At 38.5% G+C, this 249,663-nt stretch overlaps 4 protein-coding genes across 7 annotated transcripts; 1 reads left to right on the top strand and 3 right to left on the bottom strand.

Annotated features, from left to right (window-relative positions):
- Positions 1-19,313: 19,313 nt before the first annotated feature.
- On the bottom strand, positions 19,314-170,990 carry LOC124159013. 2 transcript variants are annotated; one of them, XM_046534495.1, is made up of 6 exons: positions 170,584-170,990; positions 133,386-133,508; positions 24,300-24,402; positions 23,416-23,543; positions 22,444-22,897; positions 19,314-21,005 (listed from the first exon to the last, which is right to left on the bottom strand). In XM_046534495.1, exons 1-6 carry the CDS (start codon positions 170,758-170,760, stop codon positions 20,041-20,043), a joined length of 1,950 nt encoding a protein of 649 aa, XP_046390451.1. In that variant the 5' UTR covers positions 170,761-170,990; the 3' UTR covers positions 19,314-20,040. The 2 variants fall into 2 exon arrangements, with proteins under 2 accessions (XP_046390451.1, XP_046390449.1); XM_046534493.1 differs by having other exon boundaries at positions 22,249-22,897.
- A 1,064-nt stretch (positions 170,991-172,054) lies between these two features.
- Positions 172,055-172,795, top strand: LOC124159710 (inorganic pyrophosphatase-like). Its single transcript, XM_046535621.1, has one exon. The coding sequence runs from the start codon at positions 172,055-172,057 to the stop codon at positions 172,793-172,795; it is 741 nt and encodes a 246-aa protein (XP_046391577.1).
- A 152-nt stretch (positions 172,796-172,947) lies between these two features.
- Positions 172,948-195,565, bottom strand: LOC124159014 (nose resistant to fluoxetine protein 6-like). Its single transcript, XM_046534496.1, has 14 exons — positions 195,183-195,565; positions 193,654-193,905; positions 192,516-192,811; positions 191,177-191,427; positions 189,002-189,081; positions 188,518-188,756; positions 186,140-186,297; positions 185,239-185,407; positions 184,921-185,138; positions 176,852-176,984; positions 175,647-175,836; positions 174,367-174,509; positions 173,930-174,038; positions 172,948-173,159 (listed from the first exon to the last, which is right to left on the bottom strand). The coding sequence occupies exons 2-14, from the start codon at positions 193,898-193,900 to the stop codon at positions 173,098-173,100; spliced, it is 2,295 nt and encodes a 764-aa protein (XP_046390452.1). The 5' UTR covers positions 193,901-193,905; positions 195,183-195,565; the 3' UTR covers positions 172,948-173,097.
- A 2,988-nt stretch (positions 195,566-198,553) lies between these two features.
- On the bottom strand, positions 198,554-209,736 carry LOC124159015 (N-acetylgalactosamine kinase-like). 3 transcript variants are annotated; one of them, XM_046534498.1, is made up of 10 exons: positions 209,206-209,736; positions 208,909-209,128; positions 208,618-208,803; positions 205,615-205,822; positions 204,793-204,901; positions 203,271-203,428; positions 202,186-202,344; positions 201,946-202,060; positions 199,880-200,102; positions 198,554-199,475 (listed from the first exon to the last, which is right to left on the bottom strand). In XM_046534498.1, exons 2-10 carry the CDS (start codon positions 209,097-209,099, stop codon positions 199,295-199,297), a joined length of 1,530 nt encoding a protein of 509 aa, XP_046390454.1. In that variant the 5' UTR covers positions 209,100-209,128; positions 209,206-209,736; the 3' UTR covers positions 198,554-199,294. The 3 variants fall into 3 exon arrangements, with proteins under 3 accessions (XP_046390454.1, XP_046390455.1, XP_046390453.1); XM_046534499.1 differs by having other exon boundaries at positions 208,909-209,133; XM_046534497.1 differs by having other exon boundaries at positions 208,909-209,105; positions 209,206-209,735.
- Between the last annotated feature and the right edge of the window lie 39,927 nt (positions 209,737-249,663).

The raw sequence follows: 249,663 nt of genomic DNA on the forward strand, positions 1-249,663 counted from the left end.
CTGACTGTGGCAAGTGGTCCCGACATTTTATTTATCTCTCCCCCTCACGTTATCGTTTGAGAGTCCAACCGAACACTGATTTTTTTGGGATATGTATGGAATGCACTGTTTCTTACAGTGTGCCATGGGTAATGTTGAAATTAACTGCTAATTAATCGAAACTTCGTAAAATAATCCGTCAAACGTCGTGATATTTTATACGTTTGTAGTTCAAAGCCTACGTAATTATTTTATTTTGAAATCATATCAGGTTTGGGAATTTTCCCAGAGAAAACGGACTAAACTTCTCCGCAATTTACGCGTCAACTATAGTAAGATGCAGCCCATTATTGTTCAGTAGTTCTCGGCTTTCTCGCTATAGGTACAACTGAAATTAAAAACTAGCCAACTTAATGCAGAATGTTTAAATTTTTACCAAGTAGCCAGTTAGAAGACTAGATTTTAAACATTTACAAATTATTGTCAGTTACTCATTGATCCACCCGATTGTTATCTTGCTGTTCTCTTTTTTTTCACGAGACTGGACAAAATAAGGATGCTCATTATTTCAGCGAAAGAGTATGCATATACTATGTATATTTCTTCAACTGTAGAAAATCAACAGCCGTACCAATTTCGATAAGCGATACATCACTAGGCTTGTAAAATTCCGGAAAATCCCATCGATAGGCTATAGTGATCAGAGGATTACTTCTGTTTCCAACCAGAAATGGCACGTTTGTGGCATCATCCTAAATAGCATGCACATTTCAACACACAAGTGAAATGCATGGCGGTATAGATTATACGGAGGGTACCAGAAAAAAAACCTCACCCAAATGCCCAAAAAGAGAAGCCTAACGTTGCCAAGAGTATCACGGACTATACATTAATATTATTTAATTTCCGATGATAGATTGTAACCAGTACTGTAGTTGTAAAAAAATTTAGGCGGTACTCACCAAAAATTCCAACAGCTGAACATGTATTACACATCCGGCCGCGAAGGTACTTAAACCGGTACGCTTATAACGAGTTTGGATTTTAGGGGGTACGCCGTACCGGCCCAACTACAGCACTGATTGTAACACTGAATTTTAACTCTTATTTCAATATCTGACTCGCAATTTTTTGTCGAAAAATGGCATTTCGACTAATTTTAAGCGGTGTCTTGGCTTATCAGTGGAATGACTAGGTTCTTAGTGAAGAACCCTTCAAATGTAGCTCTCCTTACCTTGATGTGAAATTCATCTATATATACACCTATTTAAGTTCACTAGAAGAATCCCCAAAATATATCCATTTCAAGTAACAAAAAATATACGTAGATATGATTTTTGCGACATCATAAACCAGTAGAAAATCTATTAGGATTTCAAATAAGTCAAAACCGTAAAATGCAATACTTTTGTAGCTTCTGCTGTTGCGATATTAGTAAGTCCTTACTTGTAACAATCATGGCACAGATACGTAAAAGTAGAATGGTACTTGTATATTCTAATATATTGGGGCATATATTTTAATATGAAAGACAGGTATAGTATTTTATGTACTTTGCGGTAAAAATCCTTAATATCAGCTCTCTGAGACCAACGATAACGGCTTCAATACCCTAAAAGGTGCTTTGGTGGAAGACAGATCGACTCCGAGGTCGCTGTTCTTTCAACATGCCAACTATTGGTAATTTCCACAATTAAAGTGTCTAAGAGATGGGTTCCATGATTAATCTCCATCACAAGGTCCTTCGGATTATTGATTCTGTCCCGACCTGAGAAAACGAAGACACATACTTCAATTTTCACAGCAATAACCTCATTGCAGAGGAAATTAAAGAGCAATTACAATTCCACTTCCCTTTACGATTTTTCGTTAGTTTTTTAACCTTATTTATGATGATGGCTTTCAAAAAACATTAAAAAAAAACAAAGAAAACTTTTCTACCTTGGATTGAAAGTGTCACAGTTTTTTTACTATGAAATTAACCATAGAGGGAATACGCGAGTGAAGAGCATAATACATTTCTGAAACGGAGAACAAAATGTAGAATATGGGTTCGTTTTTACGATTCCCTTTGTACGTCGATCACACGAAAGAAATATATTATATTATATATTGTTATATATTATTATCTATATGAAATATATTATATTTTCATTCCTGGATGAGCTTCCAAGTGAAGACAATTTTTAAGAAAATACTCAGCAGGGATTATTTTTCTTCCAAATTAAATCAATAAAATGTAAATGTAATTTTTGATGCTTTTTAAAAAAAGTTATGGGCTACCTCAATTACCTTACAAATATGCAATATGCCAAATACATCATTCTATCTTACGCGTAAGTTACGCTAGGAAGTAATCATCCTATTCATTTCTCGTAATTTAGTTTATATTCTCTCAACTAAAAATTTTTCTTTAGACCGATTGATTGTGGAACAAAAATGAAAAGATTGAACACCCAACAGCAAACGCAAGGTACCTTGGTGGAAGCTTGTCTCTGACAAGTGAACAAAAAACGTCTTTCTTTCGCACTGAACATCGGTAGGGGACGGGAGAGGGTCTAATTTCAAAGACTTTTCACGATATTCGAGTGAATACCCACGCGAAAACCGGCTTCTCCTCAATCAAGCGTCAATAAGCGTAAAGTAACAAAAAGTAGAAAGACTGGCGGATAATGAGAAAATTGAAGAGAAATGCTAATTAATAAGGTGCGCTCGTACTTGCGCAAATATTGGAGTCTTGGCTCATTTATTTGCTTCAGAGCTGAAAGAGCATCCGATAAATTCACGAGGTCGAGAATTCAGTATGGGCATTGATTTTTTTGCGAGTGGGGATGCCCTCCACATTGGATCTAGGTCGACATAACGTGGAAGTGCTGGCGCCTGGAGAAAATTTGCACAGTAGAAATCAAAATTGATTCTAAAAGTTCGGTAAAGTCAAGAACTCATCCGGGGATGTGATGAAAATACTCAAAGCAATAATAGCAACTGTTTTCCTTATTCAATATATTGCGTGAATTAAAAATCGATGGAATAATTTAAGAAAATGAGGTAGGTATACTGGACAGTTAATGCTGGAAGCACTGTATAAACAGGCACAATAGTTGAAAGATATGTCAGTATAAGAACCGAAAAGGTAGAATTTCGTAGAGAAAAAATCATTTCATTAATTAACCGTTCTCCCCTTTCTCATCCTGGTATACCAGAATAATGAATTAGTTGTGCATCTGGTAGCGCACGTGAAAGGCAATTTATATGTTACTCAAAGAAGTAACTGTGGATTTGTCAATGACGTACCTTGAAGTAGTCACCCGTAGTTGGCAGCAATTTTCGAAAATTCCTCCATTAAATAATGCTTTTCAAACATAAAATTTGAAATCAACACCAATAGCTAGAAAAATTCTACAAAGGAGATGAATATCCTCCTATGTAATTTTCGCACAATTGAGATGACTTGGTTAGATCACAGCCAAGTCAAATGATTTATTAAAGGGAATTTATACGCTTGTATATAGCTAACACAACGGCTAGAACCTACGAAATTTACATTTATTATCATTTCTATGCACAAGAAAATCAAGTGTAACAGAAATACATGGTGTAAAAATAAAAGCAATACATCACAATAGATTTTACACAGTTGAATATGATCCTCAGGCTATATTCAAGAGGATAATACCTTCTCGACATTTAGCCTTCAACATAACTGAATGACATTATTCAATGGCTGGGATGACTTCGCGAAGGATTGGAAAATTTTATTACTCCCACCGCGTATGTGAAAGTACACCATGACAGTTGGGGGTACTAGGGGTAAGGGACGGACTTGGGGTAAGCACATGGAATATTTAACCGGCTAATGTCGCTTAGTCGATAAAGAATACTTTCGTTTGGAACGAATTAAAAGAACAACCGTTACCTACTAATCATGATCGCGAACCACGGTCACAATTAAAAAAAAAAAATTGTGAGCCCCGGATTAACACAATTTATGACCTTAAGATCTACGCAGGATAGCCACCATAAAAATCAACTATATCAGAATCCTCATTATTTGTGCACATGCACACACTGTGTTAGGAGGTATTTCCATGTTTTCTCGGAAAAAGCAGGTCTTGTACTTAACCGTAAAACTAGTTTGAACCGAGCATTGCCTGTGACCTGTTTCCCATACATTGCATCATTCTCTGGTTAATTTTCCATCCAATTTATTGTCTTGTTAATCAGGTATTAAGTAACCGGAGGGAAAGGATATGAGGGAAAATTACTGGAAGCAACACCGCGTCGCTCAGACGCAGTTCAGTATGTGCAACACCACCACGAACACGCTACTATTCTAGTTTAAATATGATGAATATACCAATTTAAAATTCAGGTAGGATGAATTTATAAACAATATACGCGTGTATTACTTTTACATCCATGTACAATTTACATGTATGTTTGTGAATGTGCTATTAATATAAAAATTAAAAGGGCTTTCGTAGTGGCATTCAAAACTGAGGGATCAACGCTGTTGACGATCACAGACTTGTCTGATCAATGTGTCTTTTACCGGTCATTGGATACGTGCTTCGTGTACCGGTCGAGAAAACCAATAGTATCTAACATTGAAACCGCTGGCTACCATAATTCTCTTCTAAATTTACCTCTCTCCGAATCCAAAAGAGATGCGGTCAATTAAAACTGACTTTTGAACTGTTGTTTCACCCAAGGGATTAAATCCCTACAAGAGATGGTTAAATGAAATATTCAGCTCCAATGGACTCGAAACTTAACTTAGTTAGCTTCAATCTAGAATGTTCACGTACCCTTTATATTTTTATTCCCATTCCACTTAACTTACCTGCCGACTAGGATACATACGGAAGAGGTTAATTAACGCATGTTTTTGGATTGATAGGGTAGGATTGTACATGGAATCAAAACGGGAAATTTAAGTCCACGTCTAATAAGAATTTTAATTCTAGATCCTTCGATAAAAATGCAGATATCGCCAAGGTAAGATGAAGTAATTTTGGAAGGGATACAACTGTAATAATTGGCACAAATATAATTTACCGGGCCAGAATAAGACCTTCGAAACAATTTAATACGGCCTACTGAACAATAATAGCAGCTATTTTTTTAAACCAAGAAAATCCTTATTTAAAGAGTATATTGATAAAATGCAATGGATTTAAAATTAATTCATATTTTTTGTCGGGAAAAACTAATATGCCCATCCTATGAAAAAATGTTAGCTTTAACACGCGGTATGTAGGTAATAAAACGCTGTCCTCCACTGATCTACACCATTCCATGATCAAATGCTTCATACATCTGTAGGTACTAAAGGCGAATCAAGCCAGCGTAAAATGTAGGTATAATCTTCCCATGACAACAAGAGAGGCTATCCGAAAAGCAAGCGAAGACACCTCTTCCCGTCCTAGAAGTTGCGGGTAACCCTCGTGTCCGGCCGTTCTGGCTCGGCTCCATTTCTTTATCTTGCCCATTCACCGCAAATGCGTTCCCGAGCGTACGCGGAGAAAAAGGCACTTTTCGTAGTCCTGTTTTCCTAAGCTAGCTCCAAAGGTTTTTTTTTGCGTTTAAATTAGAAAATTTTACCCATTGTTCCCACTCCCTGGCTTAAGATGATTCCATTTGACTGTAATAAATCACTTAGTGGAGGATCAGTGGAGAATCTAGGTTTGAACGAAGGGGGAATGAGCCAACTATCCCCTACTCAGATGTAGAGGTGTTTGAGCCTTTCTCCGAAAATTCGATATTTTCGAAAGTCTCAATCGTTGGTTTTAAGCTAATTCTTTGATAAAAAAGACAATTTTAAAAGATTAACATGCACATGCAGTATGTCATTTAATCAGTAAAATATTTATTGATGTCATTAGGCGCCTAGTTTGAAATACCGGTAATGTTGACGAAAAATTTTTTTAATGATACCTTATCTCGTTTTGAAGTGTGGCTTAATGATAAGTCTTTACCAGGGGTAACATAACGAGAGTGTGTAAAATTGGGCCTAAGTTTAAAACTAATCTTTGTTTTTATAATTTTACCTTTGGGAAAATTTGCCGCAAATTATAACTATTTATATGTATGTACTGGTAAAAATCAGTAAGGTAAGGTGGGGTAAGTGCGACCCCTAAATAGCATACATCAACTTTAATTAGCTTAGGAAAATTTTCTAGGCTTGCTAAAAACAGGAGATTCAATGTCTAATATGTATGTGAATCACTGAAAATGATAATTAGATTAAAAATCCTCTCTTTGTAAAGTGGTAATTTTTATAAATTTTTACTTACAATCTTGTAGAGGGATCGCACTTACCACGTACATGGGGCAAGTGCGTCCCATGGCTGTTGTGCAATGTATTTATACATTACGCGGCACATGGGGTAAGTGCGATTTGCCCAGAAATTCAGCTGTACATTGCTTTTTAAAGTACCAAATTATGTTTAACCATTCTTGAGAAATCAACTTTTATCTTAGGTAATGTAAGTAGATTTTTTTTCGCGTTTTTTGGTTAATTATGGCACAGTACGGAATTGTTGTTTAATGTGTTTTTTTAATGATAGTAACAGTATTCAACTGTTACACATTAATTCAAAAGTGTATTTAAAATATCTAGTGTGCATAAAAGCTGAACAAATAAAAAAAAATAAAAATTTATAAATCTTGCATATGACAACAAATCTGAATACAAACTAGATTGTAATGAACAAAGAATTTCTTCTCTAATGTAATTAACGTTATTAATACAAAAAAGCAAAATTAAGAAAAACTTATGGTCTTCAACCAATTGAACATTGAATATTTATTTATTTTAAGTTTTACCCCGAGAAAGATAGGCAAAACGTTAACTTTCCTCGACGGCCGACAGAGGGCTTCGGTAATATTTTTACAACATCTTCTCTGTGTCTGTACCCATCTGGAAGGGTAAAGACGACGTCGCAGAATACTCCAACTACCGCCCGATCCGGCTTTTCTGCCACGCCATGAAAATATTCGAAAGAGTGATTGATGCTAGGCTCAGACACATTGTTCACATCACACCCAGCCAGTGTGGATTTGTAAAGGGGAGTGGCTCAACCGACGCAATGCACGCAGCTAGGCTGCTCTTGGAGAGGCACCGAGAGAAGAACAAGCCAGTGCATATGTCTTTCCTTGATCTGGAGAAGGCCTTCGATCGCGTGCCACACGACCTTATCTGGCATGCCCTCAGATCTCACGACGTCCCTGAAGTCAACGTGCCATTGGTGAAGCTTCTCTACACCAATGTCACCAGCGCGGTCCGTTGCCCATCAGGAATATCACCGCCGTTCCCAATCACTGTTGGCGTCCACCAAGGATCGGCCTTCTCTCCGCTCCTTTTCATCCTGTGCATGGACACACTCACGGCCTGTCTCCAAGAATCACATCCTTGGTCACTACTGTTCGCCGATGATGTCTTCCTTGCCTGCACCACCAGACCCGAATTACAGCAGCGAACTCAACTATGGAAGGTACGACTCGACAACTATGGGTTGCGATTAAACACCAAGAAGACTGAGTACATGGAGTGTGGACCTCAAACCGATGGCACGATAAGCATCGACGGCGAGGACCTTGAAAAGGTCGAGAAGTTTAAATATTTGGGATCTGTCATCTGCAACGATGGAAGCACAACCGCCAACACACGAGCTCGAATTAATGCAACATGGCTGAAATGGCGCCAAGTGACTGGCGTATTGTGCGACCGTCGAATGCCCGAACGATTCAGACCGTATACAAGACCGTAGTTCGCCCAGTGGCCCTATATGGAGCAGAATGTTGGCCAGCCACAGCAAATCAAGAACAAGCCATGCAAGTCATGGAAATGAGGATGCTGCGATGGATCCTAGGCATCTCCCGACTGGATCACATCAGGAATGAAGACATTCAGAAAAGAATGGGAGTTGCACCGATCACAGACAAGATGCGGGAGGCTCGACTGCGGTGGTATGGGCGTGTGGTGCGTAGTGATGAGAACTCCGTGGCCAAAACAGTAATGTAGCTGAGTATTGAAGGACGCCGACCACGAGGCCGACCAAAGATGCGCTGGCTCTACAAAATTAAGGCGGACATGAAGACCATCAACGCCAGTAGACGCCCTGGATCGAGCCAAGTGGAGAAGACTTTGCAGAACAGTGGACCCTGCAATAGCGCGGGACAAATGCTAGGATGAAGAAGAAGAGATCTTCCCTAGGTATTTCGCTGGAATCCTCATTCCGTGGACAGATGAAACTTAATTCAGTTCCAAAAAATATCCACAAAAAGAAAACCACGGCATCACCTTATTCATTAATCTCCAGAATTTTCCCTACATAGTGAGCAACTGACTTTTTGCTGCTGAATCTATCCAGAATCCAATCTCCACTTTGAATGTTAGTCACCGAATTTGTTAAGCTTTTTCGACTCATGCTATCTTGTTTCAGGCATTAATACCATGTCGTCTACATCCTCCTCGTCAGAAGACATGATATCCAATGCCCTATCATAATCAATCAACAAACTGAAGTAAGCTATCTTTATCAGATAAACCTTCAAAATAAAAGTTGATGAGAGGACTCTGATTAAAAGACCTAGTTTTATAAACTTCGGTGTTTTGCAACATTTATTTAAGAAAGTTTAACGCAAGAACTGCCAGACAGAAACTAAAAGTTTAACGCAAGAACTGTTAGTCAGAAACTAAAAATTCAATCCATACTTCAACCTCGTAGCCTGGGGTAAGTGCGACAGGGGGTCGCACTTACCCCAGGTAACGGGGTCGCACTTGCCCCGGAAGGTAGGAATGGATGATTACGACGGGGAAAGTGCGACCCCCCATCTAAACTAAATATAATGACCCGAGTTCCTAAATTTAAAGTAAAGCAAGGAAAACAAATCCATGAAGAAGAGAAAACAAGATATAGTTCTTACCTAACACCTCCGATACGTTGATTCAGAGGGAACTGCGGTATAGCCTCTCCATACAACCAACTAAGACTACGAGATGAACGGACGGTTATATTTCCTAAGCATGTGGAACGAGAAATTAAGGGATAAGTATTACAAAGTTGTTGGCTCTGGTTTCATTACTATGTGTAGAATATGTTGAACGACCGCCACCTGCTTTGAGAACGGAAATACGATTTTCCTGAAGGGAGGTCGCACTTACCCCGCAGTCGCACTTACCCCACCTCACCTTACCCTACATGTATCTCAATGTTATTTGCATTAAAAAATAAACACCATTTTGGTATCATTATTTGGTGTCGCTAAGTTAATCGTGCACAAAACACATCTTACAAATTCAGATATAGTAAATTTTATGGAAACTCATTGTTTGAAATTTAAAAAAACAAAAATTTTTTTCTCATTAATTTCCAATTTTTAATCTTACTTTGAAATAACGACACCAGAACACCACCCACAAATTTACACCATTGTGGAAATTTTGATGCAAAGGAGAGAGGGGTATAGCTTTCCTCTAGCCACTGGTTCACAACTGAGGAGGATAATGCATGAAATATAAACAAAAGTGGATAACTCATGCTCAAGTGATTAAATAGTGCTTTTCAATTACCATTTAAGGAGTGTCACTGATTGCACATTCAAGTTAATCTGGAAAAACAGAGTAAAAATAAATTAACAGCAGCAAGGAACATAACCACAGACAGCAAGGCAGGGCAGAGATGGGGGCCAAGAGTTCAAACCCCTTCTGAAATTTTTAGGGGGTACCATCTCAACTCTCCTAAATTAAGTCTCTAAAATCTGCTTCTCTAACTAATGAACCTCTTCCCCATTAAATAATATAGTCAGGTCTGGCCATATCGGCTATTGCTGAGGACCCCTGGCTTAGGGGGGGCCCACAATGCTCGCGTCTATCGTGAAGTGTACATGAAAGTTGTAATAAAAAAAGACTGGGATTACATAGACCAAAGTTTTTTGAAATCATGAAATTCTAAGTTTTCATTAATTTGCTTTATTTACAACATACTCAGTGTAAAAAGTCATATAAAAATAAATGAAGAAAGAAGTCAGAAGAATAAAAAGAACCCGATTCTATGTTGAAAGGATCATTTGAAAAGCTTATTTATAGTTTTTTTTTTAGATTTGTATCATTTAATTTTGTAAGCAGTGAAATTCTCACTTTTTGCACTATTTTGTCTGGCAAAATTTCTACTTTTATTAACTTTTATCTAGTATTTATGAGCCAGCATACCGTCAAAATCTGGGCATGCAATTTCATATCACTTTCTGGGGGAGGGCCCCATCATGAGATCCAGTCGAGGGCCCCCATTCGCCCCAGACCGCCCCTGATCCTATAGTAGACATAATCCAGGACTCGGCAGAGAAAATTCAAACAGCTGACTATTGAGTTGAAACAATTTTCGGTTTAAGTCTCATCTTTAGATAGTGGGAGATCCCTTTTCATCCTTAGTATCACCACTTTCATCACAATAGCACTATCAGGACAATTTTAGAGATTCCCTTTTTGCCAAGATAATTTATTGATCTTCAATTTTTGAGTTTCATTCTGATAGTAGACAAAGATAGTAGTTAAGTTTATTGTGTACAAGACACATTTTTTAAATTAAGATAAAGTAAATTTTATGGAACTCATTGAAGGATATCATGAAGTCTATCAATCAACTACTTAGATTTTTATTTATTTTTTTCAGGAATTGGAAAAATGAAGAAGGTGATAGTCAGGGGTGGATCCAGGATTTCTTTCTAGGGGGGGGGGGGGGGGGGGGGGAAGGCACAAGCAAGGCCGTGTCCAGGATTTTGTTCTGAGGGGGGGTGCAAGGATACCTCGTAATACAAAACAAATGCAATGATAATGGGACCGTATTAAAAATCTTGCATATTTTTTAAGGGTCTGGGGGGGCACGTGTCCCTCCCTCCCCTAGATCCGCTATGGTGATAGTATTACCACTTGACCAAATAAAATAAGCTACTTCTAAATAGATGGGTCCTACCTCAAGAAATAATAGATTTCCCTATTTAAAAAATCTATTTCTAGTGTACATCAAGGGATTTTAACTTCACATTGGTGGCACAACAAAGCATTTCAGCTATGTACTGATCTTGTAAATGGAGAGAAAAGTGGTCTTTAATAAAATTGCCCTCAAAAAAGAAAAAAAAATACCTGCAGCCTATCATGCACTTCTATCTTCAAAGATAGGGTAGGCAGCAACTATTCTAAAAGGATTTGAATAAAGTAGTCTCCAAAACACTATATCAATTCAAATAGCACAAAAATTTGACACATTACCTCAAATATCATGCAATGAAGAGAGGGTACTAGTGGTACCTATAGAATATTAACATTAACATAGGAAAGCATAAGCTTGAACAGGTGAAAGAGCTTTCGTACCTCGGAATCCAAAATACCAACGATGGACGAAGCAAGAAAGAAATAGTCAGAAGAATAGCACAAGCAAAGAGGTCTTTCTACAAAAAGAAGAATCTTCTTACAGCTCAGAATACAAGCATAGAAGTAAGGAAACAATTTATCAGATGCCACACATGGAGTATGTTTCTCTACGGAAGCGAGGCTTGGACGTTGACAGCAGTGGAAAAGTCAAGAGTGGAAGCATCCGAAATGTGGTGCTACCGACGAATGATGAAGATAAAATGGATTGACCGTGTAAGTATGTAACACGGTGGTGCTAAGAAGGGTGGAAGAAAAGAGAAGCCTCCTAAAAACCTTAAGCAGAAGACAGGACAACTTAGTTGGCCACATTTTGTGGCACGACGGCCTAGGACAGGTTATAAAGAATGTGAAAAAGATGAAATACGTCGCTATGAAAAAGTTAGTGGATAGGAGAGAGGAATTGACAGCTGCATCAAACCAATCTTAAGATTGTTATGAAGTTGATGGTTGGTGAATTAACTTTGTGGAAGTTATACATGATAAAATAAAATAAAATCACTTTGTACTTTCCACACAATTTTTTATGCTTAGCGACCGGTTTCGTCTTGTTCTACGTCATTTTCAAGCCAGACTGCCATCTCCAAACAAGCCAAAGTTCATTTTATACTGCAAGGTGGGGGAGATGGAAGTAGGTAATGTGGAAAAGAGGTCGGGTGAAGGTTGGTGGTTTAAGTGGTGAAGGTCACATACTATTCGGATCTGGGTGTGGAATTGGGAGGTATTGATGGTTGGGAGGTTAACACTGAGGAGGGGTGACAAGTGGGTAGGCACAATGTCATTGAGCAAATTAATTCCACATAGTTTTGGATGTGACACAATTCAGAAATTTTCTAAAAAGTTCAGTTTTCTTCCCTTGTCACAGGTGTGTAAAATATAAGGATCAAAATTAGCTTCGTGTAACAAGTCACATACACGTTTAGCAAAAACAGATTTGTTGTCACGGTTTAAAAATGGATTAAAATGCGAAAACTTAAATGGTGTCTACCTTCTTAGATGTAACACTCCCGGATGTGACTGTTTTTATGTTGGCCAGACTGGCCGCCAAATAAAGACTAGAGCCCGTGAACATTTTAATTCGTTTTGTAAACTGTGACAACAAATCCGATTTTGCTGGAGATGGCAGTCTAGCTTGAAATTGACATAGAACTCTTCGAAACTGGTTGCAAAACATTAAACATTGTGTGGAAGGTACAAAAGGATTTTATTTTATTGTACCACTTAGGATTGTTGACTAATGAAGATGACTGAAATTTTCTTATTTAAAAAAAAAATAAATCTATTAATTTAAAACTTTCATTGGATATTTTTGTTCTGCAAAATTAATTTGTAATATGTACTTGACCCGCTTGAGTATTTATTGTATCTCTCATCTTTTCATATAATAGTTTTGAAAATGTAAAGTAAATTTCTGAAATGTTGGCACATTGTTTTTTTATATCAAAGAATCAAAACCCCAAGATTTTATATCCATAAAAATTAAAAGAAGAGGTCAAGAACATAAGAAGTATACCATTAAAAAAAGATACGAGGGTTGAACCAAAAGTAAGGTTCCCAATGAGCTACAATGTTGAGCGAAGGTGTTAGGCTAAATCCCACAACATTGCCGTGCACAGTGGTTCCCCTACTCTTGAGTCCACCAGTCCGCGATTCACTGTGTCGCTCATTATTGGCTTAGCAACCGTCAACAATAAAAGTGATGATCCCCTTTCCCGCCAAGTGTTGGGATCGAGCAGTAATCCGATTTTTCCTAGCAAGGAAGTTACTGCCATTGGAGATTCATCAGCAACTGACTGAACTTTATGGTGAAGAGTGCATGTCCTTTCAGCTCGTCCGCAAATGTTGCAGGGCTTTTGCTGAGGGTCGCATGGAAGTTCACGATGAAGAACGGAGTGGAAGACCGCCGGTTTTGGATTGTCCAGAAGATCAACAGTGAGCTGCTCAAAGATTGGAGGGTCACTGTCCGTGAACTTGTTGAACGCATTCCTTAAGCTTCCCACAGCACAATAGAAAGAAAGTTTAACAGAAACGTTAGGTTATTGAAAGATGTGTGCTTGCTGGGTCCCCCGTATGCTGACTGACGGACACATGCAGCAACGCCTTGACTGTGCTCGCAAATTTCTTCAACAATTTTAGGGAGGGGAGGATTTGTTGGTCTCTAAAGTCACCGGAGATGAAGCGTGGGTATTTCATTATATCCCTGAAACAAAACTCTTATGTGGCAAACCCTTCAAGAGCGATGATGAAGTCCGAGCAGAGGTCGCACACTTCCTCAACGGGTTGGCGGGAGACATCTTCAACTTAGGGCTGGAAAAGCTGGACCACTGTCTTTAAAAGTGCGTCGAAAAAAATGGAGACTACGTTGAAAAATAATCAAAAGTGTAAGCTTTTCAACGATGTGAAAATCAATATAAATAAACAAAGTTTAGTATTTGTAAAAAATATGGGAACCTTACTTTTGGTACAACCCTCGTAATACTGACAAAAAATAATATGTATTGTGAGTGTGCATGCCATTTTCATAAGACACAGGTGATTGTCACTCTGTCACAAAAAAAGTGAAGCAAACAAAAAATTCATAGCTGAGAGACTGCTTGAGCAATTTGCTTGTCTAGCTAAATTTTCATTCAGCATTTTGAAATTTATGTGGCCGCACATTTGAACCCTAGAGAGTACATGCATATGTTTAAAAAAAAATATATTCTCAGGGAGACAATCAAGCACTTGGGCAGGTTGATTGTGAAAATGTTGCAGGCATCTTAAGTGGCCATTGCCAATTGGGAGTCATACAATACCTATGGTCCATAGTCTATTATTTGATGGCCATATGAATAAAACAATAGATTTGATGATTTTAAAATTTACACAATTGATCCACTGATAGGGGTTAAAATATTATCTATCTTCCATTAAATGCAAATTCAATGGAGTATATGTATTAAGTGGCTCGAGTTAGCTGAGGCTTTACTATGATAAGGTATTTTGCTATATGCAGGAAATACTATAAAATGCTTTCCTTCTGCAAACAATAAAACCTTTATAATTCCAGATGAAATGTTTTTGAAGACAGATACTATGTTTCAAGCAAAGTGGATAAGTATCAGTAAACCACTAAATTAGGACCAGTGCATAACTTCTATAAATACATGTTTAATAAGCCAAAATGGAGTTTTTAATATACATGTATATCTGAAATCAGTTTTTTCTGGTCACTGATGACCCTCCTTGGGACTGGTCTTTATATAGGATTGAAGGAAGGGCATGAAGACAACATCACAAATAAACGCTCCACTGCATAAAATTAAAAGACTTGTAATTATTTTATATCTCCTGCACATTAAACTCATAAAGGAGCTTTAAATGATATCTTATAAAAATCTTTTATTAGCTTGTTGGGCAATCGAGGCTACTTGTTCATGGGGATAAAATTAAAATTAATGCTAAAATTGGAGATTAGTTTCTGTTCAAAACAGAAATATCAGGAAAGGTACATACCCTGCTTGAGCCTTCTTTGCTTTGCTTTCGTGTGCACACCTTTCTGTAACAAATAACAACAGAAAACACAGGTAAAATGGACCTTTGCTATATTGAGAGACAAATGAAATAGCAAATTGAATGGGTTATTTACTTTTACAATTGGGCAGAGTGAGTTTCAGTCTCCCCAGTAAAGGGGCTAATTATAAGCTAGTATTAAGACAATTCCTAATGCTATTACATCTAGCCTTGCTGAACACCAATTTATGAAAAAAATGACCTCAAGCACTATGGAACAAATTTAATTGCTACTCTTGAATCATTGAAAATGTATTATGCACATAAGGGTATACAATTCCTATCCTGACTGCACCAATAAAGAAGGCAGTTTGAAGAACAGATTTAACCATAGTGCCTAAAACAATTGTTGACACAGTCCCTACTTCAGTGGCATGGCCACTGGGGAGAGGAAGGGGGTTTCCGGGTTACAGGTCTCCTGGTCTCCTCTATGCCCTGGGGTGTTTTCCATATGCATCGGGCTCCGAAATCCGAGTTTTTGGTTTTCAGAAGGACGGACGAAACTCTCGGTCACAGCGTTTACCGAAAACTCACCCACACGGACCTTTACTTACATGGACTTAGCCACCACCACCCTTCGCAGAGAATGGCAGTAATGAAAAGCCTGATTCATCGAGCCCTATCCATCTCGGGCAAAGATAGCCTGAGCCCGAACTAAAGCACCTTCAAATAACCTTCCAGCAGAATGGATATGACAAGAGACAAATTTCCAAGGCCCTAAAAAGGTCCATATCCAAGACCAACTCAAGGAGAGAAGATGGAGAAAGAGACGATCCAGCTGCGAAGGTATGTCTGCCATATATCTCTTCAGTGTCGGGGAAAGTGGCGTGAATTCTGAAGAGACTCAACATACAGGCCATTCACAAACCACCAAAAACGATCCGGGACATGCTCGTCAAAGCAAAAGATCCAGTAGGATTGAAGACACCTGGCGTTTACCAAGTGCCATGTGGGTGCGGGAAAATATACATTGGTGAGACGGGCCGCACTATAGACACGCGGCTCAAAGAACATAAGCGCCACCTCCGCCTAGGACAGCCCGAAAAGTCAGCCATCGCAGAGCATTGGATGGAATGCAGAAATACTGTTAAGTTTGACGACACCAAGATGCTCTGCCGATCCAATGGCTTTTGAGATCGACTCATCAAAGAGTCTATTGAAATTAGACTGGCCAAGAATACCATCAACAGAGATTCCGGATATGCTTTGAGCAGCACTTGGAAACCTGTGCTCAAGACTATACAAAAGGCTAGGCAAAACCATTCCGCCAGCCAATCAGAGCATGCCACTGACGACAGCTAATCAGCAGTCACCTGACCACCTGAGTGACTATATAAGCAAGTCAAAATTCTCACTCAACATTCACAGCCCTGAGGACGATGACCGAATCTGACATCGAAACGTCAGCAGATATGGAGTTCCTGGTGATGATGAAGAAGATGATGATAATTCATTGAAATCCAGGTCGCGCTCTAATAAAAAATAAGTGGTATAAGTAATTGTGTATATCCAGGAAAACTTATAATGGAATATTGCGAAAGTAAAGCAAGAGTTAGTGAATTTTAGGCTAACAATATTTTGCTCAGAAATTCAAGAAATTTCATTATTTTGAACTTTACTTAAGTACATAATGCCAAAACATTTTTGGATATGGCGGCAGGAATTTCATCACATTTTCCTATGGTACCTACTAATTTATTTTATAATAAGAAGAGTAATTACTCACGCATAATAATTTGAATCCTAATTCACTTTTCCCAGAATCAGAAATTATTGGTAAATTGTAGTCAGGAAAGAGCCATTGACAAAGAAATGAAAAAAAATATTGCATCCATTCAGACTTATGTTCTGAAAGGATAGATATACATACATAGTCGCAGATGTATCTTTTTTGGTTACTTCCAGTTTCCTTACAACTACACAGCTATAGTGGCTATCGAAGGTTCTTTAAAGGGGATAAGACACTGGCAAAAAGGCTAAGCAGTAACACAAATTGTTACGATTCTTTAGTTGTAAGCCTCATACGGAAGAATCGTCATGATAAAGCCATTTGCAAAACTAACAGCTCTTGGAGAATTGATTTTTGACTGCACTGATGTCACTTTTCAATTTTCCATACCATGGTCTTGATTGAATCAAGACCATGGTATGGAAATAATGACTCTGATTTAACCTATTGCATTTTCCCTCTATGCACTACACTTCCTTGTGAGTATCATTTCATGTTTAGACGAAACTGTATGTGCACCTCATAATTTTGTTTCACTTCCAGTTAAAGCGAAACATTTCTGCTTTGCTTACATTGGCATCCCTGCTTATTTGACTGCACAGTAAAAGGGACTTTTCACAACATTGGGCCACACTGCACATTTTACAAGGCCACATTGAGGCAGAATCTGAGAAACCCTCCTTTTCACCTGGATATTCTGATCTCTACCTCTAATCAACTGTAACAGGGCCCCCAGCACTGATTAGAATATCAGTGGCCACTTTGTAGGCTATTAGCCAAGTATAATCCCATATATTCATCAGCTAATCATTATTTATACCTCCCACAGTTAAAAATGAAATCGTTAAGATTTTTTAAATCAAAACTAAATCAAATTCAAAGACAATGAGAGATCTGAATTTTACACACCGTTCATTTTTCGATTAAAAGTCTCTGATCCAATAACAAGGGGACTTATGAGACACATCCCTTATCTGTGAGAAAAACAGAATTGTTGACAGTTTCTATTATTCACACCTTATCATATAATTTTAAGACTCCAACACTTTCTAAGATGCTAAATTAGCATGGGAGGTTTAAAATGTTGAAGACAATGATTTTGATGAGAATAATTACCTGAGTAGAATATCCCAAATACAATTGTGTGCTGATTAAAAAGTCAACTGCTTTCTCGCTTGTATCATGCTGGCAAATGATTTGGCTAAGATTCACTGATGGCTATTCTGCCTTTGATGCCACAGAATTCCCTATCCACTCTTAACTGCAAATTAATAAACTCATTGCTATAAATCTACAAAAGAATCATTCATGAATAAATCATTGCTAGAAATCTACCCAGCAGAACATGTACATTAAATGCCAAAATTTCACAATGATAATATGTGCTTGTTTATCTGAAATGAAATTCTAAACTAAAGAGCTCTGAATTGTACCAAAATCTGTAACCAGGGGATATATTCAGCAAAAATTTCTTAGAAGGTACAAATAACCTTATACTGAGAGTAATACCAAAGATATTAAGTTTCTCAAGACAACCAATAAAATAATAACCAATGCTTTAAGACCATCCAGTTTTAAAATTTGTGGCACCTATTCTCAAGAACTATCTTGACTAAAAATAATACTGCGCCCACATAGAAACCTGATGCTACTCTCAAAGAAAAAAAAAGTAATCAAATTTGAAAAAGAAAAGGACTGATTGGTGGATTCTGCTGAATAATGACAATATTTTGTCAACTTATTTTCAATAATCTGCCTATATTGTAAATCTTTGGGAAATATAAAAATTAAAATAGCTCAATTCATTACTCATTGTTAAATTTTCATTTTGGTAAGTGAAGCCTCTTTACTTCTTGTGATTTCCCATCATAAACATTTTCCTCCTTGTAATAAGGAGAATTCAATGGGCCAATTGTGAGAATCGACTCAATGTTACAGGGAACCCACACACTGGCAATCTCACAATTTGTTTAGATGAGACAGAAGTAAAACACCCATTCCTTCCAGGTGCGCAGCTGGGAATTAAGGCTGGGGGGTTTTAGGCACAACTAATACTGGGGGTATGGAATACTGGAGATGCGGGTGCCCTCCACCAGAAAATTTTGAAGGGAAATTGTTCAAAATGGTGAGTTTTCTGTCTTTCTGAGGGATATTTTATCAATACTTACACTATTCTATAAGTACCTACTATTTATCCAATTAAGTAAAATGGATTAAAATATAAAATTTCTCTGAGTTCTGGGGGGCTTTTATCCTCCAACACCCATCCTCGCTGCACCACTGATTCCTTCAACTGTCAACGATCAAGTGATATTAATATTTCCACAAATGATTTCTAATATGTAGCAGACTATTTACACAGTATGTGTGATCTATCCACAATCCACATAGTATACATCTAGAATAAAAACTTCTTGATTTATCGTGAAGTGGTAGTTCAGGGCACTATGTATAGTATTTGTTGCAAATGAGTGGGACTCACAGATGTTTGGGAAGGAGAATAATACTCTAATGCCATGGAAGAAAGCAAATTAATTGCAGCTATACGTAAAATATTGTTTTCATAGTACATAACTACTATCAATTAATCACTCATAATATTCAATGAAACAGAGTTATTGAATAATTAGTAAAGAAAATGTGTATTTCATTCATGGTTGTGCTGATTCTCAACAAAGATTATCAGAAAAATAGATTCACATAGTTCTGATGTTAAGTCGTTGTTCACACTGGACTAGAAAGAGTAAGCAAAAATAGGCAAAATTATTTTTGCAGTTACAAACAGTGAAGTGTAAAAATAATGGAGTAAATGCTTGGGGTACAACACATAACAAAAACAAATCTGAGTATTTTTTCATGCAAATATCATAAGCACCATTGAAATATGGATCCATTTGAGCTTGCTATGGGTGAATGTAAGTCAGATCTCAGAAAATTCATATCAAATTGTGTTCAAGAAGCTGCAATTCCATACAGGAAATTGCAATTTAATCCTTATATAGGATTAGTACTGGTAGAACTAAAAAAAATTGTGACTGCACCATGAAAAAAAATATTATTGTCGCATCCATAGGAAACTTTTTATCACTTCAGAATTGTTCAGATGGCATCATTATATTTGGCTCCAGTTTATATGAAATAATTCACACATGTATATTCAATTTGATAAATTATGGAATGCACTTGAGTCTGGAATATATTTTGCTATGGCCATTTGCATTTTAGGGAAACATTTTCATAAACGCACCAAATCACTCACACAATTGGTTGCTGAAGCTACTTTAAATACTCTGAGCACATTATAAAATAATACAAATGGAAGAAATTTTTTTGTTAGTAACTTCAAGGTTCAAAGTCTTGTGATCTCCGAATGTGTAATTGCATGAAGTTGTCTATTTATATCAGTTTGGCATGCCTTACTTGATAATCCTTGAGATTGAGATGAACTTGGTCCTCCACAACTACACAAACTAGAATTCGAAGCTTGCGCATGGTACAGCAGGGCTTCCCGAGACACATTCTTTGACGAGCTCAGAAATAGCTGACGTTCATCACCCACCAATCCACTGCCATCCAAACACTCACAACTTAAGCTAGAATCAGAAACCATTCCCGACTCCCCTGACTCATAATAATGAGAAAGAAGTAAACTTTCGGCTGACTTAGGGGCACTACAAGAAATTGATCCACCCCTCCCTCCGTTCCCATTGCCCCTCCCGACTAACTTCCACTGCCCAGTCTCCCCTGGTCTGGGCACGAATCCTGGCTGACGTTGCTGCATCGGGGGCATTTGCTGAGGTGTTCCAGCCCTTGGAGGGGGCCTCACTTGACCTGGCATGGCCACACTTCTACCGATCGGCCCAAGAGTGCCACCAGAATCGAGATAGCCATAGCCGAAACCATAGCCACCAAATGCTTTGGTTGTGAGATTGTCCCATGACTTTGGTTTAACGGCTGGAATCGTAGGAGGCGGAGGGGGAGGGGCCATGGAAGGCATGGGACCACCTGCTCTGCGTGTCGATGGACCCCAACCGGTTTCCGCATCCCAAAACAGAGAGTCTGTGCTGACTGATGTAGAATACGATGCGCCACTACTCAGCTCACTGGATGTACACGAGTGAAGGCTGCAATGACTAATGGGGGCAGCTGAGGCAGATGTGCGAGGCCTTGTGGTTGTGGTAACTGAGGTGTGAGCAGCAGTTGTGGTTGTTGGGGCAGTGGATGATGGTGGGGATGTTGGTTGATTACTGGTAGACACTGGTGCCATGGGCTGACAAGGACTAGGAGGCGGGCGACTACTTTTTTCTTTATTTCCTGGAAAAGACAGGCAAAACAAATTGTTAGAACCATTTCAGCCATCAAAATTTCACTGAAACCGTAATTTAAAGATAAGTATTAAGAGTTGAAAAGGAATTTAAAATTTTCTAGTTAGAAATTTGAAGATGAAAAAAAACAGAAGATTGTGAACGATGGTACACCTAAATTTTTCAATGATTTGAATATACGTGAGAGTCATCAAGACTTGGATGAGAAACAAGTAATAATACCCTCTTGCAATAAATGAAAACAGAATAAGTAGATTCATTGCAAAAGAATTTTGAATTAAAGCACTTCAGATATGTAAACAAGAACACAGTATTTTTACTACACAATATCATGATACATTTGTCACTAAAATAATCAAATAAAGGTATTAATTCAAAAAGTAAAATTTCCTGCAACTGATGCCATTTCCCACAACAATATTAAAATAAAATTACTTAAGTATTAGAATGTACATTTAGCCAAACCAAAAAAATTTGATGCTATTTACTTATGAAAGCAAAGACCTCCATATTTTATAAAATTTCAATGGAATTTAAACCCTTTTAATACTCAATATAATGAAATATTCAATTTCTGCACAGGACAGAGAGTAATGATCTCAAATAAAAACTGAGAGGCCATATTTACCAAACTGTAAAAATATGGTGATACACATACAAGCACTACACATTCATGCTAAAACACAGATCAAATAAATTAAAATAGGGAAAAAATGCTGAGATACCTTTGATACTGAAAACCAAATAAACCAAACAATGCTGCGTAAATACGGACTTGATATGCATCATAGCTAGGAGATTATCATTACGAAATCAATGAAATCCCATGATCAAACTGTTACGAGCTAAATTTGGTTAAAGTACTCAAATTGCTGTGGAAGTACGTTTTAACCCGGCAAAAAAAATTTCATTTTGACCAATCATTAGCAAGGGCTTTAATTTTAAATGGGTACACTACACTAATACATAGGCAAAAAAACAATATGACAGCTAAATTCTTACTGTAGGTATATGTATATGATAATGAGAAAAAATCTAAATATTTACCATCCAAAATGAATGAATACTTGCCTAAAAATGAAAAAAAAGAGAGCCCAGAAAATAAAAGAAAAAAATTAAAATGATTCAAAATGAATAGTAACATTCATTTTAAACCCTACTACACCAATACAAGCAATTTTACTGAACTGAAATTTTGATTCTGAACTCGTGCAACAACTGAGTGACAGTACCTTTGGACTCACTGCGAGCCTCTTTGGATTTTGAGCGAGGCCGCCGCTTTGCAGATGGGACACATCTGGGGTCGCAGCAAGGACTTGCGAGGTCGTAAGCCTCTAAACCCAACCCATCTTTATTACCACCATGACGCACACACGGGTTGCACGAGCCTCGGTCCCTTTCCGAGCCTCTTGTCTTGCCCTCATTACCTCCTCTGCGACTGCCTCCTCCCTCTTGCCTCGACCCCTCTCCCCTAGACGAGCCCTTTGAGTCCCGCGATGAATGATGACCCCTGGAAGAATTGTGGTGGCCCTCGTAGCCAGGTTGGAGTCCTCGGTAGAACTGCTGTTGCTGCTGATGGACCCACTCTGGTCCAGGCTGGGGGCCCGCCATGGCGTAGGCGCGGGTGAGACGGTCAGTGGCAGTTGCTGCAGCAGCGGCAGCCACCGCTTCCGCATCTTCCAGGTCTCCAGACCTCATGATGGGTCCCCAAGCACCAGTGATGCTGCCATTGCCTCCATTTCGTTTCCTGGCAGATGGCAAGCTGCGGCTCTTCCAGTGACCTTGCAGTATGTCCCGCTCTCGCCTGCAAAGGCGGTCCAATTCTGACGTTTTTGCTTGAAGTAGCCGCTGCAATTCGATGTAGCGTAGGTGCAGCTCAACCTGAAAAAGAAAAGAATTACAAATGACAGTATAGATGGTTGCAGCAATAAAAAAAAGAGGCAGCAACAATGAACAGAAATGCAGAGGCAGCAACAATGGACAGAAATGCATTCAGTGCATTCCTATGATTATTAAATTAAGATTTACCTTCTCCATTACTCCAAAAAAATATGGAGTAAATATAATTTTTACTAATCCCTTCTTTTATAAGAAGCATACTGCGGGATGTACTGAATTAGTACGGTGATATGATTAAGACAGGAATATTAAAATTGTACCATAGAAAAATACCTATTACTAATTTTTATACATAGACAAAATATATATTTTCAGAATCAAAGAGACTATTTGCACACAACAAAAAAACATAAAAATGAGTCTTGTGCTCAAAGTCAAAATGAAAAGAAATATCAAGATAATATAATGATGGCAAATCCATTTACTTCTTCTCTCCTGAATAGGAACCAATGAAAAAAGAGAGTCATATGTTGACTGGAGAAAGTGATGTCATACTTTACCTTTCTTACACAGTCCTCAAATAATACCACCATCCTCATTCTGCTATCACAGTTCTTTATAAAGCTCACAAGTGTCTTATGATCTGCTTTCTCCATGTCATGCCCATTAATGGATAGGATGACATCACCTTGAAAAGAAAATAATGAGTGGTAGAGCTTTAAAATGCCCATGGAACAAGAGCTTAATACATGAAACAATCAGATATGAAATATAGACTTCAAATAATTCCCAAGAGAATATTTTAATCAGGATTTTGACAAATGAATTATTGCCATACATAAGGTGCACTCCACTGCAACTATACACACCCACAGCATTTTTAAGTCTCTTGCACGTGCATTGGCACTTTGAAATAAAGGGAAAATGAAACAGATGTAAGAAGAAAAATATGGAGGATATTATATCTTGGATGGCATAGGTATAATCTCTTAATTGCACGTGTATTAAGTGTTAAGGTTAGTATATCCATGCTGAAAAATTATTACAGAGGTCTTTGACAATCCTATTGAGCATCCCAAAGCACTAGGCAGTTGCAATTGTTGTTGGCCATTTGTTTGGACAAATCACCAAATTTTATGAGTGTTATCATCACTCAATCACAATCTCTAGCTGCATATATGCTTAAGAAGAACTCAATCATCTCTTGTAAATGAAAATAAATTACAGTTTGAGCCCAAGAATCTTGAATGGAGAGTTTTATTTAGGCATAACCTTAGTCCATTAACACCAACAATAGCTGAGTGTTCATGTACTCATCATTTTCCATTTAGAGAAGAGGACTAAAAGAGTTTATACCAAAATTAATTAATAGTAACAGAATAAAAATATATGAAGTACTACTATCAAGAAATAAATGTAGGTTAGCTATAAATATGTCTTCTACCTTCACGCATGCCCGCACGGAAGGCTGGGCCATCATAGTCCACAAAGTCCACATACGTGATGACTTCTATTTCTTGCTCCCTTTTGTAATGGATTCCATAGCTCTGCAATGACAATAAAGATGACAGGTAAGTAAACTACAGAGCACATTGAATAAAAAAATCAACAAATATCCAGCATCATCTCCTTAAGAACCACACACATATCTGAGAAATATGTATTAGCATTATTGTGAAAGGTAATAGAGGCTGTGCAGTGTTACTATGCCACTTTTTATTGAAGGAATGAAATGATAGAGGAAGAAACTCAGGTGTAGAATGGAGTTTTGGAATACAATTAACACTAGAGTACATAATGATTAAAAACTTTTGGGCTATGTCGCTGTGTCAATGCTTTGGGTGGCCCCAACGTTTCCCGACCGATGCTGGTCGCTTTTTCAAGGGATTATATGATTATATTTTTAACGAAGAATTACTAGAGTACATATATCTAAATTCTCGGCTCACCAGGTAAAACAATTTTAAACTAGAAATTTGATATTTGTAAATTGATTGTTCACCAATCTATTACCATCTTGTTGATCTATTATCAAAAATTTTTGAATTATTTTTTATTTGTGCCATTATAAATAACAGTGAATGTAATCTATATGTGGTCCCTTAATCAAATTAAAACCGATAATGATGAATGAACTGCATTGAGACAAATTAACAGCAGGTAAGTACATACTGGGCAGGTAGAACACACAAAAATGCAGTTACTATGGAAAGTATCTGGAGTAACTTGGTAAGGAATGCGGTGTGAGTTGGACGATGAAGAGGGAAAGAAAATCTTGATAAAAGAATCACAATCAATACGGAATAGAATACTTTTCAAGGAAGCATATACATTTATTTGCATATCTCTCATCTCCTGACACCAGCTTACAAGTATTTCAGGGAGGGCCTAATACTATGCAACCCTCGCACCACACACGTAAGCATGGTGGCCGCAATGGAGCGACAAAAGAGCAGGCCTTTCTCCTGGTACATCTTCCTTTCCTGAATCCTAGTACTTTATCCATGCACTGCATTGAGTACAAGCCCTCAAGCGCCATAAAGAATGGTGAAAGGAAAGCTGGGGAAATCTCACAGATGCATCGCTCAGGATGAACTAGAATCAATAATTCATGCAGAAGTAAATAAGACAGTAAAGACATGCCTTTATCCGACAGCTAAAACATCTGTCGGATAAAGGCATGCCAAATTCAATTACTTTGATTAGGTCATTACCTAAAAATGGGAATTTCTACGTTTCATAACGTAACCATGCCATTAGGAGGAAGCTACCGACGATGCTGATACATCAAATATTAGTAAGACTAACGAAGAAAGACGCACTTGGTGTGAATTTTGGTGCATCCGGGGCGTTCGAGAGGGTAGCGGGGAGGGTACGCCGGCGGCCTTCACCCTTATTAATCCATTTAGTCACAGCTGTCGGACAATACCGGAATATAAGTGCATAACCTAAGTTCCCAAACCTTCATAGCCACTCGAGAGGCGTCTTCATAGACCGTAGTCTCCTTTCCTGCGTGCGCAGATCTAAAAATATTTCATCAATTCTCTAAAAGTTGGTAACATCGATTTGTTTAACGCCGACGATGCTCCAAATAAGGGACAAGTCGTCTCACAACGCATCGTTTTTTACCTTCTACCATCTTCTGATTTATATTATCAAAGATAAACTACCTCCTAGCAGCATGCGCGGGATGAATTTTGCTGCATTAGAGGCGTGGGAGGGGGAGAAGCGAGCGTGGAGGGGAAGGGATCGGCCTGCGGCTCTGGTATCCGCGACGCTGCGTGGGCGTTGGAATATTTTCTTCGCGGACGCGGACTCAAATTAGGCATTTCCGTTTTCTACCGACCATCTACGTTCAGCAATCTCACGCGGTTAAATTGCAAGGGGGAATCATCGCTGCTATTTGCCAGGAAAAAGTCAAGCCCTGAAAAATGGGTTCAATCTGTTATATTAATATTGAGAAGTATATATTGAATTGGATGCGCCGTGTATAGACTGGTGGTATTCTGAGGTTTGAAGCGCGATTTTTTTTGGTTCGGTAACTATCGTAGTGAGATAAAAAATAAAAACATTTTACCGAAATTCTTCGTTAAGATAAATGTAGTAACTAAAGTGGATAATAAATAAGTAAAAAAGTAAATAAGGTGGAGATGATAAATGAAGCTCCTACTAAAGGTCCATCCATCTGGAAGGTATCTAAAGTACAAAGGAAATACAAATAATACAAATGAAACCGTCTAAAACTGCAACGGGCATATAGAAAGCGTTATACGGATTTGGAACGGTTGGGAGCCGCTGCAGACTGTACGCTGGGCTTAGATTGATTGAGCAATTAAGAATGGATATCTTTAAAAGCTACACTGATAACATCATAATATAACACCACTACATTTCCAGGTCCGACAGAAACGGTAAATTAAGAGAGATATCTTGTCGAACGGATTGGTATGAGAATTAGTTTTTCCCCCACATGATAAAGGACTTTAATAAATGTTAGGCGTAACTTCGTTAGAGCATTTCCTCATTATATTAAAACAGCTGGTGTCCTAACACCCCCGCCAGACGCCTATTGAGGCAGATTGCGGGGTAGTATGTAGATTTAGAAAAAATTCTTGCGGTCTTTCGATTATGCATTGCATCACGCGCTGCATATACGGGTGGAGAGTGACATTATGCTTTCCATTGTAAATTAGTTGTGGCACGTGAATCGGATGAGGAGGAGAAATTACTGAGGAACGTAATCACTGAACGGAGATAGATTATGTAATTAAGGGAACCAACAAGGAAAGTCGATTTTGTGGCTAAACGGTGGCAGATACGTCAAAATGCACGAAATTTTTGCCCTAGAAGGGCAGTAACTCGGCAAAATCTACAGGGAATGACCATAAAATATTATATTTTTCGAATTTTGACCCTCCCCCCCTAAACTGCATTTGAGCGAGGGTCAGGGGTTCACGTACAGGTCTCAAATTTTTCAGGCCTTATTTTTGATCGGTCCCACAACTTTTTTTCATTGGGCCAGATGGATTTGAAAAAAATCGATTTTTGCGATCCGCCCTACCGCACAGCCCTTCACTGTACCAATCGGACACTTCCCTGGGGACTTTCTTTTGCCTTCAAGGAATTGATTTTAACATACCGCTTTAGTTTGGTGTCGGAGACGGTGTTAAAAGCTCATGCTGCGCTAGCGAAATTCTTGAATCCACCGCATGTCTGCTGATTTGGCTTGTGAAACACTGCATGGATTATGATATAAATTTCCAGGGTTGGAAATCAGTTTTTAAGTTCCTTTAAAAGCTCACATTTTTTGGGGGGGTTTCTTTCTCTCGACTTCATTTTATCCATCCATGAGTATTTTTCGCATTCGACCCACAACCTCTTAATATTTATTTCTCTTCCCCATTATTTTATTTTTTTCGACGAGCTAATTTTTGGTAACTTATTTTCTTTACACCAAATGTGTCCGCCTACAATTATCACATTCGGGGTAAAACCCGAGAAAAGCACAACAACACCAATTTTGAGATTTCTCAGTCTATGGAAAGATAAAAATGGACAAAAAATAAAAGATACAGTTTTCGGCGTAATTCGGTGGAAATCTTTGATATTTAGCATAATAAAAGCAGTTGTCTATTTCCAAACTTCTTTATATCTATCGACCCAGGTTTCGGTAGACATAAAGAAGTGTGGAAATAGACAAGTGCTTTAATTACGTTGAATTTACAAAAAAAAAAGTTCTCGTTAGGACACACTATTGGCAATGCGAAATCCAATAGGTACCCGAGTGCTTCAAGATATCGATGAAGACCGACAGATGAAAAATCAAGACTTCAACTTATGTCCCTGAGCATAGAATGATACTCTGGCAGGTAGTCATTCACATTGAAGATATGGCCACGGAGAGCCCTGCGGGTTAAAACTCTGACTGTGAGTTTACCCGCGAGAGGGTTTTCTCCTCAAGATGGTTTCTCCAATACTAAAGCCTCACTCAACCCGATAACTGCCTCCTTCCTCCTCGCCGTCAAAAACGACAACCCTTCCATGCCCCATTTCCAAGGATTACACACCTTCCTCTCCCTTCTTCACGTGTTAAGCTCTCACTATACGCTTAATATACTTCACTCCACGCTCTAGATCTCTCCATCACCCTTATTCCCTTTTTCATCATAATCAACACTCAATCCTTGAGAATTTATTATGCACATCAAAATGCAACATAATAACAATAATATATTCATTGTTTCTAAAAAATTTGAAAATTTAAATAATATAGGTGATAAATCAAATTTGGTGCTTTAGGTGATACCAGAGGCTATTGCCTGACGTAGGGATCAACTACAGAAATACAATCGTAATACTGTGCATATTGTTGCATAACAAAATTGTCTTACAGATAAACTTTTGATACATAAATAATATACAACAAAGATACACTAAAGCAAAAACAATGGAATTGAAATCAAATTTAGGAAATAAAAAAAAACAATATGATTTGAATTGACAAAATGAAGCACTTTAGAAATAGACTTATGAGTGACTTCTTTGCATTTAAGGTTCCTTCGGTAACGACTCGGTGGCGGATCGTGGATGCAAACCTACAGGCCACAAAAAGGAAAGATAAGAGGTTTACACGTGGAAAGGTATTTGTGTAAGATATACTAAAAACCATAATGTTCGTTTCCGGAACAAATTAATGCACTGAATCAAGTCTGGCGAAAGGATTGCGACATTAAGGGTATTTCTATCTCATGTAAAATAAAAATATACATTTATTACAAATACCGTAGCAAGAAAATGTTTTCGTGGAGGGGGGAAGTTCTTTCTTTACAATGACCGCAGGTTCTTCACATTTCAGGGAGTTCAGTCACACGAACTACGCTTACCGTATCTCTCGGAAGGGGGTGGGGGCAATTTCAGTTGTGGAATTCCCCGGCCTGCCAGGGCCTAGTTATAATTATTAGTTATAAAGTATAATTATAGGTATTCTCGAGGTTGAGGCAGGTTCACATATGGATCATTGTGCGAATCACCCCGGCATGAATCCTCTCCACAAATAGCAATTTCCCCTTCAATTCACATATTTAATTAGATCAATTTGAAAATGGGACTTCCATTTCCGTTTTTGATACTTATAGGGCTTTTGCAATCGAGTCTATCTCAAAATTCTGAAGAAAGGCCGAAACAAAAAAAAATGAAAGTGGAATAAATTTTTTTGCACGTATTATCCTTCTTCAAATGCATGACATTAACTATAACATAGCCTGTTAACTATTTAAATCAATTGTGTGTAAATAAGACGGATTATTAAAAGCTATTCGAAATAATTCACAACTTCGACGGCAGCCAATTTTTGACTTCATTCCTGTTTTTGATATGGATAGGGTTTCTGCTGTCGAGCTCATCTCAAAATTCTGACTGAAGACCGAAATAAAAAACTGAAAGTGGAGTACATTTATTACACAAAATTCTTTTTTCAAATGTATGACAGTAACAATAACATAGCCAATTGATTATTAAAATTAATTATGCTCAAAGACGACGGATTATTTAAAGCTTGTCGAAAACACCTCAAAATTACAATGACGGGCAATTTTTCGAGGAAAGCAAGGATGAATTAAGCGATTGGCCGTGGAAGAGTTGGTCTGAGCTAGAGATGGGTCAAAAAGAACCGAACTGCCAAAACGAACTGTTCACTGAAATGAACCGGTTCGAAAATGAACCGTTCTCTAAAACACCCTGTTCACTGTTCATGTCGGCACTGCACAATTGCGGCATACTCGGTACAGTAGGTATGATCATCAAGAGGCATTTTGAACTGCAGCTTACTCGAGCAAGTGCGTTGTGGGTACAACAGATGGCGGTTACGACGGAGGCCATCCAAGGCCGCCGAAGTGCGTCGTAGACGACCGAGCCCCTCCCCTTCTTTCTCTACTATTCCCCTCCGTCGACGAAAACGAACAGTTCGCCACTGAACAGTTCGTTCTAACTAATATTTGAACTGATATTTAAAATATCAGTTCATTCGAACCGTTCGTTCTAACTAATATTTGAACTGATATTTAAAATATCAGTTCATTCGAACCGTTCGACATAACTAATATTTCAACTGATATTTAAAATATCAGTTCTTTCAAACCGTTCGAAATATTAGATTAAATATTAGTTTCCTCGGGGCGTTCAGTTGGGATATCGCGTTCATTTTGATTTCGTTTTTTGAACATTTGTGGATTTGTGGATGCATCTCCAAAAATATTGTTTAAAACGCGATTCATGAACTTAGAAAACGATTGAACTCATGATTGTGGAACATTTTTTTCGGCCCCTTTACCAAGATGATCTTTGGACTTAGTTTTTGGCGCCTACGATGAAATTTTTTAATGTGGATGCATCTCCAAAAATATTGTTTAAAACGCGATTCATGAACTTAGAAAACGATTGAACTCATGATTGTGGAACATTTTTTTCGGCCCCTTTACCAAGATGATCTTTGGACTTAGTTTTTGGCGCCTACGATGAAATTTTTTAATGTGGATGCATCTCCAAAAATATTGTTTAAAACGCGATTCTTGCTCGAAATTACCATAACACTCTCCACAAGCCTTACGATACCACACTAAGCTTTCATGTACTCTAAACGCATGATAAACAATATTTTCTACCGAATGACCCTACCTGTTCACTATGAACCGATATTTTGAACTGTTCTTTTTACTGAACAGGATCAAAGTGAACGGTTCATAAAAATGAACAGTTTAACCCACCTCTAGTCTGAGCTACTTGTTCCATTAGAAACGGGTAATTTGAGCCTGGGGTTCCCTCCAGGGCTCGTGCGGAAGGCGTTGAGAAACCTTATGTCGCCTTCAGCCTGCGCTTATCGATAAGTGCCACGCCACACAAGCTTTGTGTAAAAAACGAATCCACGTACTTAGTTGAGTTTACACAACTCCCAATGATAGCAAGAATGCACTCAAGCGCTCTCAACACGAAGAGGCGAATGGCGATGAGGAAACACACACGAGGAAATAAAAAAAATTACCGTAATTTCTTATTAGCATAGGAAAGTTTTCCAAAACTAGACGCTAACGACCAAACCCAACCGGCATGTTAAAAGATTAAGGAAAAACTATACCAACCGATACAGATACATTCAGACTGATAGTTGAGGTGACTCCGAGTAGCAGCTACAAGATTCACAGAAATTACACAGAGAAAAGAATTTTAGGGAATATTATTTTCTCTGTGAAAGAATAGTAAAGAATATTGATATATTAAATGAAGTCCTTTAAGATTGAAAAGCTGTATTAGGGAAAAAAGCAAGAAAATTAGCAAATTAATCAATAAATATGGATTTAATCAAAACTATTTTCCATATAATTTAGGCAAAAAGTGTGACTTTCATAGATGATAAACATATTTTAGATCAATTTGCATTCATTTTAATGTGTAACAAAAAGTAGAATTCTTGTTTGCCATCGTTTTACTTCATGTAACATTGATTCCTGCCACGGCGTAATATACTTAATAATAACGGCATTTCATTCGTCTTTGACGTGTTAATGCTATTTTCTTTGCGCACATGAATAAATAGCATTTATAATGAAGGGTTTACAAATATGATTTCGTAGAGCTGTAAGGGGTTAATCACATTTTACCACGTCAGTCGGTAGAAAAGGGCAATATTGCATATTTACTGATAATGAAATGCATTTCCTCTCTAATACCACACTAACTACATTCAATGAATCATGCATTAAAGTATTTTAAGATAAAAGATACGCAAGGAGAAATATTATCGAGCAAAGAAATCAATTTATACACTGCTTGACTTCTGTATAGTTTCTACTAAATATTCAAGTAGGTATGACCGATATAATTTAGCAAAAAAATATGAAAGAAAATAGTAAGCAAATCGGACGCCTTATTTTATCGCAGCAAATCTTAGGTCACTTCGTTCATGCGGACATTAAGAACGCATCACGCATACTTGATCCACTAAGTCCTTCCAAGCATGTTTCATCACCACCATCAGGGTATTTCAAGCACGCGGCGCACGATTCGACACTCCAATTCGGGTGGAAAGATAATAAGTCAGGAGCGAAAGCCAATGGACTGAAGGAGACAGACGAGGAGCGCATGTTGCCGTGATCATGATAAGGATTCATCTTTAATGAAGACGAAAACCTCAAGTTATTCACTCTATGGCTAGTTACAAAAAACACTATACCTTTACAGGATATACCAGAGATTATGAAAAAAAAACAGAAAAAACACTGGAATTTAACGCCAAAATTGAATTTTTCTTAAATAATTCACTACAATTTCCTGGGAAAAATATATGAATGAGCTGCCATACACCCAAGGAAACAGATGTTCAATTAACTTAAATATTATATCTATAAACCATACAATGCAGAATATAATAATCCTGCAATGTAAGTGATTTAATGGAAATGGAGAAATCGACGTTTTCTACGGATAGTTCAAGCATACCGACATTAAAATACATGTAATTAAACTTCAATATATGGAAAATATTTTCATCAATTAAATACTTAAAATATTTAAACATATATACTACTACATCCGTACAACTATATTTCTAGAAGTACAAGAGCGAAGTACTCTTCAGGGTGGACTATATTTGTAAGGCTTTGGGTTGCATTGAATTTTTCTATTTAGGGAACAATTTGCTTCAATACCTTAAGAAACGGACCATTAAAATCAGTATTTGATTTAATTTTTGATACAACGAAATTCAGCAACTTCTAAAAACAAAATCCCACTGAGACCTCTAAAATTAAAATACAATAGAATCCAATTACGAGTCTAATGCTAGGAAACTTAAAAAAAAAAAGCTTCAGCCAACATCAGGAAAACAACCAATATCTTCCGCGTAGAATTATAGGGCAAAAGACCCCCTAATGTCTCGCGTTAACCCCCCACGCATTAATTCCCATGACACATCGGAATAACACGGTGAGTCACTACTTGATTGGCAGGGAATAGAGGATTATGTTCGGCAGTGGAGCGGTAACACGTCACAGCTCATTTTTTTCCACGAACAGTCACGTCACCCGATTCCACCCAGCATTACAACGTCACAGTATACGTCACGGAATGCTTCACGCTTCTCGCAGGTTAAAAGACATCACGATATATCACGGATTACTGGGATGGTCGTTATGGTTTCCCTGCATTAGAAAACCAGGAGAGGCACGGGAAGGACTAAAAATTTTCAACGCTCTCTCCGAGATGGCGTGAGAGATCGATAGGAGAAAAGAGGAAGAGATCATCGCGAGGAAAACTCGAGGGCAACGCCAATCTCAATTGGCAACAAATACAAGAATATCATGACTAACCTTGAACTTTCGTCGGGTCATGTAATTATTTCGTTTCCGTTTCCTCACATTTCGCAACGCATATAAGCCGTCATAATTGTGTCATCCCCTCATTGTGTCACATTTTGTTGCTCTAATATTTTTCTTTTTCTTCTAATTATGTAATAGCCAATGAATTGGCGTAGATCATGGAACTTCGTAGGAAAATAGATTTTCGAAGAAGGTCACATTGATTGACTTAAGGAAGAAATTTTGAGAATACAGACATTTTCTTTTTAATCAAACGCTAAATAAATATATTAGTTACAACTAAGCAATGTGTATTCATTACTAGAAGCAAATAAAGTTTATTTTTGGTTCACAGTAATGAGCTGTGCTGGATCAGGCGGGCTTTCTTGATGACTTGACGCGGTGTAAGGGAGGAAACTCAATAATCAACTAGTCGCTCATTACGAATAATGGTTCAAAATGAGTAAAATGGCTCTTTTACTAAAATTAAAATTAAAAATTAGTAATATTACTCAAATTCCATATCAAACGTATGCACGTAAAATTTCGACAATTTCAGCTTCACAATGCCAGGAAGAACACTTGACAACAATATTCAAACCAATTTAAGAAATTAGATGATCCATGAATCAGTTGTTTAGAGTGTAGACATCATTTAAAGGCTTCCAAGAAGGAGATGATCAGATATATATGGAAATATACCTCTGTAATCATAGTGACGGCCGGTGCTTTGCTTTAAGTACTGAGCACGAGGAATACCGGAAAGTTACTACTATAGTAATCTTCGCTCTCTTTCGTTTTCATCATAGGAGTTCGCTAAATACAGGGAAAAGAATGGCACTGCTATTAAAAAAATAAAGCACAAAAAGCATTCTTACACAGCTTAATGTATACGCACTCAACCACGAATCGGGCAGTCTTTGAAAAATATCTTCCACCGCTGGGATTTGATGAGGGACCCCTAAGTGTTAAGCCAGCACTTCAGCCACCACACTGACCCAATACCTCCAGTCGAATCATTCGTATTAAGTTAATTATTCTGAATATTCAAAATTTATTACGGAACTGGAAAGGATTAAATTTGATGCGTACGAAAAATAGATATACTGGGATCAAGACGTAAAGAGTCTTAAAACAATATTTTAAAGTTACATTCTCTGAAGTTACGTACATTTTTTCACTCTAAAATAAGTTTCGAATCGTTTTCCGGCCGCTAATTAAACCTATCCGTCAGTATAAAAGCTGATATCGTGCGGAAACCCCATTATCACGCGACAGTGTTTGCAGTCTTCCGGCGCAGGAAATGCGTAGGCAGCATGCTCGTTAGGGATACAAATTGAATGATATTTTTTAAAAAGGGGTGGTCAATGTAATTCCAAAATCACCCGAGGAATTGCATGTTTTCGATCTATCGAAAAAACTGCAGATGGGGACATACTTGAGCAATTAGACATAAACATTAACTACTTGAGCAAAAGAAAATACACACATCAGTACAGAGATCAGTATGAGATAAATACTAGCAACGGAGGCCTTTATCAATTTTTCAGGAGAGCATGGGGCAGGAGTGAAAACGAAACGGTAGCAAGGAGAGGGATCGCAGAATTGTGTGGGCCGGAAACGTGGACGATAAGGCTCGGGACGTGCGTATGGATAGGAATGGTGAAGGTTAAATCAATGGAGAGGAATAGGGACGAGATATATAATCTCCTCATTAACCAAGTGCTAGACTTGGTAAATGAGGAGAGTATATTGTTAGAGGAAATAAAGACGAGACAAGAGACGTAGATAGTGAAACGCAGCCTGAGGGGTGACGGGATTCTGGCAATCGTGATAAAGAAAGGACGTAGAATAAGCGGGGAACATGGAGGAAGTGAAGAAAATGCTTAATGGATATAAAACATGAGCAGAGTTCATGGATACAATGACGGGTAATTAGACTAAAGATGGAAATGCAACACTTAAGTACAACCCTATCTCAACATGCAGATTGCCCATGTGAAGATACTTGTTCAACTTGTAACCCTAATTCCCTTACCCGATGCGAAATTAGAATCCCCCCAGAACTAATAGGTGAACGCAGTATGAAAATGCATATCGCGAGGACGAATTCTCAGCAAAGCCTTCTCAGCAACTTCACAAAACTCAAAGATAATATTTGACAATTCCTCGCAAGGAATTAAAAACCGTTCAAAAAGTGCATGTTTTAAAAATCTAAGAATACATATAGAGGAAGAAAAAGTAAAATACTGGCCGTATAAATATAACCCATTTCAAAATTATCACATCCAAATTCTAAGGATTTGAAGACTGTTATGAGTAGGCGTCGAACACCGTCGGCGGGCAAACTACATGGGAACAAGAAGGAGACGAAACAGGATTGAAAGATGAAAAATAATGTCTCCAGGTTTCCCAGCGAGTCTTTAAAATAATACTTTACAGTGTAAAGCCCGTCGGACTGTCGTGCGTCGTCAAGAGAATGAGATTTTTCCCAGTAACCACTCTTGTCTTATTTACCAGAATAAAGAACTCGCGACTGTTGTTGGGCCTATTCAAAATTCCAACTAACCCTGCTTGTTATTTTGGGATGTCGCGGGTGCCAAGAACCTTATTCAAATTGGGCCAATTGGGATTGCAGGCACACTCATTACTAAAAGTTTAAAGTATTTCGTCTATCATAAAGGGTCCAGTTTAAACGAATATTATACTCACAAGGATACATCGCTTACCTATTTTTTCAGATCAAACTTTAGTGTCGACAAATTTTCCCAAAATGTACTGATATAACCACAATATGTCAATAAGTTTCCCAGTAATCATCGATTAGTTGGCAGTCTTAGGTTCCCTCGAGTCAAGTAAGCACCCCGAACCAAATTTTCGGAAATTTCTTTACAAATGTCTGAAGTAAATTACTCAGTTATATCGTTTTTTACGGTATTTGTCATAACATTCACAACGATGAGCATTTCAGTCAAAGAGATGAAAAGGTTACTGATTACGTCATAGTTTCTCCTAAGCTATTAAAATATGCAAAACCAGTGACAAAGTGCAGGGCAGCTATGCCGTCACTGGGATACCCCCAACCTCTGTGCCGGTCCTTGACAATAAATGAAATTAATTGTTCGGCATTGCAAGGAAAATAGCACCTTCATTGAGTCATATAGAGCAAAAGTTCGGGAAAAGACAAATATTTCGTAAGTGTTGATCACTAAATACAGAGATGACCTCGTAAATGACCCATTCTAATCGAAAAAAACATGAAAATTTTGTTGTTTTATTTCAAAATTCAAGAAAAAAATTCTGAAAAGATTACCATCGACTTCAGCAGTTAACTCAATCTTCCATAGCAGCCTGGATTGGATTAATATTTCAACCACATCAATTCGACCAGAAAAAAGTGGCAAAACGAAACACTAGCACTCAATGCCGACAAGTAATATCTTGAGTAACACATGTGAAAGTTTGAACACGACCCTCTTCCCAATCATGTTATGGAAGATTAGTCAAGTCCGAATATCTTATTGTCAAATAGCATTGCTATCAACTCTCCAAGTCTTTGAATTACGTTGCTCTCTTTGTTGTCAGTTGAAGATCGCGTTTCCGCATTGAATCAAAATATTAATTAAAATATTTTCTTTAGAAAAACACTAAAATGATAGCGATGACAAATGTTACTTCGAATGATTTTTATCAACCAACTGAATTCCAAGAAAAAATTACCAACATTTTCAGCCGCTAAAATTCACCGAGTGATTCGAAATAAAAAAATATGCTACAGTTCCGAGGAAGGCGTGATGCGCAACGGCAGATATGGATGGTGTATGACAAAAATGAAAATTCAAGCAGAGCACAGCGACTGGGTTTTTGAAAAAATACCGTTGAGTATGGAAAAGAACATATGGAATACGGAATTTAATTCCTCTCATTTTGAATTGTAACGTGAAATTCGCGATGCTTGCGTCATCAACATCACGCTGTGAGAATAAGTTCCCGATTGAGCAATAATGCCAGCATTCGATCGTTTGCATCAATTAGTCAAAGTAGAAGTTTAAAAGCAGACCTATGTAGATTCTGAAAAGACAATATTAACTATCACGATGGTAATGTTACACCATTTTAAATACCATTACGATAAAATAAATTCCGGTCAACTACAAAGTTCACTTATCAAAGGTATTTCATTTTACAATGTCACTGAATGAGAAAAATTTCTGTACTGTGAAAATAACAATCGTGTGGGATATAATTCACACTCGATGGCAGCTGATGTGGTGGAAATGAAATAGCATGACTTGTATACAAAGTTTGGTTTAAAACTAACCCCAAGCCTAAACCCTACACGAAGCTGGCAGGATACGATGATACGATGGCAGATCAAGATAATTTCAAAACAATAGGCTTTTAACTTTTGGAATAAATAATGCAATTAAGTTCATCCACTGGATGTTTTCCGGGTTAAGGCCGCGTTTATTCATTTTAGAAGATGACCGTTTCGGGCGTATTCCAGCTACCTTCTACGGGTCTTAAAAAATCTAAGGTCCTTAGAAAAAAGAAAGAAAAGGTTAGGACCCGAAGAATCCATTTAATCACCACGGAAGCCTACGTACCAAATTCACTCACATTGTAATTCTTAGACCACTTTAGTATAACATGGCCAACACACACGTTTTTAACTGTGTAACTGGATGAGTTTGCAAAAACATTATGGCGCTGTCTCCAAGGAGAACGACACAGTAGCATTTAGAAATTCAGTCATTCCAAGGAGGGAGAAAGAGACTGCATGACGTCAGAGCAGGAATTTGAAATGAGCTGGATAAGACAGACGTTCCACTTAACGCTTTCCTCCTTTCCCACCAGAAGGGGAGAGAGAGAGGAGAACGAGCTAAAACCGAGTAAAATCTAGATAGAGTCCAAGCCGGAAATAAAAAACTCAGACAAAAAAACCCTGAATTTTGATTAGGCCGGTAGTATTAGGTTTTTATCCGACCGCCTCGGGTACCTGAAAGAGGGACCGCGGAGACGGACCGAGGTGAAAAATACGCGAGGGGCCCCGGAGAGGTAGGATCACGAATATTACAAAGAGGATCCTCGAGTCGGCCTCTTAAACGTATTGTCACCCACCGCGCACTTAAATGCGTTTACACAACTCGCCACTCGCGTCGCTGATGGACAAATTGATCTGAGATTCACGGGGAAATAAGGTATAATTAGGGGTGCTAACCGACATTTATAAACATGATGATGTGATCAATCAATTTCATAACTTTCAAATGCTAATCCTTGCAATTGCAAACATTTTACGGCAAAATATTGGAAAAAGGGTATCGCAATGCACTCATCCCCTCGCCGCGGACACTTTTGAAAACCGATAAAAATGCGATCGAAATGATAACAGATATCAGCCTTGTGTGGGATGGAATTGGGCCTCCTCTATCAGGGCTGGGCAGTATTTTAAAATACGTATTTGAAATAAATTTGTAATTTGTATTTGGTATATAAAAATACACGACCTAAATGTATCTTGTAATTTGTGTTTCAAATACAGATTTTTTTATTTTCCCATTCTAAAATAAAATATACACCTGAAAAATACTTTTAAAGTAGCTCTGATAACACTTCTGTAACATTATGCTCCAGAGATTACTTCGTTTGCGTAAGAATCGTTTTCTTCATGTTTGCAACAACCCATGACGTGCCAAGGCAGGTAATACATTTTTTAAAAATCTCTTAGTGTCCACACAAATGAATTTTGTATTTTAAAAGGTATTCAAAATACTATTTTGCATTTTGTTTTTCAAATAACCTAGTGAAAGGTATTTTGTATTTTGCATTTCAAATACAATTTGGAGCGGTATTTCTAATCCTCCTCGGCCTGGATTTTGCCTAGCCCTGTCCTCTATGCAGTCCCCTTGGGTTGGATGAAGGTGGCGAGGATGCGAACTGCGTTGGTGCGTGCGAGGAAGGAAGGAAATGAGATCAGGGAAGGAAGCGAAGGAGGAAGGAAGACGTCGGACGAAAGAGTACGTACGCGCGGAGAGGAGGTGACGCGAAATGGAAAAACGAGGCAACGGGTGCCTTAGGGATGTAGAGGAAAGAAGAAAAAGGAAAAGGAAGAAAGAGGAAAAAAAAGACGGCGATGCTCATTTATTCATTCGACCCGGAGAGAGGAGGCGGACCCGCGGCAGAAACGGTCGGTTTCCTGGCAGGAACAAAAGCTCCGCGCCGTTTTTGATGAAGTTGACAAAAAGGAATCCTTAAAGTTCAACCGGGCGGGATTTTTAAAGGGAAATGGCGAGGTGAAGGTCCACTCACTCTACGTGGCCGGGCAGCTTGCGACGCGCCCGAGGCCTGTGTGCATTCAGAGGAGACCCAAAGCTCCCTCGCTCGAGTAAAATAAGTCTGAAGCGCACCGGAGGAGGGTTGATTCCACGAATGCACTTATATCCGGCGCGTTCACTGAACTCTTATCCATGACTTGTCAAGGAAAAAATACTTGAGACGAACTTTGCTCATTTTGGCCTCGATCCATTAATATATTGACTTCACACTGTAAATATTTCAAAAAATTAAGTGTAAACGCAGAATAAATAGCAAGTTTCAATTTAATTTTTCCTGGTTTAAAAATACTTGGTTCTTATGGGCTCGCTTTATACTATTTATATAAAATTAGTACATAACTAGAAATGACATGCGTGATTCCTGAACACTTGACTTTGTAGATGGGTAATTGGACTTTTATACCCCGTCTCAAGCAGAGGATGAGAAAAAGAGTCTTTATAGCTTAATACAATGTATGAAATATGAAAGCAAAAAAATTGATCCATTAAATAGATGAAAACACATTATTACAGCAAGTTCCAAAGCGTAGAGCGAGCAAAATTAGCATTGATACTTAACTGCATTACAATGATTCACACGAAGCTGACTTAACAAGTTCATTGACCATTTCAAATTTCCAAAATCAGCCAGTAATTCATTATCCGAAAAAATTCCCGGAAAATAATTACGACTGTGAAATTACGAGTTGAATGCATATAATTACATGGATGGCGATGGGAATACGTAAAATTACCTTATTTGAAAAGCCATCACGAAGAAAAGAGTAAAATACCAACAAGGAAGAGGAATTTTTTACAAGGCAATTAGCGTACTTGGTGATACGGTTAACGATATACCAACAGACACAGTTAATGTCGTACTTAATAGTTACAAAATGCGAAACTGATTACAATATTAAAAATTCGACCGTATTTAATGTTGGTAGAACGAAAAAGTATAGTATGGTTACTGGATTGACAGTAATTAACAAGTTTCAAACACAAAAGTTACGATTTCAACTTTTTGAAAGAGCCGGGATGTAAAATTGAAAAGGATTTAATGTAAAAGATAGAAGACAATTCCTTAACAGAAATAAATAAGCAACAAAACAAATTTGACTGAATGACAACTTATAACTACAATCAACAATTCAATCAATGAGTTCTTAGGTTAGTTGGAGTCTCAGGATAAGTAATGAAGAATATTTTCTCGGACGTAAATGCAAAATTTTATTACAACGAGATAAGCACTCGTGACAGATGTACTTAGCACAAAATTCACTTGACTGATACTAACTTCCAACTTCCTTTAATTATTTCTGTCAATCGAAAATAATTGTAGCTAGAATATAACTTCACATGAATTTATCCCTCGGCACCAAGTCTTGAATCCGTTAATCGGCACAGATTTTAAGGCAAATCAGGCACTGTAAAAATGAGTCGACGAAAAACTCGTTTCTCGGAAAAAGTAATGACTCCTTATATTACTTTAAAAACTCGGGCACAGTAAACTAACAATTTGTGTGGATAATTAGCGGAACTTTCACTACACTTCACCCAGGAAATTTCGAGGCTCTCGTTCATCGGGCCAGCGCTCACGCCTAGGATCATTAATTCCTCGGGAAAGTGCCAGCAGTTCGGACGAGAGAGAGAGAGAGAGAAATTCAGACGCCCATAATTCATCGGGCCATATCAACCCAACCGGCCGTCGTTTCAGCGATAACGAAATCTGCGGGTGAGCAGGATATGGTTTTATAAAATAACTTGCTCGATCATTTCCTTTCGAGATGATCCGACTTGTTAAGCCTCGAAGGGGAGAGCGAAAGTATATGGAGGAAAAAATAGGATCGAGGGTAACCGAATATTAAACAAATTTTTTTTGCAAAACGGAGTTAAAGCATTAAAAGGCATAAAAACTCCAATCTAGTCCTGAAGTCAACGAATTAAGTAATCAATTACACACTTGGGATTGAGTAACGCCACCTAAAAGCACATGATGGTCAACTACGATTCAATTTTACCGTGCGGTAATTCTTATTAGGGGGTAAAACCAGTGTTTTTATCTGGTGTAGAGCATTATTGCCGTGTTCATCTCGTTATACCAATGCACTAACACAATATTGTTTATTCTCTACACTAAAATCGAAGCTATGATTTCCCTAATGGCACAAGTCCACCCGGTAGGAATTTGGGATGAACAACATTTTTTGTTTAAGTTTGGGCTACTTTACCTATTGCTCCGATTTTTTCATATATGAATGAATATTACGTATTGTGACACATCTATTCATGGGAAACGGTTGAATTAATGGGTTCGGTAGCCTTGAAGATGTGCAGGGAATTTGGTTTATTTCAACATTTTGCTGGTTGGACTTACGCTATTTTGCAATTCACGACTTTTCTGACAATTTACGTCACAGTTTCAGGAATGAAGTTAGAACAGGAGCCTTACCGGGCAGGGAAATTCCCCGAGTCATGAAGTATGGCCCGGGGAATAATGTATTACTCAGGTACAAATTTAGAAAAGTCCAGTCATTCTACATGCCTTTCTTGATAAGAGTATAACTAAACACATAAGAGGCCAACAATAGAGAAACATGCTTATTGAAAGTGGAAAATTCTCAACAGGGAAAATTCCTCACTGAAAGAAGCAAATTCTTGTTAGATTCTTGATTGACTGAAATGTGCAATGATTTTTAAATTTCTCTAAGAAACATGGATAAATGATAGTGATGAGAACCCCTTAAAGTAACAGAAAGCTTTTATCTGGACGGGATTTTATACTTATGGCTGGTGCGAATAAAATTCGACACCTTTGACTTTCTACGACACCTCGGTGGTATGGAATACTTGTAGGCAAAAATGCATCTGCATATACTAGGACGATTGGATTAGATCATCTCGGATTTTATAACTCTGACCAATGGGAAGCGCTGGTTTATAAAACCTTTCGGTTGAGGCAGAGAGGGGTACGGTAGCCCCAAAGAGATTGTTTCTTTTGAGATAGTACGATTTTTAAACACCTCTTTGAAAACCTATGTTCAAATGAAACAATGAGACGTTCAAATGTTTGTAAACACATTTGTTCAACCGAAAAATATCGTTCCTGCATCGTATTGAAAACAAATGACGCACGATACACGATAATAGACGATGGTTATGGGAATATTTGTCAACCCGCAAGTGAATAATGCGTAAACTTGGTTATCTAATAACGTATATGAATTTCACTATAATAATTATAGCATCAGAGAAATAGTGCACATCTCGCGAGAGATTTCTTAAATTCAACTACCACCCGGTTTTATCGTTCTTTGCTGTCGTCACCTGGATTGGAAACTGTGGTCAGGTATCGACTCTCTTCAGAATTTTTCTAAAATTATTTTTACAATGATTGTCATAATTCTTAAATGTATAATATAATGTTAAATTTTTAATATAATGATATTGCTTACTGTCGTCAATAAAAACTACATTTATGTGATATGCGGCCCTAGTCCTCCGGCCCTGATGTTGTACAGGAACAAAATTACTACATAATTAAGTACAACCGACACTATAAATTATGCACATTGTGACACAATAAAATGTATGTGCTTCAGACGGGAAGTAAGTAATTATTTTCAAATAATGACAACCAACACGCTGTTATTGAAACTTTTGGATTCCATGGATTCCTGATGGAAATAAAAGCCTTTATATTTTTTCGTGAGGGTTCCCTCCAGTACCTTACCCCATTACATCCATCCAGCATCTATGTCTTCCCGGATTGGCTGAATTTTTTAACGGTCAATTGATCTAATATCTTGGCAAGAATAAGACAAGTGGCTATATTCTCCAATTATCTGCGTACATTGATAGCTGATCTGGTGAAATAAAAAAGTTGCATGGGAGAGCCACATCATAAATAACCATCTTTAATTTTTTCTGGGAATTAAGTGGTGGAAATCCGCCGTAATCCCTTAACCTACCCGTGCCTTCCGGTGACATGCACGTGAGACAAAAGTCTCGTTTCAGGTGAAGTGAATTGCGGGAGCTCGTGAGCGCACTATCGACGATTACAAACTTGTAATCAGTAACGTAGTTATTTATGCATCCACTAAGAGTACAAACACGGCGTCGACGGAAACCCAAAGCTGAGTCACATGTTTATGTACGGTAAGCATAATCAAGAGCATTCTATTATGCATTTATTATTCCAGTGTACATTTATCATTGTATTACACAGTTGAAAAATAAATCATTCTAATGACACAGATAATTTTATAAAAGTTCTGCAAAGCGATGACTGATCACAATTTTAGCTTTCCAATACGGGTGACGATGACAGCGAAAATTGATAAAACAGAGTGGTGGATGAATTCAAGACATTCCTCTCGAGATGTGCCCTCATTACCTGAGAAAGTAGAAATTCACAAGGTACGAACCGCGAAATCATATTCGGAGGAAAAGAGATCGGTCATAGAATAGGATGGTAAGATAGGATCCTCGAAATGATAGGGGTTCTCTCCCATTCAAAAGAGGGTATATTTCTGTTCGAAATCGCCCTTAAAATCAGACAAGCCTTGAGCAAAGTGACTGAATATGCGTCCAGTAATTTTGATTGATACAGCTATAACTTATTTAACCACATTAACAAAGCAAACCATTTCAAGAACATTCATAGCAACTTACAGTACTTGAAACAAAGCACACATTGCTCATTTTCTTTTCCTTTACTCTTCCAGCTATTACTTGCTGGCCAATTCCCTCCGTAAATGAGTAAGGGCACCGCCATAGTTCACTGAATCTTAATAATGGATGTGTTCCTAAAGTTATGCAAAATAATTAGAAACGCATAGATATCTACATAGGGAGCTACAAAACAATCTTAGGATACAGGCTTAAATGAAGGATCTCTTTTGTCTTTAGAAATGGAAATAATGAGAGGTTCCTACTTTACCCTAGCCAAAAGTCATACCTAGGTTGTACGAGCCTTATATACAACTAGGATGTAGCTAGTATATAAGACTTAGATTCATTCCTTCTCAGACGAAATTTTCAACATTTAAATAGCCAACTACCAACCTACCTCTTCTGTTGCCCTCATAAACAATGTAACAAGCGAAACTGTTTACAGCTGCACAGAAGAAAAGTGACAGAATCACTCTCATTCATTGTAGCCCGCATAGAATGAAAGCAAAAGTTTCTGCATAAAATAGATTACTCTTACACTCAAAAAAGATAGATATGATCTCACATTTCGGATCCATGATTAAAACACAAAAGTAATTTCCACACTATTTTATTTACAACTTAACGACCGACATTCGACACTTCGTGTCATTTTCAAGGTCTTCACATCACATTTCGGGGTTAAAAACCGTAATTATCGCGAAAATAAATACTAGAAACGAATACAAGTGGTATTTTGATAAAAACAAATCGAGATTGGATTCTGAAAAAAATCAGATTGCCAATATATATACAAAGTGTAGTATTAACACAGCATATCCAGTGGGGCAGCCATGAATTACGTTCGGGAGGGGGGTGTCCAAAACCTGGGGGAAGAATTTTTGAAAAACAGGGTAGCATATAGAGGGTTTCAAAGTACTTTTATCACTTTCATAATCGAAAAAAACTTCATTTGTCAAAGAAATATTTTGTAAATTCATGATTTTTAAACATTTTGTTTTCTTTTATGGGGGAAAGTAATTGTGTTTTATATTTCGGTGGTGGGGGTTGGTCCGGAAACCCCCGGACTTCCCCTCGCTACGCCACTGGACAGATATGCGTTACTACATAAGTGTTATAAAATTGCATCGTTATAATTTAATTTGTAATTTTAATAAAAAACTGCTACAAAATGATTTTTTCACCTTATACGTTATTATGGTAAAAATATTTTTTTTTTTGCTGGGGGTGACTTTTTTCAAAAAATGAATAAAAATAATGCCTTTTTACTTACTTTTGAACAATTAATGGCACAGGAACATGGGGTTTCAAAAAAGTCATAACCCTAATATACACAGGGAGCAAGAGCTATGAGTATTTCTGCTTATCCTTAATGAGGTTACTGAGAGAGTTTATATATATATGATAAGCATCACCATTACTTCAAGAGAATTTACCTCTGCGGCTTTACTTAGTTCGGCCACCACCTGCGTCCCCCAAAGACAAGAGCGACGCCGCAGGGAGACCCATTAGTGGGTTTCCATTAACCCCTTCTCGCGCTCCTCCTTATACTCAGGTTCTCATCACTAAGTGTCTATCGATGACTATAGATGGACGGCAGAAACGATGAGCGGCCTTTCATCGCCAGATAACGCCCGAATAGCCCCAGATTGACACCAGCGAGTTGGTGGACGCAATCGTGTCACGACATTTTTTTTTCAATCTAAGGGTTCTCTTCACAAGTCTTCCGACAGTTCTATGACCAGGAAGGTTCTCATCTCTCTAGGTGTTCTGCGTACAAGCTGTAAGCAGGGAAAATGACCATGTCAACACCACAGGCGTTACAACGACACGGAACACAATCAAAATTCACTAATTCTTGATTTACTTTGTGGTATTCCATTATAAGTTTTCCTGGATACCAGACAATCACTTATACGTTATACCACATATTTTATCAGAGCGCGACCTGGGTTTCAATGAATTATCATCATCTTCAGGCGCTAATTATGATTTGTTAATTATGACAATAAGATAAACAAATCATAATTAGCGACTGAAGATGATGATAATTCATTGAAACCCGGGTCACGCCCTGATAATAATAAGTAATTGCCTGATATCCAGGAAAACTTACGGTACACAATGACGAACAAATAGTGAATAAGAAATAAATAGAAGACGTCGCCACTTCTAGTGTGGCTAAAATTCCGTTTAGTTTCGTATAATAACCTTGAGTAAAGTACTACACACTGCCCATAAAGCCAGTTGGGAACATAAAGCAAAAATATAAATTACACATTCAACAACAGTGGATTGAGGAAATTGAAGGGAAACCTGTCATACCACAAGGTAAAGTGGAGAAATATCGCATAATAATCAAATGTGGTATACTTACAAATAAATCGTTCAAAACATGTTTTACACCTTTCCGTAATAGTGAAAATAATGTCACCTTGCTATTCGGTAGGTGGTAAAATTTTTTGGAACAGCAATATTTTTAACAAAAAAAACCCACAGTACTCGTGAAAGCCTCATAACGCCGCAGTACACCCAGTTGAAACACCTGATACCGAGTGAAACAAGAAATCAAAGATACCGACTCCATTTTTATCAATAAATTTCACTCTACTTATTCTTGAAGACATTTTGCGACTGCTCAACCAACAGCCGTCACTGCGCAGTTTTTATTTTTTCATCGGCCGGTCGAGCAAATACGTCAGGACTAAGCCACCACACTTCACCAAACGTTCACGTGATCGACGCTGAGCAATGACCCACGCGACACTGAAAGAGCAAAAGACTTCCGCGAAGGCATTCCTCGAGACAAAAGCATTCCGCATGCGAAGCTCATATTAGCGCCACCCGCAATCCCGTAACCCGAGTAAGGGAAAACTGAAAAAAAAGGACATCGGACTGCTGCCTTTTGGCGGGGAAAGGAGGGATGGAAAAAGACAAGAGGACTGAACACACATAATAATACGAGCGCACCACCGCCCCAATAAATAAACTCGTCAAGATCGGAGGGAGTGGGTGGGGGCCGAGGAGTGAATGAAAGTGAGGGAGGCGTCGAAGGAGTGAGGGACGAGGGTAGGGTTGGAGAAGGCAGGTAGGGGAGTGGAGGGGTGTCAGTGCGGGGGGTGGGGGGAAAATAGGGGAGAAAATCATAAGAGGGAGAAGCGAGCGAGTAAAGCGGTTGGATCGTAAGGAGTCGGAGTGGCAAGGGTGCCATCCAAAGTCATCAACGGAAGGGGCGTAGAATGATATTGCAACGCGAGGAATGATTACTTTGAAGAATTACATTTTATCTTTTTTCACTCTCCTACTCTTCTACTACTAGTTTCATTCGTATAAATTGAAAACCTGACGGTGCATAAGTGTATATTACATTGGTGTATGGTTTAAATACCTACAGGATGTTCCGATATGTTTATCATCTGTTGAATGAGGGCTTTTATTCATTCATTCATACACGGTGAATATCAAACACGTAGTAGACGTAAGTAAATATCGTGTTTTTTCAGATTTTCAAAACATTTTTTACTGAGGAAGTCCTTAGATGAGTAGGAGAAAAGGGAAGCCTCAGGAAAACCTTGACAAATGGACAGAACCACTATTGAGACATGATGGCCTGAAGAAGACAATTGTCGAGAGATAAGCAGATGGCAAGAATAGAAAAGGAAGACCTCCAATGAAATATATGGAACAGGGAAAGAAAGATGTGGAAGCTAAGAAATACGTCGGTTAAAAAGATTAGCTGATAGGATAATTGAGAGGAGAGTTGCGTTAAGCCAATCTTAGGATTGTTGACCAGTGACTGATTAATCACCTTTGAAACACTAAACAAATTTAAAATGTTTCCACTTATCAACTCCATGCAACGCGTGCTATACTTTCCAATAATGTGTACATTGGCTTGAGTGAATTTTAGGCAATGAATCAAAAAGGATTTATGAGAATGGTTTACATACCCTCTCGGCACATGAAAAGGTTAATATCCCTCCCGGCACATGAAAAAGTCTGGGAAATCAAACCATGGGTTATGGAATGGAATAATTATAAATCTATGACTAATTCAGTGATATATGCAATTTGCATGCCATTAAATCTTTTTATATGTGCAGCAATTTGTGCAGTAAAAATAAAAAAAATGCTCCAGTCATCAAATTGACACTGTCGCTTAAACCGATCAATCGAAAACTGAAAGTCTCACTCCGAAATGAGTAGGTAGGACCAAGTGGCGAAGGCCACTTATGGCCATATCTGTGACTTTCATAATCTAATTAATGAACGAAGTACTTATTTCTATTAAAACTCTCCCAGCGTACACGGCGGTTACTGGCGCAAAGGAACACGACAAAAACTTCCAAGGCAGTCGATTTCCAGGGAAGGTGCTCCAAACCTGGGGAGATTATTTATAGCAACACTTTCAATTAAGTAAGATTTTGAACGGGCGACTAAATACAAATATGGACTTTTGATACAAAATTGTTACTGTTCAGAAACTGTATTCATTATCTCGAAATGCAACCTAAATTTCAACATGTCATCAGTGAACCTTATCCTATCGCATTATTTTCCTCCATACTAAGCATCCTACCCAGTGGCTGATCCAGGATAGGGAAAAGTGGGGGGCTAAGTGGGGGTTAAATTTCCAGCAGTAGTGGTGTCGGAAAAAATTGATATTCTATCTAGTGGAAAATGGATACCCGAAGGGTGGGGGGGGGGGCTATAATCCCCTTAGCACCCCATACATCTGCCACTGATCCTACCCTCTACCACGGATTAAATTATCACCTGACCCCAAAGCAGAGCATGGTCGAATGGTCATAGCCTTTCGACGAACACGTATGATAGTGAGAAAGAGTGAACTTTTTTTGGCAGAGATATTTTTTTGGCTCGATCCTTAAAGAATGAAGACCATTTATAGCCACACCCTTTTTCTAGCGGGAATTTAATAAAATCGCCCGACCAATTGGTTTGTACTCCAGAGCCGCAGGAATTTACAACACAGCTAAAGACACATCCACATAGTCTTTATCTTTTCCAGTCTTCTCTCCTCCCCCAACATGTCATGCAGCACCCCGTTTGTCTTTCAAAGAAATGAAAGGCTTTGCAATGCCGAGGGCTTTTCGCATTCTTCCGTGAGGGGAGGGATGTCTCCACATCTTTTATCCCGGGATTTTTTTGCAGGGGCGAAGCTCACAGCCTCCCCACTCGTGTTTCTGGAGCGAGTGTACAAACTTACATTGCTACGCCAATGTTTAAATACTATAAGTGACTGTTACGGAGATGAGAGAAAAAGAATACGTCGCAGATGAAGATGACTCTCAAAATTAGAAGCTAGGGTAACATGGGATACCCAAAATAACCCACAAAACAGGAGGCCTTAAACAAGAAGATAATTTCTACTAGGCTCCAAGGCTATCCAACATAATGAAGATTTGCGGGTGAGGGGTATACACTCTACACAGGGTAATTGAGGCTAGTTTCCTTCCCAAGGCCACCTCGCACTTCGACGATTTTTGAGGGTGATGTCGACGGCTTCCTACGGTATTTGAACCAATGAGCCTTTCGAAAGAAGCCAAGCGCTGTAATTACCTCAGTACCACGCTCCTAATTCACGTCCAGAAAGGATTAATGAACTCGGAGCAACTTTTGAGCATTTAGGAGCATACTTTATGGGAATAAAATACATTAGTACCCTCTTGTGGAAACGTAGAGGTCATGGACAAAGCGAATCGAGTGCGCATGAGCGGGTGGAGGGCAAAGGGAACTTCTACCGAGTCAACACCTACCAGACCCTCCATACTTTTTCCCATCGCCCGCATCTGCATCCCAACACAAGTCAAATTCTATGCAGGCGACCCACTAGATCCGCGACATAAATGAACAAAGAAAACAAAGAGATGAGGGGAGGCAGCCACGTGAGGCACTGAAAGGGTATATGAGAACATAGAAAAAGGGTTTCCTGGAACAAATGATCAAAATCAAAGGCCTTAGACTTTCAGGTTCGATATCGCTGCATCACCAAATATTCTGCGATTCCGAAGACAATTTCTGAGTGAAATACGTTCTGATTCACAAAATTAGGAGTGAAAAATACCACTGATTCTTTGTCATACGTTTTAATGAGAGACGCACAAAAAATAATTCGCCCAAAATTGTTGAAAAATTCCCCAAAATTACACGAATTAACCTAAAATAAAATTTAAAACCCCAATGTTAGCCCGCCACGCAAATTCAATCCCGCCATAATCCAAACTTTGACGCAAACCTAAAAAAAACCCCTCCGAGGATTAACCACTCCCCAAAGGTTGGGCCGGCATCGGTGATTTACATCATCTCCCTCCGCAATCGCGCGCCATTGTCGGCACAAGGTTCAGCAACGACGACAGTGCGTGTGCGAGCAGTTAGTGCTGGAAGGGTAGTGGTGGCAGGGACGAAGTGAGTCGGGGAGGCAGTCAGGGTTTGGAAATGGAGATTGGAGAGGGTGTGTGCGAAGACGGGAGGTGGGGGGATTCACGTGCAGTCGGTGGGGAAGTGGGGTGGGGAGGTGTAGGGGAAGGGAGGGAGGAATGGGGTAGGGGGGTGTGCTCCTCCTCCTACCATCATCTCTCCTCGAGCCGCCTCCGTTGGAATCAATACACGTGGCGGTGGGAGGGCCAGACGCAATCCGGCCGTCGTACAGTGTTCTCCCTCTCTCGTTCTGCGGACTCTCTCTCCATATATCCACGCACAAACACAAAGGGAAAGAGAAGAACCCCTCCGTCATCGCGAACTCGCCACTTCCTCCTCCTCCACTCGCGCCAACCACCGCAATAAAGCCCGTATCGTGCGATACTGGATCAAGATCATCGGGGGTACTCGCTATGGCAAGACAGCACGGCAATATCACTGGATACACACACCTATGGAAGCTGTACTCTTTCGTGTGTGATGAAACCAGCACCCTATCAATAAAATACATTAATTGGGGCGCTATAGTAAGATAGCCCTGCGATTCAACAGGATCGAGTGTAAACGCACCTATGGAGGCTGTACACTATCGTATGTGACTAAACTAGCATCTTGCCAAGAAAAGATATATACTCGAGACCTCTTTCGATGGCCGCGGTAGTGCCTCCATTGTCTCCCGTCTTCCGCATGTTCATCAGTTGTTCCCATCTTGGCCATTTCTCTCTTCACCTGGTCTTTCCATCGCAGCATAGGGCTTACCCCGTGGTCGTCTACCTTTCGGGTTTCTTTTTCAATGGTGGGATAGGGAGCTCTATTATTCCTTTCTGATGATGTGGTCAGTACATTTTTGCCTTCTGCTTTCAGTTTCTGCCGCAATATCTGGCTCCTCAAAAGGATTTCCTATATCCCGATTGCGTTTTATTCTCCATTGGTCGCCATCTATAATTGGTTCACAACTAAGCTCAATTCGGAGTAGAAATGATAGTAGCGTTAATAAACACTGTGCTACTAGAATATCCATGATTGACTCGATAGTTCTTTGCTGATTCCAAGTTGGAGCAAATAGCCATCGACCAATCATTCCAGCTTTCAACAATCATTTTGTGACATTCGCTATTTTATTTCAGCACGCAAAATAGAATATCATATGAAAAATGTACAAGAAGGCGGATGATAGCTGAGCGATAGACAGAAGTCGTAGCCAACACGGAAACCTCAAAATCCGATTTATCAAAGTAAATGGAAATAGTCAGCAAAATAACTAAAGCTTGTAAATAGATTTGATAAAATTTCTGATTCTCCACCTTCTTCGTGAATATTAAATGTAATGGAAATGAAATTTCCAATATAAATAAAATATATAAAAACAAAGGCTATCGCCGTAGTCAGCCAACCAGACCATCAGATGCACCACTTGATCTCAGATTTGACATTTCGTTCTCGGTCCCAAGGGGTTGATGGGCGCTAAATATTTCCTCTGGGCATTCATACCTCCTCTCTCTCTCTCTCTCTCTCTCTCTCTCGGGAGAGTGGAGGTCGTAGGTAATGGTTAGCTACTGACACGTTCCGATACATTTGGTCATGATTCCAATCCAGTTAAAGCCATCGAAGGCCGTAAAGTCTGGTTTATACTCGGCGAGCAATGGCAGTGAGGATTTCTCGGATTTTACAACGGGTTAGATTTTTCATCCAACATTCTTCCCTTCTAACGTTTCAGGAATTCCTGACGACGATGGGCGAGTGGCTCATCGAAACGCTAAAGAGAGATATATAAAATTCATGCGGTGTGAAACCCGAGAAATCTTCACAAAGTTTAGAGGGTCCTAAACAAAAATCCTCTAGCACTCAAAACAAACCGTTAACACAAGAGGCAGCAATCAGAGATGTTGATGTCAACTCTGCTGAAAGATGAGCAGGCTGAAAGTATGATAAATTAAATAACAATAAGACAGAGATAACAGAATTTTCAAGACCCAGCCGTTGCAAGAAGACAGAGAAATTCAAGAACAAAAATTCCAATTGAGATTTCTTTTTCTTGGTGTAGACTGAAAAATATAGCGAGACTGCATATAGAGCAGCCAGTGCCAAGGATGGGCACACAAGAACTGCAAATCATATGCGGGAGTAGGCAGCTACTTCTGAAATAATTGTCATGGCTAACTTCTTCATTTTTCAAGTTATCCTTTTTTTCCTTATGTCGTATCCGTTTTGCCTGGGCACTATGGTCAAAACGGATAATTGGTACGTTTTTATTTAATTGATTTCAAGAGAAGTTACCGTTTAAGTTCTCATTTTTTTAATAGCTCATTGAAAAGTTTGTGAAACAAAGTACTGATTAATAATGAAGAAAGTTCTGTTAATCATAGATTTGTACCTTTTTGTCTACACTTTCCCTTAACATATGCATCTTGCCCGGGCCTCCCCTACATATCTACTTATTCTAGGACTAGCGAGATCAGGCAACGTGTGGTACGCGCAATGCACGCCGAGTCACCGGAAAGATAAAAAAATTACAAGGGAAATCCACGCGGTCCACGGAAGAGACACGCCCCTGAGGATGCAACCGAGCCTGGTTACCGAGCGACCCTGTAGCCAGCAAACCCCACCAATCAAGGGTTAGATTTAAGTCCCACACAAAGCTCTTTTCCGTCTATTCATCGAGTCTTTCATAGCGTGCAAAAATGAGGACACTTGAATACGATTAATCAATGGTAATCTGCTCCTCAAAATAGCTGCTCCCTCAATTTATGAAGAACAAGGGGAACAATAAGGAGACGAATGACCGATAGAAAAAAAACATTCATACTCAAAAGGAATGAGCACAAAGTCGAATAAATGGATATCAGAATCATAAAAAAGCGAGGAGAGAACCACATTCGCACCTCAGAGTTCGATGTGAATGGTTTTTCGAAGTCACAAAACAAAGTAGGCATTGGATCATAGTGATTACTTAAAAATGATCTGGATGACTAAAAACGGAAAATACGTAACTCATGGTGGTTGCGATTTGACATGTATCATGTACTGATTATTATCGCATGATTCTATTAATACTAGACATTGAATTCGTAACAGGTTGAAATGAAGAACATCGAACGTCACTTCGAAAAGCATAAAATCCGGCGTCAACTTGTTTCCACGCCCGGAACAACGCTGTTTTCATATTTTTTCGATTAATGAAAGAACTGAAATAGAAATTTTAATAACTTACATTTTATTAAACCTTGCTTTGTTCAAAACGTTAATAGATGACTTTCTAAAGAGAAAACTACACTCAAAACGTCAGCATGATAGATGAAAGAGCGATTTCCATTGCACGGCGCATGATTACCGTACACTAAAATACGGAATGCCATCGAATCACATCGCACATAGGAATGCATCCCATTATACAGGCGTTATACACTTAAAATAGTAGTTAAATGATATCCAATGGGCGTTATGAACACATAAATTGGGATCTTATAACGCTATAGCATCTACGGCCCTCGTAACAAGCGGCAAAAAAATAACTTACACTCAACCGGGATATGGAGCACTGTTCAGACACGCTTCAATAATACGTTATGTCTGTGATATAATCATAGAAAAAGTTCATATGGTTCACAGATTTTTATTTACCAACCCACGTTTCGACAAACTTTGTCATTTTCAATGTCATTCGCTCTTGAATATGACGTAGTTTAGGAGCCTGGGTAAGTTAATAAAAATCTGTGAACCATACAAATATTTGTCTGTATAATAAGGTTTGTTGGTGCACGTGTCACCTAATTCCGCAATTACTGACATTTACTTTTAAGCTACTTGTATCGTAGCATTGCGTATCGCAGCCGATGTACAACATCTACGCACCAACCGACCGCACAGAATGAAAGCCTCCCTTTCTCTCACTAGACGGTGGTAGTCACACTCATCGGTTTCCCGACCTTCCTTCGAAGCGAAAAAAAAATAAAAAATTAACGAATTTTCGCCACATTCATATTTTTTCCCTCACGCTCTACCGAGGACCACTTGCGCTCAAGTTCCCCTTCCGGTTCCTCCCTTCCTAAAGGGGAAGGACGAAGCCATTCACGACGGTCTCTTTCGGTTTCGGAACTCACGGATTCAAGCCGGCCCGAGTTTCGTAAAGGCCGGGTGTTAGAAAACAAATTAGCAACAAATCATCCGCGCGGAGCTCTTGAGCGCGAGATTCCAGCACTTGGCGATGTTCACAGAAAAAAAACCGCGAAATTAGTGTGGGATTTGTTCGATTTTGAATTTACCGGAAAATTAGCCTGAAACTTTGGAACGCAGAGTCGAATTCAATTTTTTTTCACGATTTAATGTTGCGATTAAATTCTAACCCACTTTCTGATTAGCTATCAAGCTGAATAACACTCAACTTCTATTTAACTTCAATTAAAATATAATTATGCGCCACGAGTATTTCGTAGTATACGAAGCAATTTAAATATATACTCTGTCAGACTCTAAGAAAATTTATTTTATTCTTTTAAGTTCGCGAGAAAAACGCTTTTTTAAACAAAAAAATATTTCTCTACAATAGTACCATTAAATTTACCGGAGAATGGCTGAATAAGGAAAATTTTATTTTTCGCCGAAGCTTATCTTTCTCTCTCGCTTACCCTTCCAAGCAAAGAATACTTTAGATTAATCGCAATTCCAGGAATTAGAGAGCGACCATGTTTTATCAAATTAAATTTCGTAGAGAACTGAATCAATAGACGCGACCGTGGATAAGGCCGCCCTTCACAACTGTCTCTTTCAGGGTTGGAACTCATGAAATCAGACGCTCTCGACGTTCATGATAACACATTCAAGAAGGTAAAATCTCTCGAGGGAAACTTTTATAATATTAAAATTTAAAGAGAATTAAATTGGCTACAGGGATGTTAGTCGGGAGGACCTTCCTATGGATATAAGTACAACTTGCTTCCACGCTCAGAAAACTCAATTCATACAATTTTTTCACGATTTATAAGATGACTTTTAAATTGTAACTTACATAATTTACAGTTATAATTATTGACCATAAACCTTCTTACCAACTGTTACACGCTTAATTTTAGAGCTGCTTCTTAATGTTCTCGAGGTATGTCACATTCGCAATCTCCCTCATTAATGCGCCCCTGAATACGAACAAGGAACTCTAATGCAGACGAAGTGCTTTACGCAATTCAGCAACCAAGACATCCATCTCTCGAGGATTTTTCGTCACCAATTCAAACAGAAGCAAAAATGAAAGGGCTACATTAAGGGTAAAATAAAAATCGGAGTTCGTTCACTCCACACACTGACAGTTTATTATTATTATTAAAATATTCTAACGTTCAAGGTAAGTGGAAGAGAAGAAGGGCAATAGACGGTCCCAAATGAGTTAAATAAGGTAGGTACGTAAAAGAGATCAAAATACGTCGCTATGAAAAGGCTAGCGGATAGGAGAGAGGAATGGATAGCTGCGTCAACCCAATCTTAAGGCCGTTTTACACGGGGCACGGAATTGCGCAGGTTAGAGCTGCATTAATTTCTAAAATAGCGTGGAATTGCGCGAATGCATGAACGAAATTAGAACAGGGGATATTTTGCCGTCTCGCATCCACGCATTCTCGCATGTGTTCTAGCAATTCACCGCTTTACACGACGCAATTTTGATTGCTCCTTCGCACGTACGTCAGACTGCGCAATTCCGTGTACCGTGTAAAACGGCCTTTAGGATTGTTGAATAATGGCGATAATGATGAAGGTAGGTTTGCATGGAGTACTTGTAAAATATTCTGGCAGTATCCCCTATCTTCAAATCTCTTGGATTCCCACTCTCTTAAATACACTTTCCTTTTCAATTCACAATAAGGCCTACTCCCTTTCATTCACTCTAAAAATCCTAATCCCTTCCTTTCTCTTCCTCGTCCATCCAACATTTCATCCTCTAAAACTGTTTTCAATGACACCTCCCCACTGAGTACTCGCTCCATTCATACCTTCTGTCTCCCCCGTATTTGATCTAGCAGCTCACTCACTCACCATGTCCAGAACTTGGTCACTCCTCTTCCTTTCCGTCCACCTCACCTTTTTTCCATTCTTCTCCTGATCATATCTCCAACTCCTCCAGTATTTTCTCGTTCTCCTAATTTTTTTACATAATTTTTTTTTCATATAACTCACCTCAGAATTGGCAGAGACTTTCTCCCTAAATCTATAACTAACTGGAAGAAAAAAAATTATAAAAACGTTAAAAAAATTGCATTTTCCCTTCGATAATGGCGTGGTCTCTCCAGTATGGTTTAATGGAAGCGGGAGTAACATGCATTCAATAATGTAATATATTGCCTGCAGCTCAATGTCATTCACGAGAAACAAATCGTGCCCGAGCCTTCCAAGAAGTAAATGATTTCGGCCAGAAGCAGGTATGTACCAGATGATGACTGGAACCTGTCGTAGTTTCGCAGGAAATGTGCTGACTTCACTTTCACCGTCATTAAAATTATAAAAAATATACAATGACTATTTATAAGCCTATTCTGACATAGCTACACTTATATTGATAACTAATGCATATCATTCCGAATCAAAAAAATTCTATTAAATCTCAGCATTCAAATTAATTTAGCATCTTGCACCAATTGTCATTTATACTATGGTTAAAAATATATTTGTTTCTCTCGTGCGTTGGGCCGGCTTCCCTATTAGAAATGCATATATAATGCTACATTTATCAATTTCAGTTAAGTATACACTTGATACAGAAAATCATATCAAATAAATTCAGGTTTAAATCAAATATGGTAAAAGCTCCACAATTCAGACTCTACCTACACAATTAGTCATATAATTGTAGGAATACTCTGCTAACTATGTAACATTATCTGAAGGTATTTTGTAATGCTGAAACAGTCGAAGTACTATAATTACACACTACTAAAATCACAATATTTCCTCGTTTCGTCTTCACTATATTTTCGCAAAAAGCGAAAAGAGGGAGAGAACTTAGGCCAATTTTTTTTATTGCCAACTTCGAGAGAGCTCTCCTGAGAAATTTATTCCGCCCGCGTAATCCTATGTGGGGTGAAGGATCCTACGTCTGGTCCTTCCAGGTACGTGTCCTTCACGAAAGCCCTGAAGTGCAACGCCCCGACACCTCGCGGACGTCCCAGAGGTAGGCCGACCACCCTTGCCTCCTCATACCAAACCATCCTCCACATAGTAGTGCGGAAATCGGCAGGATTTCCAGGGTTCCCCGAGACCCCCTCGATGCCGCATGCCTTGGAGGAAAGAGTTTTCCGCAGGGTAAGAGGGGGGAAATAGGGTTGCGGAGAGGGAAGAGGGTCATTGTTCTCGTGAGTCAGGGAGGCGTGCGCAACCCTTTATTCGTTGGGGCCACGCCGTGAGCCCGTCTCGGCTGCTACCATCGATTCACCGGTTATACGAACCACTCTTGAGATAAAGATAAGGGGATCCTCGCACGTGGAGATGAATAACAGCGAGTCGTAAATGTAAAAGCTCCTAAATACATACAGGAAGTTGGCTTGCGGACCGTCTGAATTATCATCCCCAAGGATGTAACAGGATTCTTTTGACTAGGCCCGACGAAAGAGCAAGAAAGATGGAGTTGAAGGAGTAAAAACTTAGCTTTTTCCACATGTTGATTTATTTTATCCGACCATGGTTTCGTTACAGCGTAATATTTTCAAGTGGAGATGAAAGCTTTTTTTTTAATTTTATATTTCACCTTGAAAATGCTACGCTGAAACGAAACCATTGTAGGACAAAATAAATCACCAAGTGGAAAAATCAAAATTTTTATTCCTTCAACTCCTACGATAAAGGATCACCATCAAGTGACGCTCGCTACTATTATTTGTAAAAGAAAGATGGATGTCTCCGAGCGGAGATATTACTTCATAAGTATCGCCTAGTAATTGATAGGAGGAATCTAACGTCACCATCACTGTCATTGGCATTTTGAAAATATATTTTCAGACTATTTTTATGTTTATTTCGACAAAGCTCTGGTTGTACGGTAAATTTCGAGGACTATTTCATCATACTAAAACATATAACTCGGAATCGAATTTATTAGATAAAATCTCTACATCAAAATCAAATTAGCAAGTTGCATTTGGTGTCAATCATTATCGGTCAAAAACTATACTTTTTTCTCTTGGGCGGCTTCTATATCAGGTATATAGGGATTAAGCCACATTTGGTAAATATTAACTATGGTAGCACTAAATACAGAGAATCATATCAGACAAATTCTCGTTAAAATCAGGTCTGATTGAAGCACCTCAATAGGGTAGTTTCCTTCATCGAAGAAAACGAAAGGCATTGATTGCGATTCGTTACCCACCATTAGTGTATTCATAATACACAAATTATTTGGTTTTAGAAATACCGGTTTAGACGAATGGCAAGGGCCAAATTTTATCCTCATTTGAAAAAGGCCAGATTGGCGCCCATGCGATGCCACTCCACGTGACGTCACAGGGACCTAGTTTCTACACGAGAGGATAGGAGTTATACATCGTCTGAGGTTACCAATGCACGCAAGAGGCACAGAGCTCAGGGGAACATGACTTAATAATAACCTATTAAAACTGGCTAAGGTCGGAAAGTTTTCTTCGTTTGATAAGGTATTAATAAACCTTTTTTAAGCCAAGCGCTACCAGATAGCATGGTACTCAGCTACCCGCTAGCATCCTGCGTCGTATCAGCGCTCAGAGCCTCTCCAAGGTCACCTCACAAGGCGGGAGGGGGAACCAGAAATGCGTCACACGGACTTTTTTCCCATCATTCCTACTTACGCGTCGCGTTTTCGCGCGCTTGAAAATTTTCACTTTTCATTTAATCGCGAAAAATAGATATCGTCATTTAAAAATCTAAAAGCGTGAAATACGTACTCCAGGAGTAATAATCTTTCGATTTAGGCAATAAAAAAATAATAGGAAACCACCCTATTCAGATGCGAACTCCGTATAGGGTCACCATTCATCTGATTCGGCTCTGACCTACTCATAACAGAAATTGCTGATATAAATCTGAATCAGAAAATTCAACAATAGTTCACCCATATGACACACAGCTGCCTCCCCTCGGAGTTTCAACCCTGTATCTAACCGACTTAACTTCTCACCCAATATCGCAGCGGTGAAATGGTCAACTATCGCAGAAACTGTATTTTCCATAATGACCAGGGAATATTCAGGCCAACATCAGCGCAGTCATTCGTTGAGGGCATCGCCATGCGGTAGTAAACTATCTCGGATAATATAGATTCGTTACCACCTCTACTTTCATACCACATCAATATAAGAGAAAAATTACACCTACAGATGTATAAAAACGAGTTACATGTAAAATTCCGGCCCAAATAAATCAATTCCGGTTGGTTTGGTAACCATGTAAAAATTAATTTTCATTGCAACATTGACATAATAAGATTTTTCTGATAATTTTACGATTATTTTGTCCAATATTAAATGTATCCTCTAAGTTCTCCTTTCTCTCAATGCAGTCTATTCTTCCCCTTCATGGAAGTATGATAAGGTCTACAGCAGCGAGAGTGGTGGTACACGGCGAGGGTATTAGCGCGACGGGTTACAGATGAGGAAGAGGGAGGGAAGAATAATGACCATGAAGGGATTGAAGAAGAAAACGAAGGAGGTTTTAGGAGGGGATGAAGGTTGGCTAATGAGATGAAGAGCTCTGGTGGGACTTAATTTGAGGGAGACGGTTTTTTTTGGAATTGTAAGCTTTAATGACCCCTAATTCCTGAAAGGGAGCATTACTAGCCACGCCACTTCAAGAACTAAAAATATATAGAACACAAGATAAGAAATCATAATTGAGAAACAATTTAATTATTAAAAAAGATTTTTCCCCTGGCATTATTTTTTCAATTTAGGGTTAACGATTTTTGGGAAAAAATATGCAATTGAAAAACAAGCAAAATTGGGAAAATAACTTTAAGGAAAATAAATAAAAGGAAATTAACAGCATTCTTAACTGAAAGAGTTTTAACTGCGGGAGCAAACACGCACAAAATTCGCAATTTTAAAACGCTAAAAATGCAAAACTCTTCCACGGGAAATTTTATTTCAGCCTCTTCTGAAATGTGGCACTCTATATAGTTCAAAATGATGAAAATATTCCGAATCATTGGAAAGGACTGGACGGAAAAGGGAATTCCCCAGCCTCAAACGAGCCTGGTTAGTACTCCGCCACCGATTTCCCAGCGCTTCCGTTAAAATTTACATTCGGAGATAACCTAGAATTTGAAAATAACCGGAGGATTTACATATCCCCGGGCGTGGTCCCCTCTCTTTGGTAACATCACGACGAAGGGCGTCATACTAACTAGGGGGGGGGAGGGGGGGGGAGGCTGGCTAGGCGGAAAGGGGGCAGCAGGAGAATCGCTCGATGCGTTAGGTCAGTTGAGCGTAAAAAGTCCAAATTACGAGGGAGGAGTTTCGCTTCCGTGGAGTACCCTTGCCCGTCCCCTTCGCGGAGCAGCGACCTTTCAACAACTAAATTGCATGCGTAGCCCAGCGGGCTGGGGGAGACGGTTTCGGATTAAAAACCGCACTGGGGCTGATCTCAACTTCAGTCAATGATTGCAGAGGGGGGACAAAAAAATAATTTACATAGATTTCAGAAATTTACCCACATATAAATAATGTTGTTTGCAAAAGCGGGTGGTTTCCGGCGATGCTTTGTGGAATTTATTGAACATTTTGAAAGAATAAATTAAAACTTTGTTTATCCAGAGATTTTTTTTATTAAAACACCACCATGGTTTCGACGTTTAATGTCATCATCTGATAGATGACTTGACCAGAAGATGGCGTTCAGCGTCGGAACAATGTTCGTGTTTTAATAAAAAAATTCAGAGGAAAAACAATTTGTTAAGTTATTCTTTCAAATTGTGTACGAAAAATGATTTTCTAAACTGAGATTAAAATTTTATCATGCAATGTCTGTTTTTTTTTCCTGTCGGACTATGGCAGTGATGATTTCTTGAGTCTCACACGGGAAAGGTCCTCCATATCTCCATCCGACGTTTCTATGAGCAACTCGCCCATCGTCCTCAGGGATTCAGGAATCCAATGATTGATCAAATCATCAGATTCCTGAATTCCTGAAACCGTTTCGATGTGCAACTGGCCCATCGTCCTCAGGGATTCAGGAATCTGATGATTTGATCAATCATTGGAGTCCTGAATCCCTGAGGACGATGGGCCAGTTGCACATCGAAACGTCGGAAGGAGATACCGACCGCCCGGATGTCCGGCAGGCTCAGTCGGTAGAACATGAGACTCTTAATCTCAGGGTAGTGGGTTCGAGCCCCAAGCTAGGCGATTTTTTTTGACGGCCTAAGTGCCTGTGTGGTTAAGTCATGCCAATCCGTATGTCATGAGTTCAAATCCCGCCGGGGTAGGTGATTCCTAACCAGGGCATGGATGTTTGTGTTGTGCTTTGATAATGTTGAAAACCTGTTGTAAAGGCTGCAATGTGCTGTTTATGGGGAAGTGGGAAATAAATAAGTAAATAAATATGGAGGATTTTACCCGGTGTGAGACTCAAAAAATCTTAAATTATAATTATATATTGGTGAAACTATCTTAATTTATTTACTTTTGTTTTCAACTGTGTCTCATTTAAAAGCAGAACGCACGAGGAGGACGGATTTACCAGAATAAACTCCAGAACAATAAAGGCTCTAGTGAAGAAGACGCTGACCAAAAGGGAAGGTTAGATGATAGGAGCAAGGCGAAAAAAATAATAAATGAACTTGTACAGGTATACTAGCGTTTTACGGGGTGGGAATAAGGTTCCGTAGAAAGAAGGGTGAGAATACTCAAATTATTTGAAAGTTAGAGACGGAGGAGGAGAGGAGGAAGAGGAATAAAAGGAATGGAGAAGGTTGCACACAGAGTTTTACAATAAATTGCTCAAAAGAAAGATTAATATTTGACAGGTAGATATTGGATGAACGGGAATCAGGCAGGCTACAGTACCGGCTTTTATCGCTGTGAGGTTTGGTTCGACTCCACGAAAAGGTGTGTTTTTAGAAGCGTAGTCGCTCACGCTATCTTATCCTCCTATCTATCCTAGCCTCCGGGTCTTTGATCATGTGCTAACATAACTCTAATCTACTACACATATCACATAACCGTGTCCCGGAAGCGTTAATGCAGTAGAGGTCAAGTTCTTTCACTTAATTAATTAGCAATCTTATACGTGTTCGGATGAAGGCTTAATAATTGGCTGGTAACTGGATTTGCATTTTTTAACAATACTTATCTAATTATTAGGCAATGAACATTCGTTCATAGGTCTTCCTTTCCCTCCCGAACTTAGAGAGAGGATTATCGTAAGATGTAGTACGCACCGGAAGCCTATTAACCTCTCTCGCAAAGTTTCTTTCCACAGGAGAACTTATCTTCTCAAGTAACACTGGTATTCTCAACAAAAGACGGAGAAGCGCCACCTCGTCCTTTCTCGTCGCCATGTGATGGAGGTTCATTCGGAAACTGGACAACTAAAAACTCATGCTCAAAAAGTTTTCTTTACACAGATGATTTTCAATGATACTAAAAGCAAGGGTACATAGATTGCAGAGAAGTCGACGTTTGTATGGTTTTTCAAGCTTTAAGAGCCACCACATTCATGAAAATTTTTAAAATTACTTCAATTTCAGCATTCATTTGGTGAGATCTTAAACGTTAGCAAGTCGATGTGTACGCATTATTTTTATGATTACTCTTATGCCATTTAGTCTTTCATATGATTTTTTTAACACAATCGCATAATTTTTCCATTTGTAATCAACGTTTTTCCTATTTTCAAACCGTGATTACCAAAGGAGATGAAGAAAAATTATGTTTTTAGAATGCAGTTTACAGGAATACTGCATGAAATTGCATTTCCTTATCGTTAGTCGATTAAGTACGTTTTGAAGAGTACATTTAGGTATTTCCATTAATAAAGCATTTCCTTCGTTTCTCGGTGGAGTTAAATTAACCGTACCCGTGGGATAAAGTAGCCCGAAAAATTTCGTTACGGATATACAGCTTTCTCCAACTACCTCTCTCATGGCGTACCTTCCTTTACTGGTTGAACCAATTGATAGCCTGAAATTTATACTCTAGCCGGGGAAAAATACTGCTAACTCAAACTTTAAGTTATCGACAAGAAGAATAGTATTATACACAATTAATAAAAAACTTTCCCGAAGTCAGATATTGACAGTCTACTGGAGAACAGCTTATTACACCTTTCCTCATCTCCCAATATCGGCTCGAAATTTCAAGCCACAGCCTTTGGAAAGTAATTGTTCGTGAACCACCAGCGCAGCGAAGAAGAACATCGATTAAAAAGTTTCGAACCTTCAATGAATTCGTACCAGGGAGCGAAATGCAGGAACGAACTTTTGCTACACAGGGAGATCTCTGAAAATACGGATACGACTGAGCACAACCACTAGAAAAAAACTAAAATAACAGAGGTATGACGTGAAACCGCTATGACGACGTTAATAAACTATACCAGGACAGGAATTCTGTGCTCGGATTCTGGTAAGAAAAAGTGTTACTCCAGTTAAAATTCTAAGCCTCAAACAGGGAATCAACCACGAGGTTGGTTTAGATAGTCGAGGGTAGAGCTCACCCGCAATGAGACACGGGAGTGAGAAATTCATTCACACATTAAGGATACGTGAGCAGGTTCATTTCCCTGAGCCACCTAACAGTTAGAGGACTTAGGTTGAAGGATGTTCGAAGGTTTCACCCGGGACTGGAAACTTGAAACCTACGATTATAAATGAAACCGTAAAATTAAAATTGCCATACGTCTCTCACCTCATGGTGCTGAAATGCATGCATAACAACCATGTTCGGAATCAATTTAATCACGCTCCCCAAGAGTTCAACTCTTGTCAATATAAAATTTTCAAGTTTCATCTATTTATCTATCGTACGGCATTGTCAGCCCCATGCCTACTTTATATACGGCTAATTGCACGTGGGTACACATTTTAATGCGGTACTTCATCGCATTTATACTCGCAATGGTGCACGATACTCATTCCAATCGCAGTGCAATTAAAATATTACACGGCATAGGTTGAAGCCTTTATTTATCTTGGAATTAGATTCCCAACGTAAAACTTCGAGTTAATTATAAACATTTCATGCCAAAAGGATAAATTCTTCCTCAAATTGACCCCAGTTGTATTACGAAGAAGATCGAATTCCACCAACTCATCGCATTTAAAATACGCTTCATTTTAAACTCCATAGTTACCTAAATTAATTAATGCCAAAATAAAGAATAAACTCACAAGTTATCTCAAAAAAAGACGTTAAGTGTATTAATGTGCCTCTCATTCATTGATCACGGAGAAAGACCTAGAGAGAAAAGTTGTTAGTTCAATGAAGGCAGTAAATAATTTGGTACATCTATGCTGCTACTTAACCTTAGAAAGTCATGAGTGACTTTAAGGGGCATACCTAATGGCATTCTTAGGTACTATGCATACTACACGTGTATGAAGCCTATATGAAGAAGAAGATTTTACTAAGATACATGGGACTACTGTCTGTACAAAAAGGAGACACACGAGTTTGAGGAGCACTATCGTCAAAACAAAGCAATAAATTTCAACGAAAAAAATAATACCAAAGAGAATTTATTTCTATGCTGGATAATTTACTCTATAAAACCTTCGGCTCTAAAGTATTTCCTGTACTTTATTTTTTCCCAAAAAAAGTAACCGTATTTTTGGCCTAAAATCAAGTTGCCCAACTTTGAGCGCTCGGTATTCCCTTAGTTTTCGTATCATTACCTTGATATTTTGAAATAAAAATTTCAGATCTAGCAATAAAATTTTCCCTAAAACAAATTATTTATACCACTACAATTGATGGATTTGTTATAAACAACGCAAATTTGACGTAGCCATGGCTGGACTTTTTCCCAGCACATCAAAAACTCGAGGAAAGAATTAAAACAGGGTATGGAGTACTTTTTGCAGGCTGAATCAAGTCTAATAAATGCAGAAGCAGTCACGTGTCACATCAAACTTGAGAACGAAGTTCCACACTCAGTAAATTCGAGCGACATTGAGAGGACATGGTTCGTCGGCACCAGTAAAAATAACAACTGCCAGTTATTTTACTCAGAGATTACTACTTCCATTAACCTTGGCCTCGGAAATCAAGCACGTGCATACTCAAAGCGAAGCGTACGGATGTGGAGTAGGTAGTCAAGAAAGACAGAGAGGGAACATCAAATAAATACGAGGCCCGGGATTCGAGTTCATACGGGCAAGAATTTTCACTGAAATAACTCTAAACAGTGAAAAAGCCAGCACAGTTTATTTATTCTACACGTGCCAAGAAACGACGAAACAACAAACTCACACTCCTGCTTTAAGTCTACTGAATTGAAGCAAACGTTGGCAAACAAATTTTTTTTGTTTGCCAACTTTTGTTGATATTTGCAAAAAGAATCGTTTCACTAAAATTTTAAGCAATTTAAAGAAATTTACGCTTTAAAAAATCCAATTGCATTGATTAAAAATTAGGGGTCATGAAGAACTTATGAAACCCAATGAAATCTTTAAAAAAATAACGCCCAATAAAATTTTAGCAGAAGCACCGACTGCTGAAATACTATATATGTATCATTCCTGGACTAAGATGTATCATAAGAAGCAAATCAAAGTAATAATAAAATGAAGCTATATTCGAATACAACATCATGAAGACATTTGGACACCATGCTGTTCACTCTGAAGGAACTACATTCAACACCCTGCAAAGCATACAATTACTGCAAAAAAAGACAGAGCAACAAACAGGGAACAAAACAACTTCCTAACAAGTCTTTCTCTATAAATTTTCTAAGTCGCCGTATTAAGCGGAGTCAAGCAATGTAGCAAAAGGCATCACGCGCATCAGGGTATGCATAATATTCGAACTATCAGTAGCGGTGAGTACTTCCAGCATTTCCATAGAAAAATGAAGGGGGCAAGATAAATTCTTTCGGTGCAAGTAATGTTCCAGACCATGGAGACAATGATTTAAATGTTGATATCCATGATGCATCACAGTATTTAAGGCGTATATCTGGCGGATGCTGTTTTTACTCACGTCTTTGACCACATTTCTAGTCTCAACCACTAGCGAAACGTCATGGTTAACACCTACCTGAAAGTAGAAAGAGAGAATATTAATTACCAAATAGAATTAATATTAACAAATTTAAAATAAGATATTTAGATAATTGTCCCAAGATAAAGAGGATGGAAAGGCGAACATTATTAATCAATTGATTAAAAAAACCTGATAATTATGTAAACATAATGAATGAAATATATTTTTCCATAAAAAACTACTAGGTAATAATGTAAAGGCATCTAAAAGGTCTGGTATAGATTTGAAACGGAGAATGATGAAAAGGAAAATAAGATATAAGCATTTTTAATGCCTCCACATGATATTGCTATAAAGAAATAGAATTTCCAACGCTTACTATTAAAAGATGGAAATCATAAAGTTTTCAAAACAAACCAATCACCAAATCAACAGCATAAAGGGATTATTTCGTTTAAATAGCAATAAGTATCATGATACGATATAAGCATTTTTAATTGCCTCCACATGGCATTGCTATAAATAAATAGAATTTCCAACGCTTACTCTTAAAAGATTGAAATCCCAAAGCTTTCGAAAACAAATCAAACATCAAATCAACAGCATAAAGGGATTATTTCGTTTCAATAGCAAAGTATCACCATGAGAGTAAAGCTATTTTATTTGTTTGTTCCTAGGGGAATTCAAAAAAATGATCCAATTTCATTCCATGCAAGATTGATTCCTGTAGCCACTTCGGTCACTTTTTAATCATTTTTCAAAAATTTCCAAAGTGCGGCGTAAAGTACAGAGCAATCCACCCATTTCAAATATTTTTCAGAATAGTATTTGCAACAGGGAGGAATAACATTAAAAAGTTATGAATTTGATGGATCACATCATCAGTATGTAATTTTTGGCTAAAAGCCTAAATTATGACTAATTTAACCGTGAAATTCGGCTCGCTTTGCCAGTCAGCGACGCGAATGGGGACATTTGTAAAACCGTTAAAATGCGCGTTAAGTGAAAAAACATGTAGAGGCCGAATTGAGTTTCCTCTTTTGTAATATTCGTGGTTTATTGTTTATGTTCCGCAACTTAATTAACAAATATCCGATCTTAGCCTAGGGACATAAAAGGCCACAAACATTCGCACTGTCATTGACAAGCTGAAAATAAAAAAATACCGCAGAAATTCCTATCAATGAAAATCCATGCGCAAAGGAAAAATTCGGATCATTCAAGGAATTAAGTTTATAATGCAAACTACACTTAAACATAAATGTTGGAAAAGCAGATTACGGTAGAGGTTATGATTTAATTATCAACATTAAAAGCTTTAATCTAGAGCTTTTTCTTTAAAAAATTTTGAACGATCATTAGGTCACGGCAAATATTCTCATTCAGATCAATCTCATCAAACATCTAGCTTTCTTAGAATCCGGGTACCGGGCGGAAAATCAAATCTGAGCCTCTCAAGGCTTTCCACGTAAATCCTTATGGAAAACATTGTGTTCAAAATATCCTAATAGAGGGCAACTGACACGCAAACACGTAAACAATCGCCCGTCACCCTTGGAGGCAGTCTGCGATTTCTTTTTTTTTTTTTAAAGCTTTCACGCTTGTTATGGACAGGTGGCTTGTGCCCTTTGACGCACCTCGCGGCTACCTTTTTGTCAGCGTCCCCAACGTAAACAATGTTTGCATCGCCTCACGACGCACACACGCCTGGGAAGCGTTAAAAGAAGGGGGTATAAAGAAAACAGAACAGCGGAATCGGAGCAAGGGCAAGCTGCTCGCTTTGTGTGACGAGAGGACATAATAACACCACGCGAGCAGAGTATGGCATAGAGGGAGGTATTTTGGAAGATTTTTCTTTCCACCAATCGATGTTTCCGATATGTATAGTACGCACAACAAAATGAATTCTTGAATGATGATGACGATAATCATCATTAGCCGATAGTCCTCGATGTTCGTTGGTCAATGGATTAGTTCACTCAGACCCGAAATGTTCCAGACCATGGAGACAGTGATTTTTATTTTTCTATCCATGATACTCAACAAACTTAAAAGTGTACAAATCAGAAAATGTTAATGGTACTACATTGCTGACGGAAAGATAATTAGGATGGCCGCCAATTAACAAGATAACGCCAATAGAATTTCCTTTGCTGATATCAATAGAGCACTGTCACTATCGCAATGTAGCACTCTCTATATAAATCTAGGGCAAAAGGCTCCCAATCGCAATCATCATACAAGATGCCTGCCGCCAAATTCGAAAGTTATCATCTCATGGTCGACTGCATGAATGATGAAGATAAAATGGATCGACCGAGTAAGTAATGGAAGAAGTGCTAAGAACAATGAGAGGAATCAGAAATCTTCTAAAAACCTAAAGGAGAAGGCGGGACAACTTAGTTGGCTCCATCATGAGGCATAATAGCCTAATAAAAACAATCGTAGAAGGAAAGGTGGAAGGGAAGAGGGGTAAGGGGCGGCCCCGAATGCGGTCTGATATATTTTTATTTTGGATTTATTTTCATATTTTTCCTTCCAACATTATCGGCAATGGAATACCAGATAATATAGCATTAATCCCGGATAATACAACAATGAATATTAACTCGAAATTTACCTTGCAGTGAAACACCAGTATTTGATGTGAGAACCGCGCGAGATAGATTTACAGATATGCTATTCACACACAGAGCATGTTTCTCTAAGTAAGCGAGGCCAGGACGTTAAAAGAAGCAGTGAAGTCAAGAGTGGAAGCATTTGAAACGTGGTGCCACCAAGGAATGATGAAGATAAAATGGATCGACCGAGTAAGTAATGAGGAAGTGCTGAGAAAAGTGGGAGATAAGAGAAGTCTTCTAAAAAACCTTAAGAAGAAGACGGCACAGCTTAGTTTGCCATATTACGAGACATAATGGCCTGATGAGAACAATCATAGTAGGACAATGGAGGGGAAGAATGGCAAGGGAAGGCCCCGAATGAGCTACATAGGGCAGGTCATAAAAAATGTAAAATAGAAGAAATAAGTCCCTATGAAAAGACTAGCGGATAGGAGAGAGGAATGGAGAGCTGAGTCAAACCAATCTTAGGTTTGTTGACTTTTGACCACTGTCGACTGCATTATTCCAACCTAGAGAATATAGATTAATGGACCCATCGATGAAGATCATTCCGCGAAATATGCTCTGACCGAACACAACCGATATTTGGAACGACCAACGGGGAAAATAAGGAAGAAACGAAATAGAGGGAGGGAAATCCATGCGGCACTCAAGAATGAGTAAGCTGAAGGAACGGGTGCACGAGTTCAAGAAGAAAATAACAACCAAGGGTTGACAGGAGGAGGTACTCAATTTTAGTTCATCGCCTAATATCAGTAGTCCTATATAGTTAACGTAAATATACTTGGGATGGTCATAAATTAACAAGAAAACGCCAATGTCATTCCCTTTACTGACAATTTTAATGGAGGACTCTCAGTATCGTACTATGGTACAATGGCTAATCTAGGACAAAAGACGCCCGATCGGAATTATCACACACGATGCCTGCCGCCAAATTCGAAATTATCAATCTTATGGTCGACTGTATTATGCCATCCTGGTAATATAGATTAATGGACCCATCGATGAAGAACGTGCCGCGAAATATGATCTACCCACGGGTCTTCATCCCATGCGGCGCATGCGGCCCGCCGGCTATTTTCTTGCGGCATCTAGAGGCTAAAGAAAATATTGAACTACAAAAATAAAACCAAATATCGATACAATCGTCAAAAATAAACAATATCAAAAATCGCATTAATCGATTGAAATTTTTAACTAACAAAGATTTTTGCACTTTGAAATTATACATTTTTATTTAATTGATGTGGCTAAAGTGAAGTGGATCATTGTGACCCTCCGGAAATTGTGAAATCGATTTTTGGCCCTTGCATAAAAAAAGGTTGAAGACCCCTACTCTAGCCGAACCAAATATTCGGACCGAGCATAGAGGAAAACAAGGAAGAAACGAAATAGACGGAGGGAAATTCACGCGGCACACGAGTACGAGTTTGCGAAGGGATGAAAATAACAACCGTGAATTGACAGGAGGAGGGGAGAAAGAGAAGAAGGGGAGAGAGAAATGGGGGTTGGGCGAGTGAAGCAAGACGGATTTCGAGCGGGCGTGTGTGTGCACGCTAGGTGCTCTACACGCGCGCACACAATGGCAGGCACACACAAACGCAGAGTCATTGACTCCCGATCAATAACCATGGTGACGTCACACGGAAGTACACGTGATTCCCTCCACGAAAGAGAAGAGGGATGGCCCCGTCAAGTCGTCGGATTGTTTCCCCGAGAGACGTGGAGAGAGACCGATTAATTCCTCTTCCCTCTCTTCAGCCACGCCATCACCGGCTCCGCTTACAAACACCAACAGTCCCCTCCGACTCCTCCCTCAATCTTCGTCAACACCCGACCGCCGCGCCACCTCCACCAGGAAGTCGCATGTCGAACAAAAATCGACAAAAAAAAAATGCTGGCAAAAATCTGTATGCTGAAATTCTCGCTACCGTTTTCAAAATACCTATAATAAAAAATGTCTATATTTAAAAAATAGAAAAATATCTATAGTTTTTCGGCAAGAGGTCGTTCCCTCATGCCTCGTTCAGATTACGATAGTTCCAGCAATCGTTGGAACTACGTGACGTTTTTTGGACCGTGTGGTGTGCATGTGGGAGTCCAATTGCATGCTGGTGATTGATCACCCCCTGCCAAACACCCTATAGGTGGCTCGCAGGGTATTATGTAGATGTATCGTGCATTCACACAGCGATGGTTAAAATCTTTGCTGCCCTCTAGTGCTGACATCTGAAGTGAACGAGAAATTGACGGTCAGCAAAGCTGTTGAGGCATGCAGGGTCAAGATATTACTGTGTTCAACGTACATTTAACGAATAATTTTTCTTCCGCCCATATTCTTCCTTGCTTGGACAAATCCATGAAAAAAATAGAGCGAAGGGAGCTTTACGAACTTTTCGTCTTTCTGTTGTCGCTTCCTCTTCCAGTCTCACAGCGCCTAACCATCGTAAAGTGGCAACGTTAGGAACCACAGTAACTATTTACAGGACATACATTCACACTGTGAATGCATGTCATGACAATGTCCTGTGAATTTCACACAGCTAGTAAGGCCAACTATCGTTAGGACCATCGCTCGGACAATCGAAATCTGAACGGGGCATCAGACCCACAGTCGCAAAACATCCAAAGAAATTGGTAGATGTAAGGAAAGGACAAATTACGACGCAAATAATCTTCCCCATTCACTCTCTTATAAGTTCAGCATAGGAATACGCCAAAGTTACCGCTAACTTTGCATGAGATCAGTGAAGTCATTAGCAATGGAAAGAGGTCGTTCTTTCAGATCAAAAACAGCAACCCATTCAAAGAAATTTGTAGCTACGGAAAACAAAGAAAATAATAAGTTACGACGAAAATAATCTTCCCCATTCATTCTCTAATAAAGTCAGCAGAGAAGATAGACGCCTTGTTAGCAGAACTGGCTATATCACTCGGCTAGAAATCAAGGGATCCGGGTTCGAATACCAGTCAAGGTGAACGATTTAATCCTCTGCGGAATTTCGCACATTCTCTAGTAAATTAAAAGAAGAACAGGCAATTTTAACCGCCCACTTTTCATGCGTAAGTGACGTCTTCAAACTTGTGGTTCATGTTCGTATTCATGAAGGACCTTTTATCGAGAGAGGGAATCGCCTTCCGCCGTACCCACCGCGGGATTTAAGGAGACTCCCGCTACTCCTAGTATGGTAAAATTTTATCATTAAGCATCAGTTTATCCTCGTTCATCACTTATTAGAAGACTGGCCATAAAGAAGTGTCATATTAAAAAAAAATGAGTTATTTTATAATTCATATGTACATTATTATACGTTTATTCCCTCCATTGATCCAGCTCAAAGAATACATCAATTAAAATGCTACCACTCAAATATTTTCGTACCTATGTGTGTATGCTGGGCACCCAAATTTTACCTCCGGTTCAGATTGGAAATATTACTATGGCTATCCTACAATTATTATCCTAAATGGTATACTTCAACAAATTCTAGTAGATATCAACTGATACGTACATAATGAGATTTGTCCCAATGGATTGGACTTGCCTAGTTAAGAGGCAGGGCAACGCTAATTTAGCGAAACATCTAAATGAAAGAATCATACCAGACATGAGCCATGGGTGTTTTCTTCTAACTAAAAGCGGCAATACTAGTTAAGGCAAGGTTTTCATATGAACGAGTAAAACCAAGAGTGGTCTAAAATAGCATAATATACGCTGAAATTAAAAAAAAATATTTATTTCAAATCATTTCTCCAGAGTTCCCATTCGTTTTAAATATGTGCTCCTATAAATGAAGAACATGAAAAGCAACTCTCCACCCATTTAGCCATAACCTAGAAGGCTTCTTTGAAAATGCTGAGAAGGGGAGGTAATCTTGCAGAAAGATTGAAGTCAGGCATGAGAGTATCGAAAATTTCCGATGAATCATGTTTGACATCGATAAAATATTTTTCATGCCCTTACGTAGAACTGCCGATAACCAACGGGTTCCGATATCGGTTTTAATCTCCAAAACTACGGACAGTATGCTCAGGAGCGAAGTTATGAAATCCTGAGGGTTGAATTGAATGCTCCAAATGAAAAGGTTAAAGGAAGCGCCCAACGTACCATTATGCGCATAGGAACATAAAATAATAGTTAATAGTGCGGACAAATAAATAATTTAAAACAACCTGCATGAGAATATTTTGTTTATGACAAAGATACATCCTCGAAAACTATTTTTCACAAATCAATGAAAGGGTGCACATGAATACATGGCAGAAAATGACAAATATTTGTTTTAGCTGATAAAAAATATTATTTTACAATCGAGCGGTATTACGACAAGAAAGAATAAAGCTAAGAAACAGGCAAAAATCAGTGATACCTCATCAGTCATCATTGAGTATCTACTCTATCTATAAGTGGTCTTGCCTTGGTAAAAAACCTGATTGCTGATTTCAAATTGTACTAAGTAGAAAGTTATCCACTTTAGACTATTTCGGAGATTATTTATTTTTCAATTTTTGGCTTCCAAAGGAAATGAATTCGTCACTTGAGCCTGGAATCGTATTTCAGGATACTAAATATTTATCTAGAGATGACAATGATCATGAAAAAAGTAAGAGGAAGTACTGGATGTAAAAGAAGACTTCACTACACGACTTGATGATTTTTTAAATGTAAAGTAAAATGAAGAGATAGTAAATTTGTCATCGAAAAAGGGTAAAAAGCTATCCAATTCAGGCTACTATTGACCACTTGCACCAGCGAGGCGATCATCAGTCACTAATGAGACCCTGAATTTAAAATTGACACACATCAAATTAGAGAAATATGGAATTGAGTTTAAACTGATAACTCTCACCTATGCAAGAATAATTACCATGCAACAAGCCATCGCGAACCCTGAAAAACTAGCTGCCGCTCAGTACTCGAACGAACCGATACAGAATCCTTACAGTGAACAACTAAGATGAAATTATAATCTCAAAATTATTAAAAAACCAACCGCAGACCTCACAAAGGTAAGCACCTCAAGCATCCAAAGGCAGAAAGGATTGATGATCGACAAATTCCGAGATGAAAAGTCTTGGAAGACTGTGAGAAGGAAAACAAAAGTGGAGACGAAGAGTATAATATAAAGTAAGACGACATTCGTGCCGAACTTCCATTCATTTTGTAGCTGAGAGAAAGGTGACATATTTGGTATAACAATTGAAGTGAGAATGTGTAAAAATACTAAGAGAAGAAAATTTTTACCCCATTTTAAATTCGTAGAAATGCATATAACCCAGACTTTTGCTATATTTTAATCTGGAACTAGTTTTTAGAGCTTTAGCAATAGGGAAAGAAGTCACAACTGAAAAAATGCACCCCGACTCGACAAGAATAAAAAAAAAAGAGAATACAATGAAGTAAATAATTTACTGGACAAAATGTAAAAAGAAATAATTATGAAAAACAATAATTACAGTTTCAGTTAATGGAGATTGATTTTATTGCAAAAGTGAGCGTTATTTCGAAGTAGTGAGAAAATTAAGCATAAAAAATCACTCAAGTCGCCTGGTTTCTAAAAAAAAGAGAGAAGATTGAGCGGTGCGCGTGTGTAGTAAGGAGAGAAATGAAATGTAAAGAAGAGAAATGAGGTGGAGAGAAGGAGGAAGAAGAGGGAGGAAAGGCGGTGTAAACCCTTCCGAAGATGTGCCACAATTTGTCAGGCTGACTTCCAGAGGAAAATACAAGACCTTCTAGAGAGGCCCTCCAGAGGGAGAAACATGACCTTCATACCACCCATTCACCGAATACCTCACTAGCCGATAGGTCTGTCGACACTTCTTTCATCATTTTCAGACAATTCCCCACTTTTTTCATTAGCCTCCACCATTTCAATCGAAAAAAGATGGAAATTTTTTAAATGAACAAACGTTTAAAATAACTTCAATGATCCCATGGCTGTCTCTCCAAATTTTCTTTTACATGCGTAAGTACTTTTACGAGCACTTACCTAATTCAAAATTTTCCCGAACCCTCTCGCTATGCTCTAAGCTACACTATTTTTCTTCACTCTCGCCTAATTTGAGTTTAAGATATCTCTCGATTTCATATATTCCGGAAAGATCTGACTAGGGCTTCTAGATGTATTCAACGGTGTTCGGCGAGATGTTGTGGAACATTATGATACAATGATAAATGAAGAGCAAACTTAGTGCATGTTCACAGTAATTACTGTGGACATGCACTAAGTTTGCTCTTCATATATCATTGTAGGGCTTCTAGTTTTCTCTCCACTAACTTTTGCCTCCATATTACCACCAACTGAAATCTACCTCCACCCATAATGGCCGCTTCATCCATGAATTCCATTGATGGACGGTAAAAAATATTCAAACAAAATAAAAATTATAGCACATTCGGACATTCACCCAAAAATTGAAATCGTTTACTCGCGAAATTTGCCGTTTATTCAAGGATTTCGAGACATTGTACAAGATTTGTTCAATGAAGAGCGGGAATTGCTACCGACACTCTCAACGGATGTTATTTTGCAGTGCACTTTATTCATCACTTGAACACATACACCGAGGATGAAATTACCATGAAACAATATATGGCTTAGCCGGAATTCGAGCCCGGATCTCCCAATTACCGGTAAGTCACGCTAACCAGTTACACCACCGAGCCATCTTCTCTGAGCGATCTTCAGGATGGGTTTTACCGAACTAGTTGTTACCCAAGGAGGGTTTTACCGATCGAGTAGTTACCGAAGGAGGGATCAAATCTCGGATGGGGCGAATACTTTTTCATGACGACTTTAATCCGTAGTGTGTATATAACTTTGTGCCTGTGCGCGTGACTGCGTACTATGTCCCTTGTTTCGTGCAGTGCTTTTTCAATATTTTCACAGGTGACAGCTACTTTTCGCAAAGCTTACTGCTCGGAATAGAACTCATCTCATGTCTTTTCACAATTTCGCCAATCCATCTGATACTATAAATGCATCCAATTACATCGCACACAATGACTTTCACTGTTTCAAATCTAATGCACATTTCAAAAACAAATTACGCACTGCCCAACTAAAAGTACTCCAATTTGCGTCATCATACTTTCAAAACTGTACTCAGATCTCTTGTAACTCCCTCAAACTCTCCTCTACAACATTAGAAGTAGTGCATATCTATTTAGGCACATTTCAATTTTTGCAGATATCCACAAAATCCCGTTGTTTTATTTCTACCGATCACCTTAACAAACATTCATCCTTTTATCATGGATATGCTCGTGAATCTACGAGGATCAGCACCTTATAAACCATCATCCTCCTTTCATCTACATCCAAAGCATCCCCTTGATCCCTTGCAATAGCGCCATATCTTCATTCCCACGCTAAGCATTGAAGTCCTCATCTTAGCGTATCTCACACCACCATTCTTTACCATAAACAAATTTCTAAGAGAAAAAAAGAATCCTCATACACATTACTCAGGGAACACATTCCATGACTATGATACACTCCACAACAAAATTTTTTGCCAATGATTTCTTCATTTTCTCAAACTAACTTTTCATCGTCAACTCTCGCTATTGCCACTTAACTCTCATACTCATACACTCAGTACAAAAACTCCTTCCAGAATATATATATACGCAGGCTAATATGGGAATTATGAAGCTGTAAGCCTAAAAGTTTGTCTGATGTTTCGAAATTTGACGTTAAATTTTATCTATAGAACAAATTATACATTAGTCCATATTATTTAAACACAACTTATGCCAAAAATCTGTGTGTTAACTCTGTAAATTTTAGCAATACACGGTATTTTTGTAAAACTGGTAACATTTCGGAGGGAGCTAAGGCACTTATAGCCCCTTCCTCGGTAACGTACCTCTTACCAATTGACCTACCCTCCCTAGTTTTAAAAACATAAAATTGACATGAAGTAGGTTTGGTGATACCCAAGGAGATGCTATAGGCAAAAGGTAATACATATAGTCATTGATGTCATCAGTCATATAGTGCATCGATGAGTTTTGATCCCGATGCATCATGCCATTGACACACGGTTGCTTCCATCCCCGAAGCCTCCCAACTAGCCACCACCCTCCCGCACATCCGGCTCAACCTTCCCCCGGGCACGCCATCATCATCCCCCTGCAGATCGCCGCCAGCGGAAATCGATGGCATACCCTTTTGAGCGGCGACGAAAAAAATACATAGTTTTAAAAAGAAATAAAAATATCCTACCATATTTTTTCACGCTAGCGATTGAGTGACGATATCCTCTCCTGTCTTTCGGAGCAGGAACAATTTGATTTTTTTTTCATTCTTCACCGTTGCCGTTCGTCCTTTTGTTCCTAAGAATAAACTTCGACGGATCTCTACCTCAAGACCAAATATTTCATTAGCATCTTAATACTGCAGAGCTGAAAATAGTCCAGACGCACGTAGCAACATCGAAAATTGGCAAGATTGGATTTTTTTCGTTCTTCACCGTCGCCAGTCCTTTTGTTTATAGCAGAATAAACTTCGAGTGTTTGTCAGAATAAAATTCGAGGGATCTCCACTTCATGAGACCTTAAGACCTTCTATTTTAATATCAGGTGCACAACGCAGAGCTGAAAATATTCCAAGCGCAGGTTGTAAAATTAAAATTTCTCCCAGTAAAGAGCCAAAATTTCATCAAATGGTAATATTTGATGAGTACAGAAAGAAAAGTAGTATTTGATGGAGAGGGAAAATCTACTAAAGCATTAGCCTCAGTATAAACGGCGATAAGTATGTATTTCTAAAACTAATTTAAAAAATACAATTTTTTACCAATTTATTCGCCTCGTGCGACTGCGTGATAACCTAGAAATTTCACATTTGGCGAGGTGTTATTTTTTTAATTCTTTGCCACTAACCACCTGTTGTTTTCTTTGTAATGAACCTAACGATTCGACAGATCGTCAACAGGGATTTCTAAGAGACTTTATTACCTGCTATTTGAATAATAGCTGAATAATATATCGCTATAAATAGTGGACACGCTGTTAAAATTAAACACAATCCCAGTACTGGAATACTGCGCGGCGCGGGGTATGTGCGGCGATTTGATGAATGTATATTTATTAAATGGCATAAAAAACACATTCTTACGCCAAATTTTTTCCTTCATCAGCGATTGAATGACGATATCTTCTGTCCTTCGGAGCAGGCTGGGTTTTATATTTCCTTCCTTTCCACAACCTAACTGCAATTTTCTTTTTTTTAAGAATTTACAAGTTCGTCATACATCCACAAGGGGTCTCCAAGAGTGTTCAACACTTGCAATGACAATATTAGCCGACTATCCTATAATCCTATTCCTTATCCTACTAAAGAGGCTACATTCCATCAAATAGCATATAATACTTGATTAAAATATCTTCTAAAAAATCATGTTTAAGCGGCAAAAAAAATTAAAATGAAATAAAAAATACATTATCGGGCCGTATATTTCCATCCCTAGCGATTGAGTGACGATACCTTTGACCCTACGGTGCGGGCGAGATTTCATTTTTTCATTTTCTGCTACTACCCGTCGTTTTTCTCGTCGTTATGTGGGTAAGTACCTAAAATTTGGGCTGACTTCCACCAGAGACCCCTAGGAGACCTTAAAAAGACGAGGGAGAGATGGAACCGCACGTGCTCCTGAAGGTTCGGCGAGCTCAACTTACTGAGAGCGAAAACGAATAGGGAGACAGACGTATCAGAGAAGAGGGAGGGGGGGATTAAAAAATACGCTGCGAATATCGATTCACTTACGGGAAGTGAGATGTCGAGTCCGCCACTCGGTCATTCAACGGGTATAAAAGGAGAGTGGGATACGGGATTCAGAGCGTTGCCGGGTGACACCCTACGAAGGGAGTAGTGGACTTCCGCTGTCAGAGGAGACATTCCTCAGGGACGGATCAGTGAATTTGGCCATTGGAATCGGCATGTACATTCTGGATCTTGATAGCATCACGCCGATCAGATAACATATATAAATAACTCGGTAAAAGAGCATCACTCGCACCAGGCATGTAGCCACAAATTTGCTTCAGCGGTATCTAGGATGCCTACACTGTCATCAATGGAGGATACAGAGAGGGACTAGGGAGGCTATTATCCCCTGTGGTCAGTGGCGTAGCGAGGGGAGGGTTCCCCACGAAATATAAAAACGCAATTACTTATCTTCATTAAAGAAAACAAAATAATTCTTTGAAAAATGAAGTTTTTTCGATTGTGAAAGTGTTAAATTAAGTTTAAAACCCTCTTCTTGGTACCTTGTTTTCCAAAAATTTCCCCCCCCTGGTTTTGGACCCCCGCGGAACGAAATTCCTGGCTACCCCAATGCCAATTTACACTAGAAAAAATGGTATTTTTTTCAGTTTTGGAATATATACAGGAGAGGAGAGCCCCGAAAACCCAAAAGTTCACGGATAACGTCTTATGCTGCGGAACCGATCCGATTATGCCGCTACTGAACATTCATAATTTTCGTAATCTTCTCCACTGTTGGGAGGTTACCTCCCAGGCCCCCCTATACCCTGTTCTCCCGATCCTGAATGCGTTACTGACTGCCATTAAGTTGTCAATTCGCACGCTTCAGAAAACTACGCACTTAATTTCATCTATGTTTTCCGTGCACATAGTTCAGAAAGTTAAATTCATCTTTGTATATTGGAAGACATAATAAAGGGTAACTAAGAACATTTATGGTGTATCAGAGGGTAGGTTCCCTAGGGCTAACGGTCTCCTCGGCAGATGTACTGAGAGTAGTCGCCACAACAGAAAACATTGCGGGGGAGCAGAAACCTCTAAAGACCCCCATGGGTATGTGCCTGACACAAAAATTAGTAATTCATACCCGAAGGTTGGTCTGGGTAGGTGATGGATTGGATGAGACCACCCCCGACTAAGCAACAGGTAAATGAATTTCGGCAATACATAGTCAGTACTCTTCATAATAGCAACGGAGCATAAGGGGCAATTGTTGCGCTCCGGGTTGGATAAAAAGCGTTTTCCTGTTACTTTCCGTCGTTAATATTTCGAAAATTATTGAGCGTTGGCAGCTGAAACAAAAACTACAACTCATATGTATTTCCTATCATCAAAAAAAAATTTGAACGACATCTGGTGGAGACCTTTTCTATTTAAGTATGATGGAGAGAATGAACGAAGAAATGGTAAGGGGATGGATGAAAAATGAAAACCAATGCTACAAAAAAAACCAACGGCAGGCCGCAAAGAGGGACAAGCGAAGGAGCAGACTTTAGTCGATAATAAACGTATCGATCAATGCGTACTGTGCGGGTGACGGGATTTCCAAGAGGCCAGGCTTACAATAAGGGCATTTCAACGTCAACATGTTCCGTGCTCTTCAGGATATGACGATGGCAAGAGTTCGCCATTGAGATGTTTCACAAGATTCGGTAAAACTTCCTCTCATTTATATGTTTTGCAGGTTTCACTCAAAAGAGCTGGCCTCAGTATAACAATTTTACGACACCCTTGAACAGTGGCGGATCCAGGATAGGAGCAAGTGGGAGAAATCTCCCATCAGTAGTGGGGGTCCGAACAAAATTAACATTCTATCTAGAGTAAATGAAATACCCAAGGGGGCCTATAACCCCCTTGGCCCCCTCTTCCCTTAGATCCGCCACTGCCTGCGAATGATTTTGAATCGCACGGTCCAAAACATGCAGCACATATAATTTAGGGGAGGGCGATTGATGAGTTTTAATTCAATATTTCCTCAGTCTAGCTGAGTGATCTGTTTTCTCCACCATCAAGGGATATCTTTTATTGCCTTCTCAGCACACAAAATTAATCTCTGGCAATACATCCTAGCAATGTTATCCAAATATATTCCACTAAACTCTTAGTTTGAATCTCCAACTTTAGAAGCTCTATCTTGAATTTCTTTGCCCCCATACGCTTAGCTCCTTCACTGAAGTAATTAACTGAGTTCACCGATAGCTACTTTGACGAGAGATTTAAAAACCTAGTTTAAGAAATACCGTAAACAATTATTCAACATAAAACTGAAATGTGAAAACAATTTCTAGTAATACATATTAGTAAATAACTTCACTTTTTATTGTTTCACAAAATTTTTAAATTTATTAGTCCACGTTTATAATCGTGACAAGCCTTCGTGACCAAATATCGCAATATGGTTCAAATAAGTGAAGCCTAAGAATGTGTTTTATATTAGCTTACATTTCAAAAACACGATAATAAATCCCCCCATACGAGAATTGAGTCACCAATGAGATAAAGAAAGTCACCATATTCCATAGAACAATTTGCTGAATATTATAAAATAGCGTCCACCAAGTCTTCGAGATTAGTAAATACTAACAGAAGCTACGATAAATTAATGACCTCGACGGCACCCTTGAGTTACCTACTGCACAAATCAATTTCCAAGAGTCAAGACGCAATAGAAAATACTCGACTCGAAAATTGAAAAAGTGACAAGCACGAGTAAAAAATGGAATGAAAAGTGAAAAACATTAAAGGGAATACTGAGGGAAGTGCGGAAGTCGGGGTAGCCGATTGGAAAGCCAGTCTTTTTCCCTCATGGAGGGGGAAAAAGAAATTGACACGTGGCCCGAAGAGAATGAATTCCAAACCTGCAAGGGAGAAATTGAAAAAAAAAAGATGACAAAAATAAATTCGAAGATCAAAAGGGTAAAAAGTCGCGTTGGCGACGAACCAGATACCCAAATTAGCATTTTAGCTCGCTCATCGATTCTCTCGCTCGCTTGAGCACGGCGGGGAAAAAAAGTGACGAAAAACAATGGTGGCGCTGACTGGCGAATGACTGGTGAGAGAATGGGCGTGGAGACGCTGCATTTTCCACGCGAGCACGATCGGGCCAAATCGAAAAAGAAAAATAACCCGACAGATTCTGCAGTGATTCAAATTCGTGAGGCGGTGACGATTAACTTCCGTAAATATGAACGAGAACGAATAGAGGAAACGTTTAGCAGATACACCAAAAATGGATACAAAAAAAACTGTAACGTATCTTAATACTCAATAAAACAAGGGCACCCCACGTGAAGTATATACATCACGGAATATCACGAAATATCATAACCTAAGAGTAAAAGTTTTTCAATTGGATTTTGGAAATCTCAGAAAAAATAACCTTCTTTTGTAGGTGTCTCTGAAAAAACAAAAATACATCGCGACTTATATTCCTAACCAATTTTATCAATAGTTCTAATCGAGCAAAATGAACTCTTTCAATAATTGAAATGCATGTGCATTTTTCTTCAAATTCTTTCATAACTAACAACGTGCTTTAAATAACTTTGTCATCCTCGGCTGCAATAGGATGACTCTGAGTTAGAAAGAGTTTTGTGCTGGACACATTTATGGAAAAGAGCACCATTAATTTATTTATAGGTACCAACTGCCGCATCAAGCTTGAATCTTTCGATAATTATTCACTATATAGCGAACGACATCTGAGAATGACATATCATACCACAAAAAATTCAGGTAATAAAAATCTCAAATAATTCCGAAAAACCGAATTTTAATCGAATATTGAACGAATGGAAGATAATAAGAAATTTAGAAAGTAATCAAAACGGTGAATAAAAACAATGTTCGAGGAAAACCGTGCATCATTGAACGAAAAATTTACATAAAAGTATACCTTTTCCCCGGAGTGATTAAAAAAAACCTTTTACGATGGAGACGAGTAACAGATTGATGCTTGCCAAAGCTATTGCGGCGTTCATTGAAGCATGAATTGTCAAGAATGTATGGGAAATTACCAAAGAGAAAAACAAGATAAAAACAGCCGCAGTAGTTTTCCACATTTAGGTATCTAAACCGGTTTCAAAGTCTATACACACGTCATTTTCGTGAGCTGTCTCATTACTACGGATGTTTCTATCTTGTTACATGAATTTCACAAATTAAACTCGTCAAAAATCGGTCGGCAAAGAGAAAAATATCCGTGATACCTTGTAAAGTAAGGATTAAGAGTTACGTAGGAGACATGAAATTTTTTAACGTGAATTCTTACGTTTAGACAACTCTAGCAGGAATAAAGTCGAAAGATTAACATGTATCTTGAGGAAGGAGATTATTCTGACCATTAACCAAAAATACAACTTAGCATCACCGATGCTGGAGCTTTCTGCTTTGGTTAAAATACTTGAAGAGTCAACTGATAAATACTTAAGAATTTAAGCTTTACTTATGGAATTCTGCAATTGATTACGGTTATTCATATCAAATTTTAAATGCATACAAAATTTTACAAACAATAGTACTTACAAGAGATATTTTCAGATTATGCGTTCAATTTTTTGCAATGATCAACAACATTTTGAGCAGTTTTCAAGAAAGTTATTAACATAGATAAAATATGATTGAAAAAAATAAGCATTTGAGGAGGAAAAACAGAATCGAAGTTAAAAAGATGGTGATAGGAGATGCGGGAAGGTGAGATGACATGATGTAAACTTTCCACAATGAAGGACCTCATTCGATTTCAATCTTTAAAATTTAGTCAATTTTGAACTCATTACGGGATGAAATAAATTATAACAGTGAAAATTCCTGACTTTCGCAAAGCCCAACTAAAAAAAATCGAGTGACCAACTGAGAGGAAACTTAGAAAGGATGAGTATATCCCGAGAGACCAAAGTTTAGCGTGGTAGCTTGCGAACAAAGAGACGCTTTAATTGTACTCCGAGGACCAAGGAAGGAGTCTCCGGGCGTGTTTCCATCAAAGAACGCGAAAGTTGAACCGCCAAAGGGTGCATTCAAATGAGAGGGAAAAAAATGAGAGCGTATATCTCGCGCGCATGCATATTTCTTTTTTTTATTCTCACGGTACGGTATCAAAGTCTCTCTCTCCCTATTCCAAAAAGAGGAAATCGAACTTCTGCAAAACTCCCGCGAGGAAAGTTTCCGCCAATTAGCACGCGCTGATAAAAATTTTCACCATCCTTTTCGAGTCCAACATCATCATCAGCTTCGACGCAAAAATAAAAACACCTGAGCGTGGACTCTGCGACGCGGTACCGAAAGCGAGACACGCAGAGCAGAATGAAGTGAAGATAACATGCACACTGATTTTTTCACTCTGGTTGGTTTCACACTGGTTTTATTCAAAAATAGTCAAACACACATCGAATGACACCTTGCGCTCACTTATTTATCCTAGAACAGCATCACGGCATTTGAATCATTACTAATACCCCTGAAAATGGCATGAAAACCTCAAAATCAAGCAAACGTTAAGAAAGAAAAATAATTAAATTTTTTCAAGAAAGATAAAAAGAATCCAAAAGAAAATTTCTAAGACACGGGATATAAAAGTTACAATTCATTAAATCGTTTATAAAGAGTAGCTACCACTAATTCCTCGTGCTTGAAGACAAGATTCATGCTATCACACAGTTTGCATTTACAATATGATACGATGATTTATGATGAGCAGCACACTGACTGAAGTAATTTGGGAAGAAAATAATTTGATAAATTTAAAAATAAAATTATAAAATTAATAGTTAGAACTCCGATACCACCATACTAGTCACTTTTGGAGTAGAAGAGATTTTATTTTCTTATTAAATGCACTATCCCTACTTCGGAAATATGGCTAGACGACAGTTTCTTTCCTCTAGTAAATGCACTTATAAAAAGGGGGAAATGCCAAAATTACATAAAATACGTTACGCACACATATCGCCCTTCCGCTGGGGGATCAAATTTATGTTCCCATTCCGAAATGAGAGAATTGAACTGAGCGAAATATTTCGTAGGAGAGTCGCAGCCAATTAACACTCGGTGATAAAATTCCAAAGCCATCACCCAGCCGCCCCCATTCCCAACGGCAAAGAACAGATCCGGAAAAGGCACCTCGGCTGCGTCGAGTCATTTCTTTCCCTTCCCTACCTCTCCGCGTATAAGGAAATAAAAGGACCTTTTCCAGAACTTCGCGAGCAGGATGTCGTGGGGAAAGAGAGTGAATGGAGATGGCGCGAGGGGTCGGTGTGAAGCAGTGGCAAGGGGATTTCTCTCTTCAAAGACCTGTCGCCCCCCACCACCACAATTCAAAAGTCTCGGGGATACTCATTCTGTCCCCTTTTTACTTCATCATTTTGCCTCCACATCAATGTGACGACTCACAGGTGGTCGGGGCCCCGGTTGCATGCAGGGGAAACGGGACTTTTAAAAAAGTGGTCCCCGAATTCTGAGGAATATGAGAAGAGAAGGAGCGAAGGGGAAGAACAGTGAAAACTTAAGTTTATGGAGAGGTCTTGATTGCGAACTCCTCATTCACTTAACAAAGGCGGTATAGCGGCTAAGAGGGTTCAAATGAGTCTAGGGGACTCCATTAATTAAATTCGTGTTGTAGTGACGGAAAATCGATTCCGATTTTAAATCGAAAATCGAGTTTTAGTAGTTCAAGATTTAGGAAATCGATATTGAGCCATTTTCTTCGAGTTTCGATCCAAAGTCGATTTTTAAACTTCGATCTTGACAATTTCGTTTGATCTCAGCAGCGTCACTACCGACCTATGTTCACGTCATCTACTCTTCTCAACGGCCGGTAAAATTGGGAAGGTTCTCCCTTGATCATCAAAAAAAGCACCTCAATTAGTTGATCTTTCTTAAAAATTTTAGTCAAGCCGATATATCGCTTCATGGATAAGGATATTTACCTTGAATCTTACTTCAGTGCGATAAAGTAGATATCTCTATATAATGTAACTTCACAAACGCACTAGACACACTTTTTAAATGATCGAATTTATAACGACCCTCACAAAGCCTTTCTCTAAAATCAGTTCGTCAACCGAGTAGGTAAACTGAGCCGTTTAAATTTCAACATTACCTCAGCACACACTAAAGAGAAATAAGAGGAATGGACAGGAACTAAAAAAAAGGTTTCATAAAATTTTTTCCCAGATTGCGGCCGATTTTTAAACGAATGTACCAAGTCCGAATATTATATTGTCCGTATATGCTCCATAATATATATTATCTTCTATTACATAATATATATTATGGAGCATATAAGTGGGAAATACGAGCCTGAAATATAATAATTTTTCAATGAAAATGATACTAAAAATTTTCCTGGCATAATCGCCGATTGCCAGCAGCTGGGAATAACTGTCGTCTACTCATCAAACGATGGGCTTCGGATAAACAATAATGATTATAAACTGAGAATGATAAGTACCTTTGTCTTTTTACGCTATTGCATACTTATCTGTTGCATCAGTAGACTAAAAAAAGTCGCGGAAAACTTCTCAGTTTTTGTCTCCGACTACAAGGCTATTTTCCAACGGAATCATTACAAGTGCCTCGCTCAGTGATTGATAAAAAAACACCCTAGAATGATTATGATTGCATGCTTCGGAGTAAAGGAAATACGCTTGAAACTAAGTTTACCCAGACTTAATGTCATGCAATCACCTCATCCAGTCCAAAGAGAAAAATATACAAGACAGGATAAGGCAATACAACGCGTCTGGCTAAGTTCTCGAAAGAATGGCAGTCACGAATTTCACCATGCATTGATTAGAACACCATGGTTAAAAAAAGGTTACAAACACTAGAAAATATTCTATGCTAATTCTATGGAGAGGTTGGCGAGTACCGAGCCCTCGATTACGGCCATGTTTAAAATAAATTTGAATGAATATTCTGAAAATTCGAAGTATTGCAAATTAATAAAGAACAAACAAGCATCCTTCCACTAGAAGCACAGAATTAAAGAAATAATGAATCTATAAGGATTGCAGGATAGAATTACAGACGCAGCAACGCCATACGGAATAATGTATTAAATAAAGGTAGGCACGGGACTGTTAATGATGTAAGACGGCTGAGGATATGAAGCTTATAATGTCCACGAAATAACTCTAAGGGAACTTAGTAACCTAATGGGTAGAGCGCTTAGCTGCTAATCGAAGGGGCTTGGCTCAAGTCCTCGGTGAAGCCTTCGTACACCATCAAATAAAAAATCGTCAATGTGAGAGGGTGAATAGGAAAAATAAACTGCCCTCTCTACCCTGAAGGTGTGAATTTTACACGCCGGTGGCTTATTCCGTGGTGAGCCCAACCCTAATACAATCAAACCCACCTTATAATTCGGATTCATAAAATTGCAAGCAAAATCTAAAATTAAATTAAAATAATCATCAACATTGGATTTAAAAATAATTTTATCATATATTGATTGCACCAGTTCTGTTGGAACAATGCATGATGGCATCGCAAAAAAAGTTCATTTCGGTACTTGTATATTACACTGCTTTTGTAAAGGGTATATTGTAATTGAGCAGGAGTAGAATAAAGTTATATTGTTATTTATTATCATTGTTGTATTATTATTGTTACTAATAAGAATAAAATAATATCTACATCCTTCAAATTGCATGATGATAGCATAATTTTGAAAGCAGTAATACGTCACGAAACGATTTCACTTACTGAACGAAAATGAGTTTGTCACTCCCCTATTTTCGACGCAATCCCCTAATGATATAACCTCACTTCCTTACCTTTTACCTTGCTACATGACGCATGCCCGGAGATTTTTTCGTTGTTTGTTAGATGTAATATTTCAACTTTGTTTCTGTGCCTCCTCCTAAACAACCCACTCTCCACCACAACCCCCTATTTCAACCGCCCCTTTCCTCTTTCCTCCCCCACCACATTCTTCCTTATGATCCTTTACCCCGCCCGCAATTTTTGTAGGTATATATCCGTATCTGTTGGAAATGGAATTTTTTGTTAGTTTCCGTTTGTACTCGAGGATGATTCTATAGCAATTGAAACACGTATAGTAATCTGTTTATCAATTGTAGGCAATACGATATCTTCGTTTATCATTAGTTATATAGTTCCAAGACATCTCTCTGAAGAAAGTTGACTCTATCTAATAAGTTACCACGAGAAGCAAATAATTCTAGTCGAGCAACACGAACTCAATACCACACCAGAGAATACGCCATCACAGTGATGACGCGCTACTACTGAACTGATACAAATCGAGCTAAATAGTAGTCGCGGCACAAACTTAATGCCGCTCTTATCGGCTGCAATGCGCCACATAGGGATAATATAGGGAGTGTGAATCTAAAACTGGGACACTTCTCCGCAGTTAACCTCCATGTTTACTAGGAGCTGTGGCGAAATTGCCTTTCACCCATGCATCGTCGGTGCATTCAAAAAGGCGAATTGCGCAAGGGAAGCCACGCTTAACGCAATGTTGCTAATGGCAGCGAGACTGCCTGCTATATTCGCAACGAAAATAAATACGAGGTCGCGAGCAGGAGATACAATACCGCAGGCCACAGGCGGCGCGCATCAAGCTAATGGAAAGACTGGGAACCACACGAAAAGCCTTTTAAACCTCACCCATCACTTAAGACCACTCTCGAATACAAATCCAGAAAAACGAAATTGAAGTTTTGCATTTCCGAGCTTCGTTAGACTTCTTCACGCTCTCGAAAGTATTCAGGTTCAAGTGCTTGAATTCAGTGGCCAAGAAAAATACCACTGGAAATGGAATTGACAGGAGAAATGAAGATATACGGTATCATGAACAGGAATAGTACGAAATTCATGAAATCAACGGTGAGAGGCGAAATTTTGTGGAACACAATGATATATAATTTAGTGGATATCTCATAGAAGTATTTTCAAACCATATTCCTCTTTTAATTTATTAATTTGATTTCAATACCATTATTTTTCCTTTAGTGCATCTTAATTGTATATTACTTGCGTATTAAAAGTTCATCTGGGAAACATTTTGGCTATGCAACAATATTTACAGTGTTACGATTGTATTTCTGACGGTGATCCCTCCAACAGGCAATAGCTTCTTGGGTCACCTTAAGCTCCAACATTGGTTTTGTATCTATGATATTTTAGTGTTTAAATTTTTTAAGGAGCAATACATATATTATTATTAAATATGCAAAGGGTATAGTATATGTTCACTTCAATTTTCACTCGTACAACTAGTTCCGAGGCATTCGTGCGTCATCTTCGGGTACTCCTCACGGCTCCGAGTTGTGGGAGTTTTTACACTTGGCACAAGTGTAAACAGAGGGAAGTGTCGGGGGGAGAGGGATTTAAGGCCTCCCATTCCTCGCCCTCCTGTTTATGCTTATACCCAGAATAAAAACTCACACAAACAGGAACCATGAGGAGTACCCGACGATGACGCATGAATGCGTCGAAACTAGCTGTACGTGTTAGCTTTAAAGTGTACATCTTATAAGTACATCGTATATTCTACATCCTTTGCTTATTTCATTTTACGAAATCAACGCTATATTAACATTTAATTTCACAAAAGAACAGTATAGGACCACCATCAATGAAATAGTTAGTTCACGGATCACTAACAATGGCGAGAAAAAAGAATGGTTTGGGCAGGTTAATGGGATAAACCAAAAGTTTAAGCGGGGAAATCTAGGTCGTACCAGCGAAAGGTTTGAGGGAGAATAGTAGATTACCTGAGTTGGATTGAAACTGAAAGAAAGGATTCTTTTGTAAGACTCACGTCACCGCAATGCCTTCATTCACAACGAGAGGTAGTCCGAAAAAACCTAAGCCGACCGAAAAATCTATTTTATGCATAAAAACTATTTAATTATTATTACAGGAAATCTACCGATTGTGGTACATATATGTTTGCACAGAAAAAAGACACAAATTCCACATGTCAGTAACGAGGAACAAACTGAAATAGAGGAGAAATCGCACATAAAATGATTCTACTGAAAAAATTTTCAAGGATGAGAAGAAAATTTGAGAGGTATCCTAAATACATATCATACCCCTAAGTTAGTTTAGGCTGTTGAAAAAAATTAAGCACATCATACACCCTATAGTAATACTCCATTGGTAATCATTTCAGTAAATTAACCATTGAAATTATGTATATAAGGAGAGCTGCGTCAAACCAATCTCAGGATTGTTGACTAATGATGATGATGATGAAGTTATTAGCTACTTACCACTAGATAATATTAGTAAAAACTCGACTCGTGGGCCTCGGTGACGGCGGGGTACAGTTATCGCCCACCAAACCGAAGTTCGGGGGTTCGCATTCCGCCCGGGTTGGTAGCTCCTATTTAGGACATCGTTGTTTGCGATCGTTCATTGTTAATTGCTCAATACGTATTCCCCGTCGAAAAAGACCACATTTTTGCTGTTTCAGGGGCAAATTGACGATGATAACAATAATAATAGAAAAATTAGACTAAATGTAGCTAACTTCAGGACTAAAAGAATTTTTTTGATTCTCCGTTGAGATTCACTGTAGGCGTGTTTGCTTCTAGTCTGGACAAAGGAAGGGAGGAGAAATGCCTTGTCTCCGTGTGATGGCTGTGACGTAACGGCCACTTCCGGGCCATGATTCAATGAGCGAGCCTCTCTGACCGTAATTGGTTCGTCAGAAAAAAAATCGAGCGCTGAATACTAATTAGGACCCACGAAAAAATGGGAGAGGAGGAAATCACATACGGTGAGGCGGAAAAGAAGGATGAGGTTAGGTTGTCTGAAATTAAACATACAGACCGATTACAGATAAACTCACACCGCAGAAAATAAATTACCTAAGAATTGATGGGCAGTGTCTCATCACGATTCACTGCTGTACTTTTCTCATTATAAGACACCATTAGAAGATTAATTTTCAATAAGATAATACATAAAAATACTATAATATTCATATTATAATAATAAATATCAATTTACATCCAAAATGATTTGCTTTTAAGAAGCAATACTAACGAAAGAAATAAATCTATTCATAGGAAATTCACAAATTAGTTTGAGATATATGGAAATGGCAGTCATTACAACAATAAATAGAGCTAATACTATTCATTAAGATACAATTGACAGGGAGCAGACTGTAATGGTTAATTAAGGGATACAAATGAGCTTTCTAACTTACGAGCAGCACAAATTCAATTTTGAAAAATAAAATGACGAGTGATAGTCTTTAACGACAATATTTTTAATTCATAATTTCAATTCGCCGGCCTCGATGGCGACGGGATACAGTCCTTGCCTGCTACACTGAAAGTCACGGGTTCGAGTCCCGTTTGGAGAGGTTACCTCTAACCAGGGCATGGATGTTCGTGGTCGTCCATTATTACGCATTATGTTCCCCTTGACGTAGGAGGCCGAACAGAGCTGTTTTCGGGGTAATGCATGTAAAGAAATTAATTTCAAATAAATTTCGCTAACATTTTAAAAATTTCCAAAAAAAGATGCAAGCCTCAGAAACCATTACATCATAAAATTATAAGATGCGCCAAGAAAAGCTGTTGACTCAAGCGAATCTAATCGATTCTCACGAGGGAAAAATGTATCACACCTAAATATAAATCGAACATCATAGACGCACGAGGCTCGACGGATGGTTGGCGCCCTCAAATTAGATCTCGAATGAACGGCCACGCGTTTTATAGGAAATATTCCATTGATGCTGACACTTCATCGAGGATATCAACAGCGCCACACGGCTTTATTATTCCCCAAGAGACTTACCATTGCCTCCAAGCGTGGGTGTCGCGGTCTTGACTTCTAAAAGATGTTGATAAAAATAGCCACTCAATTGAGGACAACTGGCCGTGAAATAGGTCAAATGCGAATGATCTCAACCTCATCTTAATAGTGGATTCAACATTTTGCTCGATATAAACCACACCAAATCAACTTTGTTAACGATTATTTATTGCGTCGATAGCTACCTCAGCGGTGGAGATCAGGCGACGAGCTACACATAAAAAGGAAATTCACCCAGCGCAAATAATTACAAAGCAACTACAACAACAACACACATTGATAAATACTTGCGGCAACTGCATTAGTTGAGAAAAGAAAAGTCAACGTAAACATATTCAGACAATAGATTGAGCAGGGCGACTGATGTGAAAGAGAGGCACAATAAAAGAATGCTAAGAATAAATTATCAAGTCATCCATTCATTATGATTCAAACTAATACATGAAATTTGACAAACAATGCGTTTAATATAATTTCAAAGAGCTATCAAAGGTGATACCGGGATGAAAAATATACCGTACATAATTCTTTTATCTAACATTTATTCTTAATTATTATCCAACCTATACTTAGCACTAACGAGTCGCAACCAGCTTTCGCTATCAGAAATGAAGCCTATATTGCAGCCTTTATCGATTTCTTTACGAAAAATGTATTCAAATTATGTTAGATCTCCGTACGAACAACATCACAAATTATGAAATTAACTCGGTTAATAGTCGAAAAGAGTATATTTTCTACAATGACTAGAGAGCATTGCAAAAACCTAGGAGAACTTAGGAATAGTCGATTTGCCTATGGCTAAATACGTTATAATAGACGGAGATAAACTAAACGATGAATTTACTTCTACTTCTAACGAAAGACGTAACGAGTATCCAGAAACCTGAAATACCCCACATCGGCGATAGGTTTTAAGTTTAAAAGTTTTGCTCACAAGGGGATACGTAGCTATTCATTTAGTGAAGTAAAACTTAAATCCAGCCACCCACTACCACCACGAAACACCAACGTAGCCAATAACAATACAACAGAGAGCAAGACGAAAGCCACGACGATGGCAGAGGAGTAACCATGGCGTTTGAGGGCATTGTTGTGACTCCACCCATAACAGAGGGGAAATAAAGGGCGACTCCCTCGCATTGCAAGAGAAAAAGTCACGACGCGAAGTGACGTGTTCAGAGAGGCAACCTTCAAAGAGTAACGTCGAGACACGCCGTGATTCTTGGTAATGCGAGGGCAGTTACAATTCCTCGCATTCCTATCTCATGAATGACGGGACGCAAACTTCCACAGCTGAATACATCACTCAAGCGAGAGGCTTCATTTGCAGATTGCTCGGAATATTTGAATTTGTCTCACGCAAAAATATGGGCAAAAACTTTTAACGAGGCATCGGATTCAAGATGTCGTCCAGCAATTTTTGAATGTGCTCGGAGAATATCGTAAAAAGATAGAGGAAAAGGCAGAACTAATTGAACTGGTAGCTACAGGGGGGAATTTAAGAAGGAATAGGTATCTTAGGGGAAAATAATATGATTTTACGACACCAAGGACTTCATACTTAAGATAAGAAAAATAATACTCCTGGTGCTAAGTATTTAGGGAGACAATGTGATCTACAACTTATTGTAATACACCATACAGGTAACAAAATATAATACAAGCGAGAAAAAAGATTATTCCTATCATTCTTAAGCCATCTTCTGATTTTTAACCCAATCACAGGCAATCCTTCCATTGAGTCCTAACAACGGCTTACACCGCCATGCGCGATCAGGAAAATGAAAACTGTGCAACGATAACAGCCGCAGCATGAAAAATTAGCAAAATGGAAGTATCTTAATAACAAAAAAATTGGCATAATTATGATATATCCGTATAAGTTGGAACCCAATCAAATTAAAATTGAATGTAGACTTTATAAAATAAAAGAAAATAACAAATATACTATTGGAATGCATAGCATAATAGCATTATGCATAATAGGGGAGTAGGTCAGGGAGGAAATTTGAAGGGACCAGTGAAAGTTGATAGAGGATAATGTCTGCGTGATGTAACTATTTTTAATCTCCCCAGGAAGAATAGTTATTACGCGTGGGAACTTTCGGAGAATAGTATTTAGAAGATGGAATTAAGGAGGGATAAGATAGAGGAGATAACAAGCATTCTATCAAATATTAAAGGAGGAAATCTTGAAAAGAAAACGTGGGAGCTGTCTCCATGAAAACTGGAAAATTATAGACAAGAATTCTATTTTATTGTTCTCAAGGTGAAATACCCATTAAAATATTTGATTATGTCGTATATAACACGCTCGGGAATAATACAGAAGATACGAGGTCGAATGGACAAAAATAATTTTTTCTCGCTTATTAAAATTTCTCAGATTTGATGAAATAATTCTTGAAGCAAATATTTTAAATATGCAAATAACGGGTATTTCTCGTTTCAACACATGATTGCAGCGAAACAGTTTCGATTTCCGTTTCCGTTGGACGGCTCCAAGGAGAAAATGTTATCTTCGATTGCGCATGCCGCTTCGTTATTGAAATGCTGCACTCGTGCTGTAAACGACCGCCATCACGGACGCAAACAGGAAACAGTGGTTGTGCCAATCAGAAAATAACTACGGTAGTATTATTTCCAGGAGGATGAGTTAACATATACAATATTATTCATCTTATACAGAACAGCATCTACAACTGCTGTAACTACGAAAAACCATTCAGAGCCGAATGCTGTCAAGAACATTTTCCGCATAAATACTAACCTGAGAAAATTGTATTCTCGGTATTTTATTAAATGTAAAGTTCTCATTCGAGATACAGATAAGTGTTAAAAGAGATTTACTCTGTACACGAGAGAAAATTACGATTATAATGTAATTTTTAAACGAGCAAAACATCAGAAGAAAGACAAAAAACGGGTGGTCGTGCGGGAGCGATGAGTCCTTGAGACATCTATCAAAATCAACAATTACGGATGCACGCTTAGTCGAACAAAAGCGCAGCGAGGGCTACGCATTCCACGCAATAAATGGATTAATTCCATCAAACTGGAAATCCTCGAGGATAAAAGGAATCTACTTGTATGGCGTAAAGTTTCAATACACATTTTTTGCTGTCTTCGCTTTGGTTGACGTCCAGAGCGAGGCGTGGCAGAGGTAGACGACAGAAGATTCATTACCCAACCATAATTCATGACTGACGCCCGCGGTGGCCAAGCCAGTTACAACACGCGCCACGGCGGCAAGGCAGGAAAAACACTAAGAGAAGAAAAGGTAAACCACCACGTGCCAATTTTTCGAAAGAATCTTTCTGATCTAATGAAAACTACACCACACTATTCAAAAATGTCGATTTCGCAAATCCCCATAGAATTAAAAATTGCGAGACTAAAATTATAAATACAAGTAAAATAATTTTGGGGACCAACTTCCACAAATCCCAAACGATTCAATCAGGAGTGTCATCTATGATGTCATCGATAAATACGAGATCATTAATATTTCATACAATTTAAATTTTCAATTAATTTATTCACCCCGTCGAAGAAAAGTTCCTCGAATTCGACCGCAATACTTATTTTCCGTAGGCATTATGCAGTTTTTTTTAACCACATTACGTTCAAAAATAAAATACATAGATTGCCACACTACACGAAAACGAAATTTAGCATAGCTAACTTTACAGCTGTACTCCGCCATCATATAAAAATCTAAATTTATTTCCCCGATGGTTTTGTGAGAGCGTATCCGAGCAGGCCTAGATAATATAAATGATTGAAGAAATCCCTACTACGCACTAGACTAAGTACGACAGATGGCGAACGAGTTCAATTTCCTGGGGTCACTTATGAGCATCGAGTAGACTTTAATTAATTTCCCATGTGGAAATCCTGATAGAATGTCTGGTCAATTAAATCAATCCCTCGAGTTCACCATCCTCTTACTGCTCGTCAAATTACTTCATTTAATCACAGGAATACATGCGGGGATTAAATAACCTCTTCAGTTTGAGAGATAAACTCGACTGACTTTCTTAAGCGTCTTACTATGGCTAGCTTACTTTTGAACAGGGAGGGCTTCCATTGTAGACTTCCAATCCATTTTCTCATACCAACAGAAACTCTAAAAATGCACGGTTACACGAAGGGACAAAATGTTTCTAGGCAGATTCAAGAAAAATATTTCCATCCATATTTCACCGGATATTTAAAGGAACCAGAAAAATAGTTTTTACTAGAAAAGGTACGCGTATAATGAGGATTACTATTTTTATAGTTCTCATTTCCATGTTATAAACGATATGTGACCCATATGAAAACAAATACCAAGCCCGAAATCCATCCAGAACCCCTTTTAAGGCCTTTTACACGGGGCACGGAATTGCGCAGGTTAGAGCTGCATTAATTTCTAAAATAGCGTGGAATTGCGCGAATGCATGAACGAAATTAGAACAGGGGCTATTTTGCCGTCTCGCATCCATGCATTCTCGCATGTGTTCTATCAATTCACCGCTTTACACGACGCAATTTTGATTGCGCCTTCGCACGTACGTCAGATTGCGCAATTCCGTGTACCATATAGAACGGCCTTTACTGATGGAGGACATGCATCTAGTAATTCGAAATATATCTCCTTTGAGGACCTTGAAAAAAACGCATAATAGTACCATATTCCAACCAATTTCCAGTAAAAAAAATATTACGGTGTAAGCTACCTAAAACCATACCGGGGACGATCGCGGAAGCCTTCCAACAACACATTTGGAAAGACAGATATCGAGCTGACAAGTTTCCGACAACATTCTTTTGCCCTCATGACTTCACCAAGGGCAAGGCCGCCTTCGAATGCGGAACCAGTTCCCGCTGATATCCACAAAAATGAAGACGTTAATTGGAGTGAGAGTGCTTTCGCTCCAGAGGTAAAAAAAAACTAAAGAAGTTGGCAACAGGGGTTACTCGGAAAAAAAACGAGAGAAATCGTTCCACGGCACTAGCCTTCGAATTGACGTGAATCAAGAACGATTACCCAACCGACCACCGGACGATCCGAATACAATTAAGCCCGTCCTTGAGCAACGGGGAGGATTCTTCTTTGTCCCCGTTCTTCATTAGGAGCGTTAGAGCCGCCGACAATCACGGTCCGAATGCGCCGACAAAGTGCAATTGGAGGTCATGAACGAAGCAGAGAAATCCTCTCTCTTGCCCAACTGCGCCCGACACCGCTCACTCGAGTTCCAATTGTTGACGGCGACCCATTGAAATAAAGTTGAGACTAACGGCTAGCGAACGCTGCACATGCATCAAAGAGGAGGTAGTTGAGAAGAAAAGAGACAAATGATGAAATGATTTGTGAGGAAAGTCGCATCAAAAGAATTAAGAAGGCTCTAAAATTTGGATGATTTCAACACCAGACAATTGGGAAATCTAGTGCTAAATCGTCTTCGAGGAAATGTAAATCATAATTATCTCTAAATACATACATCTGGCACAAATGAACGATACCCCAGTTATGCTGATTTTGTAGGGTAAGAATATTACAGAGATAATTATCTCGTACATACCAATAGCACAAAAATCTCCGGCTGTGGCTCTAAGGCGCACGACTTGGACTACTAGTCGCATAATATGGTCAGCAGTCCCTTTTTCACTAAAGTCCACATATTTCCAAAGAGGAGATTGACGCCTCGGACGTGTCGGCTTAACTGGCAAAAGCATTTACCCGGAAATTTAGAGATCCGGGTTCCTATCCCAGTCAAGGCAAATTATTTTCCCTCTGCGCACATCTATCACAAATGATACCTCAGTTATGCTGATTTTTGTAGCGTAAGAACCTGATATTTTAATCAAAAAGGAAATAAAGATGCAGGTATCAGTGCATGGCCGAGTATCTCAAATTTTGAATTATTAGGCATTATTTCTGAAAAGGGAATCGAAATACCCATTGAATCTTTTTAAACTTATAAAGGCTTCTTTAATTGAAGGATACGCAGAAGGGTATTCTAGATTAAGGTACGATGTAATATGTATTTCTCGAGGGTGTTTTCGCGGTCTATGAATATACTTTTACCAAGGGTAAGAACGCTTGCTGAAAAGCCTCCCGCGAGCATTAGATATCACACGAAGCCATGAAAAAAAATATATGTATATATATAATCTGTAAAATTGAACCGAAAAATTCTGCACATATTAAAGCAGGTTCTAAGTAATACAGAATTCTATTAATATCAAAGATTTTATTGATTTTATTACAGGAAACGAATTCAAATTTCTCAATCCTTGAGAAAGGGAAAGATATATGACGCGGCATTTATTCATTGAAAGAATCTTCTTTAAATAAAAAAATAACTTCATGGGAATAAATGGTATTCCCTCAAGTTATCCTTAATTGATAATGTAACTAGATATTCAATTTACTCTATCGTAACCTCGGGTGTCATAAAATACCTATTCCATTAGTCAGATGACTCCATATTTATCTCGAATTTACAGACGCAGAATAATCTATTTCTGTTTAGTTGGACATGCATTGATTGATACATTAAAAAAGAGCGCTTTACGTCATCATAATAATAATTCCATCAGCACAGCCGGAAACTATGAATCACTCACCATTATTACGAGAAAATAGGATTCTAAAACCTGGGCCCTTGACATGATTGCCAATTACTTATGAGTCGCTCTCCTCACAATACAAAACGCCTCGCGGTGCCTGTAGCGCCAGCAAGTTGGAACGAGAAAGGTTTGTGAGGCGAATCGTTTCTCGCTGAAGAGACAAAAGCACTTTAAACAAAAGGGAATCGCATTGATTTCCGGCACGTCACAGCAAGGAGGAGGAAAGGAAGCGGAAGAGACGGAAAATAACATTTTTTTTAAATATCGTTCAACTACGAGGAAGCGTAGCATATGAAAAGGGTCGATTAATTGCAGAAATGTAGAGAGAGAGAGAGAGCGAGCTCGTGCTCAAAAGAGGCAAAGAAAAAGCAACGACTTGCAATTCGAGCGAGAAAAACGACCGCGCCATGCCAAGCCCATTAATCAAGAGACACTTTTTACACCACTTCTCTCCACGATCACCCTCCCCTTCCACTAATTACCCACAACCGTACTTATCATTTCTTATCATTCCCCCAACCGGGCACTCATCCATTTTAGTATGTTCATACAATAAAAAACTAAAAAATAAAAGAAGTCAGAAAATCGTGCCGAAGGTTGAGTACTGACCTTCCTAGTTCACATAAATTTATTTCGTAAATTTCAATCTTTCACTTTCATAGTTTTAAAAATTTCTTGAATACAAAAAATACGAAAAAAAATACCAAGTTTATTTTTCGTACCATGAATGCTACATGCTCATCTGAATAGATCTTCATGAAAATTCATAAATATTCATAATTTGAATCGAATGCATACAACATGTAAATGTATTTAGTATTAAACTGCACACGAATGCATTCAAAGAAGAATTGAAATTTAACGCAAGTTTTTAATCGCAACGAATGAGTGAATGCAACTAATGAGGGACAACCTGATTACTAATCGGTAGTGGCGATGAAGTATCCAGCGTCAAACTCTTGCGTAATTTCAGGAGAGCATAATCCACCCAAATTATAGAAAAACTAAGAATGGACTACGCGAAGTCGTAAAAAAAGTATGAATCTTTCCTCCATGATTGGAAAAGGAACTAGATTACCACGATGCAATAATGAATTTTATTCATTTTGCCGCAGCAAGATGCTTCCGACAAAACTTCTGTGGAGGCCAGTTCCACAATATTTCGAATACATAACGAAGATTTGCAAAATCGATTAAATAACGCAACTCTCCGCTGATCACCGACGGTCGGGCAAAATGACGCAGTGGCGCAGCTAAAGTAGCCATTTATGGCACGTACTATTTCTTCTCGTACCGCAGGTCATGTGACTCGTCCACCAGCGGAATAACATGATCTTACAGGGCCTCTTACCCCAAGCACACATTTTATGATTTAAGAAGGTAGGTAGCGAACTGCGTGATCCAGCAAAAATAATTCTCGCGCAGGAATAGAAGGATCAACAACTTTGCTATTTCCACATAGTAATTTATTGACACCCACCCAACCTTCTGCTATACATACTGTCCATTTACCTGAATTTTCACCTTGATAATGTTACTCTGTAACGAAACCATGGTCGGTGTTAATAACTTACTATGTGGAAATAGCAAAGTTGTTGATGCTTCTATTCCTACGATTATGGATTTCCACCAAGTTACGCCCGCTACGATTAATTATAATTCTCGCGTTTAATACTTATATATTTTTCCCATCACTGACGACATCCATCAAGATCAAAAAGGAAATTTAGGATACGCAGAGTATACATGTGTTAATCCATATATATTTCCAAGGTAATTCATTTTCCACACATATGAGCCCACCGTAGCGTCATTTTAATGTTACTAACAAGATTTTCCTTCAATTACAGTCTATATGTACTAATAACTCAAAGTAGTACAGGACTTGCTCACAATTTATTTTTTACAGAGATTATAATATATAATAATTATTAAGGCATTATGGGGAGCGTTGTACCCTAATGGGTAACCGCTTCGCAGCTGACCTTAGGGTTTCGGACGTAGCCGTCAGACACCCAAATGAAAATAATCAAAGTGTCAGGATTAACCCAGGGAAAAGATATGACTTCCACTCTTTGACTGCAGGAATTTCAGACCCCTGTTTATAAGTTTGGGGTGAGCTCTACCCTCACCTGTCTAAACTAACATATGGCTTGAATCACTGAGAGAGGGACGATGCAGCAAATAATATTAGTTTTTGTAAAATAACATATTTTATAGCATTAATCAACGTATATTCGAAGATTATACAAGTACCTCCATATGCTTCGAAGATACTACAAAATGCAGGTTTTTCAAATGTCCAGACTTCATAGGTCATCAAGCGCAGATTATTGATAAACCGATCAAAATTATGTACCACTTAGTTCTTACGAAAGAAGAATTTTTATTGATTTATAATTTTTATATTATTCGCTAAAATCGCAATTACCTCACGGATGTAAACGGCTACCTTATGAGGCGATATCATCATTCAACGTTGCATGTGATACCGTCACTGCATTCCGCTATCTTCACCGCATTCAATATGAAACTATTTCTTTCTTGCATATCCCGCAACTTTCTCTCTGTTGTTAACCGACAACAGAATTTCTTCAACGAATGTCCTCTCGATAAATCTTCTAGGCACCTATTCTGCCTTCTATTTGTGCCTTACGAATATTTTTCTCTCAACTATACCATGCTGATAACTTTTCGTTTGTTTTTCTATATTATCGCTGCGAATCAGCTTTGATGATTACAATAAAGACATGCAGCCAATTAACCGGTGGAGAAGCCGAGAATCCTTTCTGCACCTGACACGACGGGAAAATCTAAGCACTAACAGAAGTTTTAGTTTTCCAGGGGTTAATTCCCTAGACCCCCTCCTATAGTTAAAAAATTGCAAATACCACAACATATCACCATTTGGATGAACCCAAGTACATTCAATATGATGGAAAGTATGCAAGATTATGCATTGGAATTTGAGAGACATCCTCCGGACCGTCCTATGTTGCCATCTATGAAAGTAGCCGATTTAGATGGAGCATGAGCAGATGCGAGGCCTAAATTGATGCGACGCCACTGACAACGCGTCAGGATGAGGCATTCACGTTAATTGGCGAATCCATTATCCATCAACTTCCACGAGGCGCTGGTCTGTGGTCGAAGTGGGTGGCGGGGGAATGCCGCGTTTCCCGGCAACGCGCCGCCGGATGGGCGATCAAATAAAGGTATTGGTGCGGATTCGGGAAACAGGCACAATAAAATTCGGGACGAGTGCAAGCAGTACCGATCGATCAATTCGTTTCCGCATATGACTGCAGTCATTTCTGAGGTCGGACACCCGTTCATCCATCTGTCCCGTCATAAACCCAACTATGGGAACCACCAAAACTTAATTCCTTGATGTGGTACGGCGCGCCAATAGAGAAAATAGGAATATTAACATGAAGACAATTGACATTAAATTTTGAGTGCCAGCTTCAGTTAAAGAAGTTATTATCCCCAAGTGAGTTGATTTTCTTCTGCCATAAACACATATAAATCATAGATCTCACAATATCACCAATGAAATTAATTCCAACTAGTTATTTCGGATTTGAATTACTCGTGCATAGTATAGATGCATCATAGAACATTCAGAGGAAAGAAAGGTGAATAAAAGCAATTCTTAGGATAAAAAGGAGAGCCCTTAAATTCATGGTAGTATTAGCAGTTAATAGGTGAGAAATGAGACCGATTTAAACAATAACAGTAAATCTACATCTACATAATACCCCGCAAGCCGCCTAAAAGGCGTGTGGCAGGGGGTGTTAGGACACCAGCCGTTTACAGCAAAAAAAATGAAGTGCTCTAACGAGGTTGGGACTAGCGTTTATTAAAGTCCTTTATGGTTCGGGGGAAAAACGAATTCCCATATCTATCCGTTCGGCAAAACATCTCTCTTAATTTATCGCTTCTATCGGACCTTGAAATATAGTGTGGCTCTAATATTATGTTCTCTGTGTCGCTCTTAAAGATATCCATTCTCAATTGTTCAAACAATCTAAGCCTAGCGCGCAGCCTCCGAGTCTCCAATGGCTCCCAGCCTAATTCGCTTAACATCTGGGTAACACAGTCTGTACGCCCGTAGTCGTTCTTGACGAAACGCGCAGCCTTCCTTAAATAATGTGGTGGATAATTTCAAGAATTGAATTATCATTGAATTTAAGCACCTAAAAGGTCAAGAAAATACGAGAGGAAAGGGTAAAATCCAGAGAACGGACCCAGAAGATGCTAAAAGGAATGTAAAAATGGGATGGATTTTAGCATTGCAAAAATGGTACAAAGAAGAAGAGGTACAATGAGAACCAACCCGCGAGAAGTTCATTCAAATCTCATTCGCTTTGACCGAAATTCGAACATAAACTTCAATTTGTTGAAGCGCATCACTACCACCAAGAAAAAAAAACACTTATTAATCAGCACAATCGACAGGAAATATGGTGATAGGGCTCTAATTACCCTCGAAAGATTTTCATTAAAAAAAAACAATAGCTGGAGCGTCTTTACTACTGCGCGCAAGCCTGCATAAGAAATCATTTAACGTATGCAATTCATTGAAAACCTACCTACCAAACAAACCTAGGAAATTATAAGCACAGGAAAAGAATGTATGTCAATATTTTAAACGAAAAACAAGTACTTAACTTGGTCGCTGGCTTTCAACTCTTTACTCTCACAAGGGCCATTATTTCACTCTTTAGTCCTGCGTAGGTAAAAAATAAGACGAATCCGACCAAAAAGCCGATCGTACTTGTATAGATGTAATAAAGTTAATATTTTTTCTCATGATAGCATTTAAACAGGAACAAAACAAAGGAAAAGGGCAAAAGTTGACGGAAGATGAAACTCTTCGATTCCTATATCGAGCCAAATGCTATGCGGCCTTGGCTTCCCAATGAGGAAATATTATGGATTCCATTTCTTGTAATTTTGAAAAAAATAACGACGAATATAGACAATAAAGAACACAGGCTTCTAGGCTTTTCAATATCACCACAATGAAAAGCTGCTATGTGGCAGCCGATCACATTGCATTCGATATGACCTTGAATCATTGCAAGTATCAATGTGCACTTACAGTCCCCCAAAAATTTGGCAAGGAAAAAACAGTGGGTGAACAAGAAAATTGAGATTAGCACGATTAGTAGTAGTCCAAACGGATTATATTCTTAATGTCAGAAAGCTAATTTGAAGCTGTGCGAACAAGGATATCGTTTTAATCTATACACTAGGAATAATAAGAGTAATAACAATGTCATCTTTATCACTAGCGAAGTTAGGAAATACATAATAGTAAAATAAATAAATAATGAAACAAATTAATTTTTTGACATTCAAATACATCAATGCCCTGGATGGTGGCAAATCCTTTCAGGCGGGATTCGAACCTGCCACCATCAGATTAGCGCATATTATCCCTTCGCCACGAAGGCCGGCAAAAAAAGAGAAGTACCCCATTATGTAATGGCACTGAGGAGGGAAAAGAAAAGTTTACCAAAAGGCTAAAGAATAAAACCGCAGAGTAACTGACGGTGCAACAACACAAAAATTAATTTCGCCAACGTGAAATACATGCCAGGGGTGCCACGTGGATTTTCATTAGAATGATGTCACTCGAGCGTGGCAGTGACGAATTCTGATGAAAATCGGACAAAAAAGAAATTCGTCGCATTATGCTCAACTAACCGGCAAGAGCCACACCTCCACAACCATTTCCGTCAGTAGTTTTTACCAGTTGGCAAATTCGTGAGAGTGATTTCCTATGGACCAATGCGCGACTAATCGTATACATCATAAGTCCGGATCGTGTATAATCATCACAAGTCCGGATACAACCTGTGGGTTTCCTGAAAGTTACGCTACTTTTTCGACAGCTGTACTTGGAACTGTGAATTTGAACACTGGTTGTAGCATTAAATTTCTTAAATTCATCGACTTGAGAATGAAGTGGTCAATAAAATAAATCGGATTGCATACTCAGCTGAATGATTTTAGATCATCAGCATTTTTTTATAATTTTGACACTTAAAATTTTACTCTAAGCAGTTGCAGTTATTATGTCCAAATATAAACAATAGTTTAAAATATTTTTTATATTTCCCTGAGGATTTGGGGGGGATCTATCCCCTCATCCCCCCAGCAGTTACGCCACTGCGTCTTTCAATAAAAAGCCAAGCATAGCGTTACAATCGCTGTTAATGGCCGTGCGTTCAGATTGGCTGAAGGACTATGCCAGCCATGATTTCAACTACGGAAAAAGGGACGAGCCGAGTGATGATAAAAGGCGCGGGATTTCCTTCCCCCGAGCCAACGCGGAAACGGTCATTTCTTTCCGCCATCATTGGAGCTGGAACTATCCCTCTAAAGTAATGGAGTAAGTGATCGCGTGTTTGAGGCTTTATGATCACAGAGCACTTACACTCTTTGAAGTATATTGCTTGCGTTCTGTCACTCGAGAAATTCTCGCACCAAGTCATTCAGTATGATCTCCAGAGCCCTCTCATCCGTTGAGACCAGTCGCGAGGAGGTTACGAGAAAATTTCCAGGGTTAAATTGGCCGAAAAGGCAGAGGCATGAGGCTACACTTCCATCACTTCAATGGCTCTGGTTTGCGAGATGGATTGATGTCATGCCCCACGGCCTGAATACGGAATGGGTTTAACCACCGAGAGATGACCTATTTTTACACAGAGTAGGACGACGGCGTTAAACCCATCCTGGGTCGTCCACCATCCCCGTATTGGTACTCAATAAGCTCAAGGAGCGAAAAATCTTCATCGGAAGCAGAATCCATGAGAGAAATTTGGGAATACGTAAGAACTAAGTGCACACTTTTAGTCCTTACAAGCTCACGGTGCCTAAATATCGTCTTTCGGTTTCCACCTTAAAAAGCTTAATGAGCCGATATATAGGCCCCGTGTTCGTGAAAATACTTGTTGGAATATTTTCTATTACAAATATATATATACCATTCTAAAATTCAAATTCATTTTTATTTAAACATTGATACGCAATAAAGAAATTAGCCAAAATTTCAGCTTCATATTCCAAGAATTATGTTTTCAATAAATATTTAAAAAAAACTGGAAGTTTCAAAAATCGGGTTTGAACTTTCTGAGAGTAAAGACGTAAATTGCCGTGAGAGTGAAAGGGTTAATCTCAGCTTTGCACGTCGTTCAATTCAAATTTGGACTCTGTTTCTGAAAAGATGTTATCTAACAGAGGGAAATGGAATTGGCATCTCGAAGGCGTCCAGGATGGAAAAAAATAATATTTGAGTAGCCACATCAATCCTTCGTGAAACGCTTAAAATTTGACGAAGTTAAAACCTCACCTCTCAAGTAATAATTGCAGTGTTTCAAGGCCAAATTTTATAGCTCTTGATTTCTGAATTAGGAACTTTTTCTCCACAGGAATGGAGACGCACGATATTTAAAAAAACTTGACCTATTACTCATATTAATTCAGGTTGAATGCACCAATAAAGCCCGTAGCGGATAATTTACACCAAAGTTAATTTCACTCGTATAATATTTGCCATAGTCTTAGGTAAATAAAATGTTGGATAATAAGATACTCTTCATTATAACAATGATTGCAAGCATAAAAACTAAAACAATCTGCGAGGACAAGACCATTCTGTTAGAACTTGGACCCTGATGACTGATGAGTTCCTCACGGTGGTTTCAAGACAATAAGCCACTAAATAACTCACAACCACTCTTAACGACCGTTATTCATTCGGCTCAATTGCGAGCCCTCACGTCACGCGTTTCCTTCTCTCGTTTTTTTTTCAGACCGACGATATAAGGCAAGACATCCGCCCTCGACTTCAAGTACGCACTGGTCCGGTCACGGATCGAAGACGGACTTGACGCCCATGTTTTCGTTTCGGTCAATTAACTTGATTGTACCAAAATTGAAATATAAACTTGATTCGCGGTCAAGTGGAGAGAATGTAATAACCTTTTCTGACCCGAGATGTGATTAGGATGCGGATTATGTCCACCGTCATGGGGCGGACAGGATGGAGTCACTCGCGAAAGGCCGTCATTTAGGGATCGTCGCTATAAATATGAATCCATGGAGCGGCAAAGTGCTGGAGAAGCAAAAGTTTTTTCGGCTCTGCCTCTTCTACATCTACTTAATACTCTCCGAGCCACCTCTAGGGTGTTTGGCAGGGGGTGACCACCATGTAGCATGAAAGAGAATCGCCACATGCACACCAAAGGGCCATAAAATATCACACATAATAACATAAAATACGTGCACATTCACATGAAAAAGGAAAAACTGGTCAATGGTTAGTAATTACTATTGCCAATTCACGCAAGATTAGATCAATCAAAAAAATAGAAATATGCTAAGAGTCAATCTAGCGAGTGACACCATTAATATTCTTCGAGCCATTATTGCTATCATTATCTAGTGCGAGGAAAGAATACCATTTTAAATCTCTCTGTTTGACAGTCTATTTTCTCAATTTTCGTCTTTTGATCACATAAAAGTTTGCGATCGATCGCAAAAAAAAACAGTTCGTAAAGAATCGCACTCGAACGCGCGTGATGTAAGGCTGCGCGCAAAAAAAAAACCTGAGAAAAAAATAAATAATACACGCATTGGGCATAGTTGTTAATTTCGCTTCGATGGAGAAGTAAAAAAAAATCAAAACTTGACCGATTGAGCAAGGAAGAATTCCTAAGAAGAGTAGGGGAGCCAGAGCAGCCTTGTAAAAACCTGAAGAAGACGCAACAACAAAATCAGCCATACATCAGGCATGATGGCCTATTGAGAACCAATTTTAAAGTTTGTTGACCAGTGATCACGGTGATGATGGTTAAATTCAACCATGAATATGAAGAAATAAATAGAGGCAAAATCTATTTTATGGAACCCTTACATGAGCTAGGTAGGTTAATTAATTCCGCACAATTAAATTTACATTTAAAAAAACACACAAACGATGAAGCCCAATCTATTGACGAAAAAAGAAACTTAAACGGGACGGATTCCGTTACATCATGGCATTAACCGTTACAGTGGGCATAATTTTCAAAATATACATGTACCCCTTGTGATAATGAAAGAGGAAGCAACGAAAAAGTGAAACGGAGAAAACGGTAATCAATCCCATTATGATTGGCTTAATTCAATGTCACGAGAATTATTTGATTTTACCAATAAAACCTACAACATTCGTACATAAAATATATACAGAATGGTTTTCCCCAAGCATAGTCGATTGCCTCGAGGCTAATCAGACAGCACAGTATGTACTTTCATCAAGATTTTAATACAAGTCGTTGCAGATAATATGCATATCGATTAATCCTAAATTAATGAATTTCGTATAAAACGAAAAAAAAATTGCACAGCATATTTCAAAGGATATAAAAATACAAATATCTTCTATTGTAAGAACCTCACAAATGTAGATATACCTAGAATACTATACCAGTATTCTCTGTGGCTTCGACGTAGGCCCGAGGGGATCGAATTTTCCATACCTGCGGAGTAAAAAAGAAGAAAAATAGATGTTACTCTGAGCCACAAGCTAAGCTTTATGAAGCGTGGTTTTTTCCATGTGAAAATAGAATTTAAATAGAGACACTTCGGATTACCCAAAAATAAACAAAATAGTTAATGGTATGAAATGTGGTCACATTATAATGTTTCTCATGGGAGGATGGATAAAAAGAAAGACAGAAAAAAATACGCAATGCTTTTCCCGGTTAAATGCGCCGTATTTTCCAACTGGCTATTTTAAGATATTAACTGGAAATGGGACCCTAGCTGGTCGTAAACGCTTCCAACGGTGAAGCCTGGCGATTAATCAGCATCAGAGAAAGGCAAAAATTTAGTCCTTTGAGAGTCAGCAACTAAGGATCGAGCTCTATGCTGATAATTTAATTTTATTACCATGGTACACGCACCCGAAGCTCTTCCCACTTATATCCACGATCATAAACTCCAAATTTTCCGACAGTGGAATTTACAACTTAGGAAAAGAAACCATCCCGAATGGTTTTGACTTTGCTTGGATGAAAAACATTATTTTATTATGACCTCTCCTGCAGTAATGTCATGTCAAAATTAGCATTACCGGAACGCACTTTCCAAACTTTTTTTAAAGTGTGTGTTTTTTATTAGGTGATAGTTATTATTTACGTTTTATTAATTTTTTTCAAATTTTGGTATGTAAATAATAAAAATTTTTAGGCATCAAAATTGATAAAAGTGTTATTTGAGTATTATGTCTTTTGTTTCGCCACCATGGCACCACTGCTCTCCTGGATATTGTACGAGCAACTGGAATTTGAGGAATTTTAAATAAATACTCATGTCGCTTAGATGATGGTTTCTGACAAAAATAAAAAAGTAAACATTTCAATCCATCCACAATAAACGATGGATATTAAATCCTAATCAGATAAGTAAGTAATATATTCCTGGCAAGTCTAAGGAACTGGGTGCAAAAACCAGGAGCCATTATAACATTACATTCACAAAATAATGGTTTACGATTGAGATAACATTTAATCAGCTTATATTTTCCACAATTCAAAGATGAACACATCACAGTAACAGCGAATATAAGTTCGAATTGGCGATTGGTCTGCACAGGAAAGATGAAAAAGAAAAAAAAATCTGGTTTCATAAAAACACAATTAGATTGCCACGCATGATAGTCACAAATGATAACTTCTACGGCCTGCAGCTTACACTTTCAAAGTAAATTCGTTAAAATGATAAAAAAGGCCACATTTCCTATTTTTAGTGACCGATGCTATAAACAGATATACAGATTTGAAGGAAGATATGACGCATACAATCTATTTCCATTTCAATACATGAGGGCTCTTCCAAGAATTTAGGCCAACAAAGTGGCGTGCTAGTTGCAATTTACGTCACCATCGATGCTATAAATTTTCTCGCTAGCGGTGATGATGGTCACGGGAAAGAACTAGACGCGGGAATAACCAAACCATCTCGACAAACTACCTATAAAAGGATCCCATGATAATGCAACGGATAAAATCCGTTTCCGAAATAACAACGGCCACTTTGGGAATACATCGGAACAAGAGAAAGGCTTAAGCGACAAAGATGTGAGAAATTAAAACGCCCCGGCCTCATTGTCATGCGGAAATCATGAAACACCCATACGATGAACTTAAACACAATTAGCATGAAAAGGAACACGTACGGCGCAGTTGTTTGCAAAGTGGCTAGGAATGTTGAAGTCCGCGATTCGATACAGGTTAATTTTCATTGACGACATTCAACGAGAGGTACACTCTGAGGACGCAATTGGCAAATTGGCGACACGGTGCGAATTCTTCTCTCATCAAGTTCCAAAGATCAAATTCAACTTAAAAAAAAACAGCTTTACGACCAAAATCTAAATTATAATATAAAACGATACAATAAATTTAAAAAAAATGACCAAGGAATCCCGTTGCAACCCTTAACGGAGTTAATCGCAAGCGAACAACAAACAGTGAAAAGTCGAAATGAGAAAATCATGTTTTTTCAACGGGAGAGCGACTCTGTAATTACATTATTTTAACGCTACAGGATCATAGTGAATAACGAGTACAAAATAATGATTCTATATGCCATCCCCCAATATCTTCATGATCACGGGATTACCAAGCTCAGCAAACGCAAACAGATTGCGAGAATTCGAGAACAGAATCACTCAGGCGTCATTTTAAACGCTTTTTATCGAATATTAAGGCGCTTTGGCGTTTGAAGAAATATAATCGAATCCCTGGATTCGAACCAGGGCCAATATGACATGCCATATTTACTCCGTAAAATATATTCTCCACACATCAGCATCATCATAATTTGAGCATAAATTTCTGCTAGCCACTTCTTCGTATAATTGTACTGTTCTTTTGGGTCTAAAGAATTCATGATGAAAACTTACCGGCGGTGACGGCAGATTCTTCATTTCATTTTTAACGGATCGTAATTTTCTGTTGGTCTCATTTTCATTTATGAAAGTTCTGAAGCCGTAAAGTAGTCGAGTAAAATGCATTCCACAAGGCCGTACTTTTTGGGGGTAAATTTAAGGGATGTTAGGGCTACCAAACCGTTCCAGTCGTCACTAAAAAGGGGCAAGTTTCCATCATGAAGTTCCAAAGAGTAAGAAGATTACGAAATGCTCGAGGCCTTTGCGAAAATTTCTTCCCTTGAGCAAATCTGCAGGGTGAGTGAGGGATCAAGAGAGTGTTAGTGTTTTTATTTTGGTTTTTGTCCTTTAATTATGGAGTACTTAGAACATTTATTCACTAATAAAAGTAATCTAGCAGGATGTAGTGGAAAGACATCCTCGTTTAATAAAAAATAGAAATGCAAATTTTACAAATTTTTGGAAAAATCGCCTTTTCCTCTTTTCCATTAAATTTATTTAGTTTCTTAGTTATTCGACCCATTCCCTTTCTTTACTCAATCCTTCCACTTGCCCACTAAAGACCGTGGCCTTGGGGAATGGACATCAATGTTAAGTCTCCATTGACAGGCAATACTCAGAGTAGATCGGATTGAGATGATCCGCGAAGACCAGTCTCAACTAGGCCACACACGACTGTTCCGCGCATTCATTCGCGCGACACGGTTGGCACGGCCGCCACCGGGCCTTTCCGCACGCTTGACCTTGGCGTCCGCGAGCGAAGACGACGCCGTGGGAACGGAAACACGCGACCATTGGCCGGGCTGCCAACTGCGTCATCGGTTTGAGGGCAGACCGAAGGAGGCCAAAAGGGGTCGTTATGCCACCCCTAGCCAACGACTCGAAGCCAATTGGTGAAGATGATACCTAACCCCAAAATGTTGTTACCCCACCGCACGAGGTTCACAGGGTGTTTTCGGCTTAATTTCTAACTTACTACGGGAATTAATCAATTTAAAATTTATTTCTGAGTCACGTACAACATCTTACATACCAGAAATTCTTGCAGGTTTCAGCAGTTTAACGCTACTGGGGTGAATAGTGAAAACTACTGGGGTAAGGAAGATTAGTGGAATTTTGGGCCTAAACGAGCAACATCCAGAATGAATATAAAATCAAGAAAGTAATCGAGATTTTTTGGGATATCATTGTTGACTAGCCAGAGTTGAACCTTCACAAAATGAAAATATTATATACGTCAATGGAACCCACACGTTTACATTTATCCAATAACTAAATCTATAGTTTGAAAATATAATATTTAATACTTGATCAACATCAGATTCAAGGTATGGCAAGATCACATTCAAGGTACCGCTCCGCGATCTTGAGCAGAAACTAGGTACCTGATATCGAGGCTGATATACACCTGACTTTATCTTGGTATGATTTCTCCAGCGGAAAATTTATCACAGAACAAGGCAAATCAAATATTTAGAAAAGAGTATCACAGCTTACAAAATATGTCTTCGAAGAGTGCAAATAAGAAACCCAACCGTATTTTTGATACTGATAATTTCAAAAGAGGGGACCGGTTCGGTATTTTACAAAAATTCAACACCAGAGATAAGAATGGAAATCAAGAGGGTAGTGGCGACAAGAATTCGTATTACAATGTCAGCGACCTATGCATTGGCGACAATGATAATTAACTCTTGGAACTAGAAACAACGTAAAATATTACAGGAAGAAGGAATTGGTGATAACTTCACCATATGAAACGCCACTAAACCATATTTTGCCAATGTTGAAGAGTCATTCATCATACAATAGGAAGCAGTTAAGTATTGATGGAAGTGGGTCTACGGAATTCTCGATAAGAGGTTGCGCAACGCAAAATAATCTCAAATTAAAGGTACTACTTTTCCCAATACCCTTCTACTTCAATAAAATATGCCGACTCATTGAGGAGGTCCTCACCTTAAATCAGGTTCATGAAATCATTTTTATGGAATAAAATTTTAAATGCTAATCAAGTCCATTCAAGCTCTTCTCGCGTTCACACCATTCATATCGTCCAAATTTCACATAATTCCTACAATTTCTCCTTTTACTGAGGCCGGAACTGAATTATTTATCATTCCCTTTTTTCTCGTATCATACCGCTTCAATCTAATTTGCCACTTCCTCCGAAACTCTCACTCTCATTATGCATCCATCAGTTCGAATTAAAACCCTAACACAACACATTCTTCTCCGCAGCTAAAAATGGAAAGTGTCAGGCTTACTTTAATGAAATCTAAGAATAAATTAAAAAACAATACCACGCCGATTCAATAATTCTTCATCTATTTTTTCGCAATTCCTACATTAACAGTATCGCTGCTAGTCCACAAATTACAGTTAATACTGCCTCGACCAAAGCGAACTCTTTCTGGAATACAATAGAGTTTCAATTGGTACTCAGTGAACTTTTCTTTTCTTCAAATTAAGTTTAAACATTCCTCACACAACAAATGGCTCCCATTACGCCGTCTTTTGGCTACCCTTCATACCAACCCGCTACTCAACCTAGAATACTAATAATTGACTCCATTTCCTCCACTAATTCTATTTTACTATAACATATTTCTACTGAAAAAGAGGAGACGAGCCTTTCCATCGTGGTGGCCCGGTAGGAAGAACAATTGGCAACTAAGTACTGACCAAAAGATCCCGAATTTGAATTCGGGTTGACTCGCCGGACAACCAGAAACGAAAACAAACCATCTTCAGCGCGAGGTATCAGAAGGAACGAAAGTTGCCTTCATGCTCTGAATTTGTGAATTTCATACGCCTGGACGGCCGTAGAGACGAGCTCAAAAGCTCCCGAAATGATGCAAAGAAATTTTTGCGTGTATCCTCACTAACTAAACCCTCCCCACCCACCAAAGTTATACCCCTCGCCCAGGTCAACTCTATACGAAACATTTTTCTGGCCATTGCCTTGCACATCTGTGACTTGTCTGAAGCGAGCTTTACCCCCAACTTTCAAGATAAAACTTACATACTGAGCGGATGAGTGTAGCGAAATACTCCGAACGCACCCGAGTTTAACAACTGACGAAGAATCTGATTTTTCCCCCGGTTTGAATTTCTTGAATTAATTTTTCTCGGGTTTCCAATCAGGTTAGCGTCTTCATGTTGTAGGCCGACGTTTCGTTGGGAGACTTTCCCAACATCTTCAGGGCTGATGACGCCGTGGTTACTAGTGTTCCGGTATATTTATACCGAACTCCTTCACCTAGATGGTATGGTCCCTGATTGGTTCCTTTTGTTGCTGACTTTCCCCCATTTTTTATGGTCGGGTTCCAAGAGCTTTAAATTAGGGTAGTTTCCCTCATCAAAAAAAACGAAAGACATTGATTGCGATTCGTTACCCACCATTAGTGTATTCATAATATACAAATCATTTGATTTTAGAAATCCCAGTTTAGACGAATGTTAATGGTCAATTTTAACCTTATTTGAAAAAGGCCAGATTGGCGGCCATGCGATGCCACACCACGTGACGTCACAGGGACCTAGATTCTATACGAGTAGTCAGGAGTTTTACATCGTCTGAGATTACCAATGCATGCATGAGGCACAGAGCTCAGGGAAACATCTCTTGATAATCACCAATTAAAATTACCTAAGGTCGGAAAGTTTCCTTCGTTTGATAGGGTATATTAATAATCCTTATATAATCCAAGCCCTACCTGCTAGCTGGGTACTCTGCTACCTGCTAGCAGTCTACATCGTAGCGGCGCTCTTAGCCTCACACCAAGGTTGCCTCACATGGCGGTAGCCGGAACCAGAATGACTTCAAACGGGCTTTTCCCAACATCCATACTTAGCCGTCGCGTTTTCGCGCGCTTGAAAATTTTCACTTTTCATTAAATCGCGAAAAATTGATATCTTCATTTAAAAATCTGAAAAGCGTGAAATACGTACTCCAAGAGCAATAATCTTTCGATTTAGCCAATAAAAAAAATAATAGGAAACCACCCTATTGCGCTTCTCCCTCAACTGATACACGGACAAGGAAGGGGAGCTCTAAGAGGCGATATTTTCGTCTACGCCACCCTGAAACATTGCGTTCTCGCTCCCCTTTCACCCGCAGACATCTGGACACGCTACCCTCACAGCGGGGACTTCACTCCCTCTGCGGCTGCCGCGCGCACAGAGAGCCGACGACTTCCGAGCGGACGGAAGAGGGCGCAGCCGCGTGCCGAGCATGTATTTTGGTCTGCGGAGGGAGGGAAGGGAGAGAAGTGGAGACCAGCGGCGAAGAATGAGAGGGCTTGCGAAAGGACTCTCGGGGCACCCAAAGTTGGCCGCCGCGATATTGCGATGCATCGATATGGACGTAAAGGGATTTCCGGTTTGTCATCTATATCGCTCTATCGACAAGAGAGAGACCGTAGAACAGATAGATTCATAATGTCGTTTTTTTTCGTGTTCGATAAGGGGGCGGTCCAATAATTACGTGAGGCTTTTAAGGGGCAGGGGGTCAATCCTAATGTCATCACATCTCACGTAGGGGAGAGGGCAAGTATCGCATTTTTTCCGCAAGAAACTGGTTAAAATTGCGATGTTAGTAATCTTAAATACTAGTCTTAACTAATCTTTACTAAAAATAACTACACAATCAATACCAAATCCAACGACATGAAGCATTGATTAACGTATTTACACTGAAAATACGCATTTTGAACAATCTCACGTGAAATAAGAGGGAGGGGTCGAGCCAAATCTCACGATATCTCACTAAGGGAGGAGGGGAGGGTACAAAATTCGACAAAATCACATCACGTAATTAATGGACAACAACGGCAGCGTTAAGACTTACTTTTAATTTATATTGGTTAGTTAGATTTTAGTTAGATTGGTTAGTTGACTTGGAGTGCAGCCTACCAGCTTAGATATTCCTTAATGCATACGCACATAAGGTAAGGAAATTACATTTCTGACGTTCACATGAACTTTTAGAGCAATTAAGGTCAATATTCGTTCATAATAATGGTAATAAACCGATGAGATATATTCCCAATCAGATTACTAGTATTTTCTTGGGACTTTTAAAAGGGCAGGAACCTGAAAAGAGCTGTAATTGCAAGACTTTATGTACCGATAGTTCATGCACTTCAATTTGTTACTAGACAATATCACGACAACCGACAATTGCATGCTAGCGACACGGTTTTTTCCCTAAGAGAGTTCGAGCGTTTTGATATCGCTAAGAGAAGATAAGCAAAAATTTGCACTAAACATTTCGGGCCCTGGAGACGCTTACTGCAACGCCGGTAACCAATTATATATAAACCTTAGTATTGCGAGAAAAGTATCCCCCTTAAAATTTACAGTTACTTAAACCCTCGAATCTTTTTGATAATTAATTCATGAATTTCTTACGTGATTCTTTCTTTATATGTTTTCTAGGCTACTGAAATATCAAAATTGTAATTAACGTAACTAGAAGTAGTTCTATTCGTGAAGTTTGGTTTAGTAGTCTGCCTATAAGACCAGCTTATTCCAACATTTTTCCTATGCTTCGTTGAACTTCTATCAAATACCTTTTTTCCCGTACCTTGGTCAGGGTTAGTTTTTTAGTGATGACTCTCTAGGTCCATGTTACCTCCATCATCCTTCGTTCTCGTAAAATACTAATTTAAAATACAAATTAACCGTTCATGAATATTGCCACAAACCTAAATTATATTGTCGATATTACAGTACATGCCCATCTTTTTTGCTCTGGATATCATAATCAAATCTGAGTGCAGCACAGTACTAGCCTTCCGGGGCCAAAGGCTGGTTCGAAGGTAGTGCACGTGGCCGTGCAGAGAGACGGTGATGTCGCGAGAAGGACTAAATGGGACCCTGGTGAAGAGGGTGGCGGTAGATAAAAAAAATAACTTCTCCCATCTGGGGCCCCATATAGTTCCGCCCCCACCCACTCGTGCCATGCACGCAAGCATGCGTGCACCGTAAGTGAGATGGGGGAGTCACGGCGTGCATCATCATCATGGAGAACAGGAAGAGAGGGGAGGGGACATATGAAGGGGTCTCAGCATTACCGACTTTACCCCTCCCCCTTTGTCCCTTTGCGGGGGGTCATGTTTGCCGCAGTGGTGCAGCGGGAAAGTGCGATAGCCGCTTCAATCATTCCCTTCCTTCCTCCCGGCTCGGAACGAAAATCAACATCAGTCATGGAGGTGGAATTGCGAACTGTTGCTCACTAACCAGCCCCCCATGCTGTACCAACGGGGCACGCTCGGCCCTGGACAAGAAGTCGTGGCCTATGCATCGTGAGAACGTCGCGCAACTCGGGTTTACACTTCGATACCAAAATGCTTCAAATCATGAAGATGATGTATTGCTCCCGCTATACCGCTCTTTTTTGGTGACATACTACCAACTCGGTGAAAAGTATTGGTATCATCCTGAAATCATCAGGGCCATCGATTATTATAACAGACCCTTGTCAATATTTTTTCCAGTCTATTACATTTGAAAAAATTTTACACGCCATTTTCTCAAATGCAATATTCATTACACTTGAGATACAGTAAAATGTAGGCATAGATCTACTCAATGTATCCCGATAATTTTAAGAAAATAATAAGACGTAAGTATTAAGCGAGTAATATGCCACGAACCGAGACAATAAAATGTCATAATACATTCAAAAATTCATTTTAAATCCACGTTTTTATTCAAACAAAAACAAGTTAATAAACCACCCTATAAAATACGCCTTGGCCAAAGTTCCCACAATTTAATTATACGGATAAAAAATTAGATATTTCAGATCAAAAACATGGGGCGCCTTCGCTTTATATTTGACGCTGGAGAAAGATAAACTAATAATCATATATTTAAGATTTTACTTGCACCATTGTCGTGAATATACGCATGGAAAAGTTTATTTTCACAACTTGAAATTGATACGCACCACAACTTTGGTTTTGAGCATGTAATCTATCTTCTATCCGTAAAATTTAAACGTAGGACTTAGGTAGTATTTAAACGTAGTTATGTCGAGCCAAGACAAGGTGATTTATTCACCTCTTTTTAGTTTTGTTAATGAAATCAGCCTTGCGCTATCAATGCTTTTCCTTTTAAACTATGCAATTCATACAAAGCAAATTAAAAAGGCCTCTCTTAATACGTGATTTCTTTCCGGAAACTTCCAATTAACCAAAAATTCTTTACGATTAACGATCACACTACTTATTTACAACAAAAATAATTTAGTGTACGACCTCGTTAATAAGTACCTATAGAGAAAGGAAAATTGCATCATTACGTGGAATGGCATATTTAATATCTAAGGGAGGTCGACGCTGGCGAAGTAATCATCCTTAGTTATGGTGATTCCCGATTATTCTCAAACCAACTGATTTCTCGAAAGTTGCATTCATTAGTGTTCTACATAATAAACCAAACGGAAATACTCACGTAACTCAGTGGAATACGATTTGATTAATAATATACTTTTCCAGGTTTCCCAGCGTAGAGAATTCTTGCTCCTGTGGGAAAGATCAATTTTAAAGCAATGATCACACAAAGTATTCTGCGACTAAACTTATACAGTGGCAGTCAGTACTCCCTTAAGAAGGACAAAAAAGAGCGAGAGACAACGATAGCTCTTGAATTCCCCAATATCTAAGATCTCCAATGCTTTTTTTATTCATGACTTCGGATGAGATGACGAAGAAAACAGGTTCCACCTCATAAATTCGCGACGTTATCACTGCCTCGCAGCAATATTGTGAATTCAAAGCCATGGGATTCGGCGGATCAAACCGCAACTCCACCAATTTCGCAAAAATATAATTGCGGAGGGGGGTCGTGAAATAAACAAGAGAGGCCGTTTCAGCGACGCTTCCGAGATGGATGAGCCATAAAAATTGATTTAGCTTGCGTGGAGATGATTTGCTGCTTTCATTTCACTTCGCCACGGCTAGCTACTGGCGCTCAATCCATGCGACCCCGTTGAAATCATTCTCAACAAAAGCAAAGGCTAAGGTTAATAATACAATTTAACTTGAAAACCCGTCAATTGAAAGAGAAAAACTGCATAATGTAATAGACTTTCCGTGGTATATCAACCACAACGGTATCCAGCAAGAGTTAAATGTGGTAATTTTTACAGGAAAAAAAAACTTTGGCTTTCTTCTTCTTTTCATCTTTTGCCGATGTGCAGTACAAGAATAAAAATAATTCGGCATATGTTGCACAAAGTCTAAGTGAATTTTTAAGCGAAGTCTCAACTTCCTGGCCCAAAAAACGTTTTTAAGGTTTTGGCCGGCATTTTTCGATTTCATTCCACTGTGAGACATCTTTGCAACGAATTCGGCGGAAAATCGGTCCTGTCAAGACGAGTGATTTCTCATCTTTAAAATATTTTTAGTTGAAGAATCTAAAACCATTCTCAGCCCTGAATAAAACTAAAGAGACAGCTGCAAGGTTTTTGTGCAATAAGTCGAAGGATACAAGTCAACTCTACCCGACTTTACCGTCACTTTATTGGTCATTAAATGGAAAATTTTAAGTCTTTCCAGTGCAGCTTAAACATAAAATTGAAAAAAAACTATGGAAAATAAATATCTCAAAACAAACTAGTACGCATTTATGCCAGTGGTTACGTTTTTACCTTGGAGTAGCGTCAAAAACGCTGTTAAATTATTCGATTTTATTTCGAGCACGTGTATGTGAAAATAATTAAAACATGCCGGTATTTTATTAGCTTAGCAGACCAGGTATTTAACAAACAACCCTATGAGAACTGGAAAAATGATTTGCTCTAAAACGCACGATATTTTATCATTACATCTTGCATAATTACTTAATTTGTCACGGACAAGAAACTTCTTGACTACAACAAAAAGACAAATATTATGCGAAATCCAAGCCATAAAGTAAATAAAAAAATAACGGAATACAATTTAAAAAGGGAATCTCCTTAGTTGCAGACCGTATATTGAGACGAGATTTCATGGGTAATCCTCCGGGCTATGAAGTTTTTCTTATTGCAAATGAGATAGTTTCCACAATTGCTTTCTTCCAAAACGTCCTGGTCACACATATCTCCAAACGATCCACACGACGCCCGAGCCCTGACGCCAAGCGCGGGCATGGAAAAATTCTGGAATATTTTAAATGATAACACGAGTCACCCGTCGAAATTACTTCGCATAAAGTAAAAACAGCTTTCGGACCGTGAATTTTTCGAGTATAATTGCCGCAGCAGCATATGGATGTTATCAGGGTGGCAGGATTTAATATTTAATTTCCAACAGTCCGAGTCCCGCCTACCCCTAACTTCGACCCAGTGCCTGCTCCAACTTTTAGTGCTCCCTACGCGCACAAGGGGTTAGTCTCGCAACGGCGACTGGCGCGGTTAATTCCGTTGAAGATGGGCGGGTGCATGGTTGGCTGCCTTATCTCCAGATGACGGAGTTGAAGGCTCGCTGGAAGAATGTCGGTGAGATAAAGCAAACGCACGGGTAAGGGCGGCGTGGAACATAGAAAGCGACTAGAGAACATCCTCGTCTTCCGTTTTATCTATGCGTCCGTGTGTGGCACATGGGGCGAGCGTCGCGAGAAGACGATCTCCAAGGGCGTAGGACCCGCACGAAATGTCAGTCAAATTTTTCAAACAAAGTATATTTAATGGCATGATACACCTCGGCAGATGGCATAACGCTTGAAAAGTAATGACAGCGATTGTTCCTCTATTTTTGTACGGAAGGCCTATGCTATTTCAATTATAATGTATATAGAAATTACAAAATATAAAAAGGCTTATTTTTAGTAATTCCACTGACGCCGTATTAACATAAGTGAAAAATATTAGCAAAGTTTCAACAGGGTAGTATTTTATTTACTAATGAAGTCATACATCCTGCTTACATTCGATTATAAAATACAATTTTTGCAGCTATTACGGGTTGAGCCAACATAAAAATAAGTATAAAATTGGGAAAAAACGAACTTAAGGAGTGGCGATATTTTGTAACCGTTTAACGGGTAACAAGAAGACTGAAAAACGTTATTATGGTACACAGATTATTATAATTATTAACCGACCTACTGTTCAGAAACTTATGAATCTTGAAAATGAGAAAAGTTGTCGAAACCTAGGTTGGTTAATAATAAAATTCCGTGGACCATAAAGTTTTTCTTTCATTGTATTACTTGGGTAAAAACGTATTTAATCAAGTTTTCCTCGATAAAAAAGAAAGAAAGAAAGGTGTCTTGAAATGAAAAACAGCAAAAATGTATCCTTACCTTAGAATGAGGGTACCAATTGAAATTATTTAAGTGCACTATGACCAAGGTTAAATTACGAAATGAAAAATTGGTATGGTCTGCAGCAACGTTTTCGCCAAGGTATGGAGCCTCCTTTTAGTAAATCAGCGGGGTACGGTACGAGTTAGCTATTCAAAGTATACGCTTCACTCATTAATTTCGCATACAACTTTAATTTATAAGATCCTGTGCTCATGAATGATTCTAAAAATTGCATAATGAGTATTGGAAGGTATCATGGTACAATGGTTCATGATACCTTCCAATTCTAAATAAAATGCATCCTGAGGGCACGTGATATATATGAAGCAGCTCATTCAAAGGATTCGTATGAATTTTAAGTAAAATTAACCTTGTTAACTGTTTGAACAATACGTAGCGCGCAGCTACTTAAACTTCAATTACGATAATAATGTCCTGATAATAAAGAGGCTGTAGAAGTTTTGTAATTAAGTAGTATTGTGGAGATCTGGGTTTTAACAAATCTCCGGTCGAGGATGACATATATGATAAAATTAGGGAACCATGTATGAATCATGCAGCTCATTCATGTCTTCATTTGTTTACACGTTCTTCATATTGACGATATTTGTTAATTAATTTGATGGGACAAAAAGACGAAGTAAAAATATGCATGTTTGGCTCTATGAGATAGAATTGTGTTCAAGCTACGGCTTCAACAATTAAAACACAAAGGAGGCGATGTTTATTTGGATTCCATCCAGACCGTCGTAAGAGTCGTGTCTCTCTCGCCTACGCACGAAAAAAAAAACAGCGCCATGCCGAGTGTGTCCAAGTCAGAATAAAAAAAGATTAGTCGCGTAGGGAAACCCCCATGACACACAAATTTGAAGGAGAGGACAAGGGCAGTAACCTAGACCGAAATCTTATTATTTTGTAATATTTTCTAGATACGAAATGTGCTCAGAAAATAACTGGAACGAAAGTTTTAGTTTATACAATATACAGTCCTATTGTCAATTTTTTTATTATGGTACACATGCCCTTGAATAATATTAACAATTTCAGTCCTATTCATTTCTTACTTTGTCTGTGACAGACGCAGAGGTTAGATGTGTTTTTAAAAGCTCGGCGATTTTCAGTTTACACTTCATTGCCTGTAAGAAGCTCCAGCCTCCATATTGGCCAGACATGACTCCGTGTGTCTTTTTCCTGTTTCCAAAAATAAAGAGAACGAAGAACTCTATGACAGAGTTAAAGGCTGTGCCAAATATTTATTTTCAGAAGTTTTTCGATGATTGGAAGAAGCGCGACATCATTAATGTAGACGGATAAAAAATATATTTTCAAAAACTATAATTCCCGTCATTTATTGTCAGACCTTATAAGTCTCCAGAACTCACAAAACATAAATGATGGATACGACTTATGCCACAAAGCCTTTTAGTAATTCAAATACACCGTTAAATATTTTACCCATCTTTCCATTTTAAATTCATCAAACTTCAGCAAAACCTGCATCGAAGATTACATAGCCGAAGTTAATTTTCAATGATCCAAACTTCGCATTGTATGTCATCTGCTATCTTCCTTGCAGATCTTTCTTCTCAATATATTACACCGGAGACCTTAGTAGCCGTAAATTAAACATAAATTGTAACTGTAAAACTACTAATTGTTTTACAATCATGGTAACCTTTCACCAGACATAACCCGGCATCAAACTACAGTGAACATCAGAGAGATAAATTTACCATAAAAATTTTTTAAACCGTATTAAAATTACACTAAGAGTAAAAATAAAATAAAAAACGGAGACTTCCTCCACTATATCGATTCCTATTATCTTTATACTTTTACGTTTTATCATGCTACCCTTATCTTTGATTTTTTGTTAGTGAACATCATCAAGCTTCCATATTTAATCATAATTTATGACCTCTCCAGCTATTCGCTATCTCATTTTCCCACGTGTATTTTAATAGAACATGCAAAATTAATGCAACGAAATGCAAAGTTAGGAAGCTTGGGCATAGTCAAGGAAGCCCAAATAATAACTCCATGCTGATTATGTAGCGATAAGCAGGGGTAGAGTGACGCTGGGACCTTCAGGAATAGCCTGGAGACATTCACCCACCACACTCTTGACGACGATGTCGAGCTTCTTTAAGGCGACCGAGAGGGTGAGAGAACGCATGGGTAAACACGGGATAAAGACATCTCGAGGCGCCACGAGAGAGAGCCGGCGATAAAAGGGTAGTGAAAGAGTCCTTTCCTTCGAAGGGAAACGGAAAAAAAGCACATTTTCAAAGCTTTCCGAGATAGGGACGTCTAAAGCCATTGACGTCCTACTTCGCTCCAGAGGCGTTTGCTCACGTAATGACAAATTCATCGCGTGCACCGCTGCCGGACGGACGAGAGAGAAGAGGTGAGGAGGAGAAGCAAAGGTTTTTCTTGGGTACCAACCCCGCCCGAATCCTCCCCCGCAGTCCCAGCCACGGGCTGACGAATCATCCGCATTCGCATACTGGATCGTATGACTCCACCTCATCTTCCCGTGACATCTCGGTAATCTAGAGCATCTCAATGCGCAATTTTAAGCAACGTCGGCATACTGATAAAAAATGGAGAAACAACGAATCTTCAGCAGTCGCATGCTACATCGCATGCGTCCATCTCCTCTCCCCGCAACATCTCATTACCTAGAGCATCTCAATGCGCATTTTTAAGCAACAATGGGGTGGTGATTTAAAAAAAGGAAAAAAAAAACGAATCATCAGCAGTCGCGAACTAAATCGCATGCGTCCTCTCCCGCGGAATCTCATTAACCTAAAGCAACTCAATGCGCAATTTTAAGAAACGTCGGTATGCTGATTATAAAAAAGTCGAAAAAACAAATGCTTACCAGTCGTCATTATATCATCTGCGACCTTCTACAGCTATAACTATGAGATGCTGCGCAAGCCACTACCAGGGTGTGTGCCACACACACACCCTAGTATGCAACACTCATCCTAGCCTTAATCAAAAATGCGCTCGCTTGCCGGGCACAGGCCAAGTTCACAGTACAACGACACGCGGTCAGACAAGAAACTAGAAAAGCGCAGAGGACACGAAAATGCGCAAATTAAACTATTGGCTAGTGATAGAAAAAGAAAAGTGATTCATACATGAGTTATAACATGCCAAGAAATGTAAACAGATAGCTAGTACTGACAAGTACTGTGAGTTATTGACTATATATGCACAGCCTATTTTGCCTTGTTCTGTTAAAGCTATCCTAGAGCTTAACTATCGTAGATATTATGATCCCTTATTGTACGCGGAAAAAACGACATTATAAATCTATCGGATCTGCAAACAATTTACCTAATCTTATATTTTTGTTCATCTCCTTCCGCCGCGACATCTTATTAACCTAGACCATCTCTATGCGCATTTTAAATCAGCTTAAGCACACTGATTTTTAAAAAAAGTGCGAAAAATAGGAATCCTCATCAGTCGCATAATAAATCACATGAGACCGTCTCCTGCCGCTGCCAAATCTCTATAACCTAGAGCATCTCATTGCGCATTTAAAAAAAAATCACGTTGATTTGTATAAACGGTGGAACAAAAAATCCCCCAAAGTCACATAACACATCCCATGCGTCCATTTCATTTTTCATACCTCCTTTACATTGTGGTAGCCCAAACTACCCGAAAAAATTCGGAATGTTGCTTCTATACCAGACAACGGGCGATAAAACTCGAAAGACCGGCCTCACCAAGGGTTCATAGATGGTTACAAGTTTTAATTCCTTCTTCATTTCTTTATAGCTCTCAACTGAGATATAAATATGGGATTTAATTAGCTCAGAAACATTTTAACTCATTCATTCATACGTTTTTACAGAAATATGATGAGAAGTCTTCATGCGGCGACGCAATATTATCCAAATATGCCTGTTAAATGTATCAGACTAAGAAAAAGCCTCTAAAGCCGCGTTCAAACCCATTCGTCCGAGGAAAAGAAACTGAAACAGGCACACACTATTTCTTTTACCAGCTTTAAAATTTTTGCCTCGGGTACACGAGGACTCCAATAAGCATGGATGAAAACGCCAAATTAGGTCTCCGAGCAAGTTTCCGTGCGTTCAAACATTCAATTGAGCACATATCTCTCATTAAAAAAATTTCAATTCCAAAGGCTTACAAATCCACTGTATCAGACTGCACAAGGAAGAACCCCTTTTAATAACGGCTTTTTGCTCGAGCGGAATCAGGCAAAATAAAACGGCTCTTGTAGGTTCTACGATATTTTTTTTATCCCTTTACTTTCATCCCTCTTTTCCGTTTTCCTCACTAGCCCCAACCTTTCTTCGCGAGAAGCGAGAGATTCGTGGGGAAGCGAGGACTCGACGGATGGGTATTGAAATTTCAAAAAAAAAAAAAAAAAAAAATCCCCCCGGCACAAATGCATATTTCTCCTTTTCCATGCACAGGGAGACGAGAGGAGAGCCGTACAGGAGTCGAGGCCATAAATGATAGAACGGGGTCCAGGACGTAATGAAAAAAAAACGGGTACAGAGCAGCATCGTTTCGTCTACCGTGCAGGAGGGGAAAAATTTTCCTTGGGGTATTTCCGCCACCGCCGATGCCGCGTGCTCGGTAGGGTTCGTTTCGAAAATGCCATGAAGGCTCTTCTTTCTGTTCTTTTTTTATGAATCTGGATTGTGGAACGACATCGACTTACAAAAAAATAGCATTTTGAAGAGCATTTCCTCTATCTATCTCTCTCTGACGACAACCTAATTTTAAAAACGAATACGTACACTGCCTGTTAGTGAATTCGACGAGCCTCGCGGTTCACCTACGTGCAGTCGCGATAATGACAGCTACGGTGCATCAATCACTGAACAAATGAAACAAGTTTATGAATAAAAACTCATTTTGAAAACAGAAAATGGAATTTAATATCCTAAAATGATCATGGAGGTACTTTAGATTCTACATGAAACGAGCCATTTCATTGCAAGCACAATTATTTTCCCACGACCATTTTATCAGTGATAATGTGGTTATTATAAAAAAAGAAAACTACATACTCAGCGTATGAAAAGAGAAAGCATAAGGAAGAATAATGTGCTACGCCAAAAAGCGACGCACATCTTTAAATTTTGATAGAAATAATAATATTCCCACCCCGCACACCTTTCAAAGAAATAATTAATCTTTTTTTAGCACCCTAAGTCTGTGTACCCATCGCAGCACGAAGCGGGTCCCTAAAAGAAATACCATAAACATCATTTCTCTTATCCACATTTTTTGTGAACAGATCTGTGGGAAGACCTAGACTTGCTGACAGTTGACTAATGGGTAAGTACTTCTTCTCTGAAAATCTAATTTCTGATGGATATATGCATGACTTTTGGGAAAATATCTACTCCTGAATCACAATCCAACACCATCCAAAATACAGATAGAAATAAAGACATATCACTAAAGGAGCTAACAAATCGTTCTATACTAATTTAAAAACATACCGAGATTATGTAGATACAAATACTCGAAAATAAACATGGAAACAACATTAAATGGATACACAATTTATCCATGGTAAAAATCAATATTTCTACTATTTAGCTTTTCTTAAGACTGAGGTTATCTTAAGAATGAATAGATGCTCGTGGATACGTAAAGGGAAGTATTAAGAGAAAATAATGTGAATAACGCCTTGTAATCATAAAAACATATATGACACTTTTTATATGTTTATTAATCATTTTTTGATAGACAATATTATGCTATTAATTGATCTAATACTATCTCCATCAAAATGATAGAATTATTCACCACATCACGCAATCCGTAGCAATTTTAGAGATCTATGTGATCGCATCAATCCCTGAGGGAAAAAAATGAACGCAGGTCCCAACAAAGTTAAGATAAAATCGATAGTATGATTTAATAAGTTACACAAGCCAACACAACTACGTTTATCATTAATAATTCTACAGTATGTAAACATTGAGGCTCCGTAATGATCCAGGCATAAGGACTGATATGCGTTGAGCAAACATATGCACGACCGGCTGACGTCTTATCATTCTATAAAAAATAGATTTCGTATAAATGATTCGTTCACTTCGGAAGGTGACCAACACCATGAATAGAAGCGAATACGTGGAGATGGGTTATTACACATTATATTGTTACCCAACCAAAATGAAAACGCGATTTTTGTAAAAAATTTAAAAATAAGGTCGCAGGGATAAATTTATTCCATTACTTTTTCAAATGTCATGCTGACCAACGCAAACTGGAAAGTAAATTATTTACACAAATTTAAATACATAAATCTTTAGATTCGATTTTCTTAAAGATTTTATTGAAAGAAATGGTCAGCTGCCTCTCACATATTAAAAAAAAATATGAGAAAATATTTGAGTGGAAAAAATCCACTCAAATATTTCTATTTTCTGTTTCGTCTGATTGAGCCATGAAAAAGAGGAAAAGCTTATCCAATATACTTAGTAAAGCAGGAATACGAAAAGAAAATAGTTTCAAACGAGGAGGATTGATTTTGCTGGAGAAATCTCTGCCTTCGTGAAACGAGACATGAATACTTTCAGCTACCAGACGGGTTTTTAATATCAATTATCATTACTATTCCGGTCTCGTAACGCAAAGCCAAAGCTCTTGGAGAGATAAAAATTACCGTTAGACATAATATAAACAGTTATAGCTTATAAAGATTTCTATGTTGCTCTCAACAGATTTTAGCGATAAACCATAGAACTATGAGATGAAAAACCATGCGACATTAGGCGTTGTGTTCAACCGAGAGATAAGACACTTACTGCATCTAAGGAAAATAATCTATTGTTAACAGTATTTGAAACTTTAGGTTCCCTCAGAAAGTTTTGGCCAAGTACCCTCGAGTTATAGTGCATCAAGTAATATTTAATGTTATTATTCTATGCTATACACTCTTCAGATTTAATTGATTATTCAAATAGGAAATAATTTAGCAATATCATACCGGAGAGTTACGAGACGCGATAAGAGGGGATCATAATAATAATAAAATATAGAGAAATTAAGGGGGTTCATCACTTAACTATTGTACTTATAAGGTTATCATCTGAACAAAAGGACGTTTGAGTACCACTACCATGGAAATCATCAATTATAGAGCGTCTTACAAAACAAAAATGAAAGGCAGAGGCAAGATAACAAGCAATAATAACGGTTAATATTGCAAAAACTTAATATTACTCGCGTTGTTTCTACCCTATTCGCAACAAAATCGGAGCTCTCCACCACAGCGGGGAGTTATGTGACAAGACCATGTCGCAGATGACACCACGGCTGAACTACAAACAACCTCAGAGGAGCCATCCATAAACGAGCGACGCACTCAGAGGAGGAGGGGGTCACATCTTGCGTCAGAGGAAGCCTTGCGAAAAAGGGCCAAACCATCCCTCACCAGCCAGCTTGACATACACTTCAGACACAAACATTATGACTGCAATCCACCCGTCTTACAGCATGGTTGGCTTGGAAACTCAACGACAACGTCGACCTTGGCGGAAAATTAATGCAAACATTAATATGCTTTCAAGTCACTATTCCACTTAACAGTTCTACAAGAAAATGTCAAGTTGGCCAGAAAAATTTGCGCGTTCACATGTTCAAAAATTCCAAACATTTATAATGCGTTATTAATGAAGTAAATATAAATATTTCGCGGCTTTGATGAGCTTAAATGCACGGATCGTGAGCGCGTACTGGAGCGCGAATAAAAGAAAGGCAAATACACTTCCGCTTTTATTAAAATGAGAGGTTTCATAAATGATAAAAAAAATGAAGGCGTCAAATATTATTTCCAGGTATTCAAAAGCTGTCTCTTATTAATACGGATCAAGGAGGTATGTAAATGGTACATGCATGAAACATCCTCCATAAAGTATATATCTGGGCAGTGCTACAGTTTTACTCCTCTAGCCATGCTCTCCTATACCTTAATCTTGCTCTAAACCTGACCAAAGTGTGCTTAATTACGGTCCATCCACAATCATGGCTTAAGGAATCCATTCACATAACTCTCAATCCAACATTCCCCAACTCTTGAAAACAAAATTGCAAAATAAATGTAACTAAATAAAATAAGCAGAAGACAACCTGATATCAAAAGAAAAAATTGACTATGACTTCCAGGGTATGTCCCCTTCAGGACATTTCCATGAATTTCATTTACGTTCGTCGACAGAAATTGGCAGGGAATAACTAACTAGTATTTTCGAAATTAAAAATGTCAAATTAACCACAAAAAACAAACAAAATTTATTTCGAGTAACTCAAATGAAGTGAATTTTCCAGAATGTATACAACCAATTAAAATTAGAGCGTAACAAAATATCTCCACGAATGACGTTCACCTGATCGCATTAATTATACCGTCATAAGCTCGGATTTGGGAGTAATTCCGTTCATACCGCTGGCGTGGATACCTACACTGATAATTCCAAGCCAGTAAAATTTGAAAATTCATTAATCTCATTGGTATATTATACACCCTCGATTCTACTCTTTTCAAAATCGGTCCACCGCACCGTTGTGAATGACATGCTTTTCGTTTCTCATTAGCCAAACGAAAACACACAAAAAAAACTCTCGCTTCATCGAGCGAGGATATGCCACAAAATTAGCTCGTTGGACACTAAAAACTTGAGAAACATCTGCTTTTTACGCAGGATACGATTTGAAAATCCCTGCTGCGACGATGCGAAGTGAAATAACTACATTAATCAGCAATTTCGCTATTTTTTTCTTTAATTCACTGATGAAATTCCTGTGCTATTAATGAAACTAAATATTAATGAAAATGAGAGTTATTTCATATGGTAGCTCTGAGAATATATGATTTACAATCACTTCAAAACGCCGGTCAGAGCAATCAAACATCGCTCTATGAAGCCCGTATATTCTTTCACTATCACAATGCACTATAGAAAGCACTGAAAAATATTTATTTGAAGGTTCCCAAAATTTTTGCAACTGTACACTTCCCCCATGTTAAACCATGCTCCACTGCTAACAATTGTAACATCCAACCTTTGCCGCTCCATTTTTCCGAGTTGGACGTTTTCTGAAGATGTCCACATCATAACTGGGTACTCTATGGTGAGTAGGTAAGTATTTCAAGGTCACTGGACTAGCCATTGCACGGGTTTGAAAGCAAGAGAGGAAGCTATTACCAAGACTAATCAGCTTTCTCCCCTTCATCTTGTCCCTAATGACCATTCACGCACTAAACCTTGGGACTAGATGGCGCCAATGACCTCGAGAGACAGCCATCTCCACAAAGAGACAATCAGGCACACCTACACGCGAATGCGAGGACGCAGAAATGATCCAAACCCTTCGACAATATCCACTCATCGATCAAGTCAACCCCTTCTTGCACTCCCCCGGGGGACACGTAACAGCCTCGCAGAACGCAGCGACGGGAAGCGGAAACAAAAGCCTGCGGTCAAACGTGGGCCAATAATCGGAACATTGTGCACCTAGAGGGAGGAGTGGTGGAAGGAATTGTCGGTATCGATCAGCCGGGAGGCAAAAGGTCACAGTCACTCCACTGCACCGGAGACCACGAGATTAACTTAGTAGCCTCAATCCAAACTACCAACATATGAGCCACGAATACTACAGAAGAGGATCCTCAAATTGGCCGCTAAATGTGTTGTCATCCGACGTGCACGTAAATGGCTTTAAAAAAGTCGCGTCGCTGACGGACAAAGTGATCCGAGTTTCACGGGGAAATAAGATATACTTAGGGGTGTTAAGCAATATTTATACACAGAATGATGGAATTTATGAAAAGCATAAACATTTAATGCTATTCCTCTCAGTTACTAAACATTATACAGCAAAATATTGGATAAAAAGTGAATCGCATTGCATTGAACATCGCGCAGCGGACATTTTTGCTCGCGACTATATGGGACACGAGAACTGGGAGACCCAGCGCATCGCACGTATTCCGCCGATGGTCTTAACTCCATGGGGATCTCAAAAATAGCTAGAGTGGGACACCCTAAGGACGATTCGACAGCGCCGAGCGATGGATGGATGAAACTTCGATTATATGCGGCCTCCGAGGGGTTCCGCTAAGGGTCTTGAGGGACGCTAACAACGTCCTCGTTTGCTCCTGTCCCCGGATTGCGGCGGGCGGTCGACTCCAGCGGACGTCATTATGACGAGAGCGTGCGCGACCCTTGGGGAGGATGTCCAAACGGCGGGCAGTCAGCGGACGAATATTAGAGCAAGCCACCACCAATACACGATTGCTCTCGGCGACGATGGAGTAGCGAGGGAGCCAAACTACTCTCGCCCGAGTCTCAAGCTAGGAATAAACACCGATTCAAAGCACGCCAAGTCCTCTCTGCGTTGAGTAAATATTGTCAGTGGCGGATCTACGAATATTACAAAAGTGCATCTTCAAGTAGGTCTCTAAATGCGTTGTCACCCACCGCGCCTTTAAATGGGTAAACAAAAGTCGCGACTCGGGTCGCTGACGGACAAATTGATCCGAGTTTCACGAGAAAATAAGTCATGAGATTAAGTATTAACCGAATTTATACACATGACGATGTGATCTATCAACTTCATTACCTTCCAATGTTTTTCCTAGCATTTAAAAGCATTATGCAGCAAAATATTGAAGAAAAAAAGTGGACCGCATTGCACTCATCACCGCACCGCGGGCATTTTTGAAAAGCGAAGGATCTGGTACTTTCCCGGCGAATCTTGTTGATGAACTCTTCTCGGGAAATCAGCCGGGTCAAGATGGACAAATCTGCCTTTGATTTTCATCTTTCATTCTTTGATCAACATTTTTGAAAACCGATTGAAATGCGACCATAGTGCGACAGATATCAGCCTTCTATGGGATGGCATTGGGCCTCCTCCATGCAGTCCCTTGGGCGGATCTTTGGGGAGAGGTGGGGCTAAGGGGGCTATAGCTTTGGGTCGAAACATTCACTAGATAAAATCGAAATTTTTGGAGATTACCTCTTTGTACAAAAGTATATAATTATCTTTTCCGGTAAATTTACCTACAATGACGAATTAAAATACAAATTAGTTTTAATTTTACAGGCTTTGGTACTAATAAAACGACTTGCTCAATAGCCTCTTTTTTTACCAAAGAATAATCCTAACACTAAGTTTTTAAGTTTTGAAAATCCTAAAATTCCAAAATCTTCAAAACCCCCTTTGAATTCCCCTGACCTCCGGTTTGCTCTCCCCTTGGTCGAAGCCTACACCCGCCACTGAACAGTGTCAATCAATAAAAAAAATATTAACATTGATTCGCTCCAAGTATAACAAGAAACGGTGGCTGTCGAAAAAGTTTGAAAATACACTACTTATTAAAATGGGAATTTGGGAAATAAAAAGTAGGTACAAAATTTTCTTTATAGTAGACAGTATCTTGGATGCGAGTAATATATATGTTAACATCTACAGTCACATTGAACATTTCTTGTAAAACGATCTCACATTTCATACACTACCTGAGCTCTGATTGATTGAATACTTCACTTGCAGATCGGAATGCTAATAAGTTAAGTAGCAGTGAACGGAGTTCCCTTCACCCGAATAAATTTTCTTTCACTCGAATCACGCTATGGCGTGACGGCATGAAGAACTTAACAAAACCGGCGAAATGATTCTAAGCGGCCGAAATAAAGAGGGTTAAAATGGAGCAGCCGACAAAATGGTCCTTCAATCGCTTGATGGCTTATTATTACCGGCACAGAGTCGAGCAAGCGGCGACTTCGCCCTTTAATCAAAAAACCACCACCACCGCATTTTTTTTACATATACCTTTCCCTCCTCAATTTTCCGTCCACACAACCAACCCTAACGACAATGGCGTCGGAGAGTGGGAGGCGACCACGCCGAGGTGGCGGCGAAGTCAGCAAGGCGTGACTCCCTCCCTACACCCCCTTATTTACGTTACGGGCGTTTTTCGCGGTCTAGCGACCGCCGCTCACCTGCAGCGTGAATCCGAAGGAACCATTCTTCTTCTCCACAATAATGGTCCTCCTGCGACGGTCTTCCTCCGGCTTGGTGACGATGACGCGGTCCGGCCGCACGCGATCCAGGATCTGCGCCTGCTATAGGAGTGGACGGGGGTTGTTGATAAGGAGACGAGGTCAAAGGTGAGGACAGGAGGATAGAGAGAAAGAGAAAAAAGTTAAAATTGGTAATAAAAAGAAAACATTGGAGACGAAAACAAACCTGCATTAATACCGAGTCGTGCCGCACAGCGGACGCGGGACCTTGACCGCATTCTTTTTTGAAATTGAGACGCGAGAAAATATTTTCTCGCTCCTTTGTTCTCGGTGAAAATATTTCCTCGGCTTTGTTGGATCCCTCGACAAAAGTACCTCCTTAAATTATTCATGTGACGGGGCTCATTTAAGTAGAAATGAGAGCACAACGTTAAACCTTATATTATACGCGGTAAACCATTCTATCCGAGCTCTCCATTTCCCCGACACAACGAAACTGTTCTTCGCATACGTAACATGTTACGATATCGTGAGATTGCTTAGATATAAATTCCTCACCTCGGTCAAGGTGGAATTTATTAAAGCGAAATTTTCGGATCCTACCACACATAACCCTTGTCTCAGTTTTCATAAATTAATCGCATTCCAGTTTTCTACTAGGATAGGGGTACGATTAATCCTTAAAAGTCATGCTAATTGCCATAATAATGTGATATAAAATAATATCACTATCATTCGGTTTCTCTCTTCTGTCATTCGCTGGAATGGCAAATGATTTTTCTCACGCAAGGCAATGAATAAGATAGAATTAAAAAATATATTGAAAATTAAAAATCTCAAGACTCAACCACTAGGTAACGAACATTAATAGTCGAGCAGCAGTGGTAGTTTTTAAAGACTTTATTTACATTTCCACTTAACTACATTGAAGACTCGTGAAATACTAGGAGACTCAGAGAAAAACGTCCCGAGCAAATTTAAGAAAGTAATATCCCACTTCCTACGAATTTTTATCTCTTCCTTTCCGCTAAAACTCAACACGAAATACGGAATGATCAGAATGAGTTTCAAGATAGTCACCAAGAAATCAGATAAGAAATAACTGCGCTAATTCTTACAGATCTGGTAGCAGGAATTTTTTATGCTGTTCCTTCTACCACCAGAACCATTAAATTAAGAAGTAGATTGCAAGAGAGTTAAATAAATATTACTAACGAGAATAGGAGTTGAAAGAATTAAAACTTTGCCGTTTCCACATGGTGTTTTACTCTTTCCGACCATGATAACGTTACAGTCAATCATAATAGTGGTATTCAGCAACGAAACCGTGGTCCGAAAGAATAGATCAGTGTGTGGATACAGCAAAGTTTGAAAACCTTCAACTCCTATGGTGAAGGATTGCCAACAAGTCAGGTCCGCTACTATTACTTATATCACTTATAAACTAGTGAGAATTTGGAGTTATCAACTATTCCCAGTTTAAAACTAGTTAATAATGCTAGAATTATCTCTCTCCAGTAACCTTTAACGGAAGTTTAAGTTTAAATTAAACGATTTCATGGCGAGCGAAACAAGCGGGAGGAGAGGAATAAAGAGAAGAACATTAAATTACACACAATGAGAACAATTAAGGGAATGACTTTTCACCATTCAAGCTCTTAAATAATAAGCCACGAAGGAGACGTATTTTTAACTGTTTTGCCGTATTCCTTTGCTAATTATTTTCCATTTAACATATACGCAAGGGCACGATAAGGAGGTTTAATTGATTACAACGATTTAACTATATCCAGTTGCAGAACCACAAAGATTTGCTTTGCCCTTCATGGTAAAATTAAATTCAAAAAACATTCTGTTCAATACCTAATCGAAAATAATGGTATAAGTAATGGAGTAAAATATGCCAACTTCGCGGGATTTCCTCGCATATTAACGTTTCTTCCTTTTTAAAGTAATTTCGAATAATCTTAAAACCTTCCTCCCTCGACCTTCAATTGTGGTTACACTTGAGAAAATGTCGATAAACAATGCACGTGTAATGTCGAGCGGAGGGGAAGTAGGAAATAGAAGTGTGGAAAGTTCGTGAACTGTACAGCGATAGATATATTACAAATATTAATATACAATAAAAAATGAGCAAATCAGTGAAAATATTACGGAAAGGAGAAGGGATTTGACTATTTAAACGTAAAAACTTACCCACCTGAGGAACAATAGCGAGGAAAATTTTTAGAGTACGAATCAACGATACCCTTTAAACCCTACTCACGAAATATTTCGATAGAGTGAGTGAATGCAAAAAACCATTCCGAGGGAAAGACATCCGGGCTCGAATTTCTATCCACGAATGAATTTTCTTTTCTACGAGTCTTTCTACGTCGCGTCGGCATTAGACGAGAGAAGCTAGCCCGTAACGCCAGAAACCGTGACCACGGTAACCCAATAAATTCGTCACATGTCAGTGACCATCGAAGAGGTCACGGATGCTGAATTCCATAACTATTAAGAGGATAGTGCCAAGCGTCTAGAGCCACTTGGATATTAGGGTCAATGATGACTATCAGTTACGCATCAAAATACTTCAAGTCATCCAGAGATAACTAATATATCACAGGAAAGGGAAGGCAGTACTTTATACTAAAAGCAAATTCTATTCACACTATACAGATAACTGGATACTTTAACAAAGTCTCATCCTTTTGTGCATATTTGAAACACTTATAATTCAAATTTAAAGATATACTTCCAGCTAATTTGAATGGGGTTGAGAGAAGCTAAAATATAATTATAAATAAATTTTCAACGAGAAACTGTTGATAAATTACTCTATCCAAGGACGTAGCGAGCTGCATGAGGGCGCAAGCCCCTAGCAATGCTCAGGAGACCCAATCTTATGCGTACCTCTTCCAACTGAACCATCCTGAAATTCATTTGTGGAAATAATACATGTCTGGCAAAAATGCCAAAATATGAATAACCAAATGTCGCAAAAATTAATGTATAAATCCCAAATTAAAAGTTCACCGCAAGATACTCGATGCTTTCAATGCAATTTTTATACCTCAATAATAATATTCAATTATTCATGCAAGTAACTACAATGATATACAATGCTGCACTGCATAGTAAATACAGTTGTTCCGCTTGTATGAAAGCCTACGAATAGAATTGAGGAAGTACGAGGAGCAGAGCAATTAACGTGAGCCTGAAACATGAGAGTACAATTACTTATTAATATCTTTCCTTAACAACCGTAATGAAATCTACGCAGATCAGCGTTTTATTCGCTCCGCTGGCGCAGAGTTCCTCATAAAAGCATCAGGAAAAGGAACACATCTGCCATGATATGGAAGGCTACTTCAAATTCACGAGGCTGAAAGAAATCTACACACGATTACGTGGTTATGGCTTGAAGTTAGAGTTGAAACCTAGAAGAAATTTCTGAGGACGAGACATTCCAGAATTACTGACGTCTTCACTCACTTGACTGAATTGCGACAACAGAAAGGAATAAAATAGGTAGGATGTTCGATATAAAATACATTAATGCTGGAAATAAAAATATCAACTCTTACTTTACTTTTTATATATATTTTGAAATGAGTAGCATGCACACGTAAACAATCTACATTTTTCTGATTATATCTCGAGATGGTACTTCGACGGAAATAGTCGGGTCGTCTCTTCACAACACCAAATGCAGGAGTGATTTTTTATTCACATTCATTTTTCATCATGCACAGAGCTTTGGCAAAGATTGGCGAAAATTAAACGGATTGAGATAAATAAATTTGCAAATCCGTCTACAAATATAAAAGTAATTAGAGCAAAGAGATTGACATGACTCTCGTGATTTCACTGTCACGACTAAATATTACATTCGCAATCAGAACATGAATCAGTTCGATTACATAAGTATATGGTGTAAGAAAAATGATCTGAAATACAGTAACTTCCTTGTTTATCAGCAACTTTTCGATACTGAGCCTAAAATACCCCTCATCGAAGTGAGCATTAATATCGCAAACTTATGTCAGGTTAATAAGAATTATACACAACAACCACATAATTTTATAATATTGACTTTAAATTTAATCGCATTCAAAAAAATTTTATTTTTTTACGAAATGTAGTAATAGAATGAATAATAAGCAATCAAACACACTAAAAAAGTAAATCAAAATGAATATCTACTCATTCACAAAAATACGTAGGAAATTCATACAACACGAGGCTCGATTCGTAAGTAAGTAAACCACATCGAATAATTCCTTCAAAAATTTGAAACACAAAAATTTATAAATAAAACAACGAGTAAGATGCACTCCATGTTTCAATTGAAAGGTTGGATTGACAACTGAATGCTGAGTTTACCCAGAGACCGTGCCCGTTGGCATGTGCACTCTTTCACTTAAAATAATATTTTTTATAAAAGAGAAGTAAGTACAGGGCTTCAAGAAACTATTTGCACGTATTTCCTCTCACTAATTTTCCAGTTCCCGTAACAATAATTAATGAAGCGTTGCTGTCGGTTGTTGTTCACTATTCCTCCACCTTGAGCGCTGTTGTACATATTCACCCAGGGGACTACACATAGGAGGCCTCGTAGAAGCTTGATTCTTGTTTGTATGTACTTTGGGCGCATTATAATAGGTTATCAAAAATATCCGCAGATCAAGCGATGAGGGAAGAGCGATCTATCGATTCTAAGTATTAACAATGTAATTTTTACAAGCACGAGGAATATCACTGAAAATTTATGAATTTGATATATTGTATCGTCAGGAAGACAATGCTTCGGCTAATAGGCTTCATAACAACATCTCTCTCCGAATAATTTCGGATCGCTCTTACCAGCAGCGACGCAGGTAGCTACTTTTGGAAACTGCACGGCGACTTTTAACTGCACGGTGGATGACAAGATATCTAGGGGCCAACTGGAGAATCTGTAAACTGTAAAACCACTGCCGACCACAAAATGATTCACAGAAATGTTTGGGGTAAACGAGACGAAATACGACAAAAAGTAATTGAACCGATACCCTCTAAAATCGTCTGAAACCCTATGAAAAATAAATTTTCAATCTATTACAGTCTTGCCAACTGCCGCTATGCCTCTACTTTTGGGGGGCATTTAGGGGTCAAAAACTCGATTTCTCGAAAATGCAATTTTTCGAATCTAGACCACGCGATACGACGAGAAATGAAAATTTCATACCGATCGGAATACTTCTAATTTTGGCCAAATCGTGTAATTTCACCAATTCCTGTATTACTATCTCAACAACGGAGGGAGCTACGGTGTTTCGTCATAGGGTGCAACAAAAATTGTAAGAACTGATAGTGCGACCAGACAGTCCAGAGGCGCTCTTCCCCGCCAACGAGCGAAAGTGAGTTCTCTAATGTAATATTCGTGAGATTTATCCACAGGAGCAATGGCGGAGTAGGCGGGAATGCAACGCCACGGATATCGCGTAACTCGCGACTGTGTGTAACTTCTTGACGGACGGACTGCATGGACTTCAGCCTCGGACGCGAAGGTCTCCCTAATCATCTCTAACTCAGCGGAGATTAGGTGACGGGGTCACTTTGACAGACCACACCTCTTGACACTATTTAATCTGCAGCGCAAACATCAACACTTCGCTCAATTTTATCACATTTCCACAAGCCGTAGAGATGAATTACAACAGGGGAGTATGCTAGGATCGTACTGTCTACCATGAAACTGGAGCAACGAATCAAATGAGTTTCAGCGCTGGTAATGTAATTAGTCTCTCAGTAACCCCCAGGCACCTTTCCCAACAGTTTGATATTATAATTACGCATCAAAATAGCATTTTAACAATTCGGATGTCCTTATTTATCAGGAAAAAATTAAATTACTAAGAAATTTCAAAATATAGTCCCTGGAGCTCTTAGTTTCGAAGCAATGGCGCACAGATTTTACAGCCCAATTGTAACTTAGCCTCTGTTTAGCGGTTGAGCAGTGTTCGGGTCTGAAGAGGTGATAAGCTGATCACGGCTGTCATGTTTTCCCCAGTCCTTTCTTGCAGTCTCCAAAGAGGAAAACATTGCTAATAATTTCGGTGAGGCAATTTTGACGATTAATAAGGCATCTGACAGAGAAAGGCCAGCATGTGTGCATCATACAAAAACGTCCTTTGACCAGGGATGGCAAGTGGAACGAAAATGTTTCGTTTCGATCCAGAGGGAAACGCAAATACGAGACCTAGGTTTCGTTTCGTTACTGCACGAAAATAAAATCATCAGGGAGTTTAGTTTCAATCCAGGACGAAACTTTACTCCCGACAACGAAACGAAATAAATCGAAACTCCGCTGCTCATAGTTGAGTTTCGATACCAAAAGTCGAGTGGAGGGGGAAAATTGGGAATAGTTTTAACCCATTACGTTTGACGGACGCGTAGATGGGTTAAAACATTCAGATTAAAAATCGAATGGCAAGTTTGCGTTCACCGTTGTCGTGTTAGTGGTAAAAATATGAGTGCCCCATGCATCTAATGGCGGTAGGCCGAACCTGTACTTCATTCAACTATACTTCGTACTCGGTGAGTGGGTCGAAATTAAACCGTTCGAAGGAGAATCACGTGTTCTCTCCGGTGCGAAAAAATATCTGCGTTTCGTTGCGTCCTAGAGTTTTAGTTAAGCTTCCTCCCGAGGTAGTTTTGACTCCGATTTCGTCTCCACCCTGAGTTTAGGTCTGCAGGTTTGAATCGATTTCGTTTCGTTTCTATATTTCGCTACCTAGAACGAAACTACTGAAATTTTACTGGTTTTGAATTCCGTTTAGTTTCGATTGCCATCCCTGCCTTTGGCACCGACCGACACGGGAGAGGAGTGGTGTAGACAGCTGTGGAGTCAGAAAACGCATTTGAGGAGGGTTCGCCAATATTAATCCAGATAATTTTTGCATTAAATAATCACTGTGAATCGACTGCGGATGGAACTTATTAGATCATGCCTAAATATTGTCTTATTAATGGATACGAAATAAATTGACTACAATGATTTTGAAAAATAGCCTCTATTTGCAAGGACCAGAAATGGCTCAGGAGAGGTTTTAATCACAGACACTGAATGGAAGTAGGCTGAGCATTTCGACGAAGTATAATTCCCGCTCGCTATTTTTTCTTTGGTAACAATTAAGCGTTTGAAACTTACGATATCAATTTGCAATTCTCAGAATAAATTAGTGGATAGTTTTCATCATTTTCCTTTATCTCATTTTTTAAAAAGTTTATCACTATATCTCAGACATAAAATTTTCATATTTGAGTTATAGACGAATTTTAACGATGTTCCACTCTATAAAACTAGAAAATTTCAAGATAACAACTTGCATTTTAAAAGAGTAACACGTCACGGAAAAAAACCCTACCGGTAGAGAAGGAGTGATACAGTCATGGAAATGAAGGAGAGATGATTCACGAGTCACCTGATATCAAGCATTGAATTTTTGGACTGACCTCAACGCAATGAAATCAATGCCATAGCCGAAAAATATTTCTGGGAGGGATGGTTCCTTTGGAGGGGATTCACCGCTTAATACCCTATTTCTCAAACATTTTTCCGTTTTTAGGGTTTAGACATCTTGTCCCCTTCAACCTTGTCAACCTTCTCTCCCTCCGATCGCTACGGCCTAGCGTGAAAATGTTTGAACGTCGTCACTTTTTCGTCCTCCTGCAAGTGTTTTATGTAGACTTCACCAAACCACCTATGCTAAGCTTGGGTATTTGTAGGCGCAGTCTACTGATTTTCAAGGTCTAGTGTTTTAAACCTTGCTGACTGTGCTCCTGATTTTCCTAAGTCGTCTGCGGCGGGGGAAGGATAGTCGCTGCCTCTGCTCGCAAGACCTGGCGCAAGGGCATGGAGACTACATTCAGGAGGACCCCTTCCATTCTGCAGAAAAACGAGTGGGAAAGACACTAAACCTAGGCCTCGTATTTCCGTTTCCCTTCTGGTCGAAACGAAACATTTTCTTTTCGTTTCATTTACCATCCATGGTTTTAATATGAATTCAAAAATGTCCTCAGAGCGGCAATAAGTGCAGATCTATCCATCTATTCTCAAAATTTGCTATGGAGTTCTCGGAATCACGAGAAATAGCTCTGAAAAGTTATTCCTTTCATTGAGTATATCATAACGAATATAAATGTCGGATAACAGGAATAATCATAGCTTATTTCCCTATGAAATTCCGGTCGCTATGTCCACAGAAACCTTTGTAGCACCACTTAAAACCGCCCTGGGTGATAGCAGTGGTGAGGGGGGTTTTTGGTGATTAAACCCCCCCCCCCTCCCAGAGCTCCGAGAAATTTTAAAGTTTAATCCATTTCACTTAATCGGATTAATATTACTTTAAGAATAGTGTAAGGACTAATAAAATATCCCTCATAAAGCCGTAAAACTCACAATTTTGAGCCATTTATCAGAACATTTTTATAGGGTAGGGCTCCCGCACCTCCCGCTTATCCTGGCGGGTATTCCACACCCTCAGACCCCCCAGTGTTAGTTGCGCCTAAAACCCCGTTGGTTGCGCCACTGGGTGACAGCACATTTAACGGCTGACGGGAGAATCCTCTCTTGTAACATTCGTGAAGTGAGCGCCCAGCTTGGGCCAAGGAGGTCTTAGTATTACGCCGGATGAAGCGATTTCCTCGCATTCAAAGCTGCTCGACTTCTGCCGAGGTCGCACTTAATTCTTCGACGGAGGAAAAACCATGCGGGGGAGAGGTGGGAGGGGGGCATCGCGAAGCGAGTAATACACATCTGGGTCGCACGCAAGTCCTTTCCGCTCAGATACGTATCGTAGGTATCCGAGCCTCAACACTTCTCCCGCCGCTCTTCCATTCCCCGCTCAAGTCGCCATTCGCCTAACACACCCCTTCGTCTAAAAACGCACTAACCGTTCCACACAATGACCCGCATTTCCCACAGCACGAGGAGAGCATGCGAGTACTGAAAGACACCTCGCCTCTGCGCTCTCAGAGAAAGGGTATACGAAAGCACTGAAAGTGTCTGCACATTAACAAAAACCACAGCCAAATATTGACACCGTGACTTCATTACCATTTTGGGAAATGGAATAAAAAGTTCGTAAGTGCAATACTTTTCGGTAATTCAAACACTAATACATAACATTTTTATTAAGTTCCTAATGATGCCTTCTTCGCGACGGCTAAATTCAGTGGGAATAAAATTTCCAATCCAAAAAACATCATACCCACATACTCCACCGTCTCAGTAAGCCAACCAAGACCCATCACAAATCTCGGATGTACCACGCGAAGTAGTAGAAAATCACTTTTGTAAAAATTTACTCTGAGGGAATAGTTAACGACAGTGGAACTGTTGATAGCGCAAGCCTAAAGTATTTTAAGTATAAACTAGGGATGGACGGATGCAGGATATTTTTCGGATTTGGATCGGATCCTTGATTTTCGGAGCCGGATCTTTCGGAACGGATATTTTCGGATCCAAAAGCATTTTCAAATTCCTGATGCTGAGATTCCCCCGATTATTGCTCAATCTCTTGGGAAGAGTCACACTATGTGACAGTCGTATTTTGCCTTTTTTTATTTTCCACGGCTGAAATTCTCCTACGTAACCTCTGCGAGAGCTTTCAAACAAAACGGTTCACGAGTAGGACAAGAATCGCATGCGACGGCGCATTTGAAGATACAGGACTGTAGAACCGGAACTCTTTCCACCCTTATGAGGCGTTGCATTCACTGAAGCTATTATTTAAAATTTCGGATCCAGATCCGATGTCTTCCGCGACTTTGGATCCGATGTATCCGATGAAGGGCAATATCCGCGGATGTTTGGATCTGGGGTATCCGATCCGACTATCCCTAATATAAGCTGTATTATGTTTGCCGCGGCATGTTTTGCATGCCCAGAAAATTTTAAGATGATAACGCAAGTCTTAACCGATTGATTCGTCGCAAAAAAAGACAAAGCACGACCCATCGAGAGGATGTGATGCGCCCTCTTAAACTTGAGCGTTTCAACTTTTCGCATCGACAAAAGTTAGTATGGAGATACTTCATAGCCAGGCTACAGACAAAAAAATTCTCTTTCGTTCTCGGCCACCGCGGGCGGTAAGACTTTTCACTTTCTACAGCTCAATTATCCATAAGTCATTTCGTCAACACCACGGCGCGAATCGACGTAACAACAAAGCTAACCGTTAAATATACATGGGGAACGGGATTTTCCCCGACAATATACCCAAGTTACAATTCGGCTTGGACTTGCTGAGGTTAATGGAGAACGCAATTCTGTATTCCCATGATTGATTATGTCATTTGGAAGTGATATTACTTACACGAAGAGAGATAAGAAGTGAGCCATGAAAAATTAAAAGTTAAGTGAAAGTCGATGAAAAAATAAGATGACAGCAAAACAAACAGTCTTAAAGAAGCTAGTTTAAATTTTATTAAAATTTCCACTGTTCTTTCATATTACAAACGAAATATGTTTTAAGTGTGTAACCAGCTGTAAGGATCACGAATTTTGTACAAAAATATTCGTGAAGATACGACTTCATTTGATATCCCGCTCCCGTGTTCGTTCATTCCCATTCCTGCTAAAAGATAGCAACATTATTAGCCCAGTAGATTACCAATGAAAGGAATAGGGGAAAAATGGGTGGGAAAATAGATTTTTGACTCTATAAATATAGAATCAGGTAATGCTAAAAATAAGTATCCAAATTTTCGCGGAAGACACTTGGATAGACTTAGATTTTTTTCAGATAGGTGAAATTACTAGAAAAACACCACTGCTAATCTCAGACGAGAGCACTTCGTCAGCACTTTCTCTTTACCGAAATAACCAGTCATAGAAGCCTAGAGCACGCCGTATTACGAATGACCTAGATGAGAAAAACTTATCTACAAATGCATTATACTAAATATAAAATTAGGTTATCTCAATAACCATACCCGTTGACAATGGAGTTAGTTTCTCCACACACTACCACAGCGTAAATCTGCTAAAAATAGGGCTGCATAGCCTAATTTGTACGCTTTATCTAAAAATATTAAGCACCGAACAACAAGGAAAAGGTGTGAAAAAAGTTTCTAGTTCTTGACGAATGGAATATTTTTCACAGGGATACGTGCTCTCTGACATAAGATTAGTTTTCAATATCGGTCTAGGTACACCTTAGAAGACTGGATACATCTACATCTACATCTACAAATTACCCTGCGAGCCACCTCTAGGGTGTTTGGCAGGGGGTGATCAATCACCAGCATGCAGCATGCATTTGGACTCCCACATGCACACCACACCGTCCAAGAAACGTCCCGTATAATAACAAACTATACTACTATATGCTGTTAGAAATAGAATATAGAATAGAAATTCAGAAACATGCAGTAAGTTTTACATAGGTTAGTAGGCTACACTACAAGTCATGCAATCTATTTACGCGTTCTATTGCTGCCGTTATAATCTCTTATTGATCGTGGAAAAAATGACATTCGGAATCTGTCTGTTCTGCAATCTATCTCTCTTATTTTATTTATATGATCTGATCTTCCGTAGTACGTTGGCGTCCGCAAGATATGGTTAACTTCGTCAGAAAAGACACTGCTCTTGAATTTATCTAAAAGGTTTAGTCTATTTTTCAATCTACGGTCCGACAGAGATTCCCATCCGAGTTTATCTAAGAGGTCAGTTACACTAACAAGACTATCGTAACGACCTTTCACATACCTGGCAGCTCTTCTTTGCACGCGTTCTAACTCTGTTATTAAGCCTTTTTCATGAGGGTCCCAAACACTGGCAGCGTATTCCAAATGTGGTCTAACGAGGGAAAAGTAGCTAATTTCTCTCACTTTGTCGTCGCACTTTCCTAATATTCTTTTGACAAAACCCATTTTACGATTAGCTTGACCGGTTATTTCTCGAATATGTTTATTCCACGATAGATCATTATTGAGTCTAACCCCTAGATATTTCACAGATTCAACTGCCTTTAACTGCGCGCCCCGAATGACATAGTTACGCTGTAGGGAGTTATTCTTCTTCCAGAAATTCATTACGACGCATTTTTCCAAATTTAATTCTAACTGCCAAGCATCGCACCAAGCTTGGATAGCAGCAAGGTCATTCGTTAGTTCATCTATATCTTTGCTGGAACGAATTTCTCTGTAAACTACAGCGTCGTCTGCAAATAATCGTAACTTACTCTGCACTACTTCGCCAATGTCGTTTATATAAAGAAGGAATAGGAGTGGGCCAATGACACTACCCTGAGGAACGCCAGAAGTCACTCTAACCTCATTGGAGACTGCACCGTCTAATACTACTCTTTGGACGCGGTCGCTCAAAAATTCTCTAATCCAGGAAATGACATCTTCGTCTAGACCATAAGATTTCAGTTTTAATATTAACTTTCCGTGGGGTACTTTATCAAATGCCTTTTTGAAATCAAGAAAAATCGCGTCTACTGGAATGTTGTCTTCCCCGGAGACTAAAATATCGTGGGCGAAAAGCGCTAACTGAGTTTCGCACGATCTGCTTTTCCTGAATCCATGTTGATTTCCCATTAATAAGTTTTGCGCGTCTAGGTGTTTCATTACCGAGCTGACTACGATGTGTTCAATGACTTTGCAAGAGATGGACGTTAAAGATATCGGCCTGTAATTAGATGGCTGTTCCTTGTCTCCACTTTTAAATATAGGCGTTACATTAGCGATTTTCCAGTCATTAGGTACTTCGTGTTGCTTGATGGATTTACTGAATATTAACTGCAAGTAGGGGGCAAGTTCTGAGGCTAGTTCTTTATATACACGAGAAGGGATTTCGTCTGGACCAGGTGATTTATTTGGACTAAGCGATTTCAATATATTTTCTATTCCGAGCGTACTAATGTCAATAGCTGGCATCTTATGAATACAGGGATTGTCATCGGTCCCGGGTGAGTTTTCGGAAGGCTCCGTGAACACGCTCTTAAAGTAGGAATTTAATAAATTGGCTTTATCGTAACTTCTTGTCAACACATCTCCATTGTCGTTTCTCAGCGAACATACGGTAGATCGTTTACCTTGAACTTCCCTAACATATGACCAAAATGCTTTTGGGTTATCCTGTAACTGCTCTACTAGTGTTTTTCTTTTAAAATTCGTGAACGCATTCCTGAACGCTTCCTTCGTGGCGGCTTTAGTCATCCTATATTTTTTAATTATTAGCTCGCGTTCATTAGCGGATAAATCCGTGCTGACTTTTTTCATTTTAGCATGACACGCTCTCTGTCGCCTCAATGATTTTCTCACTTCCGCGTCGTACCATCTCGGTTCGCTGCCTTCTTTTACTATTTTACTAGGGATGTAGCTATCTATTCCCGAAGTTACGAGCGAAAGAAAAGCTTTCCAAGTATTCACTACATTTAACTTTAATACTGATTCTTGAAACTCGGGGAAAGCATTTTTCATATGACTCTTAAACCCATCAAAATTAGCTCTTTTAAAAATGAAAACTTTACGCTCTTTTTTAAAGTTTACAGCGGTATTCAGAGAAAACTTTGCAGTTACTACCCTATGGTCACTTATTCCTTCGACAGTGCCAACGTTTATTACCTGATGTGGTATATTTGTCGCTAATAAATCAAGAATATTTTCTCCTCTGTTCGGTGCGGATGCTATTTGAAACAATGAATTAGATGTGAAGGTGTGTAATAAAGCCTCGCAGATCACTTTATCCCTCCCACCAGGAATGAAGCTATAAGTCTCCCAATCTATAGAAGGTACGTTGAAATCTCCACCCACAATCAAGTTTCTTTCAGGATACTTGGATGCTACGCTGTTTATTTGATTTTGAAAATCCAACATTGACGTTATATCTGAGTTAGGTGGTCTGTAATACGAACATAATAAAATAGTTTTGAATTTTGGACATTTAATTAAACACCACACAGATTCAACGCTGGTCTCAGTTACGGTTATCGCTTGGCTGACGATTGAATTCTTTACAGCTATAAAAACTCCGCCCCCAACTCGATTAATTCTATCTTTCCGATAAACAGTGAACGATTTTGGGAAGATCTCATTGTCTGAATCATCATCTGTTAGCCAACTTTCTGTTCCAAAAATGACGTTACACTTCGTACTATGAATTAAATGGTGGAATTCGGGAATCTTATTTCTTAAACTACGGCAATTAACATGGCTTTACGATCAGTTACGTCATGGCAAAATTAGCAGTGCCGGAACGCACTTTCCTTAATTTTCTTTAGAAGTGAAATATTACTGTTTATTGTTACAAGTTATTATTTCCATTTTATTTCTATTTTTTAATTTTGGTTACGAATGTATTAATTAGAAATTTTGAAGCAAAAAAATTGATGAAAGCGTTATTTGACTATCATGTCTTTTGTGAAACAGTGCTGGAACGACGTTCCGGCGCGTTTCGGCCATGACACCACTGTTTACGACGTTTTATGGTGTACAGATGAATTCGTGAAGAGCTTCGAATTGAAGAAATATCCGAAAATAAGAAAAATGAACCAATTTAACATGATGAAAAAGGATTAAAAATAAACTCAACATTTTATGGGACACAACGGTCAATGATAATTAATTTAGCTCACATCTTGAACACATTGACCTTAAGACTAGCATTTAGGTTTATAACGCTATCGCTTTTCTCCAGAATTCCCCACTGCTCATCAATAATTTCAACTCCACTATTCTCGGTGCGTGTGCTGGAAAAGCGTTACTTCTTTAGAGCAATAATCAAGGGCGACCGACACACTCGGTTTCACTACATCAATCCCTCCTCAAGCCCTCTTTGATTGCACTCCGCCGGCAGGGAATACACGAGAACTTTCCCAGGAGGAAAACAGTTTTATCCGAGCTACATCAGTGAAACTTCAGCCACACCCACGATTACAACAGGCACGATCACTTTCCAATTTCATTTTCTACAAAACGACAGTGTTCTGACTTGCAGCATGAAGGCTACACTTCACGTACCTCGAGGACCCCAGGTAATTAAACCTCTAGAATGCGGAACGGCAATCGCAGAGTCGAGTACAAGGGCTATACTGCCGTAGCCGTAAACGGAGGAGATATCACTATGCACTCCCGATCCCCTTCAACTGGCAATATGATTCGGAGGAGCTTCCCAACAATCATTCAATAACGTCTATCATTCCATCATTGTTCCGGGCAGGCGAAACATACTGCAAATGTCAGCGCATAATCGCCGAAATCACTCTAGGGCTATCACAAAAATACGATGCCTGATTATTTTCCTTGGAACCCCCGAATAAGTTGTGAATTGGTCAAAAATGAGAAAAGCAAATTACAGCTCATCATGCCAGCGTTAACTCGCGTCTAATTCAGGCTGTAGTTTGGTAAAAGATCTTTTTGGCAAAAAATAGCAGTTTATCCTATGCAAATTTATTAAAATGATTAATAATAGAAACTTGATTCATTGGTCAATTAATTGAAAATGTTAAGGCCATAAATAATATTTTGATGCAAAACAAACTGATGTATTAGGCAGTATTAAGTACTTTTAAGGTCAATTCACGGTGCATATTTTCCAGGATTACTTGAAATCCGTGAGCCAAACATTATTTCCGCATTGCAGATAAAAATAATTTTCAGAGGAAAAGCGATATTTAAAAAAAATCGTTTTCTAACCAAACTTTCCGCCTTTACGAGGCATAGGTCAATAGTATAACATTTACATGAAATAATACCTATCACTTTTTTCAATCAACTGAAAATTTTTAGAGGGATAATGTAATGAAAAAAATATTTTTCACAAGTACAATGACCACCTAAACGTGAAGAACCTCTCAATACTGGAGGATTACTTTTACAAAGAAATTATTATTATAGTATTCTACCGATTAAGGTAGGTTTCCATGGAGTATTCAAGATGTGATCTGGGAGCCTCTCTTTCCTTCCAGCACTGCCTTCTTTAATTCACTGTAAGGCCTACTCCCTTTCAATCTATCTAAAAATCATATTTTTTTCCTTCCCCTCCCTCGTTTCCCTAACATTCTACCCTCTAACACCATTTTCAAAATCCCTTCCCCGCTAAGTACTCGCTCCATCCATACCTTCTGTCTCGTTACAAAGAAATAGAGTATTATAATTCAATAGTGAGTTCTCAGGTTTAATCATTAGAGTATTCTAGTTTGAACGAAAATAAAAAAAACGCCGAAAACACAATATCGCGTTATTTTTAACTTCTTCAATAACAAGAGGGAACAGTGGTCAAAATGTATTGCCGAGAATGTCATATAGTCTAAGGACGGAACCACCCACTTGTCGAGATTAAATGACGGAGAAACAGTTTCGTAATTTTTCTGCCAGAAAACTCCATCGTAGCAGGTCTCCGTCATGAATGCTAACTTCAAAAACTGACAAACGCAGAAGATTCTCCTCTATACGAAATGACGCCTGAAATAAACGTTTTTTTTAAAGATAATCAGAGAAACATTATGAAAACTATAGGTTATCCACACCCACTTACGCAAAGAATCTCATACATTTTGACGAAAATGAAGCCCTGTTTTGTTATCATCATCAGTAAAATTCGAATTCAACTGATCCCGAGGAATTAAGTCTAGATATAAAACGAAAAAGCATGAAACATAGATTTTTTTTTACGTATTTTAAGAACTCTAATTATTCTGATATATTTTATTTTGGATTTATCTTCATGTATAATTCATTCCAAGATCATCTGCATCGGAATGCCAGATAATATAAAAATAAATTCCAAGTAATACAAAAATGAATATTAATTCCAAAATTTATCTTGCAGTGTAGCACCAGTATTTGAGGTAGTGAGAACAGCGCGAGACAGATTTATAGATATGCTATTATACATATGCAGCATGTTTCTTATGGAAGCAAGGCATGGATGTTAAAAGAAGCAGTGAAGTCGAGAGTGGAAACATTTGAAATGTGGTGCAACCGAATAATGATGAAGATAAAATGGATCGACCGAGTAAGTAATGAGGAAGTGCTAAGAAGAGTGGGAGAAAGAGAAGTCTTCTAAAAACCTTAAGAAGAAGACGGCACAGCTTAGTTCGCCATATTACGAGACATAATGGCCTGATGAGAACAATCATAGTAGGACAAGTGGAAGGGAAGAATGGCAAGGGAAGGTCCCGAATGAGTTACATAGGGCAGGTCATAGAAAATGTAAAATTGAAGAAATAAGTCGCTATGAAAAGACTAGCGGATAGGAGAGAGGATAGGAGAGCCGAGTCAAACCAATCTTAAGATTCTTGACTAATGACGATGATGATCGATAAGAGGAAAAAATAATAACATAATTATATTGAATTAAAAACTAAGAAGGCAGAGGTAGGATGTCAGGGGATTAAGTTAGAGGTAGAACAACGGAGAGAGTCATTTGCATTATCCCTTGAAAAATAAATAGGCAGGAAATTTAAGCACAAAAAAACGACCCTATCGCAATTCAGACCATTGAAATGTTGCCTGTTTTTCTGATGATTGAATCAAATTGTGAACCTCCCAACCTGAGCAGGTCGATTTCGACTTCTAGTATTGTTGTCCCTTCCGGTAATACAGGGAAATTAGCCCTCCGAGAGCCTTCTCGCTGTCATCGGAGACCTATGCGGCCGAGTCACTGCAGAGGACAACAGAGGGGCAATAACGGAAGGAGGCCGACCACGGGCTCAAGGTGGCTCCACCATGCAGTGGACAGGGATGGACAGGGAAATGGCCTATGTCAAGGGATAAAGACGAGAAAGGTGGAGAATAGAAAAGGATACTTAAGGCAGCGGTGCTTCGGAGGAAGGAAGACTGCCAACCACTCCAAACTATGCTATTTCACTAAATCAGTGATTCAACCCGAATGTTAGTTTGGTTAGGTGAGGGTAGAGCTCAACCCAGACCATCCCCACACTTAGCCACTTTCACACATTCAGGGTGAGCGGGCAGTTTTCTTCCCAAGTCCATCTCGCACTTCAAGGATTTTATTTGGGAATTCCCACGTCCCCTTAGCAAACTGTCAATGAACTAAAAAAAAAAATTAATAAAAGATGTACCTAAGTATATTCAATACACACGATGATGTTCCTTAACGTTTACCTTTTATCCTCTAAGTGCATTAACACAATTTTTCTGATTGATGACTTCTGATGTAAGGGAACGTTCAAATATTACGTAACCATTTCTTACGGAGGAGGTGTGACGAGTTCGGTTATTTTTGCGGTTCGATTAACGCTAATTATTTCTTACAAGGGGGGCTGGAGGGGTAAAAGCAATGGCCAAAAATGGCCTTCGTAAAACTCGAACACTCCCTTGACTCTAGTAAGAATGAACACAGATGTTATCAGCTTCATATATTTCCTTAGGTGCTGATGTTTTCAGGTGATACTTCAATAGTAGTTGAGGCTGATTGTAAATTCTGGTTTTCCTTCAGTGTAGTCCTGATGATGAAAGAATGAAATTCGGAAACGTTGGTGGAGGATATGCCACAAATATTTAATGTCTTATACTCAATATATTGGGTATGTTATCAACATCAATAGGCCGAGTAGAATAATACTGTAGTCTGTTCCAGTGCGATTACATCGATGCGATCGCAGAAGCAACTTAAGGGTGGGTAGCGATATTTGACGGAACTGTGAAGCAAGAAATACAATCACAGATACACAAATATTGTATATTTCACAAATTTTTCAATCGTCTGACCCAGGTTTTTGACACTATACGCCATTTCATTCTAAAATTGGGTCTTTTGTGCAATCAATGGAACGTAGGTTCAAATACCTTCAGTTATAAGACGAAAGCGGGTTTTCCCGGCGAAAATATATGAATTTTAATGGAAAGTCCCTCTCAATTGCACCACCTTAAGTTGTACGACATTCCCAGGTGTACGACTCAAAATATTAAACCAAACTAATCTATTTCCACGTAAATCAGCCTTTAACAATAACATAGTGTATACTGTCCAAACCTGGGTCGGATCATATAATAAATTGTGGAACATACAATATTAGTGTGTATCTTTGAACATGGCAAAAGCTCATCGTCATCCAGCATTAAAAAACAGGGTGGCTGTTTCGAATTTTGGCGTTATAAGTAGAAAAAGGAAACAGAACGGGGAAGCGTGGAGGGGAGGACGATACAGAAACGAGAGAGGGAGCTAAGGAAATGAGGTTCGAAACCAAAGCAGCTGGACTAGGGCCAGGGGCAGCAGCGTGTGACGCGAAGGACGGAGGGAGGGGCAGGGGGTAGGAGGAGTGCGCGCAGGAAAAAGGGGGAGAGCACTTTAAAAGAGAAAAAAATGGAAAATAAATGCTGCGACTTGAGGGAAAGGGTGGCAGGGATATTCTACCAGAGGGAAGCCCATGACGTCGCGAGGGGGGAAGAACGGAGCCGCTTTTTCGTCGGCGCTGTCGACTTGAGATTAGCCCAGGATCTGGGTTTCGGGTGCTTCTCTCCGAAGACCACACAAAATCGCCAAGCAAAGACACGAGACCAAGGGGGTTGTGAATATCTGGAGGCGCTGTATTCGAGTTTTAAGCGTGGTCAGGATTCCTCCACCTCCGTTTGACAATTTTCGGACTTAATCTCAAACAGTATACTTATGTAATCAAGTATTCCATTCATTATACTGCCTCTGATATCTAAAATGAAAATGCAACAATTACTTCTTGGCTGAAAAGTTCTCGGGCTTTCCACCGGGTAATAAAATCCTTCTCCGCCGACGTTTCGATGTCCATCAGGGGCATCATCCTCAGGGCAACTGAGTGTCGAGACATAATTCGAACTTCATTTATAGGGACGGCCAGGTGGTCAGGTGCCGTGACCTGACCACCTGGCCGTCCCTTTAAATGAAGTTCGAATTATGTCTCGACACTCAGTTGCCCTGAGGATGATGCCCCTGATGGACATCGAAACGTCGGCGGAGAAGGATTTTATTACCCGGTGGAAAGCCCGAGAACTTTTCATCCAACACCTACGCCGGGAAAACACCCGATTAAATTACTTCTTGATTTTCGTCGGAGTTTTCCGATCATTCGTCGTACTACTGTGTATATTAAACTGTCCATATAGTCATCTCGTGGTGATAATATATCGTCGTGAATATACTTTCGTACTATTATTTCGACCGGTCCGCTATCGTAAGATTTCCATTGGTTTTAATCTAATAATTACTAATAGAAGAGCAGGAGAATGGATATTTTACACTCGTAAAATGTTTTTTTTTTCGGTTAAGCTAGTTGCACAGCGGAACCATGATGATTGACAATTATGTTTCATTGGGAAAAGATATTCGAGGCATATTTTCACGAAGCCTTCCCGTAATGATAGAAAAAAGGTTTACTGTGCTCGTTTACAATATTTTATTTTAACGTAACAACGACCATGACCGAATATTTAACCAAATAGTTAGCATTGACTCCTTTGGGATCACCAATGTTTTGGCCAAAGTAGGTGCGGCTCAAGGTTCTTAAACCTTGGGTGCGGCTATCCTACCCAAGCACCCCCCATTCCTGCCACACTGCGCTTAACGCTAGGAAGCAGTGGTGCTCCCTCCAGTGTATTTACAACCTCCTTACAAGAGACATATGCCTCCATGTCTCGCCAAAAACTACGTTTCCTCACGGAGAAGAAAGGCAGAATTACGGTGGCACACTCATAGGCTTGTTCACAGTGAGTGCCGTGCCACACACGAGCGATATCCAACGGCGGCAAAGGTAGGTGGAAACCAAAGCAGCTGGACTAGGGCCAGGGGCGGCAGCGTCATAGCAATATAGTGATATAAGCTTTGTAGGGGTGCAAGGGTAGCTCGAAACGCCGAATACTCTAGCATAAACTGTAAACCTTAATCCTAAACACACAATATAAGAAATAGGCATTAAATAACAAGCATTATTAGCATTTTAAGGCTAAAAACCATTATAAAAATGCGATGTTTACATTGAAATTCATTTTCTTGATTTCTCACGGCAAGCTGAAGAGGAGAAAAACAATAGAAATTTTCATTAAAAACTGTGTTTCATATTAATTAGGACAGGTGCTAAATAATAAAAATTATAAGACACTAAATTTATAGAAGGGGCACTCATAAATACTCATGGAGCTCCCGAGAAAATATCCAAAAGCACGCCCATGGGCACTCTACTTGCGCTTGCATTCCCTCCACGATATGCCTATCGCGAGGTTATCCTTTGTCAAGCTTTCACTACGCTGCACACTCTTTACCTTCTATAACTATTTACCTAGCAATAGAGAATCCTTTATTCTCTCCTCGGACTCTTTTCACCAGCTTTCCATGCCCCATTTCTCACAAAACAGCTCGATATCTTTGATTTCTATGGTGACTTTTCTCTTAGTGTTTCCCTATCCACGTACAAATTACCTGTATGTTATAATATTCTCACAGAGTATTCTGAAAGATTTTCTGCTTCCTTTTATTTTATTTTTAAAAGTTGTGCCGCTATTCTAATCATGCTATTTGCGATCAAATAATTACATTAAAAATCCCGGCAGGATGAAAAATATGGGTCGGCGTTTTCATGACTATTTCCTTCACTTGAAATGTATCACGTTGAACATTCAGAAGGTTTCTCACATCTACGTTGCGAGGAAATAAAGTTCATAACAATTTAAACACGATCAATTGTGGAACTTAATAAGTACATCAGTAATAACGGTCATCCATCATTGTACCCATCTCGGTTCATAAAAAAGTGCTACAATGTTGCCTTTCCCCACTCTTTGAATGCATGCTGAAGTTTCGTCTATAATATTTTAAGCAGAAAATTATATTACAAATTAAAGATATCACTAGAGAATTACAAATTAAAGCTTAAACTACGAATGAGATACGGAAACGTACACAGGAAATGAATATTATTATTATCTAAGTATTCTACCAATGAAGTTAGGCTTGCAAGGAGTACTTGAGAAGTATTCTGGTAGTCTCCCCTCCTTTCATGGACTTCCCTCTTCAATTCATTTTAAGGCTTATTCCCTTTCATTCTAGCTAAAAACCCTATTTTCTTCCTTCCTATCCCTCGTTTACCCAACATTCTACCCACTAACACTGTTTTCAACATTCCCTCCCTAATAATTACTTGCTCCATCCAAATCCTGTCTCCACCTTGAGACAGTAAAAACATAGACAACTCATATTAATGGAAAATAGGACCGAAAACCAGTGTAGATACGAAATACGTTATTAAAATATGAGATCGCACGAAAGCGTTTAGAAGTTAGGGTAAATAGAGAGTTAAAGCAGCCATTTTGTAAATATTAAAGGAAAAAAGCACAATATTGCATACAAAGTATGCATACGATTTAGCCAATGTGAGTGGATAGTATTTTTATACTCGACGGCTGTGTGAAGGTCTAATTTACTTCGCGCTGAAGCAGAGGAGTGGACACTTGACAGCCAAAAATCAAAAGAGGACTTTCTTCGGTCATTATAATAAGGCTTGGTAGAATGGAGGCTTAAGCTTTTCCAGTTTTCGCCAAATGAAAACTTCCAACAATATGGTCTGGGAAGAACGATAACATGAAACCTCGAACGCTGTATGGAGAGAAGAGCTGATACAAAAATATTTAACTGCAAACATAAAGATCTAAACACTAAAATGTATAGAGAGAGTCATTCTCTTTAACTATAAGATTTAAAACTGTTGACGAGGCGATTATTTATTTGATGAATTTCAACGCCTATTCGTCAACATAACAGCAAACTTTGGACCTGATGATAACGGCGAATCGTTGAAAACGTCGGAACTTAAAATAAATTGGGCAGCACCAACTGTGGTTCATTCTCTATTTGCAGAGACCTAAGATATAACCCCAAAAGAAAAAGGCTGAGTATAACATCGATTAATAAAGACAATCTGTTAATCGATGGATAACTAACTATGAATAGTACCCTACATTAATAATTCGTAAGAACTTTGTAGATAAAAGAGGGAGACACCATATTCAATTATTTTCACATTACTATTGGGCTTCATTTCTACTAGTGATTGCCTTGGTATTCGTTCAAATTAAATGTCGATTTCTTGAGAAAGAATTGTGTATCGATAATACGCCCGTTGAGAGGTCGATTTACCACAATACAAAGGTGGGAACATCGACCAAAGTAAACACCACACGCTAAAAACGATTATATTAGTTAGAGTTTTTCTATGGCCACTCGAAAAAGCTTCATCGGTCATTTCAATATAAGTAGATAAGGTAATACGTTCCACTCTAACGTTTACATTTCGAATGTATCTGGAATCACATTCAGATCAAATTCAAGGGTCAAATAGCAAAATACTGAAAGATTGCAAGCATTAACCACCCCAACCAATATTCCAGCACTTCACAGCTAACACGATTTCTTGGCTGAATAGGAACGCTTCTGCCGCACGATTAGGCAAGAGCGGTGGCGACCTGTTAAATCCTGACATTTAGCCTTTGAGACAGAAAACGAGGGTGAAATTTTCCACTCTAGCAATTGGTATGGTAACGAAATTATTACCTATAAAAGAATCCAAATGATCACTGTAATTTTAACCGGCTTTCAAGAAACATTGGAAAATATATACACACCAAGGATGCAAAACGCCTTGAAAAATATCACTTGGCTTACCGAGTATGAGTGCGACTGCGAACAAAGTTACTTATTCCATGTAGTGCACTGGAGAAATATTTTTTATCATAAAAGGTGTTCTCAAAAGCAAATACTGCCAACGCCCTTGATTACCAAATATTACTAAAATTACGATGGCAATTGAGAAGTTATATTCAGTCAGGAGTGAATTGGAATTCAAATTGCGGTGGTAAAATATGAGAGCTAATACGTCTGCACTGAAGTACTAAGTGGAGTGACACTCACAAAAGGACCTATACTTTAAAGCGAGAGAGACTGAGGTTTTTTCATCATGGATTCTTATAAAAAAAACAACGCCTTTATCTAATCAAATTAGTGTCTCAATATGCTATATAAAAAAAGTAAATAAAAACATTAATGTAGAAGGTAAACAAGAAATACATTACGTTTAACAAACAACTACTATGCTAACAGACACTTGTTCCACTTTTTATCATATATGAGGGCCAATTAACGTTAAAGAATAAATAAATAATAAACGTCGTGTAGACAAGACCCATTCATTTAGAACGGATTAGAGCAAATGCTTTTATTATGGGCGGGAAACAAACACAAATGACTTGAAAAAGCTAGTCCGCCTCATATAGCCCTCACACATTCGTAGTTTTCATTCTAAAGGCACCTAATGCGCACAGATTCAATCTTTCCTTGACAAAAAATATAATTATCTTTAATGACGACATTAATTGCATTGTAAGCCATTAAGGGTTGAATGAGCGATAAAACACTTTCTCCTGAATTAAGTAATAGAGACTTGACGTTATGACTTAAATACAGCGCTGCTCCACCCATCATGTCACCAAGTCACCTAATCTCTTTAGTCCCAGAGTATCTTATATTATACATCTGGCTTTTTTTTTATCATTTCCTGATCGAAGAGTGTCTCCAATTACTGAGCGCCACTTTTATCGTATTCCATACATTCTGCAAGATTTAACAATTTTTTAAGCGGATTAATACTTTTCCAATTCTATTTCTGAAGAAAAATGAGGCAAACGCTAATTTTCTGCGGAAAATGCAACACTTTCGGGTCTGAAGAGGCTAAACAGCGCATTCATCCAACCTGATATCTTTTCTCACTATCCTGTGGCATATAGTAACCGGTAAAACGAATTTTTTAAAACTTCGCCGCCGCTACGAGTTGTATAGTGATATATATGATTATCTGCCGAACATAGTTGTATCTTATGATGATGCATTCTTAGCTTTAACTTCTTTCTCCACCAACAAAAAATCTAATTTATTAATGCATAATTTTGAATGCGACAAGGACGTGACCGTAGCATTTGTTTAACGACTACGACGCTGATAAGATGAACTAGAAAAGCAGAGCTGCCCTCCTCGTTTCAAGAGAATTCTACATTATTCCCAAATATGCATCAAAACAAAAATCATGGATGAAACACAAACACTTCCTGGCGACTAAAATACTCCAGCCCTCGAGCGCTTGGTAAAAATACTGACGGATGTCCAAGTGCCACCAGCTCACGTGCCACTACGGACACCAAACAAAAGCGCTGATTTAGATCGTGAGCCTTGAACCCTCCTTCTGTGACCATACTTAAGGCCTATTTACACGAGACATTAACACGTACGGGTTAGTCTGTTTGTATGAACGATTCTCAACGACCCGAACGGAGCATGTACGAATGCATGAACCAAATTATAACAGGCTCTATTTTCTGTACAAAAATTCACACAAATTGGGTGGTTACACGATGAATTTTCGTGTTCATTCACGCGTTCATACATTTAGATTCGTGTCAATATATCGGGTGTATGTATCGCGTATCGGATGGTATAATATGCACGGGTCAATATATCGCGTGTGGAGGTATTTAGTCACCAAATATTCAATTGATAGTTAAAAACGAGAAGAAATTAACCCGAGCCACAGATTTAAAATCTCACTATCCAGTCAATTCTTATTTGTCAATTCCTACAGCACCTGCAGCAGTGCAACGAGTACCTTGATGAAAATTTGAGCGAAATTTCCACGAATTCAAGGTTTACGCAACTGGTGGTGGAGAGAAGGATTACGAAAGGGGAGGGCTCGGGATGAAGCTCGGAAAAGGGAAGGGCATTCAAGTGAAGAAGGACAAGACTTGACAAAATCAGCAAGGGGAGGGGCGCCCTGGTGAGGCTGAGCTTAAAGAGGAAGAACGGCGGTTTGCTAAATTGCATCCTCGCCATGAGCTGAATGAGGGGTGAGGAAAAAACGACGATATGAATTGTATGACAATCACATGAAGCTATTCCCATTATATTAAAAACTGTGCATTAGTATTCTAGATTATTATTATTATTATTATTATTATTATTATTATAATCACGATTAAGAATGATGAATACAAAATGACGGATTCTGAGAGTTTTAAAAATATTAAATTTTAAGTTCATATCCTATTAGTAATATATCAATGCCAATAATGGGATGATGCATTCGCTATTAACCTTGAGCACTTTGTAACTGAAGCAATAACAACGATTTGATATGTATAAGAAGCCAATGGCACGAAGCTGTTCCCATCAGATTAAAAACTGAGGATTAGCATTCTAGATTAGTAACTAATTAGGAATAAAAATGACGAATAGTAGTACTGAGTGCTAAGGGCGGCAAATCTTCATATTTTTCTAAAAAATATAAAAAATTGGCTGCTTACTTTTCTTGAAATTGAAGAAATACTTCATATAGAAATTGAAGAAATAAATCAAATACTTTAATTATAAGAATATATTTATGCAAAGATATTATTTTGTTAATGTTAGTACCTGTCCTTTTTCCATTATTAATAAACCAATGCATGAATGATTATTGCATAATGATAGTAACCTAGACACTCGCCTTCTTGGTTACCTAAAGCTCCTTACATTTTATGTGTCTCTTTCTTTGTAATTAATGAGGAGTAATAGAAAAATATTATTACTATTATTATGAGAATTTTAAAACTATTAAATTGTAGGTTGTTAAAATTAGGAATATCCGTGCCAGTAACAGGAAGATACATATGCTTTTACGCATGAACACACTGATCATTGTCAAATGACGGCAGAGTCTGAGAGAGTAGTCTACTCAAAGGTCTACGGGAAATAACTCGTGGATTATGCAATAATGGTCTAAAGGGGAAATATTCTCAAATATAGCGTGGAAAACAGCAAATTATTTTTCTTAATAGATTATTCCATAGAGTAAGATTACACTTACTCTATGATTATACTTATATACTTATTTTAATATATATAAATTATAATTAGTTTCAAATATATATATTTACGGTCGTCATTTCGCGCTTACGTAAAGGTAATGTAGACAATTTACAACATAAAAGTAATTACTCAATGAAAATACACCAATAATATGAAAATATTCGTATCAAAAAATTTTTAACTTCTGAAGATACGACGAATTTCACCAACGTCAAAATCGCCGACGTCTTAAGGTAGTTTCCGAGATGATTTCCGTCCAAAAATATATCCACCTCATTAGGTTGGCTGTAAATAAGATGAGCTTTTCGACCAAAAAAACGCATTGCAATGTTTTGATGGGCAATCGTAAAACAATGGGGAACTTGCATGATTTTTTTTTATTTCATAGGCGGACAGAAAATTATTTTCTGAATACAACAAAGAAAACAGCATGTAAATCTGAGTTTTCCTTCGCGAGTTATTTAATGATAAATATAACGAATTTTAAAGCGCGGGCAAAACTCCCTCACCCCCCAAGCCACTGCCGACGAAGCCTCGATGACATCAAAGGTGCCTAAACATCACGCGAAGCTATTGTTGTGATTGTTTGTAATAGTTGCCAGCAGTTGTGAGAGCTTCGTTTGTTAGACGTGTTGATTATTTTATATTTAAAGATAAATATCCGACGATAGAGGCTTGTAAGCCCTCGTATTTTGCATTATTTATAATATTAATATCTGAGTAAGGGCATAAAATATAAAACTGGAGCAGTTAAACCAAAAACTTGATAATACCTAAATAACATCGTTGTAGGAGTCTGAGCCACGGCCATCGGAAGGGGGATACGTCAATTGTAAGTTGATGTTATCGACGGCATATCATTCATTTAAGTATGTAATTAGAACGATTTTGATGTTTACTAATGTCCGCTTAGCTTTTATATACAATAACTTCATCCGTTTATTCGTAGGTACCAGAGAATTCGTCGTTTAGGACTGTCTGTGCTTGTATTATGGGGTGAATTCCAGTCAATGCAACTTTTGCTCGCTGATTGGAGACATCTAGGAACATTTTTGTGCCAAAATAGTGTTATTTTTAACGTGACATCTCCCGTTAAGCTACTGCTAATAATCACAGTGCCAGTGGTTGTAATGCACAAAGTTTGACAAGTTGAAAAATATCGGCCAAGAGTTATCAGTGTTCCATCGTGATTGAATTGTAAAAAGTGCTATTACGCTATCGATCAATGTCTAACAGTAGTGTAAAAATTGTCAGTGGCGTGCTAATCTCCGTTGTTCACCGTAGATATGACATTTCACGATCACGCTATTGAAATAAAAACTGGGTGTGAAGTTTGTTATTCCATTATTTCAACGAATAGTAGTGAGAAATGTCACTTGTGTGGGCTAATTTAAGGGTTTAAATCAGTGAATAAATAGTTCTATTCATCATAACGAGTTCTGTTATTGTAAGTTGTACGTGATGAATATAAGAATGTGATAGTGACATCCAGTTTTTGATAAGAGTATTTGCCTATTTCCCACTATATTTTTATGGTATATGCTAGTATATTGTTTATGGATTTACCTATATCATTGAAATAGGTTGTAGCTTGTGTGTGTTGGCAGCGGAACCGATTCGCGATCTCACATGTGGATTGTGTGCAGACTGTTTTGCTGTGAATTCGTACCGTAGGACGGATAGGACTACCTTCTCCGTTAATCCGGCGTTGCCAAATTCAACAGCACAGCTTACTCTAATGTCAACAGCACAGCTTACGATCGTTATCCTCCAGTATTACAAGTTTCTTTTACAACTCGATTTGCCGCCGACGTATAGCAATAATTTGTCTTAACAAATTCCATGAGGGTCGTAGCATCAATTTTTGGTGTCCTAAAAAAAGGCTGGTGTCCTAACACCCCATGCCACGTGCCTTTTAGGCGGCTTGCTGGGTATTATGTTGACGTAGATGAATTTCAGGTGTACTATTCGAACGAGTGGCAACGTTATCATCCATTTTTCTGATAACCAAAACACACGAAGTGAAACGCTTGTACTTCATCATCCCGATGCCGCATTATTAATATCCCAAGTAATAATCTAGGCACAATAGCAATAGGAAAACTTGCCCAAGAATAACAGAACAAAATAAAGTGACGATGAGCGGCTAAATACTCCCTCAAAATAAATTTTACACCATGCGCTCAGCGTATTTCCCTACTCCCTACGGTTGTTTAGGCACCTATGACGTCACGCCTGGCCTCGGCAACGCTCGGGTGTCTTCGCGCAGTGGTCGGCTAAGAGAAATTTTTCTCGATTTTAAATGCAATTTTTTTATTTCTTTTGATGTTGAATGGAGAAACTGAAGGTATTTTTGCGACCTAATGTATCCATTTGACTTATTCAAAATAGTTTTTAGAGCAATCTACGACCCATGCAAGTTCCTCATTATAACGCGGGAACACAATAATAAATTTCGGTTGCAAAAATAAATATTTTCGCGAGAAATGTATTGGAGAGATAAGTAGAAGGTAAAGTCCCGCGAGGAAGGCCAAGAGGTTTACATAATACCCACGTCTGGGGTGTTTGACAGCAGCTATATAATAACCAACATGATTTAGGCACCCCTCTTGCGCACTACATGGTTTTCAAATAATGTAGACATAATAGTTTTACCATTAAGACGCATACAATCTGGCAGGTGGTATGAGGTCCCAGCAAGCATGCATCGCTCGTTGAAACGAAAGACTAACACAAATACAGTCATGTATAAACCTTACATCCGCCAAAATTTAGTAGTTTAAATAAGTCTATATATGCGAGGTTAAAATAAAATGAAGGATTACTACGTAGAAATTAAGGTAAAATAGGACCTAAAAATATAAGATGAGGCAAAATGCAGAGCAAATGCAAAAATAACGAAAAAATATGCATGGAAAAAGAAAAACATGAAATCAGTCGTCAAAGCCAGTGCCGCGATCGATTAAAAATACAAAGAAAAGTACTTTGTACAGATGAAAGAGGTAATAGGGAAGAAGAACGAGAGGGAACTAGCTTCAGAAAGGGAGAACATGAGGACTAAAGTATTCCATAAGTATGTATAAATGCAAATATTGCACTAACGAGATACAATAACTAGGGATGTGCGAGAACTCGAAAATTCGTGTCGAGTCGAATAGTTGGTACTAAACTCGAGTGCTTCGAGTAGTACTACGAATGTCGAGTCGAGTCGTATCGGTTACAAGGCTGTCGACGCCAGTAAGTTCAGAAATCTGCCGACAGGAAGCGCTATCAGAAAACTCATGTAATTATACCGTTTTTATGGTCGATAAGTCGTTCCAATCCCATAGCCTATGAGATTCAGCTGGTTGTATATGTATCAATCAACCATCATAGTAGTCGACGTGGGCGTCGAATACTTCTTTGTCAGACACAGTGGCGCCAGTCTTCCGACCTGGCGGCGTAATCGGAGTGGACCGCTGTACCGCTCATATTTTCTTATGCGATGCTTATGTTTCCTATCATTCTTTCTTTACTTTAAATACACCAACGGATGAAGTTCGCCATAAAAAATATTTGACTTAGCCAGGATTCGAACCCGGATCTCCCGATTGCCGGTCAGGTGTGTTAGCCTGTTACACCACCAAGCCTTTTTTTCTTTGTTTTGCTGATTCTGACACGATTTACATCAACGCTCCTCACTATATGTTCCTTTTTACATCAAGCTAAGCATTCAGAATATAAAATTGGGGATAGGAAAAATGAGAATATGTTGCAGCATGCATTGCTGTATTGCCTCGTTCACAATTGCCTTACTCGACTCGAGATCAAAAAGGGCTACTCGCACATCCCTAACAAAACTACAATCAAAAGTTTCATTGGCAAAAGACCGCCTTATTCCCGCAGATTTTCCGTTGTTTCTCTACTGGAATTATAGACCCGAAATAAGCCCGAAAATATGGGATAAATTATTTTGGGAAATACTCGCAGACACTCCAGCGGCATACCTTTACGGAGTCACCGGCAAGAGCATTGCCGAATTATCAGAAGGAAAAATGATTAGTCTCCTAATTAACGTTTTTTTTTCAATACAAAAAATGCATAAAAGACCCGTTCCTCCCGCTTGACCGAGTATCTTTCGTCTTTTTTGGTGATGATTTATTCCCTTAAAAATTATTAACTTCCATATTTGAATTTTCTGAGTTCATAGGTTAGACCTTAGTCAACACTTTCCTTTATCAAAAATGTAAAAATGTTACGCCTTCGAAGAAAACGAGGTAAAATTTCCAAATTTGAAATACAGGCAAATTTTGCCAAGGGGACTTTTTACACCCTGAACATTTAAAGACGATAGCTTAACTATTACGAGAGTTTTTCGTCGCGAAAGAAGACCGGACGAGAGGAAGTATATGTATAGAAGTCACGAAAGCTTCGTGGAAGCTAGTTAAAAAAGAGATATTACGCACGTCAATCATTCTTTTGTCTCATGTAGTCTTCAATAAGAAAATGTTAATTAATTAAGCCCCCCAGATTTCGGTACTGGGACATCTTGGCCGCATTAGTTATGAGAAAAAAAATGCCTAAGTCTAAGGAGAGAGCACATGCTCTTCTTCATCTTCGCTAAAAGTATTCATTTGTACTTTATTCGCCAAAATTTGCCTGCATTACAAATACGACAAAGTTACACCAGACAAAATGCATAGGCAAAATTGTTAAATTTGAAATGCATACAAATGCTGCTCAAGGCCTGCTTTACAAGCCCAGAATATTTTAAGACGATGGGATGAAGTTGAAGGCATTTTCATGTACCAAAAAAATACGGATCGAGCGACATGTATGCGTCCTCTTACATCAGCATTAATTACACCAGACAGGTCGTCTCGTCTCTGTGATGAGTATAATGACTCCGTCGTTATCCTCGGGAGTTGCTCAATGTCTTCCATAAGATCGCAGTTTTATTGCTAAGAATTCGTTTTTCGCCATCAAGGTCACATTCCTCACCCAACTCACCAACTGCAACAGATATAGCGGATGCTTAACCAGGAGGTCAACTTTTGTTGATGATAACTTCCCATGGCAGCAATGAATTTAGTACCTCACTTTTCCTGCAATAGCAAACTAACTTCTTTACCAGTATCCATACTAAAATATATCGCGAAATACAGTCGAGGTAGATTCGGGTTACCACGACAGCGGAGGCATTTTGAAAGCGGTAATCTGACCCGTACTTTTCTGTAGAGATCTTTCTAATAGCAACGTTTAACAAATTGAAAGGACAATGGAATAGGGAATCTTCTTCCTAAGTGTAACATTTCCTCTCGGTATGTCGTTTTGAAAAGCTACGAGAAAAACGTTCAAAACTCAATTTTTACAAATGATAATACAGTTAACCACTCTCTTTATTTAATGAAAATTTAGGTAAATGGCAATAAATTTAAATATAGGTACATAGATTTAAATAACTTAAAAAAGTTTTTAACGAATAGGTAATTATTTTTCTGGTTCCGCACGTGGAAAAGTAACGAGGAATAATGATATAGCTTAAAATAATGTCCAAAAGAAAAAATATCCAAAAAATAAAACAAGGAGTTTAAAAATATCGGAATTAAAACGATTCCTAATATTTGCCATTTCACGCACAATTATGAATGATTAATCAGTAAAAAAGCAATGGAAACTATTTTTTTTTAAATACTGGAGTTCAGTATGAGCTCCATTCGTCATATGGCACAACCTTAATCTATGGGCCATTTCTTCCCTAACCATGATCAGTTTGCCTGAAGTAATCGATACAACGGCTGATTCAAACCTGTTTTTCAATCTTTTAGGTCAGCTAATTGGGTAGGCACATACTCATAGTTTATGAAGTCCTCAAAAATAAAAATCGTATCAGTGCCGTTTTGGAGGAATGAGTCAGAATGCAGAACAAGCTTTCTCGGTATTTTATACGTTTAAATGTGTTTTCACAAATTTATGTAGAAAAATTGGGGATAAACTTCTAGTTCAAAATCGTACAAAGGAACTTCTGAGCTATAAATTTAATTTGATTTGTTATTTATAAGTATACGTGGAATAACATAAGTTCTGTTTAAACTCCGACATTCCTTTTGGTAACCCCTGTATATTGAATGAGCTCTGACATTCAAAAACCATTCGGTGAACTTGCCAGGTGTCCCCAATGAAAGGTAGGCCTACCGGGTTAAATGTCAGTGGTTCGAAAATGTGAATGAAGACATATCGTCAACCACTTGCGATCATTGGTTACGTAAACATCAAGGCGATTCAGAATGTGGTTATCCCTTACAAAAAACACCACTCAAACCAAAATTTCGGCATCGCAGAAACTGATAAGGCATTGAAAACAGCTAGGGTGGCAAGGACGGCGCCCCCCCCCCCCCCCCCCCCGAAATTAGTTATGCCCTTCATGAAAATATTTTATGACAGAGATTAACGCCTCTATTCATGACTCCGCGTCACAAGCCGAAGAGAATGCTAAAATTAAACACACAACATTAAGGCCGCAAATAGTTATAACGAAAATATTTAACACAATTTACAATGTTGATTCCTCCCCAACATTTGCCCTTCCTAGGAAATTCGTCCATTCCTCCAAATAAGAGCGTAAGTATAGAAATATTTTTGTCTATATTTCATTTAATATATATTTTATTTATATAAAAATAAATTGTTATTGACATCCTTCAAAATTCTTTCTAATCGTAAACATCATAGGTAAAAAAATACCGATAAATAATTTAATAAATTTAACGAAAAATAGCAAATAGTTGTGAAATTATTCAGAATATGTTGTACGCAATTCGCATCGGAAAACTATATATGTATTTCATTAAATCGGCAATGAATCTCGTTTCGAATCGAATTCCGAAATTTAATATTCATTGTTAGTTATAGGCAGACATTATGAAATGTAATGATATCGAAAATTGGAGAGTCAAAGTGGTATCCTTGGCCTAGAGGTGTCTTCAGCATATATATCGTCGGTAGTCGCTACACAAAACATTTCGGGGGGAAGAGGATTAAGCCCCCAAAGCAGCCCTCCTGGCCACGTGCCTGTTATCACCCTTCCATCAATCCCATTACGATCCCGTAACTGTGGTTATTGAAACTCGCTGATATGCAGCCTAATTAATCGAAATAAAAAAGGAAAGAAAACGAAAAGAGTAGACAGACCAGGATGGAAAAAGTCAGGGAAATGAATTATCCCCCAACATGGGGCATGAAATAGAATGAAATAGACAAGGACCTGCGCGTTCATTGTGGGCAAGCGTATAATTATTCTAGATACAAGTTCGAAGAGTGAAATAAAATATAGACCAATGCGTCTGCATAGTCAGGTTGTTTATCTTTGGTGCAAAAAAAAACAGTAAAATATTTTACGTTAAACTAAAGTGCCAATTTTCCTTTCGAATTTATACCACCTGAGTGCCGAACGCTGCTCCAACACCATCGCAAGAACGTTCATTCAACTTGCACCAACACGATTTTAATAACTTCCCCATTAATACAAGATTGATTTCTGCGAAGCAGTTCTATTGTGCCATTACGTATATCTTCAAAATTCACCAAATGCTGAACCATCCACATGGCGTAGAAAAGAAAAAATATCGGGAACTTGCATTATACTTGTTTCAATAACTAGTTATTACTCGATAGTAAGATGTCAATTAAAACCTTATAGAAAATTTTTAAGTTTTCAAAGTTAGGATTAGAGAAGGACGGTAAAATATTTCATGTACCCACCGATATGACGATGTAAATATTGATAAATGCTAGTTTTGTTTGCATATCATAATTTTTATGCTCTCAATGCGCATTTCAGTCTCCTTGGTTTAATGAAACCATGTGAAATACTATTGTGCCAAAAATTCACCACCCAACATAATACGTAATAAATATAATAAACATAGCAGTGAAATTGATCTTTTACAAGAAATAAAAAAATCTAAAAAAAATCTCTAACTCATGTCATCGGAGGACTACATTTAATAAAACCCGAAGATTCCAGCGTGATGGAGTGGAATTTTTCCATATTGAAATAAATAATTGCATTTTTCCACGATTATAAAATTTATTACGACCTAGGTTTCAATGATACTACATCATCTTCAAGGTACAAATGGTGTGTAGTGCATTCAGTTTTTAACTGGAGTGGAGGAAGTAAAATAGGAGATGAGGGGGATGAGTGTTTAAGAGCAGAATAGCCTGGTCGTAATAAAATTATTATCGTGGAAAATTGCAAGTATTTATTTCAATTAGGACTGCATTGACTAAATTTAATGTAATTGATATTTTACAACGACAGTGTCCTGGGACGTAGACAAAAATTTGCTTGCAGACGGCGGGGGCAGGGAGGGAGTCCGTGTGGTGCCTGGGTTGCCTACCTGATATTTTGAAGGCAATTCGCATCGGAAAACTACCTATTTCATTAAAGCGGCAATAAATCTCGTTTGAATAATGCTGAAAGTTTATATTCATCGTTGGTTACTGGAAAACATAAAATGTAATTATATCGAAAAAATGCAGCGTCGGATGATAGGTATATCTGGGTTGGTGGTCTCCACAGTACATGCATCGCCGGTAGTCGCTATACAAAATATTTTGGGGCGGAGGCAGGTTAAACCTACAAAGCATCCCCCTGGCTGTGATTGGTTACATCCACATTTATATTAATATAATTTGCGTGCGATGAATTGGCTCTTTAATTATACGGTTGGGCGAACATTATAAGCAATGCACTAAAAAAATCTTAATTAGTACACCCAACAATAGCCAATGGTCTTGCCAGAAAAAAATTCTCGGGTGCGGGGATTCACTTGGAGAGTGGGTGGATTTCGGGGGTGGAGGGTGGTTTTGAAGGGGTACACACCAATCCAACCTTTTAGGAGGACCCTAAACAATACGATTTGTACGGCCTTGGGTGTATAGCACTACATACATCGCAGAAGTGCTCGGGGAATCAATGAGCGATCTTTGAAAATTACATAATATATTGAAATAATGATCGGTATTTGAGTTTTGAATTAGCGAGTAAATTGCCATTGTAGTTTTTATCATGGCAGAATAGATGGTTTACTAGTATAACTGTGCACTTCGTATGGGTGCAGGGAACTCACAAGTGTAAACCGTCCCAATACCACAGTATCCCCCTCATTAATATGCATAACAGAATGGGCGACAACTAACTACAGAAAATCAAATCAGCGAGAATTATTAATACATCTGAAATTAAAAATAACATACAGCAGAAATATAATCATAAAATCCACGTATGTTATAGGTTCGATGATAATATCCAGCACGAAAAAAATGAATCGTGAGGGTTGGTATTCGGGGGAGGCGACTGACATTAGGGTCGTAGTGCCATGAGGGAAAAACACGTAGGAGGCAGGGTGGTGAGAAACCCTGATTCATAAAGAAGAAACCATGGGGACCACGGATAAATATCCTGTAAGCTGCATCCATGCGTCAAGGTTAGAGGAATCATCTGCATGACCACCGCCGGCCGGTATTTGAACCCAGTCTCGAGGGTGGGGAAGCCAATACCAACCTGAGCATCTCGAGTCAACCGGGCTATCGTATCTTCTGACATATATCACGCTGTTCTCACGACCAAGAAAAATAAACAATAAATGACGAATTAAAAGTAGGCATACCGAACCATACACTAATAAATGTTAAGTCAAAAAAATCCGTTTAATCCTTTGCTGCCCATTCAAATGCCTTCCCTAACCAATCGCAGGCCATGTGCAAGGAAAACAATCAAAATTTCATCGAAAAATAAATACAGAATGCCTGTTCTACTGTGCCAACGCTGTCTCATTCACAGAAAAGATTACGGACTACTACACCACTTGCTTCGAAGCAAATTATACGTCAAATTGAGTCAAACCTTTAGCTTACACTTGAGTCAATAGCAAAAGGATAGGTGGTGGTTAACAAAATAACAATCATGTTTTTACAGACAAAATACCTTTTTAACGCTCGGAAGCATCTTAAAATACCCATTAACGTTGCTTGCATCCAATTCAAGACACTTGCCGCCAAAATTTGCAATCCAAAACCAATTACAGAGAGACGAGCTGCACGTGAAAAAATAAGGTTCTATCCTAAATGGCTAGAAGTATAATAGGAAAACGAGTACATATCGGAGCTCTGATATGTGATCTAGATTGACGAAACAGGTGGTAGGTATAAGGTTTAAACATTGATGGACCACTTTGCCGAGGAGAAATCTTCGATAAAAAAAAACAAAAATCACTTCATAGGAATAGAAAAGCTCCACTTAAGTAGTAAAACAAAAATTAATCTTACTTGGGTGGCTTCCACCTCGCTTTCATTCGATGAACTTTGAGATTGCTGGTGTTGAGCCTGCGACGATGGAGTACCCAATGGTCTTTGTTGAGGTTGCTGCTGTTTTCCTTGCTGAATAACTCTCGTAGAAGAAGTTGTTGACGCTGGTGCTTTATCACTCAGTTTCGGAGAATTCATATTGTCGACGATGAGACCTTAGAATTCACAGAATTCTTCTGCGAAGTTTACCTGATATCACATAACATTTCCGCACTCATAATATATACTTTGATTTGAAAATATAGTTCCCGCATAGTCTATGAGGATATTCGAGCAAAAAATAAGAAAGTCCATTATTAAAATCCGCACATTTCCAGACCACTGGTGCAACCCTTCAGATGTCGTCTGCTTGACTGACTTGAACAGTCGGTGTTTCGACTGAGCACCGTAGGGGGTTGGTGTCGCATTTTAGGCTTACGATGCCATCTATTACGCAAATAGTTAACCTAAGGGAAACATATCATTCGGAAACTTCTGTTGATATGCAGGAATACTGAAGTTTTTAAAAAAATTCTCGAAAAAAATTATTCACCCATATCATTGTAAAATATGATAAATTGTCATCGATATAGTACTATAAATGCGAACGCATATTCAGAGTTTTGAGAATACTGAAAACATTTCTCACACTACTCATATTACTCGAAAAATTTGGATCTCGTTTCCGAAATTCATGATTAGTATTCTCTTCATAAGTAAAATGATATCTTTCGACATTCATTGAAAAATGAAAAACGTAGTTACTTTCACGCGATTCCCTCTCCCTTTTGGAGTACCTATCGAACCCTTGGTATATGGTCGCACCCAATGCGCTGATACCGCGCCATTTTATCCGCATCTAAGTTTTATGTATCTGTTTTAAATTAATTCAACAATAATATTATTGATAATAACTTATAACAGCTCCTTTATTAATTCCCCCTGATCTTCCCTTTAAATATTGCCGCCAGATGGTCCCGGGCAAAGAAGCATTTACTAAATAAAGGGATATGTGGTTTTACATCAAGATGGAACGTGCGTTCCTATGGCAACATGTAAAACTAAAAACAAATCAAGAACGAAATGCGGTCTTTGTTGTTTTGTTCAGTTTTGTTAACGTTTGTTTTGAAGTGTAAATGCTTTTTTTTCTATAGGACAAGGAAGTCGGAATATTTTTTGCAACCTCCTTGCTTTAGAATAACTTGAGTGACCGTTTGCATTTATTGTGCTGGGAAATCAAGCGATTTGTGTAAGCTTAAATGTTGTGTGGGGAATAATCGGCGTCTTGGACGTTGAAGCCACATTTTCTTAAGCAATAGAAATGTACAGTACAACCAAGCGTGGATGTATTAATTCCCCTTCTTACAGAATATATTTTAAAGATGATATTAGTGTCATTTCACCGCTTCATGATATTCCATTGTATGTGAATGTCGATGACTGTATCGTCAACATGATAGTGGAAATACCACGATGGACCAATTACAAAATGGAAATATCTCTTGAGGAACCTCTCAATCCTATTAAGCAGGATGATTGTGAGGGCAAACTGCGATATTTGCCCAACTGCTTCCCATACCATGGGATTCCTTGGAACTACGGCGCGATTCCGCAAACTCTTGAAGATTCCATGGTACTTGATGAGGTAACTGGCTTTAAGGGCGATGGAGATCCTGTAGATGTTATTGAAATAGGACAACGTGTTCCATCGTGTGGTGAAGTGCTACAAGTTAAAGTCCTTGGAGCTTTGGGTTTGATTGATAGAAACAAAATTGACTGGAAACTAATTGCCATAAGCACTGATGATGAACATTATAGCTTCCTGAAGAGTTTGGACGATGTCAATCGTCATTTTCCTGGTATACTCAATGTTACAACAGAATGGTTCGATATCTTTAAAGTTGCTGTTGGCAAACCAGAGAATTATTTTTACTTTAACGGAGAGATTCAGGGGCCTGTGGTTGCACATCAAGTTATCAAGTCGGCACATGAGCACTGGAAAAAAATTATTGCTAGGGATGGCATCATAGGCGTCTCTACTGTCAATGTGAGTCATGTGGGGAGCCCCAACAATGTAAGTATATCACAAGCTCAGGGTATCTTGAATGCTTCTCCTGAGTTGGGAAATCCTCTCCTGAAGGACTCTAAAGTCGATATGTGGTACTTCAAGGATCAGACATCATGTAGATTATAAATTAAAAGCTTTGTCAAAACTTAATTAGTTTTCTTATTTTCTCATTGCAAATTCTATTAAGAAAATATAAAATAAGGCCTTATTTTGCGCACATTCACCCCAATGAATATTATATGCGTGTAAAATTTTATTGTCCATTTTTCATTGCTAAAAATTAATATATCAATTGAGTGAAATTGTGTTTTTGTTGCCATTGAATGTCGAAGTTATGGTAACCATATTGGTAGTATGTGATTTATGAGATGGATAAAACATTAATTTATAAGCAGCATTCTCTTCGTTGTCAGTTGTGTACATGCACATCATAGTTTTTTGCTTTTTTCTGGATTATCTGCTTGCACATCCTTCTTCTCCGTCTTTTTACCTGAAATGATACAAAGAGTGTTTTTTGGTACAGCTAAGTGTGCCTTAATAATAAATCTCACTTAATTATTGTAGTAATTCTTTAAATCTAATATATTACCTCATTATTGCAGTAGAATTTTTAAAGTAAATGGCTCTATCTTTTATATATTTGTTATGTCAACGAATTTTCCATTCATTTTAATGTGCTAAGGAAATCTGCTATTTTGTGATGAAGCATTGATATTCTGCTATCAGTGTATTCATAAAACTAGTATCTCGGTATCTATTTTTTTATTGTTAATGCAATATCTTGGGCATTACTTTCCAATGCATTGTTCAATCCCTTCATCATTTTGAGTATCCATAACTTTGAATTCACTCAGTATATTTTATTTTCAGTAGAATGGTTTCATATAGTTTATTCAAGTAATTCTCCGTTAAAACTTTTGCAGGTACTCGTCATGTTGAGTAAAAACATTTGGGCCATGTCGAGTTTTGGTCTTAGCATCAACCATCGTAGAAAGATAAAACGCATTCCATTTTGGAGATGCATTTTATTCATAGTTCGATTGGATAATATTTTAGTAATTATTTTAAGACCTTGCCTACTCTACTTTTTAAAGATGAAGCTTCTAATTATGCCTCTGTACTAGTTGATTTTGTAGCCCCAGATTAATCTGTGAATACGTTTACTTACACACTTAAACAGTAGTTATTTTGCTATTTCATTTTTAAGTTTAAAACATGTACATAAAAATTCAAGGAGTGGGATTACTGTTAAGCACTTACCTTTCTTAAAGATTATTGATGTTATTGATGAAAATGGTGCCTCCACTAGGAGATATAAAATTACTGAGAACACCATAGTAACTACGACGTCAGCTATAAATTCTCGCACCTGTTAAAGAATCCACATGCATTAATGTTAACTTTTTAGTCATGTCATAGCACATTACAATAGAAAGATTTTGACCATGGTACAATCCTATAAAGACTACAGGTTTTCGGTCTTCACTGGGAACCCCCCTCCACGGCACTATGATGTCCTGGTCTAGTCCAAGACATTAATAACCACCCTAGTGAAATCTGTCATCCCTTATCCTCTTACAAAATATCAATGCGTCATGGAAATGATGCTCAATACTACTGATGCTTCAGTTCTAAAGATCCACTACATTTTTCATGAATGTTTTCAATTAATTATGAGTAGATGAAATTTTTCTTACCAATTTGTATTGGTCTTTGTAATCAGCAGAGCGTATACTCCCCAAGTTGGTTAATAAAACTGCAAAGTGTACCAAAAACATGCAGTAAGCTATGTTGCTCAATTGTTTGAAAATTCGAGCTGAGAGGATTTGATTGATTGGCCCTGAAAAGTGGAATTTGATTTTTTTAGTATATTTGACGTTGACTCACATATATTCTCACATGTGTTCTTTCATTGAAGAACTGTTATGTTTATTTTTGAGTGATTGTAAGCCTTTGAAATTTGTGATCATATTTAACTATAATCATGATTTCCATCATTAAATTGAAAAAAAATTATATATGTGCACGAATATGTTACTGCTTGTGGCTATGCGAGGCTCTCAGAGGGAAGAGTATAGGTTAGAGAAACAAAATCTTAAATGCAGATCTTGCCTTTGATAAAATGTCTGCATACAGTGTATAAAGATTGAGTAATGCCTTTCCCAGAAGAAGCCAGCTCTCTCTTGCATTCATGTCTTTCTTGTTGATAATCATGCATATTTGACTTATTATTTTAAAAATTCCTCTACTTACTGTGTGGCGTATATTCCACCTTTTTGCCTGCTTAAATTCTCATCACAGCTCTTGCAAAAGAAACTGGCATAGTCCTGCATGAGTTAGGTAGTGGAGGAAGGGGTGAATGGAAAGAACAGAGGGGAAGAAAGTGAGGTAGAGAAAGAGGGAATGGTAGGGGAACCAAACTACTCAAGAATAAAGTTAAAGTTCTGTAATGGCTGTTGTGGGCGAAATACAAATTGACACAAGAACAAACTGAAATGCACAAGACAGAGGGACAACCACACACACGCAAAGCTGGTAGACAAGTTAGGAAATCATCCATTGCCAAGACCTACCCTTAAAACTAGGGAAGAATTTTAGGCCGTGTGCAGTTCCTGTCAAATAAGACGGAGTTAGAAGTCAGGTAGTGGTGAGTCACCCCTTACTCATGGCTGTAGTGTTGGTAGCGTAACAAAGGGTTGCCGTTAATTTTCCACACTTAATAAACTTCCTCTCCCATTTTTTCTTCCCAAAACAACCATTTTGAGAATTCCCTGGCCCAAGCCCCAAGATTGCCTTCTCTAAAGGGCCACAATCTTTTGCGAGAGCTATACATGATGCATGTTAAATGTAGCACATATTAGGTTAAAAAAAGATGAATCAAGCTGATTTCGAGGCTAAAGCCAGAATGGGCGTACTCTTAGAATTATTAGTGCATTAGTGAAATAAAGTTTTGCTTGGCTTTTAGTATATTACATACCTCCATAACCTTTGCAACTTGCGAACACCAGCCACCCTAAAGCTATTGCCCATGAAATGCGGTGTGTGGATGCATATAAACTATCTGGAAATGCCTGTTGTGGTGTTCCCATTTGCAATGTTGAGTATGGTCCATATAGCACAAATACAAAGAGGCTGAAACTCATCGTCCATCCAAAGATCACTGTTAACTGTAATATAAATTAATTACATTATATGCAGGTGTGGTGAAATTTGATGAATTCCTTTTATTAGAAAAGAAATTCAAACCCTTCCTTTTGAACTTTCATAGATTCAGCAATAACATCAACTTCTTTTTCTGTTATTAGTTACCAAGAAAATGGTTACATCCAAAATATAGTGTCAGGTAAGTAATAGATAAGGTAAGTAATTTTGATTATAGTATCATTACCTGAGTCATGTCTCTTTAAAAGCTTATTCAGCTTTGTAAGTACATACGTAACATTTAATTGAGGTAATCTAAGTTTCCTATGATACAGAATAATTAATGAAATATCTAAATTAAGGATTAATTTTAATTTCATGAGAAATTTCCTCCGTTCTATTGATGTGACGAGCAGGGGCGGATTCAGCATTAAATTTGGGGGGTTGACCTGTGTCTGGGGAATATCGAATAACCCTGGAGAGAGGGGTGTTCTCCTGTGTAAAATTTTTTAAGTATGCACCCAATTTTTACGTATTTTGGAGACTAAAATTTTTGCATCGTGGTTGTCATTACCAAATTCCAATTTCCCATGTTTTATAAATTATTGACACTTGGACACTAAAATTTCTGAATGTCCATAGCAAGTTTTATGAAAACTGGAGTTGGGGATAGTGGTTAATTTAATGTGGAATAAATTATTATTATAAAGTAAATCCATAGCTAACTTTCATTCTAAAAGAATAGCAATGCTTAATCATGCCAAACTAAGATCTTATTTTGTGTCTGTTGTAGATCATTTTTTTAAATAGTTGCTGGTACCTCTCTTTATCCATTATCATGTATATTTTTTTGTACATTATGTGCATAGTTAAGTTTATCACTTTTTATATTTGCCCTCCTCAATTACATTTTCATGAGCCCCCTAAGTGTCCCAAGGAATGGGAGTGTTCTTTTTATCATTAGTTTCAGAAAGCTTAATTGTCAATTTATAAGCCAATTTATATTTTGGAAAATTACCTTGAAAGTTGTTTGAAACTTACCTTTGATAAATGTAGGTTTTTCCCCCTGAGATTGTGTAGCACAAATCCAATCATGAGTCCTAAAATGTAGGGGCCCATTCTGGTGTGTGTTGACATGTGAATGTATTGAATGTAGTCAAGTAATATTTGATCCCTGAAATAGCAAAATTAAGGTTTCCTTGAATAAATATAATTCAGACACTATTAAGATGGATGTTAAGCATTCTTTTGGTTTTTACTCCTTTTTACAGGAAGGTTAATAATTATTAATCCTTGGTTTGAGCAGTAGTTTTTGCATGATTTTTGCTGTACATACAAATGTACATGTGCGATTGTATTTGTGACATTCAGAAAGTGTTGAATACATATACAAGAGTATTTGAACCACTCACAGGGTTAAAAGCGAACCCAGATAATTTTTTCAAGTACCTATGTATGTATGTAACTCACATTAAATCTTTAGTTACAAAATCAGTCCAATTCTTATTGATCAAAATAAAATTTTCATTCTATATAACTGCTAATTTCAATGGGTTAACCACTTTAATCCTTTTCTTTTTTCGTGGATAACCATTTCATGTACATATATATAATTCACACGGCGCCTTAAGCGCAAACATACATATAAATTCAAAGGTAAGGAAAGAAAGGGATAGGAACATGGAATAGAAAAAGGACGAGGACAACGGTGCTGTGGTAGGTGGAAAAAAGCCAGAAATCAGAGGGTAAAAATGCGGCCTGAATGGGACACGAACCCAGAACCTCCTGGTTGCCGGCCAGGTGCTCTACCAGTTGCGCTACCAGGACGCTTTATATATATAAATAGTTCAAGTTAATATCGATAAACACAGAGACACAAAAAAGAAACACTCACATTGAATAAATAAACTCGAAGCTATCGAAGCACTCCTGGCTTCTTCCTCAGCTGAAGTATGAATAGTGAGGAAAGGAGAGGGTTGGAAAAGGGAAAAGAGGGGTAAGGGGAGAGGTGTATGGGGAGGGGGAGTTAGGAATAGAGGTTAACACTTTCAATGCTGACCATGTAAAACTCAAAATCGACCCCCGGTGCGGCTGTCGTTTTTTAATGCAAAACGCATGCATGGATGCCAAAAGAGCTGGAAAAAATAATGAAAAAATTTTCTTGGATCTAATTTGTTAGCTATGAATTTTTTTATTTATGACGTGATATCACGTCACCCGCACAGCGGGATATTAACGTAATGCGGGTTGCATACTGTCGGCTTTTTCCCCGTGCCACCGTTTTCTTTCAATTTTTTTTCTGCGCTATGTATCCAAAAAAATACGAGGAAAATGAATTTGTTATGCTCTACTGGTATCGCCATTGGTATTTTGCCACTGCCATAGGGAAATTTTTGGCTTAGATGGATGTAATGCAAGTTATAAGTACAAGGAATCGCCGTGAACAGCTGTTTGATTGTGATGGTAATTCTGCGTAAGATATTTCGGCGTATTCCTTGTACTAGTAATCCTAAGTATCGGGGTAGGGTTCGATAATATTGAATAATTTCTGCATTTTCTTCTGAAGCCACTATTCTCGTCACAAATTCCTTCACTCGTTTCATGTTTTCAGCTCCAATTCCTTTCTTCCCATACGACCACCCGTAAGCATCAGATATTTAACAAAAATGGTTTTCACATACCATTATGTATTCCCTTTACTGCAGGTGCTTGAGATGGGTGGCACTCTGCTTTCGAGATTATTTTCCGACGGTGTATTAGGGTGTCTCTTGACGTGCACCACTCCTGCCGGCTGTTCTAAGGTTGGAGGGGGTACGGAGATGAAGCGAGGGGTGATAGTAAGATTTAGTCGGTCCACTTGTGAGAACTAGGAATAACCTTTTTGGAAGTGCCATCGGCACATCAAAAAGATGGGGAAGGTATGGGGAAAGATTTTGCTGATACGTGTCCTTTTAGGGGTATAGGCTCCGTTGCCGAAATAAAAATGGATGTGGAAACAAATAATCAACCCATAACTTCCTCATTACTATCTTCTGAACTCAAGCCAATAACATATTTTTCAATATGATGTTACCGAGTTAGAAATTAATGCATAAAAACTGGAACTAATAGTATTTGCAAGCAAACATCTTACAAGTAAACTTCATTTAGGCCACGTATCGCGGTTCTTACTACGAATATTCTGCGAAAATCTGAAAATGATGTAAATTTTTACCGCAATAATATTTTTTCATTTGGTGCATAATAATATCAATTCGAGTAAACCATTCAATAATACGTATTGCTAGGAATAGATTTGCAGCATCTATGCCTCTTATTACTTACCCGATTACCGAAAGCAACGGTACGTTTTCTTTCTAATTACACGAGGGAAAGACTAATTCCATCGTGCTAGGAAATCTCTAGTTACTTCTTATTCATGTAAGAGCCCTAGACTATTGAAAAAAGGAGCACATAACATGAAAAAAAAATATTTTATTTACCCAAAACAAATTCAATACAATCGAAATGACGACCATTTTTAAATTATATATTACATACCACTACGTACAGTCATGTATGTTTTACCAATGTAGGAAATACCTCTCACAAATTTTATAACAATATGTTTAACCTATAATACTATTGCAATATATGATACGAAAATATATAATACTATTTATGCCTTCTTATGAAAGAAATAAAAAAGCTCGGGACAGAGTAGAGGAGACCTAGCAGCTAATGTAGATATCTGCGGTCTCTTTCCTACGCCCAAGAGTGCTTGCACCGCAATAGTGCAATACTTGCACCATCGATTTTTCTGTCTGCCACCTTCCTCTTGGATGAGTTCAGGGAAGTGAGATTGAGATATTGATGGTAAAAGTGGCTTGGGATAAGGAATGTGGGATGGAAGAATAAAGGATCTAATGACAGAAAGACGGAATTTATAAGGGTAATCTTTCCGGCGGGTTCACGATAAATGAAAAAGCGTGCATAGCTTTCGGGAAGGAATTATTAGGGAATCAATGGAGGAGTGAAATGAATCTAAAAGGGACGGATTTTTTTAGAGGAAATACTCAGGCTCTGAATCGTTTGGGCCGGTATTCGCTGAAAAATGTAGGGCTTGAAGAATGCTAAAGAATCCATCACGACTCATGTATATCCGAAATCAAAGCAGGTCAAACAAGATGGCAATGCTCCATAAGTCGGATATATTGGTTATAGGAATACTTACCTTGTGAAATATTAGGCCTATGAAGGTAAAACTCTTCATAGGTCAATTGTTTCCAATTCCTAACCTATTCTTTCGAAGATTATGAGAAAGTATGTCTGTATACGAAAGAGGGTGTCTGGGAAAAGGAGACGCAAAAAACACTTGGGTCGTTGGAAGGGGGTGGAGTGGTGAGAGCTGGGTTTTCTATGAAAGTGATATTTTGAGGGGTCACTGAACTAAGGGTCCACCGCAAAGGACGGATGGTATTGTTAGAGGGTTCAGGAAAGAATAGGACAAAGGGGATGGGCCAGTGATTGACATAAAGTGATCTGGCGTAGAAGGAGGCAACGGAGTACCTGACTGTGAGGGTTCAACCTCCTCCCCACCCTCCTCCTCTCTAATTTCTAGCTCGGAGTCTTCAGAGAATGCCTGATCCCGCTCTCATCCAGGAGCTCCCCCTTCTTCGTGTACATTCTTCTAGAGAAGGCAGAGAGCTAAGAAGGAAATGTTTGTGCCCTTGCGGAGGTTTCCTCCCTCGACGTCGATGGCTGCAGGTCCTGATGGAAGGTCGAAGACTGCTGATCATCTACAAAAGCTGATGAATAGAGAATTTCACCTCTTTCAGGCGGCATCGACTACCGGCCAGCATGAAAAATTTTCCGTTTTACTCCTCGTTACCGTACCATCTGCAATAAATACATTGTATTTTTTTTAATTCCGATAAATAACAGGATCAAAGTAAACACTCTCGGTGAAATAGGTCAAAGCTGAAATGCTACAAACAGCTTTACTAATGTAAAACTATGTTTAGGAACTAAATATTCACAATGGCGAGACAAAGAATTGAAAGCACCCATAAGCCATTGATTTCACGGTTATCGAGAAAATAAAAGCATTTTTATATAGTAACTCCTTAGCACTTTTTCGCCAATCCATGGGATAATGTGTAAACAGTTATTTGCAATTATAATAAGAATGTTTATAAGTGCATAATATACATATATCAACAATAAATATTATAAATAACTTACACTTTTTCCGTAAATAACTTCCTTCACTCTCGTAATATTGCCGCTTGTCGATCCCCTCCCTGCTTAGGAGTTGCACTGATAAACAAAGGAAGGGTGCAAAAGTTAGAGATATGTTACGTTGCATAAAAAAATGTAATGGCATTTTTAAATTTACATTAAAGTTTAACTAATCACAGTACTTCATGTATTAATTGAATAAAACTTATTAACATCAGACAATAAAGGTTCGAAAAATGAAAGGCTCGCAAGAAGAAAAAAAGGAAGGATGGAAAAAATCTATATTCTCGCTAAACATTATTAAAACAGAATAAAAAATTAGTAAACACACATAAGTAAGTTCCAGTTAGTAAATACTTATGATTTGTAAAATAAAACTCAAATAAAATTTGTCATACTCACGCGTTAGTAGAAATAAATAAAAATAATAGCATAAAATACAGGGGAGAAAATGAATGGAAATTGGCTTACCTTAAGATAAAAGAAAAAATTTCTCCCGATCCTCCCAGGAAAGGTTGCTTGAAACGGCGTCCACAAATGCGCTCCTAGATCCCTGTTGAGCAACTTAGGGGGGCAAAATGTCATAATAGAACTGAACCGAGCTCTTACGGAGGGCTGGAACCCTCGGGGTACGCATGACGTGATATCACGTCATCAGCACCAGGGGATAGCGCATCATGACGTGATATCACGTCATGCCGCACTCAAGGTGTTAAGATGCGAATGCTACAAAGTTTCCATTATTGCCTCCCTCCCTCCCACCAACTCCGCCCTCAACCTCCACACCCTCGAATTGGCTTGCATTTGGCACTTTCAAGCCAATAGCTTTCCGGGTCTGAACGTCGCATCTTAACCTCTATTCCTAACTCCCCCTCCCCATACACCTCTCCCCTTACCCCTCTTTTCCCTTTTCCAACCCTCTCCTTTCCTCACCATTCATACTTCAGCTGAGGAAGAAGCCAGAAGTGCTTCTATATATATATATAATGTAAAGGAACTTCTTCTTGCCCTGGGTTGGGCACACAAAAAAACTTAGAAATTGACAGAAAAACGAAAAATAAAATAAAAGTGAGGAACTTATGGGGAAAGGTTGTTTTTACAAATTTTCGATGGGACGCAGCCCATCTTTCTCAAGTGAGAAGAGGAGGGAAAGTGAGGAAAGGGCATAAGGAAGGGTGCAAGGCAGAGGGCAAATATGGAGGGAGGAAAAACGGTGGACGGGGATTGGTTGTTCTTTCTAGTGGGCGCGGTTGATTCCTGGACCAGAAAACGCACGGAAAGCCCATATGCATGCCTGTTCCAAGTCGTTCAGTTCTAGGGAGTTGGTAGACGGGGGGAGGGAGGCTAATATTCCCACTTTATAGCGTTGGTCAAACAGAGCTTTGTGGGAGGAAGCATGAACGGCGACTGGAAGGGAAGCAGAAACAGAAGAAACACTATTGCATGAAGAGCGATGCCCGTTCATTCGGATGCAAAGGGGAGTGGTGGATAAGCCGATATAAAAAGCGGGGCATTTCTGGCACAGCAGTATATATACAATGTTTTTTGTTGTGCAAGAAATTTCCGACACAGAGGGGAGAGGGAAGGCAAGGAATTGATCGGGAAGGGGTTCGGTGATGAGGATGTGACAAGTTTTGCATCTTGCAAGGTTGCAGGGCGAGGGCTGTGGTTTAATATAGGTACTTTGTTTGGGCAGTGGTTTGGTTGTTTTTAAGATGCTGGCCAGATTTGGTGGTCTTTTAAAAACGACTGAAGGGCATCGCGGGAAAAATCTGGAAGTGGCCGTGTTGTCTGAGAGGATGGGGAAAAGGTCTTTTAGGGTCCTACGCAGTACGTCCACGCCCGGAAAAAAGGTCGTACAGAGAGAAAGGAGCTGCGACGAATTGTCCCCGCCTAGTTTTTTCGGGACATATGATTTTTTTCGGATCTTATTCCGGAGGAGGGGTTCCGGGTAACCCCTACTCCTGAGAGCATGGTGTAAATTTGAAAGGAATCTATTAAGGGAGTCTGGATTATTACATATTCTGTGACCACGGATGGAAAGAGAAAAAGGGAGGGAGCGTTTTGTATGTGTCGGATGACAGCTATTGTAGTGTAGATATTGCTGTTTGTTTGTGTTTTTAATGTGTACAGATGCGTGAAATTTATTTTTTGTGAGAAAGATGTCCACATCAAGGAATGTGACATGAGTGGAGGAGGAATATGAGGTAAAATTTACAGATGAAAATGAATTGAGGCAGGAGATGAAAGTGATTAGGGATTCCATGCCATGTGGCCACAAAAGAAAGATATCATCTATGTATCGGACCCAAAGGGTGGGTGTGAGTGGTTATTCGGAGAGAAAAGACTGTTCTAGGCGGCCAAGAAAAAGGTTTGCATAGGACGGACTGAACCGGCTCCCCATAGCGCACCCCCTAGACTGTGTGTAGTGATTGTTATTGAACGAGAATGAATTGTGTTTCAATATTATTTCGGAGAGGTCGACGAGAAACTTTGTGCTCGGAATCTGTGGAGTGGAGCGCTGCTCAAGGAAGTGTTCTAGAGCGGAGAGACCTTCTGTGTGCGGCATGGAGGTGTAAAGAGATGTGACGTCGATGGTCGCCATTATGACGTCTTTGTCTCCAGGAAGGGTGGTCGAGTGAAGGCGTTGGAGGAAGTGATACGTATCTTTAATGTATGAGGGAAGAGAGTGCACTTATATATCCTTACCTCTGAATTTATATGTATGTTTGCGCTTAAGGCGCCATGTGAATGAATGAAGTAGTGTATCGGCCATATTGGCTTATTTTACTTGGGCTCTGCGTGCCCCGAAACGCATGTTCCTGTCTCTTTCCTACTATCGTGTGAGTGTGTACCTTTCCTTTCATCCTTGTGTCTTCGTCCATTCCTTCCCTTGGTGAGTGGTGAGCTGCCCCAGTGCCATCTATTGGTTACTCTCGTGGGCCACAGCAAAGGGAGTTTTCTGTGTATAAACTCCCGCCGAAATCATAGTAAATCTAAGCGTCCTGGTAGCGCAACTGGTAGAGCACCTGGCCGGCAATCAGGAGGTTCTGGGTTCGAGTCCCAGTCAGGCCGCATTTTTACCCTCTGATTTCTGGCTTTTTCCATCTACCACAGCACCATTGTCCTCGTCCTTTTTCTATTCCATGTTCCAATCACTTTCTTTCCTTACTTAAGGAATATGGGATAGGAACATGGAATAGAAAAAGGACGAGGACAACGGCCTGACTGGGACTCGAACCCAGAACCTCCTGGTTGCCGGCCAGGTGCTCTACCAGTTGCACTACCAGGACGCTTAGATTTACCATGATTTCGGCGGGGGTTTATATACAGTAAACTCACTTTGCTGTGGCCCACGAGAGTAACCAATAGATGGCACTGGGGCAGCTCACCACTCACCAATGTTTTTCCCTAACCTTCATTGAAGTTTTGCCAGAGAGGGCAACTATCATCGAGGTGAGGACTAGGGAGATGGCCCACATCTGGGTTGAAAGGGCGTTTGAAACGCCCGGGCTAAACATCGCCCATTAAAAGCCAAAACAAACCCTACCCTCCCTTTCCCCCCCTCTCCCCTTCCCCTTCTTCCACCCCCACTACCTCACCAAGGAGGGCGACTGGAGGAACTTACCCTGCCTGCACCAGTTCACCTTCAGCACTGAGGATAGCGGATCAATCCGCTGAAACGTCTTAACATTTTTTTTGTGAGTGTTCCTTTTTTACGTGTGTCTATGTTTTTATTAGTACAATTTTGTTCGTTCGCCTTGATCGGCCGCATACTTATATTTTCGCTTAGTGCGCTTTCATCAAGATTTTATATATAGTAGATAAACCCGTAGATATTAGGGATATTTCATTGTTGGTGGGTCAAACTTCAGGTTGTGAAGACTTACTTTGACCAAACACGAAACAAAGCAGGATAGCCATTTCTGTATGTGATGATGAACTGTGCTGCCATACTTGCTATTATGGTGGAAATCATTGGAATTGCCCCTAAGTACTTCTGATACCCATCTTTGTTTTTGTAAGTATACCAAAGTGGGTAAAGTAGAATTGGAGATACTATAAAAAGCTGCATGTCAGCTGACAGATACCATGACTGAAGGACACACTGGTGAGAAAAAAAAATCAATGATTAGTCCATTTCTAATCAGCAATTTAAAAACTTTTCCCTAAACAAAAAGTGTGTGTTCCATGTGAAATTTAAGTACCAGGCGAGGAAATCCAAAATAATTGTTGATGTACAGTAAGTTCAGCCACCAGCTTTCTCTGCAGTCTACTGATGCAGATGTGCAGTATATGTCCCACTCTGGTCCATAGTACACACGATGCAGCGTAGTTATGTAAAACCATATCATAACAGCCAGAGCTGGTGTTAGCCTGTTGATAGTGGCATGAAAAAGAGGAAATAGCAATTGAGGGTTCAGTCAAATTTTCTGCTCAACAATTGCTTAAAATTTATTAAGAGAGAATTTTTTATAGAGTTTTGGTTGTAATACATAGTTATAGTTGCATTGTCACTAATTTCAGCTGATGTTTTGCCTCTTTTATTTAGGATTCTTGTGACAAAATTTGAAGAAAAAACATTATGTTAAATAAAGAAGGCAAAATGTTAGCTGAACTTGATGTTGATATTCCTAGTGCATGTTATAACTACAGCTTAATGAAAAATTCTCTTTATAATTACATTAAAGTGGTTTATAATGGAGTAAAAGATATAAAATTCATGTGCATCTTCTCATAAATTGTTCTGAAGTGCATCAATTGATTTTTGAAATGGGAGTTAGGAAAGGTTTTTTCAGGAGGAATATTAACAAATATAATTTTTTCACTTTTTTCTGAACTATTTAGTGAATTATTACTATTGAAATCTGTGTCTCAAAAGCTATTTCAAAATCAGTGCATTACTAAAAGCATGCAATGTTTGAATCTCTAATGATGAGTGTAGGGCAAATATCTAGGGTATATGTATATCAATGCAGTAATGCCCAAATATTGTGAATATTGCCCTCATGCTATGTTTGTTTTACTTAGCTGTTACTTGATAAATCTCTTCATAACTGCATAATTCATATAACATAACCTTGAGGTTACATGAAATGTTCCACATACCTTAAATACCTCTGTATAACTGACGAAACTTGGTTGCTTTTTCCCTCGTCAAGGTCATTTGAATAATTGTAACCTCTAAGGAGACCACCAATCAGGAAAAAGGAGTCCACACTCATCATGTTGGCTGTTAGTGGCACCCAGAAGAGGCTTGCTAGTGACTGCCAAATAAGTGACAAGGTACATTTATATTTCTTTAGAATTAGGAATAACTCTCAAGCATATGGTCAGAGGATTTACCCCAAGACTGACTAAAGCTGCCATAAAGGCATATTTAAACAATTTCCAAGTACTGTGTCCACAACAATTTTAGTAGATCCATGTTTAAAGATGATCATATAATCCAGCGAAAGACTCATCATGGGACTTGAGTACTTAAGTGAGCTAGCACAATGCTGAATGAGGAATACATTGAATCGAACCGACCCATGAGTGTTCAGTTGTCCCCAGGTTGATGGTTCTAATAAAAAGTAATAGCTGGAGGCAGCAGTGGATCCAGGATATGGACAAGGGGGGAGGGGGAGGTATTCCATAACTGAGCAAGATTACCATTTATCTAGAGTAAATTGTATACTCCAGAGGAGGGGGGTTTAGCCCCTCTCTGGATCTGCCACTGGCATGAGGTAATGAACTCATAAAAAAGTTGGGCATTTGTACATGAGACTCCTTTTGGAGGAACCCTTGTAATTTTCTGAAAGTATTAAAATGTGATGGTTCAAAGATATCACCTACTCTGATTCTATCTATAATTGACTAATTTACAGTTCATATGTTTTGATGTCGTGCATTATCATTTTACGTAGATGATGTGCCAATGGAGAGCCTTCAAGAGACATTTGATGCTATTTTATTCTCATTTAATAAATTTATTCATTCTCGTCTAACACCTATTGTCTTTTATCTTAAATTTTGATTTCGATCTATTCTTTCATTTTTCTGAATATTTTTGTGCACCAAATCTAATTATACAGACACTTAGCGTTATCATAATTTATACTACGTAGGTATATTTTTAGTCCTAAGCCTTTCCGAATAGAAATGAATGCAAAAATGTTATGGTAAAAATTGTCATTCATAAACTAAGTTATCAATCAGATATAGGGACAGGATTGCTCAAACATACCCATGGTAGATACATATGAGGGGAGTCACACTAAGATTAACATAGGTATTCCATTGCACATGCTTTAGTTTCATATTTGATGGAATTGTAAATTCTCAATTCAGCAGTTCAATGCAATAATTGGCACACCAATATTTTTGCCTCTACGGATTCTATTTTAAATTACATTATTAAATTGAGCTGTTGACATTAAAATGTGGAAAGTCTCCATCCATCAGATCACTTAAACATTTTAGCCTCCTTCTAATGATTTGAAAACTCAAATTGACAAAATATTTAGGAATAATGTTTCATTTCTAGGTGCTACATATTATCGGACATGGAGCATGCTTTGGTGATCAATGAAGGGCAAGAGAAGGGTAAATATCATCTAGACTACGAATGTAGTCTGTGCACTACCCATTATTATAGCAGCTAATTTGTTATCATTAAGAGCAATTAATATCTTAAACTTGAAAAATGTGTTGAATGCATTCTACCTGAAACATTTTTATTATGCAATCCTGAAAAGTGCTACATTTTTCTGCCATATTAAAAGTGGTCCTTCAGTGACACAAATGAGAGTCATCGGTACCTTGGCACTGCAGCCTGACATGCGTCTGCATTCAGTGGCGCAGCAAGGGGGGGAGGGTTTTGGGGAATAAAACCCCCTCCATAGCTCAGAGAAATTTTTAAGTTTAATCCATTTTACTTAATTGGATTCATATTACTAATAGAATAGTGTAAGAATTAATGAAATATCCCTCAAAAAGCCGTAAAACTCACCATTTTGAACAATCTGTTTAAAAATTCCGCAATCTACTAATCTCGCACCGACCGTTTATCCTGGTGGGTATTCCATACCCCCACACACCCCGGTATTAGTTGCAACTTAACCCCCCCCTCAGCCTTAATTCCTTATAGCTGCGCCCCTGTCTGCATTCGCCTGAATGAATGTGTTTAAGGATTAGCTCAAATTTTGGTATATATTCACTAGGCAACATTTTTACAACTTTAAGTATGTTGGTCCTGTTTGACCCTCTCTGTTTAAGGTACCTAATCTTTTGGGTCCCTAGATATGGTAGTGCTATATTGACCTTGTAGGCTGCCGCTTTACAAATACATAATATTTCTCCATTAAGTCTTGTTTGATTCTACTTTTTGCAATGAGATGAGTTCTAATGGAGATAAAATTTAACAATTGATGGTGAAAAGTTTCAACATCATTTTATTATTAAAAAATACAACTTTGAGGAACCAAATAAATATCTCAGCCTACCTCTTTAAGATGTCCTTTGTTCATAAATGGCTCTTGAGTTAGGAGGAGTACTTTATGAGTCAATGTGACCCATATTGTGCTTAAAAAGCGGGTCCCATCCAAACAATCCAATGTTGTCGATGGGTTACGTGTGGCCCGAGATCCAGCGGCCAGAATTTTATTAATGTTGGCTGGTATTGAAAATGACAGTAGAATATTTCTTCCAGGAAAATTAGTCAGATTGTAACAATTTGGCTTTCCTGTGGGCAAATTTTAAATTTTATTGAAACATAATTGTATGTTAAAAACTTATACATAATCCTAAAATTAACTAACATAATTATTTTTCAGTTTCATTGAGTAGTGGTTGATATTGGATCATGCATTTAAATTGATCATACTCTATGCATATAAATTTTTTATGATCACCAATTATAGCATTGGGTATAATTTTTGCTGCTCTCTTATTGTAGAACTTATTTGTCATCTAAATATGTTTACCTACCTACTTCATTTTCTGTTGGTGTGATTAAATCACAGCATGTTCCAACTATTGAAATTGAGATTAGAAATATCATAAACCATCTGAAATGAGAAAAATTAATTAAATCCATTGGATAAATATGGTAGGATTAGAAGAAATAAAAACTAGACTATTTCCACATGGTAATTTATTGTGATTGACCATGGTTTCGTTACTCCTAATCAATCAAGGTGATAATGTTACGCAGTAACAAAACTATGGTCAGTTACAATAAATTACCATATGAAATAGCCAAGTTTTTATTTCTTCTATTATTACGATAAAGGATTTCCACAAAGTTACGCCTGCTACTATTAATTATATTTATAAGATAAATATAAATTTCTGGCCCTGCTTTTCTTAAGTTTGGATAGGAGGCTTGCAATATGCACCAAAATTGACAAATCATACAATTCAAGTGAACTTATGTACAGTATTTTTCAAATACATTACAGACTTCTTCAGGAGGATTATGTAGGTAAATCTGAAACTGTCATTTTGGCTAGAAAAAGATCAGAAATTTGGATGTAATTTAGAGAAACACAGAGGAAAAATCAACTGCTTCTAACCACTTATTTAGGCTGGGCCTCCAATCATAATGTTGTGGGTAGCATTGCCATACTCATCTTTACCCCAAAACTATCTATCTATTGATGTGGGTTAAAAGTTCTCGAGATCTCCACCGTGTTAATTCTTTCATAATGGCCAACGTTTCAAGCTACGTCTCTGTGCTCATCATCAGGGCTAAATGTGCATATCATTTTTGACCAGTTTACCCACATAATTCGCCAAGATTTCAATTCATTCAAATCATGCAATTTAATTTTTTCTTCATTGAGATAAACACTCTCCTGCCGTCTGAAATCAGTGAGGAAAGTAGGATTTAAAGCTAACCCCTGGAAGGTAGGCCATATCAAAATATTTACTGCCTATAAACCCCTGTCAGGTAGGCAGTGGGCCAAACTTGAAAAGTAAGAGAAAGAATTAACAACTCCCTTGTTTTAAAATTCTGGGTTAAATATTATGATAATTAAATGATACGTAAAATCTTGAAGTTACATGAATGATGACATGGAATGCTATTCGAGTGCAATTATTAAAAAATAATGGTTACAAAATGGAATCATTTTCAAATCACCTTGTATTTATTGTGGAGGTTATATTGGGCAAAAAGAGTATATGTTGCTTGAAAGGATGGGATGAAATGTTAGGGAGAATTCTTTCGTCGGCTATCATTGTAACAATTCACTTCACTTATCCCTTGTAAGTTCATTTTAGTTATGTATTAGACTATTTTTACTGAGTAAGTGGAAAAAATAGTTGTCTGTTTAGTGTAATGTAATTACAAGAAAGCAAATACGCATTTTCATTAAATTTGCAGTTTTAGAATACCACAGGATATGGCGTTGAAATATATGCATAACCATTAGGATATAAATTTAGTTATTGCTTACTTTGTATTTTCAAATTAAAACAACTCCCTAGCCTTGTTTCTCCTTAATAAAAATTGAGAATTGTAGTTGAAGTTAGCGTATTCACTGAGAGCCATATGAAAGGGGAGACCCAAAAGATCTGGGCTCCCCTGAAATATGGGAAATAATTAGTGTTTAATATATCTGCTGCCTGTTGCTTTGAGCTATGGTAGTACTTACTATCCATTTACTAGTATTATTGGACTTCCCTGATTTTTGAAAATTTTTAATTGGTTTTCATTATAATTATCTTGGGGTGTCTTCGTTAGAACAAAAACATGAATTAGTTCTCCATCTGCGTCAGCCCATTGAATATGATTTACACGTAAATTCACTGCATTATTCGTGCTAGAGCCGTAAATAATCTTGTGGGCTCTCTGTGAACAGAAAAGATAGGGAAATTCCTACCCTGTAATTTCTCTTGAGATATATTTTCTCCATTTTTTCCCTTCCATTTATGTAAAGAATTTCTGTTGTGCCTGCTGGGTATATACATAATTACTTAACCTAACCATAGATTGATGTTGGCCTCCCCCAAAGATATAATCTACATTTATACATTATTTTTCACACAATCCAGCAAAAATCAATGAAATAGTACTTGTTAAAGTTTCTGAAAGTCATTATTATTGTTATTATGGTTTATTAAATTCAACAGAAAAACTGGAAAATGTCTGCAACTTACGTGAAGGAGTTGTTTGAAGTCCACCTCTCCACATTTGCAAGGTTCACATGAGAATGAGATGTACATGCTTCCTTATCAATGCGAGCAGTGATGTTAAGCATGGAGTAGCTCTCCGGTAACATTGAAGTCAAAATGTTTATTATTTTCTGCATGTATATTTCTATGTCTTTTTGGGTACAAGTTGATGGTATGCAGACTGCCCATTGGCTGAGCGAAAATATTGGTATGACTGGCATATGGGCTTGTGGATCCTGAAAAAAATTCAATATGAGGCTGTCTAAAGGAAGTTTCCTCCACAATTAGGCTCATTCTTTTCATGTTAGTGAAAACATGTTCAGCAAAGCTTTTGTAGGCTGATAATGCTGCCGATAAAAATCTCACCTACAATGAAGTCTTCTCAGTCTTAGTGGCACAATGCGAATGAGGCATGCAATGCAAGTCAACTGAGTTGTGTAAAAGATTTATAATTTTAATCATTGCAATGCATTATTTAGAGACTGATTATTTTGATGCTCTATGAAAGATTTCCTAACACCAAATAATGCAGTTAAGTGGGTGAAATTTAGTGGGAGATTATTTCAAGGAATTTTTTTCTGAGCTACCATGATACTGCCTTGATAACCCTGCACACCATAAATTAATTACCAAAAACAAGTTATTTTCCCTCACTGACGATAGAATGTTAAAATCGTAAGTAAATTTTTACTGCTGCTTAAGTAGGACTAGATCATTTTTGTGGCACCAAGTACTACCACTGGGAAAGTGAATTTGGCATGGGTACTTACGGATTGCCCACTTTTCATGTTATTTATTCTTCTGAGAACCGTTGGTGGACTAAATTCTGTTGCTTGATATCTAATTTTGAAGGAGGCATTTAAAAAAATACAATCAAAGGAAACAAGTCTGAGTGTGAAAGGTCCTTAAGTTGATACATATGTGATAAAATTGCATTGCTAGCAAAATATAAGGATATTCCCCTAAAATTGGTTTTAAGTAAGTTCTTCTGTACCATTGATTCATCTATAGAAGAGTACCTACTTGATGCTGCATATGTGTATTGATGGATCTCTTTTCATTAACCATGTATCATTCATCATGATTACAATCAATGCTTAGCCATAAAGGCCGTTTTAAATGGGACAGATCATTGTGCAAAATGATGTATAAATAGAGGCGCAATGAAAATTGGCAGCACGTAAAGCTATTGAATTTGCTAGAACACATGCGAGAAAACAAAAAGCCCCTGCTTTGATTCCAAGCTTGCATTCTTGCAATTTCAACATGTTTTCAGAGCTAACCTGCGCAATGACCTGTATAATACAGCCTAAAGATTACATACCCTGTCTTTGTGTCTGTCCTCAAGTCCTCTTCTGCCAAGCATCATTTTATCCAGAGCATTGTCGATGTTTAACAGTAAGGAATTTTTTGTAACCTCTTCTGACAGACGCGAGGCATTTTTCCAGTCAAAATTAATTCTGACTAAACAATATTGACCACTGAATCTTGTGGACTTGGCTGTATTTTCATTTCCTTCTTGTGATTTCACTTCTATATTCAAGCATTCATCATAATGTCCCAGGTGGCGCAAATTTCCATCTAAAAGACCTGATGGTAGCTTTGCTGATGCATCAAACACTGCAAATGATATGATGAATACCACAATATTTATGTGATCATAATTGCAATGTATACGTGTGCTCTTAATTACAAGTATTTTTACGAACTTCCTTTTAACCAACTCTTTGCACCATAGCGGTCTGGGGTGTACTACTTGCCATGCAGTTTCATAATTATTGTCAAATTGTTTTTAATATTTAAGAATAATATACATGATCAATTATTGATTGCCATCACCCTCCTTTCCCTTGGTATACCCCTTTGAAGATTACCCTCACAATAGAAAAAATGTTTATATTTTACTCGATTGAGAGTTTAGCTCATATTTAACAATTCTCTTAATTCTTGCTATCCTTTTTGTGTGTTTTAGATGCCTATACCAGCCCATTTGAGGTATTGGAACTTAATAGTGTACTGATGTTGTATTAATTGAACTTAAGTTTGAAGCACAGTATATTAATTGGGAAGCTTTAAACAATGCTAGAATAGATAAAAATTAATGTCAAAAATAAAGTAAATAAGCTTTTGTATGCATATTTTGCATTTCCTTTTGAGATGTGTGGTATATGTATAGTGGACTACATGCTTAAACATGCCATTTTCTGTTAAAAAAATACAATTGTTTTGGTTCTGCTATAAAGGAAAGGATTGACCTGCCAAAGAATATTTAAACTGGGGGGAATGCTTTGTGCTAAATCTAATAGTCATTATTAATAAAGGAGCTGGTAGCTTCTAGCAGCAATAATTTTAAGGAATGAGGCTTAGAGGAAAATTTTCAGCTCTTCCAAGGTTAATGATTTGGTTCCCTGTCATCCATGTTGCTCTCATCACTCATATTCTCTCTCGCATAGAAAACTTACTTTCAATTGCCCATGGTGTTATTTTACTCAATTCTTGAAGGTAGAATTTCATATCATTTGAGCAGATTTCATTAGCTACATCATCTGTGGATTGATAAAATGCATCAAATAACTTTGCTGAAACACTCCATTTTATATCATGTTGTTCTTTTTCCAGTTCTATCTTCTTGGAAGGTAATTTTGCTGCTGTTAATGTGTTTAGAATGAAAACGAACCAAATAGCAACTCTTAATTCAATGATCTTCATTTTTCCTGCAAAAAAAATATTTTGAGACATTGGCATACCCAGCGAGGGGCAGGAGGGGGCAGCTGCCCCCCCTAGAAGCAAAAATCACAAATGTCTTAATGATAAATAATATTTTTTCTAGCAAATAATTTTAAAAAGTAATAAAGAGCTGTTACAGTTTTCTTAAAATGTTGATATCATTCACCTTTTCCATGCTTAAATCTTACCTACAACTTGAAAAACCATGGCTTGCCCTCCCCCCTCTAGTTTTGATCCTGGCTATACCCTCGTTTTGAGATCAGTTTTAAATTCATATTTGCCGCACCTCATCCGATTATCCTTAAACTCTCTCAAATTAAATCATAATATTTTGAAATTTTCTCAGGGATTTATTTATGCAACCTGTACCTCAAATAGGAATATGTGGCTCTACTACTATGTGGAGCCGAATGATTGAAACATTAGATTTGAGGACAATTTTACTTTTTGGAGAGTGATCAGAATTGCAATACATACCTTACATATATAAAGGTTACTGATATTCATGTGTCATAAACATTAAAACCACTGCTTTATTTTCTGCATTTTTTTCTTAAGTGTTATTGTAATTAATAATTCATCTAATTTATTCCAAAATATCTGTTTGCAATTTTGATATTGACATATCTCCATTGGTTCTGAAGTGAAATTTGATAGGTTAACTTAAAAGGATGACTTGGAAAATTATTGTTGTTGTTCGAAAAATCATTGATGTGGCCCTCTCATCTTCTCAACTATACCTCTACTGACTCTCTTTGCAAAATATTTCTTCGCTGCATCCCTTCTATTATCACTAGTACATAATGGTAATTATTGTTTGTCTAAACAAAGCTTGGGGAAAGAAACTGCATTTTTAGGAAATTCAAATTGAAAGCTGTGCTTTTAAGTGTCATTTACGCCCAGCTTTCAAGCTGTCATTTTTGAGTGAGGCAGGTCATGGTTTGAAATTAACTACTGGTATTTTAAAGGTTCCATCAAAAAATGTCTTCAAATTCCAGAATAATATCCCTTTTGAAGCTAAATTCATACATTTTTTCAATTAGTTGGCTCATTTTTCGTTGGCTAAATTGATTTAGATGGGCTAATTTATTTCACGTATGGTCACAATCATAGTACCTCCAGATTTTGAGGATTTTAATTTTGGGAAAATTCACTCATTTTACAGAAAGTCAAGAAAATCTCTGATAAAACAGTATGTAAATGTTGGAAGAAAATTTAAACTTTTTTTAAACTATGTAAAAGTTGAAAATTATTTGCCACTTACCTGCCTCAAAGATGAGTCGTACTAGGTATCAGGAGAACTGAAGATTGCCATACGGATGAGTTTCTGGTTCACTCAACCCAGAGTTTTAATCTGCTGAGTTCATCCAAAAAGTATTGAAAGAAGACTGTTATCAAGCAAAAGAAAAAAATTATCTGAAGAGATTACCTCCCACAAACTTGTGGTGATGAGATAAAAAGTTCTCTGAATATTCTTTGGAGGAGTTTGAAAAATAGACTGCCATTCTTGAATTATGTCCTATGTACAGAGATTTTTATTGACCCTGACAAATCAACACCTTTTCTAGTACACATTAGGGCTCTATTACTCTACCGTTTGTGTCTAATTTACAGTGATGTAATGATTACATACATTCAAGCATTATATTCCTTTAGGGCTGTGTGGGCATTTGGAATTTAAGGAATCAATTTTTTTAGAAGAGGGGGGTGGGATAGTAAGAGAGTTCAATATCTCATGACTGATAAAAACGGGGGGAGAATATAAGTGGATAACAGCTATAGGGGGAATATTGGAGAAGGTCAGGTTTGGTTTAAATACAAGTCAGCCACTCTTAGTTATTTTATTTTCAGGTCTTTTACTGTATTTTTAAATTCAAACTTTGGAAAATGTGAAATTCATTTGCAGTACATATATCTCTGGAAGGTTTTTACTTGTATGAAATGACTGATTTTAACTCCTCAAGGTTTTTTTGTAGATGCTTAAAAAGGTTGCATTACTCTCCCTAAAGATGAAAGTTTTTTGCAGCTGTCATGTTAGCCTAAGTTACCAGAAAACTACTCATGAAATGTTATTTCCTATTTTAATTGGTATCAGAATGTTCCTCCCTAAAGGCATGGTTAGACAATAAATGTACCAGTATAATTTAATTTTTACGGGCACGAATGAAAGAGTGAACATAAAAATGCTGTATGTAACCACTGAGATGGTAGGAAAATAGTAACATGAAAGAGAACACGTTCTAAACTGTTATGGTGTGCCAGTTTACCCATCATAAATTGTAAAAGGGAATAAGACGGAAGGATTGGAAGAGTTGACAAGTAAAAATAATATCAGGGTGCTGATTAGTGTATGTCAAATTAGAATTTCAGTTTTTTCTTTATTCAAGTGCTGATATAAATTTCATATTTTGCAGATTCTGTTAGTTTAAAGAGTCAATTACACAATATTATTTTTCTATGAAACCATTTGAACTGAAGCTCTCATGGTTTAACATTGGGCCCAGTGTCTCCAGAAATTTTCAGCTATATGCCTGTGGGTGGCAGAAAGTTGAGATAACAGAGTTTGAAGTGTTGTCTCTCTGTAACTACCCATTCAAATGTATTGACCCGAAAATGAAATGTGTTTTATTGCTGCATTTCCTCAATATCATTAGAAATTCATCGTTGGAATAGCGATTTCTTCATTCGGCTTTGTATGAAAAAAGGTACGGATTGTGACACACCTGCGGATTTTGAAAATGGTAGCTCCACTTTTAACGCTATTTTCTCAATAACATCTCATATGAGGTTTCATAAAATAAAGGAAAATTCTCATATAAATGAACGCCCAGCAAATAACTTTACTTTGAAAGTGTTAGAGCAAAATACTGCTGCTCAATAAAACTCCACAATTTCAAAACTTAAAGAACATTTAAATAATTTAATTGTACTGCCGGCATAGAATGGATGCAGAGATGACATATTTTTGAGTTAACACCAAAAAAATTAATTTATCTTGTATCAACTTGTATTTTTAACTACAAATTTCCTAAAAAAATTCACTAACTCATTATTAACTTTGTGGTATTCCATTTTGAGTTTTCTAGGATATTAAACTATTACTTATACCACTTCTTTTTTACATAGTGCGACTCAGGTTTCAAAGCTTCTTCCAGTCTGCCCCACGTAGACACCATTGCAATCGCTGCTTTTCTATGAATACACTAATCATTTTCGGCGGACGAGGATAAAAGAAGCAGTGGTGCACAGTGACGTACCTCGATGCACTTTCTATGAAAATGGCTCATCATTTACCCAAAGACAAATCCCTCATGGCTTTTAAACCTTATGCCACTCTGAGAAGACATTGTTAAATGTAAGGATTGACCAATTGGATAGATGTGGAGTGTATTCATTGAATGGCAGCAATTGCAATGGTGTCCACGCGGGGCAGACTGGAAGAAGCTTTGAAGTCCGGAAGAAAGAATATTTAAGTGCTTACAAAAATAACAAAGATGAAAAAAGTAATTTTGCTAAACACTTAATATGCAACTGCCATAGGAGCAAATTTTAAAATGAATATTTTAAAATAATGCAATGATCGCTGTGAATTGGACTCTGGAGAGCAGTTAGACATTTAAAAAAATTATTGAAAGTAAGGACAGTACTCTGATAAATGAATATCTTTACCCATCCTTTTCTGGCGTCCATTTTGAAATTCATCTGGTAACTAGGTAACAATAATTAGATAAAAAGACCATAATTTGCCCATGAAGATGATGATAATTCATCGAAACCCGGGTCGTGCTATGTAAAAAAGAAGTGGTATAAATAATAGTTTAATATCCAAGAAAACAAGTTTTCTACCTGGGAGGTCTGCTTTTCGACTCTTACGTTATGTAGCAGACCTTCCTGCTGGGTTTATAGCCAGTTGTTTAAGTTGCAACCATGCTTGACAATTCCCTTCCTCTCCTCCCCCCCCCCCCCCTCCCTTCACTTCTTCTGACCCACTCATCTCTAGTGCAAAGTAGGCCTATAGAAAAGGATAAACAATCACAAAAATAGAAATATGAAATTAATTTAAATGATTTTTATTCCTATAATTGTTTAGTGTGTGTGGAGCCAACAGTGCCTTTAAATGTTCTGTAAGTCTCGAAATATGCACATAGTGAAAATATTGGAGTTTTCTGTAGCATTAATGTTTAGCCCTAATAGTACAATTACAAAGTTCTTCTTTGATGCATTCATTTATAAGATACTGTTCCTTCATAGCATGTCACCTCATGTTATTGAGGAAATAGCATCCAAGAAGGAGCTACCGTTTTCTTAGTGTCAAAAACCATACATTTTTCTAACAAAGCTGGATCAATATTGCTGATGTAGGGATGACTGCATGATGATATTGAGAAAATGTAGAAATAAAATTCATTAAGTTTTTTTTCTTAGTGCAACTGATAGAGTAGTTACAGAGATAAAGCATTTCAAACTCAGATGTCTTGACTTCTTGCAAAGACAGTAGATGGAGCTCTCCTTTTGCGAAATACAAGGATTTCCTTGTTAACTCTATTGCTATTAATGTGGAGAGAAGTTAGCCTGATTAGTGTGATAACATACGGCTTTACATACACATTCAATGATAAGAGAAACAAACGTTCGTAAACTTTGCAAAAAATTTTATTCATTAATGGCCTGCGTATTTGAATACACATTATAATAAAGTAACATTAATACTCAAGGCTGGAAACAAAGCCTAGCAGCTGAACTTTTGTCCAGCATAAATACCAGGGCCATTTTTGAGGACTGTCATTTGAAATATGATCCAACTGCACATTTTAGCTACTTTCACATTTTTCAAATTGACTAATTCAGGGCTTCCTGCAGGTTAGACATAAGTTTCTCATTATCACTAATTAAATGATAATACCAATCAGTTACCTTACTGGATCATACTCTAGAATATGACAAAAAAATTTCAACCTGTCAAATCAACGAGTCCATTGAGAATTTCCAGGATCAACCATACAGCTGTTGAAAAATGTAGCATCACAAAACCAGGTGTTTGAATAAATGTTTGGAACTAATGATAATACATGATTATGATATGGTGAATAAAGCAATTAAATAACTAATTTGTGGCATTGAACTCTGGGAGTTCTTTCTATTAAGTTAAAATACTGTACAAAGAAAGGTATTTTCATAAATTTTCTGGACCCTGTGGCCGGCTGAATTATCCCACAAAATACACAAAAACATTTTTTACATGGTCAATGGCACTTTTAAAGTCCCTTGCTAAAAAGAACATTATCTAAAATCATTAAACATTATCATTGGCCTCTACCATAGGCATATCAGACTTGGCCTCATCATTATAATGAGGAGATAAATTAACCAGCACCTTCAAGATGCATCTACATCACAAGTGTATATAACTGCACCACATTCCAGATTAGTGCGAAAGACTATTTTTTTATTGTCACCTGTACTGTGCATGAGCCCTTCATAAAAATTTTCTTTCAAAAATTCCACAAAGTTATCGGCATCCTTCTCAGTTGTTAGGGCAACAACACAACCTCCCCAGCTGCAATTTAAAAGAAAAAAACCCAAATGAATTATGGTCTTCAAAGAGGATCATCTGGCAAGATGACTAAGAGGAGGAATATTCAGAAAATGAAGGTTTCATTAGAAACAATTTTTTTGTGACCAAAATACTTGATCAAAATTCAAATGAAATAAATTCATGGAGGTATATGCAAACACATAATTCATAAATTTAGCGTAATTTTTACAAATCTCTATTGATTATAACATATTCTAACTGGAATACTTTTAGTGCCACAATAACAATTTTGTCATCATCAGTTAGGAATGAATAAGCACTGCCAATGTGCTATTTTTATGAACGTTAGAGCGAAAGTTTTTGGTGAGTTCTGAACAACAAATACATATTAAAATGAAGTGAAAAGTAATAATGACTTGACTAACCCTGCTCCTGTAAGTCTGGCACCGAAACATTTCTTTTGGCAAATGTCAACCAGTTGGTCCAATTGAGGATGGCTACATTCGTAAAGGTCTTTAAGACTCGCATGGCTAGAATTCATCAATTCTCCAAGTTTTTTCAATATTTCCTGATTGTTGCAATCACCCCCTGCAGGCTCTTCTGAATGCTTCATACACTCCTTTTCGAACTCGTGAACCCTGATAGCCTCTGAGGAAAAATGTGAACATTTCGATCAATATGGAAGTTAATTGACTAACATACCTATTAAATTACAAGCCTGATGACAGTATTAAATGAGAATAGTAGTAGAATGCAACAGTAGCTGGTATTAAAAGTAAGAACAAGAGGATAAGTTAATTGGGAAAGGAAATAAAGATGGCAGCTGGCATTCAGGAGTTACCAATGCATTCGGAAGGGCAGAAAGGTATGAGCACTTGAGGAATGTGGGATATGCATGTTTGATTGAAGAGGAAGAAAATAATACATGGTGGAATAAATTGCGGCATTTGGTACAATACAAAAAGAAGCGATGATATCATAAGTGAAGGTGACAGGAAAAGAAAATCAATTTTTCTGTGACTTTATAACCATATAAAATAACTCAAATTGAAGTATGTACAAGGAATTAAGTATGTACTAGTTGTAAGTTGATGGCTTTGGCAAAAGGATCTGAGAAAAAACACCGACAATAATTGAAAATCTGTGGATTAACGCCATGTTTATGTATATATGTCATCCAGTGATTTAGTACATACACCAGACAGAGAGAGAGAGAACTAGAAGGATGCAAATCTTTTGCAATGAAATTTATCCAGTGAAAGTCCAATCAAATAAATTCAATTGATTGCAGAATTCATATTTATTTTTCTTTGGTTTCATTGTCATGCTTTCTCTGCATTTCTGGGTATTCCACTGATATATTTGTTATCTTAATACTGTTTCAGTGTTGGCCAACTGCTCTTGAAATTAATTTCTTGAAAGAATTTCACTAGCTGTAAATTATGCAGAACCCACTTAGAATATGATACATTAGTTTGGAGGACAAAGTGGCGAATGTTAATCACAAATTTCCAGTGGATTTATTTTTTACATACCTAGTTATGACATTTTCCAAACAAGAAGTGTTTAAAGTAATGACCAAACCATTATTAAAATATTCACTCTTAACTAAAGGATATATGCTGACTGCTAAAATTAATACAATTTTTTCATAGTTCTGACGACCCAATAAAATAAGCCTTGGAAATTTTTTAACCATGGAAATGAAGCAATTTTAATGTTAGTCCTTCAAAATTGCAAATATTGCCACCCTGAGGTGTCATTTTCCAGAAATTTTTAAATCTCCTCCATCTGGTCCTAATTGATACGGCCCCAAATTTCAAAGAAAGTTGATGCACAGCTGCATTTCATACGACAATCATTCCAATGCATAAACCCAGGAATACATAAAACAACATGTGGCTAATTCAACGCCTTGCTATGGTCCTTTGTGATGAAAAATTTTGGAATTGCGTGGTCTTGACCACAACTGCCATCTGTGAGAAACAACAAACTAGCAGGGTGGAAAGGTCAGAAAGGGGAAATAGAGGATGCTGGGGCAGAGATAGTAAGGGAAGGAATGAGTTCTTGTGGGACTAAAAAGAAATCATCTGAAGAAAGGTAATTTTAAAATCATAAAATCAAAACTTAGTTATATGGATGTCCTAGTTAATTGAAAATTGATTTGGTCACAAATTGTTGCTGCTTTATAACTCAAGGGAAAGAAAAGAAATGTGTGAGCAATATGTTATACACCTAAAGAAAAATTGCAGTTCGAAGAATCACCTAGAAAATTTAGTGTATCCCACGATCACAGTTGACTGATTGCATCTGTGATCCTATGATCACAGGTACAATCAGTCAACTGTGTGCTCAGCTAGAAAACAGTTGTGCATTCTAGCCACTGCCAGCACGGATAAATAGTGGTAATAGCTAGCTCAGAGCCTACTTTGCCGAACTCACCAATATTTACACTCAATTAGGACAAAAAATGTTTATTCCCGGTACTCACCTTGATAGACATGACTGGCTCTTTGCTTCAATTTGAAGCTTTGAAGATGAGTTGTATTTGCATTTAGAGATATCTTTAGGAACTCAGATTCTGATATCTCAAGCAATTTCAGTACCTGGTCAAAAATCATTAAAATATGTTAAAAAAGGTCAATTATTTATTTGATAAAAGGTTCATTTAAACAGCGGTTAATTATGTAAATGCATGATTCACTAAAGTAAAATACAATTAGGGACTTACTTCTTCTCTCCGGTAGGGCTCTTCATGAAGAACAGACTCTACCAGGGATAAAGCTTGCCGTAAACTTTCACATTTTGAGGTATTCTGAGAGAGAGCCCCCTCTAATTCACCCAGAGTTCTAATCTTTTGCCAGGTCAAATTTTGGAGCTTTGCTATGATCTGTAATGATCCCAGCCAAAGAAAAAAGAAAGTATATAAGACAATCAATAATACCCAACTAAAATGTTATCACAGCATTAGCAACCATTATAAAGGAAACAATACATATTTATGAAATGAAGCAAGCATCATACTTAGGTGAAATTTTTCTCATAATAGCATAAGATTCAATGCTACGATAAATAACTGGTAACATGCAATAAACTCCACCATGTAAACAATTGAAAATTGCCACACAACATATTAATTATATGATATTGCAGATTGATGAGCAGTACTGACAAATGTTACGAACATCTGTGGAGAACTTTTGGTAGGAGTTTGCCAGGATGATACTACGGGATGTAGAGAAATAGTCAGTCATGTAGTATGAAGTAGTCAGTCAATAGAGGGAAGATAAAGAGCCCACAGTATGCAAGCAGAATAGAAGTTCATTTTTGTTTCTAAGATTTTTGGAGATTTTGTATTTTTAATAAACATGAAAGAAGAGATATAATGTATGTTTAAAATCTCAGAACAGCTCGTAAGGTATGAAAATTGAAGATAACTTCTATTTTCAGGAATGTGAAGCTCAATTTGAGGGAATTTGATCTCCCATAAATTGTTATCAATTGATAGCTGTCCAGAAGCACTAAAAATATGCTGTATTAAAAAAAATCAATATGGACATTCTTTAAATAAGAACAAAGACTAGATATCTCTCTTTGATAAGAATAAATTATGACTATCATTCTGAAGAAGTAGACACTTCTCTCACTAAATTAATCCCAAAGATCAGTGTGATTGTGATAAAAAATAGAACATTCAAGACTTTAATTATAATGCTTTTTGATTCCATTATCTTTCTTTTTTTAATCCCGGATAGCATAAGATGTTTGGTAAGCATCGAAATAGGGAATGCATTCTCAAAACAAATGCATGCTTACTTGAGCAGCTATTCGACATTCCACAACTCTGGTGTTGTATTCAGATCCAGCTGCTTTGTTGATGGTAGCCAAACTGTGAGCAACAACCAAAGCAGCATCCTTGGGAAGTCTTACATCATGGCACCTTAATGGCTTGAATTCTATTAACTTTGCACAGCCTACACCAAATGAATAAGCCAGGGGCAAATGAAAAAAGAAAAAGAATCCATTTCATTCTAAATACTAAAACCAGCAATCCAAAATAATTTTTTGCATCAAAATAAGGACTCCAGAATGTTATGAATGATCATAATTATAGATATGCATTCAAATTATTTTAAGGAATTACAAATAGCAAATTAATCAATACTGTTGATAGATTCAGTAAAAAAGATTGTTTGCTGGAAACAGTGGCGGATCTATATCACTCCCCTTCGGTATCCAATTTACACTATATAGAATTTATTTTGTATTTTTATTTTATTCTCAAACCACCGGATATAGCTCTTATTGGCCATTTTACACCGGGGTGTTCAACAAATGTAACAAGTAAACGTGCACGAACAACCATGCCCTGGACATGGGAAACCTACCCAGGCGGGACTCATACCCGCGACCTCTTGTTTGGCAGGCGAGAATGTTACCCTGCCGCCACTGAAGCCGGCAAATGTAATGGTAATTTTTTCCGACCCCCACTACTGCTGGAATTTTAACCCCCACTAACCCCTCTATAGCCCCCCCATGTCTCTGTCCTGGATCCACCACTGGCTGGAAATATCACAAATTCACCTGAATACACACATGTAATATTATAATCAGTGGCAGCTGGTGGTAATTTATCTAGGGTGTGCATTAGAGCAGATATAGGATGATTTAATTATATTATGTTAATCCTAATCCATGAGCGTCATATTTCGTCGTAGTAGAATACATAGCAAGCAAAACATATCACTGGTACACTCTACCCTTAAAATTGCATGAACAGAAATAATATTAGCATGTATGAAAATAATTATTCTCAACACACCTTTACAAGTGACGGTAGTTGAAATTCATTCTCTTTTCCTTACACCCTACGAGGAAGTAGTGTAGAAAACGGCTATACAGATGGCTCTGTAGACGGACTAGGATCCTGGGCGCAGGTAGTGTAGGTGGCGGCTACACCACTACACTACCTGCTAGTCAGTCACCAAAAACATGCGCGTGCGCATTCGCATGGTTTTGAGTCTGCTCCCATCGCCCCTTTGAACAGCACATACCCCCCCGCTTACCTCATCCCACCAGAGCTCCCTCAAGCGATCGCACACTTGTAGAGCAGTGAATTCGAAAAGGAGATAGCTGTAGCGTTCGGAGGCTCATGTTTCTTGCATATGCAGACAGTACTTTTATCCTTCGCGTTGCAAAGGAATAGTTTTCTTTTATAATTTATTCATCTTTGGGTGTGCACTTGCTAACATGCGTATACGCACGCGCCGCCACTGATTATAATCACTCTTTAAGCCAAAGTAGTATCCTGATAAGAATTAATTACACATATATTAACCTTTTGAGGCCAGAAATTGTATGGCTTGATCCATTCCTCCACCTTCTGTCCCAACATTCCTTTCAGTTCTTGCACTGATGCTGGCCAAAGTCAGTTTGCTGAGCCTTAGCTGATTTTCCATTTGAAGCATGTGTGAGAAAATTAGGTTATTGTAAAATATGACGTCAGGGGGACTTTATAACTAAATGATGAGAACTTAACTTACAGTTAATTTATTCCCAGATAAATTAATTTTTTAAATAATAAAAATACATACATAACATCTAACATTGTTTATCTCAAAAATAAATTTGCGAGATAAACAATGGCCTTTGATTTTGGCCCAAAACAATAATAATAAGATAACACAATAACTAACACTAACAAAGATAAACAACAAATAAAAATAAGATAAAAAATGGCCTTTTGGCCTTTGAAGCAACCCCAGGAGACTAAAAGGAGGTCATCTTCTCAATTTCTTAACAAAGTTTCTGGTTGCCACCAAAGGTGTCCATACTGATTGCCTTATACTATTTCCACAAAAACTTTGAATGAAAGTATGGCAATAGAATGGACTTGTTTAAGCCTGTCATACATTAAGCAGGGGAATATTCATTTTTACTATTTATATATTATTAATTCTCACTTAGATTGTTCTTTAGAACCCAAGAATATAGTGCATTGATTGGCACTTCCTCATCTTTGTGACACTGATTGCTCTCCTGGCATAATAATGAATTAATATAATACATAGTAAAACATAATGACTCCAACCAGGAGAAATGTCACAATTAAGAGAGGCATAACACTATAAAAGAGGTATTTTGGATTGTAAACTCTCACCTTCATAGCATGAGATGTAGCAAGGGCTGCAGCACTGACCAGTGAACTGGAGCTTGACAAACCAGAGCATGGAGGAACAGTTCCATCAACAGCTACATAAAGGGAGCCAAGAGTCTTACTCTTCTCCCCAACTTCATCCTTCAAGTCATGGAGTATGCCATGTATTCCACAAAGGAAGTAATCATGCCAAGATGGTGGTTTCTGGATGCTTTTTATAGGAAGTAATAAACAAAGTAATAATGTAAATTTCATATTAGGTCAACAGCTAGGTAGGGTCACCATACATGCATTACTTGAGCGATTAAAGAAACTAATTATAAACAGGCATATAACTTTAAAAATGCCAGGGATAATTGGTAACTCATATTAAACTCATATGGCAAAAAAAGTCCTACCCTATTATGAGCATAAAGAAACACAGTATTAGTCAGTGATTAAAGATAATTCATATTAATAAGTATCATGATTATCTATTTAAGAATTCTACAATTGAGCAGTAAGGACAAATGCAAAAATTTTTAATTACAGTCCAGCCGGCGAGAGTAGTCTGATGACAATGCAAAAGGAAGCATGGGCATACTAAGAGAGGGGCAGGAGGGACCTGCTCCCCCTAGAAGCAAAAATCGCAAATGTCTTTAAGGAAAATAATATTTTTTCATGCAAATAATTTTAAAAACTTGTAAATAGTTGTTAAAGTTTCCTTAAAATGTTGGTTTTATTCACCTTTTCCATGCTTTAATCTTACCTATAGCTTGAACAACCATTGCTTGCCACCCCGCTAGTTTTGATCCTGGGTACGCCCTTGAAAGGAAGGGTGGGGAACCCTACGCCAGCATGGTTTGCAGTCAATCGCTGTCCCCCAAACACCTACACAGCCTAGTCATACAACCTTGTCACATGCATTTGAAGCACCAAAACACACCAGAACCACCAAAAAAGCCCTTTCTTTGAATCAACAAAACAAGGAATTCTTCCATTGGGTCCTTTATGCTCGCTGTCCCTTCTGGCTCCTTTCTTCACGGAAGCCTTTTGTTTACATGTGACAAGGGCATTTCCCTTTCTTACCCGGCAACCATGCCCCTCACCCCAAACTAAACCCTCCTGCCTGTCATCGGACAACTCTCAGCGGCCTGACTGTAATTACTTATTCATAATAAATTTTGCTGAAATTTTGATGCTTCAGAAAAATTATGGAGTTTTGGTCACAGGCAATATTAAAAAAACATTCAAGTTATTGCCAATGTTTTGATCTTTTACCCAAACTTCATCAGGGCTATGCTTTAAGTTCAAAGGTAATGAAACACAGTTAGTGGAATATAGAAAATAAATATAAAATCATACCACCATAAAATTTTCAAGTACCTTCAGTTTCAAAAAGTTGTATCCAGGCAAACAAAAACTATCAATAAAATGGAAATATAATGTTACAATTTTGGTAAAAGAAAAATGAATACTAAAATATCGAAAAGGTAATAATAGTGGCATGATATTTTTCTTTTAATGATATGCTAACCTCTATATCAAGAGGTCAACCCACCATCTGCAACCTGGAGGATGCACTCGATGGCTTTAAGCTCAGCTGCGAGACGCATTGTACATCACAATTTTTTTTACAAATGTATACAACATATTCGTACTGCAATTTTGGATGAATAACAAAAACATTGGTAGAAAAATTTATATTTATTACAGACGTGAAAATATATTTTACACATTATTTATTTCCTATATTCCACTAATTGTTTTACATTACCTTTGTACGTTAAAGTCAGCCTGATGATAAGTCTCATTTAATACTTTCCTGGCTAACAGAATACATAAACTTTTCTCAGGATTCCTTAGAAAATTGCTGGGGATTTTAGGGTTAGCCTTGAGAATGGGTGACGAGACAGAACCCGAAAAGTCTGCACTCTCACATTTTCTTACCTGCACGGCAACCCAAGAAATGTTTATTAAAGCCTGATGATGTTTGCATTAAAGAATAAAAATTTGCTGATAAGTTGAATGATGTTTTCAAAATTACCTATGACCAAAACTTAATAATCTTAATGAAGCATTAAATAATATGTGACCAACAACAACAAGACAATAAAACTTTGATATTTGCGCACCACATAAGAGATACCAAATTGAATGAGTAGGCAGAAATCATAGACAGGTTTTCAGGAGGTATTCATTCCAGCCAGGTCAATAACTCTATTGCCTTCATTTCAGCTCCTGACTAGGGAACTGTCATCAGGGAAATGAGTATGAGGACAGAGCCTGACTCAGGAGCCAAAGCATTTACATATTTTACATTTAATGCCATGGAGTTATTGACTCGGGTGGGAACCAAAAAGCATCTCCTGAACACCATTCACCAGGAAAGCACTACATTGTACATTGCATGAAAAAGGCTGCAGACCTTTGGCACAGATAATACAGTTAGAAAGAGATTCTTCAATTTGGATTCAAAAGAGGGCTCAGAGGTAGGAAGAGTGAGGAGGAATAAATGAGGAGGGAAGGTGAGAGGAATAAAAATCAGAGACTACTTAAGGAATGGAGAGGTGTATTAAGGTTTGAGTGGTGGGGTGAAAGATGAGAAAATAACAAGGAAAAATCTTGAGGGTCTGCACAATCAGGTAACCCAGGATAATGAAGATAATGAGTAAGATAACACCAGAGAGGGTAAGAAATAAGGATACATAGCATGAAAATGAATGGTTAACAAGCTAACAAATTACCATCAAGGTAAAAGTTTAAGGCTGCGATGAATAACAGGTTTCTTCTCTTATTAATGAAGGCCACATTGTTACTCTGACTATAAGTACTGCGAAAGGAAGGCATGAGAAATTTGAACTTTAATGAAATGTTCGTCAAGTGCAATCATATCTTGAAACGTTCAATCACTGGTCAGTAGTCAAAATATCACATCCGATATTTCTCGTGAGACGTACACTCAATGATACTGGAACATGTCAAAGTTAGAATCATGGGTTCCATAAACGCAATCGACGGACTTACTCTATTTTATCTAATGAGCAATTGAAGTCCAGGTAACGGCCGTCGACATTGGTGAGATGTATTGACGGTGATGAAGATCCGGTATCCCATCCATCCGCAGCAACGCAAAGGACCATATCATGCTGAATTGCTGACGGAAGCACACCGTATCCTGAATAATCAATGTGTTCCCCAATAATATTAACCCTGAAAATAGATAAATATTAAGAATTATTAGTACCAATCATAAATTACATGGTCGAAAAGAAGGGTGAAAATTTACTAAATGAGAGGGACATTATTTAGCCGTACCTCCCAGGAACCCTCACATAAAAGCTGGGCTCTCTGTTGAACTTTTTCTTCAAGAGGTACCTGAGAGCATTGGATCTTAGACGGAATGCTTCGTCAGTAGATACAAGTTGTTTCACCGGCGGATACTCATCTTGGCAAATTCCATTTTTAGCAATATCACTTCCATTCAAGCGCTTCTCCGATGCATCCATTCTTATCTACAGATTATCAAAATGTATTGCTTTGCTACATAATTAGAAAAAAACTCACGATAAAGCATATCATGGCTCTACGTTATTGAGACAAGAAAATACTTACCTGAATGATGTTTTAAAGAGAACCAGGAAAATTCAGTTGTTTAAGCCACGTATGTGGCAGGATTTAGAGGATACGAACCGCTAATGAGTGCTCAATCTTAAATACTAGCTATATTCGTGACGTGGATCTCCTTCCCCAACTTATCACCGCCTTATCATTAAATGTTTCCTCACGACTTTCCATCGCGTGAAATCATGAATACAAAAGATCCAGAATAAACAATCGCTCTAGAGGGCATATATGGTTTCTTACTTGTAAAGGACAACACAGCATCTCAACTCATTAAATTAACGTTCTCTCTAAAACACTACTACGCTCATTTCATCTTGGAAACAATATAAAAACAAAATAATGTACTAGGATTCGAAAGTATTCAATTGCCTCATTAAAAGCAGACGTCAAAGGGCCCGCGTCGATTCAATTTCATGATGAGAGAAAGTTTTAACCAGTTTAAACACAAAATTCATTCACTTTGACACGTCTTTTTGGGAAACTAGTTCGTTTACCGCAGCGGTTCTGTTGACATGGGTGATATTCAATTTCTCCGTCAGATGGCTGGAGCAGCTTAAAGCTCAGAACCGGAAGCAGCTAAGTTCGAAAACGGAAAGCGGCCAGACGGAGGTACTTCAAGTGTTCCTAGCGTTAATAGTCTTACAAGACTTGTTGCATGCTTGCATTATTTTGTCATTGGTTGTGCCTTATCACCTAATGACATATGGTCGAGCATAAGGGGTATAGTAATCCATTTAGTTTTAGTCTATGCTTGATGAATACATGTCCAGCGATTTCGTGTATTACAGGTGACTATGGAACGGATCCATGGAAAGTGTAGTTTGACTGGCCAAAGTATGGATGGAAATTACTAAGTTCTATGGAAATTATAATTTTCTGACGACCGCAATGTGCCGAAACATTTTGCATAATCTATTTTGTGGTAAGAATATGTTTATAGCTGTGATAAAAATCCACACCACCCATTTTGTGGAGGAAGTGGTGCAAATGAGAAAACCCTGTTTTAAATTTTGTTGTAACTAGTTTGCTTTCTTATGGAATTTTTATAAATTCATGACAAAACACACAAAGATACTCCTTGATTAGCACTTGTGCATTTATGCTTAATGCAACGATTACTTTGAAAAACGATTAGTTAATTATAAATTGACACTGGGATCATATTTTCAAAATATGCTAGCAATGTGGAAACGTTTTTATTCTGGTGAAAACACTGTGGTAAACCTAAATTTGGCTCAAATTTCCATTGAGGATGTTTAAGAAGAAATATGAAATAATTCAGGAGGTGGTAGTGTAGACAATTATGAGCATTTTTTGTCCCATAAACTTGGGGTCGAAACTCCTTGGTTACTGAGCTATGGCAACGCAAACATTTGTTTGAATGTACTTTGCAGTTATCATGAAAACAGTTTTTCTTAGGTATATAGCCTTTTTACATATTGTTTTATGTAGTCGATTTGTAAGGGCATGAAATAATTAAGGATGGACGAAAATGTTCAATTATAATTGTGTAAAACAATTAATCTCAGAATGGATGAGATTTCGCAATCGTATTGTTGATACTAGCTCAAAGCCCTCGTTCAATTAAGCTCAAAGATTAATTGCTGATAAGGCGCTTGCGTGCTTACTTTCGCCCACTTTTCGCTACTTGAAGATGGCCAAAGATACTAATTAGCGCATTTTATGGATTTGGGAATGTCTGTAAAAACTATTGGCTTCATACTTCTTCATAAATTAGGAGAATATATTAAAAGTTAGAGTACATTTTTGTAATTACTATAAAAATAGACTTTTACAAAATTTCCTGCGTTCGAGATAATTCCTCGTTGGCCATGATGCCATTTCCTCAATCATATCTGGAAGACAGTCGAAATACGTGGTCGGTAGTCAGTCCTGCATAACCATCATTGTCGACTAAAGTTCATAGGAGAACAATTCATCGAAAAAAATGACAACTTGGAAAAACTATGGAGTTGAAGACTTGAATAGAGCGTTTTTTTCTATCGGCTTGGGTCTTCATAGTCAAGTCAATTCAAGTGAAATAGTTGGGAATGGGCTTATAGCGATGTAAAAGATGACGTCACAACAATCTCCTGCGAGCGCAAGCCGTTTTCGGTGGGTCTTTTTTTTTAACAAATTTGTATTTTCATCATTTCCGAAAGTCATTTATGGAATTTTTGAAGTTCTATTTTAAGTTCCCTCTTAGCAGCGGCATAGTTAAAAAGATATGAAAATCCCCCATTTTCTGTCACAAAGCCATGCATTCATTTTGGAATAGGGGAAGGTGAGGGGCTAAGCCTAATGCATGCAGCCATCCGAATTTAATGTAGGAAGTAAAGAAGTAAACAAAGTCCATTGATGCATTTATTACGCTGCTGAGGAATACAGGGTGTTTCAGATGGAAGTAAACAAAGTCCATTGATGCATTTATTACGCTGCTGAGGAATACAGGGTGTTTCAGAAGGAATCTGCAATAATTCAGGTGGTTGAGGAGACAATTGTAAGCATTTTTTTGGTCCTATGACATTGGGTCACAACTCCATAGTTACTGAGCTATGGCAACGCAAAAATTTTGTAGGGTACACTTTGCCATGGAAACGCTGTATAACGTAGTGTGCAATGATTTAAGGGATCTGGAACTTGTGCTGATTGTGCTTGAGATGTGTTTCGTTCATTTAATTATATGCAGGAAGACAATGGTAGCTTATTTTTACAATTGAATCAGAATAATCGTAGAAATTTCAACTTTAAAGGCGTATTTTTGTGATAAATGCCTTATTTTCAAAGATAGCATGAAAATTTTCATAAATAATTTTTAGGAAAACTTTTATTTTTGCTATCAACATCACTTCTCCATCATTATTTGCACGGATTGTTGCGGATGTCAAGACCGTTATATTCCTCAGATGGGGAGAGAGTTGAAATTTTCCCCAGTTAACTAAGGAGTTGCGATCCTATGTTTATAGGATAAAAATGCTTAAACCTGTTTCCCTTACGACCTCCTGAAGTATACTGATTCCACCTGAAACACCCCGTATACACACAAAATTGTTGGAACATACATTTATGAAACACACATTTTAGATTTATACCAATTTTAATATTCTATAAGTATCCAAATTACGTTATGTAGGTCGCTCCCAATATTTTCAGGAAAGATGAACATTTCGAGGGTGCCTAAGCTCCTTTAGCACCTTCCTTTGCCACGTGTCGGCCCATTATGCGATTTTTTTCAAACTTACCGTATAACTCCGCTGGCATTTTATCTAGGTTCGTGTTGCGAGGGATTATGCCCTCGCGGTCCACCAAGAATGGCAACTCAAGGATTAAAAGGTTTTAAAGAAGCCGCTGACAGTGTTGATTCCTCAGACCAGCTCTAAGGCCGCGCTCGGCGGTAAACCTGATGCGACATATTTCATAATCGGAGAAGGTAAGGAAAAAGTGTTGTGTTGTGGCCATTGCAGTTGATCGGATATTCGATTTGCCTGCTGTGGCGGCGATAAGGGCCCTGCTTTACGGCATTATTTATTTTTTGAAATTTTCGCGGGGGTGCCCCCGAATCTTAGGCGCCGCTACTGTTTGTCGGTATTTCGATTCCCAGTTTTCGGGTAATTTTGTTCTAAAGGCAGTGAAGGCCAATGCCCCATGACGTTTTTTTAAAGCTCAGAATCAATTTTTATTTGGGTCTTCAGATGTATCTCTGCTTAACATTGACATGTGTATTAGCTTCAGCCGTTGGTATCTACTCGTAGTATATAAGTGCTCGTAATTATAAGTTTGTAGTTTAGTAAAGTATTGTACTTATTTAACCATTAATTAAGTACCGAACATTTTAAGAGAATGCAATAGTAAAATACACTGACGCTGGAAATCATGGGGTTTAAGAGCAACTAAATGGGTATTTCCATTGCACCGTATTAGGATGGCTATCTACTTCTGATCCCAGGTGATTGCATCCAAATAGGATATACCACTTTCGTTCTATATGGAGAAGAAACGGGCCTATCTGATGCCATGAGAAATATGTTGTACGCATTTGCCAGGAACAACGCTTTGATAAGAGCAGAATATGGAAGCAATTACTGCAGATAATCTTAGATTTTGACGTTGAGAAGGTAGCATAGGTCGAGAAATATGAACGATAAAACATGTGAGACTTGTTATGAGTCACCTTTTCTATTTCAGAAATACGTTTATCGCTTGTCGGGTGTCACGGTTATGAAATGGGTGCGTCATGTAAATGAGATTCATGGGAATTTTTTCTTTAAAGCCGTAGTGTTTTGTTCTATGACTTGATGTGACGTCAAACGTGGGAATCCGGTTACAAAACGAGATTTGTAATACATGTTTCCATTAGTGTCGACTTCATGGTTCCCTATACTTCAACTGACTACTACCCTATCCTCTATACGCTCGTATGTGGACTACGGGGCCAATGTTCGGTCGGTATCCCGCACTGAAAAAAGATAAACGAAAAAAGCAGTACCAGGAAGAGAGCGTTGACAAAAGAGGCGCGCACTGTAGGAAAGAGCTGATGAGCGGATAATTGTGTTAGAAAGTAGAGAAAAGGCCATCGAAGATTTTGATATGGAGCGAACATGGAAGCAGACACTATCGTCGTGGTCAATCAGACCCGTTGCGTTTACTCATATTTTTATATTCAAATCTAGGTCCTACGCTCAGAAGCCGATAAGCGCTCATATATTTATATACTAATTTTACTACACATGGTGTTTCAAAAGGAATCGGCAATACTTCGGGGCAGTCGCGTAACTAGGAATATACCTTGGGGGGGGGGGGGGGGGGGGAGGGCGACCCCTCTTAAGGCCGTTTTACACGGTACACGGAATTGCGCAGTCTGACGTACGTGTGAAGGCGCAATCATAATTGCGTCGTGTAAAGCGGTGAATTGCTAGAACACATGCGAGAATGCGTGGATGCGAGACGGCAAAATAGCCCCTGTTCTAATTTCGTTCATGCATTCGCGCAATTCCACGCCATTTTAGAAATTAATGCAGCTCTAACCTGCGCAATTCCGTGTACCGTGTAAAACGGCCTTTATCCAGGCAAAATCTGGTAAAATTTGTGAAATATGACTTGCCTGGAAATACATTTACATCAATTTGGCACTAAAAATTTAACTTTAAACAGATGTAGTTAATATATGTATGTCAAAACTAGACAATAGTTTTAAAATTTTTTTTTATATCTCTGAGGCTTTGGGGAAAGGGATTTATCCCCTTGCTCCTGTAATCCCGTAACTATAGGGGGGGAGGGATCTCCCCCCCATAGTTATGCCACTGCTTCAGGAGGTGGTAGGGGGGACAATTTACAAGGTTATCCCTGCCTCCTATCTCTAAAACTCGGGAGGGAGTTGCGACCCTATGTTTACAGGACAAAAAAATGCTTAAAATTGTCTCCCCCGCCACCTCCTGAAGTATTGCAGGTTCCTCCTGAAACACACTGTATACAGGTGGTAATATGGTCGTTTTCGCGTCATGAAAGCAGTAGTAATCCCACAGTTGGCTCGCTGATCCCTTTCTGAACGAGCTGCAGTCACGCATTCTTTCCATTGTCCCGTTTGGTCTCAAGTTCGCTTACTTGGTTTACTCTCGCGCTCCATAGTTTGCCGTCTGTGATAACATTCTTCATTCCAGTTGTCGGTAGGTACTCTACCTATTCCTTATTTCATAGCCTACCTTTAATTTGAGCAGTTGAACTCAGCGACGTGTTTCATGCAGATATTTGCACGAGATCAAAAATTATATCAGCATTCCGCTTAAAATATCACAAATTAGCTTTCTTATTGCAACCTTAAATTCGGTATAGGATTGCAATGAGAGAGCCACGCATAGCTACTCAATTTACCTTATGTCTACGTGCGTGGATGTCACATTTTTTTCAAATACTTTAAAAGGAATTTCAACATGTCGTTACGAGGTCCATAACTGCGTTTGCAGTTCTGTTTTCATGTGTATGCCATATCTTAGTTTTGTCATGCCATATATTTGTTTAGTCGTCGACACTTAATAATATGAAAAACCACAAAATCCAATATGCTCTGGCTTTTACTACAGGTCACTCCTTAATGAGAAAATCACAGTTTCTTCCAAATCACACAATCTCGGCTATTCATATTTCGTTCTGATTTGATGTAGGTATTTTTAATATTGTATTTATTTTAAATATTTTATTTAGTGCAGTGGCGTGACTAGGAATATGCTTTAAGGGGTATGGGGGTTAGTGGGCGATCCCCCCAGGCTACGGGGAGTCCGGGGAAATTTTTTGGGAAATGACATGCCTGGAAATACATTTTACATCATTTTGGCACTAAAAATTTGGGTTTCACTCGTAATTTCGCGGGAAATTATCACAACAGGGAAGAAATTATTAAGCTATAAAATTTGCTGCTCATTTTCTGGAGCTTTGGGTGGGTTTTATCCCCCATCCATCCTCATGGTTACGCCACTGATTTCACTATTCCACGAATGAGTTGATATATTGACGGGTTTGAGGGAGAACTGGAGTTCAGTTCCGTGGAAATTCGTGCGAAAAATGGGGAAGTTTAGAGGAGTTCAGCTGGAACTTGTTTTTAGGATAGATTGACATTGGTGATGAAGATGAGGAATAATTAAAGATTTTCACCGAAATGGATGTACATTAGGGAGAATCGGAAAAATCGATTTTTTTTTCAAATCCATCTGGCCCAATGAAAACAAGTTGTGGGACCGATCAAAAAGAAGGCCTGAAATTTTTGAGACCTCTAGGTGAACCCCTGACCCTCGTTCGAATGCAATTTAGGGGGGAGGGTCCAAATTCGAAAAATTTAATATTTTATGGTCATTCCCTATAGATTTTGCCGAGTTACTGCCTTCTAGGTTTAAGGCAAAAATTTCGTGCATTTGGACGTATCTGCCACCGTTTAGCCACAAAATGCCAAATTTGAGTCCGCGTCTGCGAAGAAAATATTCCAACGCCCACGCAGCGTCGCGGATGCAAGAACGGCAGGCCGATCCCGTCCCCTCCCCGCTCGCTTCTCCCCCTCCCACGCTCCGTAGGCTCCTTTCCTGCGTTGTCGAATCAAAAAATATTTCATCGCATCTCATTCTCTGGAGCTTTGGGTGGGCCGCTTTATCCCCCATCCATCCTCATGGTTACGCCACTGATTTAACTATTCCACGAATGAGTTGATATATTGCATACTATATTATTTGTGATTGATATCGTCACTCTCCTAACTAATGGTTTGGGTCAATCGCGTCCCAAATCTCGCGGCCGCAAACACTTCTCTTGCGAGTGGGACGTGTTTGTAATTAATGGTAACATCGATTTGTTTAACGCCGACGAGGCGCCAAATAAGAGACAAGTCGTCTCACTACACATCCTATTTTACCTTCTACCATATTCCGATTTATATTATCTAAGATGAACGCCCTCCTAGCAGCACACGCGGGATGAATTTTGCTGTATTCGAGGCGTGGAAGTGGGAGAAGCGAGCGGGGAGAGGACGGGATCGGCCTGCCGTTCTTGTATCCGCGACGCTGCGTGGGTTTGGAAAGCAGGTTCAGGTTTTCATGTTTTGTTTTAGTATTTGTTGCTGATATTTTCCTTGCAATAAATTCATGGCAAATGAATGTGTAATTATAACCGATTTTTGTTTGTTTGGCTTAAATAGGGTTTGTTTACGACTGGAATAATGCGCTACTCACATGCTTTTTTTGCTATATATCGGCTTCCATTAAGTAATAATTCTAATTTGTATTCACCATTGACGTATAATTATTTATATATCGAAAAATATGTATTTTGTGCGTTCTTGATTCAATTATATTGCCTTTATATCGCTGCATACCTGTTTGCTATTTGAATTTGACCATGTTCGGCCTTTGCCGCCATTTTCCGTGACTTAGGTACGCTTGTGAAGTTATCTCTGCCTCCATTCGGAACGCCTCTTCACTTGCTCTTGATTTTCGTTCGATTGGCAAAGCGTTGGGATAGTATTTTCGTATTTGTAAACTTCCTTTGAAAAAATTAGGGCAAGTGCGTAAACCTGGAAACCGACAGCGCTAATAGTAAGCTGATAAGTGCAGTGGATTCCTGAGAACATTCCTAATGGATAATGTATCTCTTTAAAATGAAAGCGAGTTGAGATAGGGCTTTTAGATATTTGTGATTGATATCGTCAATCTCCTAACTAATGGTTTGGCTCAATCGCGTCCCAAATCTCGCGACCGCAGACACTTCTCTTGCGAGTGGGACGTGGTTAGTAGTCACCGTGACTCATTCCTAGTGGGCTCCTCAAAGATTTAGCAACCCCAGCCATCCACAATATTCGAACATTACAGCTGTACACAGCAGATCGAAATTCGGTCGGATATCATCAGCCAGCACGTAAAATCACCCGCTTAACCGCTTATTAAGTAAGAATTGAAGATTGGAATGTAAATTGTGTTGTATGCAAATAATTTCTAGGAATTCGGCGAATATTTATTGTACCTATGCCTATTCTGTTATTGAAGATAGCGCGAATACATTGGAACTAGCCATCTGCAAAATAATATGGTGGGCATCTATCTTCCATTATTGCTAGCAGTATTCCACTATATCTTGGCTTCTACATTTGAATGCATTTTAATGAGAACATTTAGTTTGGCGTGCCGAACGCGAATAGAACAATTGTGCCTTGGCTACCACACACACCTGCTTGCACCAGTTCTAATGATGATGCGCCTGTACGCCGAATCCCTCCATTGAATTTCATTAATCATCAATCCTTTCATTAATCCGTAAATGGTGGCTTCCCCGCATAAATTATCTTTTATTTGTTGGAATGGTTGTGAAAATATATTTAAGTTTTATCGATCTTGATTCTATCTAGTATTATCGTGTAAAAATACGCCACTCTAGAATTCTTCCTTATAACACAGCGTTTAACATCCTCTCTCTCAGAACTCGTTCCATCTAAACCTGTCTGCTCCATATCTCGTCTAGAACTGTCCTCGCCCGCCCTGTCTGATGCCACCTCGTCTTTTCTTTTCGTCTACATCACCATCTCCTCTCACATCTATACCTACATATTAGGGTGAAATTTTCTTGTATTTTTATACAGCCATGTTCACATAACTCTTTCTCAGTAGGTTTTTGGAGGTTTTTTTACGTCCCTTGTGTGGGCGTTTTCCTACAGAGCGTTTTTTCCAATAATGACGAAAGTAGATTTCCTTATCCTTCAATATCCTTAGGTTTCTCTCGCTTTTTTTCACATCTTTTTTACATTTGATTAATGTAACTTTGTTCAATTTGTATTTTTTTGTTTTTAAAGCATACTTCTATGTCTCTTTTGTTATAATTTGACAGCATTTAATTTCAAGTATAACTACGCAATGCAGTCCTCTGCAAACATTTAGTGCAAGATGAAGGTTAGATGGAAGATGGGACTCCCTCGTCCAATTCTCGCCCAATAAACACGAATTATTATTATCTCGAACGTCTCCTATCTTTTCTCGTTCTCTTTGCTCAGCTTGCACGTTTGCGCGTCGAAAAGCGCTACACTATCTCCCTTCACTAGTCTTTTATTAGCACTCTTGTATTATTAAATTCTCTTAATAGCTCATTCCTCTTGATAAACGCCTCCTTTGTTAAAACAATTCTCTTCCCAGCATTCTCAAGCCTTTGTACATTTTCCTAAAAATTGGTGCCCGAATATTTGAACTCTTCAACATCTGCTCTAGTTTGTACCCATCAACGTTTACGTTAAGCCGCGCATTCATCACACTTAAATTTTCGAATTATATCATTGCAAGAGTCTGTTGAAATGCTGTGCGTGGATTGTTATTTTGTATGGATGAGAAAGGTGGACCTTGGGAAGAAGAGATGGAGTGTAGGATCAACGATTTCGAGTGTGGAAAAGGCTGGAGAGAGTGTAGTGGGTGGATAAACTGAGGAATGAGGTGGTGCTGGAAATAGTTGGGGAAGAAAGAGAATTATTAAGAACTGTACTAAAGAGAAAGGGGATTTGTGTAATGAATATTTCAGAGGGAAGGGGATTTTAATTACAGTAGTCGAGGGAACTAAGGAAGGAGAAAAGAGAGAAGGAAGAAGAAGGCTGAAGATGACAAACGAAGTGAGGTTAAAAAGAAGGTACGTATAAGGAAACCAAAGATGAGGCCTTGGACAGGAGGAGGTGGAGACGACTTTGGTTTTTGGGACCTGCCAGTGGGTTGAAAACCAGTTGATGATGATTGATGATGATCATTGAAATGGTTTTTGAGGCGTAATATTTTCGGGGTTTAAAATCAATTCAGATCCTTTCTTCATTCAGTTTTGAACATTCCAGGATAATTGGTTTATTTAAAGAGCGACAAGATCGCAAGAATGGAGCAGCGTGAGCGTCTTCCTCTCCTTAGGTAGTACGTGTTGTCTTTGTGAAGGCAGTTCTCTAAACACCATCATAGTTTAGATCCCCGCCTTATTGTTTGCCCCCACTTTTTGCCGTGAAAATATGTTTCCCGTATCCCGTGGCTGAGGACAATCCCCCCGGATTCCGAGAACAAGATAAGACACGGAAGCTACGCCCAGAGCTAAGTGGGAGAGTGGTGGGGTGGAAACCGTGGCCTAACCCCCTCACTTCCAACAGCACTTCCTACGGAGAATCTCCGAGAGCAGATAAAAGAAGGCCTCTTTTTTAAGATGTGCTGAGCGGTGTGTTTTGAGTATACAATTTCATTTCCAGCACCATTAAGGCACACATTCGTTCCTGCGCAGAATTAGCGTCATCTGATCTCAATCATAACCCTATGTATCTTATTCCAGGACGTTACTCAAGTATTGATTCCGTCTCAATCTCGGCTTGGTTGCCACTTTGATATTACGAGTATTGGTATTACGGTATATTTCAAATTGACACACCTCACTTGAGTCCCGACTCAAATTGAATCTCCAAATTCCAAATGTCCGCTGCCATCGCCTCGCGTTTTAAAATGAAATACATCTCTTAAAAACGCAATGAAATATATCTCCACGTGTTATATTGTACTCAAGTAATGCTAGCTTTTGGTCAGCGAAAGAGAGTGAACGCAAATAGTTTAGGTGAATGCAAAATTTTGTAATCATACCGCAATTAGTTTAGCTTAGTGGATTTCAGTTGAGGTCAGTTTCTAAAATACGAACTTTAACTCAAACTCAACATTAGTCTGAGATCTGAGCCGACGAGGTAGAGTAAGGTCTCGAGATTGAGTCAGGTTTCTATATACGGCCCTAAATATCTCCAATACCCCTTGCTTAGGGCGCTACGGCGTTCAAGCCTACGTGAAAGGGGTGGATTGGGATCCGAGAAAATATTTTGTGTCTTAGCTGTCTACCACCTACCGTTTAGAGCTATCGTAGTAATTCTTATCCATAGAATAGCACTATAATTCCTTAATTCCACTTTAATTTAAATATGAAATATTATTATTATTATACATTGCTGCAAGTAGGCTATTGCCTGGTGGCAGCATTAGATGTACATGAATAACAAATGTGTACATACCAAGTTTTTATCTATCTAATACAAAGTTTAGAAACAGAATAGACACCCATGGTAAAAATAATACACTAATTCTAATCTCATACAACTAAGAATTTAACTTTGTCCCAATAAACCAATTTCAAACAATCCATTAAATACATTAATTCCAATATAATACAACTAAAAAATGAACATTGACCCAATTTAACATTCTCCCTTTTAAACCACTATGTAATTAATCAATAAGTGATGCACACTCCTTCCTAAACATTTTCGCATTTGCAGGCAAATATCATTGTGTCCTAATTCTAAAAGGTAGGGTTCCGCGGTAAAATTTAATCACTGCACTATCTTTGTCTTCGAGGTGAAACCGCGTCGAGTTGTCTCTGTTTATGTTCCTGGCTGACGCTTCGGAAGCACTCCATCATCTGGGCATACCAAGCAATCGACCCGATTGATTGCTTGGTGTGCCTAAAGGATGGAGTGATGTATCGTCTTGGAAACGTCGGCCAGGTATATAAACAGTGACAACTCGACGCGGCTTCTCCCTGAAGGCCGAGATCGTGTAATATCATAGTGTAGTTAATTAAAGTTAATTATCCTTACTTTAATATTGACTCTCCTCAAAGAGAAATCTGTATGCGGTACTGTTTTTCTTATTGGTAGACCTTCTTACCTCGGCCAACTCATGCCTGCAACCCACTCACAGTATGCCCGAAAACCTTTCACATTCTGAATTTATTCGCGCGCCCTCTCCTCGTCATTGCTATATTGCGTTGGTAATAGATTGCCAATTTGGAGAGGCAGGAGGCACCTCCATTTTCATCTTTAAAGGTGAAAGAACGAAAACCATACCAGGAACTTGGCATCGGCATAATGCTATTGGTAGATAAAATGCAAAGCTCTATCGCTATACTACTTGCCTGGCACCAAAACCATTTCCTTTATACCCTTTGTATAAAAAGGTTTTAAATGTGTTAAAAATTCTTTTCTATTGGATCCAAAGTTGGATGTAAAACATTACTTTTTGCACTCGTGATGCGAGACAAAATTTTAAAGTTTCCTGCTCCGTCTCTCTCTCTTTCCATCGTGCCATAGTTGAGCGCCAAAATTTAAATAAAACAATCGACTATACTTTATCCTTAAAAATAAACCTAATCCCATGACAACAAATTTAGAAGTAATAAGACCGAAATGAAAATGTATCAAAGTTCATGGAAACAGGCAATTTTTATCGCTTAAGATAGGTATATTTATTCAGCCAAGATTTAAAATATGTATTTCTGAGTGTTATTTTTTTTTACGAAAATGGTATGCTATCTGAAATATTTCGATTTGATAGACTTAATATCTACATAATACCCTGCGAGTCACCTCTAGGGTGTTTGGCAGGGGGTGATCAATCTCCAGCATACCGCATGCAATTGGATTCCCATATGCATACCACACGGTCCAAAAACGTCACGCATGCTTAAAAATTTTACTACCACATGCTGTTAGAAATAATAATAAAATTCGGAAACATGCATTAAAGTATACATAAGTTTGTAGGCTACACTACGAAGTCATCTTATCTATTTGTGAGTTCTAACGCTGCCGTTATAGTCTCTTATTGATCGTGGAAAAAAAGACATTCTGAATCTGGCTGTTCTACAATATATCTCTCTTATTTTATTTACATGGTCTGATCTACCGTAGTGTGTTGGCGTTCGTAAGATATTGTTAACTTCGTCAGAGAAGACACTACTCTTGAATTTATCGAAAAGGATTAGCCTTTTTTTCAATCTACGGTCTGACAGAGATTCCCATCCGAGTTTGTCTAACAGTTCACTTACACTAACAAGGCTATCGTAACGATTTTTCACGTACCTGGCAGCTCTTCTTTGCACGCGTTCTAACTCTGTTTTTAAGCCTATTTCATGAGGGTCCCAAATACTGGCAGCGTATTCAAAATTGGGTCTAACGAGGAAGAAGTAGCTAATTTCTCTCACTATGTCGTCGCACTTTCCTTATATTCTTTTAACAAAACCCAATTTACGATTGGCTTGACCTGTTATTTCCCGAACATGTTTATTCCACGATAGACCATCATTGAGTCTAACTCCGAGATATTTCACGGATTCAACAGTCTCTAATTGGGTACCCCGAATGATATAGCTATGTTGTGGGGAGTTGTTCTTTTTCCAGAAATTCATTACTACGCATTTTTTCAAATTTAATCCTAACTGCCATGCATCGCACTACGCTTGGATAGCAGCAAGGTCGTTCGTTAGTTTATCCCTATCTTTCCTGGAACGGATTTCCCTGTAAACTAAAGCGTCGTCTGCAAATAATCGTAGCTTACTATGTACTATTTCACCAATGTCGTTTATATAAAGAAGGAATAGGAGTGGGCCTATGACACTACCCTGAGGGACGCCAGAAGTGACTAACTTCGTTGGAGACTGCACCATCTAATCTCTTTGCACGCGGTAGCTCAAAAGTTCTCTTATCCAGGAAATGACATCTTCATCTAGGCCTAAAGATTTCAGTCATCAATAACTTTCCTTGGGGGTACTTTATCAAATGCTTTTTTGAAATCAAGAAAAGTCGCGTCTACTGGAATGTTGTCTCCGGAGACTAAAATATGATTTAAACTGGGTTTCGCATGATCTACTTTTCCTGAATCCATGTTGAGTTTTCATTAACAAGTTTTGTTCGTCTAGGTGTTCTACTACTGAACCCACTACGATATGTTCAAGGACTTTACATGAGATGGACGTTAAAGATATCGGTCTGTAATTAGATGGATTTTCTATGTCTCCACTTTTGAATATTGGCGTTACGTTAGCAATTTTCCAGTCGTTAGGTACTTCGTGCTGCTTGATGGATTTACCGAATATTAACTGCAAGAAGGGGGCAATATCTGAGGCTAGTTCTCTATAAACGCGAGACGGGATTTCGTCTGGACCAGGTGATTTATTTGGACTGTGCGATTTCAATATATTTTCTATTCCGTGCGCACTAATGTCAATAGCTGGCATCTTATGTATACAGGGATTGTCATCGGTCTCGAGTGAGTTCTCGGAAGGCTCGGTGAACACGCTCTTGAAGTAGGAATTTTATAAATTGGCTTTATCGGAAGTGTTTGTCAACACATCTCCATTATGGTTTCTTAGCGAACATACGGTAGATATTTTACCTTGAACTTCCCGAACATAAGTTCAAATTCCTTTGGGTTAACCCGTTACTGCTCTGCGAGTGCTTTTCTTTTAAAATTCGTAAATGCATTCCTGAACGCTTCCTTCGTGGCGGCTTTAGACAACTTATATATTTTTAATTATTAACTCGCGTTCATTAGCGGATAAATGCGTGCTAACTTTTTTCATTTTAGCATGGCACGCTCCCTGTCGCCTCAATGATTTTCTCACTTCCGCGTCATACCATCTCGGTTCGCTACCTTCTTTTTTTGTTTTAATAGGGATGTAGTTATTTATTCCCGAAGTTACGAGCGAAAGAAAAACTTTCCAACTACCCTCTACATTTAGCTTTAATATTGATTCTTGAAACGCGGGGAAAGCATTTTTCAGTTGACTCTTAAACCGATCAAAATCAGCCCTTTTAAAAATGAAAACTTTACGTTCTTTTTTAAAAAATTCAGCGGTACTATGGTCACTTATTCCTTCGGCGGTGTTCACGTTTATTACCTGATGATGTATATTTTTCGCTAGTAAATCAAGAATACTTTCTTCCCGTTAGGCATGGATGCTATTTGAAACAATGATTTGGATGCAAAAGTATGTAATAACGCCTCGAAATCACTTTATCTCTCCCACTAGGAATTAAGCTATACGTCTGCCAATATATAGAAGGTACATTGAAATCTCCATCTACAATCAAGTTTCTTTCAAGATACTTGGATGCTATGCTGTTTATTTGGGTTTCAAACTCCAACATAGATGTTATATCTGAGTTGGAAGGCCTGTAATACGAGCATACTAATAATGTTTTGGATTTTTAATTGAGCACCACACATATTCAACGCTGGTCTCAGTTACGGTTACCGCTTGGCTGATGATTGAATTCTTTACAGATATATATACTCCGCCTCCAGCTCGATTAATTCTATCTTTCCGATAAATGGTGAACGATTTAGGGAACATCTCATTGTCTGAATCATCATCTGTTAGCCAACTTTCAGTTCCAATAATTACGTTACATTTCGTACTATGAATTAAATGATGAAAAACGGGAATCTTATTTCTAAAACTACGGCAATTAACCACAGCCACGATTATTACTTAGGAACTAGTATTTTTGCGATTCGCGACTATTTCTGATTCGCTCTTGACGATTAGGCTATTTTTAGGCTCTATACCCCTGATAAAAGGAACTGAAGATTTTATTGTCTCGCCATTAAAATTACTTGAATCTTGACCGCCTTTGAAATTATGACTCAACTGACGTTTCTCATGATTAAAGTTACTATCTGTATAATTGTAAATTGGTAATGCTGATTCTGAAACGCTGATTTTTCTTTCTGTTACTCTATTCTCATTTCCCGAAGAACTTTTTCCTGTGAGAACTTTTGAATTTACCCCTTTATTTATCAACCCACCTCTATATCTACACTCTGCCCTACTTTCTACTCTAAAAAAGACCTACAGTGCTCAAATATGCTACTCGCTACACAGCTATGTATATGGCCGTGTAATGGACTTCCTAACGGTTCAGAGGGGTCCTATACGATCGTATTGCCGGCCTAAGGTCGACGAAGGAGGCTCCGATGTCCATGCAGATTGCCAATATTGGTGCGTTTTTATCTCCCATTTAAAATTATTTAGGCCTTATTGTGTGATTCTTTTTTATAGCTTTTAGCGTATTTAATTTTAAGAGAATCACCTAATATTGTGTTTGGTTGGTTTGTGGCAGGACGTGCTATGGTACACGGTTATGGCTTGTGGACCATTATTAGAGGCCGCATTCAGGGGTGGATTTAGGGAGGGTCACGAGGATTTTCCCCCCCAAAATTTTATCAAAAATTTTTTATTCTTATTAGTTTAATAGTTATTATATCCTTGTAAAGGAGTAAAGGGAATGTATAAGTAAATGAATGGCTGCAAGTCCCAAAAGTGAAAGAAGTTTGACTTGCATTTATCGTAGAGCGTAGCACTCCCAACAAAAAATTTTACATGGGGGAACGACCCTCTCTCCCGGGGCTATTCCATACTCCCCGAACCCAGGTCATGACCCCTTACCCCCAAATTTGATGCTGATTTCACCCCTGGCCTCCTGCGCGCAATGCATGTATGTTTACTGGCATCAATTGATTCGCAGACATCTTATTAATGTAAAAATGATGGTAGTGAATGACGGTTTCATTTCACAGAAAATTCTTAAACTGTAGGTCGAAATGAATTTCGTTTTAGGACTAATTTTTATTGTCGTTCTATTTTGAAATTGCCAGTCGCAATTAATTAACGGAGTGCACCACGCACACAATTTTTCTCTTCAGACTTGGTGATTCTTTTATTCTTGGTGACTCCTACGTGCTGCGCGTATTCCCTTTCTATCAGAGACGACAGAGCCGACAACTGTGAGACGTCAATGGTCCAGGTTTTTGTTGGGACCCACTGCCACTACTACGTAGGACTCGTAGGTCTGTACTCATGATATCTAAGGTATATCGAATTGTTTCCTTAGCTGCGTAGATTACGATCATACATTCCAGCCGCTGAGAGTTGTCCGATGGCAGTTAGAAGGGTCTAGTTCGGGGTAGGGGGCAAGGTTGCCAGGTAAGAAAAGGAAACGCCCACGCCACATTTTGACAATGAGTTCCTCAAAGAAAAGAGCGGGAATGGACAACGAGCATAAAGGCCCCAAAGGGAGAATTCCTTGTTTTGTTGATTCGAAGGAAGGTCTTGTTTTAGTGGTTCAGGCTTGTTTTGTGCTTCATATCAGTGGCGCCGACTCCATGGGGCCTGAGGGAGCCCGAGCCCCCTCAAAAATTCGTTATGGGTGTGAGGAAAAAATGTGTCAGACTTGTCGATTTTCCCCGGAGTGTCCAGATATCGAGATTCGAGTTATTAGGGTTCTAATGTTGATCATATGACTCTTCTAAAATGCTTAAAAAACTTAAAACTCACTACTTGTAAAATTTCACGGGGCAAGATACCCGGTTTGGCTCCCCCCAATATTTTTTGTAAGTCGGCACCCCTCCTTCATATGGATGTGACAATGTTGTATGACTAGGTGAGAGAGTGAGGTGCGTATGGGGGAGAGCGATTGGTTGCAAACCGTGCTGGTGCAGGGTTCTCCGCCCCTCCTTTTGAACTGTCATCGGACAACTCTCGCCGGCTTGACTGTAGACGGAGCAGGCTGGAGAGAGATCACGTCTCGATGCGCAGCACTGACTGGAAATGACGAATGAGTAACTGAATAGGCATTGGCTCCCGCGGTAGAGTGAACATTTAGAACTCGGCCCATTAAGACGTTTTCCCCGTTGACTCACGCCTGCTGACTTGGTCCGATCTTCTTCCTCCCCCCTTCCTCAAGCAAACATAACGTGAGGATTCTCGATGTCGCCCCGCCCATATTGTGAGTCTAAACGGATTTGCCCTCGAGAGAGTAATGGAACTGTGCCATTCGCTGCCGGAGACGCTCAAGGCTGCCGGATTCAATTATGTGGAAGGAGCGGGCGAAAGACTCGACTACGTGCCAGAAGGATCGCCTGTTCAATTTCGTGGGATGAAGTCAATGACGTTGGATTCTCGGAGGGGAAGACTTCCTCATAATTTTAATGTCCGCAGCGGTAGATCTCCGATTGCGTAACCGGGGTTTGTGGCGTCGTCGTTGGCGCTATCTAGCGTGGGCAGCTTGTATGCTGGGGTGGTTAAAGATGGTGCTTTGTCGGAAGTGTCTCAAGGCCGTTTTACACGGGACACGTAATTGCAAAATCTGACGCAGTGGCGGCTCGTGAGTCAAATGCTAGGGGGGGCGCACTCCACCGGGGGGTCATAAGTTTTTAATATTTCGTGTATTTTATTAAGTTTTACGGCAATCTAGGAATTAAATTTTGTGATGCCATATGTTCCGTTTTTTTCAACAAAAATACCTAGTTTTCCTAATAAAGCTTGATTAATAAATACCAAATGCCATAGACTCTCGGTCATACGGATCGGCTTATTCCGGACTCTCGATTATACTGATCAATGATCTTGAAGAATAAAAATATATTTGCTGCGATATTTTGCAAATACAAACGAAAATACGTAACTTTAGGTTTTATCGCATACATTCTTCGTGCGGATATGCCCTCAATACACTTCTGTTGTTCGTTTTGCAATCATAATACGTTATTTGTCAAATCTATACAACATTTGCAATGATTTAGGTAGCAATGACACTTGTAACACCTGAGGAGGGAGGGGAGTGTCACTGACTTCCACTAGGCAACAAACACTACTAGAATGCGCGCGCTTTCCTATTGCAGATGTAAACTTTGATGGCGGTGTTCGCGATGATTCTTGAATACAGTATGATTTAAAATCAATAGTTAAACATTTCTCACACATTTTTAACAAAATCTGAAATACTCACATGCCTTTAGTTATATTGCAGAAGTCCATCGTTCTTTCCTTTTGTCCAGCAAAGTGATCAATTGCACGTTCGTTGAAATCAGCGCCGGACAACAATTTCTTTCCGATTGAACACATGGCAAGGGCACTAGTCTATAAATAAACAAGGGACGACACAAAATAGGCCGAAGAAAAATACCACCAAAAAGAACAAGGTGCCTGGACACAGAATTGGGAAATTTTTTCCCTATATTTCCCTAAAAAAAAACGAGCACTGTTGATCAATTCAAAATTGTCTTCTTGAATGTACACACAGCACTAAGAAACTTCTTAATCGGCAATTACGCACAGTTAAATCCTCGAAAATGATGTCTGAACTCATTTCACTCCGTTCTTTCCGAGAGTCATGCCGTTACTATAAGGACGACTCAAGGGAGATAGAAGTCGTGGTCCACTAATGCTGATTCAGCTGAGGGACGAATTTAAGGTCAGCAAAGGCATTCAAGCAAACAAAGGACGTCACGAACCATCTCCTTGAGTCTAAGATTCATAAGTGGTAAACACACGAGACGCCAACGGGTCGCATTTGGAATAACCATGACTTCGAAATCATTGCCATGACATAATAATATATAAATTCTAGATCGTAAAAGAAGACGACTCTGAGCCACAGATGGGAGCTGTAAGGATCTCCGCACTGATATGAACTCTTCGAAGCCACTTAAATCAGACCCAAGTGGACATTTTCCGTCAGACAGCTACCGCTCTGCCGCTGATGAATTAGGTGAACATGAACTAATACAACAAGGACGGCTAGAAAAATGATGAACCTACACACAAAAGGTGCATTGTACGCGGCACTTCTTGACATTCATTGGATGACTCTATTTAAAGTCACGTTTTACGGTTTAAATCATGTTTAATCATTCACCCTATCACGCACGCACCTATTTCTTAAATTATAAATCAGTGGGGAATGTTAACTGATTTTTCCTAATACTGCAGGTCTTATGATAAATTTATCTGAAAAATAGGTACCGCATTTCTAATCATCGGGAAGATATTAATACATTGTTAAGGCCTAAATATTAATTATTAGTTTCCCAACGGTTCTTGAAATTCGTAATCATAACAGAACTGTGGCAAATAATCGAGAATAGTTTTCCTTCGTCAATACGGCCTTTAACTGGTTGGATTTTATGTGTTCCGGAATTCAAACACCAAAAAACGCAAGCATAATGGCTTTACTTTATTTAATGGCTTTAATTTATTTACTGTAGCAATACCTACCAGCAATTAAAAATTAAAATCTTATAACTACACCCAGTACAGTGACCATTCTGATTCCGTAGGTCCCTTTTCTGTGGCAGCACCAAGAAGACGCCAGATTATACGCCCGCCGGCCTGCGCAGCGATGTCAACTCACTCGTCGCTCTGCGCAATCTCGGACGACGTCCCAAGGCTTCCGTAAGGCAGCATGTTAGACGCGTCATAGCACCAGCAGCCCCCACCACTACCACTCTCCATATAACTGCATGGGGATGGATTGGGACGTTCTGGCCAGCGCCCCACGGCTACAAATACGAACTTTTCGCGCTATTTCTTTTCGTTTTTTTCCAACACTTTCGATATATGGGACTGAAAAACACTTTCATTAATCAATGTATAATTACAAATTAATGGATAATTATTTTTTTTACTTTTTCAAATATTTGGGAGGGGCGGCGTCCGAGAGTCCTTATGGGCAAACCGCCACTGATCTGACGTGTGTACGAAGATTCACTTAAAATTGCATCGTGTTAAGAGGTGAATTGCTAGAACGTATGCGAGAATGCATGAACGAGAGATATCAAAATAGACCCTGTTCTTATTTCAGTCGTGAATTCGCTCGATCCACGATAAGAAATTTAATACAGTTTTAACCTGCGCAATTACACCTCAGAAGGATCGCCTGCGGGCACGTAATTGCGCAGGTTAGATCAACATTTATTTCTTGCGTGCTAATGCACGAACGAAATTAGAACGGGCTATTTTTCCATCCCAACTCCATGCATTCCCGCATGCGTTCTAGCTATTCGCCACTTAGCACGATGCAATTTTGACTGCGTCTTCGTACACTCATCGGATTGTACAATTACGTGCCCCGTGTAAAACGGCCTTAAGAATTTTTTATCGAGTTCACCTTTGTTTTATAACGTGCATTAAAGAGGCGTCGGCAGCCATTTTACCCATGCTGTTCGAATATTTGAATTGGCTCAGCTTCATGGGACGCATGTGTCTCTATTTTCACGATTTATTTTTACTAGTAAATAAATACTCGATACAATAAATTTAAAAGCGTAAATTTTCTCCGTAAACCATCTCCATATCAATATTACGATAAAAAGTCTAGCGTTTGTTGGATGTTACACGAGTTAGGATGGGAATTTTTACAGGAGCGTAGATAGAAGTACAGTCTAAATTTCCTTTGTAAATTCGAAGAAGATATTATCTCAGACAATGTGAAACAACGTCGAACTATGGTGGACGTGATTAAATAAATAAATAGACTACATAAGAAATAAAAGAAATAGACTACAATACAGAGAGATTTAAAATTACATTCTTCTCTCTAACTATTAAGGATGGCAACGATGTCACAACTACTCGAATTAATGACATCACTCACTAGAACGACTCATTGCATGTTTTTTCTCCATAGTTCTAACCTTTCATGGATTTTCGATGGGAATTACTAACCTCTGGAAGGTTTTGTCTTTGCCTGAATATGCATGTATATTTTGCTCATATGCGTTATATTTCTATGACCTTGCGGTTTGCATGTGGCTGTCCTCTTGCAAGCTGTATGTTAGTGATTAGCCACCCCCTGCCAAACACCCTAGCGATGGCTCGCAGGGTATTATGTAGATGTAGAAATATCTAGAATGTTAACATAAATGAAAGCAGTATGGGACGCCTGTGTCTCTATTTTCACGAGATATTTATACTAGTAAATGATTCATTAAAACAATCAATTCTGTAAGGTAAATTTTCACCGTAAACCCTCTCAATATCTAGAATGCTAAAATAATTATCTTATCATAATAACGTTAATATATGAAAAAAAAATCTGAGCCCAGATACGGAATTAGCGCGAAAAATACCTTTAGGAACATCCAACAACATGTCTAGGACAGAATTTTTTTTGTTGACCAGTGTAATTAACAGCTGACAGGTTTTCGGTCCGCATGAAAATGATAAGGGAGCCGCAGGTCGCTGACCCCTGACTTACATAATATTCTATACATCAGTCGCAATAGGGTGGTTTCTTATTATTTTTTTATTGCCTAAATCGAAAGATTATTACACCTGGAGTACGTATTTCACGCATTTAGATTTTTAAATGACGATATCTGTTTTTCGCGATTAAATGAAAAGTGAAAAATTTCAAGAGCGGGAAAACGCGACGGCTAAGTATGAATGCCGGGAAAACTCCGTGTGACGTCGTTCTGGTTCCCGCTGCCGCAAGTGAGGTGACCTTGGGGCGAGGCTTTGAGCGCTGATACGACGCAGGCTGCTAGCAGGTAGCTGAGTACCCTGCTGGCTGGTAGCGCGTGGCTTAAATAAGGATTATTAATACCTTATCAAACGAAGAAAACTTTCCGACTTAAGGTAATTTTAGTAGGTGATTATTAAGAGATTCTTCCCTGAGCTCTGTGCCTCATGCATGCATTGATAATCTCAGATGTAAAACTCCTATCGTATCCTCTCGTATAGAAACTAGGTCCCTGTGACGTCACGTGGAGTGGCATCGCATGGGCGCCAGTCTGGCCTTTTTCAAATGAGGATAAAAATTGACCATTGCCATTCGTCTAAACTGGTATTTCTAAAACCAAATAATTTGTATTTTATGAATACACTAATGGTGGGTAACGAATCGCAATCAATGCATTTCGTTTTCTTTGATGAAGGAAACTACCCTATTGTAAGCTACACATCACTTCAATCACCTCGTGTGGCCTTCATTGCTACAATGAGATGCATCACGAACTGGAGTCGAATTAACGAGGGTAGGCTATATTCCATTTAGCTTAAGAATCCAGAAATGAAGTGCGGCCCTTTGAGTCAGTCCAGAGAGGAGTGATGTGAAATCAATGCCATGCGCATTCATTATTAGCTCGTCAATATTTATTTAGTCCTGTACCAACGGAAAAGTCAGCATTGGCCTTTTACATCAGAGGTTTTAACTTAGCATTTAAAATTACACGAATATCCATGCCCTGGATACGGGCAGCCTACCCAGGTGGTACTCGAACCCGCGACTACCTGTGTGGCAAGCAAAGACTTTATCCCTCCGCCACTGAGGCCGGCAATGCTTTTGTAAACCCTACCTTTCTAAGACCTAAAGTCTCTATGCCTCCGTTTCACGAGCTTTTGCTTTTGAATCAATCCTAGCCTTACCCATTCTGCTCACACACCTTTCTTTCGTTTATTTTATTTATCTTATTTTCCATTCTCGCTCTTTGTGTTGGTTCTTCTCAAAATTTGTCTTCCTCTCTGCATAGCTTTAATCCGTTCTCACATTCATAGGCAGCATAATATTATCCCTACTAGTTCATACTATTTCGTCAGAGAACAACAGCAAATTATTAATTATTTTCCATTGTATACTGCCCGTGTAATCGCATGAAAAGGATCCAGCACGGACCGTCCATTATTCGCTCTTGAATTCATGCTCTCCCAATTTGACGGGGAGTTCAGCCATAAAGCCGTTGCTTATATAATGGACTTTCTCTTGGAAAAAATTTTTTTGAGGCTTATTTATGGCGAGGGAGAACCGTACCAACTGCCTACGTTACTTAGTCCTCAAGCCGCCCACTGTGCCAAGCTATGAACCAAAATATTTCGTATTCAAACATTGCTATTTAAATATTTTATCATATATTCCACGGTTGGAAAAGAGAATTTTATTTGCATGCATGGGGCACTTAACATTAATTCTTGATTCGCCCTTTTGGAATAGTCAACTCGATCCTGAAATTTTGGTTATTATCTTCGGTAAAAGTTGAAAATGAAGTGACTCAGCGGTTTTCCGGAGATTTACTAGTACCGCTAATTACAGATAATTTATTGAGGCGACCTCCCTTTATTCCAATTTTATATCCATCTTCATAATGGAGTAGTATACCCCGCGGTTAAATCGGCTGTCACTGACAGAATTATACCACCTTATATGTTTGTACAACATATTTCTGAGTGTTTCCTATCCTGACGAATGGTTCGATTCTTCAGTTTTGGAAAAGTTTTATGCCTTAAATTTTCTCTTCATTGCAAATAGAAATACCGGTTGGACAGGTTTCATTCTCTGTTGGACAGATGTCGCCTTCTTTGGTGGTGTTCTTCGATTGCGGTATATTGTCCATGAGGTACAAATTTTTAATTAACATTTTCCATTGTAGGCACCTCACTACGTAAATGGGCAAAATCTGACCCTCTCTCTGTGATCGAATTACAAAACTCACCTATTTTTATCAGCCCAACGTGCTAAGCATGCTTGGTGATTCTTGCGCGTGCTGCGCGTATTTCCTTTCTAGCAGGTAATATATTGTGCTTGCTTTCCGCTTAGATTACATCACAATGTCTTCTTGTCTTCGCGTCCCTTCTTGCAATTCTGGTGTGAATTTAAAATTTTTCTGGTGATTGTATGAATTTTTGTTTTAATACCAATAATTCGTCATTAGTTTAACTGAAATAAAAAGAAAATATCTCGAAAGATGATGTACAGGGTTCGTTCAATAAGTATCGGTACTGGTTCGCTGTAGCCTCAACAACTCGGTGGATGGGGGTCCGACTTGTCAGCTTGGTAGAGGGGTCCCCCACCACTCAGGCGCACTTCAGTTCAGTCGCCACCGGGCATGTGTTCAGACAGCAGGTTGATTGTATTTAGTGATTTTTCGGGTATTCTTCCGCGTTTACCCCGAAAAATCACTAAATATCATCATTATCTCCGCGGAAGCCTACTTGGAAGCAGGTTGATTGTGGTGACGTGTGATTGTTTGTGGTGTCGTCGCGGAGCGCACTGTTGAGCGACGCTACGCTGTGAAGTTTTGGGTTTAACTCGGGAAATTCACGTAGAAAACCATTGAACTCATTAAAAAGGCTTATGGAGATCATGCCTTAAGCCGCAAACGAGTATTTGAGTGGCACAAAATGTTTGAGGAAGGCCGGGAGCTCGTCGAAAACTAGTATCGCGTCGGACGCCCGACGACCGCTCGAACCGATGCTCAGGTGGGCAAAGTGAAAAACGTTTTGGACTCTGACAGACGTTTAACCATCTCTCTTATCAATGGGGAGACTGGCTTTCCAGTCGGGACCGTCCACACTATTGTAACAGAGGATCTTGCGAAGAGGAAAGTGTGCGTGAAGCTGGTGCGACATCGCGTAACGCGCGTGCAATCAGCCATTGCCAAGAATTGGAAACTTCACCATGACAATGCGCCGTGCCACAGTCGTGCCGTGCGGCAGCTTCTAGCAAAATTCGGCGTGGTGACGTAGCCTCACCCCCCTTACAGCACCGACATGGCTCCACCTGACTTTTTCTAGTTTCCGCGAATGAAAAGGGAGCTCAAAGGATATCGGTTCGACTCCATCGAGGCGGTTCAAGCGGCGACGACAAAGGCTCTGGACAGTATTTCGGAAGCCGACTTCCAGTGGGCTTTTGACTATTGGCAAACGCGACCAACTAAGTGTACCGATGCAAGAGGAATGTATTATGAAGTAATTTTTATGATAACTGCAATATATTATGGTTTTTGGAACCAGTCCCGATTCTTATTGAACGGACCCTGTATATTAGGAATCCTGTACGGATAAATATTACTGTAGAAATAAACTGTATTTTTGCCTAGATACCTTGGCTGAAGATGCGGTATTCTTACTAAATGTGAATCAAATTGCATTCAAATCCAAAATAAAATTACTATTAGTTTCCCCGTATTCAGAAAATTTGGAGTTTAGAAGTGCCAGAAAGAAAAGCAACATTTTTTCACGTTTAAGAATTACGAACGTACTAACTTAACATTTATTACCACTTCATTTTCACATAATTGTTCGAATGTTCTTTATCCCACGTTGTAATAGACTTTCACTGATTGCTGCACATTTCTAGTATATCTTCAATCATCTATGAGGTGTGCACATTCCTAGAGTTATGTCTATCATCTATGCTTCTTCCTATGTTAATAATTATTTATCCCCTAGGAACCTCATTGCATGCAAGTTAACACAGTCTTTTTTTTAATTTCGGTATTTACTGCCCTTGTGAAATTAGTAGTGTGCTCAGACTGTAGATCAGTGGCCGTGCTTGTCGTTTTTTCAGCCCTCGGTCAATCTTCTGGCTGCAGAGAGATAAAATTCATCCCATTAGAAACCGTTTTCAAATCGCTACAATTTAGTGAAACCGGTCGTTCAGCCAGCTTTCAGTGGTAATTTAATACCCTCCAGAGATTATTTTCTTCCTGCTTTTCAGATGTAGTAATGACTCTTTCATTGCTTATTTTAATAAATTAATTTTTAGGTCTAAATTATCCTGTATCGCGTTTTTTCTTCACTCATCCTTAAAAAACATTTTACAAAATGGAGAATGAGGTAAGTCGGCTCATTCTTTAATCGAATTCGAGTTTTATGAGTCAAAGTAACTTGTGGATTGCGATGAAAAATGTATCTTAAAGTATATTTAAATGTTTCATTTAATGTTTTTTTTGGAAGCGTTTTCCTTCAATTTTTTAGCTAAGATCTTTCGATTCGCTGGTATTATCTAACTTAAATCACTTTCATTTGTTAATTTTTGATGGATGTCTATATGACCTAATGTAAGCACACAGCTGGCTAAGTCGACGCAAGGGAAAATTACGAGGAGCTCTGTCTTTCAACGGAGTACTCTTCCATATTCCATTCCATCGAGAATTAGGTTAAGAAATTAAGCATGAGGATTATATTTCTATCATTTGCGAGCATCTGAACTACGGAAAGATATAAATGAAAAGGTATCTTTTTAATTTAAAGTTATTCATTTACTTGGATCATTTACTTTTTCAGGAAAGTAGCCTTTAGCTTAAAATAGATATTTTTTCAGAGGCTAAATGAAATTAGTTGTTTTTTGTTTGCGTTTCATGAAATTCAGGTTTAAACCCTGCTGCATTAAATATTCATGGCGTGATGATTTTGAAACCGAGGGTGGATATAATACGAGGGATGTTTTGTTTCCAACCTCCGTTGGGTCATGAAGAGAAAACAAAGTGATTGACTAAAAATTATTTCGTTGCTAAATATTAAGAACACTTTTGGCTACTTTTTGACATAATCGTCTTGGTCATTCATGCATTGGTCTTGCCAGAGGACATGCTTTATTATACCTTCTTCATGTAATGTTTCCGCCAATGACTTTTAATGAATTTCAACGTTGACCCAAAGCTCATTGTCCATTTGAAAACGTTTCCCGCCAACCCACATCCTTATTTCATCAAGAAGCTGAGGCACAGTCGGCACTCGGTTGAGATGGAGAGAGGGATAATATTTAATTTCGCAATCCCGATACAGAGTTTTTAACAAAAATTTGAAACATACCGGGAGGCTCTTCAGCCTCATATGAGCTTTCTATAAATTTGCAGGAGAATAATCGTCCGTATTCCAGTACGTAGCGGACCATTTTTTAAAGTAATACAAATATAAGCTCTTATAAAATTTTTATTTTTAAAAACCAGCCTTTATATTTAGATTACAGGGGATGAGCAACGTTTATATATGACACAAAGCAAAAAAACTCAGTGACCCCGAAAAACCAAAAGTGACGTATTAAAAAAGTCACTATATTTATTACTACGAATCTGCAGGCGCTCGAAGGGAAGAAAATTTTTTTGACGATTTTCGAAAAAAATCTAAGTGCCGAAAAATTTCAGTCCAGAGTCCGGACCTGGGACGACGGAATTCGGACGAAATTTTTCAAAGTCCGAAGCCGGACCCGAGGTAACGGAGGGACTTTGAAAAATTTTCGAAAGCGGGGGTCTCGCCGAGTAAAGCAAGACGAATCCCCCAAGCTAGGGCTGAGTCGATGGGAAATTTTATGGTGGATAACTTTTACTGTGGTCGCAAAACACGAAAATCGACCATTTGGAACTTCTTTGATCAAAAACATGTTTTGGGGGGCTATAGGTTGACTGGGGGGTGGTTAAAGGGGGGTTGGAGAGAAAAAGTTATATTTTCATGTATTGTCATCGGAAATGAAGAAGTGTGCAAAATTTCAGCGTTTTTGCTTCACAGGAAGTGAGTCAAATTTCAGTTACAAGATTTGCACCAGACAAACAGACAGGTTGGTGAGTTGATATAAAGACTGTAAAAATAGGAAAAGATAAAGTCACAAAGGTAACTCAACAATACAACTTATAAACTAACACAGAAATATGGACAGATTGCATAGCGGGTGACGAAAATGTCCCGTTGACATTACTCAAGGACCAATTGGGCTGCACTAACGCTGAGAGAACGGGCGTTTCCATGGATCACAACACTTCCAGACGGCAGCATTTCTTACCTTTTTTTTAGTAGATCTGCAACTACGTCGTAATGTTTCACAGTGAATAGCTGCATTTATCGTTGTCTCCGGCTTCTTACTCTTTTATCGGTTTTTATTTCGTGTTAGAGAACCAAGAACCAAGAAAAAAATTAAGTCGAATGTCAATTATTTTATCGAGTTTGTTTCTTTCTCTTTACCCCAGTTTTTGACGTTGATTATTGTCTTTGAGTGTAGATCTTTAAGAATTAAATGAAAATTTTTTGCCAACGTTTCTATATATTTTTACCTTCATTAGGGCTTTTTTGCAATAAATATGATTTATTTTTATCCATTTGTATGTATCCAATGTATATTATAGATAAAAAATTGCATAGAATTTAAAAAAATTTATTTTGTCTTCATCTGAGCATAAAATGCCGGCGTTGGTAAAATTAGTCGGATATATCGGTCGAATTACGTCTCCCTTGATCGTGAGGCTTGCTCGCGTTCGGAAACAGGATTTATGCGTTACGTAACTTACAGGTTATGAGTTACCAGAAGTGTACTTACGGTTCGATTTCTGTTGACTTTCCATTCGTTCACGTCAGCTATGAACGAAGGAGAATGAATACGTTCATTTAGCATTGTAAGGACTCGATTTTTCTATTTGATCAATTTTTTCTCCGAAGAAATTACTTATGGAAGTTTGGAAAAGAAACGTATTTCCCACCGATTAAACCTCATTCATGCCTTAGACCTTCATGAAGTACAATGCCATCTTGATGATGAGGTCGATGTTTTTAGTTGCGGGTTCTGTTTTACCATGGTACTTCAAAAGTATTGAAACAAAAAATTCTCAAAAAGCGCTAATCCACTTAGCAGGAATTAGGGATGAGAAATTTTCTTGTGTAATTTTTGAGGTTACTAGAGTTGTTACTTCGATTTTTGCCATGCATGGACATTAAAAATATATCTTCATAGAGAAAATTCGAATAGTCGGTTATGGTATTTTTGAAGATTTGTTAAAAAAGTGGTAGGTCTTAAAACTGTGCTGAATGGCTTTGCGCTGTTCTGGAATTCAAGGTTTCATTTCTTTCCGATGAATTTTATTCCACCGAGAATAAAATTTTTGATCACGTATTCTCATTTATTCGATATCTTCATGATTCGCACCTATTTCTCTGACCGAACAGTTGTCACCGAATGAAAGGTGTAACACCTAACGAGACAGTAACTACCTGTGTTCTTCACATACCGCGAAAAGAAAGTAACTCTCAACGTTGAGAGTTAGTGATTTTAGTTCCCGGTAACCTCGTCTACTGGGTGGTTTTAGCCTTGATACAATCTGCTTTAAAGACTCCTAACTCTTAAATTGTTCTCAGTTGCTTTTTCCCTGCCCACAGCCCTTTAAGTGGTTTCAACCCTAACTCGCGGTCGGGGAAGATAGCAGACCTAATCGGCTTTTTTTTTAGTTGACCCTTTGGACAGCTTCAATAAAATAATTGAGCACTCCTTAATCTGATCGACAGCTGTCCAAAGCAATCGTAGTTATAAATAGGGTCAATCTTTATTTTATCAAGTGATCCAGACATATTATTGCACCTTTCCACTCTAATACTTTGTTGGCTCTTCTTGAGTATTATTATAGTTTCTTTTTTCATGTCTCTAAATTTTATTTGCGCTGTATGAATTTGTACATGTTATTCAAGCACCATGTCAACTGTCTTTTGAAATGGGTACTTCGTAGCATAGGCATTCTTTTTCTTCACCTAATGGGATTTCTATAATTAATTTTCCCAAGACAACGGCAATCTCCTTTTTCTCATAACTTAATCATGAAAATATTACAAGATTTTTGAAGATGAAGTGGTTAATTAACCTCGAGCAAGTTTCGTATCTATCGTATAAAGAGTATTCTTGTACACTCGAGAATGACGTGATGGTTAAACTTAACCATTAATGAAAACCTGTTTTAAAGAATTTTCTCTAAGATCTTGTGATAGGTATTGAAAAGAGTTAATGATAAAAAAGTTTTTTAACGTAAAATATTAGATTTTTTTTTTTACAAGCGCTCCGATTGACTACGAGTTTTCCCAGTTGCCGGAAACCTCGAATACATCGCGATCTCCGGCAGGGAAAGCATTCGAAGTTATGAGTTGGACTCAATATTTGAGCTTAATTAAATGAGAAATTAGCGCAAGTATCTACTTTTGCGTTATCACACCCATTTTGAGATTAAATCTAGAGTGTTTAATAAAATGTCGAAAAGGTTGAATACTGAAGAAAAACCGTTTTTACGGTAGCTAAAAAGTGCATAAAAATGCTTGCGAAGCCATAGATCAGTAATTAAGGAGTTACCACCTCATGCTTATGGACAAAAAATGCTTAAAATTATCCCCACTACTGAAGTCTTGCAGATTCCTTCCGAAACATCCTGTATGTAGATAATAACTTCAGGCTTTACTTTGTGAAACCTCTCCATATTGGAAATAAAGAGATATAAACTTTGTAAGGTTCACTGTCATTTAATTGTGGGCACGGCTCGGGTTTCGTTACTTGGTTACATCGTCAGGTGACTGATCTTGCATGCATATTGTATTTATACACCAAGTACACAAATATGACAGTGAGGACATCTATCGGAAAGGAAAAGGAGTGGTTGAGAGGGCGGGGGTGAGGGTTAAGCACGGAATGGAATGGGGGGAAGGGGGTTAAGGGGGAAAAGGGCAGCCTTGATTTGGGACAAGGGTTTTTCCTGGGAGGATCGGTATCTGACCAGCGAGGGGAGGGCGGGGTTAAAGTGGGTGAGGAGACGAGAGCTAAAGAAGGTAGCGGTGTTGGGGAAGAAAGTGATGATTAGCGGGGTACATTTAGTTTTCTTAATCACAATAGTCTATGGTAGGTCGTTGAGTCCGGCTGTGGATGTTGCTGGTATGGGCTAATGATTGTGTATAAATACAAGATGCATGCAAGATCAGTCACCTGACGATGTAACCAAGTTACGAAACCCGGCTCGTGCCCATAATTAAATAACAGTGAACCTTACAAAGTTTTTATTTCTATATTTCCTATATGTAGAATTAATTATTATATTTGATCGTTCCATATCTCATAGTGATACATTTAGCGATATATTTATGGTGATAACTCACCTGTCGCATGTATGCAAGTATTTTATTTTGCAGTGTTGATCTTTGCATAAGAATTTACTCCTAAGCGTGTTGGATAACGATGATTTTTCACAAAAACCAAGGACTGTGGGGGGGACTTTAAAGTTGTCACCGACGTAGAGGCTAGGATAAGTCAAGCGTATTGTGGGAATATTCTCGGACGAGAAAGTAAAAGAGAGGTGCTATTTGGCGCTCGATCGACCAGTGGCGCAGCGAGGGGGGGGGGGGTTGGGGGATAACCCCCCCCCCCCCAGAGCTCAGAGAAAATTTTAAGTTTAATCCATTTTACTTAATTTGATTGATATTACTAATAGAATAGTGTAAGGATTAATAAAATCTCCCTCAGAAAGCCGTAAAACTCACCATTTTGAACTATTTATCTTAAAATTCCGCAATTTAATAATCTCGTACCTACCGCTTATCCTGGTGGATATTCCATACCCCTACACACCCCGGCATTAGTTGCACCTAAGCACCCCCCAGCCTTAATTCCTAGCTGCGCCCCTGCGATCGACCACACCTAGAATGTGCAGCGAGCATAAGGGATTCGGTGCAGAAAGACTTGATCCGTGAACTGAATAAAGTTCAAAAAAGCTGCGCGATTCGTCAAACTGCTGCAGGCGAACAGAAAGCGTTACACAGATGTAAAACGAATTAGGTGTGGAGCCACCGAGACTCGGAGGCTGCGCGCTAGGCTTGGATTACTTGAGCGGTTGGGAATGGATATCTTTAAGAGCCACATGGTGAAAATCATATAGGAACCCCTCTGCATTTCTAGGTTCAACCGAAACGATAAATGAAGATAGTTATTTTGCCGCTCGGATTGGAATGAGAATTCGTTTTTCCCCGTACGATAAAGGACTATAATAAATACTTGTCGGTATTTCATTAGAACGTTTCCTTTTTATATATAAACGCCTGGTATACTAAGGCCCCTTGCCACACGCCTATTGAGGCGGCTTGCTGGGTAGTACGAAGATTTACAGAAAGCTACCAGTCGTTTTTTTACTCTTGTATTTAGGGTGAATGCTTTTTTGGCTTTTCTAATTTTGTTTGCACAGTGATTTTCACAATATTTACTCCGGATTGCTTATGTGTATTTCACTTACTCAATAAGGCGGCGAATTTCCGATACTCTCTTTCGTTAATGTCAATTAATACATTATTGCACCTCTCTTATTTCCCCTCCCGTTATTTAGGCCACCTTATTTTACAGACATCATTATTCCCACTTTCTTTTTCCAGTGAGTAAAAATCGTGTCACTCAACCGGGATTTATCAAGATTCTCCTAATATTTCCAATACATCGGCATTATTAATCGTCTATCGGACTCTATTGGGGTTTCGCTCTTTCCTGTCCTTCATTTGATGAAAAATTTGAAAGTATGTACTTCTGATCAAATAATTCAGTCTCTTTGTTCATTGTTTAGTCTCTTTGTTAATTTCATTGCTCTATACAAGGAATAAAATTCTGCTATGATGATCTGCAGCCGGATAAATCTGTCAGCTTTAGTCACTGATAGTTTGAACACCAGCTACATAACAGGTCATTATTAAATTTCGGAACAGAATCGTATCCTTCCATTTTAATGCTAATATCAGCTAATTTCACAGGTGAGAAGTGCTTGAAAAGTTGGTGATTAATGCAACATGCCGAATACGTTGAGTAATCCAGCAGAACACTCTGAGGAAGGTTTTTTTGTGTTGTGAGTTCTAGCTTGTTTTTTTAAAACTTATTACAGGTTATTGGGTTCGTTTATGGCGGCGGATGTTGTTCAGGAGATGGGCTATTGAAGGCGAAAAATAAATGGAAAACGCAGGATCATAAAAGCCTTTGAACAAAAAAATATTCCACAGGATTCAAGGCCATCAAGATTGTGGCAGTGAATCCCAAAGAGCGCGTCGAGACGTAATGGAGAGGATCCGAACTTACATAAGCGAGGAAAAGAGAAAAAGAATTGCGACCTATTAAATGAGCCCTGCGATTAGATTTTGGTAATCTGTCGCCATTTAGCATAATTCAAAGGGCTGTGCTATTTTATTCTGGTACTTTCATTAATTTTTATGATGGAATATCAGATAATCAATTATTATCCATCAACATAATCCATTGGTTGCTAACCGTTGAATGAAGTGAAGGTGGGTGGCAATTATTTCATTTATCATTTCACCCCCTGATTTTTTAGGCGTTATTGTTCATTTTTATTAAACGTTATTCATGAGCGAAAAATCATGACACGTATTAGGTAAGGGCTTATACGATCTTTCCCTTGGAAAATATTATCTGAAAACATCACTTAAGGTAATTGTGGAATATTCTAATCCTTCCGCGTGAGCCGCGATGAAATTAGTATCAATTGCCCAGGAAAAAAGTTCCTCTGGGCCAGATTCACAAGGTCCCAACATTAAGCACGTTTAACCTCGGTAGACTGCCATGGAGGTCAAAGAACCTGGATAGTCTGGAAAACCTATGGAACGTAGATTGATTTCCGGTCCAAGGGAAGTATTTACCATGTCAATTGATGTCATTTACATCTACATCTACTTACATCTACATATCTACGAGGTACCGTGCAAACCACTGCCAGGGCGTGTGGCACGAGATGATTCCCCACCAGACATGCAGCACTCATCCGAGTCTTTATCAGACTCGCGCTCGCTTACTGGACACAGGCTAAGCGCACCGGACAGCGAGATGCGGTCAGACCAGAAACTAGGAGAGTGCTCGGTTCACGAGCATGCTACCATGCGAATAAAACTATTAATTAGTTACAGAAAAGGAAAAGTTAGCTTAGTAAGTGATTCATGACTGAGTTTTAATATGCCAAGAAATGAATGCCGATAGCAAGTATTGACAATTTTAGCAAGTTATTTACTATGCATGCAGAGTTTATTTTACCAAGTCCTAGTCAAGCTATCTTGGAGCTATACTTTCGCCGGGTTCCATACACCAGCGGTGTGCTCAAAATGGGGTCTCACGAGAGAGGAAATGACTCATTTGAAGTACCTAGCTCAAGTAATCATGATGGTCCATTATAATCCGTAAAATACCTAATATACGTATCTCCTCATTGCTCAGTCTTTCGCCGTGGTCGTAGCCAGTGAGGTAAGGGGGTTGAAGGGATCGAACACCCTGTCTAAAATATTTGGGAAATAATATTAAGCGACCACTCCAAATGAAGCCCCTATGGAAATATACTCTGCCTTCAAATGAACTCTCTCCCCTAACAAAATTTCTGGAGATGGCTTTGTTACAAGAATCTCAAGTATGCACCTTTCGTACGAAGTATTCGTGAAAAAAAACTTGATAACCATTTAAATTCACGCCCATTCACTTAATCTTCTTTCGTTTTTCTTCAAACAGTTGATATTCCCTCATGCAAATTCAAATCTGCCTTTACTCCGGTCTAAAACTCATATTTCCTCTCTTAATCATTAATATTGATGCTTTGTAACCATCCAGCTTCACTCCAGGGAGCATGATTGTCATTGAAACCGATCGAATTGAATTTCAATATGCTATTAAATGTCTTTTTTTTCTTTCACTGAATTTTCACATTCTATCTATGATTGGTCCTACCCGATAACACAATAATGATCTTTGTGTTGGAAAATATCTCTCAATTCAAACTTATCCTTCTAATAGATATACTTGTCACCATGCCTGTAAACATTTTGAAAGAGACCGTATGATGTGGAAGGTCATTCTTCATATACGTCTTTGTGATTTTTAGAATATTCTCACGAGTACCGTCTTTCAGCAGTTTGTGTATAAATACTGCCATCCATGCTTCATGCTTTGTTGAATGTTATCCTGTATGCTATCTTCAGAGATGGGCCAAATCCATGGAAAATAAATGTTCAAAATACAAATTACTCATAAAATTCATATTTCAAATACAAAGTACGAATTCATTAAAAAAACTGTATTTTCGATACATTATACAAAGGTAATTTCAAAATTTTCATTTCTTAAAATAAAAAAGTACATAACTCCACCACACGCCAACACATTATAGAGGAGGCCAAGAAGCCATCATCACTACATACAAACTTTTTCGTGTATTTTCGTTACAAAACACTCTCAGAAAATGTATTTCCAATACAAATTACAAACTACCTAAGTATCGAAAATACGTATTTAAAATACTAGTATTTTCGTTACTGCCCATCCCTCGGTATCTTCCAATTTAATTGAGAGTATATCATCCGCGATTCAGAGTCATAATATTCACCGCCCACGTTTTAATGTCGTGATGCCCGCGAGGTTAGACCGTAGGGCGGCTGACATGAGGAATAGTTCCTGTATCGTATCCGCTTGTTGCTTCAATGGTCTAGTCACACCCATGCTCGTGATTATCTGAGTTCTTTATCCTTTTGTTGAATCAATCGAGGCGGAGAGAAAGGAACTTCTCCCACCATCGCTCGACTCTTATGCCGCTCCTTGGCGCTCAATTGTCAGTTCAAACCTCATAGACTTAACGGATCTTCGGCTCAAACGCAGAGGTGCTCCATACGAAGAAAGAAAAGTTACTGGGAAATATACCCTGAATTTGTAATATTCACATGCATGGGGCTTAGTTCGGATTATTCTCTGCTCTCCGCTTATGCTATGGACTATCCATGCAAACATCATGCATTTTCGAAACCAACCTTTTGATTGACCTAAATACAGTACGTACGCACATTTTATTTTAAAGTAAGTGATGCAGTTTAAATTTTAATGCCGATCAATAAAAAAAGACAGTTCAGGCACAAGTTAACTGTAAATAAATCAAACAGTGAGAAAGAAAAAAAAAACATTAAATCATCTAAAATATTTGCTTAATACATAAATTAAACGTTTGGCGCATGTTGCTCTACAAAACTCAATTTATTCGTAACATCAATTACGATGTAATATACTGAAGGTCGTTGTATTTCGTTGTTTCACTATGCTATGACGTTTAGTAAAAATTGAGTGTTATTGTGCTGAGTGTTATAGTAGAACATACGCCCAACGTTTTTCATTATGTACGAAGCAAATAATTTGGAAAGACTCAGGCTTATAGAAAATTTATTTTATTAAACGTCGTTTTGTTATTAAAATATTTTATATTGTAATCTACATACTATACGCTCGTTTCTCCAATGCAGTGGCGTAGCGAGGGGGGGTTTTGGGGGGTTAAACCCCCCCCCCAGAGCTCAGAGAAATTTTAAAGTTTAATCCATTTTACTTAATTGGATTGATATTACTAATAGAATAGAATAGTGTAAGGATTAATAAAATATCCCTCAGAAAGCCGTAAAACTCACAATTTTGTACCGTTTATCTTAAAATTCCGCAATTAAATAATCTCGCACCTATCACTTATCCTGGTGGGCATTTCATGCCACCACACACCCCGGTATTAGTGCACCAAACCCCCCCCCCCCAGCCTTAATTCCTGGCTGCGCCCCTGCTCCAATGACAGTGTAATAATTGCTTATTTCTAATCTAGCCATTTGAAATATAACGATCCTTAAGGAAGAAAACGGCAGAAAAAAATTGTAAGAACTGGCAGAGTGTTTTTTTTGGTGGGGGGGTGGCAGGGGCCAGGGGCCAGAGCCCCTCCAACGAGCGATAGTGAGTATTGTATTATAACCACAATTTATAATTTAGAGCATAATATTTGAGTCGTATAGGGCTGGTTGACTGCAGCCCTCCATCTATCCCGTCCCATGCTTTTATCTCTCCATAGTTCTTCTCTTGCGCCAGTATTTGCAGTCGCAGCTCTTAAAAAGCGCGCAGTCACTCGGCGCAACGGATCCCTTCGCAACCTCTTTTCCCTTCCGCCAGGCACTGAAAGCCTCCTCCCCTTCCTCCCTCGTGATATCCTCCCCCGATCGCTGCTCCCGCATGCATTTCCCAAAGCGCCTCCTTCCTCCCCCGCGTCCTCCCGCCCGCTCCATATTAGCCCTCCGTAGTAATCCTTCGCTCTTATATAAGCGTCCTCCTCTTGCCGCTCTGTTTTGCAACCCGTCTCGCTCGGTCGGCAGCTGCGCCACTGCCCGAATCGCAGGGAGAGAGAAGAAAGGGAGAGAGAAATTGATTCACTCCGAGATTGTGACGATGCGCATTTGATGCCGGCGTTGGTGGTGCGGAGATGTCTCCCCTTGTAGTTTTCTGAGGGGAGGCCCTTTGCGGCCTGGTCTGCGTTATGTCACGCTCTTTAAGTGTCGCAGCCATGGTGTCGGAGGAGGAGGAGATTTGGTGGTCTCCCCTTCTGTCTCAATTGCTTCTTGGTTTTGATTTTAATGCCGCCTTCCTCAGTAAGCGGTGAATATGTTCAAGGTGAGAGTATAAGGCAGGGTGTCCAGCTACCGGGAAAATCGGTAATTGTGCGTGAATATTAGTCCCTAGAATTATACTCGAATTATTCATGAATTTTTGCTCCAACCTGGAATTTCAAAATACTTTATTTCCAATTCATTTCACATACAATTTTGCTATTTCAACACCCAATTTTCTGTGCCTAAAATGTGTTAGCTGCAATTTGAAGTGCAGTAGCGGAGTAGAATTTTTACAGCCGCATCGAAGCATGGAATATCAGACAAGACAAAAAAAATCGAAATTTCTTGGATCAAGTAAGATACAAAAACACGAAGAATAGGATTCCGGGTGACGTCAACATCTACTTATGAGGTCGAAGCTGCTTCTTGGCTTGCATTGAATAAATTTCAATTTTAAAACTATGTATGTCAACTAACCTATTCCTTGTCCTTGAAAGTATTGAAGTAATTTTGGGTGTTTTAAAATTCTTATCTATCGCAGTATTCACGTAAGATTGAACTGGAAATTTGTAAATTTTCCCTGGAAAACCGAGAATTATGCATGATTTTTCTGCCTTGATTGGCTGTACTGTGTACACCCTGAAAAGAGTTATACGTAAAGGTTGGACAAAAATGTACGATTATAATTGTCGGAAACAATTAATATCAAATCGTATTCTCGATACTCGCTCAAAGCTCTAGTTTAATTATGTTCAAATATTAATTGGTACTCTAAGGTGTCTGGGGTAGCCGAGCAAAGACTCAAGTTGGAGGCTTCGAACGAGCTCTTTTATCCTGGTTACTATCCTCAGAAGGAGCCAATATACGTATACTCTGTTGAAAGATGAAAATAATACGTATTAAATAACTTAGGTTATTATAGTTAGAACCTCGACAATTTCCTCACGGCCTCGGGCATAAATTCATTTAGCCTGTGGGAGGGAAGGAGGTCATAGGCCAGACTCCAACCACCAATACTGCACTGCTGAATATGTGTGCAACTGCGTTTCACCGCGAGAGTCACCGTGGAAAACGAAGAGGGCAGTGGCAGATTCGCGGGGGGAGGACACAGGGATTATGATCCCCCATCCCAGATTTTACCAAAATATTTATTAGTTGAATTTTTGTTTTAATTAGTTTTTTGTTTCCTTGTAAAGGGGCAAAAGGAGTGTATATTCAAATGGATGGCTACAATTATTTGAGTATACCGGGACTAGCCACGGTGATAACTTTTACGGAGTCACCAGCAATGCACAAATTGTGCGAAAAATCTACAGAGGAAAAATCATTCGCCTTGACCGGGATTCGAACCCGGATCTCCGGCTGTGGCGCCATGCGCACGACTGGACTGCTAGTCGCATAATATGGGCAGCAGTCCATACCACCTTGTCCGGTATAGTCCACAAATTTCCACAAGGGTGAATGATGCCTCGGTAGTTTAACTGGCTAAAGCACTCGGCCGGAAATCGAGGGTTCCGGGTTCGAATCCCGGTCAAGGCGAATGATTTTTCCTCTGTGGATTTTTCGGATGGCTACACGTTCCAAACGCTTGAAAAGTTTGATTTGCATTTATCGTAGAGCGTAGATCTCCCTGCTGTAAAAACGCCCCTCTCTCCCGGGGGTACTCCATACTCTCCGGACTGAAGTCATGACCCTCCCCCCCCAAAGTTGATGCTGAATCCGTCCCTGCGTGATTTTATGATTACTTTTGGGAACTAGTTATGATAACGGGAAAACTTGGACTAGACTGAATATGGGAACAATCATCGAGATGTATTTTACTGGATCAAAATTTATCACCAAATGTATAGTTGCATAAGATCTTAAACAACCAATTTTTTAGCAAAACAATAAATTTGTAACGCCTATCTGTTGTACAGTCATTAAAATCTTAGTAGTCCTAGTCCATATTATCAGACATTTTCAGCGTGGTTCACTGGTTTAGCCATTGACTTCCCGAAGTTAATATTGTTTCTTTAAAGGATAGATAAAATACATGATCGCCAAAAATGAGTTATTTTCGATTTTATGAGGTAAGAAAATTTGATTGAGAGTCGTTAGCTGGTGTATCATTTTCATGTATGAAATATCTGCATTGATTTAAGAGATCAGCTTCGTTGACGATGTTCTCAGATCACGGACGAGTCATTTTTTTCTCCGAGGAAATCTAAAATCAATAAAATACATTAACTTTTTGGTGGATAATTTCTACCAGCATTGGATTTTTGGGGCTAAGTGAACATGAAAAAAATGCAAATATTGGGATTGAATTACTATTTTAAAGCTTTACGACCACAACCGTGTAATACATTCTGAGTGATAAATACTGCACAGAGCACAGAATGATAAGTTAGAAAAGATCTTGGGTGCTGAGATATTCCAGCTGACCTAATT

This window comes from Ischnura elegans, chromosome 5 (genome assembly GCF_921293095.1).
Source record: "Ischnura elegans chromosome 5, ioIscEleg1.1, whole genome shotgun sequence".
In the NCBI taxonomy this organism is placed as follows: Eukaryota; Metazoa; Arthropoda; class Insecta; order Odonata; family Coenagrionidae; genus Ischnura; species Ischnura elegans.

What these genes read in the sequence shown, in the direction of transcription:
- LOC124159015 (XM_046534498.1), bottom strand. Translation starts at nt 209,099, where the DNA reads ATGGATGCATCGGAGAAGCGCTTGAATGGAAGTGATATTGCTAAAAAT. An exon ending in AGCCAGTCATGTCTATCAAG is followed by an intron (nt 200,103 to 201,945) that starts GTGAGTACCGGG and finishes ATTTTTCCTCAG; the next exon opens with AGGCTATCAGGGTTCACGAG. An exon ending in GCCAGACTTACAGGAGCAGG is followed by an intron (nt 199,476 to 199,879) that starts GTTAGTCAAGTC and finishes TTTAAATTGCAG; the next exon opens with CTGGGGAGGTTGTGTTGTTG.
- LOC124159014 (XM_046534496.1), bottom strand. Translation starts at nt 193,900, where the DNA reads ATGAAGATCATTGAATTAAGAGTTGCTATTTGGTTCGTTTTCATTCTA. An exon ending in ACAAAGGACATCTTAAAGAG is followed by an intron (nt 186,298 to 188,517) that starts GTAGGCTGAGAT and finishes CTTATTTGGCAG; the next exon opens with TCACTAGCAAGCCTCTTCTG. An exon ending in AAGTTGCAAAGGTTATGGAG is followed by an intron (nt 174,510 to 175,646) that starts GTATGTAATATA and finishes TCCACTTTTCAG; the next exon opens with GGCCAATCAATCAAATCCTC.
- LOC124159013 (XM_046534493.1), bottom strand. Translation starts at nt 170,760, where the DNA reads ATGAATTCTCCGAAACTGAGTGATAAAGCACCAGCGTCAACAACTTCT. An exon ending in GCGAGGTGGAAGCCACCCAA is followed by an intron (nt 133,509 to 170,583) that starts GTAAGATTAATT and finishes CCACTCCTATAG; the next exon opens with CAGGCGCAGATCCTGGATCG. An exon ending in TTGAGGACTGTGTAAGAAAG is followed by an intron (nt 22,898 to 23,415) that starts GTAAAGTATGAC and finishes TTTCTTTTTCAG; the next exon opens with GTTGAGCTGCACCTACGCTA.
- LOC124159710 (XM_046535621.1), top strand. Translation starts at nt 172,055, where the DNA reads ATGATAGTGGAAATACCACGATGGACCAATTACAAAATGGAAATATCT.